Source organism: Triturus cristatus, chromosome 4_2 (genome assembly GCF_964204655.1).
Source record: "Triturus cristatus chromosome 4_2, aTriCri1.1, whole genome shotgun sequence".
Classification (NCBI taxonomy): domain Eukaryota; kingdom Metazoa; phylum Chordata; class Amphibia; order Caudata; family Salamandridae; genus Triturus; species Triturus cristatus.
The window spans coordinates 228,824,237-229,071,169 of record NC_140586.1 but is presented as its reverse complement, the minus strand read 5'-3'; the positions used below and the strand labels follow the sequence as shown (position 1 = coordinate 229,071,169).

Genomic DNA, 246,933 nt, shown 5'->3' with positions numbered 1-246,933 from the left:
TGCTTTTTCCTTGATACCGATTCTGATAATCATGTCACGTGTACTGATTTATATGCTGTTGCTTGTGATATAAACAACAAAAAATGTCAATAATGATTAATTAAAAAAAAAATAGTAAGATATGGAGTTGTACTAGGCATTAGGACTATGGTAATTATTTTTTTTGTTTAAACATTTTTTTATTATTTTCGTACCAACATTCCAATACAATTCCCACAAGAGCCCCAGTACCCCACCGAAGAGCGTTACATACGACATTTCAACTGTGTATACATGGGAAAGGGTACCCTTCCCGCTTGGGCTCCCCCCTCCCACTCCCTCCCGCAACCCATGTCAGTGCGCCCCCATCTGCCTATCCTCCCCCAGATGTGCCCCCCCTATTACTATGACTCGTGCAGGGGTATTCAAACCTATCTCTGGCAGCTTGGGCTTTCCCCCAGCTTCAGCTGCTTCGGATGCGTCCTCCCACCATCGTGACCCCCCTCCTACTCCCCGCTTATCGCTTCCTCCTGTCGGTCAGGTATGCTCCCTTCCCCTCCACCGTCAGACACCAGCCCCTGAAGATTAGGACTATGGTAATTAATAGGTTAAAGCATTAAAGTGAGTTTGAAATACAGTGGAGTTTGCAAGAACACATTCATTAGACAATGATTTTTAGCAGTTGTAAATAAGAATATCATTTTTAGGGTTTCAGTGTAAGGGATTTTCTCTAAAGCTAATTCGTTGTCATTGCATTCTTTGTCATGAAATAAAAGTAATGCAATTGGGTCATTTTCATTGTAGTTTCAGCTATACTTATGGATATCTAGGGAATACATCTCACGGTCAATAATTTTGATTATGGTTTAGCTTAGTGGTAGTATTAGGATAAAGGGATTGATTGAGGTTTAGCGAAAAAGTTAGTGCTTGGTCTAGGATTGCAATGAAGATTTCATTCAAGTTAGACTGATTTTAGATGGAAGGGTTAATGTTCTAGTTAGGATAAGGGAAGTTTTTAAAGTTTGCTTTAGCGTTAGAGTGAAGGTTATATTTGTTATGTAAGGAGTTAAAATTAGTGTCTGTTTTAAGCGAATGGGCAGCATTAAGACTAGAGTTAGAGAGAGTTTGTTTGAGAGTGAATGCTGCCAAACACCATTTGTATTGTATAGAACATCGCTGTACAGATATAAATTGAATAATTTGTCGAATGTGGGTTTTTGTGATGGATAAAATGTTGTCTTAACAGTTTTTGCCATGCAGTAAAGCTAGATAGTCATAGTTTGCTTAATAATAAACACTGATCTCTTCTTATATCTTCTGGGGGGTAGATGTGTATAGTACAAGTGTCTCTTCCATACTTAAGTTCTGACACCCTAGTTTATTATAATATTAAGATCCGCAGAGTGTTCATTTCAGAGCAAAGTAGAAAAGATGTTGACATTAGGAAGAGAATTTCAGGTTTGTGAATGTGCAATTCAGTTGAATGAACCAATATAAGAAATAGATCTACCTACAAACCTCCAAGCCTCAAGCTCTTGCTTTCCATGAACTTGCAATTTTTAGATAACTCCCCTGAAACATTGGATACTTATATGGGAATCAGCATCCTGTTGGAACTGATAGTAGTTCTAAGGATGCGACCTTCCAGATTAGCCGGTCCACTGATACTACTTTTGTACCTACCGTGTCTCAGATACTTCCATGTTAAAGCACCTTAAGATTTCAGTGGATCTCAAAGGTGTATTTGTTTACCCCAGCCCCCCCCCCCCCCCCATGCCACTGGTTGATCTCGAAGTTCAAGCACTTTGATTTAAAGCATTTATAATAATTTCTACAGAGCCAAAACAATTGCGAAAACTTCCGTCTGTATGGTTGCCTGTTTCATATGTATGGATAATAAGGCCCTGGAAAGATAAACAACGTAATGTTCTTCAGATCATACAGTGCATGTGACTGAATAGACTTATAATTCATGATGAAGCAATGGCCATGGCCAAGTTTTGGCTTGATCAGACTAGAGGAAGAAGCCATTCAAACACCGGGGAACTGGGGGACCAAGAAGCTATTGCCCTATGCAGCCTCCCAAGTTGTTACCAGGCTAGTATTGCTGCTAGTTTTGCCTATCCAAACAAAAGGTGGGGACCTAGGAGCTGATTATGGTCCAGTGTTCATGCTCCTCATGCCTAGCAATAACAACACACTGTTCCTGTGGTCGGGTGCAAATAGTCACCTAAACCTATCAAATGAAAGAAAGATACAGGAAAAGATAAGACCCCAGGTATTGTGCGTGAACCCACTAGTGAAGTGGGAAGAACATGTCCTTTTACTTGTTGCCCTCACACACCCCGGAGGATGTCATGCTTCATCATCGGGCAGGTGCTCCTTGTTGGGCCGGCGCTGCAATTCCCAACGGGTCCCCCGAAGGGTCACTTTATCGGAGATCTTTTAAGGACTGCCGGATGGTGCATGTGGGTGTGTGGGGAAAGTGGGTGCTCTATACAAGGTGCATAGTGACGTGCATGATAATTAAAAGCTTGCTAGGGGGTGTCATACAGCATGTGTAGAAATGATGGAACCCTAGGAGGCATACAAAGGAATATTGTCCTAAAGGGCATAGTATGTCCTAATGTAAAAGGTCGACATGTTTCACGCCTTTATTGCCATAAAGGTCATTGGCGCTTCTTCAGGACCAAAACAACAATTAGAGTGAAGTGCACGTGATATCCAAATTAAAATATAGGTACCCTCTCAAAATTTCAGGGCTGACAAGAAGGACTGTATGATGGCTACATCCCATTGGTTGTAAGCACTCCCGATGTTAACCTGGGGGAAAGAAACACAGGAAAGAAGACAAATTATGATCATCAGACTGGCTTGATGTATCATGGTGTGCCACGATCGTGTGCACACAATCACACTCACAAAGACACATAAGGCAAAAGGGCAGACTTGACATATCTAGGTGACCCCTCACAAATGTCCGTTGAAGGACCCAGTACCACTGATGGCCAAAATCCATGGCCGGTACGGGGTTGGTCTCTCAAGGGACCATACGGGTGAGAAACAGTAATTAAACACAATGTATACACTCCACACTTAGTGTGAACATATAAAATAAATCCAGACTCGTGGGACGCAGATCATTACTAGGGCAGACTTGGGTAACTTTCTGGTGGACGCCAAACACGACCACCTTGTCAATGAAATATGCAGCGACCCTGTCTATAGAACCTCCCCTACTTAAAATGCCAAGTCGACATGCCGGGACTCAAAATGTAGTCTCACCGTGCTCATAAAGTCCACACGCGGTGTATATTATATACCGCGCCACCAAACTCAAGAGGCCGGGGGGAAGCCCGCCGTGCTGGAATAAAAAGAGGGGGGCAGTCAGAAAAGCAAGGAGAGGCAAATACTCTTGTAAACCATCCAAGGAGGTAACTAAGTCACTGTAAGCTGTTCTAACACCTATCAGGTGCCTACTATGTACTCACGATAATGGTCGGGGACCGGCTCCCATCTTTAAAACCCGTCCATCCATCCATCCGCTAGTTTTGCCTGACAGGGTCACATGTTACAAAGACTGAACACATGGCCCCAGTTGGTCACTTTCTTTTCAGCTCACCTCAGCATGTTTTGTGTTTAAGGACAAACCATTGTTTTTGGTGGGTTCTGATTGGTCATCTATGGGGTAACCTGGTTATTAACAATGCTTTTTTTTTTTTTTTTTTTTTTTTTTGTTTTTGAAACCGTTTATTGCAGTTTGTAAAAGTTACAGGTATGGGCCTACAACCACCCGGCCGGCCGCTAGAATGACAAAAGCATATTGCATACATACAGTAAAAGTCTCTCGGCAGTGAAGAGTAGTAAAACAGGAGTAATCAATGGTGCAGGCCACACAGCTCCATGCCCACAGTACGGTTCCCTTTTCTTGGAACAAAACAACACCAAAAAACCACACCCGCAAGGCAACCCGTGATCAAAAGCGACAGCACGTGCTCCATAAGTGGGGGATCCAAACCAGCAGCAGAACTCCGGAGAGGGGTATGGGAATAGATCAGGGACTGGGGGACCGCGCGCCCGCGGCCGAGGGAGGGGGGCCGTCTAGGGAGACGGAGCAGGCGAGGCAGCCGGTAGCAGTGGTGGCTCACAAATACCCCCGCGGTAGGCGTTCCAGGGGCCCCAGAGTTTCACCCACGCCCCAGGCTTACCTCTCGCCACATACACCACCTTTTCACGAAACATACACCAATCCATATGCTCTTTCCAGGCCGACACCGCAGGGGGCCTCTGGGATCCCCACAATTGAGCAATGTCGCGCTTGGCTATCATGTATCCCAGAGTCACCCACCGCGTCTGCGGGACCGAATAGTCATTCGGTTCCCATACATTCAGCAAGCATCTCCTCGCTTCAGGCAGCAGCGCGACACGCGTAACCACACGCAGGACCTCATGCACACCACGCCAGAATCGCTCCACCTTCGGGCACTCCCACAGTATATGCATGAAAGTCGCCAACGCACCACAGCCACGCTTACACATTCCGTCACCAGCAAAACCCATACGCAGAAGCCTTGGCCCCGTCACGTAAACCCGGTGAAGGATCTTGAGCTGGACGAAACGAAGGCGAGCCGGGATGGCCACCTCTTTCGGAGAGGCCACCGCGGAAATCCAATCCTCGTCGTCCAGCTCCAGCCCGTCGGCAACCCAAGCCTCGCGGAGACTAGTCAGCAGGCACGATCTATCGTTGATCAGTTTTTTGTATATGAGGGAGATCGTGCTGTCCGGGACATGGCCATCTAGGACTCTGTCCTCTAGGGGGGAAGACTCCGGAATGGATGCGACATCCGGGAAGACGGAGCCCAGCGCATGGCGGACCTGTAGGTACCGAAAGTACTCACTGCCCTGCAGCTGGAACTCCGCCTGCAGCGTCTCAAAAGTTTTGAATCCCCCCCTCGTCCAGAGATCTCCCACCGTGCTGATTCCGATCGTGTCCCACTTCTCGAAGCCCTTCGACGTCCACAGGGAGCCCAACCTCTCAGACGCATACAGCGGTGACGCCCGGGTCAAACGGTCCTTCCACCCCATAGCTGCATTAGCCGCGTGCCAGACACGCACCATGACACGCGTCGGTCCCGTCAAACGGGAGTCGGGCGCGCCAGCGTAGAGCGCTCGATTGTAATCGCCACCGGGCAGGAGCATCTTATCCATCTCAAATGCCGGGTTCAAGGCGGGCCCGTAAAGGCCCTGATTAATTGCAGCTAGTTGGGAGGCCCAGTAATACCGTTTAATGTCCGGGAGGGCGACCCCCCCATCGTACCACGGGAGCGTCAATTTAGCCAGAGCAATGCGCGGCCTCCCGTCCCAGAACAGGCGCCGCTGGAGGCCCTCCACCTCACGGAAATAGCGTGCCGGGACCAAGTCCATAGTATTCTGGAGGGCGTAGAGGAAGCGCGGCAGGGACATCATTTTAAACAAGGCCGCTCGGCCGAGCGGCGAGAGCGGCAGACGCCGCCAGCGCACCACGTCCTCCCTCAAGCGCCGGAGGGGGGGTAGCAAATTCCGCTCATAGCGGGCCTCCGGGTCAAGAGTGATATAGATACCCAGGTACCGAAAACCTTGGGAGGCAATCTGGATCGGACAGTCCCGTGGTAGGACCGGAGCCTCCCCGGAAAGCACATAGACACAGGATTTCGCCCAGTTGATGACCAGGCCTGAGTTGCGACCGAATGAGCGCAAAACATCAACCAGGACGATCAGTGATTTCCGCGGGGAGGCGAGATACAGAAGGATATCGTCAGCATAGAGGGACACACGGTCCTCATGCTCGGGGGTCCAGCGGAGACCACGGATAGAAGGGTGCCACCGCAGCCACTCCGCCAGGGGCTCCAGGGCCAGGGCGAACAGGAGAGGCGACAGGGGGCAACCCTGTCGCGTGCCCCGCCCCAGCGCGAATGGGGCCGAGACTCGCCCATTCACCACCACCTGCGCCAATGGGCCCGAGTATAGCAGTTTGACCCAGCTAATGAAACCCGGGCCAAACCCAAATTTCGCCAGCATCGCCCAGATGTATGGCCATTCAAGCGTATCAAACGCCATGGTGGCGTCCAAGGACGCCAAGATGGCCGGCTCCCGCAAAAATGGGACACGCGCGAGCACCCCGTGTAAGCGCCGCAGATTGAGCGCCGTGTTGCGGTGCGGTATAAAGCCAGATTGGTCTTGGTGGACCAAATCGCCCACCACGCCAATCAACCGGTTGGCCAACACCTTGGCGAGGATTTTGGGCTCCGCGTTCAAGAGCGAAATCGGCCTATAGGATGTGACCCGTTCACGGGGCTTCCCCTCCTTGTGGATCACCACAATTGTGGCCAGACGCTGGTCCGGCGGGAGGGAACCCTGCGAGTGGGCCGCCAGGAACATCGCGCGCAGGTGGGGCGCCAACACATCCGGGCGTAGCTTGTATAGCTCGATGGGAATACCATTGGGGCCCATGGCCTTGCCGGATGCAACCGAGCGAATAGCCAAGGCAATTTCGTCCGAGGTGGGAGGGGCGTCCAGCGAATCCCTGTCCTCCACCGTAAGGGAGGGCAGAGCGATGTCCCGAAGCAGGGCATGGGAATCTTCCTCCGAGCAGGGGGAAACCGGGGAGTAAACTTCGCGGAAATAATCCGCGAAGCAGGAGACAATGGCTTCCGGCTCAGTGACACATGCACCATCCACACTCTCAATCAAAGGCACCACGCGGCTCGCTCTCTCCCTCTTATCCAACCACGCAATCAATTTGCCAGCCTTATCACCCACATCATACAATCGCCCCTGCTGCTCTCTACTGAGGCCCCTGGCCGCCTCCGTGACGAGGGCGCGATAGGCCGCCTGCTTTAGGTGTAGGACATGCAACTTGGCGTCTGTTACCCCGCTCCCCAGGTCACCCTCCAGTTCTGCAATCTCGGCCTCTACCCGGGTCACCTCCTCCCGCTCGCGCCGCCGGGCATGGGAGATAAAGGAGAGGGCCTCCCCTCTAAGAACTACCTTAAAAGCCTCCCACAGGGAGATGGCCGAGGGGACCGACCCCACATTCTCGTCGAAATATCGCTGTAAGGATTTAATCAAATCGGCACGAATGGTGGGGTCGCGCAAATACCATGCATTGATTGGGGCCACCCTGCCATCCCCCCTCGGGAAGACATCGAAATGCAACAACAATGGGGAGTGGTCTGAGATACCCCGCGCCAGATGGCGCACCTCCCCCACCCTCCCTGCATGGGCCGCCGGGACAAGGAGGTAATCAAGCCGCGAGAGGCTACCATGGGCACCCGAGTGGAAGGTGTACTGTCGCAGTGCAGGATGCTTTAATCGCCAACAATCCACCAGGCCCAGCGTGTCCAAAAGGCCGGGCAGCCACGCCTGTGCCCGGGGGAGGTCCCTAGGGGGATGGCGATCCATAGACCCAGAGGCTACCGCATTAAAGTCCCCTCCAACCACCAGCAGGCCACTCGGAAGGTCCAGAAGGAGGCGCCCCAGGTCCGCAAATGTGGTGGCTTGTAACCCAGGCGGGACGTACACTGATATAAAGATAAACACTCTACCCTCCATTCTTCCCACCAGAACCGTGTAGCGTCCCCTCTCATCATGGCGCACCTCATCAATCTCCAACGGGAGCGAGTTCTTAATCATGATACCCACCCCCCGCGAGCCCGAGGTGAAGCCGGAATGGGCCGCCAAACGATATCCCCGCCGATTCATTGCATGAAAGGAGTTACCTATAAGGTGCGTCTCCTGCAGGAAGACAACATCTGGTGAAATACGTTTTAAGTACTGCAGGACCACACCACGCTTAATCCTATCCCCCAGGCCGTTAACATTCCATGACAACACAGTCAAATCCCTACCCCCCATCATACGTCGAAACAATCGGTCGTCCCCCATCGAGCATCCTAAAAACAACAACACAGTAGCGGGTTTGCCTTGCGGTGCTAACAAACAACACACCCCCCCCACCCCCCGGTCCCAACAGAACTCCCCCCTCCCTGCACCCCTGCATGAGCCCAGACAGCCCCCCCAAAGTGCAGTGTGCCTGTCGCCCCATAGCTAAATACTAACTAGTCCCCCAGAGGAGGAGGGAAGCCCCCAACAGACCCCGCACGACCTCCATAGGAGGGGAACATACGCAATCAATAAATGGTGAAGGAACAACGTCCAGAGCAAGGCCTATTCAGTCACCCCTCAATTCTGATCCGGCGGGCCCTCCTCGCCAGCCGCGCCCCCCCCCACCCCCCCGGCCCCGATCTCCAGGCAAAGTGTCCAGCCAGTCCCCAGCCGCCCCGGGCCGGTCGAAGAAGTGCGTGCGACCATCCACCTCTACCCTCAGCTTAGCTGGAAAGAGCATTGAGTACTTGAGGTTCAGGTCCCTTAGGCGACGTTTAACACCAAGAAAGCTCTGTCGCTGCTTCTGGACCGCCGGAGTAAAGTCTGGGTAGAAATGTACCTCCATGTTGTCAAGCTTGACCGGTCCCTGTTGCCTGGAGGTCTGGAGGATAGCATCTCTGTCCCGAAAATTAAAGATCCGGGCAATGAGAGGCCGCGGCGGGGCACCAGTCTTAGGTCTGCCCCCGGGGACCCGGTGAGCACGCTCCACCGCAAAAAGCTTACTCAGCCCCCGGGGCTGGAGATGGGTCAGGATCAACTCTTCCACGAAAAGATCCGCCGCCTCCGCCTCTCGTCCCTCCGGCACCCCCACAATACGGACATTATTTCTCCGGGCCCGACCCTCGGAATCCTCCAGTCGCCGGTCCATCAGGGCGCTCGCCTGTCCAAGCCGGCGCACCTCCTTCTGGAGGGCCACCACGTCTGTCGTGAGGCTCGTTGTGGTGTGGGCCAGGGAGTCGACTCGGTCGTTTGTTTTGGACAAGTCTGCCCTCACAAGGCTCACATCCACCAGGACCGAGTCTATTTTCTGCGCTAAGGTATCGAAACGCTGGTCCACCGAGGCCTTCATCTCTGCGATGGCGCCCATGACGTCCCGGAGGGTCAGATCCACCGGATGAGCAGATGCCTCCGTCGGGCCCACCGGGGATGCACGCGATGTCTCCGGAGAACCCTTCTGGAGCGTGTAGCGGTCCATACTGTTAGCCTGGTGCGCCGTGCCACGGCGGGTCGTCTTCACCTTCGCCCGGTCGCCATCTTGTTTGGTGGCCATGCTGGCTCTTCCACCGTCGTGTCAAGCTCCCCGAGCGGGCCGCTATACCAAGTCACGGGTGCCAGGGGGGGGGGCGGGGGCGACCACCGAAACGCGGGTCAACCCACCGCCGGCGGGTCAGCCGGGCTCCTGGACAAGGCCACACCACCGCACCCCGCTCCGCCGCCCGACCCCGCTTGAGAGCAAGGAGGGCGCAAAAGCGAAAGCGAAAGTGCGGGGTACGCGAGTCGCCCAGCCCCGCTCGCCGCTGTTATTCACTTTGTCCCCGGATCGCCCCACTACTCCAACCCGGGGGGCCGGCGAGGAGAAGGCCGCAACCTTCGATCGATGCTCCCACCGGTGTTCGGGGTCCGATTCGAGCCCAAAAAACGGGTGGCGCCTCAGCTCGGGTTCCCCGACACAGTCCCCTCAACAAGGACAGGATATCGCCAGGATTAATTCAGGAGGTCGCGGAGGTCCTCGGGAGCCTCGCACCTACGCGGCCATCTTGGTTGCGCGCTAGGCTCCTCCTCCATTAACAATGCTTTTGATGAGGTTATCAGCTCATGCCCATGATTGTACTCAAGCCTGCTCCTCACATGCCATATTCGACCCAGAGAGGAGAGGAGAGGTGTGGCGCAGTGGCCAGAGCGGCTGACTCCGGAGCGCAGGGCTCATGGTTCGATCCCCAGCACCAGCGGCAGCTCAGCATCATGTGACAATCTGGGCAATAGGACACTTAATCTCCCCCATGGCGTCACAGCACCTGGATACCCTTAGGGGTGATACGTTTGCGCTTTACAAATGTGGAATTAAAAAAAATATATTTATCAGTGTTTATTCACAGTGATAACTTTGTGTTTGACTAGTGCATAATGTTCAGCTTTTTGAGGAATCTCGTTCACCAGCCTCTTAAATACGGCATAAATACGTTTATTTGATATTTCCATTGTTCCCCGAAGCAATTAAATACAAGAAATACAACCGATAAAGATTTGGCGTTCATGAGGCCAACTGACATGCTTGTGGTTTTAATCTAGCCTTATGGTACGCTAACTACAGTCAAAGACACTATTGTTTTGTCAAATCGATGCTGGATGACCCAACCATTCCAACATGTCGTACATCCTGTTTACAAGAGGTGCATTGTATATTGAAGTCAAATACATTTTCTCAAAATAGGGTATAACTAACTGTTTTAATTGTGTTTGAGGTGTGAAGAAGACAAATTGACAAGGGATCTGAGAGGGTGTGATCTCAGCCAGTTCTGGGAAGAGGCTTGTCAGCTTGCTTTAACCTTTACAACTCTGCCTACTTATTGGAGATCTGACGCCAATGCGGCTTGCATGGATAGCCACACCTAGATCCACACCAAGCCCTGAAAATCTCGCTGGAATTTTTTTTTTTTAGTAATTCCTAGAACTTGTCTTGTCTGCATGGCTAGGAGGGCCTGGGTAAGGTGGCATTTTTCCAGGGAGTAGCCCTGCTTAGTCTCTGCCGTTTGGTCAATTTTATAACTGCTTTATTTATTCATATAAAAATTTGTTAAGACTATGTCGATATCCCATGTGTAGTCCGAGTGCACTATAGTGCATCTAATTAGAAATAGTTACCCAATACAATAGGCATATCTTGTGAACTGCTCCTGAGGAGTTCCTAGGTGTTATAAACTGACAACAGATAGGGGCTCTATATCTATGGTTATGGTGATTAATCCATAGAATAAGTGTTTCTTTGATTACTAATAAAATTGGCGCCATTCATAGTTCATGCCTTGATTTCAATAAAAAGAAGTTTAAAAAAAAATAAAAAATTGGCGCCAGCGAATTAATCTGCACAACATAACCTTTCCAAAACTAAGGTGCTAAAGTACCTTTGGAAATTTATTTTCTTTAAGATTGTGCACATATTGTTCAAGTGGGGGTTTGGGGTTTGTGGCTTGGTCAAAGACCTTGTTCTGCACCTTGACCTGGAACATTTGGGTAGAGTACTGGATGAAGAGCGTGGCCTAAGTCCGTGCTTCAACCTGGATCCTTCTTAACACAGAGTTAGTTGTGCCCTACAGGCTTTGGGAGTAGGGGGAATCCCACACAAATCTTAGCTGAAGGCCATGCCATACACACAGAGCCCACAAGGCATGACCGCAAGGCATGTGTCCAGTAGGTTTCGTGGAAGGACCAAAAAATATCCAAACAGATTTACTAAAAAAACTTTGTTCAAGGGACATTATGGTTGATTACTGGGAAAACAATATTTTCTTTGTTACATAAACTACAGAAACTCACTTAACTTCAGTTAAAAGACAGCTTAGTTACAAAAGAAAATGTGAAAACCACTGGAATTCCTAAGTTAATTTAATGTATGTAACTATTGCCCTGAATGCACTGCTCATGACCTCACTCATGATGTCATAGATAACATTAGAAATGATTTTACCAATGACATTTAGGTTATGGTTTTATACAGCGCACTGAAAAATCCAGACGCGCTTTACAAAAAAGTCATAACCTTTTTATTGATTAAGACCCCCAACAGGGATAGACAATATAAAATAGTGACTACAATCATGCTATGGATTCAATTGTACACTTACATAAAATGGTTAAAACTATTTAAAAAAAGATTTTAAAAATTTGAATACATTATAACACAAATTCATTTGGTGAAAACCTTATAAAATTGAGCATTGCAATTCATCTGTGCTTGTTATGTTAAAGGAGTTATATATCGACAACACGCTACTGAGACTGCGGGGCAAATATTGAGTGCATGACTTAAATCTTGAATGCCTCCCTGACACAAACCACACAATCCTGTGAAATTATACCAACGGCTCTTATAGGCATTTAGTGGTAACATACCTTTTCTGAGTAACAATATAATCTGCCTAACACCATGGTTTAGGTTGACAGATAAATACTTTTTGTAAATATGTATTATCTCAAACAACCAGCAGAGATTTATATCATTTTAGATTCATGCAACGGTTAATGTCACTTAAGTGACTTAATTGCGGAATAGTGAATTTTTAAAAAAAAGCTTAATTTGTGCAGGGGTCCAAGTGGATAAATATTCCAACATTATATTACTATTTATTTAAAACCAATTTTAGAGTTTCATTAAACGTGTTATCTTTTTGAAGTGTTGTAGGGTATCCTGCCTCAAAATACCTTTAAGTGTGACTTCTGTTGCATGACATAGGCTATGGGCCCAGTACACTATGTTTGCCATTGCATTGGCAAATGTACTTGTAAAATTGAATTCTAGTCGCAGCGCCTGAACGGGGACTGCTTGGTTTACTGAAGCCAATTTATGGAGAACCTTCCCTTCATATGGTCCAAAAAGGACCATTGCATTATAGGTGTATATTCTAGGGCATATATAAGGGTAGGAGGGATTTTTGCCGTATATATATCTAATAAATGTTTAAAATGTCTCCTCTCCGAATATTTATATAATGGATTTAAGATTTTACCCCATGGCCTTATTTCCTAAATATGTGCAATTGACTTTATTATCAAGGTATCAAGGGTTTGACAAGATACTTTTCCTAAATAGGTATATGATTTTACCATTTCCAATGATATTCCATCTACATGCCAGCTAAATGCACAACAGTGTTTTCTTCCTTTAAAAGCCATTACTTTAGTCTTGGAAATATACATTTTTAAGTGTTTTTTCCTCTGTACTCATTCAAGATTTTTAAATTGTGCTGTAGGCCCAATGAAGTAAGATCAAATAAACCACATCATCTGCATACATTAAAATATATAAATCATATGGTGCAAGATATAGAGGAAAGGGTTGTACATTTACAAATTGGTAAATCACAGAGATATAGTGCTAAGAGTAAGGGGACCAACGGGTAGCCCTGTTTTAGACCATTCTTTGTTTGTATTTGTGGAGTCAGGCCCTTACTTCCTCCCTTTAACACTCTACACCATGTAGATGAATGCAGTGCTATAAGTCATCTCAGTAAATTCAAAGGAATGCCCGAATACTCCCACTTTCTTCCAAAGAGTTAGCCTAACTTTATCAAATGCCGTCAAAAAGTCACTGAACGTGCTGTGCTGGATTTGTGATTTTCTTACCACACATTTATTTATTAAAGTCTGGACGATTGGAGTGTTATCCATCACAGAGTGGTTAGATCTGATTCCTGCCTGTTCTTGTGGGATGCTTCCTTTGGTAAATACCCAATCCTTTAGATGTTTTAGTATGCTGGCTGCTAAAATCTTCCCCGATGCATCCAGAAGAGCAATCTGGTGATAGTTGGCTGTCGATGTTCATGATCCTTTTTCATGGAGTTGTATTATAATACCCCCCTTCCAAGAAGAGGAGATTTGGCCTGTATGATAACAATATTCAAAAAGCGGTCATAGAAATTTGCCCTATTCATCAAGATCCTTTTTCAAAACGTTTATAGGGATTTTATCAGGACCCATCGCTGCAGAGGATACTGTGCTTTTTATATACACCACTATTTGTTTATTTGTAGGGGGCATTACAGGTTCACCCTGATTTGCTAGAATATTTATTAGCCATTCATTTGGTTCTGACGATGAATTTTCCAAGTGCAATTTGAATACATATTCAATCCATTCTGACACCGGGTAGAGTTGGTTAGTTGGTGGAATGTTTTTTCCTCCAATGTGTGATGCAATAACAATCCAGCACTGCCTTGTATTTAGATTTTTTGCAGCCTACTGAAGGGCAATTTCCCTTTTCTGATTTAATCAATTTCTTTTCATTCTTTTCCACAGTTTTAACATTTATTTTTTCCTAGTGGCAGAGTATTCAAAAAATTGGAGTTGAGTGAGTTTGTTTATGGCCAGATGGTATGTGCTTTGTACACTAACCAAACAGCAACAATCGTCTTACAATATACAAAGAGTAGATGGGCGAGAGAATGGAAGGGAGACGGAAGGAAGGACCTGGAGAGGAGAGAACATAGAGGGTAGAGGAGATGGTTGAGGGGAGGGGGGACAAGACGCAGGGAAGCAGAGCAATTATGGGGGAAGTAAAAGTGAAAGATATGGTGAGGAAAGCAGGAAGGGAGAGAGAGAGAGAGACTGAGATGTGGAAGAAACGGTAATGGGTCACCAGGAAGAAAGTGAAGAATGTAGGAGTAAATTAAGGAGCCAGTACATGGTAAAAAAAAGGTATTTATGAGTCAACAAAGAGTGAGAATAGTAAATATAAAAGGATGCTGATAGAGTGAAAGATAATAGGAGAGTTGACAGCAGGGCAGAAGTGGAAGAGTGGTAAGATTCAGTAGGAAGGAAAACTAAGTAGAAGGGTAAATAATGGAGGCAGACTAGAGAGAGAACTGAAGGGGCAATCATAGTAGAGAAGAGAAATTATGGAGCCAGGATAGGGTGAAGAAGAGCATATGAATGCAATGATGTTTGAGGTGGGTAGGCAAGCAGAGAGTAGGAAAGGACCACAGTATGGGAGAACAAGGGAAGGCTGGGGGCGTAGCAGAAGGGAAGGAAGCCGGGGGTGGGGAGGGAGCAGAGGAGATCTGGGAGGAACAGTGATGAATGTGACCAGAAGAATATGATTTGGAGAGAGGTGAAATCCAAACAGATATTAATAGAACATCGGAATGTTAGGAGCTCCATTAAAAACAATAGGGGGCTCCGGGCTTTTAATGGCCGGTAGAAGCCCAGGGCATCAACATTCCAATGTTTATTCACAGTAACTTCTGTGAACAAAGGCCTCACAGAGCCTGAGATGATTTCAACGCCCTCAGGCTCCGTGAGCCCTTTGTTTTGCAAATTAGAACATTTGGCCCTCTAGCATTGGAATGTTAAAATAGCCTTAAATCCCTCCATTGCAGGCTGTACTGGCTATTTAAGGCCTGCTCCCTTGTTAAAGGCTTTAATGTTGGAGCGGCCTTTAATGTCCAGTAGAATCCTCTACATAGTCTTTAAGTCTATATTGGCAACAAAGACATTTGGGCAGATGTAGTCTGCAGATAGAAGTGGCCGCTTCAAACTAATCCATAACCAACTCTGTGCTGTCCAGTCCAACTCTCTGCATATCAAAGCGATTCCACTGTCCCTCTGCCCAGCAGAGTCATAGGCTCAGCGGGTTTCATGATCTTTGCTGGAAAGGGAGTTTAGCGGCAGTGCCCCTACAAAATCAAAGTTTGACACTTGGCAAGAGGAGTAAGCATGGAGGCTGTGGGTCTTCCATACTGAAAAATTGAGAGGCATGAAGTCATGCCTATTTCATAATGGGGAAAATGCATTTTAAGATTCTTTATTTACAGCAATGTTATTTCCAGAAATCTGGTGAAAAACAGTTCACATTTGTTGTTTCAGATCAGTTTTAAAAAAAATGTTTTCAATGTCCGATTACAAGAGACAGGAGTTACTGGCCACACCTTTATTTCAAAATTCACAGGAATACCGTGGGAATATTGCACCTCACAAGTTTTCGTCTTACAAAATGTCCACGTAAAACAAAGCACGAATGGGCAGTAACATGCAGGAAACAATGCGGAAGCACCTTTCATGCATAATATTCTCGATTTCTTAAAAGTAGACACGTTAAACACTATTTGTTATTTGTGCATAAACTGGAGTCACTGTTTTTGCCGTCTACTTGTTTCCTTTGAAAGAAGTTAGGTAACTGCTTATAAAATAGTGTACACTAGGACAAAGGAATGACATCCGGGATGGCAACTTATGTTCATATTTTGCTACAGTTTTTTTATAACAAAATTAATTCATTGGTATGCCATTGTAACTGCCTATATATAATAACAGCTCCCAATTTGTGTTGTACTTTTTAGGCAGAAAAAACTGGTGTCTGCCAAGAAAGTGGAGGTTGTAATCAAGGCCACTGGAATTATACGACATGAGAGGACCAAATTATGCAGCAGGATTGAGTAAATTATGCAGCAAGAGAAGGCAAATTATGCAGCATAATGTGCCACATTTTGCACAAGTATTACTTGATTAGTTCATCATTTTTAAACTTGCAACACTCTCTGGGCATTGGTTGCAACTCATTAGTACTAGTTTAACATCCAAATATAGCAATAAGCAACAGAAATGTGTGCAGACCAGCTTTGCAAATGGCCTTCCAGTTTATGGCAACCCTTCCTAATAGCGACTCCTGAAGCTGTGTATGTCTGTTTTGCGACTGCAATTGCGGTTGCAAAACAGTCGCAGTTTACCACCCTTCAAAGAAGGGTGGTAAACCACTCGCAAACAGGAAGGGACCCCTTTACCTTTATAAGTGGCTCTCAAAATATTTTTAAGGGCAGGCAGTGGTCCTAGGGACCACTGCCTGCCCTTAAAAACTGAAACAAAAAAGTTTCATTTCTATTTTTTAAATGCATCCCGTTTTTCTTTAAGGATAATGGGCGGCATTTCAACAACAAAACTGCTTTATTTAAAAGCAATCCCAGACATGGTGGTCTGCTGACCCCAGCAGGCCACCATCCCTGGGAGTGCCAGCCATTCCCTAGAGTGCCAGCCATTCCCGATGAGGTTGCAATTTGCGACAGCCTCATTAATAAGGCATGCTATTTGCAACCCCGTTGGGAATTGCAAACAGTGTCTCAGACACTGTTGTGCATCCCAATTTGAGGGCTACAAATTGGGAGTCGCAAATGCGACGCAATTTGCGACTCGCAAATACGTGGGTCATACCTCTGGCCCTCTTTACAGCCAGTTTTTAAGGATCCAGAGTAATTGTAAACATACAAATTATTTCATGTAAGGAGGCTCAAACATTGGCAGATAAACTACTAAGTAGGGGTTACCCAAACAACTGATCAGACGATCCCTAGAAAAGAGCCTGCTACTGCCTGATAGACTCTACTAGTACCCAAATCTGAAGAAAAATCTAAGAAAAGGATATGCGTCACAACATTTTCTTCAGTCTCTATCATGTTACGAGAAGTATCAAAAATGCTCAGGCATAGCCTAAAAGCAGGAGACCTTGCATTGGAGACACTGATGTTTTCCTGTAAAAATGGAAAAAAAACTTGAAAGACCATTTGGTCCAGGTTGCAGTACCAAGAAACTATACCCCCAATACCATTGCTGGCCTTTGGGGTCTCCCTCCATTGTTAGGACAAGATAAATACGGCCACTAGAGTGTCTGTCCATTTACCATTGAGAGTAAGGAGTTTGTGTATGGCAATTAGATGATTGTTTTTAAGAATGTTTCCAATTGCAATACCAACAATGTAGTATATGCTAGTCTTTGTTCATGCAAACTCGCCTATGTAGGCCAGATGACACCAAAAATTATGAGAATCTTACATCGCAGTAGACTCTGATGCAATGTCCTTTCTGCTCCTCTTGTTGAGCACTTTTCAACAATGCACCGCACAGAACATGACCTATGTTGGCAGGCGATTTATTTCCTCTCAGTACCTCCCATTGGAGGCAATATGACTCAAATTCTGAACAAGGATGAATTGAAGTGGATACTTTGACGGAACACAATGAACTCTGGACTCAACAGAGTGAATGACTGGACTACATTACTCTAACACCTGCTATACTAAGACTGCACCTGCTCTTCTCACTCGAATAAAGTCTGTACAGTCCTGGCGTGCCCTAGGAAGACTTTAGTCTTTCATTCAACCACATTAACGTGGCATGCCACTTTTTCCAGTAACTTCCTCCTTTTTGTGTTACGCTCTTTATTATTCTTTCTTTGTGCTCCCCCTTTACTGACTACACCAGTAATGGAGTCTCTGTTAGATCCCGGTTGGTTTAATTTCATCTTTCGTTTTTGTAAATAACCCCTTTATTTGATTTTCCCAGGTTCCTCTATTGAACCACAATTACTGCCTCAACTTTGTTTTCTCAACCTTGTGTAACAATTCAAGTATCTTCTTGCCATAGGAGTCAGGAGAGCAGATGAGGATTCAAGTTCCTTTATTCTCAGAAGATCCCAGCCATCCATAAGCAGGACACCTTCCAACTGACTAGTACATTCAAGTAGTCACATTCCGTCCATAGAGATCTCCGGCAAATGACATCATAATGACCCCCACAGATGTGCCTGCTCAAGGCACAGTTGTGCTAACCAAAGAACCATGCTATGAGCAATACCACACACCTCCCACCTCTGAAAACAAACAAAATAAAACAAAACATAATAATAAAGATGACAGTACATAAAAACTTTATGAAGAAACTACCCACCTAGAAATTCAAACAAAACCATCCAAATGCTTTGGGTTTTTTAACCAACCTGCCAGACTTCCTGGTGACAACCGCACCCTCTGTCTCGGAAGTGCCTATGACATCACCAACAGTACTTTTACAAACAACAATTTTGTTCATATTCCAAATAGTGACATCATAATGACCCCCACAGCTGCGCCTGCTCAAGGCACAGTTGTGGTAACCAAAGAACTATGTTATGAGAATACCACACCTTGCCTCTGTAACTCTAAGTTGGCTGTCGCTTTGGGTCCGTGGTATCACAGCGTAGTCCCCTTTTTTGTGTACCCTTTATCAGGGCCTCCGCTATTTAACCACTTCACTGTGGTATAATGGCCAAGATGCTTTAACACAGTGTTGGTTCCTCTGGTTGGGAGGCCGGTTAACCGTGACATGCGCCTCTCAGCACTACAGGTTGCTGTATTTCTTTTGTTTCACTCTACTTCTCCCCCGCTTAGCGTCTGGTTCAGGAATGTCACCTCCTTCGAAGGGGTCCTTTGTTCACATGTCCCCCTCCTGCTTTGCCTTGGTCCTTAAGTGGGATTGTTTTATCCACAGCATTTTGTCCTTATTCATTCTGCAGTTCTCAGACCAGCAATTCAACCGAGCCAAAACACTCTACCGATTCAGGTATTTGTCTATGCTCCTGAGATTTCTCCTTTCTGGGAGCAATTTAACATGCCTATTACGTCTTCCTCTTTTTTCTTCATAGATCTCCCAGAACGTTTTCCATGGGACCCCCTTTCCCCCGCCAGAGGGCTGCCATCAGGTGGTGCACTCACAGTGCACTACCTTTTATGTGGCGCACCGTGAGTGCTCCTTATGAGGACTTCTTTGCCTCTACGCCAGTGTCTGTAATACTGCGTGTGCGCAGAGGCAAAGGGATGCCCCATGCAAATGAGGGAACGCCCCCTATAGATAGCACTATCGGTATTACAGAAGGGCTCGCACAAGCGTCTGCGGCCCCTTCTGTAATACCAAAGTGCCCCGGGACTGCGCACAACAGGCGCAAACGCCCGTTGCGCCCCCGGGGCACTCATTGTAATGCAGCCCCTGTTATTTCATTTTCAAGGTTAAACAGTCACATAAAATCAAGATGCACATACAGTACTAAAGTCCTTATCTTTAATACTTGAAAAAGCCACAAAAAGCTGTTAGTGTGCAAAACCGCTGGTAAAAACAAACAAAAAAGGATAATCATATACATTACAAATATGGAAATAACGTGCTATAATCCCTGTGCAAATATGTCATTCTTAAAGTGCAATGAGAAATTCAAAAGTGCAATTGCTTAAAGCCCCTCCTCAAAAATTTCCCACAGCCTTAATCAATGGAAAGAACTTCCCCAAATGCTCACATTTTCTCATTTGATTATTCCTTTTAGCATAAGCATATTCCAACTGCCCTGTCCCTTTTAGCAGAAACATACTCCAATTGCCTTACTCTAATCATTGTTGCTATCTTTTGAATAAATAATGGGTACTTTTTATTTTTTATTTTATTGAAATATCCATCCTTTAATACATAGTATAGAATACATAGCAGCATTGCATGACAACATTAGCAAATTCAAGTATAGTCCAGCAACTCACAGTGAAATAGCAAATCATACATCAATGTCAGGAGGGCATTTGGATACATTATTTAGCAGGTGGGTGCGTTAATACATAAGCAGTGAAAGGACCCGTAATGTCACAAGGTCTGGAGGCTTGTGGCAACTCCTCCCCATAGCACACCAATTGATCACGACAATATGCAACATCTTTAAGCCATTGTGTCATCTGCGGTGCAGGTCAACCATCCCAGAAGTCCGACACCTTCGGACAGCTCCAGGCAAGGTGACATACGTCAGCATTATCCGCCCCACAACGCCGACAGCAGGACGAGTCCCTGAGCTCATATTTATGGAGTTGCACCGGCGTATAATACATTTGATGGAGATACCTATGATGGATTAACTGCAAGTTTCCATTGGATGCATATTGACCCGTTAGCTTACAACATGACTACAATGTACAGCTCCATTTTCACTATGTTTGTGGACTCAGGTACCCCAATAATATGCAGATTGTTGCATCTGGACCTGGCTTCCAAGTCCTCATTCTTCGCATTAATCACGGAGAGTAGCTTCTCCATCTGCGCATAGGACTTGGTGATGTCTTCAATCTTATCCTCGGTGTTTGAAATGCGCTGTTCCGCTTCAGTTATCCAGTTTGGACGCCATGTTGTCCATGCGAAGGTTTAGCGTATCTATTTTACTATCAATGGTATGCAAACTTTGCTGCATTGCAAACATCATCTGTTCGAGTTTGCTGATGCCACTGGCCTCAACATCAGTCTCTGTGTCCGACGTGGCCTGTGCAGCTGACGTTTTAAGTCGTTTCGAGTCAAATGATAGCTTGGATTGTACCTGCTTATCCAGCTTGCCCATTGTGCCAGTGGATGCAACTCAGGTAGGTGGCGACGAGTGGTGTCCGCGTCAGGGCTCTATATTAGAGCCTCTGTCCTGTTACGCAGACCAGCTTGGAGGAGATGGCAGATGTGGAGGCGCCCCCAGCACCAGGAACCGAGCAGGCCCGGCCAATTCCCATACAGATATCCAAGGCGTCGTGACCCTCCGCTACCAAGGGAAGACTGAGCCCCTGTCCACTATATCTCCTGAGTCCACCTCCAGACTGGTAGTCCGCCGCGCGAGGAACCCGCTTTGCACAGAAATGCCCCTGGAATCAAGATGGCGGCCGGTACATTGATAACCCAGACCACGCCTTAAGCAGAGCACCACCTGCAGACAGCACGTGTCTCTCAAACAAGACAGCTGAACAGCGCTCACCCTACAGCAGCCTTGCAGGGTGATGCCTGAAATCCAGTCAGCAGGCCTCACTCGCGGTCCGGTGCTCCAAAATGGCGGGCCCACAACAGTGCAGCGTTGATCAGAGGCGGGAGGCCCACTTCGCACCCCAGCACAGGTCCGCACCTCCCCACAACGCACAGGGCGAGAGGTCTATGGCGGGCAACACAGGAGCACCCCCGTCAATCAGCGCCGATGAAAGCCGCCACCACACCACAGCCGGGGCCTCGCAGCAATGCTACTCCCAGCGCCGGCAGCCGCAGCAGGGGTCTCCGGCACCAGAGCCGCGCCGCCACGCACTCACCCGGACAATACAGGCCGTGTCGGCAATGCCAGCGCTGCTAACCGCTTCATGCTCCCCTGCCGCACACCACCGATCCTCACGCTCAGCAAAGTCTTTTACAGCACCGATCTGAAAGGCACCACTCCACCGGTCGTAGTCCAGCAGCACATCTCGCTGTGTTACTGCGGCGATCAGAAGTCACGCGCCGCCATTCCTGCCCAGAGACCTGGGCACTGTTAAGATGTCGCGCAGCGCGGGCCTGGCAGCAGCAGCGCGCAATGACGGAGACCACACCAGCTCACTGTGTCGGTGCGCGAATGCCCCACTCGGGTACGCCCCCTTTATTTAGGCTCTGCGCGTACGCCACCGTCGTGGCGTACGCACGTCGTGGGTGACAAGGGCGCTCTAGCGGCAAACGCTAGAGCGCTGACTGTAACATCCCTATCCAACTTGGCTAAATGAAACTTGGACCAGGAGTCCCTCTTTTCAGTCACTTACTTGGCAGGCAAAGTCTTTGAGACAGCTGCTTGGCGGAGGGTTCCGTCGCAGTTCATACCTGGCCGTCGCTCGGGTGTTGGTAGTCGCCGGGCCGTCACGTTCCGCCTACTCAGCTTCGGAGCTGGGCCCGTCCCGGGCTGCCGTCTCTTCGGGCTGGTCGGGCGGTGGTGACTGTTCTCTCACGGGGCCCCGGGCGCCCCCCTCTTCATCTCCCCCGGACTCTAGTCGGTGTCTTGTGGCTGTGGGAATGCGTTTGAACCACGAGATGTTTCGGGTGGCTGACTCGTTTCCCCGGCGAACCGTGACCATTGTCCCCCGGCGTCGTTCTACCGTCCAACCTCCCGGCTCGCATCGTGGCTTGAACTTTCCCCCCGGTCCCTGATGAGGACATTGTCCCCCGGCCCGAGGGCGCGCTCCCGACACCCTCTCGCCCGGCTCACCTGCTGGTTTCGGTGCACTCGTTGTCGTAGCGCTTGTTCCGCCTCAAATGGTGGGGGGGCCCATCCTGGGACTGTGGGTAGACCATCCCGGCGGGTCCCCTTCAGCATGAGGGCCCAGGGGGTTTGCTTGGTGGAGCAGTGGGGTGTGCTTCGATACTCTCCGAGAAAACGCTGAACTTCTCGCTCGGGGTCCAGCCGTTCGGCCCTGGCAATGCGGAGGGTCTTGTTCAGTGTCCTCATAAAGCGTTCGACCTTGGCCACTGCGGGGTGATCCGCCGGTGTCGTATTCCTTGGAGGGCGAGGAACTCCTTAAACTCGTGGCCTTGAAACGGCGGCCCGTTGTCACTTTTTAGTTCCGACGGGCGTCCGAACATGTGGAATATCTTTTCCAGTGCTGGCCCTACAAATGTGAACGCGGTGGATGGCAGCGCCTCCACCAGTGGGTACTTGGAGAAGTTGTCCATCACTACTAGCGTGACTCTTCCATCGGGGAGGGTCTCAAAGTCAACGCTGATTTTGTCCCAGGGGTGTATCCCTGGCTCTTCAGTTGCGATGGGGGCTGGATGTTCCGGTCCGCTAGTCATCTGACACGCTGGACAGCTCCTGACGATATCACCCACCAGGGCATCCAGTTCTGGGAACCACACCTTTTCTCGCATCCTGGCCTTCATTTTCTCTGTCCCTTGATGTCCTTTGTGGGCCAGAAGGGTGGCTTGACGTCGCAACGCTGTTGGCACGACGATCCTGGCCCCTCTCAGGATTATTCCGTCTCTGGTGGTGCTGAGCTCGTTTCGTACTCGCCAGATCTGCTGCAAGTCGGCCCTTTCTTCCTGTGTCCACGTGTTGGCTGACTGTAGGAAGTTGGCCCATGACCCTCGCAGTAGGGCTTCCTTGGTTTTGGTCATCACGGGGTCTTGTTCCGCGGCTTGCATGATCTCTTGTAACGTCAGCACTTGTGGGCATGTTAGTGCCGCGATGAAATCGAGGTGTGCTTCGGCATCGTCTTCCTCCGTTGTCCCCACCGGGATGAGTTTGCGATGGCCCGGGTGCCTGGACAAGAAATCGGCTGGGTTCTTGGCTCCAGGCCCGTACGTTATGTCCATGTGGTACTGTTGCAGTCCGATAGCCCACCGTTCTATTCGCGGCGGGTGGTGCGGAGCTGTTCCTCTGAACAGGGGTACCAGCGGTTGATGGTCCGTCACGACCGTGAACGGATGTCCACAGACGTACAGGTGGAAATGTCGACAGCCCCATCGTATGGCCAGTGCCTCTCGCTCAATCTGGGAATATCTCCGTTCGGTCGCTGTGAGGGCCTTGCTTGCGTAGGCCAACGTGGCCCACCGGCCTGGTTCTTGCTCTTGGGTGAGGACAGCCCCAAGTCCTACTGGGCTGGCGTCAACTATCAGCTCTGTCTTCCTTGCCGGGTCGAAGTATACTAAAGTGGCCTGGTCAAGGAGCGCTGTCTTGACGGATTGGAATTCCGAGTCTTCTTGGGGCCCCCATTGCCATGGGGCGTCCTTTTTCGTGAGCTGTCGGAGCGGCTCTGCAATTGTTGCTAGGTTCGGAATGAATCTTCCACAATACGTGGCCATCCCCAGAAAGCTGCGCACCTCTGCGGCGGATGTGGGTGCAGGAGCGTCCTTGATGGCTTGTGATTTCCGGGGGTCCACTTGGATGCCGTCGTTTGTAAACGTGTATCCGAAAAACTCTATCCGCTGCTGAAACAGCTGGCACTTGTCCTTGTGAAGAGTGACTCCGTATTCTCTGAGGCGTGTCAGTGTGGCTCTGACCCGCCGATAGTGTTCGTCTACGGTTGTAGAGTGAATCAGGATATCGTCACACACATTCATGACCCCAGGCAGGCCTTGTAGGATGTCTCTGATAGTGTTCTGGAAGATCTCCGCCGCTGACGATATCCCGAAGTTGAGTCGTCGGTATCGTCTCAGCCCTAGGTGCGTGCTGAAAGTGGTGATGTACCTACTCTCCTTGGCCAACGTTAGCTGGTGGTAACCTGCGTTTAGGTCCAATTTGGAGAACCACCGCGCGCCGTTCAGGTCTGCGATGATGTCATCCATGGTGGGCGTGATGTGCCTCTCCCTCTTGATGGCTTTGTTGGGGAGCCTCATGTCGATGCACACCCGGATCTTGCCTGGTTGACGAGGTTTTTCCGCGATTACCATCGGGGACACCCACGGAGTGGGGCCGGTGACTGTCTCTATGACCCCTTGTTCTTCGAGTTTCCTGAGTTCTTCCTCTACCAGAGGTCGTAGACAGAACGGGATTCGCCTGTGCTTCAGGGCTGTGGGCGCGACGGAGCGGTCGATGTGGAGTTTGACTGGTGGGCGTTTGATGTTCCCTAGGCCGGTGAATAGTTCGGGGAACTGGTCCAGAAGGTCGGCCGTTTGCTTGTCTTGAACTTTCCGGAGGAACATCAGGAGCCCCAGGTCTTCAGCGGCATGCCCACTCAGGAGGGTGTCTACCTCTTGATTGATGATGTGCACTTCAATGGAGATTTCGGCATCCTCCGTCCCCACCGGCACTGTCATTTTCCCCAGGAGGGGCAAAGGAACATCGCTGCCGTAGGCATAGATCCGGGCCTTCGAGGTTTTGAGCTCTGTCTTTGGTCGGAGGCGGTTGTACTGCTGCACTCCCATAACAGTGACGGATGCTCCCGTGTCGATCACGGCGTTCACCTTTGATCCAGCGACCATGATGTCGCACCGAGGCTGGGGACGTCTCGTGCTTTTTAAGGCCCTGGTGAACGAGACCACGTATGTCTCTTCTTCGTCGTCGGACTCCGAGTCGTCTTCTTGTAGGGCTTGTGTGTGTCGAGGCCCTGTGTCGGTTCTGGAGGAGAGGGATAGTTGGGACAGTTGCCTCACCATGCCTCTTGTGGGCCTCTTCCCTCGAGCATCCTTCCTTGTGGCGCGCTTCCTGCAGACGGAGGAGAAATGGTTCAGTGTGCCACAGTTCGTGCACATCTTTCCTTTCGCTGGGCAGGTTTTCCCTTGATGTTCTTCATACCCGCAGTAGTCGCACTGCGTCGGGGGCGACTGTCTAGCTGCTGGTCTGCGCTTCTTCTCGTGCGTCCGCACTGCGTCTGCGCGCTCTGTTTTGATGGTCACGCTTGGCCCCGCGCCTCGCGTAAGTGCTTGTTCCATCTCTTCCGCCCGCGCGTCGGATAGATCGTGGGAGCGGGCTAGCACCAGGATGTCGGCCATTGGAATGTTCGGTTGGCGGAGGATGAGGCTCCGCAACTTCTTACTACGGATGCCGTAGATGAGCTGCGCTCTGATTTCCTCCTTCGCGCGGTCGCCGACCAGATGGGTGTCTGCAAGCACCCTCAGCCGTGCATGAAATGCGTCCACCGACTCCCCTTCTTTTTGCTTCGCCTGACGCATTTTGAACACCTCGAAATCCGGATTCATCTGGGGGTCAAAGTGCGTGTTGAGGGCCGTCACGGCTGCGTCGTAGTCGTCTGCGCCACCAGTGTTCGGGAGGTGCTTGAACAACAGGTAGACCTCCTCCCCTGCGTAGTGAAGAAGGAGTGACCGCTTTACCGCGCCATCCGTCTCCCTGGAGCCGATGAAATAATTGTTCAATCGCCCAATCCACGTTTGCCAGCGCGGTGCGGCTGTCGCCGGGTCAGCAGTCTCACTGAAGGGAGGCAGGACGCCTGTGGGCGGGTGGAACGGGTGGGTAGGCGGCGGAGGGTTGTCATCCGCCATGGCACTGCAGTGGAGGGGACTCCGGGCGGTGGGGTGGGTGCACAGAGGCCGGACGACGGGCAGCACAGCCGGGGCCTCAGGCAATGGCTGGTACGTGGGCCTTGTTAAAAGCAGTGGCGGGAGGAGGCAGGCTTGAGGCAGGGCTGGAGGGCGGGAATCTTCATCCGCTAAGTAGTGTGGGCCGTGGTTGGTGCACACGTGCTCACCTCAAAGAGCAGGCCTGTACAGTGCAGAGACAGCTGGTGCGGCCGCAGGGCAGGCTCGAGGGCGTCCAGGCGCATCAGGTGCGCGATCGCGGGGCTGCCGCGATGTGCTCAGCGGGAGGTGGCGCTGTCACTGGTTCACGCGGTGGGTCCGGCCGTCTCGTCGCCAGTGTTAAGATGTCGCGCAGCGCGGGCCTGGCAGCAGCAGCGCGCAATGACGGAGACCACACCAGCTCACTGTGTCGGTGCGCGAATGCCCCACTCGGGCACGCCCCCTTTATTTAAGCTCTGCGCGTACGCCACCGTCGTGGCGTACGCACGTCGTGGGTGACAAGGGCGCTCTAGCGGCAAACGCTAGAGCGCTGACTGTAACAGGCACGATCCCTCCAGGAAACAGCTTGCAGGGCGATCAGTCAGTCAGACGTTTTCCACACCGCGATCTGCTGCCCACAGTTAGGGGACTCGATTACGCTGCATTACGATACCAGATTCCACCGAGAGACACAGGATAGTTGTCGGATTGCTGCCCTGACCAGCAGAGCTGCACTAGTGTGCGGCCATCTTGCTGCAGGCTCACTAGCGCCCCCCAATAATGGGTACTTGGTTGATTTGCAAAATCGTGGAATAAGAGAAAGTGCAAATGAAACAGCTAAAAAAAAACGTTTGTTCACTCTGCAAAAAAGCTCTGCTATCACCCCACAGCCAAAAAAGAACTCTTAATGGATCTAGTGATGCTTTTTTAATTAGCTGTTGGCTTATAAACCGAAATATCTGGTCCCAGAAATGTTGCACAACTGAGCAGGTAAAAGAAAATATGGGACAAAGTTTTTTTTCTGTCAGTGTAGTGCATCTAAAACATTTATTGTGGACACTGGAAAAACATTTGTGCAAAGATTTCGGACTATAAAAAGGCATTCCTCTAGCGAAAAAGTGAATTTTCTAAATATATACTGCTCTAAAGAGCTTAGGGCCAAAGGAAGAAATATCTACCCACTGATAAGGCAAATAACGTACCCTGTTGCCGATAATATTTCAAAAGAAATGTTGGGGTTGTTTCCTCCTGAATCTTCTGATGTAACACCTTAAACCAACTATCAAGCCCAAATAAGTTTTTTTTTTAATTGTTTAAAAAATAAAAAATAAAATCGCCTATATCAGAGGTAAAATCCCACAAAAGGCTAGTAATTTGTGCAAAGCTATAGAACAGAAGTACTCTCATAATTTTGCAGAGATAATTGTTGCCAGGTCTTCCATCTATTATTTATTATAAAATCTAATAATATAGAAAACCCATGTCTATTCCAAAGCTTAATTTGGTGTTCCAAGACTTTTAACCACAAACTACTACAATTGTGCAAACAAAAACACGGGTGGCAGTCAAATATCTTATATTTTAAATCGATGGTATTTTATTGCAAAATCATTTCTTTTTACATTTTATGTCTAGGTTATTGGACATTTTCAAGATTTTAAGAAGCAAGCGCCAACCTCTTTAATCCTTGCCCTTAAGAAGAAATTATTGGGAGAGAATCAATCAACACACAATGAGAATGAAAATTAATAAAGGTAACCAGGTAATATGCTCTTTGCTTAGTTTAATATTAATCAGTTGAATACATGTATGCTAATATTTCCATATAAACTACCTTGATTAAGCTATCCATCTCATTAAAATAGGTCTTACTAAGCTTGATCAGAACATTAAAGAATAAAAATAGACATAATGGTTGACTCTCCATTTTAATTAAAGCAACTCAGCCTATGATAAAGGTAAAAGATGCAATTTCTTTAGTAATTTCCTAACTTTGACCAGCGTTGCCAAATAATTTAACTCATAAATGTCTAAAATATTAGAAGTTAGAAGCACACCAAGATGTCTAATTGGACGGGTAGGCGACCACTGTCCCTTAATTGCCATGAGAAGATCCTACCTCAATGCATTAAAAAGAAGGATTTATGACTCGTTATGATTAATCTTGTAGCCCCAAATTAGCGTAAATTCATAAAACCTATCGAGAGCTTTTTGGATGTTTTCTTTTTAAATACATTTCTTTATTAACATTTTCCATCAAGTCAGCATTAATACAGTTAATAGTCCCAAACAAGTGAGTCAAGGTCTTAGTAATATGCTTATACATTGGTAGTGACAGATGAATAGCAAAAACACAAAGCATTAACATGGATTTCACATTTCCTTCATAACTCAGTTTACCCCCTCCCCACCTCCCGCGCCCTATTGGTCTTTGAATTAAGCTATCATTTGTAAGTCCTGTACCTCGAGACCGTAATATTGTATCCAAGGAGTCCATATTTTCCAGGATGTTGGGGGCATCCCCGAGCCACATATGTGGTCTTCTCACCTGTCATGTACATATCCATCCCCTTTTTCCATTTGTCTACTGTGGGCCCATGTGTCTTCCCCCATTTGCGTGCCAGGTCTCTTTTGGCGACTACCAAGCCAAGATTAGTCGGCAACAACTTTGGTTTTGAGAGGTCCACTTCTGTACTTATGCCTAGTAGCACAAATTTAGGATCTCTAGGAATCTTTTTGCCCAACACCGCCTCCAGCTGTAATAGTATATTATCCCAATAGACCTGCACTCTCTGGCACTACCATATCATGTGGAAATAATTACCAACTTCCTCATTGCATCTAAGGCAGTTGGGTGTTTCAGCCCTTCCTATGTTATGTAATCTTGCCCTATCGTAATAGGTCCTGTGTAAGTACTTGAATTGAATTAGTCTAAGTCGTGTCTTGATGGCTACCTTGCGCGGGTGCATCAAAGCGTTTTCCCAGTCTAGGTCTTCTAAGACTCCCAACTCTAGTTCCCACTTTACTCTTAGTTTCTGTAGCGTGTCAGGTTTATTATTTATTATGGTGCGGTATGTCCAGGACACTGCTTTTTCCACTAGTTCTCCCATGAGAAATTGGGAAATTGATCTCCTCCATGAGTATTCTTGGCCTCACTCAAATGGTGCATGAATCCACTCACACGGCTGGTCATACTTTGGACCTTCTTTTCACTAACCAGTCCCGAGATAGTCGTATCACCACCCGTCCCGTTATTATGGACTGATCACTGCCTCTTAAAACTTCTAATTCCTTATATGTCCAGAGAAAACAAGTCTTTGAAAACTGATTCCTCGTGGCGAAGACCCTGGCACAAAATAACTTTGCCTCTTTTTCTGGAACACTTCCCCCGCAATCTAATAAGGGCTGACCAAAATATAACTCAAACGCTGGCTTCATTAGAGGAAGCAGTCTCAAACATGCTGAACAATATAGCCCCGATGACATCGGCAAAGACCAAGATAAGAAACGCCCCCTGGTTCACGGACCAGCTCAGAACTACCAAGACTATGTGTCGGATAGCGGAGCGCAAATGGCGTAAAAATAAATGTCTAGAGGACCGTGCCACTTCTAAAGAACTCCACCACATATATATGCAGGAAATCAAAACCGCTAAAACATTGTTCCTTACTAATAGGATAAAGAAGGCAGGCAATTCCACCAAGGAACTTTATAAGGACCTGAATGATTTACGACTCCCAGGAATTTGCAGCCTGCTCCTGTTTCACCACACTGGGCGGACTCTCTCTCCAAATTTTTCGAAGAAAAAATTTCAACTATTCATCACTCTTTCACGTCCAAAATTAATAGTTTGGACCTAATTAACGGTTACCCTGCTCTCGCGGTTCCCTCCCACTATCTCGAGGAATTCACTGCGGTGGATCCAGGGACAGTCCTCAAGACTCTGCAGAGGATAAAATCTGGCTCTCCTACTGACCTTATTTCCTCTAAACTACTTGCAATGGTCCCTCCAGCATTGGTGAGCAATATCACGGATTTATGTAATAAATCATTATCAGAAGCTGTCTTCCCCTTTAATTGGAAAACTGCCTGTGTGAAGCCTATTTTGAAGAAACCCACGGCCGATCCCAGCCTCTTCTCTAACTACCGTCCGATCTCTCTACTCCCCTATCTCGGGAAAGTAGTAGAATCCCTTGCTAACCAGCAACTTGTCGGTTACTTGGAGAGTCATGAGCTATTGGATCCTTCACAATCAGGGTTTAGAGCGGCTCATAGTACGGAGACGGCACTGGTCGAGGTCACCGATAACATCAGGTGGGCCCTGGATAGACAACAACCAGTAGTCCTCGTACTTCTCGATTTGTCAGCCGCATTTGACACCATCTCCCATAGCATTATAATTCATCGGCTTGGAGAGATTGGTGTCAGCGGCTCGGCCCTGAACTGGTTCAAAAGCTACCTCTCGGACCGCAGTACTACCGTTCAGGTGGGACTTAGTACTTCCTCCACCAGACCTATCACTACTAGTGTTCCGCAGGGCTCCATTTTGAGCCCCACTCTTTTCAATCTCTATGTGGCTCCTTTAGCTCCAGTCATCAGAGCATACGGATTTGAGGTTATATCGTACGCCGACGATACTCAGATCATAGTCACGCTGGGCCCGGACCCTAAGGAAACCATGACGCGTTTCCAAAACTGCATGTCCCATGTCAACAAATGGATGAAGGATAACCATCTGCAACTGAACGGTGCAAAATCCGAGAGTATGCTTTTTGGAAAGGCATCAGACTACTGGTCCTCAGAATGGTGGCCCTATGACCTTGGCGCCTGTCCTGTTCCTAAGGAGGTAGTCCGCAACCTGGGTTTTTACATGGACAACCAATTGTCCATGCGGGCCCAGGTTAATCATGTGGTCAGTTCCTGTTTGGAGTCATGCACACTTTGCGGAGAGTCTTTAAATGGATCCCCTTGGAGGCAAGAAAACCGTTGCTTCAGGGTCTGATTACCAACCGAATGGATTATGGAAATGCACTTTTGTTATCCATAAATGAATCCTTTCTAAACAAGCTCCAAGTGCTGCAAAATATTGCAGCCAAGATGATTCTGAATCTCCCTCAATGAACCTCCTCTGCCCCATGTCTTAGAGCTCTGCATTGGCTCCCAGTGAAAAAGCGCATTTTTTTCAAGGTCCTGTGCCTCACCCATAAATACCTTTATGGCAACAAACCGCAATACTGGTCCAGAAAACTCTGCTGGTACAAACCCCAGAGGGCATTGCGGTCAAGTGCTAAGTCTTTACTCACTCCTTTTAGAATTTTTACCACCAGGCAGGGTGGTAGATCCTTCTCATACCTAGCTCCGTTTTCCTGGAACAAGTTGCCGGTCGACTTACGGTCTATCCCCGTTCTTGGGTGTTTTCGAAACAGACTTAAGACCTGGCTGTTCGATCAGTAATACCCGCTCCACTTTTCTCTCTCTGCTTCCAGCCGCTGCAAGCGCCATGAGACTCTTCGGAGTGATATGTCTGCGCTATAGAAGTGTTGTTGACTTGACTTGATTTGACATGAGGAGTCGTCCCTCTAGTGGGTAGTATTCAGGCAGTGCATCTGTGTCTATATATTTATAATACAGCATCTGCTGTAAATCATATTCCTTCTGGAGGGTGGAAAATGTGGCTAATCAGTCTAAAATGTCTTTAATTTGGGAGATACCCAGCAGATGCCATTTTTTAAATCCACTCAATTTTGCAAATTCTTGGAGTCTCTCTCCTATCCAGAGAGGAGTTTCTCTAGTGATTTTTTTGTTCCATTTGAGATATATTTCTGTTTTTTTCCAAGCGGTTAGGACCACCTGCGTGGCTTTAAGTAGTTTTGCTGCTCCCTTCCCTCCATAAAGGTAGTGTGTGGGTATGGCTCAAATTGCCTGTGCACCAGCACATAAGTGGGGTGGTCCCTGGGCATATGTTCCCAGTCGTTCACCACTATGAGGTGGGTTGCCCAATAATAAGCTCTTATGTCTGGTAGTGATATGCCACCGTTATATTGATTGCGCTGCAGCGTGGCAAGCGCAACTCTAGGGTGTTTCCCCTCCCAGAGAAATGTACGTAGCATATCATCTATCTTACAAAAAACCTCTTCTGGGATGGGAAGATATGTGTTCTGGAGGATATAGAGGGATTATGGCAATGTGATCATCTTATATAGTGCGGCCTTGCCTAAAAGTATCAGTGGAAGAGTTTCCACCTCTCTACGTCTTAAATTCTCTGAGGGTTCTGTACAAGTTCCGATTAAGCGCCCCACGCCGGTCACTAGTAACATAAATACCTAGGTATTGTATGCCATTGTATTCCACCTGGAGGTGTCACGTACATTCAGGAGGTCCCCATCCCTGATTTGCTATATATAAACAGGATTTGTCCCAGTTTATTTTGTAACTGGCGTGTTCGCCGTAGCATTTGAAGCTTTCATATATATTTATTTTTATTTATTTATTTATTTTTATAATTTTATATAGCGCTGAATCACCCCAAGGGGTATCTCTGCGCTTGCAACAGAAGACTATCTCGGCACTAAAAAAGATGCGTTTTCATCAGCTTTCTGAACTGGAGAAGGGGCATTTCCGCACGAAGATATTGGGGGAGACTGTTCCAGAACATTGGAGCCAGGTACGAAAAGGCCCTGCCACCAGTGCGAGCTTTGTTAATTCTAGGAACAGAAAGGAGTTTTTTAGATCCTGATCTAAGTGAGCATCTAGGAATATATGCTTTCAGTTTCCTAGCAAGATAGAGGGGACTAAGCTCGTTATATATGTGGAAGTGTCTGTCTGGGACTCGTAACATAGAGAAGGATGTCATCCGCATATAATGATATGCGTTCATCCTGAGTCTCTGTGTCATTAGGTCGAAAGCCCGTCATATCTGGGTTAGCTCGAACAACGCATGCGAAGGGCTCCAGCACTAGGGCAAAGAGGAGGCGGTCTATCAGAAAGTCCCCTGAGAGCACTCCATTTACCCATACCCGAGCTATTGGTTGCTCAAATAAAATGGCAATCCATTGTCTAAAGATAGGACCAAAGCCAAATTTCTCCAACATTGCCATTAGAAAGGGCCAGTGAACCGTGTCGAATGCTTTTTCTGCATCCAGAGATAGTATGAAATGTGGGTCTGCCCTGGTTCGTACTATAACTAACCAGTTATGTATGCGCCTTAGATTTTATCTTGTGGACCTCTTCGGCATAAACCCTGATTGGTCACGATGGATAAGACTGGATATTACTGTTGTGAGCCTGTCAGCAAGTATGCATGCTATTATTTTCGTTTCTATGTTGAGAAGCGAAATGGGCCGATACGAGGCACATTCCAGAGGTGGTCTGTCATTCTTGGGGATTACTACTAGTGTAGCAATTTGGAGGTCTTTCGGAAGGCTGCCCGCGGCTTGTGTCTCCAAAAACAGGTTGAGAAGATGGGGACTTAACAGTGCCGCGTTCTGTTAAAAAAGCTCAGGGGGCAGTCCGTTGGGGCCCGGGGCTTTTCCAGTTTTCAGGTGGCTAATTGCTGTCTTGACTTCCTCAATTGTAATTTCTCGGTCTAACGCTCGTGCTTCCTCTGGGTCTAATCAAGGGATCTCAATTTTCTCTAGATACCTTATTATCTGCGACTGTCCTGCTAGGGGACGCTTGGCATAGAAATCTTTATAGTACTGAGCAAAGGCTGTTGCTATCTCGGTGGGAGTCACATGTGTTTGACCGTCTTCTGTTTCTATTTGTGTTACCCATCTAGCCTCTGATTCTTTCTTACTAAGCCATGCCAATAATCTGCATGTCTTATCTCCTGTGTCGTGTAGACGCCTGTACATGGCCTGTATTACTTGTTTCGCATCTTTCCTAGCCAGAGCTGCGTATTCCTGTCCAAGGGTCTGCATCTTTCGGAGCAGCGAAGGATTGTCTTGTGCTAGGATTTGTGTTTCGAGTTGGAGGAGTTTAGTTTCCAGCTCGGCAATTTCTTCCATCTCTTTACTTTTTTTATGGGCAATAATGTTTTGCACCCTGTCTCTCAAGACTGCTATGTAAGCCTCCCAGAGCGTTATAGCGGAATCCACAGACCCTGCGTTTTCTTTAAAATAGAGCTCCTTATCTATTCTAATTTCCTGGGCTACTGTAGGGTCTTTCAGCTCCTAGGCATTAAGTCTCCACTCATTCATAAGGTGTTGTCTATCTCTACCTACTGTGAGCCAAAGGGGAGAGTGATCCGAGAGTCCTCTAGCTAAATATTCTATCTTCTGGATATACGTAATTTCTCCTGCTGGGGCCAGGATGTAGTCTATTCTAGAGAAGGTTCTATGAGCCCCCAAATAGAAGGAGTACGCCCTAACACTCGGATGGTGTTTGCGCCATAGGTCTGTGAGAGCTAATGTGTCTGTGAATCATTTGAGTTGTGTCTCACTGGGGCTTCCAGTAAGGGCAGTAGTACGATCGAACCGAAGGTCCATCACATCGTTGAAATCCCCTTCTATAAGGTGAGTATTTGAACCAGCTTCTAAAAGTATACCTGTTAGTTTCTCCAGCATCTGATTTTGTAGTCTCGGAGTTGCATATGCGCTTACTAGAGTTATGGCTCTTCTGTTCCATGTCCCTTTTACCGCCACATAAGTCCCATTTGGATCTGTCCAGGTGCACTCAATTCTGAAAGGTGGGGATTTCTTTACTAAAATTTCGACCCCCCCCCCCCCTTGCGCCTGTGGAAGAGGCCGCCTGTGCTAGCGTCTTATAGACTCCTCTTCCTAGGAACCCACACCGTGTGCCCTTCAAATGTTTCTCGCAATAGTACTATGTCAGGCTTCAGTCTCTTAATGCATACAGCCACTAGGCCTCTCTTTATTTTATCTCCTAACCCATTTATGTTCCAGGAGAACTGAGTATATATAATTATTCTGTGCTGCCATCATGTGAGTACGGATGGTGGATGTCTATGTTTTGAATTTCCCCCACTGACCCCTTCTGCTTCAATTTACACCAGTTGTGGCTGTGTGTGGCCTATTCTATCTGCAATGCTGACCAAGTGGACCCGGACACTCAACTTATTCTCTTCCCCACTTGCTTCCGCACATCACGCCCATTCCCAAAAAATGTAAACGTGACAACTTTGCGTATGTGTCAAACGAGAAGTCTGTCGATCCCCCCTCCCCCTCTCTCCCTTAACTCAACTTTTAAACAAATAAAAAGAACAGTTCACTGTATACTTCCCTTCTCTTGGAAAGTGGCCAAAGTCTTCTAAACCTCGGGAAGCCAACAGCATCTCTCGGAGGGCATCTGACCCCTAATCATCATTCTCCTCATCGCTGTTGGTGATTTGCTGCAATTGAGAGTTCTTACATGGAGGGTTCGAGCCTGAAGCCTCCAGATGTTGGATCTGCTCCAGAAGTGGGTGCGCATCATCTTCAGTCCTGGATCTGCGTATTTCAGCCGGATCAGAGTCCTCATTACCACTTGATCTCTGCGAGGTTTTTGACATACATTTGAGGGCTGTATCATCATCTGTATCTGAGATCGTATTTTTCTGGTCACTGAGTTTTAGAGTTCTACCTGGTGTAGTCTTAATCTGAGTCCGGCGCCTGGGTGGTCTCCTCTGCCGCTTTTCCTTAATTAGTTCCCAGCTTGGGCCCTGCCGTTTGTCAGCAAGCGAGAGAGCCGCGGGTGGCGATGATCTCCTCAACCGCGGCCGTTCTTCAATCCATGACCACGCCTCCTCTGGTGTCTGGAAGAAATGTGTATTGTTTTGAAAAATGACTTTGAGCTTAGCAGGAAACAGGAGCATATATTGACTCCCAAGAGCACATAGTTTCACCTTTACTGGATCAAAGGAGCGGCGTTGCTTTTTCACATCTCTGGAGTAGTCAGGGAAGACCATCGCTCTCGTATTCTCATATGTGACCTCGCCCTTCTTCCAGAACTCTCAGAGTATTAGATCTCGGTCCTGAAAATTCAGGAATCTAGCTTTCAGTGGCCGAGGTGGGGCTCCTGGCTGCGGCTGAACTCCTGGCATTCTGTGTGCCCTTTCTATGACGAAGCATGGCAAGAATTGTGTCTCTGGAAGGGCATTCTTGATGAAGGTCAGGAGAAATTGGGCCGGATCGGAGCGCTCTGCGTTTTCTGGAAAACCTATGAATCGCAGGTTATTCCTTTGGGCCCTGCTTTCAGCGGCGTCCACCCGCCAGGCCACATTCCTCATAGTCGTCAGTAATCCGGCCACTTCCGTAGTCGTGGTCCGTGAGTTACCCTCAAGCTCCGAAACTTGTGTAGCTTGGATCGCTTGTAGTATCGCATCAGTATCTGGGGGGGGGGCAGAACCTCCATCCGCTCCCACTGGCGCAGGTAGAACTGTTGTGAAGCGGTCCAACTTCCCCTGTTTAGTTGTTTTGGGCTCCTTGTCCCTTGCCATTACGGCGATCGTGTGACCAAGCTGCTGCTTTTATGTTCCTCTCAAATACGGTGTTTGCCGAGTATCATTGGACTAGGGAAGCACTTCACTATGTAGCAACGATCCACCCCAGTTGCGTCAATCGCCAGCGTTTATCTTCGTTGAAGTACCAAAAGATTTCTTGTACGTAATCCCTTTTCCTTCTATCGGGCCAGCAGGAAGAGGAGCCATCCACCATTTCATGTGGCGTGGTGTGTCTCCTATGCGTGTGTTACTGCGACCTGTGGGTCACCTTTAGTCCGGACAAAATCATGCGCCCGCTTGGGAGCCTCAAGTCGCCTGTGGGGCCTAGGGGCCAAAAGTAGTTCACTATGGTGTGGAAGACTGCCACTCTGGTGACCCGTCGCCGCCACAACCCGTCGTTCAGCATTTGGGGTGCTGGTGTCTCTCCAGTCTGGAAGCCCGATATAAGTATTTACCCCTCTCAGTGGTTTGTCGCCCAACACAGTCCCTCCATGGGGTCCGGGTGTGACGGATCCCTCACATCCCGTCTGGTGGGCCCCACGATCATAGGGTGGCGTGGCAAGGAGGGCGGTGGCAGCAACACGCTCAAAGACCGCTGCAGTCTACAGCACTTTCACCCCCCCAAGCTCCTCCAATCCAACCGGGCAATGCATTCACTAAATGCGGCTTGCTGGGGGGGGGAGGGGGACTCGGGCACAGCGTTTGTCGGACTCACCGCCCAAGCCCCTGGACTGTTCTTGTATAGTGTACTGCCGTGCGCGCCTCACCGTCAGCAGGCTCCACTGTGTGTATGGATGTGGGGTGAGCTGGTCTCCCTCCTAACCAGGTTTACTTTATCTATTTGTGTGGGACATCATGTGTTACGGCCATGGCGGTTGGCGGGTGTCCCAATTTAACAAGAAGGGGAACCTCCCCTCACCTCCAGGCTCCCTCACGCTTTGGGACCCCACACCGCTTCAGGTGCCGCAGGGTCGGACCGGACTTCCACTGACTTTACCTCGGAGCACAGGCCGCGACAGTCTTGTTCTCCTTCTATGAGGGGCTTCCCTCAGACCTCTCGCGGCTAGCGCTGGTATTTCCCAGGCGGCGCCATGGGGACCGCAGGAGCTTCCAAAGGGCTCCCGGGGGGCTGTTGTATCAGCAGCGCAGGCAGAGTGCAGCTGGCACGTCGTGTGGCAGCGGCTTACCACGTACACAGTTCAAGCAGCCCCTCCCCGTTACAAATGTCCCAGAGGGTCGTGGCAAAATCGTGTGCCCCTCTGCAGGCGCTCCCTCTGCTCCTTGTCCGCAGCCGCAAGCCGCCTCCACTGCCTCATCCAGTACAGGGCCGCGTCCTATGCCAGGCGTGTTCGCGCCGCAGCTCCCGTGACGGGGTCGCTCGGGGCAGTCGCCGATCACCGCTCTGGTCACAGTGTCAGGAAGATAAGGCAAGTTTTAGCGCTTTATTTCCTCATTATCACTTGCAATCGTTTAAGTGCGCCGCCGGCACAGCGGGTCGGAGCTCCACGACGTGATCCTCGATTAGTTCTTCGCAGCCGCAATTTTGGGGGAGACCACACGGCACTTCATGCGCCGAGAAAAGTCTCAGTTTGGGTGTATAGAGCGATGTGAGGTTCCTCTCTTGGCACACCGCCACTTTAACTCGCCCTCCGGCCTCAATCTCGTCAAGGGAACGGCGAGGAGAAACAGGATATTGCCAGGATTACGTTCGGGGCCAGCGGAGCTAGCAGACGATGCGGCTACTCGTCCATGCTGTTGACCACGCCCCCCTCGCTTTTTGGATATTTGACTGCTTTGTGTCTAGATACAAAATAATATCAGTGAAAAGTTTGAACTTAGACATATCTATAACCAGAGGTAAAATTAGATCATCATTCCGCAATAAAATAGCTAGTTGCTCAATAAAAAATGTAAATAAAACCGGCACGAGAGGCCCAGCCTTGTTGTGTCCCCTGAGAAATATGAATTTCACTTTTTTCACGTGAGTTAATAATAATTCTGGCAATGGCCCCAAAATTCAGATTCCTTAAAATATTTAGAAATTGATTAGGGAAACCAAATTTACTCAGAATCTGAAAAAGTGCTGTCCAACTTTACTAGGTCGAACACTTTATAGCTGCTTAATTCTGTTGACTCCAATGTAATCTATGGCCTTAATCAAATAATTGGTAATAATTGCCATTGATTTATGGGGAAGTAAGCCATTCTGATCACCACGGATGAGTTTTTGAGCCACATTAGCTTTCATAAGAAGTTTATAGTCTGTGTTTAGCAAATTGATAGGTCAATATGAATTAGGATTAGAAGATGGTATATATATATATATATATATATATATATATATATATATATATATATATATTTTTTTTAAAAGCTCAATACAACGCACAACAGTATCTCACCCCCTATGAAAAATGGCTGCTTTCAAAAACTTCAAACACCTGTCTCATCACAGAGCTCTACCACTTCCTACGCCTCTCTACTTCTCAGCTTAAATCTCCCGGTCAGAAACGCTGGTAAACGGAAATAGGCCGCACACTAACACAGTGACTATAGGGTGATATCTATCATCGCGCAAAACACATGGCTCGCAATGTCGCTGGCATTAAAACAGCGACTAAAATAGCCACATATTGGTACCTCAAACCGCCTAGACTGCACAAAGGGAAGCTAGCCCGTAAGCCTGACTGTTGGCGCGACTGTGGCTCTTTAGGTACATTAACTTATTTACTATGGGACTGCCTTAGACTTGCATCATATTGAACACAGGTGCTTGATGATATCGACATTCATTTCGATACACAATTACCTCGCTTCCCTGCCTATGTTATTCTAGGCCTAACTAATGCACTCACATTCCCACTCAAGTCACACAGAGGCAGACAGATTGGCCTTGCTCTGGGTGCAGCCTTTCAAAACATACTTTCACACTGGGATACGGGACATGTTTCCAATTATCAGGGATGGTTACACCCACTATGGTATTTGCTCGGCATGGACCGTATCTCCCTTTCTTTATTGAATCGGGACATCCTTTTCAGACCTCAGGCACCCATTTCTTTCCCTTCTGAGCTCGGAGTATTGGGAACTCAATTGCCCCAAATACCTACGCCTCCTGAGACTCACCTGCTAGCTCTCCATAAAGGTAAACAGGCGCCTCCGCATTTCTCCAGGAGCTTGGTTACATTCTTGATAAACACGGGTGGTTCCAGAGTAAGGAGGGGGGCGGTTTGGGGAATTGGGACTGTTGGATAAAGTGATAATGTCATTGCTTATAGGGAAGTGGCCACTGATCGCTTTGTTTTGTAAAACTAATAAAGAGATTTAAACCATAAAAAGATCAATACAATAGAGTCTGTAAATAATACTGAAATAAACCTTCCAGAAATTATTTAATTAAAAAGTTTAACCATAAAATCTTGAAGAAGCAGGGCAAATTCCTTGTATGTCTCTATTTAGATGCCATCGATACCAGCAGCCTTGGCATTAGCCATAGAGGCCAAGGCCTCTTGAAATTCTGCCAAAGAAATTGGTTTCATAATACTGTCTTGTTGTTCCACTGAAAGTTTAGGAAAATAAATTGAAGCATTAAACTTTGAGATGGCATCATCCGAAGCCTTTGCAGGAGCCTGATAAAAGGTAGACTAATGCTTAAAAAATATCCCTCGAATATCATTGCTACATGTGGTAATAAAATTTGTAGCTGGATCCATCCCCTCTATTATCCTATTCAGTGGCTCTTGGTGACTTAAAAAAACACAATGGGGTGTTACATACATTAAAACAAACATACATACATTATAACATTACATTAGAAATTATAGGAAAGAAAAATAAAAGTTTCCCTTACCTTCTGCTGCAGCACGACTTCAATGCTCTCCTGTCCCTGGCTGCAGCCTCCTCAGAGCGCGAGGTGACTTCAGACAGCCAACTACCTTATCCAATCCAGATGCTACTCTCATGTTGCATGAGTGAAATGTCTGGATTGTTCAAGAATGGGCACATACGGTCATTGATGCTGACCGTATGTGCATCTGATTACCTAACAGAGCAGTGCCCGTTCTTGAACACTCAATGCAGTGATTGGCCACGTTGGAACTTTAAATTTAACCTTTTGGTGTACCGCTGGAGGAGCAACTGCCCCTGTGTGCTTTCCATAACCTCGAAACAAACTCAACGGACCAGACTACATCTAATAATCAACTATTATAGTCACCTAAGTAGCTTCCCTAGGGTCATTCAACATATGAAACTACCGTCCTGAAGATCGTCTAGCAGATGCCTTCACCACATAGACCGAAACGTTGACAACTGCACCCATTTTCTTTGTGATTTTTTACCAGAGGAATTGTTTTCTGTATGATTAGTTGCAACTTTCTTATGTACATAATGTATGGAATGGGTGACCACATAGGTGACTATGAGATAAGGGCGGAAATAAAAAACTTATGATTCTCAGTCTCTGTGTGTCTACATGTGCAGTATTTTGTGTACTCTCTAAAATATTTTTTCACATAAATTTGTGTTTCAAGAAGTATACACCCGTCTGTGTTTTGTTCCTCTACAGTTCTTCTATTTATGTTAAAATAAGTAATTAATTTTTCAAAATAATTTAATGTAAGCCACTGCTCCGAGCTTATTGCGGAAGAAAGAATCCCTTGTAGGCACTCTTACCTGTTGATACACTAATTACCCAAGCCTCCAATGGTTTATTGGGTACCCCACTTCCCCCTTTTTTTACTGATCTCTAACCTAGTTGTCTAAGACAGCTGGTTGGAGAGTTTGAATTGCACATGTTTGTTTGGCCGTAGCAAGGTAGCCGGCCAAACCAACAAGCGCAATTCACGCTGAAGGGGCCACTCCTCTTTGCTGTGAATCACTTGGCAGCAATGACACACTGGCCCCACCCCCCCCCCCCACTCCTTTCGGCAGAGTTAAAAATAAAATGGTAATAAAATAATGTATTACCATTTTATTTTCCACTGTTTCTGCAGGAGTGGGGTGGGGCGACTCTCCTCCGCTCCTATGTAGGAACCACCGCTGATTGTATTAGCATTTGCTATAGTTTTAACAGACCATGCCAAGACTCGGCCCACATGTTCACTCTCTTGAGTGTGGTTCTTTCATTGACTACTTCTTCTTTTAAGAAGTCACAAATTTTGGTCTAGCCTGCATTATTGGCAGTTGCGTAGCTAGGCCTTAGGCCGCCAGTGGAGGCCTGTGCATTTGCTGCCCACGGCGGTCTGATCGAAGACCAGGGGGGGGGGGGTGCTGGCTATTCATGCAGCCGCATCAGTCACGGTTAAGAGCGGGGGGGTTGAGGGGGAGCTGGTGATTCTTGCGGCCGCAGGTAAGAGCGGGGGGGGGGACAGGGGCCAGCCACCGCCCCCAAAACTCATACCGCCTGGAGCGGCCCTCCCCAATTAGCCCCCCCAGCTACGCCACTGATTAGTGGCTTACTAGGGAAAGGAGGGCAAGAGCTTTAGATCGATTCAAACTAATTTCCTTCTTGACATTCTCTTGTAGTCTGTTGATGAGTAATCTATGAGCGTAAACTGGTCTTGCTCTGAAGGCGTTAACCTGACAACTAACGCAGGCTTTAAAGTTCTCCAAGTAGTTAGTGCAGGGGCAGAATTATTATTAAGCCTGAAAAACTCTCCAATAAATAGCCTAATATCGCTTTTCAAACTCTCATCCAATAAAAGAGACCTATCAAAATTCCATCTATTTTCTCTACATTTAATCAAACTAATTCCAAACTAAACAGAAACTGGTAAATGATCTGGAAACCCATTCCCAGAGATATCCCAGCCTAAATTAATAAGAGAAGAGGAAATTAAAATAAAATCAATCCACGATGCTGAATTAAAACTCTTTGAAAAGCATTTAAACTGTCTAGAATCAGGATTCACTGAACGCCAAGAATCCAGCAGACTGTAATCTTTCTTTACCCTCGCTACCAAAGCCACTGATTTAGATGTTACCTGCCTTTGATCTTTGCCAGAAACATCTATACCCGGATCCTGGAGCAAATTAAAATCTCCACCCATAATAATAAACCCCTCGCCTCCATCTTTACAACAGATCTTTACATTATTGATGAAGTATTGTTTCTATTTGAACCGTAATAATTAATAAAATAAAAAATCAGCTAATCCAAGCATGCTATCATCCAGAGCCATCAACCCGAATGATCTCTTTTAATGCTCACAATATCCCAACTAAGAGATTTTAAGGAAAAAAAAAGCTACTCCCTGACATGCCGCTCCACCGGATAAAACAATAGCATAAGAAAAAAAGACGAAAGGTTGAATTCAAATGGGTCTCCTGCCAAAAACACAAGCTTGGATTAAGCGATCTTAACCAAGTGACTGTTGCCAAATAAGTCAGTCTATTACCCAGACAATTTTCTTCCAGGTAACAGCCTTAACTGATACTGCCATCACATAAAACCAGCTTTCTGTTGCCATACGCATAAACAAAGCTCACATTGTGCTTGCATACAGCAGGAACATCCTGACTTAACAGTACCACCATTTTTACCTATAAACTCACCACATGCTTACTGCACCACACCGTCACTTTCACCCTGACCCTTCCATTCCTGTAAACCTCCACCTCGTATCCCAGAAAATCCAGCTGGAAAGCAACCCCCATCCATTCCAAACCCTCCTGCCCACTTTACCCTTCACTTGGTGGGTGACCTGGAATTGCACATTAGACTCCACTTGCAAGAAAATCCCGCCCCAGCTCACCCTTGCTCCCCAAAATCACAAATATAGCCAGCAGCCGATTAGCTTCTTCGTCATAAATCTAATTGCCTCATCAATCTGCATTCATCTGGACTTGTTTTAAGAAATCATGTGTTTCTGATACTGAGGAAAACTACCAGAAACGATCCTTATAGAGTGCTTGTAGTTTGGATTGTTGGTGGTTAATGGCTTAAACTCCCGCTCTTTTGAACACACCAATCATATGCCTAAATTCTGTTCTCTGGCAAGCTGCCACGATAGACATATCCAAATAAATCTGAAATTTTGAACCGTCCTCCAAAGCAACGGCCTATGGCTGGGTGGCCCTGGAGAGAATCTGTTCTTTGACCCTAAAATTAGAAAACTTGACCAAGATTGTTAGTGGGTGCTTTACATTCTGGTTGGATGGAAAGGAACCCGATGGGCCCACATTATTGATAAATCCACAGGCGAGTTAGTAAGCACATACTTTTTAATCAAAGTCTTGATCAGAGTGCTCACCTCCACCCCACTTCCTGGGCTGCCTTGCCCTCTTGAATACCAACGAATCTTAGATTCGAACATCTCAAATGATTTTCCAATGCATCCAATTTTAGTATTCAGCATGGAGAGGTCTTTACCAGCATGCTCTATAAACTTTTGATGTTTAGCTACATTATTTTTCAAGCCAGAATCCCACTGCTCTATCTGAACCAATCATTCAGCAAACTTTGCACTGAGGATACTTCAGCTCTTGGTACCAATAACTGAGTCACAAATACCGGAGAGTCAGGACCATTGTCCTTGGAATTTCTCTATGCAGGATGCAAAGCCAACCTCGTTGAGGGCGGGACCCATCCGCCTCCTTATTTAGAGAAGCACTATGTGATACTGCCATTATCCCAGTGGTGAAGCCTATATGCATGTACAATATCTCCTACTATGGAGATGAGCAATTCTTCTGGAGGGTTTCAGAAAGGCCCTTACTCTTCCTGGAAAATCTTCTATGATTTACTCTATGAGCATTTGGCTGTATAAGTCCCAAGTGGAAAGGCCAGTATCACCAAAATAAAAATAGCCACACCCAAATAAAGCAGGGTTCCAAAAAGGGGAATGATCAAAGCTACCCTTTAGACCCCACTCGATATACAAAAGCAATCCCCACTGGCGCTTAGGCCATGGCACTCCCATCTCCTGCAACACCTCTCCCCTGCAACACCTCTTCCCCCAAGCAATGGAGCAGTGACTAGTAAGAACCCCAGCCATCTCATATCTGCTAAACTTGAAATTCAGGCCAGCAGACAAACACAGTGGAGCCGACTAAAAATAATTATTCTTCCAGTATAACAAAATTTCCAACAAAGTTCAATTATGGTTACAAAAACAGATCCGGCAGCCCACTTAAACGCCTCTGTTGTCCTGGCCAAAATGATAAGGAAGTGATGAGGCCTAAGAAATACGTTACAGAAAGCTTGAAACACCGACACATTCAGTCCAAGAAAGAACACCTATCAAGCATCCATCATTGCCCAAAAGTGAACATCCTTTTGCACTACCTCCACCTCACTGCTGTCTTCTTAAGGACTGTGGCCATAATATCCCACTGGTACTTCCACTCTTGACATCAGACCGGGATCAGGCCAGAGTTGAGAACGCCACAAACGCTGCCATCTCCAAAATGCAAAAAACACCAGCAACACCATAGGTTCTCACAGCGCAAAGGACAGCTTCTCGAAGCCGTTTGAATCAAGTGAAGGAGAATAGAGCGCAAGCCTCAGCAATGCATTGACATGAATGCAACATCCCCTGCTGTCAGAACCTTTCTGAATTTCAAGAAAAATACAAAACGCATTTACGCAAGGATGCCAAGGATGATATATGAACTTTGAGGATTGCCTTCAGTCTATTTATTTATTTGATGAATTTTACATAGCGCTGGCTAGACCAGTAGGTATCAGAGCGCTTTACATGAGGATCATTGAGTTACAAGTTACAAATTACATCCGTTACCAGAGCATAGTAAAACACAGGCACAAAAAACAATGTTACGGTAATTCGTCAGAGGGAGGAAGGAGACACAGTGGGGAGACGGGGAGAACTGTGCCCAATGTCCAGCTGGGTAGGTGACGGTCGAGAGGGTGAACCAGGGCCGATCTCCTCTATTGCTATCTAGCAGCTCCACCGGACATCAGCCATGTTGCTCCGGTCTCAGCGGTCAGGAATAACAAGAATAGCAGTTTCTCATGGTTACATTAGTTACAGTTGCATAGTCAAACACAGAAGAACAAGTCTGCAATAGAGGAATAGAAGGAAAGGGGGAGGGGGGAGGGGAGTGGAAACAGGGGGCTGGGAAGCAGATCAGTTCTGGCAGACCGGCAGTGGAAGAAAAGTACCTCGTTGGGGGCCCAAAAAGTTAAAATAAGCGGGCCCATAACCCAGATGGGGGTCACATAGTCACTAAGTCCAGTGCCAATTCAATCACTGCGTTAGGTCATCTCGTGTGGGAGGACCACAAGGAGAGGGTGAAAAAAAGAGGGACTCATTAGTGGCTATTAATGTCTGGGGCGGAGAGCGCCTCCAGCGGGGGCCATCCAGGGGCAATGGACAGGTAGGCGACCAATGGCGTGGATTGGCGGCAAGCAGTGATCCAGGAGTCGGTTGAGGCAATTAAGATGGTGGGCCCAGAGTTACAGTCACCAACAGCCTCGGCACAAAATGGCAGACCCACAAATCAACAGGAAATGCAAGTCAAAGAAAGAGCGTGAAGAAAAACCAAGCTCAAGGAGCAGGACTGGTTGGGGTAGGCAGGCGCAGGATCGATAGAAAGGAAGGCTGCTGGAAAACGATGTCACTCGAAACACTGTCTCACCGGTCGTCAAGAGAAGTCCGGTAGTGGAATCCCGACCCAACCTGCTGGAGAGACGGGGGGAAATCGGAATAGGGGCCCCGGCAGCCAGCTCGAAGAGGAGCGCCAGCCATGGTGACCTGAGGGCTCGCTTCCTCGTGACTCATCGTGGAAGACAAGATCGTGGTCCTGGGGTCGCAATTACTCAGAAAACCAGCTCCAGGGTCTAGTGCGGCAGCATCGTTGGAATTCTCATTGCTGATCTGTCTGTGGTGCTACAACCGGGTGGTACGTCCCAGTAGAAATCCCGGATGGTGCCGCGGGACGTCCCGGAATGTGTTGAGGGAAGCCAAGCAACGAATGTCGTGCCTGGAAGGCAGGCGACGGCCGGCGGGGAGACCCATCCGCCCATCCCCCCACAACTGCGAAGGCAGCCCAACAGAGGCCGCGGTCACGCCGGAATTTGCTCCACAAGCGCCGCACCGGGAAACACCAGGAAGGGCGCAGCAGCCACGGGTCAGAAGGGCAGGGGACCGGGAAGAGAACCCTGCGCACACTAGGAGATTCGCAAAGGAGACAAGGCAAAGTCCACTAGCACCAGTCAGTCCAGGAAACGCAGTGAGTGCAGTGACCGGTCGAAGAAAATCCTCTCGGGTGTGGAGCAATCCCTGGCCAGCTGTACACGGGTCCCAGGAGGAGTAGGGAACGGAAAGATGGGTACATTCCTGGGAATTAGGTCTAAAGGAGCTCCTATCCGGTGGCCATCTTGGGCAACTTTTTTGAGTCTACCTCCAATAATAAAGAAATAGAACTCTATTCAGGAGATTTTCAGCCCACTTATATTTTAGAAGGCCCCCATGATCTATTGAATCATCAAAATATACTCAGTCTACTCACAACATAAACTCTCAAGACCTTCAGAGTTGAATTTATCCTTGACCTTGGTCAGCTAGTAGCATGCTAACACAGCTTGAAGAAAGCAAACATGAACTAGCCAATGGTGCATATTGCTGAAACCTGCCGCTAAGCAAAGATAACATAACCTTGTTGGGCATGAAAAGAGAGGCATTAATCAGCCCAAAGCTTACTTTGACCATACCAAAACCATAAATTATAAAGGTCCTGAACTATTTTAACTATTACTGTATCCAGGAACTAGCCCTTTAACAGAGTGATATCTTATTCCTGACCATCTATCGCTGTGCCAAATCAGCAAGATGCTAATTTACTCTTACACGATCGCTGGCTTTGATAAGCATAAATGGATTTGCATTGTTAAGTTTCATGTTTTTTAAAGGAAGAAAGTGATTGGCCTGCCCAATTTACTTATCAGTCATCGCACCATAGTTCTACCATTGACTGCATCTTCATTCATGCTAGTGATTTTTCTCTGTGACAGTTTTAAAATAATTAATAGGAATGAAAGTGACCATTATCCACAACATCTCAATCTTAAATGGCTCTACCATCAGTTCAACTAAGCTAAAATCTTTCATACAGAATAAAACACAATGGCAGCTCCTAATAAAATAATTTAGAACAATATATTAACTAATGCATTTGAATGCCTATGCAGCCAAGATTTTATGGACACATCAACCCCAGTCCAAGTGGATGGAAACAACAAAATCTTGGAAATTCTGTTAGAAAATACCTTAATCTTTCTGTCTACAATGCACATAATAGGAGGTATGTCATGCAATGTAGCTATACCTGTGAGTCACAGGGTATCTTACTACATCTAGAGGATAGAAACTATAGAAAAGCCTAAGACAATTTTTTAAAGAAAGCACAGTCCTGTAATCTAAATCATGAAATTAGGACTTTAAACTCCATCTCGAGACAAAAATATCTGCAATCATATGCCCCAAGCTGGAGGATTCTGGCGGTTAAATAGCCAAGGAACCTGTCACCACAAAAAACATGTGATTACAGTTTTGAATATTCAGACTGGCAAATCAGTGAGTTGTATGGCCATTCTCCAACTTCCACATTTCACCTCTGATTCAGTCCACATGAAGCTTGCTATAGCCTACAGAAAGAGACTACTTACTTAATTAAAGGCTGTTAATCATCTCAACCACACAATGGGATTCCAATCACCCTAATAAAGGAAGATCCCAGGAATTGGAATACTACATTGTCATTCTAATTCACCAACATTTGTCTCAATGGCCAAGTGCAGTGTTCCTGGACAGCTGCATTATCCAACCCATCTACAAACGTGGACCAAACTCAGATCCAAATAGTTATCAACTAATTGCATAACTTGACACAGACCGTAAGATCTTTACAAAAATCTTATTAAATACATTTTTAAAATTGCCATTTGATAATCATATTATTAACTCTTTCCAAACTGGATTTAGATCTAAGTATTCCACAGTAGAAAACTGTGAACCACACACAATGTCAAATAGAGTTATTCAAAAGAACAATTACATACTTATGATTTGCTTTCTAGACTATTCAGCAGCCCAGAATGAGCCACAGAAACTATCTATGGCTGAAACTCTCCTCTTGAGATATTGATCAATGCTTATTTATCTCATAATTGAGTTGCACAAAGACACAGGAGTCCACGCCAAACTTTCTGATGATTTGAGTTTTACCTGAACAATACAGACAGTAAACAGTCTTTAACAAGGATGTCCTGTGACTCTACTGCTGTTTTCCTTATCTATTGCTGACCTACCAGTAGCTTTGGACCACTTAAAGGGCTCTCCACCAAAATTAAAACAGATGTTGATAAATCATTTAACAAACGCAGATGAGCAGAATATGCTTTCACAAACTCAAAAAGGCATAGAATGTTATCTATAATGTGTAACCAAATATAATAATGCAAATAACTTGAAGGTTAATTATTTGAAAAGTAAAATGCTATCTTTTGGCTGCACTAATCATAACTTCAAATGGCCTCTAGACATCATCAACATTAAACAAGTCCCGTCTTATCCATGCCTTGGGATGAAAATAGAGTGTAAGCTAAACTAGACAATCCACACATCAAATTTAATCACTTGAAATTAGACAATCTGTACTGACTTAAACGGTTCCCCATCAAATATAGAGAAGGCACCATCGGCCTTCCAATTTTTGCAGCAACCACAAAATTGTTCCAACATTATTGTATGGATCGGTCATGTTGAATTAAAAGACTTTATTTATCCTAGATAAACTGTACATAAACATTTTGCCATCTTTATTAAATCTAAAATTCTCAACACCTCCTTGCTAAATTTGGCTCAAATTTGAACTAAATGCATTGTGTTCCATCAACAATATGAGTACCTGATAGCAAGACAGGATACCTAAAAAGAATATACTAGGCATCCAATCAATCAACTAAAGCTTTATTCAACGTTAAATGTCATAAAAGCAGGTCGGATAAAAACATAAGTCACAAGTTTTAAAAGAGATCGATGCAGTAAAAAAAGTCTTAAAAAAGAGGATTACAAATATTAAAAAACATGTACACAGTGTTGTTGATGCAACTAAATGATAAACAGTTTAAAAAGTCCCAACAGGACTAAGGCCTAACTCATTGGTGTTAATAGAAAAAGTCTTCATTCATCAATTTGCTGGAAGGAACTTAGATCTGATTATCCACATTCAACTTAAAAACTTTGCTATTGATACTGCATACAATACAGATGGATAAGTACACAATATTCTCATAGCTACACTCGACAGGTGAGTGCCCATGTTCCTGCAAATCGGTGCCAGCCAAGCTTTGCGAGGTGCAACATATGCGGGACATACAAACAGCACATGTGCTTATGTTTCTTCGGAATCAATACAGTTTGGGCATTTATCATCGACAGCTGCAAACCATTTAGCTGCGAAATACTTCAGGGGTAAACAGCCTACTCTGAACTGGAAATACAGTTTACGGTCTAGCAGTTTTGAGATTACATCCCAGTAGTCCTCAACACATGGCCTTGATTTTATTTGTAAGAACTTTCCTGTGAGTGTAGCGGCATCACTTGTTCTGTTAGCTTCTTGCACAATCAGTTCACAATGCTTTGCCTATTAAATTTTTTGATGGGAACTCAGTACTGCTAGGGTCTTCCCACAATAATGGCATTCCCATACTGGTTAGGGCGCTTTTGATGTCACGCAACCAGCTAATTTTGTGGATGTGGTCAGCCTCCAGTATATTTTTAAGGCCTTCTGCAAAAATGGCCAGTTCTGGTGTACACCACATTCTGCGCCAATAGAAGATAGGGCATAGTCTTGCTAGGTCAGCTATAGCTTTTCTGCCTAAATCATAACGCAGGGAGAGCAAGGGAGTACTTTGGGGTAGGCTTGTAATCCCTCGTAGGAACTTGTTCTCAGATACAGCAAGAGGATGCAATTTCTCAAAACCCCATAACTCAGCGCCATACAGAACCGAGCTCAGTATCTTAGAGCTATAGATCTGTAGCACCGGGGTTAGAGGTTTGGTCAGCGATGTTTTGAATTCCTTAATCATAACGCTGGCCAATTACCTGTGCTTTAAGGCCATGGTGTCCATATGCGACCTTCAGCTGAGTCCTTTATGCAAGGTGATGCCTAAATAAGTGAATGCATCAACCTGTTCCAGGGGTCGCCCATCCATTACCATGCCACCCTTGAATGACCTATGTTGATTAAATGTCATGAACTTTGTTTTTGCGGTATTGATTTTTAGACCTTGCAGTGAGCAAAATTCTTCAAAATGCTGCAGTGCACGCTTTAAGCCTCTCTGTGTTTTGGATAATATAAGCGTGTCATCCGCAAACATTAGTATCAGAATTTTTTTGCCTGCGAGGACTGGGGCATCTGTGGTAAAAGGAGCTAAAAAACTGTCAATGCCCTTAATAAAAAGTGGAAATAATGTGGACACTAGGACGCAGCCTTGGCGTACTCCCATCACAACTGGGAACCAGTCAGTCTTGTTTCCCTGAGTCCCCCAGCGAATTTGGGCAAAGTTATTTTCGAGGAGATGATTGATTAAAAAACATTAGATCGGGGGCAGTCCAAGCTCCTGCAATACCCTCCACAGTTTGGGCCATGAAACTAAGTCAAAGGCAGACTTAAGATCAACGAAGGCTGCGTAAATGATGCCTTTTCCAAGGGTCACCGTCCGCCAGTAGATTAAAATGACCCAGAAGACCTGGTCAGTGGTGCTTAGGTGTGCCCGGAAGCCTGCCTGGAGGAGGCTCAGGATGTCATTATCATCAATCCAAGTTTGAATTTTTGCTAAAACAAGTTGTACTATGACTTTCTGGATTGAGTCTATGAGGCTTATTGGCCTGTAATTCCCGGGTAAAGATTTATCTCCTTTTTTTATAAATCGGGATGATCTCCGCCCCTCACCAGGTATCCGGGATCAGGGCACAATAGGCGATGGCGTTTGCTAAGAGCATTATGTACTGGCTCCATTTGGCCTTGTCCTGCAGAAAGATGTCAGCGGGCACTGGTAACAGTGCCCAGTGCAATTGTTACTTCGGCTATGTTAAAAACAGTGTCAGATGGATTTAAATGAACCCGGGAAGGGTCATAATCCTTACTATCACAGTCTGCACATTGATCTGAGAAAAACGTTACCCACGTTTCTGGGTCCACATGATTGAGGAGATTGCCCTGGGCCACCGCGCCCCATTTTATCAGGCTCCAAAAGCGTTGCATGTTCCTCTCATTACATGCTTCTTTTAAGTCCTGCCATCATATTCTCTCGTCCCAGGCCTTTTTTGCTGACAAGATTACCTTCTTATAGAGCTTCCTTGTGTCTTGGACTCTGGATGGGTCTCCTGATCTTATTGCCCCCCAGAACACTACGCGCTTGTTTACACTCGTTATTGTATCAGTGTGGGTGTTGCTGACTTCCCTTTGCCTTAGACCGGCGGGGAATTTGGAGGTGTAAACGTATTCTATCAAATAGAGTATTGTGTAAGAGTATTATTTCTTTCGGTGGGTGGAGTCACAAAGAGATGACAACATCTGCCTTAAGGTGTGTTCCAAGTCAGAATTGATGGTTGATAATATTTCAGGTCGTTCGATTACCACTGGCCATTTAAGGTGCCGCATATCATTAGTCAGTGCCAATTCGCCTGTCAGAGGTAAGTTTGAGGTTTGTGATTGCTCTTTTAAATCCTCAAATGTAAGCGTAGTGCATAAGAGGTTATGATCGGACTCTGTTCTGTCCATCACCACCATATCTTGCTGGATGTGCCAAATTTTTAGACTGATTAACATGTAATCAATCCGGCTTGTATGTTGGCCATAGCTAAATGTTTGCGCCCCTTGCTTGTCAGATCTTGTTCTTCCATTAACTGCCCTTAGGCCGTGTTCAAGGCTTAGGGCCTTCATCTGTAGTGCTACCTCTGTCCATTTTTTGATTGGGGGTATTTCCAGACAAGGGATGCCCCACTGCTCATCCTCCTCCCCCGCTGGGTCTAATTTCCTGTTATTGAAGGGCACAAAGGTAGTATTAAAGCCTTCCCCTAGAACTACTGAGGTAGACCAGGAGGTGTTGTGTAGGAGCTCATCTAAGCCAGAGACTGTATCCTACCTTCGTCCCCCACTACACCCTCTAGCATAGATATTATAAATATCAATATCACCATATGTGCTGCACCCCAGGTGGACGGCAAGAATGTCATTGCCCTACGGATGGAGTACTTGTACAGTGAGGCCAATGTCCTGCCGAACCCAGATTGTGAGCACCCCCTAAGGGGCAACCCTTGTTGACTTGAATGGCTGGTTTAAAATAATTTAGATACCCCAAGTGATAATGCGGTTCAACTGACCATGTTTCTTGAAAGATACATATGTCACATTTCTCAACAAAGGAGTTCCAGTCGGGGGACACTCCCTTGGACCGCAGTCCAGCAATGTTCCATGATACTAACACTAAACTTTGTGATGATGGATTGGAGGGCGGTAAAAGCCCGACTGTAGGGACAGTGGTCTCAGAGGTGCAATCTGTCTCAATCACCAGATTATCCACTCTGGCTTTCTCTCCAGAAGAGTTTTCATCATGGTGCATCTGGGGATATATTGTGACGAGTACTGGGGCATTGGCCTGGGGGCTAGGGACTGCTGGGGACGAGGTAGACCTTCAATCGATTTCATTCAGTGGGGACCCAGTGTTTTTGAGGGCTACATAAAGTGGTCGATTTATTTCTATTGGCGATTCTGGACAGTTATACTTAAAGCGTATTTTGGTTTTGGCCAAATGTTGGGTCCGTAAGTCAAAGGCCACCAAGTTTTCCACCAGATCACGGTGCGTGAGGGAAAGTGCTATCACATCGTGAGCGTCCACAGGCCCCCCAGACTGTATTGCCTCTTGACCCCAATAATATCTTCCCTTATAATGGACCGGCATCCTCTCACTCTCCGTATCCAATGAGTGCATTTGTTGATTAATGAGCACTCGTCCTCTATTTGTGACATAGATTGATTCTTTGGGGGGTTGACTAAGTAAATTATCTTTCTTAGGCGTCCAATGCCTCTGTAAACCAATTAGTCAATGTTTTACATTCCCCATCAAGAATAAATATCAGCTCCCACTAATTGAGAACCTTTCTGCCATGAAAAATTTCAACACAAAATACTTGTCAAACTTACAATAAACATTTCCTCTTTTCTAGAGACCTTTTACAATCAGGAAATGACAATGATGCAGCCTATTTACAAGCTACATAGACTATGAACACACAAAAATATCTTGACTCTAAGACCGAAACAAAATTAAAGAATATGTTTTTAAGATTTTCAGTATTCTACATATTATTTCTACAGTTTGAAGGTACCGGGTGAACAGTGCCTACTAAAGTTTTTGCAGATTGTCACACACCAAACGAAACACTTTTTCATGTACTTTGTCTTCAAGCTTTATTTCACTCAAGTGGCATACAAACAATAAAAGAAGCCATGAAGCAGATCTTCTGTGGACGTACAATGACATTTCTTTCCCAAAAATATATGACTATCTCAAGCTAAACAATACCAGGACAACTTGAATAGGATCTATTGTTTGTACTTGGCACTAATTATTGATCACTGTTTTTTTTAATTTACCTAATCAAGGGCCAGATGTATGACGTGAATTAGCATGCGTGAACAGGTTTGCGATCCGTCTGCGCATGCTAATTCTGATAGGGCCATGTACAATCACTATTTTGCGAGTCGCAAATAATTTGTGACTCTAAAAATAGTGTTATGTAACTCGCTATTAGGAAGGGGCGTTCCCTTTCTAATAGCGAGTCACAAGCCATGTACCAATGTTTTGCGACCGCAATTACCACCCTCTTCAAGAGGGTGGTTATGCAGTTGCAAATGGTAAGGGTTCCCCAGGGGACCCCTTTCCCTTTGTGACTGGCTCTGAAATATTTTTTTAGGGCAGACAGTGGTCCAAGGGACCACTACCTGCCCTTAAAAAATGAAGCGACAACGTTTCATTTTTTTTAATGCATCCCGTTTTCCTTTAAAGAAAACGGGCTGCATTTAAAAAAAACTGCTTTGACAAGCAGTCCAAGGCATGGAGGTCTGCTGAGCCCAGCAGGCTACCATCCATGGGAGGTCCAGCCATTCCCAATGGGCTTGCAAATTGCGAGTGGCTCATTAATATTCATGAGCCTCGCATTTTGCGACCCCATTGAGAGTTGCAATTTGTGTCTCTGACACTGTTGTACATTCCAAATTGCGACTCGCAATTGAGCGCAAATTGCGAGTCGTAATTTGGAATGGTCGTACATCCGGCCCCAAGTAACTTTTCAATATCTATTAGTTTACTGTTTATACTGCAAATGTAGTGTAAAAGATGTGATTAACCAACAAAATAAAGTTTTATCGTGCCATACTTGCATGGAGAGGTGAAAGACGAGAGTTATGGGGTAGTGTGTGGAAATGTGCCTAAAAGTGAGCACACTGGTGCAGGGTCATCCTCTCGTCCACGGGTCCGATGACTAACAAAATAGAGATCGGCACTGGAGTTGGAATAAATAACAAGTTTATTAATCACTCATGAGCGGGACCACGTCCACACAATACTCTCAAGTGTTGGAGGAGGAGGCACACTGGATTCACAAACCATCGTCCCTTTTATACCATTTTGTTGCAATGTAAGCATGTGAACAGAAATGGAAAGAACAAGTTTAGAAATAGCTATCAGCATACAAGGGCAGATGAATGACTACGTGGTCATCAAAGTGGGAGGGGGAGCCGGAATGCTTATGGCAGCAGTAAATGGTCGACAGTTAACATCTGAGACCAGGTGCACTGGCAGCTACAAACCCCCTGCACATACATTGCTTAGCCATGTCAGGAGGTCAACTAAAATAGATGCCACAAGCAGAGTGAAAAGGCGAACAGCAGAGGACAGAAGAATTACGAAGTAAACGAAATGGACACCATAGCCAAAATGGCTGTCGCTTATGCTAACGTCAAATATTACACGTTTCCACAAGTGCGTTGATATCCCTTCAGGGGGCCAGAACACTATCCTCAAGGGTAGATGTCAAAAAGAGTTGTGTCCCTGCAATAAGGTTTAATCTATCTTAATCTGTCAACTTCCTTGTGATGGGGCAATAGCCAGCTCCTCTGTGGGTGTGGCTACACTGTGGGTGCACCCCTTGGTAGGTCCTGCTTCCAGTTGGCAAACAGATGTTCAGTTTGCATAGGGAAAACGTCAGAACAAAGTTGAAATGCAAACCCAGACAGGAGGGCAAAAGTTTCAAGCAATGTAAGAATTGCTGTCCTTGTATGGAAATTAAAATTGGGATTTAAATGAGATTGTATATTTAGATTTCTTTTTACTAAAAGGTATATAGATTTTGATTTAAAAAGAAGCATGTGGTTAAATAACTTATTTAATTAAAATAAGAAACTATCTTGTAGGAAATTGATATTCAATTAAAAGTAAAACAACTTAGAATGTTTAGATTTTCTTTTCATGAATAAATTGTTTATAACACAATGGACAGTGTTGAAGACCAGCGGATTTATGCAAGTACTGTGGCTGCAGCAAGTACTGCACAAGCATGGATATACCTCATTTACAACATAACTTGCATATCTAGCAGCTTTCACAAAAAATATTGTTTCTACCTAAAATGAATCAAAATAGTGCTGCCAGAGAAAGTACTGGATAATTTGTTTTTTTGTGGCATATCTAGATAACCTTGCTGCATAATTTGTTACGCCCATGCAGCATAATCCCAGTACCTCTCATAATTGTTAATCCCTGCAAAGTGATCTTGGGACTGTCGTTGTGATGATATCTATATTTCACAGGGAGCCATAAAATATTTCTCCAAGAAATGCATTTTCATATCACTGCATTGTTTGGAATGAAAGCACACACTCATGATCTTTGTATATGGTGTCCTTGTTTCAATTATAAACCTAAGGTCTTCTCAGTTCTTCTATACAAACATGTAAGATTCCTTAGTGCTTCCAGACACATATGTCAGGTCTCCCCAGTGCTCTGTGCACATATACAAGGACTCCTCTGTGCTACTATTCACAGAAACAGGACCCCACCTCCCCTCCTTGAGCCCTCCTCTTTTATTTGAGGCTAAATCTTGAAAGATTCTGAATGCCAATGCACCGTTTGAGAATACCTTCATTTTATTTACATTGTTTACAACAGGTTTATACCACAATCCCACCCCACCTAACCCACTTGCATATTGCACATACTCAGAAAACCTCCCAATTCACAAAAGGACACTAGAAAGCAAACATGGTGAGTTCAGGGATTATTCAGTGGATATGCACTGTTACAGATAGATGATATTGCACACCTATGGAAGCTATTAAAAAACATGTGTTTATTATTATCCCAAGATGTGAATGTTATCATACAGTTGTGAATGTTGTTACACAGAGCGGTTAATGTTCAGATATTAATGTTATTACCTGGAGATGGGAATGGTAAAACAAACATGAATGTTATTACGAAGATATTTGAATGTTGTTAAATAAGTATGAACAATGACAGTGATGTTTATTATAATACCCCAAAATATGATTGCTATTACAATGGTATGTAAATGTTACAGCACTTAGAAGTGGATGGTACCAAAGATCAATCAGTTGCTTCAATGTTGTAACACAACATTATTAATATTATTGCAGAGAGTTTCAAGTGTTCTAATACAGCCATATCAAGGGTATGCCAGAGTGATTAAGTGTTATTACATAGAGAGGACAATGTTATTCCACTGAGTTATGATTGATATTACCTAGAAAGGTGAATTTTATTATGCAGAAATTTAATAATTTTACAATGAGATGTCTGTGTAATGAATGCAAGACCTGGATGTTCATATAGCAAAATGTAAATGTTATTGTCAGAAATGTGAAAGCTATTACACAAGTATGAAAGTTATGAAAAAGGTGAGAACACGACTACCCCACTATATGACTGTTTTTGTCCAAAGTTGTGAATGTTAAAAAAGGAGTTATGAATGTCAAAAGGGAAAGAAATAAATGTTAGTACACTGAGATGTGCATTTTGTTACACCAAAATATGATATGAGCATTATTACACCAAGATATGAGCATAACTTTGCCATTGTGAAAGTCTTTACCACAAATGCAAAGGTTATCACATATGGATGTGTTTGTTGTTGCACAAGTATAAAAGGTATTATAACGATACAAATGTTACAGGAAAGTGAAGGTTATTTTATAGTGATCTGAAAATTATTACACAGCGATCTGATTGTTATTTCACAGGAATAGCCATGTTATCAGACAGTCAGTTGGATAATATTACAGATATATGATGTTATTGCATAGAGCTTTTGATGTCATGACACAAGTATTCCAATCTAGCAATGTAATGGCTCTACAGACGGTAAGAACATATTACTTCCTTGTAGCTATGTGTCTTTGTGGTGTGTAGGCAGCCTGGCCCTATCTGAGGTAGCTATGTCGCCACACTCCAGGCAGCTGTTACAGTTACATAGGAGTACCAGCACAGAGAGAAGTTAGAATAAATCCCTTTTCATTGGCTTCAGCTTTCCGCTAACACCTTTGATGATTCTTTGCAAGGTTATCAGTGTTTTTCTTGCAACTCAAGTGCCCTAAAACCTGCAAGCTATCTTTGCTTGAAGCTTGTAAGATGGGATACAAGAAGGCAGTGTGATAACCAGTGCTAAATTTGAGCCTGGGGCTTCTGGTCCTGGGTACCAGCACTTAATTGTCAATTCCAGCCCTTGTGACAGTCTGCCACAAGCTGGCACTGTCTGGCTAATTTAGAGATGACCACAGCAAATATTACCTGCCTCTCAAGCCATTCGTATAGCTTTGGGTGCCTGAAAAAGTCTGAATTGTCACACCTGTAGCAGTCTGATGGTTAGCAGTTGTGTCATTACTATCAATGGCAGCAGAGCAGAGTGTGGTGTAAGCTGCAGTGGCCGCCTAACGGGAGCCCTGGCAGTTTTCTTTTTTCTTTAACTTTTTAACAAATTAAGCACTGGTGATAACCAACATACACCACAGTGCTCTGGGTTTCATGGGTACTTGAAAGGTAGCTTGTTCATGATCTTGATCACATGGTATACATATATTCTGACTCTTTTAATTTGCTTCCAGTACAATCCCAGCTAGGTGGGAAGTTGTTGAGGTCACTCAAATTTGTATTCTGAAAATATGCTCCTACGCCCATGTGGCAGTCTTGAAGATCACAATCGTGTGATTTGTGTTCTAATGGCTTTAGTGCTGCCTTAGATATTGCAGAGCATGTGCTTGACACTTCTAGAACAAGGGCACTGCTGCTGCACATGCTTGGCTGCACACATTTCCATAAAACCGCTGTGAGAATAATACCTCAAGCCTTTTCTATTTGAGGCTGATTTTTTTCCTCTGGCATTTGATAACCACTTGCCAAAGGCAAAAAACAAATGTCTTGATTCCTGTGAACCTCACTTCTGAGTTAGCTTATCCGATAAGCTCTTATTAGTGAATTGGGAAAACCACCCGTAGAATATGTATTGACTGATAAATCAACATCTATCCAGACAGGCAAGTAGCACTGAAGAAAAGAACACCATTTTCTTGTGGGCAGTTGGACCCTCCTCCCAAAGCTCCTACAGATGATCAGACTTACTCACTAGCTACACTATGGGGTGGGTATGAGCACATTTTCCAAGGCTGCCTTTAGCTCCCAATCAACACTGATGCTAACCCTAAGGAAGGTGAGACACGGGAAAGCAGAAGATTGTTTCTGTTTGTGGTGTGCCATATATCAAATACAGGGTTAAAGCTACCGTACTACTGCTCAACTCCGCCATGCTGAGAGGAACAAACCTGAAGAAACTCATTTAAACTTCTGTATTATAACTTAGACAACATATCTACCGAGTTACAGCTCAGATACAATTGTTAACATCTGATACAAAATAACTACTGCATTACTGCTCAGACGAAATGGCTACTAAGATACAGCTCACTCTAAAAAGCAACTGAGTTACAGCTCACAGAAGAGCTACTGAGTTGGAGCTGCATTACACAATTACTAATGGGTTACTGTTCTCACAGAATAGCTACTGTATTGAATCTAAAACATAACAGCTGTTAAAAAACATAGGTTCTGAATTACAATTCTGGGAAAATTGGTTATTACAAGATAGCTACAGAGTCACAGCTCAAACCAATAAGTTAATCACAAAAAACAAGCTGCGTTCCCCTCTCATAAAATAGCTAATCACGAAAGAGTTAAAGCTCACACAAAATAGCTGCTGAGTTACTTAATTAACACCTAATCACAAAATAGCTACTCAGTTTAAACTCACACAACATAACTAATTCCAAAACAGCTACTGAGTTACACCTCACAGAAAAGTGCCAGTCTCAAAAAAGCTACAGAGTTACAGCTCCCACCAAAACAGCTAATCCCAAAAAAGCTGCTGAGTTACGGCTCACTCCAAAATGCTAATCACAAAAACACTACTACTGAGTTTCAACTCAAATCACATAAAACAGATGCTAAGTTGCAGCTCAGAGTAACTGACCACGACATAGCTACTGAGTTTTAGCTCTGTCCATATGCCTTTGGAATTACACCTAATAACAAAATAGCTACAAAAAATTGTAACTGCTCAAACCGGCTGCTTCTTAAAGTAGTAATAACATGTATGTACTTAAATTGTATTAACTTGTGTGACTACCATGTAATGCATGCATTTATCCATGACTCTATCCTCATTTTACATTTAGCATTAGCTATGTTGCTGGTGCTAACTTACTAGTTAATTTGCAAGGAATTATTCATGAGAGTCGGAAAGAAACTGCGCTACTCCATGGCCCTCAGAGAACCACTATAACAACATAGGATACTGAGGAACACAGATTTCTGTATGCTAGCAGCATCTTTGGTAGCCATGCTCCTGAGGATAGGAGCCCATCCTGGAAATGTACAGGGCCATTGGAATTGCTGTTGCTGCCCATGGTGCTAGATGACCATGCATCAATGGGAAAATGCTAATGAAACCAGAGATACCAAATCCCCTGGTTAGTTGACGTTGACGTCTACTGTGACAAAGAGAAACTTTGACACAAATGGTAGAGCATTTTAGCTTATAAAGGAAAGGCAACAGACTTCTATTCAGAGATCCTGACCAGCAGATGTGGTAAAGAAGTAGTTAAACTGCAATACTCCACATTCTGTTTTAATAAATTTGCTATGTTATTGCCATTAAAATGGCCATTTGTTTCCAGAGAAATAGAAAGTTGAGGGCAACAGAAAAAAAACAACACATATTCATAACTGTGATTTTACTCGGTTGGCACCGTACTGGTTGATTTTGCTGATTACTGTGACCCATGAAAAAGGGGTTGTAATTTTCATTGTTCGCCTACTTTTTACATGGGGGTGCATCTTTGCAGGAGGGGAGCCAGGACCCCTCATGTGAAGGTGCTTAGTAGCTGAGGATTTTTTGATGCAGGTCTATAGGGCTGAGGGTGGGGCAGCCATGGACTCATACACTAAAACCTAAGCTAACGCTTTTCAAGATGGGGTATTGTGACCCTTCCGCACTACCATGTTCAGAGGAACAAACCTGAAGAAGCATATACAAAGTGGAAATAGTCCAATTAAAAGTAGAAAAGGTTGCATTTGACTAGAATCAAAGTGGAACTCCATAAAAAGACAGCTCCAAATTTACCACCAAGCTTCTGCTAGACCACAGTGGCCAATATTAAGAGCTTGTGAAATATCCGTAGCCAGATCTTGGTGTTGAGAGAAGTTGAAGACACCATCCTCTAGAAGAAGGAGATCTTGAAATGGAGTTTAAAAAGGGTCTTTGTATTAATTTCTAACAATTGGGTAGATCCTCGATGGCCTGGGATAACATTCTGGGAAAGTGAAGAATTTGGGGTCCTGGATAGTGGAGAGTTTGTAGCTAACGGTCAGCTCAGTTCAGGACCTCGAAGAGATGCAAGTTCTGGATAATGGACTGTTAAGGATTCTGGATGCAAAATACTTTAGAATTATAGAGAGTTCCATATCCTCACAAGTGGAGTGTTGTGGTTCCTAGAAAATGAGGAGTTCTGAACTTCGGTTCCCAGACAGTATAGAATTGTAGTGTGTGTAAACTTCAGGATTCTGGACAGCGGAGAGGTCTGGATGATAGACAGTTCAGCATCTTCAATGCCAGAAAGTTTAACATTTTGAGAATTCAAAATCCTCTGCAGTGAGGCTCAATCGTCTCTAGTGGAGAGTTTTGTGTCATCGACAATAAAACGTTCAGGATAATGTACAGTTAGGAGTTCTGGATCCTGCATTTGAGAGTGTTTAGAATTGTGGAGAGTGGAACATCTGGATCATGGACAGTGGAGAATTCTGGGAAAAAGGACGATGGGGTGTTCTGGCTCCTGGGCAGTAGAGAGTTCAGGTTCCTGGATAGAGGGGAACTGGCGCAAATGCCCTCCTTCATGGTGCCCAGGAGAAGCACCCTGAGTCCGCCACTCACCGAATCAAAGGAGCAGAGCGGTCATTGGTCACAGTTGGGCGGAGTTTGACAGTGGCAAATGGGTTGGTGCCCCTGGAGGAGAAAAGAAGGATGGGAGATGAGAATCTGGCGAGGAATAGAGGTGTCCTCCACTGAGCTCCTCCCCCCACTTTCTCACTTTTTATGAACATCTCGTGGCAACGCCTTAGCCTTGTCACTCCTACCACCTCTCCCTTCTGGCCTACATGATACCTTATAAAAATGATCAAGTCCTTCATGTCCCTATCTGCCATGCTTTGCAATAGGTCAGGCCTCCCTATCTTCTGGGCATCATCCACACCTTCTTGTCCATAGCACATCACTACCTCATGCCTCAAAAAACTATACCACCATGCTCATTGTACCACACCTACTGAGTCACTTTATCACATATACTTATATCACATGACAATAACGGTGCATCCATGTTGACTTAAACACTAAGTTACATGCAGGAAAGTATATCTGGAGCTAATAATAATCAGTACCCTGCAATGTAGAGGTGAGATTACACATAATCATATTGGTGTTTGCTCCAGGCTCTTATATATACTTGACACAGTCTACTCCCCTCATCCCTCCATGCTCCAATGCCTCCTTTCAACCCACATGCTTCTATGCCCAATATCCACATATTCTTTGTGTCCGGCTGCCACTAATGCCTCCGTGCTCCTAATGCACCCAGCCTGTTTCCCATGCCACCTGACTCCCCACCACTCATCCTCCTTTGCTTAATCAATTTATGACCATTCACACCTCCATGGGCCATCTCCCATGCTCCATGCCCCATCCTTACCCCTGTGCTCATTACACCATATCCGCCCATGCCAATCACAACCCATGACCTGTAGGACAACTGTACCTGGGGAAGAGCTCACGGGGGTGATCCGAAAACTGTAATGAAGAAAAGTAACAACGCAAGTTTAGGGAAAGAAACATTATCAGACCTGTTAGGTAAAACAGACAGTCAGATCACACCAAAGGAGGGGGCAGAAGATGCAAAACAGGCCATATGGTTGGTCAGATATAATCAGGTGATCTGGTCAAACCTTTAAATGTCATTTATTACAGTAGATGCTGAATAAAGGATATCTGAAGGGGAAAAGGATCAGATTAACCATACTCACTCACTTATCGCAGATGTGAGTTAACTGTGGTAAAAGTATGATGTAGCACTGACCAATTATGGCTCTTGGATTGCTAGGCAATACGTGCAAGGGAAGCATGCATCCTGGCACCGGGAGTGTGTGTTGATGCCACATGCAGAAAACAAATCTGCTGGCATGTAGCATCACACAGAGGCTAGGAACACTACAGAACACCACATGCAGCATCACCCAAACCAGTGCTCACTCTGTCCTGCACTGTTCCTCCTTTGCACTTCCTGCTCGCATTGTCTCCTCTTTCTGTTTCCCCCTCAATGTTTCTCTAATACTTTTGAGGGATGTATGATGGCAGGCTGAACACCTAGTGGTTGACTCCCTCTCATCTTGTTCCCAGTTATCACCAGGGCCTTAATCTGATTTTTCTTTTCCCCAGACATCTATCTGGCCTCTGAGTTAGAGAGGGGTTGAGGCATAATCTATCTCACCCCCTTTTTCAGTGATGTCAAGAGACGTGGAAAAGTGAAATTTAGCGCTGAAATATTTATTCAGTCCTGAAAGGCCCAGAATGTACCTGTTTGTTGTACCGATTAGAGTATTCAACTATTGCACACAGTCACTTCACTCAGAGACCTGGTATACAAGACTTTAAGGAGCCCAGGTGGCAAATTTGGACGGATTACATGGACCCAGCGAGACGTTATACAGGATCTTTCAATATTCATGTCTGTCCCTCTGACAATTGGGTGTTTTAATGCCCTAAGACTGAGCCCATTGCCTTAGGACTAATTATGAGTGAGCCGGGAACGTGTAGGTATTTTATTTCACCCAGTAATTATAAATGCCATAAGGTGGGGAATTTATCGGATGTAGTAAATATTCCTTATCTTCTCTGGTTATTTCAACACAAAATTGGATATGTGTTGGGATTTACTGCATGTTCCTCACACAGTAAATTCTGACCTGTTGAAATTCAACCAGGGAATAAGTGTAGTACTTACTACAGTGCTCTGGATTCTGATACCTGTGCAAACGGGCTTACAAAGAGATTGTAATTTACTGGCCCACTCAATATCAAGGCCTGAAAGTTCACTATTGATCCACAGTGAAGACTCGGAGACCTCCTGTTAAAGGTAGTAACTCTTTATCATTTTGTTTTTATTGCAAGACTTCTGGTTCCCTGCAACCTACAAAGAACTCTAGCAATTCTCAGGTTTGGCCTTTCAGTGTGATGGTGTAAGTACATTGTGGCTTTATCAAATTGTACTCCTAAATAAGGAACCTTTTGTGTTCTCAGAAGCTAATGTACGATTCCAGATGCATCCAATGCTGTGCCACGGGGGCTAGATCCAGATTTTTAAGATGACCACTTACCATGTAAATGTTTTTATTTTGTTGAATTATATCTTATGTGGATATCCGAAAAATCTGGCATGGATTTGACCCTCTTAGACCTATGCTGGGAGCACGGCTACTGTTGCATGCTTGTGCTCATTTTGTTGTTTACACTAAAGGTGTTTCTACCTTCGAAGTATAGAAATCTTGCTTAAACAGAGTAACAACCACCTTTCTCATCGATAGCATCATTTTTGTTGTATTTATATTTTGAAACAATCACTGTGTCAGTATATTTTTGTCACTGGGTCCCCTATTTTCCATGATGTACTGTTTATTTGAGGTGTGTGGAGTCTTGCTATGGGTGGCACTTGATTGCTCCTCTGCAGTGCTCCCAAAGGACCAAGGAACTCCACATTGAATTCACTCTCTGCACTGAATCTGTCATACTTATGTTTTTATGAATTCCTTTTTTATACCATTGCAATCAATTTGTAACATTTATCTGAGTAATTTCTACAGGGCTGTAATGTGGCCTGGGGTGATATTGTGAATAGCGCCTATTTAAAATAACATTATTTGAAGGATTTGTCCTTTCTTTTCTCTCTTGTCTGTCTTTTGTTTGCCCAATTTTCTCTCTCTTCTTCAGTCCCTGTTTGTCAATGGTGGCTTGCTTTGAATAGTTTTTAGTAAAGTAGTTAAGTACAGCAAAAGCCATTCAAAAATTATCAGGCAGCTATCGTGAAAGGGTTCAAAAGCTCATATAAGGATGAGGGTAGATAGCTTTTCCCACACCGAATGTAGCATACTGCAGGCACCGGTAGGAGTAATGGAAAGCTGCTGTGAGGGAAACCAATGGCTGAGGTAGGTTGATTCATTGCCCCACACTGTGTGCCGTGGTGGGTGGACACAAAAACAACAGACCACTGGATGAGGAGGGCTCACAGAAAGCCGCTCTATGTATGGGTCAGATGTGTGAAGCCTTTTTGCATTTGAAAATGGCTAAATCACAGAATTGGGCTGTTTGAGACCGCAAAAAAGCTTTTTAATGTGCATAAAATTCAAATTGAAATTCTGTAACCAGTACCGAATCGCAATTTGGGTTTGTGACTAAATACTGAGCCTGTATTTGGAAGGGGGGTATTTAGGGCATACCATCCAAATACTGAATTGAATGGCCATGTATTAATGTTTTATGACCAAAATCTGGTCTCAAAACATTAATACAGTACCAACTACTACAGATAAGGCATTCACAAATGGAAAAGGATCCCCAAGAGTAGGCAGTGGTCCCAAGGACCACTGTCTACTCTTAAAATATGTTACTATTTTTTTTTAACTCATCTTGTTTTCCTTTATGAAAAACAGGCTGCATTAAAAGAATTTCTTTATTTACAAGCAGTTAAATACACAGTAACGTAGCAAGCCCTTGTGTCACCCGTGGCGGTCACTGCTTTTGCCGCCCGGCAGCCGAATAAAAGAGCGGTGGGGTGGAGGCTGCCGCCCCCAAAACTCGTGCTGGCGAGGGCAGACCGCCCCCCTTGCTACACCACTGTAAATACATAGTGGTCTGCTGCGATTCATAATGGGTTGCACTTTACGACCTACCTCAGTAATATTCATGAGTTAAGTCGAATTGCAAACCACTAGGAATCAGTATTTTGTGTACCGTCCTATTAGTACATTGGTCGGTTTGCACAATACCACATTGGTCGCAAAATTCTAGTCACAAATTGCAACCAGTATTTTGCGACTAGTGCTACATACATCTGGACCTATATGTATGTAATTTTTAAGAATTTAGGTGGGAAAAGCAAATGGTCTGGGTAAACTCCAGACCTAAAAAAGAGGGACAATGCTGAATAAAAGATTGAACTAATCTCAGCTGCTGTTGCATAGTGGGAAAAAGGGGATGAACTGGACTATGGCCCATTAAGGACCAATGGTTGAGATTAATTTGCACATTCCACCCATCTCTTTTTTGTCCTAAGTGACTCCCTAAGTGTAACAAGTATGCCCAGATGTGAGTTGTGTGCTCATTGTGACACTGGACTCAAGCGGCACAACACTAATGTGGTCCAACTAGATTGAAACTGGCCTTGGTTTATTTGTGTTCTCATATGCAGTGGACTTGGTGTGGCAGTTTTTAAGCAGGAGTTTACCTATGGGAGTTGGACAAGTTGTGATTTGCATTTGCCTACTGTCTGCCTGGAGTTGAACAGTGGGCAACAAACAACACGATGAACTGGAATGTGGCCTTTTGTGCGCAACACTGTTTTGCTTTTCTAAGTTTCTTCTTTCATTGACATTTGATGAAGATGAAGACAAGTGCAGACACTTGGCACCTGTACACAAATTCCATGGGCCTTTTTTTTTCATAAATGGCATTGCAGAGTCACCTTGGAGATTGTGAATCAGTGACCAGGCTTTCCTAGTTATTAGTTTGAAAGAAACATTTATTTCATTTTTTGTGCACTTTGTGTGCCTTTAACATTGTCTTGGATAAGTCCAAGAGTGCAGGCTCCTATTGTAAATACATGAACCCTTGCAGTTGACCCTAGCTCATCAATCAATCAGGCGTCTAATGTGGCGCTAACACCCATAGAAGTTTCAATGAAATGCTATGTTGCTGAAGGTGCTGATGGCGTTAGGAGAGTGGGTTGCGCCTTCTACAAAGTGAATTATCAAGGGTCAGCCTGTATAAATGTGCAGCTGAATGGTATTCTTCACCCAACGCATGAGCTATTGTCGTTGACTGGTGAATCAGTGGCTGTATTTCAGATGAGTTCAGTCAAGCTAACCTCCTGCATGAAGGTTAATCCTTTTTTTTCCTCAATTAGAGGGAAACTCTGCGTCCTTTCCTCATTGGTGTCCATCAAACCAGGTCAGGAAGAACACCTGAAAGAGTCTAAAGAATGGGAGTCCATTGGTGGATGGTACCTTTTTCAAAAACCTTTCCCGTTGTGTCCTCCTTTGTCCAACCAGCTTGCTCTGGTTATAGGTTATCTGATTTTATCCCTAAGAGTCTAAAACTTGCCGGGTCCTCAGCCTGGCTCCAGTGTGGTATCTGAAAGATACCTGAGAACCACACCGACGGTTGCCAGCTGTCAGAGAGCAGCACCAAGATGTTCTAATCAGATGACCAAATCTTCCTGTCTAGTGGTCAACGGAACATGATGCTTGTGGCCCATCGCAAGCATCCCAATCCTTTCATCTTATCAGGGTGCTACTGCCACAGGTGGTACTTCAGTTTAACAAGAGCAACCCAAATTTCTATGCGAAATTGGGTATTTAAACAAAGCTTACACAATAACTCACAAGAAACTCATTTTATACACATTTTGGATAATAAAGCAAAATAACTGTTGTTTTTTGATATAGTAAAAATATGAACGTGCATTTAAAGTTTCAGTCACCAAATTAGTTTTTATTTTACTTGTGGAACATAATTAAAAATGAAAAAACAACCAAATGTGCACAGTGATCCCCGAAGTAAATTACCATAACCAAACAAAAAGTGTGAAGCAACCAGATAAGGTACATGGTGTTTTAGTTTTGCAAACAACCATATAGTACAATGGTTTTGGATAATAAAATAACACTATTGTGGAGTCACGTGGTGCTATGAGTCACAATGGTTTATTTGTGGTATTGTTGATTCCTTTTCGACCCTGTGGAAATTAAGAGGATCTCTTCAGGACAGAGGATAACTTGGGGGAACCTACAGGGAAGAAGTGGAAATATGGACTGAAACACTGCTGAAGAAGAGTAATTTAAGGGTAATGGTATGTGAAAAGGGAAGTTACATACTTGCCCCTCAGGAGATTAGAAGAGGCAAAAACCAGTGAGAACAATACTCATCTCCGAGAGTGAAACTTGCCACCGAGTGCACGCACCAGAAATAATGAAGTATACTTTCGGGTCAGTGCCTGAGAAATGATGATGAAGGGGAACAATGATCTATTAATAAGAGTGAATAGTCACATATTCTACTGTTAAGGTTGTAGGGAAATGCAGCTTACCCATAATAGCTGGTCAGGAATAGGGAATACCCGTATCTAGTAGCAAAAGTCTCCATAAAGGGAGCACAGACAAAATGATGCAGGCGCAATGGTCCATCAGTATCATCCAAGGAGTCATCCAGTGAGAATGCCGACTACAATTATAACGTTTTACGGAAGTGAGGCAAGCAATGCTACATGTCCTTGCAGGCATGCGTTGCTATCGGCGGCCTCACTGTGAAATGTGGTATAATGCTGCCAAGCGAGCCTAGGGCCTAGAAAAATTACAATGTATCAAACGTAGCAGGCCAAAGGACCAGGAAAAAGAGTATGCAGGCAGGGATGTGTGAGGCATGGATTGACGATGTAGGTATGAATCCCTGAATGAATGTAACGTAAAGTTAATAATATCTACGAGCGAGGAAATGTAAGAGTAAAATAAGGGGCATAATGTATCAGGAGGTATACCGAGAATCAATAAATAAAAATTATAAACAATAAACAACCATTAAACACATAAAATGAAAGAACAGGAACATATTAAAGTATACACATTCACCAGATCAAACTTATAAGTAAGCAGTTAGTTGTATGTAAAGCAATCATGAATTATAAGAATGAAAACACTAATGATGATTACAGTATCTTGGACTAAAGGAATTCCTAGGTCAAACAATTAATTGAGCCACAAGTCAAGGTCATTTCTTGCCTCATTCATGCTAACTGATAGTCCAAATGGCCTGCAGAGATTAAGTATTGGGGTGCTTGTTCGTAAGGGAAGTAAAATCACACCTACAATATAAAAGCATCCATCCGCGGGCTCTCAAAAATGGCCTTCCCTATGGCCATTTTTTGAGAATTTGCTAAAACTGTACCCAAAAACATGATTTTTTCAAAGAAGCTACTATCCTCCGCAACAAGCTTCTTGAGAGAGAATATACCAAACCACTAGTCATGTCATCCATGAAATGCACTTGATATAGCCCAAAAGATATAATTCTCCAAACTAAAGAGAAGCCATTATGTGGCAAAACGGTCTGTGCTGCTACACTTTGTCCTGACACTGACAAAGTTGTCTACATAATCAAGAAACATTTGCCTGTACTCAGACATTTAGGTGATTTTTCTGAAATCCTCCTGTTCTCATACAAGAGAAGCAAGAACATTAGACACCATCTTGTAAGTGCTATTACTAATACCAAGAAACCACAGACTAACATTTTATCAGCCTCTGGCTTAGATCCTATTTAGGGACATTTCAAATGTGGTAACTGTGTAGCATGTCAGTTTACCTACCACACCCCCAATTTAGAAAATGGCAACATTAAGATATCTTGCAATACCATACTAATTGTTTGTCTACTAATGTGGCATATTGCATATGGTTCCCATGTGGCTTGATTTATATTGGCCAAACATCACAATAGGTCAAGGTCAGAATTGGGCAACATAGGAGCCGCATCACGTGCAAAGTTGAAAACACACTCTAGGTGTTGCATTTTGGGAACATGGTCACACACCAGATGACATCAAGTGACGGATGATTGAAAGGTCATTGCCATCACCTAGGGGTGGAGACGTATCCCATATCCTGCAACATATGGAATGCAAATCGATTGACAAGTGTTCTTCGATTACGATGGGACTCAATTCCATGGAGGAATGGCACACCTTTATTTCCCTTATGAAGTGGCGCCCCAATACTAAAGCCGGTGAAGGCCTTTTGAACTATCAGTCAACATGAATGAGTCAAGAAAGGATCTTGACTTGCGACTCAATGCATTGTTTGACCTGGGAATTCCTCTAGTCCAAGATACTGTGACCATCATGCAATTTTTTAATTCTTTTAATTCATGATTGTTTTACATACACAAACTGCTTACTTTATATGTTTGATCTGGTAAATCTATATACTATATTATTTTCCTGTTCTTTCATTTTATCTGTATAATGGTTCTTTATTGTTTATCTTTTTCATTTATTCATTCTGGGTATACCTCTTGATGCATCATGCCCCTTATTTTACTCTTCTCTTTCCTTGCTTATAGATATTATTGACTTTATATTAGATTCACTCAGTGATTTGTGCCCACATCGTCAAGACTTGCCTCACACATCTAGTGTATCCCTGCCTGCATACTCTTTTTCCTGGTCCCTTGGCCTTCCATATTTGATATAATATCATTTTTCTAGGCCCGTAGCTAGCATTGCACCACGTTTCACAGTGAGGCTGCCGATAGCCAAACCTACCTGCAAGAACTTGTTGCGTTCCTTATCTCACTTCCGTGAGACACCTTAATTGTAGTCAGTGTTCTCACTGGATGACTTCTTGGATGATACTGATGGTCCATCGTGGCTGCATCGATTTGTCTGCGCTCCCATTGTGGAGGCACTAGCTAACAGATACTGGTGTTCCCTAATCCTGACCAGCTAATATAGGTAAGGTGCATTTCCCTATAACATTAATAGTAGAATATGTGACTTTTCTCTCCTATCAATAGAATATTGTTTCCCTTCATCATCATTTCTCAGGAACTGACCCGAAAGTATACTTCATTGATGCTGGTGTGCGCACTCGGTGGCACGTTTCACTCCCAGAGATGATCATTATTGCCACTGTCTTTTACTCCTTGCATTCTCCCAAGGGGAAAGTTTGTTACTTCCCTTTTCCCATACCATTAACCTTGATTTACTCTTCTTCAACAGTGTTTCAGTCCTAATTTCCACTTCTCCACTGTAGCTTCCCCCAGGTTATCCTCTGTCCTGAAGAGACTCTCTTGGTTTCCGCAGGGTCGAAACGCCATTGACAATACAGCAAATAAACCATTGCTGACTAATAGAACTATGTGATGGTACAATAGTGCTATTGTATTATCCTGAAAAACTGTACTATACATTTGTTTGCAAACCCAATTCACCATGTACCTTATTCTCTGCTTCACACTTTTTGTTTGGTTATGGTTATTCACTTAAGCCTCACTATGCACATCTGGTTGTTTTTTCATTTTTAATTGTGTTCTACAAAGTGAAATAAATATGTGGTGACTGAAACTTTAAAAGTATGTTAATTGTTTGCTATATCAAAAAAACAGAAGTTATTTTGATGTATTAGCCAAAACAAGTATAACATGAATTCCATGTGAGCGATTGTGTAAGCTTTGTCACAGGTGGAGCATAGAACTGCCAGGTAACACTAGAGTTTCACAAGTCAGAATACTTTGCAATGCTTTCAAACAAGTCATTCTAAAAAACGTTCTATTATTTAGAGAGCTCAGTGGCTCTTTCCAGTATAACATGCCATCTTGAAGGCTCGATCCCAGACCTCGTGCCATAGAATTACCTGAAGTTAAACTTTCGAAACTATTTCGAAGACTATTCTTTCTTTTTTGCATCCCTGCAATATGTCAAGCATGCACTTGAATTTATTCTTGTAGATTACTTTATTGTAAGACAAGTTAAATTCTAATTTATTAATGCCTTTTAGATGTCCCTATTTATTAAGTTATATAGTTTTGTGGTTTCCGTGTCACGACATAACTATCTATCTATCTATCTATCTATCTATCTATCTATCTATCTATCTATCTATCTATCTATCTATCTATCTATCTATCTATCTATCTACATATATATATACTGTACTGTTGAATGCATTTGAGCTAATTCTCGCATCCTGTCATTTTATGTGGGACAGCTTTGAGCTCGGTCAACTCCTATGACCGTGAGCTAAGGTGACCTCAGGAAGTAGCGGCTTATGTTGGTGGTGGGTGATGGCTCAGATGGATTTTAAATTTGCTAAGCTTCTTTAATTTGAGCCCAACTCTCTCTAAAAACGGGCCAGAGAAATCATGACAGTCTTGGTGTGTCCGAACTGTCTAACTACTCTGTTTTTCCCTTTTGTTTCTCTTGCTCTGTGTTATTCTCCTTCTCTTTCAAATTCAATGTTTTTCTCATGTATATTTATATTACTCTCTGGTTCTTTCTCATCATCCTATCAGTTTTGTTCCATTTCTGGGAATTGTTTCCCCTGTTCCCCCGCCTTTATTTCTGTCTCCATTTCTGTTGCTTCTTCTTTCCCCCCTCTTTATTTCTCCTCATCCATAATTGTCCCTGCCTCTCTTCTCTCCTCTTTCTATATTTCTCTAGCCTGTTTGCTCTCTCGCGTCTCTCTCTTGTTGTATGTTACCCTGAAGCCCAACCATTTATTCACGTTCCTATTTCATGCACTATTGTAGCAGGCCACTCTCCGCCACCATCACAGTATGACACAGCCCTCCTTTCCGAGGCTCCAAGAAGATGCCAAAGCCATACTGCACTGCTGGATCCAAAGCCCATTTTTTCAGACTAGAGGTCCCCAATATACTTTCTCAGGGTGTTTCTTATCTTAGACACCTACAGAAACCATTTCACCTGAAGGAAACAGTATCCACATTGCTAGTACCACAAACCCTGTTTTTTTACACCCAATCTGCACCTTTTCCTGTTTTTAACAGTCTCCGCACAAATTATGCTTACTCTCATTAAAGGCTTCCCTCTCGTTACAGACTCGTATTGCTTTATGTTTAAATCAATCATGCTCCAACATTTGTGTTTTTTTCATTACATAATTTGGCAGTTCAAATACTGTGCTGTGAAACTCATCTAAGGCATCCCCTCTCTTTCCCTTTGTCCTCTTCACATCTGTATTAATCCTCATCACTGCCCCCATTTCCTTCTTTGCATCACTGGAACCAAATATTTGAAGTATGGCCTTGTCAATTCGAAGGGTGATGCCATTGCTAACACCTCTGCCCAGCTTCTCCATCAGTGTCATCTGCCTAATTTACCCCGTCTTAATTTTCTTGCCTTCCTGTTGTACCCTACCTCTTCCCTCACCTTTGCCTGTGTGTGTGAAATACTTCAGTTGAATCCCACTACTTTCACCAATTTACCTTTGATCTCCAGAGCACAAGTAACTACCCAAAGCGCAAATCCTTGTTCTTTGGCTTTTCCTGAATCCACCCTTACTTCGCTATTGTACAGGCTCCTTGTTCCCTTAATTATCTACATGGCCAAGGTACATGACCAGCACAGATGGTTAACACCCTTTTTGTATTTTTCTGTAAATACATTTTGGCTATGTTAGGGGTGAGGATGGCACCCATAATGGTGCCAAATACATGTTTAGCTTGGAGAGAGAGGATTTCAAGCCCTCTAAGTTATTATCCCTTTTGTAGGCTAAGACTTTGGGGAGCCTGACATCTCCAGTGAGCTGGCTGGCAGAGCTGCACACTTGGTCTGTCCACCTGTCAACAGAAGGAGCTGCCATTCTGGAGCCACCAGAACTCAGGTTGGGATGTCATGGCAGAGAGAAGAATGGTAAAGGGACCCTGCGGGAGAGAGGAGAGAGACGGGTGAGATGAATACTCGAGGAGAGAGGATGGAGATGGGATGTGAATGATCCTATAGGAGAGACAAGAGAGACTGTTTAGGGTGGATCGTGTAAGAGGGAGAGAAACTGAATGAGATAGATCCTGGGGGGGGTACAAGAGAGCATGTTTTACAATTGATTAAATCTTTATGGCATGTGCATGGCATGCTGTATTTGTTGAAGATGTTAAAACCAATTAAACTGTTTTATAAAAAAGAAAAAAAAGAAGAGTGTCTGACATGAGGGAGGAGGTACATGGAATGAGAGCAGTTTGGTAAAGGAGAGACGATAGGGATCCAATGGAAGAGGTGAGAGTTACATGATGAGTAGGGTCCTACAGGAGAGAAAATAAAGTGACAAGGGAAAAGTGGTCAGGTGGGAGGGAGTACAGACACACAGTGAGCACTGGAGCAAAATAAAAGCCATGCAAGGTTAGGCCATGCACATGTTCAGTGTGACTTGGATAAATTTCAGGGATCCCAGCAAAAATGTCTCAAATTTCAGGTATTAATCCTTTCTCCCTTTGCTCTTTCATTTCAAGTGGTTGTAGGTATTGTGAGGCCTCTGGGATGAGTTACCCACGCATTTGTAAGTTCTGCCCAGTTAGGACGTGGTAGACTCAGGACTCCTACTGTGGGTGGATATATGTTTGTGTATATGTAAGGTGTTCGGGGGTGTTTGGATGCCTGAGTGGGGTCCTTGTGAATGAGTGGATGTGCATGTGAGTGTGGACTTAATTCTCGGATTTAATGCTGTGATTTTAAAGGAGTGCTTGTCTACAGCTAATATATTATGCCCTTTTGTGATTGTGAATTGTGGTGCTGGCTACAATATCAGGACTCTGACTCACTCTTCAAAAGTAGGGTCCCCAGGCATATTGGAGTGGCAGGGACAGTCCTGTTTTTTATCATCTGTCTCAGCAGATTTCACTAAATTCAGCATATGCACCGTCCAGTTTTTAGAACACAGAGAAAGGGAACCTTCTTTGTATACCAATTTAGGTTTAGTTACCAGCCTTTTAAGAAATGAATGAAATCAAGACCGAATATACTCACTGTAAAAGTTGCATTTAATGTATTCTCCTTAGTGTCTTGTTGCTTGTGTTTTCTGTGTCGGTGAGCTCTGTCTTTTAAGTCATTCTTTGGTGTGAAATTGTAGTTCTACTTTCTGTGTTTGTGAAATGTCATGTTTTGGTTTTCCAAATCTGGTTCCCCTCATCAAAAGGTGTCTCAGTTGCTGACACCCTTATGCCACATGTTGTTATCTCCCCTCAATTCTTGTATCTTGTACCCATTGATGATCATACCTGCCTGTGGCCAGGAGATCACCAGCCAAAACCTCTTCCTGTTGCATATTCCAGGCAGAGCTTCCTTTTGATAAATCTTGTGGGCACTATATGGCCCCTGGGGATCTTAATGCATTATGTAGTTAGAGTCAAAAACAGCTAGGGTACTCTTTTAGACAGATGATAGTAGCAGGAAAAAATATTGTGAAATTAACCAGTCTTGGCAAATGCAAGTACTGCCTTGTTTGCTCCACCCAAAAGAATTGTGTAAAAACCATGGAGCCCTCGCGCTGTAAATGTGAATTTTTGTGTGTGATTTCCTGGTTGTCTCACTTGCTATTGTATGCTCAGAGTTTTCCATATTTTTCAGTTCTCCAAAGTAGTATGGATAGAAAGAATTGGAAAAAGATTTATCTAGCTACATCAATCTGTATGTGTGTGTGTATATATATATATATATATATATATATATGTGTGTGTGTGTGTATGCGTATATATAAATATTATAGTCTATAACAATATAGCCAATGTATGCCAGTCTCATTGGCTCTGCCACAACCCTTACTAATCAGTTTCCAGACTTAAGATCAAAATGTGGTGTTGGCAGCTAAAGTTTGGTGGCTATACAGCTGTGAATGTTTGAGAAATCTGTGCTTTCAGGATTAACTTGCTATGCACAAGGCCAATGTCAAATGACTTGCGTGGAGAGGGCACTCAAATTAGCGGTCCATAGAGAACTCAGGTGACAACTGAGACCCCCTGGACACAGCTTACCTTTCCATGGGAGGTGGTGCTTGCCATGCTGCTACGTCGGCTGTTGTCCTTGGAGACTGGCGTGGACCGAGAGGTCTTGGCGTTAGAAGTGACCCGGTAGTCTGCCTCTGGGATGTCACTGGAGTTGTCCAGGAGCGTCCCCACGCTGTGGGCACCGCGCAGAGGGAAGGACCTGAAGAGAGAGAGAGAATACATGTTCAGATCCATGGTCAGTACTGGCTGAGGGTACAGCAGAACTGAATGAGGGTGAGGAGGGCCCATAAAATGAGAACAATGGAATTTGAGACAGGTAAGAGGCTAAAAAAGGAGGTCAGAAGGTGGGGATTGGACAAAAGAAGTTATATATGGAACGGACGAGAGAGCGACCTAAAAAAAAAAAGTCAATTTTACCTTGGAGGTAGCTCCTCATCTCGTTCGTCTTCCAAAAATTTCACGTATGCCTCGGGGAACCACCCGGTCCTGCAGTAGAGACAGACACAGATACCGTCACTCCCAGTTCCAGCTGGCCCCGTGCCCCAACATACGCTCGGAAATCTCGCCCCAACTCCCCAAAGTAATGTTAGCTGAGCTCAATCCCACTTGTAAGAAAATGTGATAAAACATAATTCTGCAAAATGTAACCAAGTCATAGAAACTGAGGCTTCGTAAATGAACTAGACTGCACTCTCCAGCACATTTCACCCCGCGGTCGCAAAGCTTCTAATATAATTAAGAAGCATGTTGATTTTTTGCCTGCTGACAAGAGGCATGACATCAGCGTGATTTAGAATGTGGGCATGTTTCGGATTGTGGATATATTAATTCTGAGCTCGTTGGGGGGGGCGGTATTATTTATAAGCCGAGAAACCACTACACAAACCATAAACTATCTCTAAATGATGGCGCCACCCCGTTCTTGTCTCCTCATCGCGTAATAACTCCATTCCTCGTTGTTACTTGAAGTGTAAAAGGCCATTTTATTAGGACATGGTTGTAACATTTACCATTATTAAACAAAACATCAATACAAATATAACACTTTCCATCATCATCCCCTTCATTCACCCCATCCATCCTCAAACCATCACACCTGTTGCACTCCTCCCCTTTCATTCTGCGACCTCCTCCATCTCCTCATTCTCTGCTTCACTTTCCCTCCAGCATCCTCTCTTGAATTTCCTCCTATCGCTCTTTTACATCCCGCACCCCGCCATCGGTCACCTGGTTCCCCCCCGAGGGGTTCATGCACCCATATGTGACTCACCACCCCTCCAAAGTACTGTCATCCCAAAAAGGCCTGCACCTTGTCCTAAACTGGCCCGCTAACTTCACCAGCACCTCTTCCCCTATGACTTGTAGGGTGGGTGGGTGGACTAACTTCACTTAACCCTCCCCGGTGGTGCCAGGTGCAGGAAGAGGTTGAAACCTCCCCTCCTGCACCTTTATAACCCACCCTAATCCCTCCCTTTGCCCAGTCCCCTGACCCCCCTCCCATCATGTCCTTCCGGCCTATCGTGCGAAAATTTCCTGGGAAAGACTGGTCTACAACCCCACTTCCCCGGGGGCACGACATTCTTGTGGCCTGTGTCCGGTCTTGTGACTTGTGCGAGCATGTCGCCACCGTGTGGCCAGACAGTGGGTTGCTCCATTAAGCATGTGTATCTTGCATGACATATTTAAATGTCTAATAAGGAATGCGGGGAGAACTGTGCTTTGGTTCTGAATGAATTTTTTAGAGCTAGGTTGTATCCCAACCATAAAGAGTGACATGTTAGCTGCCTACAGGGGCAACAGAAGCTGGCAGCACCAGATTCAGAGACTAGCCACAGAGGGGACGCCCTAGAGGTAAACATTTAAAGGCGCTGTCCCATCTCTTATGAAAAGCTAAGAGCGTCATTCAAATCTGAAGATAAGGTTACCTTCAATTCTCCATGCAGCCATCTGGGATGAGAACGAGACCCTACAGCAGCAGTACTTCGAGTGTACTCCTGGAATTGTGGATACCGTACAGGAATCGTGGCTTCTAGTGAATGATTTCGTGTTTGTACATATATGGGGAGGACAAAAGATGCCATTACTCAGACCATATTAAGAGAACAGTTAACTGCCTAAGATCTACAATGAAACGCCAAAGCTGCAGTTATGACTGGGAAAATCCTTTTTTGGTCTCGCCTAGCATGCAGCACAAGCTGTCTTGTCCAGAAAGGTCTATTATGGGCTTACTAAGAACTTCCATTGGACTTGCAGCCCGGCCATTGTTTACCATTGGTTGACTATATTGTCACTCATATTTGCTTGCTTCCTACTTAGTGCCTTTTTTGTTTGTCTGGTGCTTATCTCTCCCCAGGGGCATATCCTCTGTACTAGCCCTTTGATTGGCTGACTTGTATTCTTCCACTGCCCGCTGTTAGGAAACAACCTTTTTCTTTTTTGTTAAGCATGCCATGAGTTGTTATGCCCTTATTCTTGTGTGCCTTTCCCCTGCCAAATACTCGCTCACACAGCACTGCTCTGTTGTGTGCTTCTTTCCCCACCTCCATGCTCTCTCCTTCATGTGCTCCTCCTCCTGGTCTCCTGTGTTTTATCTCCTATCCTCCACCCGCACACTCAGCTTTATTTATTTTTTAATTCCCCTGCCCCCGTACTGACTCCCATTACTTACTCCACACCCTCTCTCCCTACCTGCACCTCCATAACTCTGACGGTTCTTTTTTTAAAAAAAATGTACTTCTTTTGGGAGGGACAGCCCTTCTGCTTTATAAATAAGCATTTATGCATTACTTCGATTTTGATTTTTTTTTCTATTCACCTTGGACTGGTAAATTTATAATAAATGGTACTTGCATCCTTTCATAGGCAAAAGAATGCATGGTTACTCATGATAACGCTTGTATGATGACACATGTGAATGCATACATCATCGTGCATGCGCATGGCTAAAAAATAATGGGGACTTCGTTGCTCCTTTTTTTGTTGTTTTGGGCCGTTACTAGTGCTAGCATTGGCAAATGGTGTGCAGTTAATAGGTACCAAAGGCAAGATCTATTGGCTTTGCCAAAGCTTGCTCCTATAAGTCATGTCAAATAAGGTGTGTTCCTTGAAAGAAATATCAGGACTACCCGGATGGATGGTCAGATTTGCAATGTAACATTAAGGATTTTGTAATATTCAAGACTTCTCACTGCCTTCCTGCCTGGGAGCCACCTTCCACAGATCCACAAAAACATAAGAAAAGCAATCTCTAGCTTGCTATTTGCATGTAGTAAAGTTGTTGGAGGGCATCTAGAAAACAGGAAACGTAGTTAAAAACCATATGTGTACTCTGTGGAATGGAATGAATTGATTTGTTGAGTAAACCGGATGGGGTGTAGTGTGGCATTGTGTAAAAGAGAAACCCCAACAGAAGAGCGAACACCTTGAAGGGCCCACACTGCACCTTTCAACAGAAAAGCAGGGCATTGATGGGGTGTGCAGGTGGTATGGAAGAGATTCCTGATGTGGTAGGGGGTTGTAAATGCCAGGTCCTACCACCACACTGTATTATATGTATGTAAGTATGCATGTTGTATTTATATAGTTTATATATCAATGGGGCAACCCGAACAGACCATTGGACTCGGGTAAATAGTGGTACAATAAGATAATGTCACAGTGGAACACATTCAAGACATGTACACAAAGGTAAAGAATGAATCTAAAGTATTTAATCAAAGTCAAGCACCACCATTAAGTCTTTCCACCAATGGATGTGATTTTATTTCATCACTACATTGAAATGAGTCAAGATATGTGGTTTTATTTCATCACCACATTGAAATGAATCAAGGTATAAAGTACAAGACAATTTATACTTAAATATTTCGAAAAACAGGTGCACATGGTAAAGTGATAGGTGCATGTGGGTGATTGTGAGAAAGGACAGTAGTACGTATATATACATCACCATCCGTAATCCATAAAATGGTTAGTCGTGGAGGAAATTGAACTAGGTGTGAGGGGCAGCGACCTAAGCACGATCCTTAACATCCGTGAATGTAAGTGGATGGATCGCTTCAATTCTGTGAACGATGGTCTTTAAAGTGATGCAACCTATGCCCAATTATCTACCTTAAATAATGACTAGGGCTCACATGTAAATACTGCGCCAACTTACCTTCCTTCTTGAGGGACACACACATGGGGAATGCATACCAGTCATCTGCTGCCTACTCCGTCCTGTCATTCTGTGAGGGCAGCGTTACATTCTTTTACTTAGAATTATGCTATCAGTTTATTCACTCGCAATGCCACTTTTGCTATGAAATGCCTATATTGCACTTTAGTGAATGTAACAAGCTTTGGCACCTTTTGTTAATAGTGACAATGAAATGTATCCGCCCAAATGTTATTTCTTTTTAAACTAACTATCATTCTCTAGTTTGAAAAACGTCATACCGTATGAAAAGTTGCCTTTAACAGACTGTGCGCCATATTTAGGTTTATGGACAGCATAATTTCTCTACTGTCATTTGCTGTTGATCATTATCTGCAGTGTTACCTTAGGCTCTGAAAAGTACCTTAACCTAAACTGTCTTTTGAAAGAATGTTCTCCAAGACTTTTCAATGTGTGCGGGTCTAAGGCTCTCCACATTCTCGTGTGAGTCATTTGTTTAATTTTAAATTATTATTTTCTCGTTTAACCGTCGTCTGCACTGGGGCACTGACATGTACATAAATCATTTGTGGGGTAACCATTTAGTCTATTAACGCGCACTGCATTTTGCAGACAAACAGGATCATCAGGAATGTATACAGCTTCTCCCCGTGCCATTGCCCCTAAGTAAATAGGTCGTAAAAAGGATAGCCATCAACCGACTTTCACGGTTTAAACGTGCCGGACGTGCACGTTTTCTCACGTTATTTAAGCTCTGTCACTGCCAAGACCCGAGTGTTAGCTGTGGTCACTGTTCCTGCCTGCAGCCGTCAGGTATGCCCTCTAGCCCGACCTCAGCGAGGTCACTTCGCACTGTATTTTAAGTAACGAAGTCAGCTTTGCTGATTTATGAGCGGAAGTAGTTTGTCTTTCTTTAGAGCGCTCAGTTTGTGTATTTCTCTTAGTCTTAGCCATTTTTAGGTCTCGGCTGCGAAGGCTGCGCTTGCGCAGTCTCGCTCCGAGATTTAATGACTTGGAGAAGAGGGGCTTGAACCCGCCCCTCTTCTCCCCTGTTCTCCATTGGCTGGCCTCTTGAATGCTGGCCAGCCATTGGAGAAGAGGTCAGTCATTCAGATTAGGCCCCGTCCTTTTCGGATCGGGGGGCGTGTTTTTTGCAAGAAGTCTCAAGGAGGAGACAACAGCAAAACACGCCCCCGAATCCGAAAACGACGCTGCCTTTCTCCGAGGCATTTCTGTTTTGCCTCGGAGAAAGGCAGTGGTGTGCCTTTTGCTCTGCCTTGTTGTTCCTCTGGGAAGGCTCCCCTGGCATTTAAGGTTCTTAAGATTTCCGAATCTGAGGGCGTTCTTCTGAGTGATCGTCCATTCTGATAGATATTAACTAATAGACCATCAAAATTATCCCCTACTGTGGTTGCGCATGTGAAAGCAGGCCGGGCGAAATCAAGTAATAATAAAAAGGGTCCGGGAATGAGCGGCACATTCTTAATGCTCCCCGTTTTTTACACTAAATAGGTGAATACAACTTCTCTTAGTACTAATCGTACTTAATACCTTTGAGAAATGATGGAACACTCATTGAAGCCATCCGATCAGATAGGATGCATGTAAGAGGTCATTGAAACGGTCGTTCTACCTATATGGCATACCGTATTTGGAGGTTCTGTCCATATTATCTTTTTAACTCTCACCGCTTCATCAGTTTTAAGGTATAGATATACTGGATTTTTAATGAAGTATAAATCCCGTGCATTTAAGACACTCTTTATGATAAGATAGTTTATTAGTCACCAATCACGTTGGGCACATACGGGGAAAACTTACACATATTATACATTACAAGATGGCCGCAGTGCAAGCGCCACCGGGGACTGCGGAGGCAGGGCACCGTTGATAGTCTACACACGTGTTTGGAATTCCCATGAGCGCATGCGCTATTTAAACCTCTGTCGAATGAGAACTGATTCCGTGTTTTGCTGTTCAGACCGTAACGTCGTGATTTGCTATCTGATGCAGTCCGCAGTTATCATATTGCGGTAAGTTCGGAGGGCCAAGGTATGCTGCTCTTTGCGAGATGGGGACTGCCAAGGCAGGGCTGCATTGACACTTTACATATTGGTGTTTTAAATTCCCACGAACGCATACGCTTTTTGAACTTTTTGAACTCTTTACAAATGAGACTTTTACATTGCGGAAAGGTTGGGGGCGAAGGCATGTCGTTTCTCGTGAGCGTTTGGGATCAAGTCTCTTTTGTTAATATTGCTATTCTAGGTATTGCCGTTGGGTCCCCTTATGCCTGTGTTATTCTTCTTTGTGGAGGGACACTCTCTCTCGTCTATATTGTAAGATTGATGACGTGTTTAGCGCTTTAATTGTAGTGCTATGTTACCCAATAGCCTGACATTCCGGTCCTTGTTATATCTGAATCCTGGACTGGGCAATATTTGTTGACTCCACATTTTTTAAGAAGATAGCACAGGATCTGTAGCGCATACGTTATTTACTAGCTATGACTAGTTCTTGTCAGGATTGTTGTTGATTGGTAAGAGAAATATAGGTATGCTGATCTCAGTTAAATAGGGGGCTGGCATCGATAACCTTTGCGGAAAATGGATTATATTAATAATGAACATCTGCCGATTGGAAATCCGATATTGAGCTGTTGCATTATCAACTTTCAGAATGCTTTGGGCTTGGCCCTATTCGTCTTACATGCAGTGATAACATCACTTACGTGAATACTGCTGCTGGATCTTCTCAAGGTAAGGGTTTTACATATGTGATCCTTCCAATACAGATTTTCCATCTAGCTAGGTATAAATGCCCCTGGCTCGTTCTGTTAAAACCAGACAGGGCGATCTTTGCTCTAAGTCTTGTTTTATCTTTAAAGTGTGACCCTGTGACCAGGTAGGTCGCCCCCTCTGCCACCGCGCAGACCCCCTGTGTGCCGCTGCTGCCTGCTCCCAGCTCCGTTGCCTGCTTGCTGCTGACTGGTTGCCCTCCTGCTCTACTTGTGCCCCTCGTGTGCAAAAGGCATATCCGTAAGTCGCCTCGATGGCTTGTACACACTGGAATGCGTCTGTATGCTTGAACGCAGTTATTACTGGAGTGGAGGCCGTGTAGTTTGCTTGTAAGTGTCGAACATGTCATCCTTGCAATTGGCAAGTAATTAAAGCAGAGGTATAAAGCTCTCGCGGGCTAATTGACTTCTTTGCGTTGCTGCTGCGTTGCACGCGCACTGCCCGCGCGGCGCCAGTGCACCACGGCGCCGATGTTCAAATATGTGGTGATCCGATCTTGAAAACCAGGACAGTCCACAACCATAGAAGTAGGACTCTCATTTTGCCTGGACCAAGAGGCGCACCACGTGACATCTCTCGCGAACATAGACAACACAGATGCAGAGGCATTAAGTGTAATTAAATCAAACGTGTTAACTCTCAGCAGTATCTGTGTTATATGAATAAATTGCTTCCTGTTTAGGGCTGCTGACTAAGCTTGCATCGGAGCGCATGGAAGCGTTTCTCCCTCTGTGTTTAGTTGACTGCTCTGAAAAGCTGGGACATGGGTTACATTTATTTGAATTTGGTGGGACAATTGCTGAACTACTGGCACTGCCCCGACAAAACCTGATCAGCCGATGCGAACAGCTTGCGAGAAAGCTACGGTGCAGATTGCAGTAACTTCCCTATTGGTTGATAGCTTTGGGGTATTTCCTCATCTGAGTTTCACAGATGGTGGGTAAGTTTATGCACCTTCCCCGTCACTGATTGGGGCATATACTTTCCCCTCCTTAGGTGCCAGTTAGTCCCTGGTTAGTCCCTGGTTTACACAAATTTCCCTACCAAGGGAGATTTCAATGCCGTGGACACCCTCCTCCCTCCGGGGGGCGGGGGCTGGCCGTTTGGTGTAAAACGCTTCTCTTTCTCTAGGGACTGTCGGAGTAACGCACTACACTCGTTTGTGCTCCGTCCGTTCTGGGTGCACACACACCCCCCTCCCCAGGGTCTGACACTGTTGCGGTAACACACCTTCCTCTCACCCGGACTCTGCAAGCGCTGGGGTTTACTCACCTTCCCGTCAGGTGGAGTCTGTCATCATTGGAGGTTTCATCTCACCGCTAGGGCCTGGCCGTGCTATGCTTACACACCGCCCCCCCTGCTATGGTCTGTCAGTACTGGGGTTAAACACTGCATCCAGGGGGGTCTATAAGCAGAGTCACACAACACCTAGCTCTGTCGCTAATAGGCGACTTGTGACGCACCCAGGCACCTATTATGAAGAAATGACATCAGAACTCAACTGTAATAACAGATAGGGGCCTTGCCTTATGTACAAGGCAGAGGCTTAGCGCTGCCTTGTACATAAGGTACCCTTTCACGCTATGGTTAGCGTGAAAGGGGTGTGCAGTTGGTGTTGTGCTGTACAGATGCATATAACATAACACATAGATCCAGGCGACCCATTGGGCTCACCGGCCTTCAGGCCCCCCCCCCCCCCATGTGTGTCAGCCCGGCTGACACAACCTCGCGGGCTGGCGTCCCTCTAATTGCAGCCGGACCAGAGTACTTCACAGGTCTTTAAAAGACCGTTTGCTTGTTAATGAGGCTTTTGTTGTGTTTCCACCCCTTTTTACAGCCACTCTGCCTATGGCTGGAAGACGTAGCCCCCCCCCCCGAAATCTTTTTCACCCCCCCCCCCAAAATTTGGCTCTAGTTGCCCGCCTGCATAGATCTTATGTGGGCTCCACTTTGCATCCGTCGGTGTTTGCTGTCAGGGATTAATAACAAGCATTTACAATGCAATGGTCTCGGCATTGGTAAAGTTAGAGCTCTTGCCATTGCTCATGACAATGCCGTTTCTTTAAATGTTTTAAAAACAAAAACATAAACAAAAAATAATGTCATGAGCAATGCCAATAGCTCTAACTTTACGGATGTATGACGTTACAACGCACACTTTTACAACACATGCACTTACAACGCATTTTTTACAACGCATAATCCATTACAACGCATGACATTACAACGCAGGACACTACAACGCATTTTTAAAAAATACCTTTACAACGCATTACCATTACAACGCATACTACCTTTACAACGCATACCATTACAACGCATAATATTAAATTACATTTAAGGTAAGTATTAGATAGTATAGGGGTAAAAATTACTATTCTAACTCCAGGGGGTGCATCAGTAGGGTAAGTGTTGGATAGTATAGGGGTAAAAATTACTATTCTAACTCCAGGGGGTGCATCAGTAGGGTAAGTGTTGGATAGTATAGGGGTAAAAATTACTATTCTAACTCCAGGGGGTGCATCAGTAGGGTAAGTGTTGGATAGTATAGGGGTAAAAATTACTATTCTAACTCCAGGGGGTGCATCAGTAGGGTAAGTGTTGGATAGTATAGGGGTAAAAATTACTATTCTAACTCCAGGGGGTGCATCAGTAGGGTAAGTGTTGGATAGTATAGGGGTAAAAATTACTATTCTAACTCCAGGGGGTGCATCAGTAGGGTAAGTGTTGGATAGTATAGGGGTAAAAATTACTATTCTGACTTCAGGGGGTGCAACAGTAGGGTAAATGTTGGATAGTGTAGGGGTAAAAATTACTATTCTAACTCCAGGGGGTGCAACAGTAGGGTAAGTCTTGGATAGTGTAGGGGTAAAAATTACTATTCTAACTCCAGGGGGTGCAACAGTAGGGTAAGTGTTGGATAGTGTAGGGGTAAAAATTACTATTCTAACTCCAGGGGGTGCAACAGTAGGGTAAGTGTTGGATAGTGTAGGGGTAAAAATTACTATTCTAACTCCAGGGGGTGCATCAGTAGGGAAAGTGTTGGATAGTATAGTGTAATATTATGCGTTGTAATGGTATGCGTTGTAATGGTAGTATGCGTTGTAATGGAATGCGTTGTAAAGGTAGTTTTTAAAAATGCGTTGTAGTGTCATGCGTTGTAATGTCATGCGTTGTAATGGATTATGCGTTGTAAAAAATGCGTTGTAATGGTAGTGCGTTGTAAAAGTTGCGTTGTAAAGGTTGTTCCCCTAACTTTACCAATGCCGAGACCATTGCATTGTAAATGCTTGTTTATGTCTGATTATGAGCGAGAGCAGACCCTTCTGAAGCGCGGCTGGCACTTTTTCGATTCTTCATGGTTGGTCCCCTGTAAATGTTATACATGCTAATTGGCTGGCATATCTGTCATCTCTGGAGCATCTCACGTTTTCATCTTCAGACGTGTGTTTTTAAACGCGGTGTGCACATATATATGCAACACTCACAATTGAAATTTAAGCATGTCCTTTATTGTTTGACCTCCTCAGCGAGGCATACTGCGTAATGTTGGGTTTAGCCCACACACCTCTCCTTTTCCGAAACATTAAGATAGTGTAATAGCCTATGCACTATTGTTGGATATCATGCAAACGCGCAATGCTGCGCCACACCCCCGATAAAAACTGAGTATTTTACATTGTTCTTTGTGTAAATCCACACGCCCTGCAATTGCTATAGTGGCTCGTGTCATGTATCGAGCGGTGCCATTAATTTTGACACTTGGTGGTTAATCTTATCATGACATAGTGTACTATTTTCTTCAGCCACAGGTTACTGATCAACCTTGGCCTTTCTTTAATTTCGCTCACCACGAACATCATGGAAGAAGTCTGAGTAAATTCTTTTGCAATCCTTTTGCAAATCCCATGCTCGTCAATCATACTCCTTAGTTACCTTACTGAATACAGATCCTAGTGCCTTGTCTCCTCTCTCTTTTTTCATAGGAGCCCACTGAGCCCAGCTTTTTATCTCGCAGCCAGACGAGATCTCACTATTTTTACTGGTAATTCAACCCTAATTGATATGCCTATTGATACGTCACGTCTCTTTAACTGATGCACCACCCGACTAACTTCATCCTATTGCCCATAGGTGTCCACTTCCTTACTTTCACCGCAGTCCTGATGAAGACCCTGCCCCGAATGCATAAAGTTAGCGGTTCCGTTTAGGGGGCGAAACGTCGACACTCCCTTACTTCATTGTCAAACATATATGACAGAGAATGTTTATCTGCAATTATGTTATGATTTGACATTTAATGTATCTGGCAGGAATCTGTCTGGATAGTTTGTTTATTGACTTGTTGATGTATATATGTGCACTACTGTCCTTTTTCACAATCCCCCATGCACCTATCACTTTACCCTGTGTGCACCTGTTTTTCGAAATATTTAAGTATAAATTGTCTTGTACTTTATACCTTGATTCATTTCAATGTGGTGATGAAATAAAACCACATATCTTGATTCATTTCAATGTAGTGATGAAATAAAATCACATCCATTGGTGGAAAGACTTTATGGTGGTGCTTTACTTTGATTAAATACTTTAGATTAATTCTTTGCCTTTTTGTACATGTCCTGAATGTGTTCCACTGTGACATTATCATGTGGTATTTCTATAGCACAAACCTAGCCAACAGGCAGTTTTGGTCCAACAGCTTAAAAAGCAGTTCCCGATCTCTCTACAAGGTAGTACCACAATCTCACAAGTTTTGAGGCTGGGTCAAAATGGGTGCAATTTCACAGAAATGTGTATTGTTAGCAACCACATCTCAGCCTCCTTTGTAGTTGGCTACCTGCATATTGGCCTCCCTGCGTGTTTCTTAAGAGCCAACCAGAGACAGAAGGTTGGAGGAAGACTTAACTTACATAGCTGACCCCTCCAGTTTGCCATAGAGCCAGCCATTGCGTGCCTCAGGAACCAGCACCTGGATGATGTCCCCCTTGTTGAAGCGAAGCAGCGTCTTGTTGCCACTGGTGGAGTGGTTCACCAGGGCCTGCACCCGGGCCCCAGCCTCATCGGCACCAGTGGCTGCAACAACCGCTGCAGCGATGGCGACCTCGCCAAACGAGTTGGATCGAGACCGCTGCTGGTCACTGGCCAAAGAACCTGCCAGAAACACACAAATGTCCACATTATACCTTGTCCATCAAACCTTTGAAGACTGGGATGTAAGCACTAATGGGACATGCCTCTCCTGGGGCAGGACAGAAACTCAGTCACCATGTTCGCCCAGTCCTTGACATTTCTCTCTCACTTGCATACTGATGCATCAATGAGGCTGGGCCTTGGAGGAACCTGCTCCTGTGTCTAGAGAGGTGCTAACACCTCTTCTGTGAAAGTGGGGTTCTTACCCACAGATGATGTCCTCTGCATGGTTCTCCGGCCTGGATCAGGCGTCCGCCGTCCATCCCGTTCCACCTCTTGGATGATAGAGTTGGAGCTTCTACTCATAAATGAATTAAACTCCTCCAGAGGTCTCTGGGTCTGTGAAATGAAAGGAAGAGTCCGTGATAGTTGAAAAGCCAGTATTATAGAGAGCTGAGAATATATGAATGAATGTTTTTTTAATCCAAATTTCGCCTTTTGTAGTGCACTATCTTATCTACCAGTACAGGATAAACACAAGCACTACAGAAAACAGTCCCAAGGCCTAAAACTCTACACTCTCATCACTAGGGGTGTATAACACTGTCAACATTTTTTCATTTCTGTTTAGCCATACAGAGCCTTTTTATTAGAACTGCATTTGCTAATGCACAGCTTCTATTTCAAAACTGAATTAAACAGCAAACTGACATCTGCAAAAATCCTCGGATGCAAAAGTAAAATGGGATTGGAGAATATATTTTTTCCAATATGCCAAACTAGGAATGTGCTAACTTCTTTTAATTGCATCCTTTGCAAAGGTCTATGAACTTTGTAACTTCACTTTGCAAAATTCGTATGAAAATCATGACTTTTGCAACAATATATGTAACATTGATGCCTATTTAAAACTAATAAAATATTTCAGCTTGAGATGCATTTTTAAGAAAACTGTACGTTTCCTGTGCAAGACATCTGTGCAGAGGAACCCTCTGCAACAGTGATTCTGCAGTGGGAAATTCTGCAAACATTATACAGTCTACAATAGGTAAAATTACAGAGAAGAATTCTAAGTGTGTTGTCCAGCTTGACTGGACTGGGTTTGTTTAGAGTGAAGCTGACATCGTTTTGTTGTGAAAATGGTCTCACTATGTGAAGAAAAACTTTGCATAGTTGAAGGTAAACTTTGCAAATTTCGTGAAAAGCAAGAACATGAAAAGTTCAACTCTAAATAAAAACTCTGTAAATCCCTAGTTAAAACAAAAAGTCACTAAAAATGTGTCTTGAACCTCAATACCTGATCTCTAAGACCCAAAACAAGAATTTGTTGTGAATCAAAGTGCAAACTTGACTTGTTCAGAAGACTCCTGCCTCTATATCTATGAACTTGCATGCTCTCGTTCATTTATCTTTTCTTCGACCTGCGCCTGCTCCCTCCCAACCCACTTTACCTCTAGTAGTCCTGAAGCCGGATGGCTAGTGGTGTAGCCCTGGGCAGGGCTTGGCTTGTTTGGAGTGTGGTTCGCAGGCTGGTTCCGGCTAGCGTCCACTTGTTCCTTCCACTGAGGCACGCGGCTCTGGAGGATACCACGGGCCTGCGCAAACAGAAGATAGCAGAGCGGCTGAGCCCATACACTTTGAAGCTTCTCATTCTTGCCTTCCCAGAATCGCCTTTACCAGGGGCGGACTGAGAACACAAAGCAGCCCTGGCAATTTTATAAGACCGCCCTCCCCGTAGGGGGTTGGGAGGATGGCACGGGGTGGGCGAGGGTGCAAGTGTGACGCACTGCTGCATAATTAAAATGGCCCCCAGCACTGCTGCTTTTGTTAATGGGGGCTGATATTGCAGCACCACTGCAAACCCGACCCCCACTGCTCCAAAACCAGCCCTACCCTTTCAGCCTCCCAGGGTAATGCCCGATGCCCGCTACTTCCAGTCCGGCCCTGCCCATCACTCCTGTTGTTCTCTCATTGGGTGGCAGGTTCTAAAGCTATCCTAAGCTAGATCATATAAGATTGTATACAGAATCCACAGCATGGAAATAATGTAGCGTGGCAAGAAACTCTGATGTTATTTTATGATTTGATATTATAAAAAAGTGTATTACTTTAACAGCACAACTTACAATAGTTTATTTTGAATTTCAATATTCAGTCACTTGTAGAGTTGTGTCTTAAAGTGTATTGGTCTGTGAAACCATCAGACTCCCTGTTAGTTCAGAGACATGCACGGAATATGGTATGAAACGTTAACTACAACTGACAGGGTAACACATTTTTAACACGTTGTAGGTTTATGATGACATGCTTAAATGAGTGTCATGAGAAGGAGAAGGATAGATCATTTAAACTGGAGTTTCATAGTTCTGAACACGCCAAATGTGAACCGGTTAGGTGCTGTAATTGTTCTCCTTATATAACAGGGCGGTGTTAAGTTTTAATTTGGTTGATTAAAGTTTTAACCTCCTACATTTTCATTATTAAAACATTTGATAGAGTGAATTATTTATTCTCTTGAAGATTTATTTTCCTAAAATGTATATTGTCTCATAAAACAAACATTCGGGCTAGAAGAAAAACAACGTGTTATTTGAAATACATTGTGAAGTGAAGTCTAAGAAAGTGGTTATTGAGCAACACTGTTAAAACACAATTAAATTGATTTTGTGATTTCAGATCATGAAATAGTGCATATTTAATACATTAAAGAGTTAAATTTGAAAAAACATACAAACAATGTATAAAGTTCTGCAATTGATATGCCATTATGTCTGTTTTGTTTTGCAATACTATCTTTTGATTCATATTGTTATTCATATTGTTCATTTGGTAATTGTTAAAGAATTTCTTTACGCGCTTTCATTCAGAGTTCCTCTTGCCATACAAAAAATATAGGTAGATGGGTTATTTTAAACAAAGTAACATGTAGATTGAGAAAGCAGGTCAAGTTTGGTAGGTCATGTCAGAAAGAAGTTATTAGGTATTCGTAGGAAGTGGAAAGAGAAGGAAAAGCTATGCGTGCAGCATAAGTGCAGGCCACAAATTTGGTAGCTCGCTAAGAAAAAGAATGAAAAAAGTAAGGGACACTTGGTAGTTAAACAGAAGGTAGACACTTAGGGCCTGATTACGAGGACGGCAGTCCATAGGACCACCGTACTCACGGTGGACCGGTGGGAAACACTGCACTGGGGGTCCGAGCACCATATTTTAACTGCGGCAGTACCAACCCAAAAGAATGCCGCAACCGTCAGGGATCCGCGATGGCGCGGCAGTCAGAGGCTCCAATGTGCGGCACTGCCAAGCATAATTGGAGATTCCTCGCCGACACAGTTTTCATGGCAGTGACACCACCATGAAAACTGTGGCGGTGAGGAAGTAAATGGGGTCCTACAGGGCCCCCTGTTGCCTCAGGGCAAAGGGGTACCTGCAGTGGGGCACATGTTGTGCCCACTGTGTACATTCACCCCCTGTTCCTGCACAGCCTGGAATTTATATTCTATGCCGTGCTGGAAAGATCTTTGGCGTTCCCATTGCGGTACCTTTTTAATAGGCAGTGCTGTGGGAACAGCAAAGGACCGCCCACAAGACTAGGAGAAAACTCTTAATCTGGCAGGTGGTCTGACTACAGATTTTGTGGTCCTGGAGCCTAGTGCTGGTGTGGCAGCCCGCTCCAGGATCCCCAAACTCGAATTTGGCCTATAATCTGAAAGGAGAGACTGGGTTGGGATAAGATCACAGGTAGGGTGGGGTTGTGTAGTGAAAACACCTGCAAACAAAACTAGTAAGTGAAACTGTTGATGAGATACATTCGAAATCAAATGTGGATGATAAAAGTATAGCTATTTGTGATCAGAATTCGGAAGGGCAAAACCACCTTTGAATTAACCTGTAACGAAGCAGTAGCTACATTAACTAGTCAACTTAAAAAGAACACCATTCTACTGAGAAAGAACAAGTGTTTTGGAGAAGGCGGTTTCATAAGGAGAACGAAGACAGCAACCCAATTTTTTTTATACTTTGCAGTTACACAAATTAGGCATGGTAACAACAAAAATCTGATCATAATACTCAAAAGGAAGAGTTAAAGGTTGAAAGCAGCTTATGGGCAGAAGAAGTCATTGCAAAAATTAGTCTTTTTTCCAGTTGAGATTTTAAGAACTGCACCGCTCTACTCAATAGTAGAAAGATTGAGTCAAAGACTTGCAACAAGAGGGAACAGAGACTGAATGGAATGACAAATATTTGGGTGTGATCAGTGTTAAAGTGTGTATCAAAACCAGAAGAAGATATATTAGGGGAAAGATAAACCGTGTGGAGTGAAAACATTAAAAGGCCCAGAGCAGAACCCTGGACTACCCCAAGGTGTGATTAAAACAATACGGAATTAATATATTTCCATGACATAGAAAAGGTTTGAGAAGAGGAATAGGGATGAAACTACTCCAGAAAGTAGGCAAATATTTAAGAGATTCAAAAATGTTGAAGGATGCCGATAAGTCAAGCAAAGTGAGACTAGGACCATTGTGATGCTGACCATGATGTAGAAAGTTTTTGAAGTTAAAAAGAGCTGATTCAGTAGAGTGTGCCGGGCAAAAACCAGACTTAACAGAACATGATGAGATAAGACTGTGAGGATATGAAAAAAGTGGAAGGTGCACAATGCAGGCAGGAATTTCTGACAGAGTCTGAGTCAAATAATGCAGAAATTAAATAGGAGTAAAGTTATAGTGGTGAAAGGGTTTCGGTGATGCTTTTTTAAATAACAAAAAAAATGGGGGATTTATAAGATGCAGACAAAAATCTCTGAAGGAAGGGAATATTTGAAAACGTGTTAAGTAAAACAGAAGGAACGGGTTATGAATTCTGACCAGAGTGGCAAGTAAAGTAGGTATGAGAGACAATGTAACTGGCACGAGTGGGAAGGGTAGAGGTTTTGAGTGCAGTGATTCGACGAAAATATTTGAACCCAAAAGTGGGAGTGGCCTTAAATATAATGTTTAAATACTATTGCTGTTACATCTATCAAATTACATACATTAGAAGTTTACTCTAATGTTCAGATACACTAATTTAATTTACTAAATTAACTGTATAGATGTGGCAATCATTTTCATATGTATATTTCAATTATAGATAAGAGTTCAAATTTGTAGATGGCTTGATATGTTATATAAATATATAATAAAACATTAGAAGGAAAGTATGGGGGCAGAATGCCTGTTTAAAAAAAAGATTCATTCCAGTCAGAAATCTATGCACATTAGTTTTCCTCCATGGATCAGTTTAGATATCGGACTTTTAAAGACTCATAACACTCCTGAGGAGAAAATCTAAGCATATTGTAGATTTCATGCATGCTCCTACTACTGCACTAGGACTGAAGCAGAGCTGAAATGCATTTTGGATCTCCTGTATGCTGATGGTACATAAGATGGCGGCTGAAGGAAGCCTGACAGATAGCAATGTGAATTACAGGGCCCCTCCAAAGTCTTCTTGGGTCCTTTGAAATGGACCAGACACCGGGGTCTGTAGGATAAGAGGCAGATGGCCTATGTGAAGTGTATGGCCAGTTGTTGTCCCTTCTAGTTTGATCCCGAGCTGTTACCCTCAACAGGTTGTGAGTGAGGAAGCCTGTCACACCTTTGTACCTTTGTTTTTAGTCTCTCGGATGGAGGGCACTCCTTCCTACAGAGGACAACAAGTGGCTTAGCTAGACCAGGAGAAATACTCAAACAGTCAGGAATGGCCAGAGACCAGTCCCAGCATAAGCATGAGGCAGAAACCCTCAATCCCTGGGCCAGTTTTTTTAATTGACCAATGTGAGGGCCACTGACACCAGTGGAGACTGAGACAGACGTCCGCGCTCCAGGGTCGGGGGTCAATGACTCCCAACACCTCTTGCCAGGCTCGTCAACGGAACTCTGGAAGCTCTGCTAGGAATAGCTGCCTTGAAACCAACTTCAAGGAGGAAGCCCCCTGACTGCTGAGGAGCGCTGCTGGGGAATCGGCATAAAAAGAAAAGCAGAGCGGAGATGCGCATTGGCCTACTGCAGTGGTGTGCACGACCAGGCCGTGAGACCCTGGTACCGCTCAGTGAAACCCACAAACAAATCACTTCCAAAATGTGAGCCTGTATCTCAAGGCTCCTAGAGAGAGCAAAAGTGACCACATAAGACAGACTCAGAGAAGAACTGCCTATGATGACTTTGCACTAAGAAATTCATAAACAACTTCAGCTGTTCTATCACCAGAAGAAGCTCCTTCTATGGCTTGGAGGTAGAAGAAAATGCAACAACATTCCATGGTTTTTCATCGCAGACCCTCCTATTGGATCACTACTGTGATCCTGGTTAGGTTCTTAATTTATTCATTTGTTTAGATGGCAGGCTTCAGTTTTGGGCCTAAGAAACATCCAGCAATGAAGATTTCTTTGCCAACCACCAGCCCAAGCGAGTGCAGCCTCTGTTGATCTGCGTCCATGCAGCCCTTCCTTCTCAAACTTAGAGGCGCGAGCCTGTGCACATCTGCACCATCGGAGGCCATGACTAGGAGCAGCGAGGTCAGTGCCAAGTCAGCACAGCTACTAGCCACAGCCTGTGTTGAAGTGCAACCACACATGTTGTTTAATAGCAGCTATTCCTTGCCAGGCTTAGCACTGGGGTAGCAACAGCGCTGTGAAGTGAAAGGAGATTATACTCTTCTGCCTTGGGATGGCTTCATTGTGTTGCAAACTGATCTTGTCGTACCACTTGCAAGAATCTTGGGATAGTTACAGTTAGGACTGCCTAACTCCTTGCTCTCAAAACTCCCATGTAAAATATGTATAAATTATAATATTTATGACCACTGTATTACATGTATAGAATTTAGCTGTGAGCCCCATTAAACTACCTTTTCAAGTAGAATCACTGGCTGGACAGTGGTTTATTAAATGTTAATCCATCGAAGCCGCTGCGGAGGTCGTTCCTTCTCTTATCTCATTGCCAAGTCATGGAACAACCTCCACCTACGCACCTCCCCCTCTCTGGAGGACTTAAGGAAGAAGCTCAAGAGCTGGCTCTTCGACCACCACACCACCCGACCGAGGCTCACAGAACCCCAGTGCCTAGAGACTCAGCGGGGTGACAGGTTGCGCTTTACAAGACCCTATGACTGACTGACTGATGTACTTGATGAAGTTGAGATGCTACCTTACACCACCTACTCGAGTAAGCCTTGAGCCCCTCTACCTTAAAACCCTGATGGTCAATTGCAAAGGGGTTGTACTTGGTGCTCATCTGTGGGTCCAACAGTAGGGTAAACTCCAGGACATCAGATGTAAAAGAATCTTATTGTTACAATTCGGTCCAGTGACACATGAGTTTCCTGTGGCTCTTTGAATGGCCTACTTGATTTTGGTGTCAAAGTTGAGTTGGTCAAAGGCGACTGTTAGATTGCAATTTTTTGGAGAGGGTAGGTTGAAGGTTTGAGTAGGCTGGCAATATAGATGGTGTCATCAATAGGAGGACATACCACCAACATTTATTAAGGTTATTGTGCATTTAGACCAGGAAAGGTTTGGCGTAACAACCCAATTGTTTGAAACAAGTTGGCAAGGTGTCTCTTGCACCTGGTGGAGTATTGTCACCATTGCCATATTTACAGACCTTTAGTGTAGGCTGGTAGATATCATATGCCATCCTGTCCCCCTGTGACACAAACCAGTACCTACCCGGTTGTAGAACTGCAGGAAGGTGTTGGACAGCATGCAGTGCTTCTCAGCCAGGAAGCGGTACCGGCGCTTCTCCTCCAGTTCAGCATCCCTCTGACTCTCTGAGACAAAGGCCTGCATGTCCAAGTGCAAGCGATTCACGCTCTCCTGGAGTAGAGACACAGGTGGTAAAATAAGGCAATTGAGCGAACAATATAGGTGCATTACAGAACATCTCGAGTACATTTAATGTTGCTTTCTTTTGCAGACTTCGGCAGACCCCTATGCGTTTGGCTCTACATGAGACATTTTTCAAAATCAGAACGAAGAATAACTCCTCCAGTTCAAGTTCCTATCACTAGAAATTTGGAATTACAAATGCAACAACTATAAACGCTCCTACTTCGATAAAAATAAAAACATCGTGGTATTTCCAGAATTTACGAAGGTTTTGTTATGCAATAACTTACTGTCCTGAAGATGGTCTGACGGACTTCTGCCATCCAAGACCGAAACGTCGACTCAACCATCTATTTTTGCAATATTCAATATGTACAGTTGATTATTGTCTCAATGATGAGATTGGTCTCTGTCAAAATTGTGCTGAAATAGATGTCTGTTCAATGAATTGTGGATTCGATGTAACCCGTTTTTCATGAGTTATTGCTCTTACCAATGGCTCCTATGTACTTCTTTTTATTCTTATTTATATATAAAAAGAATTGTGTTCAATTCACAGAAAAAATCCCCGTGTGTGTACTCTTCTGTATTTAATGATCATTCTTGACGACAATTCTGTCCTTGATGTAAAATTCATTTAAATACATCCACCTAATAATTTGTTGTAAAAGACAACCAAGTAATTTTCTTCAAAAACAAAATCCCTTGTCGGCACTTCAACCTTTTCAATTCACTCGCCCAAGCCCACAAGGGTTTATTGGGTTTGCCCCTTATTAGATTTCTTTTGCAGAGGGCTCTTTAAGAACATGGCGAGTTATCAGAATCAATATGTCATGATCCAGCCGGTGTGCTGTAGGCTTGCTTTAGACTGGGCCTTAGAGGTGCAGTGAATTGTAAGCTGTTACCCTCTGATCATCGGGTTTTATTGACATTCAAGGAAAGTACCTGGGAATGTGACCACCAAGGCATGTTCTCCCTTCCCTGTTAATGTCCCTTCCGCTATCCAGTCCTCTTCTTTGCTCTTTTACCCCGTAAGCAAAGCCAGTATACCTCCAGCTCTTCATGGCCATCCAGTAGTTGTTTTGTCTCAATCCTGATGGCTCTCCCTTCTATTAATTAATGCCAGTAATCAGGAGCGGCCCGTGCAGGTAAGAGCAGTGGGGCCGGGTTGGCGGGAGGGGGATTTGACAGACGACAACGGGGGGAAATTAATTATTTAATTTTCCCTCATCATCTTCTGTCGAAATACCCCCCTCCCCCACCCAGCCCCACTGCTCCACCGCTCTTACCTGCACAGGGCACTCCTGCCATTAATGCCGTCTTTTCATAGAAGACCAGGTCAGCCAGTCCCTGGCTTTCCCCATCAGTTCCTTTTCTGGTGTTTGTCAGCAGCTTCCCCATGACAGAGATGTCTTGAAAGTCATCTCCAGTCTTTCTCGCTCTCTTTTTTGTTCTTTTTCTTTCTGTTGCTCTTCTTTCTGTTGCTAACTCTACCTCTGTTTTTCTCACTCAGTTTTTCTATATTTATTTTTTTCCTCCGGTTTGCTCTCTGCCTCTCTTTTTCGTTTCTGTCTCTCTGCTGCTTTGTCGCACTCTCTGTAGCTCTCTATCACTCTTTCTCTTTATAAAATGGATAGACAGCCAAACAAACATGGACGGACAGGCGGATAGACAGATAAATATGACCAATGGGCTTCAGTTGAAGTACAAAGCCTGATGCCGCGGGCTAAGTTATATATAAGCCATAGGGACTCCCCTGTGGTTCATAGACATACACAATGTGCACTAAAAGTGCATTTCATATTTCATATATGGAACCCAGGGTTGACAATGTAGGGTTTTTGACAAGTACGAATGCATTGCACTCTATAGAACAATATGAAATGGGGATTAATGTGTTTGTTTAATAAGGTCGCTGGGACTTGTATTTGTTAAATACACAAGAAAGGGCATAAAGTTTATTTTATTTAAAAAGGCATAAGTAAAACCTCTCCAGCAAATTCACACATTTCTTGCAGCATCTGCCATTTTCCAGAGCACCGTGATAATGACGTTTCACACAGAGCTACTGTAACTGCTGTAAAATAAAGACTGGGCTTTCATTATTTTCGCTTTGAAATAGCGTTCAGAGGGCACAACATTATACTGTTGTATTAGTCAGTGCTGCCTGTCTCATAGCCATGCCTTATTTCCACCCACCCATTCCTTCTTTGCCTATTCCTCCAAAAGACCCTGCATTAATCTCATCAGTGCCTCCATCCAAGAGGTGGTGCTGAAGCCCATCCACCCAGTCCCACCCTTCTCTCTTTGAGATGATCCCCTTCAATGGCCCGTCAAGATGTTGGAAGAACAGGACACACTCAATCCGCGCCATGTGGAACTTTCATAGGACTCTAGGCATCTCTTGGTTTTACTACAAGATAGCCAGCCTGTGTGCTCCTTTCTACCCATCCAGCCTTCAAGCCTGACCAGCCCTCATACTCACCTTCATTTCTCGCAGGTTCTTGTCTCTCTTCCTTTCCATCTTCCACACCTCTGACATGCCCTTGTCCAGGCTTGCGGCTCTTCGCTGGTACTCCAGCTCGTAGCGCTTTCGGCTGTCCTAAACATGGAGACGGGGAGGGGGGGGGGGAACAAACTTAGAGAATGAGGTGGCAAAATGGAAGATGAGTGGAAGGAATGAAGGGAAGAGGTGGGAATGTTGCACCCTGGAGAGGGAAGGGCAGGGGCAAGAAAGTGCAGAGACCAAGCATGACCATAGAGGCCTCACTCACATTAATAAACTGCATGTCCAGCTTGGTGTTCTTCTCTATGTGCTGTAGGATCTCCCCATGGAAGGTCTGTAACTGGAGAGAAAAGATACCTTTAGATATAAAGCTTGAGGGAGTAAAGCCCTAACGTGATGTTATGGACGAAGCCTTACGAGAAAGGAATGCAGGCCAGGTTGTCCGTATATGACAATAACAGACAGAAGAGAGCATGAGGAGATTTAAAGACCTGCAGGAACCAACTCCCCAAAATCATAGACCGTGTATGACAGTTGTGACTGCAGGAGCTTCCTATGCACAACAACGTTCCATGCAGAGCTCCCTTCTACACTTGTCTCAGTGACTCCAATCAATGCAGAACGCAGTGACTCGTATAACGCGGCACTCTTTGCTTTCACTAGCTTGTCTCCCTGTCCTCCTGAATCATAAGGCCAGAGTTCACCGTGTAGGTGTTGCAACTGTTGGGTGGGGCTCTGAGAGGCGCTACCCCTTAACCTGAGTGCGGCCATGAGGGCAAGGGCTACACAAGCTAGCCAGAGCAAACCTACCCAACATCAGTTGTGTCTTAGGCTATGTAAACTCTACTATTTCCAAACACGGGCTACTACTACAGACCAATTGTGAAGACTGCAATCTGCTTCTCAAGGTTGGTAAATTAAGAGACTCACACTTGGTACTGCACATGTGTCCCCACTCGCACAGTTCAATGTGTCTTCTAATAGGCCTACCAGCAGCCCTGTAGGTGCATGTAAGCCATAGCTTAGTGGGTTACTGCTTTTGTCACAAAGATTCTTATGTTACGCTGCAATTCATAAGTTGCAATTATAATCTAGCACAGTGAGCTATGAACTGCCATCAAAGAGCTGTGTGCAAGCTACATGGTACAGGTTAGAAAGTTTGGGGGTTTTTTCCCAGTCTTTTATCATGATGCTGCTATGAAAGGTTTCTTCGGGTAGAAATAAATTCTTATGACTAAAGTCAACTCTAACCACTGTGTTATGTTCTGAATCCTGAGTTTGTGCTTCTCCAGTCCAAGCACTCTTAAAAAGTACCTGTCAGTATGGATGGCATGTGAATTCTACACCTTGTAGTCCCCTTTGCCTTATGTAACATTTTCTATATACTGATTTACACATATATGATTCATTGCCTCTGTATATGTGTGATGTAAAGTGCTCTGGTATTCTACACTGGTATGAGAGGTGCTACAAAACAAATAAAATACGACTGAGAGAGGGGCTATGGAGAGATGAGAGTCACTGTTGGAGGGTGATAGTGAGGGAGTCATTGAAGAGTCCCAACTAAGATTGATTGAATGGCGGTCATGAGGAAAGGAGGTGTTAGAGCGGTGGAGATATTTTGAATGGAATTAGAACAGGAACGACGTGGGACTAACCAGTTGACTTTCTTGCCTTTCCCGGCCCAACAACTCGCCGGACCCGCTGCGCGGGTCCCGCAGCGTCCAGTGAACACCGTAAGAGCGCCTGGACGGGGTTGCCTTCACCGGGGTGAGCGCATCTGTACAGGGCTGCGAGCAGCAGGGGACTCCATTGCCCAGGAGTCCCTGCGAGCCCCATTGCCTACACCTGGGCTGCTCTCCCTGCACGACACGCCCCCCTCACCTACCTAATTTCCAAACTTAAGCAGCCACTCATCCGCAGCGCGGGAGCGCGCGGGAGCGCCCGGGGCTAAGCCCGGGCAAAGGGCGGGCCGTCTAAGGCCGTCCAAGGACGTACAGGGACGGGCCGGGCCCTTTCTCTTACTCTCGGGATTCGAGGACTCAAAGTATGTTTTAGTTATCAATGTGATAAGATGTTGAATGTAGTTATAATGTGTAATTGAAGTTTTAAACTTTTATCTAATTTATATTTTAAATTGTACACATTATTCCTTATTTTTAGTCTTATGATGTCCTCATCACTAAGAAAGGGTAGGCGGGTTACAGTAAAGTCAAGTAGTGTTAAAGCCACTGGAACCTTAGATGATTTTATCACCCGTGCCACGGGGATATTAGATAAGGAAATTGCTCTTACTGAAAAGCGTTTGTCTCTGGACTTAGTTACGGGGAAGCGTTCATCTTTGGGTCGGTTTGCATCTGTGGTCACTCCTGAAAAGAGCATAATAAACGACTTGGAAGCCAGCCCAGACTTAGCCGTTACTTCAGAAAATCAAGAAATATCTATGGGCGATGTAGTGAACGGTCCAATAGAAGATTGTTCTGTATTGAGCAATATTGAGGATGGGATCCAACACCCTAATTTGACCCTGTCGGGCCCCATTTCCCTACAATCCAAAGCTTCGGCCTCTGTTCCAGAAGTCACAAAAACTAGTAAACGTAAAAGAGGGGGAGGTCACTTGAAGGGAAGGGTCATACGTATGGGAGACCCTGGTGATCTGACTCATTGCTGCCAAAACAACAACAACAAAGCTTTGTTAACACATATTGAGAAGCTGGTAAAAAATCTCTTGTTACCCCTTATTGAGAGAACACAAATAGTTAACCTAAAATTGGACCAATTAGAGCACTTAATATCAGTTAACACACATTCGCTGGAAATTTTGGCTAACAACAGCAAATTTCCACAGGCCCAGGGGAATTGTATTGAAATAAAGAAGGGGGCTCATAAAACCTCTATTCAAAAACCAAGTAATCCGCCCCAGCCTATTGCATCTGTTGATTCCCAGCGAACCCCTGTACGATCAGTCCCAACTAGACCTGCACTGGTGGCTGATGGGGACTCTCAGTCAATACCGATTATGGCTATAGCAGCAGCACCGAGCTCAATTACATCTAAGCCAGTAGCCTCATCTCAAGTTAAACAAACTCCACTGAGCGGCCCATTAGTTCTGGATGAAATGGCACCTCCAAGTAAACCAATATGTGTGAATATACCCCCCGAATCTGCACCTTTTATGGCCATCCTGACAGGTGTCCCGGTGGTCGCACCAAATAAACATGAATCAAATCAGGACCTATCAAATAAAGTCATATTCTGGCTCAACAACAATAGACCACTCCCCCCAGCCTCTAGTACAAAAATATTAAACGTACGAAGGGTCCCTTGGGTTGGCCCAAGCAAGAAGGATTTAGAGGGGGATTGTATCCTAATTAATTTTAGGGACAGGTGGGTCAAGGACTTAATCTGTAACAAAGCAAGGTTTGCTAGAATGGGGGATATTCAATGTATAGGTCTTGAATATTTTTATCCCAACTTGCATCATCTTCCCCCTAACCCTCGCTTTCCTGGGTCGAGAGTGCAGGGTAATAATTACTCTGGATGGACTCAGATTAATACTATATCTCGACCCCCTCAAAATCATCCTGGTTTGTGGTTCCAGGGTGATGGATCTTTCATGGGGCCAACAAGTTTCAAAAATTTTGGGCAAACCCCCTATGACCAATCAAGAAGGAGATTCCAGGGGGAGGAATACCTAGGGTGGATGCCAAATAACAATATTCCATTAAGAAACCGATTTGACCCACTGGTGGGAATGGAGGGTTTAGATTGACCATTAGACAAGAAAAAGGAAAGCATTTTATCTACCACAGATTTGGTCATGGGGGAAAACGGGGGGATAAGGCAGGAGGATAACCAGGTGGTGGACGCTTTCGACCACAATGCTCAACCTAATATGCGTTCGGATAGTCAAACTGTTAGCAACTTAGCCTGTGAGCTAAACCCACCAATTACTGGGCCTGACCTGGAAACTCCAATAAAGTTTGTGGACAATAGCCTAGGGGAACCTGGGCTGTGTCTAATCTCATGGAATATTGCAGGTCTTGCGGGTAGAATGGAGGATGAAGCTTGGCTGGAGCATGTGGGTGGTCAGGATATCCTGTGCTTTCAGGAGACATGGAGCAGAGTGGGTGGGGAAATTGATGGTTTTCAATCTTTTAATGTTTTGGCGGTCCCATCACTAGCTGGGAGGGCAAGGGGTGGGTTAATGACAGCTCTATCCATCAAACTAAAGAACCTGATAACCTCAAAAATAGTGGATACTCCTTGGTACCAGTTGCTCTTGTTGGAAAATTTGTTCCCAGAGCCCGTGTTGTTAATTAATTGGTACCATAATGTCTTTGATAGAAATGATGTATCTACAATCCAGAGTTTGGAGGAAGCAATATGTAAGGCTCGTAGTGATCGAGCTTTATTAGTAGTTATTTGGGTTGGTGATTTTAATTGTACACTGTGCAAATTTGGTGGCTGCAATGTCTGTGGTATCAATGATCTAAATGAACAGCCCTTGATGCATTTTAAACACACGCCCCAGGGGGACGCTTTAAATAATATCATTATTCTAAATGACTTATGTATGGTAGAGCCCTGGGCTGCCCCAAATATATCGCCAATACCAACCTTTCAGGGAACAAGAGGTGCAATGAGTACTATTGATTTTGTATTTGTGTCTAGTAACTTTCTTCATTATGTTAATAGGCTTGAGGTAATCGCAAGTGCCGTAAGCGATCATAATCCTTTAATGCTATCCTTGAGTGCCCCTGCTAGTAGAAAACATTTGGTTTGGGAGCAACCCATAACATATAATAAAAATCAGGGAGTTACCATGAAGTGGGGGAAAATAAATGCTGAAGGCCTTGAGGTAGAGATTCTGAATGTTTGTAAAACTGAGATCGAATCATGCCTGTCTCTGACGTCTGATCCAGACAAGGTCATTGGGAGTTTTGAAAAATTATGTGGGCACGTGGCTGAGCACCTTAGAAAACCAGTGGGGAAAAAGAATTTAAGGTGTTTTAAATGGTTTGACTCTGCATGCTCTGCCTCACATAAATCCTTAAAAGCTGCCCTTACACAAAAACCAAGAAATAAGGAACTGATAAGATCGACCAGAAGGGCTTATAAAGAGGCCATCACAAAGAGGAAGCAGGAATTGAAAAATCGAGCCTGGGACGATCTAGAGAAGGCCTCTGAGCTAAAAGATAGTAGGCTCTTCTGGGAAGTAGTAAATCGTCCCTTGTTTAAAAATGACACCAAAGAAAGTATACTGACGCAGATTACTGGTGAATCTTGGGAAGTTCACTTTGGTAAAATCTTTAATCCCAAAGCATTATTACTTTCGGATTTGTTGGATGATGTAGGGGATTTGGTGGTACCATCTTCAGCTTTGCTTCTTAGCTCTTCACTTACACTGGAAGAGGTTGAAGTAGCTTTGAGGAAGGGCATATCATTAAAAGCCCCGGGCCCTGATGCCGTCCCTTTAGACTTTTTTAAACATAATATTGAAGCTTGGGCACCTTTATTACTGAATGTTTTTAGGGCTGTTGTTCTTGGTCGCATCCCTGTATCGTGGAAGGTGGCAGTGGTGGTGCCGATTTTCAAGAAGGGCGATAGGTGTGATCCCCGATGCTATCGCCCTATATCCTTGATCGATGCATCATGTAAACTATTGGGGAGGGTTATTTTGGCCAGATTAGAAACATGGGCTGACTCTGTTGGTCTAATTGTGAACTCCCAGTATGGATTCAGAAGTGGGAAGGGGACAGTTGAGCAGTGCCTGAATTTGGCGCTAATTATTGGCAAGTACATGAAGGCAAGGAGTTCTGCAATTTACCTTGCCTTCATGGACCTGTCAAGCGCCTTTGACACTGTTTGTAGAAGCAGGCTGTGGCAGATGATGGACGATATGGGCTTCGAAGAACCCCTGGTGACACTTCTCCGCAGACTACACGCAGCAACGTCCGTGGCTATAAGATTTGGACCTGGGGGGGAAACAACTAAACCTATTCCCTCAACTGAGGGGGTGCGTCAAGGTTGCATTTTGGCGCCTTTCTTGTTCCTAGTATACACAAATGGACTAGAAAAGTACTTGTTGGACCACTGTTGTGATTTTCCTAAGGTAAACGGTAGGAGTATTCCTATACTCTCATATGCAGACGATACTGTTTTAATGACCCTCACTGGAAACAGTTTGCAGTTGTGCCTAGATGCCTTTAACACCTTCATGCTGGATCTTGACCTGAAGGTAAATTTTGGAAAATCTTTTGCAATGGTCTGTGGTCCTAAAGGAACAAAACCTAGAAAATTTGTGGTGAATCACTCTACTATTGAAAGGGTGGAGAATTTTAATTACCTTGGAAATCTTTTCAATAGCAAACTAAGTTGGGCTCCTTTAATGAAGGCTCGAGCCCAGAGTGCTACCCGCTCCATAGAAGGTCTTTTTCGCTTCTGTGGTAAGTTGGGTCAAAAACCTGTTGCGTACCTTAAAACTCTTTATATATCTAAATGTTTATCTGTGGCTACCTACGGGGCAGGAGTATGGGGGACCGAAAACCCCTCAGTGGTACAAGTGATGGAAAATAAATTCCTAAAACGGGTATTACTGATTCCATCGGGTTCATCGAATAGCTTCTGTCATAATGAAATGGGAATGACCAAAGTGACTGACATCATTCGTCTGTCACCCCTATTATTATGGGGCAAAATATGGTTATCTGACGATTTGCAGCTCTCGAGAGAAATTCTCTCAGACTGCTTGAGCCTGGATAATGCAAACAAGATCCCCTGGTTGTCATACGTCAGGGACATGTTGAATAAGATAGGTTTGGGTCATGTTTATGAAAATCCTGCAAACATCCAGGGAAACATAAAAACCCAAATTAAGTCAAATTACTGGAAGTTTTTAGGCTCACGGTGTCTGGGAGGCCCTATTGGCTATGTACCTAAGTTACAGCATCAATTTTATTTAACTTTTACAACTAATGTCCAATGGCGGTTTTATCTCACGAGGTTTAGGCTAAATACCCTCCATTTTCTTTTCGCCTTTCCTAAACAAGGGGGTTGGTGTGAGCAGCTACCCCCTTGTCCCTGTAATGACAGAGTTAGCCAAAGTACTATACATGTTGTCCTGTTTTGCTCCTTATATCAAGATCCTAGGATTAGATTTATTAAACCTGTCCTGAAGGGGCGGCAACCATGCACTTATAAAGAAGGCTATGATTATTTGCTGTCATTATCTTCTGTTGATACTTGCTGTGCCATGTTAAATTTTATAAGAGTTTCACTTCAGATTAGGAAACGCTATGGATAAATTAGCTGTAGAACTGTGCTTTGCCATTGGATTTGTATTTATGCTGTATGATGGATTTTTTTGAATTGTAATTTTTATTTTATGGATGGATCACCTTATTTGTGTATTATGTTTTTTAACTTTGTGCTTTTATGATTCATTGTATGAATCGAATAAAGATTTTTGAACCGAACCGATTGTTGTATTCTGGTGCACAGTAAGGTCTTAATTTACTACGCTTTCAGAGCTAAAACAATTGAATATATAATGACAAATGTGTTGTAGACTGCACCGTTTTCCCCCATATTTTCTTGGGGGTGAAACCCAACCCTCACCCCAAACCCCCCTTTGTAGTGGTCTGGCTCACTCGCAGCACTCGCTATGGATCGTATGGTGCCCGGCCTGGCAAAATTTGCCAGGGCTGTTTTGGGTTCCCAGTCCGGCCCTGACCAGCTTTGTTTATGAATGCACACAACATAACTCCCAGTCGTCACCATACACAAAATATCTATTTGCCGTTGGCACAGATGTACCAAATCAGATAGCAGGAAAACAGCAATGCGGACAATGATGAGTTACACTTAAGGTGACCAACCGTCCGTAAATTTCATGGACGGTCCGTTATTTCGGTGTCTAGCCCGTTGTCCATTATAATTCTTTTTACGGACCTCTTTTGTCTGTAATTCTGGGGTTTGTAAGAATCTGCGATGACCCCTTTGAGAAGCGTGGCTTTGATGACCCCTTTGAGAAGCCTCATGGATTTTACAGCACTCACTGTTGGGGGCCAGCTCGCGTTTCTTTCAATTGAAGAGGCTTCCACAGCTCCTCCCAGACTTGTCAATTAGCCCCATTGTCATTCTGTCTGTGCCGATTCTCTCATACAGAATGACAATGGACCATGCTGCAGTAATAGCATGTGGTGTGTCTGTTCCTGCATCGTCCTGGGCCACCACGGCAGGAATGCCTAAGCTTTAGGAGACACACAGACAAACCTTAAAAAGAAGTGAATACAATATAACTAGCAAGTATTTCAAATTAATAAAAAAAAGAATTTAAAAAGTAGACGTTTAACCTACTAACCACTTTCAAATGTCACCAGCCGCCACTGCAGGTGCCTGGAGGCATATGCAGGTTCTGCTCAAAAACCGGAAAATGGCGGGATAAGAAAAATTAGTGTTCGGACAGTTTGAGAAGCACTTTTCTTTTTACCCACACGGTGGCGGTACTACCCCAAAGTTGGCAATAGGCACGTGAACAACAAAGAACATGGGTGTCTGTTCTGAACAGTAACTCAAGAATTTGGTAGGTTATGCTTTTAGCAATAATAAAGTCAATACCCCCGCCGAAGCGCACTAAGGGAGAGTTACTGAGGTACATCGTGGGGGCGGGCTTGATTGAAAGAGCGCTGAATTGAAGACTGACCTGCCCTCAAGCCTTTCGAAGTCGTACTTCTTTGAATGACTATACCATTAGTGCTCTTAAGAGTTTAATAGATGGAAGACGTTTGAGGGATTGAAAGAGTGCTGTTTGCATTAATTTACTATTTGTAGGATTAAAACCTCTGTGTTATGAATGTGCCCCCTTTCCACGCTCCCCCGCCCTCCTTCAACTGAACACGGCAGAAAGTTACGCGCAGGGTGTGTGGGGATGGTTTTTGGGCATGCACGATGATTGGTAGAGCCCAGGCACATATCTATCAAGAATGCACCAGGTGCAGTGACACCGGAGCTCAGGGGGTAGGGGGTCAGCAGCCCAGTTCGCCGTTTAAGGTGGCCTTTTATCATTTCACCACGGCCCGCGTGGGCCCCGTTTTCTTCCATGCATCTTGTGGCTGCGGTAACGCATGAAGCGTACTAAAGTACTGAATGAAGGGAGTAGTAAGAACATTAAAATACCACCCACTGGAACCATACAGCTAATCACTCCGAGCATACACAGCAACAAACCCAGCCCCTTCTTACCAAACAGACGTTCAGCCTTTCACCCTCCTTGCATTCATTCATGCTTTCTCCCCTTTATCCATTCACCCATCCATTTGTCCATCGCTTCCCTTTCCATCCATCCTTTCACCCATACATCCATTAATATATCCATCCTTTTACTCCACCCCATCTGTCCATTCTTTCGTGCCCTCCATCCTTTCACCCATCAATCATGTCACTCGTGCGTCGTTGACCCTTTCATCCATCTTTCCTTTCATGTTTCCTTCTTGCCTTTCCCCTTCCTTCTCCGCTCGTTCTTTCTTCCTCTGTTTACCTACCATTCTTCTCTCATTCTTCTCTTTCCCCCTCATGCTCAGTTGTGATTTATCTCTCTATGTCTTTTTATCCTGTTAGCTTCTCTGTTTTTCAGCCCATTGCTTGCAGCCCTCTGTCATGGTATTCCCTGGCAGCGATATTTATTGCCCTTTTGTCTGCAGACCAGCAGGCAGAAAAGGCCATTAACAGATAATTAATGGGGTCCCGTGAGAGACCCCACTTAAGTTGCTATTGTGGGGGCTTCACTACTCCACTGTACTGCATTTGTGTAATTATACTCACCGCTGAGTGTAGAATTCGGGAAATTATACTCACCACTAACTCCAGGCCTGCGTTGAGGTGCGTTTGACTTTCGGCCATTTGTACCAAAATTCGACCTGGAAAAATGCAAAAAATAAATCACTGGGGCTCTAGACTAACCAGTGCCCGAATTTCGTTCGGGAATGGGCTGATCTGTTCAGAGGAGAGGTGACACCCTGGCCCTATTGTGCGTTCGGGTCAGTCGGAAGCAGCATTGTCCAACGTACGTCCCCTATAACTATTGGGCATGGGGTGAACTGGGCCCAGGCCCAGGGCGCCCGTATCCTGAGGGGCGCAGCAGGGAGCTGCCTGACTTCATGTCATGCAAACAGCAGCTCCTCCCTTCCCACTTGGACCCAGTCAATCGGCTACCGTTAGAGTTTGTAATCAGCCCTTAACGTGTCGCATCAACCCCTCACACATCCTGCCGTCACACCGCAACGACCCTCGCCCCCACAACAAATAATAGTTTTTCTTTCCGCCCAGGGCGCTGTCCCAGTCAATCATATTCAGGGCCAGCCGTGCTCCCATTATACTCTTCTTCCTGCGTGCCATGTACCATGGTCATGGCATCAGGACATAATTTTCAAGTCCCAAAATATCGCACTCTCACCAGTGAACATTTTGTGCTCTCTTCCCTCTTTTTCGGGGTCACACTTCCTCTGTGCCGTAGACCTCATACAACACAAACTCCCTGCTGATGACATAGCCGATAAGGGCGTGTCATTGTTGTTGACTTCACTTCTCACTGATGATGATGGAAAACACTGTCTCACTACTGATGACGTCACCCAACAGAGCGTCTAGCTGCCTAATACATCACAATATGGTACTGCTCATCACATCACAGAGCTCCCTGCCTCACTACTGATGACCTCATAGAACACACTGATGCGCTTCCGGTGATTTTGAAGAAGACACTGCCTCACAGCTGATTACATCAAACAACATATCACCGTACCTCTTGTGACACCGACAGAGATATTGCCTCACTGCAGTTACCTCCACAGAACACATTACCCCACCTCTGGTGACATCAATCGCGACGCTGCCTCACACCTGGTGTCCTAGCAATACAAATTACTCCACTTCCGGTGACATCAGAAGAGACACTGCATTATTGTTGACATCATAGAACACATTTAACCATGGTGGATGACACCCTGGGAGGCACGACCTCACAGCTGATGACTAGGCCTGGTCGTGAAACTTCCGCTCCACACGTGGAGTTTGCGGAGTTTTTCCCACTCCGCGCTCTGCGTAGCGTGCAAAGTTCTGAAAAACTAAGCACAGCAGAGTGTTTTTCTTGCTCCCGCTTGCCAATGTTAAGTTGGTGAGTGAGGAAAATCTTATCCAGACAACCCCAGGCAAGATGTCTCAACGCGGGGGGTCGCGGATGGTCAATACCGGTCGCGTTGAGAAACCTTCCGTTTGTGTTGAGGAAGTTGCCGCTTGAGTAGAACATCTACTTAAGCGGCAGAAAGAAGCAGCGCCATTTTGCGCAATGTGTGGTGCCGTTCGTGCTCATTTTACAGTGCGGGACAAACACTCAGTTCTAAAAATCAGCACGAATGGCACAACGTAATGCACTCTGCCGCTTGCAAAACACTTCTCGGCAGAGTTTTTTGGTCACTTCGCTGAGTTCGGCGTAGCAGAATTCCACCCAGGCCTACTGATGACACCACAGAATGCACTCCCTACCTCTGGTGACATCATAAGAGACATTTCCTCACAACTGTTGAGCTAACAGTTCATATTAACCCACATTTTGTGATAAAAGTGCAATAACCACCTCAGACCTGGTTGCATATTACAAAATGAACTACCATCGGTGGCATCAGAGGAATTACAACCTGACAGCGGGTGACATCACAGAATGCACTTATCCAACCTTAATCATATTACAAGACTCACTAGATTTTCACTGATAACCGCACAGACACACAGTTTCCCTGCTAATAACAACACTGAACAGCAATCTATGACACTACCAGACTCCTTTCATCTTTACTGTTTATTTCTCAAACCTCACGGTTTTGACAATGTTGTCGCCGGGAGCAATATTTACTGCTTATTTAATCAGAGTAGTGTATCGCAGTGAAGCGTGATGGTGGCGTGCACTAACGCAACAGGTGGTTTCCATGTGCTCTCACACACTGCACTTATGCGTCCAGTGGAGGGGTCCCCTCCCATGCCCCTGTTCTCTATGGTGCTGGCGTCCACCTTCCTAGGGCCTGCTACTTGTGATGACAGAGTGCACCTACTTAGGTCACGTGGAGGGCTGTTGACACGTGCTGGTCTTACCTGCCACCTGTGGAGTTCAGTGGCGGGAACTCTTGCTTGCGAAGCATGGCAGCGGTGTCCTGTCAGGCAGAGCCAATGAGAACTGTGAGGCCGTATTTTCAAAGGCTTTAAAGTGTGGTGGCGGGGTCTTGTTACGCGTTTCCTGTAAGGTGTGATGTTTGTTGCAGTTGCACTTACCCAAGGCCGGTGAGGTGTAGTGACAGTGTCCACCTACTCAGAGCCTGTGTAGTGTCGTTGCAGTGTGCACATATCCGGGGCCTGTAAAGTATACTGCAGTTGCAATTACTTAAAAACTATGAGCGGTCGTGGAAGTTGGCACTTTCCCACTCTCTGTGAGATGAAGTAGACGTGTGCGCATATCCAAGGTCTGTGAGGTTTAATGGCAGTGTGTACCACCCAAAGCTTGGCTGGGAGTTGTAGTGCCAGTTGCTTTTACCCGCTGCCTATGACACCTAGTGACAGTGTGCACCTATCCAGGGCTGTGAGTGTAACTGCAGTGTGCATGTACCAAGCTCAAGTGGCCTTTAGCAACAGTGTGCACCTATCCAGGGCTGTGAGGTGTAACTACAGTGTGCTCGAACCCAGCTCACGTGGCCTTTAGCAACAGCGTGCACCTATCCAGGGCTGTGAGGTGTAACTACAGTGTGCTCGAACCCAGCTCACGTGGCCTTTAGCAACAGCGTGCACCTATCCAGGGCTGTGAGGTATAACTGCAGTGTGCACGAACCCAGCTCACATGGCCTTTAGCGACAGTGTGCACCTATCCAGGGCTGTGAGGTGTAACTGCAGTGTGCACAAACCCAGCTCATGTGGGCTGTAGCGACAGTGTGCACCTATCCAGGGCTGTGAGGTGTAACTGCAGTGTGCACGAACCCAGCTCACGTGGCCTGGAGCGACAGTGTGCACCTACCCAGGGCTGTGAGGTGTAACTACAGTGTGCTCGAATCCACCTCACGTGGCCTTTAGCAACAGCGTGCACCTATCCAGGGCTGTGAGGTGTACCTGCAGTGTGCACGAACCCAGCACACGTGGCCTTTAGCGACAGCGTGCACATATCCAGGGCTGTGAGGTGTAACTGCAGTGTGCACGAACCCAGCTCACGTCGCCTTTAGCAACAGTGTGCACCTATCCAGGGCTGTGAGGTGTAACTACAGTGTGCTCGAACCCAGCTCACGTGGCCTTTAGCAACAGCGTGCACCTATCCAGGGCTGTGAGGTATAACTGCAGTGTGCACGAACCCAGCTCACATGGCCTTTAGCGACAGTGTGCACCTATCCAGAGCTGTGAGGTGTAACTGCAGTGTGCACAAACCCAGCTCATGTGGGCTGTAGCGACAGTGTGCACCTATCCAGGGCTGTGAGGTGTAACTGCAGTGTGCACGAACCCAGCTCACGTGGCCTGGAGCGACAGTGTGCACCTACCCAGGGCTGTGAGGTGTAACTACAGTGTGCTCGAATCCACCTCACGTGGCCTTTAGCAACAGCGTGCACCTATCCAGGGCTGTGAGGTGTACCTGCAGTGTGCACGAACCCAGCACACGTGGCCTTTAGCGACAGCGTGCACATATCCAGGGCTGTGAGGTGTAACTGCAGTGTGCACGAACCCAGCTCACGTCGCCTTTAGCAACAGTGTGCACCTATCTAGGGCTGTGAGGTGTAACTACAGTGTGGACGAACCCAGCCCACGTGGCCTTTAGCAACAGTGTGCACCTATCCAGGGCTGTGAGGTGTAACTGCAGTGTGCACGAGCCCAGCTCACGTGGCCTTTAGCAACAATGTGCACCTATCCAGGGCTGTGAGGTGTAACTGCAGTGTGCATGAACCCAGCTCGCGTGGCCTGTAGTGACAGTGTGCCTTTATCCAGGACTGTGAGGTGTAACTATAGTGTGCATGAACCCAGCTCACGTGTCCTTTAGCAACAGTGTGCACCTATCCAGGGATGTGAGTTGTAACTACAGTGTGCTCGAACCCAGCTCACGTGGCCTTTAGCAACAGTGTGCACCTATCCAGGGGTATGAGGTGTAACTATAGTGTGCATGAACCCAGCTCACATGGCCTGTAGTGACAGTGTGCACCTATCCAGGGCTGTGAGGTGTAACTACAGTGTGCTGGAACCCAGCTCACCTGGCCTTTAGCAACAGTGTGCACCTATCCAGGGCTGTGAGGTGTAACTACAGTGTGCACTAACCCAGCCCACGTGGCCTTTAGCAACAGTGTGCACCTATCTAGGGCTGTGAGGTATAACTGCAGTGTGCACAAACCCAGCTCACGTGGCCTTTAGCGACAGTGTGCACCTATCCAGGGCTGTGAGGTGTAACTGCAGTGTGCACGGACCCAGCTCACGTGGCCTTTAGTGACAGTGTGCACCTATCCAGGGCTGTGAGGTGTAACTGCAGTGTGCACAAACCCAGCTCACGTGGCCTTTAGTGACAGTGTGCACCTATCCAGGGCTGTGAGGTGTAACTACAGTGTGCACGAACCCAGCCCACGTGGCCTTTAGCAACAGTGTGCACCTATCCAGGGCTGTGAGGTGTAACTGCAGTGTGCACGAGCCCAGCTCACGTGGCCTTTAGCAACAGTGTGCACCTATCCAGGGATGTGAGTTGTAACTACAGTGTGCTCGAACCCAGCTCACGTGGCCTTTAGCAACAGTGTGCACCTATCCAGGGGTATGAGGTGTAACTATAGTGTGCATGAACCCAGCTCACATGGCCTGTAGTGACAGTGTGCACCTATCCAGGGCTGTGAGGTGTAACTGCAGTGTGCTGGAACCCAGCTCACCTGGCCTTTAGCAACAGTGTGCACCTATCCAGGGCTGTAAGGTGTAACTACAGTGTGCACAAACCCAGCCCACGTGGCCTTTAGCAACAGTGTGCACCTATCCAGGGCTGTGAGGTATAACTGCAGTGTGCACAAACCCAGCTCACGTGGCCTTTAGCGACAGTGTGCACCTATCCAGGGCTGTGAGGTGTAACTGCAGTGTGCACAAACCCAGCTCACGTGGCCTTTAGCAACAGTGTGCACCTATCCAGGGCTGTGAGGTGTAACTACAGTGTGCATGTACCAAGCTCATGTGACCTGTAGCAACAGTGTGCCTTTTGTGGGGAGTAGGGGCTTGAGTTAAATATATCAAAATATATGGTTTTTAGCCCAACACAGCAAAAGAAATCAGGAAGAGCACACATGTTCATTGGTAACAGTCGGGTAGTGCAAATGTCTTGTTTAGATTATTTGGGTATAAGACCATCACCTAACTTTAGTTGGGACTTACAGCTCCAAAAACCACATGTATCACTAACCTGCCAAGCTGCTAATTTTGTGAAAATCCAAAAGAGGACCTTCATGCGGAGGGTCGCTCCGGCCCTAGAGATTTAAAATGTGATGGAATGGTTCTGAAATTTGGGGTTCCACGAAAACTAACCCTGGGCGTAGTTCGCATAGTCGCGTTACGCGAAGTGCACTTTGCACTACGTTGTGCTACGTGTAGCTATGCGAACAGTGTAGTGCAGTAGGGAAATGCTGTTCGCAATGATTGCACAGTGCCGGATGCTTGTCCGCATTGTGCAATCATTGCGAACGGCATCATGCACAGTGCAAGCAGTAGTTTTCTGCCGCTCGAGTAGATTTGTACTTGAGCGGCAGCTTTCTCAAAGCGGACTGGTAGTTTCTCATCGCGAGCGGTCGCTAGCATACGCGACCACTCACAGTGAGAAACCTGACCTCCCCATGTTGAGAATCTCGCCGGGAGGTTTATTTTCCACGCTCGCGATCGGCAACTTGATGTTGCCGATCGCGAACGAGGAAAATGTCTTGCCAGGATGTTGATCTTGCTCACTCGCGGTCACCAACTTGACATTGAGGACCGCGAGCAAGCAAAAAACGCCCGCTACGCTACGCGTTTTTGCACTGTGCTACGTGCGATTCACGTAGCGTGTAGTTGCGCTCGCTACGCACACTCCACGAGCGTAGCTTAGTTTTCCACCCAGGGTTAACGAAAACCCGATTACTGGAAATAGCCAAACCACAAGTTTTTGAGAACACTATTGGGTCTTCCAATGAGTACCCCATTGGTACCAGTTTATCTTGATTTGGCTCAAAGGAGACCGAGAGACAGTGGCGGCTCCTCCGCTATGGCAGAGGAGCGTCACCCTCCCTTCCAGCAACCCAAAGAAAATGAAAATAAAACGATAATAAACCATGGTTTATTATCGTTTTATTTCATGTCGGAGTATTGGGGATGTGCCCAGGGGGATAACAGGCACCCACGGGAGTGGTGTGCACTGTTATCAGTGCGCATGAATGCTTGGACCAGCCGTCTCAGGCTGGACCAACCGTCATGCGCACTTTCCATGTGCTCCATGCAGGCTGCATTATTGCCTGGGTGCAGTACATGCCCAGGCTCCCAGTCCCTGGCTGAGTGTCGAACCACGGCGTTTAGACCTATCACAGCGCTGCACTGCAGTGTTCTGATTGGCTCAGGGGAACCTGGGTGCTTCCTGCTTCCAGCTGGAGCAGAGTGAGGACATGAGGGACGACGAGAAGAGATGCTGCGGCAAGGAAGTAAGATTAAATTTTTTTAGTACCCCCAGCCCTCCACCCCCGAAGCAAGCCAACTAAGAGAAAAGGTTAAATGCAGAATCCTGATTTATTGACCTAGGCTAGGTCTTCCCCAGTCTTTGAACGTTACTGAGTAGGTATAAGAGACCTTTTGATGCCGGGGATGACCTCTAAAATCCCATGGCTGAAATTTGTGAAACATCCTTTGGGTAGACTCGGGTGGGAGAACTTTTGGCTAGCACCAGACGATCTAAGGTCAGTCTCCAAAGCCTGTCTGGGAAGTACCTACTGGGATATCATGTCAGTCCAAAGGGACACTGGACACACGGGTACTTTAACTGGGGAATGTTTGGATTTTAAACCCCTTTCTTGTTACCAGCCCTCAATTGATGAAATAGTGTCAGTGCTTGCACGCAAACTCTATATGCAGTTTAGATACAAGTCTTTTGTACCAAGTAAACGGACGTAGCAGATAAAGAGGACCTATGCACGGTCTGTCCAGAGACTCTCCCTGACATATTATTTTTTTGTCTAGCGTATGCCTCACAAAGCGCTATATGGATAATGCCCATTTAGAGGTCTTTGGGAACTAGAAAGCACCTGGAGGCTTTCAGAATTCGTAGCATGGACACAAAGATAGTAACAGTGTTTGATATTGCTAAATTTCTTATGTCTGCCTGGATATGGCCACCAAGTGTCTCCAAGCTCGTGGTTAAGTGATTGTATTTTCATGTTAGAGGTGTGGTATCCCCCCCCCCCCACACCCCCATTCGTCTTTTATCCAAGATGATTCAGTTATCATACTTAGGATACTTGTATATTATGTACTTGCAATTGAAAGGCCCTCTCAGCTTTGTAAACTTTTCATTAGACATAGCGATGTCACGCCCCCTTCTATGTACTCTCAATCCTGTATCTGCTTGCTCATTGTAGCATGGCAAAGTCTGGGCTTGTACTTTTTACTGTAAAAAAAAATGGACTGAAAATGCTTTTTGATAAAAAAAAAAAAGATATATGTATGTTATGTCTTTATTTTTATGTACTTTTAAACCCGTATGTGTTTGGCATATGTAGCAAGACAGAAGTCCGGGTTTGCACTTTACAATAACAGATTGATTTAACCGCAAACCTCCAAAGTGCTAGACATGTATGGTGTTATCATTAGTCGGAACTGGTGAAAATTCGTTTTTTTCTTGAATGTTTTTACATGTCTTTTTTAATTTGCTTTTATGATCCTGATGATCGAAATAAAGCTTTACAGGCCCTCAGACAGACAGTGTGCACCTCTCCAAGGCTGTGGGGTGTAACTGCAGTGTGCACGTACCCAGCTCACCTGACCTGCGGTGACAGTGCGAACCCACCCAGGGCCTGTGAGGTGTAGAGGCAGTCTGCAGGCACATGTGAATTGCAACAGCAACTGCACTTACATGCAGCCTTTGAGGCCTCATGGCACTATGCACTTGTATGGGGACTAAGAGCGGTTGTGGTGATTGTACTTACCAAGGGCCTGTGAGGTGGTGCTCTCCAGAGCCTGCTCCCCCATCTTTTTAATGGCTTTAAAGTACACATTGGCAGCATCAGACAGTACTGGAAAAGAAAGCATCAGAGAGAAACATATCAGTGAGCAGCATACTCGGCAAACACAGAGGGCTCTATCAGAAGGAGTGAAAACAAGGGCTGTAGCCAGTGCTTTAAGTGGGAAAAAAAACTGGGGGTGCTCTAAAAAGGGCGTGGTTAATGTCTTGAAGGGGCGTGGCCTATCCGAGTAAGGGCGTGGTCTAAATCAAAATAACTAGCACTGTGTGCTTAAGAAAATCATGATTACCGGCACTTCTCCGTGTTCTCCCATTGAGTACCGGGACTTCTCCTTGTGTTAAGAGAGTACCGGTACTCCTAGTGGCATGCTGTGGTCAGTCTCTAGGTTATGGGTGCTTGACAGTTAATGTCGAGTGGATTCCGGCGCTAGGTTGCGGCTGCAGCCCTACACTCCGAGCCGGCATTTGATAAGATAGCGCCTTAGGCGGAGAGAAATTTGGCGCCCTTGCTAATAGAGACTGAAATGCGGCAGCAGGGGGTCCTTTTTGAGTTGAGCTAAGCAGTGACTGCCCCCTGAACCCAAACGCCTCGGGACCTCCCCAGCTCACCTAAATCACCGATAGTTTAGCTGCCTCACGGTGATGGGTCTGTTGGTGTGTGTATCAGCAGGGGTGAGACGGTGAAAGGAGCGCGAAGAAAGGGACAATGAGGTGTTAAAACAGGCCGGCCCTGCTCACACCCTGACAGCGCAACAGGACAGGAAGACACCTGTGTTTTTCTAAGCTAGAGGTCTCGACATTGGAACTGTCGCGCTGTGAGTTATAGGGAAAGTTTGCAGATCCGTTGTCTGTCAGAGTGCCTTGAAAAAAAAAAAAAGTCTGCTTTCGCGTAAAACTTCTGCTTCTCATGTTAATGCCCTCGGGCTAAGTTCACGCTATATATAGTTACAACAAACGCTAATTACACCCTGCAGCTATGGGCAGAACTTGGCCAAAGGCACTTTGAACATTGAAGAAGAAAATGCTGATAGTGTACAAGGCTGCCTTGAAGCCACGCCCCCAGACACGCACCTCCCAGGCTCACCCCTATCAATTTGGTGAGTACCGGCACTTCTCTTTTTCCATTTAAAGCACTGCCTAACAGTGCAGCAACAGTGGGCAGAGTCTGAGCACCGGCAGTTTTTTTTTGGGCCCTCAAAACGGGTCCGAAAACAAAAAAAAGAAAGAACGGACTACCTTTAGTAGCCACGAAAATAGAGCCCGATAGAGACCCGTTTCGAGGGCCCCAAAAGAAAACTGCCGGTGCTCAGACCTGGACAGACCCGGCCCACTTAAAGCCCTGGCTGTAGCAACGGTATGGAGGGTCTGCCATAGAGAGTGATGGATCTGCTTGTAAGGGTGATGTCTGGACCTGTAGGAAAGAGCTTTTGCACCCTGACCTTTCTTGTCTTTTCCCTGCACCTACCCCTCATGACTTTTTCCCTCCATTGTTGTTGATTTCCCAGACAGCACCAGAGGCCCAAGAACGGTTTTCCCTCTAAAAGTGTCCCCCTCCCTTTTTCCTATGAAAGAGTAATCTCCTTCGCTTGGTTCTGAGGAGACCACCTAGTTTGTGAACCGTGCCCTCAACTGGCACCCACTTTAGCACGTCTTTGCCAGTGCTTAATTTGTTAAAATAAATAAATACGTGCCACGGCCCTTGTCAGGAGGTCACTGCCACTTGCGCCACCCATTGCCCCCATCAGCACTGCCAATGACAGTACTAACACAACTACTAACCATCACACACTTCAGAGTATTGCGCAACCCCAAAGCTATAGGAATAGATTAGGTGGCAGGTATTAGTCCTTTTTAAAGTTTATTGAATTAATAAACAGCTGTTGTTATGCTGATCTCTAGATTAGGCAAACAGCGCCCCCTCCTGTGGCAGACCGTCATAAGTGCCGGTATTGCCAATCAAATGCTGGTGCCGCGCACCGCAAACCACTGGCTCAAATTAAGCACTGGTTACTGTAACTCTGGTGTGAAGTCTGCAGGCCACACAATGTGATACTTTTTTTTAGACCATCCTAACTCGAAGAATGATGTAATGTATAAGGGGCAACTCATCTTGGGGAATGTAAGTCTGCAGTATTTTGGTTCTCTGATATAGGCCAGTCTTTGTCCATCCCTCTTTTCTCTTCCTTCACCCTGATAGAACTGCTATGCCCCTGAAAGTAATATTCTTGTAGATGTCTGGCTTTAGGCTGAAATTCACGTTCCTTAAAAGGCTCCCCAAATGGCTGTTATTGGACACTATGTAGGCTTTGATCATGAGCAGGTTAGACTACGGAAGCGCCCTCTAACACGGAATACCCCCCCCATCCTAGACAAGCGCCATACCATCCAAAACACCGCCGCAAGACTTGTTCTCAACCTACTCGGCCGCACCCACATATCGCTTCACCTCTGGGAACTCCACTGGTTCCCATGTCCTGAAAAGCTGCCAGTTCAAAATACTCACCTTGCCTTCAAAGCACTGCATCAGAAGGGAGCCGCCTGCCACAACCATCATCTGCACTTTACCAGCCTACCCAAAACCTCCGATCTACCTCAATATCACTTGCACACATCCCCGCATTCTCAGAAGTAGGTCAGGAGTCTGCTCATTCTCCTATATAGCAGCAAAGACCTGGAATGCCCTCCCCCAGGATAACAGAACAACCACCGCACTCACAAAAGTCCACAAGAAACTGAAACCCTGGCTCTTCTACTGATGCCCTTGACCTTCTGCACCTACATAGTGCCTAGAGACCCTCACGGGTGATTAGTCTGCTCTCTATAAATCAATTTTACATTACATTAACACCAAGCTAGTTTCTCACTAGCCTGCCTGTGAAGGTGCCTGCAAGATTGCTTACTTACTTGATTGCAGGCGTGCCAAAAGCTAAGAAAACAGGCGCCAACATATTACCTCTCTTTTGAAGAAGTTACACTGGCTTCCAATAACCCAGAGATGCGCCTTCAAGGTGGGATGCATCATCTTTAAATCCCTGAATAGCAAAAACCCAAAGTTCATTACCAGCTTGATCAACAGGTACACTCCAACCCGCAACCTACGATCTGCTTATATGCATCTCCTGACCATCCCTTCATTCAGGCTAAAACACGCTGGGGGGGACAAGGTTCACCACCCTAGGCCCCAAATACTGGAACTCCTCTTGAGATTAGATCCTGCACAGACCCCATGAGCTTCCGCAAACTCCCCAAAACATGGCTATTTAAACAGGCATACTAGTAACACCTTAGTCTAACACCTTCAGAGCAGCGCAAAGAAACCAACCTGGTGTACGTGCGCTCTACAAATAAAGTTTAACATAAGATAACATAACAAAACCTTTCTCTGTTAACATTACTGGACTTTTGCAGCTAGTCCTTGAAAAGTGACACTAGTAAAGCCTAACAGCTCCTTTCCTGGACATTGGCCCTTATGTGCCTGTTGACTCACTGAAATCCTAGTTTGTAGACCGGAAGCATCCCTAACAAAATGATGCTTTTAGCATCACAACACCTGCCTGCCATTGACACACACCTTCCCAAGGAACCAGAACAGTGAGAAATTGTCAAAGACTAAAAATGATAACTACATGCTGGTGAGCATCCCTCGGTAGTGACTCTGTCTTTGACATGCATACTCACCCTATAACAGTAGCATGTTGGCCCCTGCGTATGTCTCATCCATGTGTGGTCATGTGACGGGTCTGAGACCCTCCAACTATCTTGTGAGGTGGGAAAGTGTCAAGACACACTCTAGTCCCACCCTTCAAGTCTGCAGCTTTATGGTCCAACCCTGTACCAGAGCCAGACATTAACAAACAGCATGTAGCTCATGTGCATAAGAAAAATACCATCAGCCAGCAATCAGAGCTACGGTTCTGGTCCTGCCTAACAGTGTAATGGAAACAGTATGGTGCCAGAATATGGTCTGAGATAAGTATTGTGTCCTAAATATCATTTAAAAATATTGCCCCGTTGGTGTTAGTAATAGAAAATATACACCCAGCTGGATAATATGGAAATATTGCACAACTGGAGTTAATATTAGAAAATATACACCCAAAAGGGACTGCATGAAAATATCACCCATTGCTGTCGTGAATAGAAGTTCTACATCGAATAGGATAATATGAAAGTATCGCCCATTGGAGTTAATATTAGAAAATCTACACCTACCTGATCAATATGAAAGTATTGCCTCATCGGAGTTAATCATGAAAAACCCACATTCAATGGGGCAATATTTTTTTAAACAACATTAGGGGTGCAATATTTCAGACTACTATATTCTGACTTACAACCATGATGGGAGGGAAAAACCTCAAGTACAGTCACTGCATGGCAATGAATCCGTCTTAGAAACATTGCTTCTGTTTAGTACCTCTTTGACGGAACGCGGTTGAAACAGGTTATACTTTTGCTTCATCACTTGTTACATAGAGGATGACTCTGTATCCCTGCCATGCAACATGAGAAATGGATCTGACACTGAGATCATATTAAACGTAAAAGGAAACAGAGAACATACTAAAAATCAAAGGACATTAAAACGCATGTAAAGTCAAAGTGAAAACAGATGCCACATCTGTTTATTTGGGCATATGTGCCTCAAAGAAGTTTCTACCTTAGAGTAAGATGATTTCCTTATTGAATTACTTCTAGTGTAGCGTATCAAAATGATACTAGGAAATTGGAGGAATACAAACATCTCTATACAGATGTGGATGGTTGGGTCTCTTAGGTAAAAAGTGCAGATAGCTTTGACACCATCAGATATGATAAATAGTAAGACACCCCTATGGAATAAACTACATTTGTATCTACAGCTGATCAAACCACTATAAACGGATTAATTTCTTCGTATGCAATCTCTTATTGAATGTCTTGCAAGTAATTCTCGCATTGCACTGAACAACCCTGTATATTTATTAGTTCATTATAATTGTAATTATTTAAAAGCCATGCAGTTGGAATTATTTTGATACCTGTTGATGTTTCAGTGTTTTAGCAAAGACTGTTTTTGTATGTCTTATCATTATTTCATTTTTAGGTCGAGCCAAGGCAGCACTTGCACTGTCTCTTTGAGACATGTTGTATACACTTTGTGGGCTTACAACCCACCCATTCCCTTTTTATTTGTCCCTTCGATTGTCCTTTAAAAATCCTTACTTGGTTGTGGTGAATCCTTCCTCTTTGTCCCTCCTTTTTGTGTCTTGTTTCCTCCCGCAGACACCTCCCAAGTACAGATATCTTTTCACTCCTCATTCTTGCTCTGTCACGTTGTTGTTTGTGTTTTGTTTGAATCTCTCTGTCTCTCTCTCTCTGTCTCTCTCTGTCTGTCTCTCTCTGTCTCTATTTCTTTTTTTTCTTCTTTTCAATCCCTGGCAGCAAAGTACCCAGGATAATATGCTGCATGGCTACACACTTATAAGGCCAACACCTGGAGATGATGGATGGAGCACTGAAACGTTTCAGATACTCAACCCCAGTCACAGATCTGGGTTGAAGTGTCTGAAAAGTTTCAGTGCGCCGTCCATCATCTCCTTGTGTTTGCTTTGTTCACCCCAAGTTGGCAGGGTATGCCCAGACGTGAGCCCCTTGCTGACTTTGCAACTGGATTCAAGTTAGCCTGGCTGATGAGAGGTGGTCCCCCAAAACCGGTCCCAGGATGCTTGTTTCAGGTCCAGGGAAGACCTGGCTTGGCAGTTCGGGCTGGATTGTTACCATAAGGAACAGGGTCAAAACTGATTTGCATATGGCTGGATCTGAACTAGGGTGGCGAAGTGAGCTGAAAAACAATGATGGATTCAACCCAGATCTGTGACTGGGGGTGAGTGTCTGAAAAGTTTCAGCGCTCCGTCCATCCTTTCCTTGTGTTTGCTTTACACACTCATAAGGTCCAAAAGGCGACACCTATTGGCTATGCCAAAGCTTGTTTTGTATGTATGTATGGAAGTGGTACTTTTATAGCACAAGCCTAGTCAGTAGGCAGCAGAGCACTGTAAATGGTCAAGGGCAAGGATACAGTCAACAAGTGTTTGTAGACTTCGCTGGTCTGTGGACTGTTACTATATCGTCACATAGTGTCCTTTAAAGAGGATGGGACGTGCTTGATGTATTATTATTATTCAAACAGACCCACTAACATATCACGATTTTGCAAATCACTAAATTTCAGCAATATTTGTGGAGTCCCGCGATGCCCTCATAATTATACTAATTTGCAGTGATAAATGACATTGGCTAGCATCTTCCGGCTGCCCGCCCGGGAAGTCAGACGACGGGTGTGTGTTGCAGTGATAAACATAACAGGTACATTCAGCAGTAGGAGGCATGACTTTTCTTCGTCTTCTCCACACTATGGGAATTGCCTGGAGGAGAGAGCGTGAATGCCTGCCGTAACTCTCTCTTATCTGTTCTCTTTCTGTCTGAGTCTCATGCCTTGTTGACCCACTGGGATGTCCTGACCTGATAAAACTTAGGATTTGTGCATAAGTCCTCTGACAAGTAGTCTCAATTAAGCAATGTCTAAAATTAAAAGACTATCCTTACATTCACATCTAAAATCATCTTCATATTTCTAAATAAAGGGGTCTGTATTTCTGTTTAGCAGAGTGTGGCTCAGTTTGTTTCCAGCAAAACGTGGGAGGAATTGTTAGAGGTGCTGGTAAACTCTATTTAGATGAGCCTCTACTTTTGAAGTAAAGCTAATTATAAATTAAGGATATATCGGTGTGAAAATATGCATGTGTGTGACAGTACTAAAAGAAATCAATGCCTACGTAATGGACGATTTAAGAAGTATTGGCAACGCCAATAGGTGTCACCTACTAGACGAGCGCTATCGACTTTCTTAATGTTCTTTTTTATGTATACAAGTAAAATATGCAGTTCCTAAAAGAACAGAAAAGGCAGTAGTTCTGGAGGGGTCTGAGCAAGCAGATCGGGGGGAATCTGATTGCTTAGAAGCAAGAGCATTCACACACCCAGATGGGTGTCATGCTTCATCATCGGGCAGCTCCTGATTGGGCTAGCGCTGCCATGCCCGACATGCGCTTTGACAGAGCTCTTTGCCGGAGGTCTTTTAAAATAAGACGCTGTGATGAAGTGGAAGTGCAGTGTGTGTAGTTTGGTGTAAGTGTGATATAAAAATAACTAAGAGAGACCCTAATAAATTTTAATACGTGGGACCGCTTGTTTTAAATAAAGCCCTAGTGGCACTTTTGCACTACCGAAGCATCACTTTTTTTTGTCACCTCGGTGGCGCAATGTGCCGCAACAAATTTGCAAAGCCACACAAAGACACTTGTAAATATGTGCCCCTTCACGTAGAACACTGCAAAGGGGTATTCCATGGGTTTTGCTGTGGATGTTCCGACACAACACCCATGGAATCTGAAGCATTCCCAGATTTACGAGGAATCGTAAGCCTGGGAATGCGTCAGAATCTAGAGCCACTCTAGGGATGGCGTTAGGGAGGCGCAACACGGAGAAATATCCTTATTTCTCCTTGTTTTTTTCCTCTTTCTATGTGTTCTGTCTTCTGCAGCACACATAGAAGGAGGAAATCGCCTCTATTGATTGATTTTGTGCAAAAAGTAGTCTCTTCCTGCACAAAATCAATCCTCCCCACAATGCAGGCACCCTTGCAAAATGGGCAAGGGTGCCGGCGTGGGCTCTAGGCTGCTTTTTTCACGCCGACGCAGGGGTCAGGACAGGAATGCAATGTGTTCTTGTTATTACGGCGCATTCCTGCCCTTTCCGAATGAAGCAGCGCGGCGCTGCAAAATTGCTTGCGGCACTGCGCTGCGCCATTCATTTGTAAACGAGGCCCAAAGGGTGGCTGCGTTGGAGGCAATGATCTGGTACAGCTAACAGGAAAATGAGAACGTCAGTTAACATGGTTTGTGCTATTTAAAATCCCTGTGGATCTGAGCACTTCGTCAGGACCATGTAACATAATCTACCAATGATTGGGGTTATAGCAGTGGTATTTGACAACAATTCTCAATCTCAAAAAGTCACCCTCAAAGTGTAGGGTATGCCTTATGGTGTCTAAAATCCAACCCAATTTGAGTAAGTAAATGGCCCCTTAGGTCATGGCAGAGACTGTGCTAGCTCTGGAGTAAAAGGCATCCAGCACTCTAGGAAAGCTGCGACCTACCCCTCTCTGTCACCTTGGGCTTTTTCAGTCATGAGGTACAGCAGTGTGGCTGCCATGCATCCTGGTTGAAAGGAAGAAAAAAAATGCACTGTCACTTGGCCAGTGCTGGCCACATCAAAGGTTTTCTTTTTTCTATTTCTGGCAGGAGGGAGGGTGGTGCGGTAGACAATGCTGGGGGTGGGTATGGGTGGAGGAAACAAAGACAACAAAGGTTGTGGGCAAAAAGCACTATAATGTGACCAGCACCTGCGGATCAGAACATTTTTCGTTTTATTGAGGGTGTGAAGCAATACATAGGAAGGCAACAAGGAGGGTTGGTGGGGGATAACACGGACAACAGAAGGTGTGAGAAAATAAATCACTATGACGCAGCTAGCAGTGCCAGCGTCAGAGTCTTTTTTTTATGGTGGGTGAAGGGCAACATGGGCAATGGACAGATGGCAGATGGGTGAGGGCAGCAACATGGACAACAGAGGGAGAGATGGTGGGAGGGTCATCATGGACAACAGAGGGCCAGTGGGGCCAAGCAACAAGGACAGCAAAAGGATGGAGGGCAGGTGGGGAGGGGCAAGCAACACTGACAAAGGAAGGAGCGAGGCAGGGGGGGACAAGCAAAATCGTAAAGTGGATTAACTGCCTCCTCAATGTTTCTGGGGGAAAGGACAACCCGATATGGGTTAACAGAGCGCCACAAAGATGCTGCAATAAACACAATTGGATGCCATAAAATTCCACTTATGCTGCCGTAAAAATTGCTACTGCATGCCACAATATCCTGGGTATTCTGTTCAAAGGAATGGCTCAGAGCGCTTGGATCATAACTCAAGTGTGATGTTACTGTATCATTACAGAAAACTAAAGGATAGTATGGATTACACAATACTTCAGTACTGGAAATTCTATTCTTACCAAGGTTGGTGTATAGTTTTCTCCTTGTTTCATATCCATTATACAGTTTGAAATAAATAAATAAAAATGACTTCTGTGAACCCCAGATTGAGTTTGCAAAGGTTACCAGGAGCTTATTTTTCACAATCAGGCTTTGACCCAGAGCAAGAGAGAAAAATGCAAAAAGGGGAGAAAGGAGGGGGGGAAAAGACTGAAAACATGGCCAAATCAAGAAAGCACTGAACAAAAAGAACCTGTAAGAGTGAAATAAAGAGACAGGAAGTGTAGGGTGGTGGAGGACGGATTAATGAGTTAAAATTAAGTCTACGAGGTCTTGGTAGTTGACAACCCTGGCATTCAGCAGCATCCTTGGCAGGTTCCTAGGAAAAACCTTGGGCACCTGCTTTGATTCCCACATGTGATTCAAGGCCAGAGGAAACACTGAGAGATTCATTACCACAGCAAATAACAAGGCCCACTCCATACCTAGAGGGGAGCTGCTACATGGTAAAACAATAGACACCACAGACAGGACTGGGTCACAGTTAGAGCCATCCACCGAGGGCCTCGTCACCATGCGCCTTATCACCACACACAACACTGAGGCACGAGCACTGAGAAACATTGTCAACAAACACTGGGGTATCATCAAGACTGACCCCACACTGGGACCCATGGTAGCTCTTAGACCAGACATCAGCTACAGAAGAGCTCGATGCATGACTCCTTAGTCAGAAGTAGCCCTGAAATAAACACCACTACCAACTGGTTATCAGGCGTCAAAGGGTTCTTCAAGTGTAGGGCTTGCAGATTTGGGAGTAACACCAACCAAATCACAGCATAATTCAGGAGTAAACCTATAGGGCCCGATTCACAGAACTAACTTAAGACAAAATCCTAAACGTACTACTTTTGGTATTCACAGAAGTTAGGATTTAGTCTTAAGTTTGTCTTAAGACAAACTTAAGACAGACTTAAGACAAACTTAAGTTTGTCTTAAGTCTGTCTTAAGTTTGTCTTAAGTCTGTCTTAAGTCTGTCTTAAGTCTGTCTTAAGTTTGTCTTAAGACAAACTTAAGACTAAATCCTAGCTTCTGTGAATACCAAAAGTAGTAAGTTTAGGATTTTGTCTTAAGTTAATTCTGTGAATCGGCCCCAAAGTCATTAAGCAAAGACTAACTTGCAGAACAGAATTTGCCGTTTACATTCTCAGTTGCAACTGCGGTCTCAGATATGTGGGGAGCACCAAGCTCCAGGTACATCTACGTATCTTACAGCACATCAGGGCGATAGTCAACAGCGATCCCACATACCCTGTTGCGCGGCACTTCAAAGAAATCCACCACAATAACCTAGACCACTTCAAGTACTGCGTAGTTGACAGCGTTCCACCACTCAGGCAGTTGGGCATCAGGGAAAAACTGTTACGACAACTGGAGTCAAGATACTAAATAGAACTCAACACAAAGGCTCCCGCAGGGCTCAACCTCAGTGAGGATCTATACAACGTCCTGTCGGCAACCCTAGTATCTACCTGAAATGTATCATAGTTACCAATTTTTGTGTAATGTGTTTTCCTTACCTTGTGGTGCTCTTGCATGACATGCCATAGCCCGCGCACAACAGTACCCAGCATTATCCATCTACCACCGCATCCACTTGCCTCTGTCATTCTTTGCGCCCAGCAGAACAGCGACAATATATTTGGTTGTGATTGGGAGTCATCTGACTCCTGTATTGTTGTTGCTTTGTTCGATTAACATCTATACATTCACGTCTTGTATGTAATTTTAATTCACACGCACTAATTTCACTTCCAATGAGTCTTACAGGTCAACACACGCCAGCACACATCTGCACGTTCCTGATTTCCCCGTCCCCTTCCCATCAGATAGATCTTCTTATTTAGTGACCCTCTATGTCTTCTCCAACACTAAGCACAGTACTTATCACCTAGAAGTATGGCTTTTTCATGACAGGAATGAGTAATTAGACTCGCAACGACTAGACGTATTTATTGGGATGAGCTTTTGCTCAGAACTTTCAGTGTGCAAACACTCCATGTAAGTAAGCTCTGTAAATCTGTGACAGTTATCAGTACACGGTCCACTGACTCTACACATGCCACTTGGCATTCATTTAAGACACAACACACACAATTCCAGCGTTTGATTTACTGACTACTTACTGCGTGTGTTTCCGGAACTTGTGCACATGTAAATATAGGATTTTCCTTTCCACATAACCAGCGGAGGGACACAGGCACCACCGCAGCACCACATATGCGCACTAATATCACTAATCACATGATGAATATACCACAGGTTTATCCTTGTTTTGCTCAAATCACCAGTCTATTATCCATGTCTGCCACCACGTTTTTGCATAGAGCGTTTTACTGTGCGCCTAGTCATCGGCTGATGACTAGGTAAGTTTACTGCATGTCGTAATTCTACTGCAGCTTTGTTTAGTCATGATTAACTCAGAAAAGTCACTACAACAGTATATAAACCATGTTGGTTTACACAGCGTGCTATGTGATCAAGACCGCAGGCTTGCGGTCGAAACGCGTCATTGTGATATGTTAATGCAATAAACTTTGATTTATATCTCCAAGTGGAGTCTGTGCCTGTGTCTGACCCGGCGCGCTCGTTCGGTGGGATCCTGGATATAATTATATATATATATGAATTGGATAGCTTTATTTCGATATGATAAATATCTTAAAAAGCAGTACATAGACTTATGAACAATAAAACAATAAAAGGAGCCAATACATAGAAAAATAACCATACATTTCATACTACAAGTGGCCCCAATAAGTTAAGTAAAATCAGTTTAAAAATACAGATTAAACAAGGTACAAAAGCCTAGTTGATCTGAAACGCCAAGCCCATCCTAGGAACTTTGCTAAGCCACAGTCAAAGAGGGGCCGTGGGTCGTTTTTCAATATACGTAGGGCCTCCTTATAATGTCTTGTTCCAAGTTCTCTACAGAGTGGCTTTAACCCTCTACTGCGGGGGTCTGCATAGGCCGGGCATTCAAACAACAAATGGGGGAACTGACTCTGTCCTATTTTCACAGAATGGGCAGGAAGAAATTGTTTGAGCCAGGGCCTTCCACCTAGAAGTCAGTTCCCCAACAGGAAGTAGACCTATCCTGAATTGGAAATATAGAGCCCTGTCCCTGCGGTTTGTAATAACATCCAAGTATGGTTCGCAAAAAGACACATCCTTTACCAAAAGGAAATCCAAGGTGGTCCTGCACAAGTTGGTATTACTACTTCTACCATCGGCTACCCATCTCCAGTATATCTTCTTCAGGACAGACTTTGGGGGGGCAGTTCTATTGTTCCAAGCGTCGCCAAGGCCAAGATTGACGAGAAGACGCTTGACTTCCCTCAACCAACAGATCTTACGCCAGCCTGGCAACCCCAACACATCAGTTAAGCCATCCGCGTAGCTAGACATTTCTGGAACTCTCCAGATTCGCGCCCATAAGAGGAGAGGACGGAGCCTAGCCTGGTCACTAATTGACCGAGTACCCATATCTAAGAGCAGTGGAAGGGTTGGGGTACTATGGGGGAGCCCCATTAGATCTTTATGGAATTTACTTTCTGAACGGGATAGCTGGTCCACATTATGTACCCCCCAGAGTTCGGCCCCATAAAGTGCTGCACTAGCACCCCTTGCCCTGTAGATATCTAGTATAGGCGCAATGGGTTTGAGGGTTGAGGCACGTTGTTCCTTAAGAAGGGCACCCACCACCCTCTTGTGGGTCAGCAGCATCTTTTGATGGTGACATTTCCAACTCATAGAGTCACAGAGACGAATACCGAGGTAATCGAACTCCGTAACTCTCTCGAGGGAAACAGAATCTAGGGTCGGTGGTTTAGCTATCTTTTTCGGTGGGTTAAGGACCAGGTACTTGGTTTTCCCTGTATTAATAACTAACCCCCTTGCATCACAAAAGGATTTAAAGCTAGTTAGCAAACTCTGCAGGCCTACCGGGGTTTTAGAGATCAGGAGGGTATCATCTGCAAATAGGAGGGTAGGTACTCTTCTGCCAGCCAGGGATGGTGCGTCTGCAGGATGTTGCAGCAGGTGCTCCACCACTCCATTGACATACAATGATAACAGAGTGGGGGCTAAGACACATCCCTGGCGTACCCCTCTATTTACAGGTATTCGTGCTGTTTTTTGCCCCTGATTACCCCACCTGATCTGTGCAAAATTATCGGCATGCAGTTTTATCAGTATGCTTAGTAGATATGGTGGAATACCCTGTTCATCGAGCACACTCCAGAGTTGGCTGCGTGGGACCAGGTCAAAGGCAGTCCGCAGGTCTATAAAAGTGAGGTACAGACTGCCTTTGCCCAGTACAACCACTTTCCAATACAGCATCATAAGCCGGAAGGATTGCTCTATCGTCCCCATACCCGATCTAAAGCCGGCCTGGAAGTCAGAAAGAATGCCCTTTTCCTCAACCCACTGCAATACCCTGCCCAAAACCACTTTTCCCGCCACCTTCTGCGAAGAGTCTAAGAGGCTTATGGGGCGGTAGTTGGCTGGGTCGTTCCGGCTCCCTTTTTTAAAAATTGGGACGACCTCAGCACCCTTCCATGAGACCCGGAAAGTTGCCCCATCAAAACTAGCATTCAGTAGGGCAGCGATGAATTTTCCCCACTCCTCCGGATTAATACGTAGCAAATCCCCTGGTATGCCATCCGGGCCTGCTGGTTTATTGGGGACAAGACATTTAATCGCCCCTACCACTTCCTTAGCTGTGAACAGGAGCTCATCATTAAACTCACAGGATACTAAGGGATGCCGTTCTGGCAAACTTACCCCCTTACCCGGGACCATTGTGTAGAGCTGGGAGAAATGGTCAAACCACGCGCCCTCCGGTATGTTACATGTTATCATTGTATCCACGGGTTTATCCCTAGCTCTTAATAGGTCCCAGAAACCCTTCGAGTCCTTCCTTAGGCTTGCGACCTTCAGGTCGTGCCAAAACTGGTTCTCCCATTCTACCTTTGCCTTAAATATAACCCTCCTGTGATTGCCCCTTGCGACACTAATCAGGGCTCCATTCTTGGATTTCACTGCCTTTATTAATTCCCTTTTGGCGTCGCGACAGGCAGGTGAAAACCACCCAGCATTGCCCTTCGTGCCGCCACTTTTGTTATCCCTTTTTCCCGCATTATGGACTAAGAACAGTTCGCCTAATGCGTTCGTGGTTTGGGCAAACAGTGTGGATACCTCCTGCGCACTGATAGAGGGGGAGTCTAAACTAGGTATGATATTAGCCATTAAAGATTTTACCTCCAAGATCTTTCCCTCATTACCAACAATATTCTTCCATTTCAGGTGCCTACCACAATTAGAGGGGCACACTTCATGTGTTGTTCTCCACACATGTGGGATTGGGGGTAGGGAACATCCCATCCACAGAGGGGACAAAGACAGAGACAGAGGGTTGTGGTCACTGTCAATGGACGGCAGGACCACCATATCCACCAGGTGAGCCCACAAACGATAGTTCAGCAGAATATAGTCGATCCGTGAAGAATGCCCTACTCTGTTGAACGTATGGGCTCCCATTTGGTCTGAATTGGATCTGCCATTAGTTGCTCTAAGGCCATGCTCCAAGCAGAGGGCATTAAGGTCGATGGCACTTTGGGTCCATCTTCTAATTGGCGTGATTTGCAACGGTGGGATACCTCTCCTTACGTCATCATCTCTGGTGCCTAGCACATCGTCCACAGCAAGGGGTTCAAATGTACAGTTGAAGTCCCCAGCTAGCATGACAAAGGAATCCGCGCTACTATTTCTGAGTTCCTAGTCAATGCCAGTTGAGGGCAGCGTGGACGAGCCGCCCCGTGTGCCTCTGACATAAATATTAAAGATTTCAAGCACTCTCCCTCCACATGGCCCTCTCACTGTTAGCCTCTGGAGGTCAGGTGACTTAGTAGCTATACATTTAATGGAGTACCGCAGGGAGATGCTTACACAGATTAGTAACCCTCCCGAGGGGCGCCCCTTCCCTCCACTCGGTCGTATGGCAGGGACAAAATAGGTGGTATAACCCATCTTGTGTTGTGGTTCCAAACACCAGGTTTCCTGAAACAAGCAAACCCCAAACGATTCTATAAATACATTCCAATCTAGTATGCTTATGTTCCGTGCAAGGCCCGCTATATTCCAGCTAGCTACCTTCAGGGACACACTGTGATCCCCTCCCCACCCCATTGCTAATTCACTTGCAAGAGGGGCATTGGCAGTGGCAGTAGCCACCTCAATGATAGGCAACGCCACAGCTTCCGTAGGTAAAATGTCCCCCTCGATCGACTCCCTGCTTGGCAAAGTCGGCTCGAGTGCTTCAGGGCGAGCCACCAGTGAGTGCCCCCTAGAGATAGTTGGTGGAAAGGGGGTGCTAGTGGGTGACCTCACCAACTCCTCTCCAAATATTAGACTATCAAATGATGTCTCCCCAGATGCCTCGTTATGCTTCTCCCGTATTGGGCAGATTGCATGTCAATAACCTTGCCAAAACCGGGGGCGCTAGAGGGCGCCAAACCAAGATGGCCGCACCCGAGTGAGGCTCCCGCCGGACCGGGCGATTTCGCTATCCTTCCCAACATCCTGACAGCGCTATCCTTCACCTCACCCCCACGGCTGGTTCCGCTGTGCCCTGCGCAACGTCCCGGTGCCCGGCACGACCGCTGGGACGGCCGGAGTGCCCAGATATCCTCTATTGCTCATCCGGGCGGAGGGGAGTTTTCATCCGCGGCCTGCACCTGGCGGGGAACGCTCTGCACGGGAGCCTGGTGCTGCGAGGCCTATGCAGCGCGGGCGGATCCCGGCCCTCGGAGCTGGAAGCTGAGCCAGACGACCATCGGATGTCCCCGCCTTGACGTGGAGGTCTGCGAGAGGTAGGCGGGGACCCCTCTGAGACCTGGGCGCCCTGGGGGCCCTTTCCACCGGCTGCCCCTTCATCTGCCGGAGCCTGCGCGCCAGACGCGGGCTTGCCGGCTGCTTGTTCTGCCGTGAGGCTGGGTACGCCTCGGACTGCTGCGGCTCCCCTGAACGTGTGGTCGCTTGCCTGGGCCTGGCTGCGAGGCCACACTGGGAGAGGCCGGAGATCTCAAACCTGCACGGGGCATTATATACCGCTTGACCGGCTGGGTGGGCCAAGAGGCCGGACCGCCTGCTGTTGCCCCCTCACCGCGGTGGTGAGAGGCGGGGGCTGCGATCCTCCGGTTGCGAGGTGTGTGCGCCCAAGACCCCGTCCTACAGACTATGGATCGCACCGGGGGCCGGGACCGACAGCGGTGGACCACACTGTGGGGCCGCTTGAAGCGGGCGAATCGCGCCTCGGGCGCCCCCCCCTGCTGCCTTACTGACGCTTGCTGCGGCCTGCTGCGGGCCTGGGGATACTGCCTCATGCAGATTGGCCTGCTGACTGCGGAGCCCCCCCCACCCTCCCTGATTGATTGACCGGCCACGTGCGGGGTACCCCTGAGGTGGCCGGCGGGGCCGCGCCCCTAGTGGCCGTGTTCCTTGGGGGGGGCCTGGGAGCTGCATTGGCCCTACTTGCCCACGCGGTTTGGCTGGTCCCGAGCGGGGCCCCCGCGGGTCACGGTGTTGCGTGCTCTATCCTCGCCCGCACTATCTACGGGGCGAACTGGGCAGGTCATATTCCCGGCGTCATGGGGCGCATCGACGCTAAGCAGTCCAAATTACCGTTTGACACCAAAAAAGCCCCCGCGACGGCGCCCGAGCCTGGCCCCTCCGCCACCGGCCCCCCGGACGAAGACTGGAAATCTCTCCTGCTGGGATTGAAGCAAAGCCTGTCGACCATAGACTCCAAGATTGACACCATCACTACCAGGTTGGATGGCGTGGTTGCCAAACTGGACCAGCATGACGCCCGCATAAAAGAGACTGAAGACAGGATCTCCACACTGGAAGACGGCGCCACATCCACAGACCGACACGTAACACAAATGGACCGGCTTCTCAAAATAATTGCCGACAAGAACGAGGACCTAGAAGCGAGGTCCCGTCGCAACAACGTTCGCATCCTTGGCCTTGCGGAGACCACCAACACTGGGAAAATGGAGGTCTTCATTGAGAACCTAGTGGCTGAACTGTTTGGAAGGGAGTCCTTTTCCCCACACTTCATCGTAGAGAGAGCCCACAGATCCCTTGCTGCCCGCCCCCCTCCTGGCGCCCAGCCGCGGCCCATCATCGCGCGTTTCCTTAATTATAGGGACCGGGATGTGGTGCTCAGACGCTCGAGAGAGATGGGAACAGTGAGTTACTGCAACACTACGCTGTCTTTCTTCCCCGATTTCACCGCATCTGTGCAGGAAGCCCGTCGGAAATTTACTGGGGTTAAGAAAAAACTGCAGGCCCGAGAGATTCCGTACGCAATGCTGTACCCCGCGAAACTGAAAATCTCGCATCATGGCAAACAACTGTTTTTCCAGCAGCCGCAGCAGGTGGAGGACTTCCTCAAACAGCATAGGAGAGACTCAGCCAAAGAGGGCGCGGAGCCGCGGCACTCTCGATCGTCCTCGCCGACGGAGCAGCGGGACTGAATGAGTCGGGGGGATGCTCCCCTTTGCTCACTTTGCTGCCGTGGCTGGACTTGCCCGAATGGGCCAACGTCACTCCTGGTGAGGTACATCTCTGTTTTTCAGGAACATGACAATTGAATTGATCGCTGTCATATTATGTGCCCGGTCGCCCACCTCCGTCCCACACTGTGGACCTGGAGTATTTCTGGGTTCTCGTGGGTGTAAGTAGGGAGGTGGTTGGCAGGTCTGGCGCCCCTAGAGTTCGATCCCCCAATGGGCGCACCCCAATACACCCCTTTCCTCATTAAGGCAGGGGTGGTTACTGCCATTGTTCTGTTTGTTACGTTGGGTTTGATGGGGGGGGAGGGGATGGGTGGGCAAAGTGTACCCGGCCAGTTGGGGTTGCCGGTGTGGGTGGGTGGCTGTTCCGACTTTCTCCTGGGCCTATCGGTGGCTCGGGACAGGGTATGAACAGTCGAGTGGGTGGGGTAATTAACCGGGACCTAGGTTTGGAATGTGATACTGAGTGCTACGTGCAATTACAAGCTATGAATACATGCCACACATGCCTTTATCCGGGTGAATGGGGGACTTAGCTGACACACGCCCTGTGCCTAACTTCCAGCTGCTCTCCTGGAACGTACGCGGATTAAATGACCCAAGAAAGAAGAGGCAGGTCTTGAGTTACCTGTCCAGGCAGGGAGTGTCCGTAGCCATGCTCCAGGAGACACACTTAAAACCAGGAGGAACCCCCTCATTTGCATCACGGTGGGCTAATAGTAGGGTGTTCTCGTCTTACTCGAGTTACGCGAGGGGAGTGACCATTCTAGTGAGACGCGGGGTGGGGTTTACACTTGCGGGGGCCGAAGTGGACTCTGGCGGGAGGTACTGCATGGTGTGGGGGACATTGCACTCACATACAATACTGTTTGCGTGTTACTATGGCCCTAATACGGATGACCCGTCCGCACTCCTCACTATGATCACAAGATCCAGACCCAAGGAATACCCCACATCCTACTGGGGGGAGATTTCAACACTGCACTCAAACCTGAAATGGACAGGTCACGCCCGCAGGCATCGCACTACACCAACACACAGCGCGCATTGGTAAACATAGTGGATGAGCACCACTTAGTTGATGCTTGGAGGCATTGCCACCCCTCGTTCCGGCAGGGCACACACTACTCCGCAGTACATTCCACTTGGGCACGTCTTGATTACATATTCCTGTCACCGGGCCTCTCTCCTTGGCTGGGCGAGGCGTTTCATCTTGCTCGCACATTCTCTGACCATTCCCCAGTCCTGCTGTCCCTACGTATTCCCCTTGAGGTATCCCCGTACCTGAGCTGGCGCTTAAATCCTGCGCACCTCACGGACTCCGTGTTTCAGGCGGAACTAGAGCAAGACATAAAAGACTTTTTTGAGCGTAATATTGATTCTGTGTCTAGCCTCACTACTGTTTGGGAGGCGTTTAAAGTCACCGTAAGAGGTTGGTGCATAGCTAAGAGGGGAGGTGTCCTTTAGTTTCTGCGCGGAGATCTGCGCAGGCTGGAGGGTGAACTCCGTACGCTAGAGCGCGAAATGGAACGGAACAAACGGGGGCCTGACACTGCGGCGCAGCTCCGAGAGAAACTAAATATATACACGGAAGCTGCAGCCAAAGAATCCAAATTTCTGGGGCGACCCTTTGTCTCTAGGGTGTATGGAGAGGGTGACAGGCCTGGCAGGGCGTTGGCCTCCGCAGTTCGCCCCCCCAGGTACCATAACTACGTTACCTCCCTGCTTGATGAACACGGCACCCCGCAGCGGGATCTTGCTGCCCAACTCAAAGTCCTCACAGACCACTACACTAAACTTTACACGTCCCACAGAACTACACCGATCGTACTACATGAGTACCTCGACGACACTGCGCTTGCGTGGCTGGGCCCATCCCAGCAGAAGTTCCTTCATCACGAACTAGAACTAGATGAAATAACGGACGCCATAATGTCCATGAAGTCGGGCAAGGCGCCGGGATCGGACGGGTTACCGATTGACTTTTACAAGGCCTTCAAGCATGTGCTGGCCCCCATTCTACAGCAGGTGTACTACTCTGCACTGGAGGAGGGTGCCCTGCCGGCCACGATGCGAGAGGCCCTCATAACGTCACTGTTGAAACCTGGTAAACCACCGGAACAATGCGACTCGTACAGGCCCCTTTTGCTACTAAATACGGACGTTAAGATATTGGCGAAGGTCCTAGCCACGCGCCTTAACCTTCTGATGGAACGCCTCGTCCTCCCGGACCAGGCTGGGTTTGTTCCCAACCGTGCGACTTCCCACAACCTGCGCACGCTACAGGCGGTGATGCAGGATATTGACCCTACGAGTGAGGCTGCCGCGGTCTTTCTTGACGCCACCAAGGCGTTTGATTCCCTGGAGTGGGATTACCTTCTGGCCTTGTTGGAGCGGATGGGCATGCCATTCAATTTCCTAGATTGGATACGGCTGTTGTACCGCCAGCCTCGAGCAACTGTCCTGCTCAACGGCGCCCGCTCCCCCCCTTCGCGATCCACAGGGGTACCCGGCAGGGGTGCCCTCTCTCCCCGGTTCTGTTCGCAATCGCCATAGAGCCCCTGGCGGCCAAACTTCGGCAGCATCACAAACACCGAGCTCTCATTTATCCAGAGCGCCAACTACTCATTGCCCTATATGCAGATGACATGACTCTATATGTGCATAAGCCGCGTGAACACCTGAATCCTCTGCTTCGTGAGGTCACCAAATTCGGAGCCATCTCGGGGATTCAAATCAATTGGGCAAAGTCGGCCCTGTTCCCCCTGACTGACAACACCACGCAGTTCCCTCTCGATTTCCCCCTGGTGTGGGAATCGGACGAGATAAAATACCTGGGCATTCAGGTGACCAGAAATCGGGAGGCCCTGATTAGAGCCAACTACGGGACTGTCATAGACAAGCTCACGGACAATGTTACTCGGTGGATTCGCCTACCGCTGTCAATGGCGGGTCGTATCTCGCTGATTAAGATGGTGGTTCTTCCCAAATTGTTGTACCTCTTTACAAACATACCATACAGCCCTGGCGCATGTTTCTTTCGCGCTCTCAACTCCCAGTTGTCGCGACTTGTCTGGGGGGGGAAGCAGGCCAGACTTGGCCTGCGGACCCTTATGTTGCCTTATCACCAAGGGGGGTTTGATGTACCCAACTTTAAACGATATTATGACTGCGCACAGGGCCACTTCGCTGCCTACTGGTTCCATCCCCCTCCCTTTATGGCGCACCTGGCAGTTGAAGATGGATATATGAGGCCAGAGCAACCCTCCGGATATTTATACACGACAGCACGCATAGAACATAGAGACCCCACCACAGTCGACTGCACGGTCAGTGCCTGGAAACGATTGGCGGGATATATGGACGTGAAATTCCTATACTCCCCCCGCATGGCCCTGGCGCACGATCCCAGATTGAGTGTTACCCGTGAGGAGATTGGCCGTAAGCTGCTCACAAAACTCGCGATTCACACTTGGGGGGATCTATACCACCAGGGGAGTTTTCGTACGGCGACGCACTTCTTTGGGGACAATACTCCTTCGGTTATGGATACCTTCCTTTACGTTCGGCTCCGGCAAAATATTAGGGCTGTCACGCCTGACTTTCTGGATGAGCCGGATACCGTGGCGTCACTCCACGCTCTGTTGCAGAAGGGAACGCCGACAAACGTGGTCTCCATGTTATATAAACACGCGCAGGCGGCCCCGTCTCCCCCCCTCTCCGTGCACGCGCCAGCTGGGACGCAGATCTGGGGGAACCACTGTCGGATGCTCAGTGGGAAGAAAGTTGCTCTCATACCAATGCGGTGACAGGTAATGCTCGCCTTAGGCTAGTGCACTTTAAATTTCTACATCGCCTCTACTTCACCCCTGCCAAGTTGCACCGATTTGGACTCCGGGACAATGATCGCTGCCTACGGTGCAGAAGGCCAGGAGCAGACTTCATGCACTTAGCATGGGCGCGCCAGGCCGTGGCCGCCTATTGGGTAGCGGTGTTTGCTGCTCTCTCTGACATGATTGGGGTAAGCGTTGCGCCTTGCCCTAGGATTGCCCTGCTGGGTCACTCCAACCCCGCTGTTAAGACACACCGGAAATTATTCGCGCTGGGACTTCTGCTGGCTAAGCGCCACGTCGCGTGCCGGTGGGGACGAGGGCGAGCGCCTAAATTCAAAACCTGGCTTGACACGGTGACAACTTGGCAGGAGCAACTGCATAGTTATTCAGACCTTTTACCACACAAGTCGCGCCCCAGAGACCTTTGGGGCCCCCCTGCTGCGTATCTCCTTCGTGCGCAGGTTCCAGACGCATCCACTACTGACGCGAATAGTGACACAGTGATGGGCGGTCGACCCTCCATGCTGGCTCCAACGCCCCTTCCACTGGCAACTGACATTGACTGATCCCCTCCCCTTCCCTCACTCCTCTCGCTTCCCATACATAATGGCTTGCTTTCCTGGTACGAATGGCAGGGCTACACACGTCCCGTGGGAGCATCCGCTGACGCGGGTGAGTGGGGCTGCGGACTTCCCGTCCCCCTGGGATCGGGGCGTGGCGGAGTATACCCCGCGATGGCGTACAATACACGGCACTACAGGCAGTAGCATCATGGCGCGTTTCTTACTTAGGTCATTGCCACATCCTCCCAGATCATCTGATGGGTCTGTGGGACGCAGGGCGTCGCTACTCTGATTATCGACTGCATTCCATGGTGGGAGGTAATGCCCTCACAGCACCACGCTGCACTACCTTTGTATACCTCATACTGTGTATGGAGGGTATCTTCTGGGAGGGAACAGTCCATATTGCACTTGTTTTTGGTTTGTTACTAAAGTTGAATGAAACCTCATGTACCTCATGCTTGAATACCACTTGCGGATATGCTTACTGACTACTGCATTCTTAAACAGCTCAAATTCCAACACTACGCGGCCGGCCCGTCTGGGTTGTAGGCGACATGCTGTGTACTTCAGTCGATGCTTTTCAACCTGCGCTTCTTGATTCTTGCACTGCACGTTGTCGCTGCCGGCCTATTCATTCAGGATGTAGGCGTAGAGCTGTGTGCTATCTTTTCATGCTCAATAAAGGTTTTGGAAAAAAAAAAAAAATAAAATAAATAAATAACCTTGCCAAAACCGACCATGCGGCTGGCATGGGGTATTACTGAATAGGCTAAATTGGGAGAGGCTTCCACGAGTCTGTCTGCCGTCCCCGTCCTCCCACATAGGGGTTCCGGCTGGCCTCACTGGCAAATTTGGGGGATTAAAGTAACTAAGGTCGCGAATGCCAATTGGTCCCCCACTACCTGTTAGGCTATGCTCCCTTACAGGTCCACTGCATACATAGCTAGCAACCCTTGGATCCTCAAAGGTTATTATGATGCAATCCCCACTTATATTTTTTTGCTTAGTGCCAATCCAGCCAACTCTCCTTACGTGAATGATCCGTCCCTCCCAAAGTTTGGGCAAGGGCTTATTTTCTTTAAGCCAAAATAGGGTCTTGTTATACAATTCAGCAAATGTCTCACGCTTACCCGGGCTAAGCACAGGCACCCCAGTCAACACTGCTACAAAGGGCTGGCAGTCAGGGGGGAGATTAAATCCCTCACCTGTCTGCTGTACGTGGGCCTTTGCAGGCTTAGCTAGTTTGGGTGTTAAAGTCTCAGGTGTACTAGGGGCTACTGGAGTGACGGCTGGGTTGATAGGATTTGCTTTACCAGGATTGCCAGAAGCTATGGGACGTGCCGTCTTTTTATCTGAGATGTTATTAACGGCCTTAGGGGGCTTTAATTTCTCTGCAGGCTTAATTACTGACGGCCCAGGTTTCCTCGCTATCCCTGCAGCCGTAACAGAAGGGTGCGAATTACAATCAATCACCTCGGATACAACTGGTATAATACCTGCTGTGGTGGCTGTGCCTTGTTGAACTATAGGGGTCTCCCTGCTGTCAGTTCCCCCCCCCCCCCTGGCCCATCCTCCCTAATTCTTAACTGCAGTTTAATAAATGATTTTAGGGAGAAAAAGTTGTCTAGGGTTGCCTGCTCCATTTTATCCACCCGCTCTGATAGCCCCCTAATTTTATCAAACACCGGGAGGAGTAAGGATTTCATCATTTTCTCCATGTTTGCGATTAGGAGAGAATCTGGGGGTAGAGGCGCTGCCCGGCCACCAGTCTGTTCTTTACAGCCACTAGCCACTGGCCCTCCAGATGTACCCTCCCCCTTCTCTCCCTGTAGCGGGCAGGAATCCCGCCCCACTGCCTTATGTGGGCCACCCGTCCTGACGCCAACCCACCTGGGTCTCTTGTGGTCTTTAGCCAATCTACCTTTCCGTGGGGTGGGCAGTCTTTTCCTTTTAGTGGGGACTGGATGTATTTCCGCCTGCACCACAAGGGCCGAAGGGGGGGGCAACATCGGGTGAGTAGAAGGATTAGCCAGGGGCGACAAGGAGATGGCTGCCTCGCTCGCCAATAAATCTGGGGTCACATTGTTTTCAGCATGGAGTGCCGTGGCCGTCAAAATTTCCAACCCGTCTATACTAGCTCTTAGGGCGGCCACCCGAGGGTGGTCCAGGGGAGAAGGGGCAGGGAAAGGTGGGTCCAGTGTTCGCTCTGGGGAGGGCACCAAGGCTATCGAGCCCAGCGATGACCGTCTATAACCAGAGGGACCTCGAGATAGCCGCCGCTCAGCCATGGCAATTTCTTTGTCAATAACATTGGCCACGCGGGTAATAAACTGATCCATGGTGCCAACCATACCCCCCCGTCCCCCTCCCCTCCCCCCCGCCCCTCCTCAGGCTTTTGCCTGAGCGGGTTGACATCGCTAAGACAAAACCAGCCCAGATGTAATAACAGAACCCCTAGCAATGACCTAAGACAGCTGAGGACAAGTAATAATATGGGCTACCTGATAACAACAGACAAGATTTCAGGGGGGTAGCCCAGACCAGCCACGTACAGCCCCGGACGGCCACGGCCCTTTGCCCGGGCTTAGCCCGGCGCTCCCGCACAGCGGGGATCAAGGTCACTAAAATATTACGTATTACAGCCTATGGGCGTGGCCCCGAGGCAGCACGGACCAGGTGTACTGTCCAGGGCAGGGACTACTGGGAGAGCGAGTCCTTGCTGTTGTGCCGTTCCCTCTGACCGCCTCCAACACCACAGGGTGGCTCCACAAAGCTCAGAGTGCCTGGGCTGTGAGCAACTCCTGCTCCCAACAGCCTTCCAAAGTCAGGGATGGGCGACGTGGCACCCGCAGAGCTAAAAGCAAAGGAAGATCCGATTTGGAGCCAAAGTCTGCACGCTCAAGATGGCTACAGGAGCGAATGAGGATTTATGCAAACTTACAACGGCTATCTGAGGTACGTAGGATATCTAGCAGTGGTCTTGCCCTCAACATACCAAATTTTTGCAGATGAAAAGGAGGGGCCCAGCCCAGCCTCCTCCGGCCTCAGACGGCCGCAGACGGCCCCGCCCTTGTCCCGGGCTTCTCCCGCGCGCGTCCCGCGACGCGGGAGGATGATGGACCTTTTAAGCGCCGCCAGGTGCTGCGATGACGTGCGCAGCAACCTTGCCGCTAAATACGCTAGGAGATGTGGTCTCCCCGCTCTGCGGCCGCTACCTCCGATGTTCTGGCTGCGGCAGCGGGGGAAACTCCAAATGACCAGCAGCAGCCCCCACGGACTGCAAGAGAAGGAAAGCAGGGACGTTCAGGCAGGAAGACAGCGAAGGGGATGTCCCACGCCGTGAAAGTAAGCAGGTAAGCCCCCGCTCCACCGAAGGGTGATGGACCTTTTAAGCGCCGCCAGGTGCTGCGATGACGTGCGCGGCAACCTTGCCGCTAAGGACGCTAGGAGATGTGGTCTCCCTGCTCTGCGGCCGCTACCTCCGATGTTCTGGATGCGGCAGCGGGGGAGACTCCAAATGACCAGCAGCAGCCCCCATGGACTGCAAGAGAAGGAAAGCAGGGACGTTCAGGCAGGAAGACAGCGAAGGGGATGTCCCACGCCGTGAAAGTAAGCAGGTAAGCCCCCGCTCCACCGAAGGGTGATGGACCTTTTAAGCGCCGCCAGGTGCTGCGATGACGTGCGCGGCAACCTTGCCGCTAAGGACGCTAGGAGATGTGGTCTCCCCGCTCTGCGGCCGCTACCTCCGATGTTCTGGCTGCGGCAGCGGGGGAGACTCCAAATGACCAGCAGCAGCCCCCACGGACTGCAAGAGAAGGAAAGCAGGGACGTTCAGGCAGGAAGACAGCGAAGGGGATGTCCCACGCCGTGAAAGTAAGCAGGTAAGCCCCCGCTCCACCGAAGGGTGATGGACCTTTTAAGCGCCGCCAGGTGCTGCGATGACGTGCGCGGCAACCTTGCCGCTAAGGACGCTAGGAGATGTGGTCTCCCCGCTCTGCGGCCGCTACCTCCGATGTTCTGGCTGCGGCAGCGGGGGAGACTCCAAATGACCAGCAGCAGCCCCCACGGACTGCAAGAGAAGGAAAGCAGGGACGTTCAGGCAGGAAGACAGCGAAGGGGATGTCCCACGCCGTGAAAGTAAGCAGGTAAGCCCCCTTTATATATATATATATATATATATATATATATATATATATATATATATATATATACCACCAGTCCCGCTTTACATCAAAAACGGGTCAGACACATGCTGGAGTTGCTCAGCGGTAAATTTAATGCCACCAGTACGCACAATAAAAAGAAAACAATGTCCTCAGAAACTGCTCCTGGCAGACGCGTTTCGGCGGATGCCTTTATCAATGCCGGTTGACAGCTAGGTAGTTCAAAATGAGGCTCTTGGCGGGACGATGTTAAATGTCTGTAGCAGGGAACCCTATTGGATGACTGATGTAGTCATCGAGAGAGGACAAAGAGAATTCCATTCAGTAAGTACTGTTCATCTCTCAATGTGTCCGTCCAAGGTTCCCCTCACTCCGCCCTGTGCAACGATCCGACAGAAAGAGACACGCACATCCAACTTAGCGAGCAAGGTATAATAACCCGCCCGTGCACACAGTGATGCCCTGACATCGTCAGCTATGTGAAGTGTTTGCTCCCTCATATCTGCATGATCCGTGGCGAATTCCATCACCGCTGAGCGACTCTATCAGCAGACCAGCTGCTGCTCTCTCCCCAGTGCCTTTAACACAGTCCAGGCTGGGGGGGCGCCACGTTGTGTAGTCCATACACTAATCCACAGAGTTTTGTCGGTAATACGTGGAGCTCCAGATCGAGAGGCGTGCCTGAAAGCGGAGCCGACTTCCGCTACAAATACACCACCAGTCCCGCTTTACATCAAAAACGGGTCAGACACATGCTGGAGTTGCTCAGCGGTAAATTTTATGCCACCAGTACGCAAAATAAAAAGAAAACAATGTCCTCAGAAACTGCTCCTGGCAGACGCGTTTCGGCGGATGCCTTTATCAATGCCGGTTGACAGCTAGGTAGTTCAAAATGAGGCTCTTGGCGGGACGATGTTAAATGTCTGTAGCAGGGAACCCTATTGGATGACTGATGTAGTCATCGAGAGAGGACAAAGAGAATTCCATTCAGTAAGTACTGTTCCTCTCTCAATGTGTCCGTCCAAGGTTCCCCTCACTCCGCCCTGTGCAACGATCCGACAGAAAGGGACACGCACATCCAACTTAGCGAGCAAGGTATAATAACCCGCCCGTGCATACAGTGATGCCCTGACATCGTCAGCTATGTGAAGTGTTTGCTCCCTCATATCTGCATGATCCGTGGCGAATTCCATCACCGCTGAGCGACTCTATCAGCAGACCAGTTGCTGCTCTCTCCCCAGTGACTTTAACACAGTCCAGGCTGGGGGGGCGCCACGTTGTGTAGTCCATACACTAATCCACAGAGTTTTGTCAGTAATACGTGGAGCTCCAGATCGAGAGGCGTGCCTGAAAGCGGAGCCGACTTCCGCTACAAATACACCACCAGTCCCGCTTTACATCAAAAACGGGTCAGACACATGCTGGAGTTGCTCAGCGGTAAATTTAATGCCACCAGTACGCACAATAAAAAGAAAACGATGTCCTCAGAAACTGCTCCTGGCAGACGCGTTTCGGCGGATGCCTTTATCAATGCCGGTTGACAGCTAGGTAGTTCAAAATGAGGCTCTTGGCGGGACGATGTTAAATGTCTGTAGCAGGGAACCCTATTGGATGACTGATGTAGTCATCGAGAGAGGACAAAGAGAATTCCATTCAGTAAGTACTGTTCCTCTCTCAATGTGTCCGTCCAAGGTTCCCCTCACTCCGCCCTGTGCAACGATCCGACAGAAAGGGACACGCACATCCAACTTATATATTATATCCCATTATAAGAGGTGCCATTTGTAAGTTTTAAACTTCAGGGTTGCACCAAGTTGATTGGATATCTAGATATCTAGATATAGATAGATATATTTTTACAAATTAAGTACCCTTCACACTTGACATTGTCAGCTGTAAATAGCTCCATAATAATGACCCTACTTCCAAGTAGGCATGCAAAGAGTGCAGAAAAGCACTGGGAACCATCCTGTTACAATTTGTTCATGGGTGTTTAAGAATGAAGGAAGCCAATCAATTTGGTGCAACTCTGAAGTTTTAAATTTCCAAATGGCACCTCTTATAATGACATCTGGTGTGCGGATGCGCCGTTAGTGTCATGCACTACTGAATCGAGGGAAACTCTATCACACAGCTACTATTTGGCAGGGAGAGCTGGGAACTGTAGGTTGTTGCATTTTAATCTTTTTTTAAAAAGAGCATTTTTAAGATTTGTATTGCACTGTTGTACGTTTAAGCTGGGAGACACGATGGAGGTTAGAGATCCAGCTATTTCAGGGAGATTCTGTATATAATGACATTGGGTGTGCAGACGCACAGTTAGTGTCGCACACCACTGAATTGAGGGCAACTCTATCGCACAGCTACTAATTGGAGGGAGAACTAGGAACTGTTTGGTTGTTGCATTTTAATCATTTGAAAAAATGAGTCTTTTTAAAAAATGTATTGCACTGTTGCACTTTTTAGCAGGGAGATGCGATGGAGCTCCAGCTTTGTCAGGGGGATTCTGTGTATAATGACATCCAGTGTGCGGACGCGCCTTTAGTGTCACACACTACTGAATTGAGGGGGATTCTATCGCTCAGCTACTAATCGGGTATGGAGAGCTGGAAACTGTTGGTTGTTGCATTTTATTCTTTTTAAAAAAAAGAGCGCCAAAGGCAAGCCCGTCCACGTCCAAACAGGTCTAGGGGCCTGGAACCCTGGCTCATCACTAGTAAATAAAATAACTTACCCTCCCCTACTACTCTCAGCCCTGCTAGAGCCCCTTAATGAAAGCTGTTTCCACTGTATAGATTTGTCTAAAGGTGAAACAACCTGTAGAAGTTATTTTTCGCCCCTCCTGGGGATTATTGATTTTAAGCCTCGTACTAAAGAGAAAGTTAAGTGGCATATGTACTTAATCAATTGCAGATCACTGCCTTGCCATAAACTAGAAATCTTTGACTTCTTAAAGGGCAATAAACCAGACGTGGCATTTCTGACCAAAACCCGTCTCGAAGCTGAATTAGGGCCAGATCTTGTTCAAGCCCTGCCCCCTGGCTATTATAGCCATTGTTTAGAGCAAGAGAGGTGGAGGGATTGCGATCATCCTCAAAGAAGAGTTCAGTTGCCTTACCAAACCTTTGGAAATCCCAGATTGCGAAAGCCTGCTGTTCGCTATCTCGCTCTCCCTTACAATTACCTTCTCAGGAGTTTTGTGGTGTAGACCTCCAGATCCAAGTAGTACGTTTCTCCATTCCCTTCCCAAAGTGATTGCTAACTTGGCTGGCACTAGAGCAAGCTTCTCCCTAATGAGAGATTTTAATCTCCACCTGGAGGAGTTGGCTGGTATCCAAGCCATTGGTCTCTTACAAGATCTTTGGCCATACAACTTTATCAAAGGGTTTCCAGACCTACACACAACAAAGGCCATCTACTTGACCCTGTCTTCTCCAATGATAAATGTCTTAGGGTTCAAGTCCCTTTACTGATAATTTGGCCATATCACTTTATGATTCCACTAATCCTTGATACCCCCGCCTGTCCTCAAATTGTAAACCAGCTACCTGGAAAGACTGTCCATGTTCCTAACTGCCTTTTGAAGCTTTGAAACGAGCTATCAACGAATGAAGACCTACTCTAGGCCTAAACTCTACCCTAGCAAATGACAAAATTTCACAGTGGATCACATGCATTCTTGATCAAGTTATCTAACAAAAAACATATACTGGAAGAGGGAAAGACGAACCAGAACCCTGGTATTCTCCAACAGCCAGAAACTCAAAACAAGAATGTAAAAAAGGTTGTGGAGAAGAGACTAAGGAGAGATAAGCAAACAAAAAAAAACGAGAAACCATTAGAGTCTACCATGTTGAAATAAAAAAAGCCCAAGCTTCACACTTTCAGGAAAAATTCAATTGTGCTGTGAACTCCTCGCGTGAAATGCTTTGCATAGTTAAAACTCTATTAGAACCCTCCTCCACCGGCCCTCGCCCTGAACCCTCTCCATTGCGGTGTAATGACCTTGCAAGATTTTTTCAAAATAAAATTCACAAAATATACGGAGATTTCCAACCATACACAGATTCCAGCAACATGACTTAATAAGAAACCACGCTGGGCACAAACCTGCCTATGCTCAGTGCTGACCCCCTCTGAAATTAGATAGTCTCACAGATATATTGAGCAATGTCAAATCCATATCCCCCAAAGATCCAGCCCCTCGACGGATTTAGCTAAAGTAGTTGACCAGATACTCCCTACCTTGCAGGAAATGGCTAACTTATTTTTGGCTATGGGACTAGTCTCGGTAGCATGGAAACATGCCATGGTCAACGCGTTATTAAAGAAACCCATTTTGGATCCCCTTGATTTAGGAAATTATCGACCAATTTCCCTGCTTCTTGAGTTAAATAAAACTTTAGAAAAACATGTTAATCTTACTCTCTCTGAATTTTTAGAAAACTATGATATTTTGCAGACCACACCGATCGTATTTCGACCCCACCACAGCACAGAGACTGCTCTTCTGGTGGTGGTAGAAGAAGCCAAAAAACTGCTAGATCAAGGAGGCTCAGCAGCCATAATCCTCCTAGATCTAAGCTCCGCATTTGATACATTGAACCACAACATCCTTGATGAAAGACTACAAAGAGCTGGAATCTCAGGGCTAGCTCTTTCATGACTGCAGTCTTTCATGGAAAGTAGATCTTTCCAGATTTTTGACAGAGGCTGTACGTCAGATACTTTTCCGCTCTAAGCCCTACTCTATTTAATGTTCATATGACGCCACATGCAGATATCATCCATCCCTTTAGGATATCAATAGTATCTTATGCAGATGACACTCAACTGGTCTATTCTCTCACTCAAAGCCAGAACTCCCCTTCCTCCGCACTAGGCCCTTGCCACAGCACAGCACAGAGACTGCTCTTCTGGTGGTGGTAGAAGAAGCCAAAAAACTGCTAGATCAAGGAGGCTCAGCAGCCATAATCCTCCTAGATCTAAGCTCCGCATTTGATACATTGAACCACAACATCCTTGATGAAAGACTACAAAGAGCTGGAATCTCAGGGCTAGCTCTTTCATGACTGCAGTCTTTCATGGAAAGTAGATCTTTCCAGATTTTTGACAGAGGCTGTACGTCAGATACTTTTCCGCTCTAAGCCCTACTCTATTTAATGTTCATATGACGCCACATGCAGATATCATCCATCCCTTTAGGATATCAATAGTATCTTATGCAGATGACACTCAACTGGTCTATTCTCTCACTCAAAGCCAGAACTCCCCTTCCTCCGCACTAGGCCCTTGCCTAGAGAAAGTTGGAGGCTAGGTGAACAGTTCTGCCTTAGATTAAAAAGAGGTAAAACGCAGCTTATGATGCTTGGCAATAACCTGACCTCCTCATGTAATCCGAGCTGGCCAAGCTGATATGCCCCCCTCCTACCCCAAAAACTGCCATAAAGAGCCTAAGAATGTGGCTAGACAAACCCCTGATCTTTAACACCCAAGCAATAAAGCTCTCTGCGATATGTTATAGTCTACTGAGGATGCTCCTAAAAATTCTCCCCCTCCTTCCTTCCACTACAAAGAGGCTGGCAGGGGCGGCTCCTCCGTATTGGCGGAGGCGCGTCGCCCCATTGGCAGAGCCAGAAGCAAAATATAACGATATTTGATTATCGATTAATTTATTAAGCAGCTGGCTCAGCCAGCGTGTGCAGGGAGGGGTGGGGCTGAGACATGAGAGGGGGTAGGAGGAGTACTATGTGCACTTTCTAAGAGCACATATGTGTTTGGATGGCCGTCTCATGCGCTGAATGCAGCAAGGCTGGAGAAACCCCACAGACTCCCTGACCTGAGCGGGGCGGAGCATGTTTTCAAACCACTCAGGCCTATCAGCGTGGGGATTGGACAGGGAGTCTGATTCAGCCCCAGTGCCTGCTGGGACATGGAAGAGGAAACATCCAACGCGGCACGTGGCTGTAACTTAAGGTGAGTTTTTTCTTTTTCATTATACTCCCCCCCCCCGCGCATGCCCCACTACCTTTAGTATGTGGCGGTGCCACTGCAGGCTGGTGGTCCAGGCTATCATTTTTTCTCAACTGGAGTACCGCAATTCTCTTTGCTTGGAAGCCCCAAAGGCCACAATAAGAAAACTGCAGGTGATACAGAACCCCACTCTCAGGCTCTGTGCAATCCGCCTAGACATCAATCTGCCTGACAAGCCCTTGCTGCCCTCCATTGGCTTCCAGTAACTGAGAGGATTACGTTTAAATCACTGATCTCCCGTACTCTGGTATACCCGTACCTTCCCAGGAGAAGTTTGCGTTCCCCCATGGCCCAACTAGCTATAGTTCCTAGGGTCATATTAGTCAAATGTGGAGGGCACTCCTGTCCTACAATGTGGCGAAACTATGGAATTGCCTTCCACATTCTCTGAGATCATATAAAATGGAACTTCCTTTTTGAAAACTATTAAACACCTGGCTTTCCAGAACCGATCCTTTTAATCCTCATTATTCTGGTCTGTACCGCAATACAAGTGCTGGGATGCCTAAGGGTAGCCATGCGCTATACAAGTGCTGTATAGAATAGAATCTTGAGGTCAATGGTGGCCACTGCTTGACAGTTTGTAATGTTTAGAAAGCATCCGATAAATGGCATCCAGCTGCATACAGGAATTGATTTCTCAAACAATATTTGAATATAACATAGTCTTGAGCCACTGGTGGGCGCATAAGCCAGACTGAGTTCTAAGACAGCGGGAGTGTGAGAGGCCGTAATCATGTGAGAGAGATGGAGATAGCAAGAGAGCACATATTTGGCTTTGTGAGAAAGATCCATCAATGCAAAACAGAAAGATGGATTTCCAAAAGTTTAGAAGACACTAGAAAACACCACTAAAATCAACAAATAGGGAAACCCTGTTGTGTATTTAATAAAAAGTAGGAGTGCTGCAAATTGAGGGTTACAAGGAGAGCAAAGGACAAAGAGACTTGAACTCAACAAGCCATGCACTCACTTTCCTAAACACAGCCTTGCACTCACATACAACAGATAGCATTTACTTGTGCCCAAACCTGCCGATCCAGTGCCTAATCTGAACCTTGGATTCGCCTGTGAACAAGCATGCATCCAGGGGTGCGAAAGCCTCCAATTTTCAATCTCCTTATCACCCACATACACCTTCTGGGGCTCCTAATTTATAGACCACCGGGCCCCTATGGAGCGTTTCTAGATAGCCTACCTGATTTTCTCACCAGGATATTGGTAAAGAAAAACTACCATAGTAGGGGACCTAAACTTACATGGCGAGGACCAGAATCTCGCCAGTGTCAAAAAGCTGTTGCTTGATCTTGAGGGCCTACATCTCTCCCAGTTGGTCACGTCTGCCACACATATCAAGGGCCATATACTGGATTTAGTTATTTCAAACGCCCTAACATCGAAGTTGCCCCAACAATACCAGTGCCCTGGTCAGATAACTATCTCATTCCATTTAATCTAGGTAAGACAGCAGGGCAAGGCCACTCCCGCAGTAGAGACGAAGAAAAGAAGCTGAACTCAGCTGAACGCTGAGGCCTGGGGGAATGTCCTAGTGGACATGACCACACTGAACACCAAGACACCAGAAACAGTTGAAAAAGCATATTCCAGCTGGGAAACTTGGATTATTCAATCATTGGACAACATAGCCCCCAAAACCGCATTTAAATCAAAAGCCACACCCAGAACGGGGATGGTTTAACCCCCAACTACTCACTTTAAAGAAAAGCTGCAAAAGAATCGAAAGGGACTGGTGCAAAACCTACGATCCACAACTTAAAACCATGTACAAGGCTTCCATTAGACTATATCACAATAGCATTAAAGAAGCACAGGCCAAATTCTTTGAGGATAAAATTAGCCAGGCACAGAATTCCTCAAAGGAATTGTTCGCAGTAGTTAAGACCCTAACCTCCCCAGCCCACGACGCTCACCTAACGGAGACCTCAGAGGAGAGGTGCAATGACTTAGCAACCTACTTCCTCACAAAAGGTGCAAACATCTACAGCACTTTCAGAACTGGGAGAGAAACAATCACAAGGCAGGAAGGGTATCCGGTGGAGACCATCCCCCCACAAACCATCACTAACCTTCCCCCAGTTCACGCAGAGGAAGTGGAATTTCTGATGGGCAATGTGAGGTCAGGCTCGCCACTAGACCCAGCCCCACGGCACATTCTCAAAAAAGTCACATCTACCCTAGTCCCCACATGACTCAAGATTCTGAACCAGGGGGGAGGAGCCTAGCGCGCATCCAAGATGGTCGCGTGAGCACAGGGCTCCCCGGACCCTTTCTGCTCCTCGGAATATATCCTGAGACTATCCTGATTTGGTGTATGGAATCTGGGAGATGAAGACCAGCTGATCATATATCTCTTTTCAAAACTCTAATCGGACCTGGGAATCCTGAGTTATCGTCGCCAGAACATTTGGGACCCACCCGACGGAGGTGGCCGGGGTGAAGGTGACCCGTGGGGCCGGGCTGCAATTGAACAACAGCGGCCTCAGCGCGGTGCCAGTTACCGATTCAGCACTTTCGGTTTCGGTTTTGGCCTTCAGGAGATCAGCTGGCGTGCGTGCTCAAGGTGGCGAGGTGCCTCCTGGGCCTCTGCCCGAGGTTTGCTTCCATCTGCTACTGGCGGGTCTGACGCCTCCGACCCCTACACCAACGGTTTGTGATCCTTTCGCTGGCACCCGCGCACCCCTTGATCGGAGGTCCCATTGAGTGACTGCGCTCACATGGCGGGCAAAGGGGGTCCGGAGGGGCGCAAGACCAAGGCTTCACTGCGCGGGGGAGCGGTCCAGAGCAACAACATGGACCGCTATACCCAGGGCAGGGGGTCCCCTGGCGCTGCTGGCCTCTCCCCGGATGCTGCAGGGGGAGGCACGACCGTCGCTGCGGAACCTTCCCTGCAGGACATTATGGGCGCCATCGAGGGCATCAGGGAAACTATCGCGACGCAATATGAGGCCCTGGCCCGTAAGATCGACACTGTCGCGATCGACGTCACCCTGATTCGGGCCGACCTCTCTAAAACCAACGAGAAGGTCCAGGCCCTTGATACACGGACCTCCACCCTGGGTGCGGAGGTGTCGGATCTGCGGGCCGCGCTTGGGGACATTAGAGTGGTCAACGACCATATGGCCCGGCGGCTTGAGGACTTCGAGGGACGGGCCCGGCGCAACAATATCCGCATCATTGGGGTACCGGAGTCCTCCGACAGCCGCCCGGTGGACCTCGTGGTCGAGGAACTTATCCTGCAACAGCTGTCCCCGGTTGGCCTAAGCAAATTCTTCGCTGTGGAGCGGGCCCATCGAGTTCCGGGCGGCCGGCCGCGGCCGGGGGCCCCCCCGAGGCCTATCGTGGCTAAACTGTTCCACTACAGGGACCGCGATGCTATTCTGCAGGCTTCACGGACCCGTGGCCCGGTCCACTACGAGAACTCGACCATCAACTTTTATCCGGACTTCACGCAACTGGTCCAGAAACAGCGGATGGGATTCCAAGGGGTGAAGCGCCGTCTCCGCGACCTAGGCCTGAAGTATTCGATGATCTACCCGGCGAAACTTCGAGTGGAGCATGGAGAGCGGACAGCCTTTTTTGACTCTCCTGTGGCCGCAAGTGACTGGCTGGACTCGCTGCCGGACGGGGGTGGCCGGCCCGGGCCCTCTGGGGGCACCGCAGGCGACGGGTCCCCTTAGACTGACCTTTGGTCCTTGCTTTTGCGGTTTTGCACTGTACAGTTGGGTCTTACTTCTTTTGCATACTGTGCTTTACCAGGACCCGTGAGGGGTGCGGGCGGGTACGGGTCCCTTTCCTCCTCCGGGGTCTTTTTGTAGAATGGGGTTAGTGGGGCGACAGGCACACTGCAAGTTGGGGGGGGTCTTTGGCCCGCAGGGGTGCAGGGTGGGGGGCGTTGGACTTGGGGTGGGGTTGGGGGGGAAGAGGGGTTGTTTAGTTGTGTGTTTTTTGTTTACAGGGCGAGGTATTGATTTTTATCCATATTTGGGAGCGGTGCTACGGGCTGGGGGCCTCTTGAGCTATTGGATGGGATGGGGGGAGACGGGTTGAGGCTTATGTCATGGAACGTCAATGGGTTGGGGGACCGTATTAAGCGGGGTGTTGTACTGCAATATTTGCGTCGTTTGACTCCTGATGTGGTGTTTCTCCAGGAGACGCATTTGGTCGGCAATGTCTGCCATGCGATGAACAGGGGGGGATACCGCCTCGTAGCCCATTCTGGTTTCACAACTGGCTCCAGGGGGGTGGGCATTCTCCTGCGAACCTCCCTTCCGGTGGAGATCACGAGGATAGTCTCGGATGACAGAGGGCGCTATGTGTGTTTGATTGGGAGGTGGGAGGGGCAGCCCCTTACCCTGGTTTCAGTCTACGTCCCCCCGGGCCTCCAGAACTCCACCTTTACTGACTTGGGTCGAATGCTGCTTGACCTTCCGGACGGCCTCCTGCTCATGGGCGGGGACTTTAATTCCGTGGTTTCGGGTGAACTGGATCGTCACCCACCGAGGACCCTCCCCGCTGCCCAGTCATGGCTGGGTGGGATGTTGGAGACCTTAGGCTTGGTGGATAGTTGGAGACTAATGCATCCGACCCAGTGTCAGTTCACCTTTCATTCGGGGGCGCATGGGAGTCTCTCCAGGTTAGACTACTTTCTTATGCCCGCGGCGCAGACTGGTCGGATTCGAGAGGTCAGACACCTGGCGCGTGGTATCTCCGACCATTCTCCGCTGTGGCTTCTCTTTGACACCGGGTCGCGGTCTGCAGGGCGGATAGCTCCCATTAACCCCTGGTACCTGCGGGACCCTGTGACTCGTGACAGCCTGGTTAAGGCCATGGACCAATACTTCAGTGAAAACGAGGGGTCGGTGTCGTCTGCGTTGTCCCTTTGGGAAGCCTTTAAAACTGTGATACGCGGACACGCCCTCGCCCAGATAGTGGTGGCCAAGAAGGTTAGGAGCGAGGCGGTGGTGAAGCTGGAGACTGACATCTCGGGGCTGGAGTCGGCCCTGGAGGCGAATGTTACTCCGGACGGGCTACATGCCCTTAGCCTGAAACAGTTCGAATATAGGTCCCTGGTCACTGACGCGGCCAAAACTATGTATAGGGAGCAGCAGGGCCGATTGTATGACGCGGGGGACAAGGCGGGTAAGTTGATTGCGTGGCTGGACAAAAAGGAGAGAGTGAATCGTGTGGTCCCCGAGTTGCGTGCCGCGGATGGTGTGTGTGTGACTGAGCCGGATGAGATTGTGGAATGCTTCGCTGACCACCTCCGGGCGGTGTATTTCCCGGTGACTGACAGGGACGAGGATGACTCTCGCCTCCTACTGAGAGATATTGCTCTGCCCGGCCTGTCCGTTGAGGACCGGGAGCGGTTGGACGCCCCCTTATCGTCGGATGAAATAGCGACCGCGATTCGTTCCCTTCGCTCGGGCAAGGCTATGGGTCCTAACGGTCTGCCCATTGAACTATACAAATTGCGTCCTGATAAGCTTGCGCCCTTCCTCGGCCGCATGTTCCGCGACTCTCTTGCGGCGGGTTCCCTTCCTGCCGACCAGCGCTTGGCCACTATAGTCGTTATCCCCAAGGAGGGCAAGCCTCGTGACCGCTGTACCTCTTACCGGCCTATTTCACTGCTCAATGCGGAGCCTAAAATCCTGGCGAAAGTCCTGGCCAATCGATTGTTGAGTGTCGTGTGCGACCTTATTCATCCGGACCAATGCGGCTTTATCCCGCACCGCAACACCGCTCTTAACTTGCGGCGTCTGCACGGGGTCCTCGCCAGGGCGGAGTTCCTCTCCGAACCGGCCGTGCTGGTTTCTTTGGATGCCACGATGGCATTTGACACTATTGAGTGGCCATTCCTCTGGGCCGTCTTGGATAAATTCGGCTTTGGAGAGGGATTTATTGGCTGGGTGAGGCTCCTTTACACGGGACCCATGGCTCAAGTGGTGGTAAATGGGCGGGTCTCTCGGCCCTTTGCCCTCGGCAGGGGCACGAGGCAGGGGTGCCCGTTGTCCCCGTTGCTTTTTGCTCTCGCCCTGGAGCCACTCGCTGCCTGGCTCCGTTGGGAGCCCTCGCTTAGAGGGATCCGGTGGGGCCCGGGCTTTGAAGATCGGGTCTCGCTGTATGCGGACGACATTCTCCTTTACCTCACCTCACCGCGGCAGTCACTCAACGTCCTCTTTGACGTTCTGACCTCCTTTGGGAACAATTCGGGTCTCACGATCAATTGGTCTAAATCCTGCGTTTATCCCATCGCTGGTGGTCCTCCTCTCCTGCCGCCTCGGCTCCCGATTCAAATATCTCTGAGCGGCTTTAAGTACCTGGGGATATACGTTTCGCTGGACCCGGTGGCTCGCTACGAGCAGAATCTTCTGCGTCCACTTCGGCGACTGCGTGAGGACACGGCCCGGTGGTGCAGGCTGCCCCTGTCCCCGCTGGGTCGGGCCGCGCTGTTTAAAATGATGTCCCTTCCCAGGTTCCTCTATGCACTCCAGAACTCCTTCGACGTTATCCCAGTGGCCTACTTTCGGGAGGTGGAGAGCCTGCAGAGGAGACTGGTGTGGAACGGCCGGACGCGTATTGCTCTTGCCAAGCTCACTCTCCCCTGGTATGACGGGGGCATCGCGCTTCCTGACATTCGCAGGTACTATTGGGCCTCGCAGCTATCTGCCATTAACCACGCCACGTATGCGCCCGGCTTGAATCCGGCGTATGAGATGGACAAGTTCCTGCTTCCCGGCGGGAACTACAACAGGGCACTTTATTCCCGCCTGGCTGACCGGACCCTCACGGGTCCTACTAAGATTGCGGTGCGGACCTGGAGGGCTGCCACTGCGGCCACGGGCTGGAGTGAGCGAATGACATGTGCTACTCCCTTGTTTGCCTCCGACCGCCTGGGCAGCTTGTGGACCACCAAGGGGTTTGACCAGTGGGACACGATTGGTATCAGCAAAGTGGGAGACCTGTGGCACACGGGCGCGGTCAAGACTTTCGCGGTGCTCCAGGCCGAATACGAGCTGACCGACAGGGAGTTCTTCCGCTACGCCCAGGTTCGACACGCCCTGCTCTCGGTCTTCGGGGAGGGGACCAAGATCCCTGTTTCCTCGCCCCTCGAGGACCGCGTACTTGACGGACATGTCCCTGATAGTACTATTTCTTTAATTTATAAAAAATTGATTAATCACCGGGCGGATCTCCTGGTGCGCCTTCGGGAGGCTTGGACTGGGGATGGGGTTGAATTGGACGACGAAGACTGGCAGTCTGCACTGTCGTCCCCCAAGGAGGTTGCCATTCCGGCTCGTCTCCGGTTGGTACAGCTCAAGATTCTCCACCGGGTGTATGTTACGGGTCCGCGCTTGGTCGCGATGGGATTTTCCGACGACGGGCTCTGTAAACGAGGCTGCGGGCTCAGCGCCACCTTTCTTCATATCCTTTGGGAGTGTCGCGAGGTGGCGGACTACTGGCGCCGGGTCCACACGGTCATGGGACAGGTCACCGGGGTTGTGCTGCTGCCGGAGGTGCGTCGCTGTGTCCTGAATGTGTGGGAGCCCAATGACTACAACGCGGCTCAGACTCGGTGGGCGGCCCTAGGGAACATGATTGCCAAGAGGGATATAGCGCAACTTTGGGGCGCTCAACGGCCGCCCACCGTGTCAGTATGGAAGGAGAATATGGACTGGTGTATGTTTCGGGAGAAGACAGTGTATGTGGCCCGTGGCAAGCCGGGGGCATGGGGTAGAATTTGGGGTCAATGGAATGCGTATCGCGGAGGCATCTGTACGCCCCCCCTGGTAGACACTGATATCGCCATGTCCCCCTGACCCTTGACGGCTCCTGGCGCTTTTTGTAACAACTACATATGGACGTTCATCTCCCTTGACCCCCTTCCCCCCCCCCCCTCCGTCCCCGGCCTCCCGGTACTCCTCTCTTTAGCGGATTGCTCAAATGTTCTGACTGGAGTCTTCCGGGGGGAGCCTGAACCGCACTGGTATCCCTCGTAACTCGCCTTTTGTTTTTATTGTTTTTCCTTTTGTTTCTGTTATTGTTGGACTGACGCTTGCTGTTCTTCGAGAACTATCTTGAGCCACTGCGGGGCAGTGCCCTGGGAACGGACTGCAGCCTTGATATGTGTATATTTCCTTATGTACCTAGCGGCCGGCCCGGGTGGTTGTAGGCCCATACTTGTAACCGAATTATTGTTCAATAAAAACTTTAAAAAAAAAAAATAAAAAAAAAAAAAGATTCTGAACCAGTCTCTTGAGTTGGGTGCAGTACCAGTGGCATGGAAGCATGCCATAATTAGACCTCTGCTCAAAAAACCTAATGCAGATCCAGCGCAATTAGGGAACTACCGCCCCATCTCGAAGCTGCCATTCGTCGGGAAGCTGCTGGAAAAACACGTAAATAGAGTGTTGTCAGAGTTCTTGGAAACAAATCATTGCCTCCACTCCACACAGATGGGATTTTGTGCACAGCACAGAATCAGCTCTTTTAACAGTGGTAGAAGAACTCAAAAAGTCGGTGGACCAGGCAAGCTCAGCAGTTTTACTACTCCTGGACCTGAGTGCAGCCTTTGACACGGTGGAGCATCACATTCTGTGAAACAGACTTTCAGCCATCTGTGTTCAAGGTACCACTCTACAGTGGCTGGCTTCGTTTCTGCAGGGGAGACGTTCCAAGTTATGGAAAATAATCTCCTCTCCAACTCGATGCCTCTGACCTGCGGGGTGCTGCAGGGCTTCTAGCTGAGTGCCACACTGTTCAACGTTTATATGGAGCCATTATCACCGATTGTCCAAGAGTTCGACATTTCTATGACATCCTACACCGATGATATGCAGTTGGTAATTTCCTTAGACCCTAAAACCAACGAGGACTCCAACAGGTTAGCTCCCTGTATGGAGAGAGTTATGGAATGGATGATAAACAGCTGCTTAAAACTAAACGGGGACAAAACGGAGCTCATGGTCCTCGGGAATAAGGCAGTTCCTAGGCCATCAATAAGCTAGCCCAACTGCCTTGGCAGCCCACCCACTCGATCAAAAATCTGGGCTTCTGGCTCAAGAAGGATTTATATATGGTGCCCAAGCCAAGAAAGGAGTATGCATCTGTTTCGGACTACTTAGAACGCTCCAAAAAATACTGGAATGTATTCCCATACAGCTTAGAAAGACAGTAGTCCACTCCCTGGTCACATCACGTCTAGACTACAGAAACTCACTTTTCCTAGTTTCACCGAAATACGTGATAAACAGACTTCAGGTGGTCCAGAATGCAGCAGCAAGACTGCTGTGCAATGCCCCAATCCGGGAGTCAGCCAAAAAGCACCTCAAAGCACTCCACTGGCTCCCGGTGGAGGCCAGAATCAAATTCAAGGCACTGGTTATGACGAACAGAGCGGTACACAGCCTGGGTCCAAAAAAAGACAGAAACCTGATGACCCCATACGTTCCAAATAGGAGCCTGAGATCCAGCTCCGAACGACTGATAAAAACGACAGGAATCAGGAATGATAGGTGGGGAGGTAGATCCTTCTCTCACCTAGCCCCCAAATTGTGGAACTCACTACCACATGAATCGCTAATCTTGAGTAAGGGAACAGAATTTCGGAAGTCGATCAAAATGTGGTTGTTTAAGCAGTACCACTAACTTCTCTCTAGCTTCACCTAGCATTCAGTCTCCTAGCGCTGGGAAGCCCTCGGGCAGCCATGCGTTCTATAAATCCCAAATAATAATAATAATAATTGTACTCACCATTTAGGGCCTGCATGTAGTTGTTTCCCAGATATACCAGGTTTTCTAACGCTGGGTTAAACTGCTCCAAAATATTCTACAAGAAGAAGTAGAAAAAGTACAAGTTACTCGTCATGTATACCATTGTCCTCCTAATACATAGGGTGCTGCGTTCTAGACTCACCGATTGTAATCATATGATGTACTTCCAGGCCTTAGGACTGGAGTGTACATTTCCAAAGCACAATAACAGTACCTATCATTGGAGTTCGAGGGTGACCGATAAACAGCCACCTTGCTATTGCTGGGCCTGACAGTAGCCAAAAAAGACATCGCTCGATACTTGAAGGCTAGTGCCCCGCGCCCAATTGGGGAGTGGAAGAGAGGTCTAGACCGGTGCCTGAATAGAGAAAAACTAATGTATGAGGCTTGAGGATGCCCTCATAAATATACAAAAATGTGGCAGAGATGTGCGCATTACCGGTCGATCGCCATTGTGCGCTATGATAATGGTTTGACCACACTAGATACAGAAATTCAAAACTATGGTGGTCTGAAACACTACATTGATATTGCCACTGATTCTGGGGACCACCCTCCTTGTACGTACATGAGACCTGCGATTTATCCAGGGTTAGGGGAGTGGCGGATATGTGGGAGGAATAGCGGCTTGTTGTATAGTTATTAATTGTCTAGTATTGTAATGTCTCGTTTTCATAGAACCAACATAAAATGTGATGAAATGTACTTAAAAAAAAGCACAGTAACAGTACATTATAAATAGGGCTCCCATTTTTTTACCTTTTTCCAGATTTTTTCTCCATACAGAACACAATCTGTTTATGTGAATTTATTTTTAAAAATGGAATAAAACAGAAATGGTGTCTTCTTTGAGTGACTTTCCATGCTTTCAACCAAGATTGCCTTGATCAGATTGACAGCAAAGAAAGCTAAAAACGGATGAGATTTCCCAATGAGGCTCAAAAGTAATTATTATTGTGTTATAATGCTGCTTATTTTTAGCAGAGTGTATTGTTTTATTTTCTTTATTGCAGCTTACACCACTAAACCCATGCAAAAATCCAAGAGTTAGTTGACATTGATGGGCAAAATAAATGCCTACATATGTAACGTTAGCTTTTACAGAACAAAATATAAATATGGATAATTACTGAGTAGGTGAACAAAAATATTACTGCTAAATTAAGAGGGAACTATCATTAAAATAAAACAGGGATCCTCAATTAAGAAGCATAGGTGACTGTGAGCCCTGTGACCCGTCAAGGCGCAGTCTAGCAATAGGTTACCGGGTAACATAATGTGAGCAAAAAGCATATGGGATAGCCTAAGTGACTACTTCACATAGAGTGTCAAGTGGAATATAGCACTAGGAAATGAGCCTAGAGGGCAGTGGAACTTTCAGAAGCCCACTTGGAGGCCAGGGGGGCAGAGTGCATGAGAAAGAGCCTGTTTAACTTCCTTGGAGACTTCAAGCCATCCAAATAAAGTCAAAGAGCTGTCCCGAAATCCAGAATCATGATGTAAAACTCTCTGAGCGCCTGATGGCGGACTTAGAATAGAACACAAGAAGACCCCTCTCTCGATTAACACAACATTCACCTACAACCTTTGTTAAGACAAAAGTTTGTATGAGTTCTCTGGACACACTTGTCCCCGTGAGAAGTCACACAAAGCTCCACACTGTACAGTGGCAGCAGTTCATCTACCTGTGAGACAGGGGTAACAGCCTTTACAACGTGGGCTTTAGCACGCGTGGCGTTTCCCCGCAAGCTGAACAGCGCTTCCCTTAACTACGCATATACCTTAACCATGCATATGCGTGGTTAAGGCAGTCGGCGTTCTAGCTGTCTGAGCGGGCTGGGAGAGGAACCGGAAGGATCACTGCAGGAAGGACCTTGACGCAGCTTGGTAAATTAGGCTGGGGCGGAGGTTACTGCTACCAAAGGAGAAACCTACCATGACAGCAGTTTAACATCAAGGGTAGCTACCAGTAAAGTAGCGTAGTGCCGCTGAAGGAGCTTCATGTGTAACTTGGCAGGACCCTAAGTTGTAATGCAAATGCAAATGCAGAAAAGCCTGTCCGGTGGTCACACCCCAAGGTCCACCCAAATTGGAAAGTAACTGTCCATAAAGGGACAGCTCCTGCAGGTTATACATTAATTCTTGGAATGCATAGTACAAGTGCATTCAAATACAAGAAGAAAAGTGGTTGGAACATGTAGTGACAATGACAATTACAATTTATTTGTGTGATTAATAAAAACCAATATAAAAAAGAAACAATCAATGTAAAAAGAATAATTAAAATTGAATAAAATGATTATATATATATATATACGGTTTAATTCTAAAACCACCATTTGGTGTTTCGTTTTCTGAGACGCAATAAAATGTTCTTCCTTTGGAACATGTAGTAGGAAAAAAGAAATTAGAGAGAGAAAAATAGGAATGGAAAGAAAGGGTATGTAAAAAATATACGTTAGGACCATAAGGTTAATTATAGTACATATATGGGTTAGTTACATCACACCAGCACATCTATAGTATCAGTGATATTCTTCAATACAACGTATATATGATATGATGTCAGGCGCACTGATATTTTAACAAGGTAACGGCCAAACATAGCGTTCAGATGGACTAACATGCAGACATTCTCTTAGCTAGTATTCATGTGGTTATATTCCAGATTATCATAATATGGTCATAAGCATAGTGTATATGTACAATTTATTAGGTGGCGGGGTAAAGTAGTTGCAAGTAAAATTACTAACCATACGAGTATCTATATTTGGTAAACTCCCATGAGCAGGATACATCAACCATACTAATAGTATTCAAACTGTACAGTAAAATTGTTCCAAAATGCATTATGAGAGACACCATTTGTTAAGACAGTGCTGCCTATTAAAAAACACAATCCAAAGTAGTGAGTGGTAATAAAAATAATCACTCACCATATGTCTTAATGTAAATTCATCTACAGTAGAAAAGATAGAAGAAGGTTAGGAGAGAAGGAAGGTACAGTCATGACCAGTCTGCAAACGGGGGGCGCTGCTACATTAAGGGTGTTAACGAGACATCCGATATATGGTGCCAAATGGTAAGAGAAAAAGAGCTGAGCAAACAAGGAACAATTGTTTCAATCATGATGGCAGTCATGAAGACCGCTCTCTGGATTAACACAACATTCAGCTATAACCTTTGGTAAGAAAAAAGTTTGTATGAGTCTTCTGGACACACTTGTGCCGGTGAGAAGTCAAACAACGCTCCACAATATACAGTGGCTGCAGCTCATCTCCCTGTCAGACAGGGGAAACGGCCTTTACAGCGCGGACTTAGGCACGCGTGCAGTTTGCTCGCAAGCTGAACAACGCTTCCCTTAACTATGCATATGCCTTAACCACGCATGTGCGTGGTTAAGACAGTCGGCGTTCCAGCTGTCTTAGCGGGTGGGGGGAGGAAACGGAAGTATCGCTGCAGGAAGAACCAGGATTCGGTGTGGTAGGTTGGGCCGGGGCAGAGGTTACTGCTACCAGAGGAGGAATCTATCATGACAGCAGTTTAACATCAAGGGTAACCTTCAAAGTCCTCCAGAAGCCTTCCTGCTCCAAGGTGGCTCCTTTGGCTCAGGGAGTTCCTCGGGGCTCCTCCCTGAGCCGTACCCTTTTAATTTGTACATCAGCCCCTGTCAGCCATCATTGTGTGACACGGCTTTGAAATAATATCTTACGCTGACGACACTCAGCTGATCGCTACTTTGTCCCATAAATTCAGCTGTAGCTGCCGTGGCTCTGAGGGCTTGCTTGTGTGCAGTATCCCACCGGATGGACCTTAACTGCCTGAAGTTAAACACAGGTAAGACAGAGGTCCCGATACTCTGCAAGCAGCCCTTGATTTGGTCCTCAGCCTGGTGGCCAGAATCTCTGGGTCCCTTTCCTCAGCCTAACCCTAAGGTCAAAAACTTGGGTGTCTGTTTTGATGATAAACACACTTTTGAGAGCCAAATCACAGCCTTAGCAAGCAAGTGTTTTGGCACTATTAAATCTCTCAAATGCTTTATTCATCTCTTACCATTCTCGACCCAGGAAACTGTGATCCAGGCTTTAGTGGTCTCTTGGGTGGACTATTGTAACATCTTATACCTGGGATCCTCTCAGGCTAGGATCAAGAGACTCCAGTGAAGACAAAACCCGACGGCTTGCCTGCTGCATGAACTCCTCAAGCATGCATCTATGGGTTGGGCACTACAGAAACTGCACTGGCTCCCAGTTTGAAAACACCTCTCTTTTAAGGACCTTTGCTACTGTTGTATGATCCATATGAAGGCTGGGACGATGTATCTCCACGCTCTTCTTGCTCCTTATTCTCCTAGGAGGTGCTTCAAGTCCTTGGAGGCACTACTTATGCAAGAGCCCAAAATAAAGTAAGCTCGCGCAGGCAGAATATCTTTTCGCTTTCTTACTTCTAAACCCTGAAATTCACTTCCGCTGCAGCTGAGGCAATCTCTGTCAAAGCCTCAGTTTTGCAAAAACCTCAAGACTTGGCTTTTTTAGGCTCCTTCTTTCTTCCGTCTCTTGAGTTTGCTTCGGACTACTCAGCGCTGGGACACTCTTTATAGGAGTACCTATGCACTTAATAAAACGCATATTCATTCTTTCAAAGGAGTATTATTCCTCCAAGCTCGAGGCTTTCAGAAAAGAGCATCCAGCTGAAAGGCTCTCAGATCCCCATGAGCAAATGTGCTCTGCAACAGAGCCTGCCATATATGAAACACCAGGATATCATTGTTATCTGACACGTGAAGCTTAGCAGTGCCTTCCACTATACAGATGTTCATCATCTAATCCACCGACTGCCATTTAGACACAGTATAGAGACAAAGTGAGCAGAAACAAGTAAGGGGGGTTGGCATCTGCTATTTTCAACGCAAAAATAACTCAGTCAATGGAGCGGGTGATGTGCCCAAAAATGTGCCACCTCCAAATCATTTTTTGGTTTAACCCCGCCAAGAGAGCTTCGGCAGTAGCATCGTAGAGCTAGATGGAGTCATGATAGATCTTCTTGGACTAGCGAAGATCTCTGCCCCCTATCCTAGAGCCCCATGCCCTTTCCCCTTCTGAGCACTGGTCACCCCACAGATTTAGTTGATGGGTGCCCCTAACACTGAACAAAATCCAGTTGATGATGTTGGCTTAGTTTGGCAGAAGCTCAGGGTCTTATCTGACCATCATCTGGCTAAGGGGTTTCAGACTGTTTGCTGGCACTTGAAGGAAACACCAGAGAATGCATGTCCTTCTTGGCAGGACAGGGTTGGCCTATTGAGGCCTTGTCATACCATGGCAGATCCATTCAATTCGAATTTTGAAGACCGGTTCTTGAGACCCAGTTCCTCATCTTCCCATATCCGCATGATGCCAGGATTGTCGGAGGAGTAAATCCTTTCTGATTAGTTTGATCACTAACTGGCGATGGCATGGAGTCTTTGGGTAGACAGAATATTAGTTGCCCACCAAAGCATACGTAAGCTGCACAATAGTGTAATCACTCGATACAGTGGTCTGTAGGTTGCCAGAACAATAACAGAAACACAAAAGCAATACACATGTCTGTGATGTTTGAAGCTCTTCACCTATAGATTATTTGTACCATTAAACTCAGCAGAGTCCTGCAGCTGTAGCGCCTATGTGCATTCTCCATCTCGGCTTTCTCAAATTCAAAAATCCATTCAGTGGCACTCATCACTAAAGTGGCTTGGCCCACTCACCCTGTGGCTCCTCCACCTACTCAAATCGTGAGCGTAATGTTGTTGTGTGGAGGGGGCCGGCATTTGATCACACTCCTGTATAGAGCTATGCGTGAAGACGCAGTGGGGCTCACACCAAAAGCATGCTTAGTCTGGGAAGTAGACCTGGGTATACCCTTCACAGACAGGGATTGGGACAGAGTTAATTATCTCACTCATACGGTGTCCTGTAATGTGCAGTTTAAATTAAAGCATACATTTTTTTTGCATAGGTCCTGCCTAACACCGCAGGGACTTCAGCCCCGGGATCCCTCGCGCTAGGCAGTATGCCCTAGATGTGGTGCGGACAGGGTGGATTTTACGCATTTAGCTTTGAAGTTTGAGGTGGTCCAGAGGTATTGGGCACGGGTGGTGCCAGAAATCCAAAGAGCAGTACGTAGTACATTTGATTTCATTCCGGCCTGCTGCCTCTTGGGTAAAATTGTGAGGCAGAAGGGAAAGAAAATGTCCTATAGATTTCTGGAGTTAGTCTTGGCCAGAAGACATGTGGCTATTACCCTGTTGGGTCAGAAAGCTCCTGATCTTGATCGTTGGCCCAGAGATGTTATGGTGTGGGCGGTTGCTGAGGAAGCCCACAGGAGACTCAATAGGAGAGATGAGAAGGGAGAAGAGGATATCGCTGTGTGGAGTGGTTTGTGTCTTGGTTCTTGGATCCGGAGACTGATGTAGAGGTTAAGGGTATTGAGAGTGAATGTGACTCTGAAAGTGGCTGATTGATCTGCTGGAGGATATAATTCATGTGTAATGGGAGAATTAATGTGGTTTGGGGATTACATGGGGGTGAACATTTCCCTTCACAGGAAACTGGAGAGAAATGGAATGATCCTATTTGCGCTTTGCTCTGTTTCACTGAATAACCTGAGACAAAATTTGATGTACTCCTGTCTCTCCCTCTCCTACTGTGATGTGTTGTCGATTGTTTCGAAAATGTTATTGAGCCAGTGGTTTCCGGTGCTCAGGACCGGGACTTAATCATCAACACCAGCGCTTTTTATGACCACCAGTTAAGGACACATTAATTTAGAGGGGTCATTAAGTGATTTGCCCAGAATCACAGGATGTTGAGCCGACGCCGAGACTCGAACCTGGTTCTCCAGCGCCGAAGTCGGCAGCTCTGGCCATTACGCCACATCCTCTCCCCACTTTCATGGTTAGTAAGTAGATGGTTCTGTTTTAGCTGGCGCTAACAGGAGAACTGGGATGGTGCAAACAGCCTCCTGACGAGAGCTCCGGCACTTATTATTTTACAAATTAACAACTGCCATGAATGTCATGACAGCCAGTCGGTGTCTGCTGCACTGGCTGAGGACCAAGATGTGCTCAGGGTCTAACTTTGCGCTACAAGGCCGGTTGCATGTACAGGGCCGGAGTGCGGAACCAAAAGCTGCCCTGGCAAAAAAGATCAAACCAGCCCTGCTGCCTTCATCTTCTCACAAAATCTCTTTTTCAATCCGTCTGTTCTCTCTTCTTCCTCTCTGGTCGCTTTCTCTCTCTCTTCCTCCTCCCTCCTTCTCTCCCTCTTGAAGCTTCCACGTTCCAACTGCAGTTAAGCTTGGGGAGCGCGGGAAAGTGACAGAGGCACCAGGAGAAACCTTGGGCTTTCAAAAGCATCCTTCAAGGGCTCCAGCCCACTGGTGAAATGACCAGTTGCATAAAAGGCCTGTCCGGCCCTTTGCATGGAGGACTCATATCGTGGGAGGGAGAGATAAAAATGGAACACTGATCACTAATTGAGGACTTTTGCCTTTCCACTCTGAGGTTGTGGTGTTGTTACTGCAAATACAAATATGGCTGAGGCAGTGGGACTGGAATCAGACTATATGGACACCAAGGGGTAGCCTCAAGAGATGGGTGAAAACAATGAAAGCAATGGATGTGAACAGGTGGCCGTGGATTACAAGAGAGGTTTATAGAACCTTTGACTCCTGATCCATAAGCAGAGCTGTGACAGTGTCTGAACACAATCACCTGAACATGTAAATGCACTTTAGTCAGGGGCAGCTCCTCTCTTATTGCGGAGGAGCGTCACCCCCCCCCCCCCCCACCCTCTCACACCCCCCGCTGAAAGCTAGCAGAGGCAAAGGACAATAATAAAACCTTTTTTATTATCATTTTATTTTTAGTCCTGCTGACTGCGTACCGAAGGAGGGACGTGGCCATTCATCCTTACGCTGCAGCTGCCGCACCAGGGAGGAGGTGAGAGTGGTGGGCACTGCCAAGTGCGCATGGCAGTTTGGCCGGCAATCCGGGGCCGGCCAAACCGTCATGCGCACTTAGCCTTTCCCCACCTGGCTGTGTTGTGCTGGATGGGACACGAGGATCGGGAGCAAGGCGGCTGTCATCAGAGCAGGTAAGTTGTATGTTCTTTATTTATAATTCAGTTATTTTTGTGTTCCTCTCCCCCTCACCACTTCACAATACGAGTGGCCACTACTGACTACAGTGCATGCCCTGCCTTCATCCCAATGTGCAGATCGGCACACAGCAGAACAAGCACTGTAGTCTGTTACACCCCCTCACCTGTACAGGAGCATGGCATGCTGTAGATTCTAGCAACTGCGCACTGTAATAATATGCGCTCTCTCTTGCCCCTCCTTAGGAGGCACAATCACTGCCTTTAGGTGCAGTATAGTCAGGGCCGCTGGAATTATGTGGCAAGGGAGGGCCAAATTATGTGACATGGGTGAGTAAATAAAAGGGAAATTATGTTGGCTAATGTGGCATATCTTCTGATATGATAGCATTACTTCATCATTTTGACATTTTTACACTTGTTAACACTGTCTGGGCATTGGTTGGCACCTCGTTAGTACCTTTGTAAAACCCAAATGTAGCAATAAGCAAGAGAAAGCGTTGTGATTGGCTTGTGCAGTAAACCTTTACAAAGGGCCTTCCGCTGCACGGCAACACATGTTGCTGCATTTTTAGTAACTTTTGAACCGTTAGAGCTAGAAACTATTTATTTTGTTAAAATCTGCCGATTATGTGGCAAGTGCGTCAAATCTATAATTATGAAAATAATGCTGTGACTGTACAATCATATAAGTTCAGTGGCCCTGAGCATAATACATGAAAACTAGGCCTGAGCAAAATTTTAATTACGCGGGTGAAGTGTGAATAGTTCCTGAATTTTGCATTACATGAAATTCCCAAAATTGTTTTCTATCTCACAGTACTTAATTTTGCATAATATTTGCATGCGATCGACTCATTCATGCGCCAAATAAATGGAGAAGAGACTGTTTTTGCTGGAACAAGCCTCCTGCAGGTATCCTACGAAACATTTTTTTTTTTACTTATAGTAGGTGCTTGCATGAAAAAACTAATGTGAGAAGTCGGCGAAACACTTTTTGCTCTAAAAGCATAAATTCTAAAGAATATTTTATGAGAAATGTGTGGGGAAAATGATATGATTTTGCTCACCTTTAATGAGAACTTCTTAGGTATGTCTTACCTTCGCTCAGCAAAAACAACAATTGATGGACAGAATGCAGAACAATGTCATACATTCACCCCGTTACAGAGATCTGGGCCTAAATCCATCGTTTTTTTGCTCACCATGCCATTCCAGTTTGAACCCAGCCATATGCAAATCAGTCTTGACCCTGTGCCTCATGGGAACAGTCCAGCTCGAACTGCCAAGCCAGGTCCTCCCTGGACTGGAAACAAGCATCCTAGGACCAGTTTCGGGGTTTCAACCCTCTTCAGCCAGGATAGCCTGATTCCAGTGGCATGGAGAGCACGGGACTCACGTCTGAGCATACCCGTCCCACTCGGGGTGACAAATGCAAAAACAACAATTGATGGACAGAATGCAGAACAATGTCATACATTCACCCCAGTACAGAGATCTGGGCCTAAATCCATCTTTTTTTCTCACCATTGCTTGATTCCGGTCCAGGGAAGACATGGCTTGGCAGTTCGGGCTGGACTGTTCCCATGAGGCACAGGGTCAAGACTGATTTGCATATGGCCATGTCTGAACTGGGGTGGCGTGGTGAGCAAAATAACGATGGATTAAACCCAGATCTGTGACTGGGGGTGAATGTTTTGCCAATGTGAAACATTCCGTCCACCATCTTGTGTATTTTGCTGTTCGCCCTATGTGGGAAGGGTATGCCCAGACGTGGGTCCCGTGCTCACTACACCATTGGAGTCAAGCTATCCTGGCTGAAGAGGGGTGAAACCCTGAAACCGGTCCTAGGATGCTTGATTCCGGTCCAGGGAAGACATGGCTTGGCAGTTCGGGCTGGACTGTTCCCATGAGGCACAGGGTCAAGACTGATTTGCATATGACCATGTCTGAACTGGGGTGGCGCGGTGAGCAAAATAACGATAGATTAAACCCAGATCTGTGACTGGGGGTGAATGTTTTGCCAATGTGCAACATTCCGTCCATCATCTTGTGTAGTTTGCTGTTCGCCCTATGTGGGAAGGGTATGCCCAGACGTGGGTCCCGTGCCCACTACGCCACTGGAGTCAAGCTATCCTGGCTGAAGAGGGGTGAAACCCCGAAACCGGTCCTAGGATGCTTGATTCCGGTCCAGGGAAGACATGGCTTGGCAGTTCGGGCTGGACTGTTCCCATGAGGCACAGGGTCAAGACTGATTTGCATATGGCCATGTCTGAACTGGGGTGGCGTGGTGAGCAAAATAACGATGGATTAAACCCAGATCTGTGACTGGGGGTGAATGTTTTGCCAATGTGCAACATTCCGTCCATCATCTTGTGTATTTTGCTGTTCGCCCTATGTGGGAAGGGTATGCCCAGACGTGGGTCCCGTGCTCACTACACCACTGGAGTCAAGCTATCCTGGCTGAAGAGGGGTGAAACCCCGAAACCGGTCCTAGGATGCTTGATTCCGGTCCAGGGAAGACATGGCTTGGCAGTTCGGGCTGGACTGTTCCCATGAGGCACAGGGTCAAGACTGATTTGCATATGGCCAAGTCTGAACTGGGGTGGCGTGGTGAGCAAAATAACGATGGATTAAACCCAGATCTGTGACTGGGGGTGAATGTTTTGCCAATGTGCAACATTCCGTCCATCATCTTGTGTATTTTGCTGTTCGCCCTATGTGGGAAGGGTATGCCCAGACGTGGGTCCCGTGCTCACTACGCCACTGGAGTCAAGCTATCCTGGCTGAAGAGGGGTGAAACCCCGAAACCGGTCCTAGGATGCTTGATTCCGGTCCAGGGAAGACATGACTTGGCAGTTCGGGCTGGACTGTTCCCATGAGGCAAAGGGTCAAGACTGATTTGCATATGGCCATGTCTGAACTGGGGTGGCGTGGTGAGCAAAATAACGATGGATTAAACCCAGATCTGTGACTGGGGGTGAAGGTTTTGCCAATGTGCAACATTCCATCCATCATCTTGTGTATTTTACCTTCGCTCAACACCTGCACTTAATCATCAACACCAGCGCTTTTCATGAGAGCCAGTGAAGGACACATTCATTTATGGGGAGAATAAGTCATTTGCCCAAAATCACAGGGTGTTGATCCGACACCGAGACTGGAACCTAGTTCCCCAGGTCTGAAGTCTGCAGCTCTTCCCATCACGCCACATCCTCTCTGCACTTTCATTCTCAGTAGTCGGTTCTGTTTTCGGCAAAGCTAACAGGAGAAATGCGCTAGTGCAAGCTGCTTCCCAACAGTGCCCCGGCACTTATGTTTTTTACAAATTAACCTCTGGGCGGCTGTCAGGGGACAGAGGTGGCGGGCGGGGGAGTGGGGAGAGCGGGGAGACACATTTTGCTTTTTAAGACCACTTACCTTTTGCTGCCAGCCAGCTGTCTCTCCGCTTCGGTCCCTTCAGCCGCCTTCTCCTCTGCTTCTGTAGAGGAAGGAACACAAAGGCTCCCTTCCCTAAGCCAATCACAACGCTGCATTGCAGAGTTGTGATTGGTTTGAGCACCATGGTTCGGCGCTCAGACAGGGACTGTGATGCTATGCATGTTCCTCTAAGACTGTGCCGCTGCCCTGCGGATCGTACCCGTGATCTCTAAGCATTTTAAGCATTTTTTTTCAAAACTGTATTGAAATTGATGTTGTCAAAGACATACCACGCTATTGCGGAGTCCTCCGGGGAATCGGCCCTGCTCCTCAGTCGCTTCCTGGTGCTACGCCCACCTGGTGCTCCAATCACTGAGGAGGGGGGAGGAGCCAAGGCTGCCACCGGCCACTTAATGCCAGTCGCAGCACGGGAGCGGGCACTCTAAGACTATGCCACTGCCCTTGATCGTACCTGCGATCTCTAAGCATTTTTAGGCATTTTATGCATTTAAAAAAAAAAACTGTATTGAAATTGATGTTATTTTAGTCAAAGACATACCGCGCTATTGCGGAGTCCTCCGGGGAATCGGCCCTGCTCTCCAGTCACTTCCTGGTGTTACGCCCACCTGGTGCTCCAATCACTGAAGAGGGGGGAGGAGCCAAGGCTGCCACTTAATGCTGATCGCAGCGCGGGAGCGCAGCGGACACGACCCTGGCGCACCATAGGCAAGCCCGTCCGCAGCCGACCGGGTCCAGGGGCCAGTCACTATGCCCACATCGCAAGCTACTCATCAGCTGAACTTCAACAGCTTCACTCTGGGAAATTCATACTCAAACCCTCTACAGGTAACAGCTTGGCTGAGAACGGGATCATGGTGACTAGAACCTCATTCCCTGAACTTTCTCACACTGGCCACATCATAGGGTACACCCAGACACGGGACAGAAACAGCTACCAGGCGCTTACTGTCATCTATCTTAATACCCGCTCTATGGCAAAACATAATATGGACATATACCTCTTATTGGAGTCTGAACAACCAGACATCCTTTTGCTAACAGAAACTTGGCTCTCACAGGATTCTTCCCCTGACATCCTGACCGTAATACCCAGCGACTACTATATCCTCCAAGCCAACCGCCCTTAGGGGAAGGTGGGTGGAGGAGTAGCAGCCATTATACGCCATAATCTAAAATTCACAGCACATACCGCACCAGACCTACCTTCTGTAGACAATATCGTGATCAAACTAGACTCTGACTCTGCCCCCATGATTTGTGTACTGCTTTACAGGTCCCCCCCAGAGCATGCCGCTATTGCCACAATCCTTGGGTGAACAGGTAGCCCATCTTCTAACCAATTACGCAAAAATCTTGCTGATCGGTGATTTTAACTATTGGGCTAACGATACATCAGGTGGTCCCCAATCTGCTGAACTAACTGACCTGCTCACAGGGCTAAATCTTACTTAGCAGGTGTCCGTTGCTACACATATTAAAGGGCACCCACTTGACCAGGTATGGCCAAACAACCTTGCCATGTATACCCCGTTGGTTGCTCCCTGTATATGGTCTGACACTATTTAATTACATTCACCATCAACTACATCATTAGGGCCAATGTACACCTAGCCCGACGCCACGAAGCACAGAGATGGTTCTCCTCTGACCTAAAAACTTTAAAATTCGCCCTTCGGCAATCCAAAAGGAGGTGGAGAAGCAAATATGTGCCTGATGAAAAATGCATCTACTTAGCGGCGCTAAAAAACGACAAAAAACCCATTCTGACCACAAAAGCCGAATATTTCTTGTCAAAAATCGTGATCTCTACTAACCGGTCAAAAGAAATGTTCTCGTTCGTTAATGAACTGGCCAATCCTGACAGAGTGACAATAAAACCCACGCCTTCTCAAACCTTATGCGACTCCTTGAACAACTTCTTCATCGACAAAATTACGGCGATTAAGGCTAGCATCCCTACATGCCTTACCCCTGACGTATGCCCGACCACGCTAATGAACCGTCGCACCATTGAACAAATCCCAACAACAAGTTATAATGTATTCCTGGACCTGTTGGCCAAGGTAAAATCGGGCTCACTTAGGGACTGCTGCCCACCCTGGATCTTAAGGGAAGCTTTCACTGCTCTCCCTGGACCATCCCTGGCCCTTCTGAATGAGTCACTGTCTCAAGGCTATGTCCCGACACCTTTAAAGAGGCAATTGTCGTCCCCCTCCTGAAGAAGCCGGGGGCTGACCCCAAAATTCTGATGAATTATCGTCCAATCTCGTTACTCCCATGCCTGGCCAAGGTACTTGAAGCCCATGTGGCCAGATGCCTCTCTGCCTTCCTGGAACAGTCTGAATATCCTGAACCCCATCAAGCAGGGTACTGCCCAATACACTCTACAGAATCTGTTATACTGACAGTATTGGACACTCTCTGGAAATAGACCGACAAGGGCTCTCCGCAGGCCCTGGTGTTGCTGGATCTCTCTGCAGCCTTTGACACGGTCAACCATGACATACTGATCGACCGTGTCAGAAACGCGCAAATCCAGGGCTCAGCTCTTGACTGGATCGGCTCCTTTCTGGAAAACCGATCTCAGTCAGTCCACATAGGCCAGTTGACAGCCCCGAAGATGAGGACCACGTGCGGAGTCCCGCAGGGTTCCTCACTTTCCCCTCATCTGTTTAACCTCTACCTTCTCCCACTGATCCGTGTCTTGAAAGAAAGAAAAGCGTGTACTCTCAACTACGCTGAAAACTTTCAACTCATATTCTCCATCAGTAACTCCCTGGAATCCATTCATGAAATTCAGACTACTATGCTACTTATCCGCGACTGGATGAACAGCAATCACCTGAAACGGAATCCGGACAAGACTGAATTGATCCTAACGGGGGGATCTCATAACTCTTGGAGCCCACTTTTTTGGCCAAAGGAATTAGGACAGCCTCCTACCCCTTCCTTTTCTTCCAAAAGTCTGGGGTAACAATCAATAGTGATCTTACGGTAAAGACCCAAATTGGCTCAGTGGTTTCAACATGCTTCCTCCAGTTGAGGAAAATAAGAAATATCTGTAGATTTCTCACCCAGGAAGCTCTACTACAGGTAGTTCCAGCTATGGTTATGTCCCATTTGGTGTACGCCAATTCTTTATACTTTGGCATCCCAGCCTACTTAACTAAACGACTGCAACTGGTACAGAACCAGGCAGCGAGACTGATTTTTTAGCAACAAAGGTGGCAACATGTCACACTCCTGATGAAGAAGCTGCACTGGCGCTCTATAACTCAGAGATGCGCCTTCAAGATTGGATGCCTCGTCGTTAAATCCTTGAATGGCAGGAGCCCTAAATTTGTTGACAGCCTTATTCAAAGGTACACTCCCACACATAACCTGCGCTCTGCTCACATGCATCAACTGTCTACTCCTTCCTTCAAATTGAAGCCTCTGGGTGGTGCTAGGTGTGCCAGACTAGCCCCCAGATACTGGAACTCACTGCCTTCTGAAATTAGATCTTGCACAGACCTCATGAGCCTTAGAAAGATTCTCAAGACATTGCTGTTTAGACAAGCATATGAGTAAGTTACCAGGGTACCGGCACCCCTTAGAGCAGCGCCATGAAACCAACCCGGTGTATGTGCGCTTTACAAGTACCGTTTAACATAACATAACATAACCAGCCTGTGTAAAGCAAGCCTGGTGGGGAAGATGCAAAGTGCTCATGACTGTTTTGCCGGCCAAGAGGGCCGGCCAAGCAGCCATGCGCACTTGGATTGGGCAAACCACTCTTCCCTTGTAACGCCAGTCCCCCCCGCCGTAACCCAGCCCGTAGTGAAAAATAAAATGATAATAACCAGGTGAGCCTTTTATTTTTCCGCTGCACAGCTCTTGAAGCAGTGGGGCGACGATCCTCCGCCTTAGCAGAGGAACCGCCACTGCCCTCGCTGCTGTACCCATGCACTGCAGGATTAATCCCTGATCCCTTTGAAAACATCTCATCACATCAATATTGAATCCTTCCATCCAATGTTTTTTGAACGCCTTAGAAAATCACCCATGTCTTTAATGAATGACGGGAGACCCTGTACTAAAGGCTGGAGGAAGAAATCTACATATCTCGATGTATTCTCAAGACAGCTTTTGTTTTGGACGCTATGTTCCACTGTGGATATTTCTCACACTCGTCCTGTATAAAATATGTAAAACAAACAATACTAATTTACACTGCCCATTTGAGTGCATGAATTACATTATTTGACAAAAGTATGTTATCGAGTGAATTAACTCGGAGTGAACACGGAAGTCTGTTTGCTATGTTTATCATCTTAATTCACATGTTTATTTAAATCACATCCTAAATGCAACAATCAATCGAAGGTTTCCAAAAGTGAAAGTAGCACACACGGAGTGTCTGCATTCTTTTATTGGCAGAGCAGCATTTCAACAGCTCCACGGACACAGTTGAGTTCAGTCTGCCATTAATTCCCCAACGCAATTTGGGCGTCCTCTCGCCCTTCCTCATAGGTATGGCTCTGGCGGAATGGCAGTGGCTTGTAATTGCTCCTCAGTGCAGTCAGGTTTCTGCAGTCCTTTAGTGTAATTTGCCGCTGCTGAGTTTCCTTCATCAGAAACCAGAATGCACTGAGGAGACACGCCCTGTGGGCGGGACTTTAATGCAGCACAAGTGTGAGTAATTACAAGTCGCTGCCATTCCACCAGAGCCAAACCTATGATGAAGGGCGAGAAGTAGGGGCGTAACACAGGACCCCGCAGCCCCTGAGTGCGTGGGGGCTCCAAGCTCCAGGGGGCCCCCGCGGCACTGCACTCTGGCCAGAGAGCTCCTGATTGAGCCTGGAGGGGGCCCCTCTTCGGACCGTGCAGGGAGGCCCCCTCAATTTTCCTTACGCCAGTGGCGAGAGGACACCCGAAACACGTTGGGGAAATATTTATTTCATGTGAAAAGCTGTCCGGAGTGCGGGCGTTGTTTAAATAAATACATACATAAATATATATATATATATATTCACTGAAAAAACCATAGGTTTCACAAACGTTATAGTTAGGAATTAGCATTTAAAAAACCTTGCAAATTCACTTTAAAAACCATAGGTTTTACACATGTTATAGTTAGGTGAATATTTCACTCGCAAAAAACCAATGAAATTCCCCCGTTATAGTTAGTTCAGATAACTATAACTCGCGCGACCGCAATCCATTGCTGATGACGTCACATATTACATCACTCATGACATGGTCAGTGGCATCACTCATAACATCACTGATGACATCATCCCTGTGATAGAGTGGCGGCCGCGCGAGTTATAGTTATCTGAACTAACTATAACGGGGGAATTTCATTGGTTTTTTGCGAGTGAAATATTCACCTAACTATAACATGTGTAAAACCTATGGTTTTTTAAGTGAATTTGCAAGGTTTTTTAAATGCTAATTCCTAACTATAACGTGTGTGAAACCTATGGTTTTTTCAGTGAATTTGTAAGTTTTTTTAAATGCTAAGTTATGTATGTATTGTTATTTTTTTCTATATTTATTTTACAATAAACTACGTATTAAAACATTTTTATTTATTTTTTTTGGTTTTTCATCGTGCGCGCACGGTACGCGCACCCCCGCGATTTTTTTAAAAAAAATTTAAATGTTTTTTTCTGCCTTCGGGGTCCTTCAGGGACCCCCTGACAAAGGCTAGGGGGTCAGGAACTCTCTACCCTGCCCGCTTTTCACGTTCGCCACCTTCCTTTTTCACTCTCGCACTCAAAACAAACAAAATGGCGGCCAACCGTTCCTGATTTCGACCGATTCGAATGTTGACTGACATGTAACCACCAATCAGAATTACGCTCGCGCACGTTAGGGTGCGCGCACGGTGCACGCCTATAGATATATATGTACTTTTAACTGAAATTTTCTCAGGAACTACTGAACAGATTGACTCCAGATATTCAAAAGGCACATCCCTGACCTGAGGACTACCTCTCTGCCAAATTTCAAGTAATTCTGTTCAGCCGTTCGGGCTGTACCTTGGACTAAAGGTCCCTATTGAAAAATGCATGGGGAAAACGCGTTTTGGGACCCCCCTTTTTCTCGGCCCCCGCTTGACAAATCACCCCGAGACTTTCAGGGTAGGAGTGGAGCGGAGCACCCCACCTATTTTGAAAAATTCGCGAGGATTCGTCAACTGGCGCCAAAGTTATTCCAAATAGAATGTTGCGGATTTCCTATGGTCCTAACTATAACTATCTACTGGCGACCGCCAGTAGATAATATATATATATATATAGATATATATATATATATATATATATAATTCCTCTGCTTTCTCTTCCAACCGCTTCATGTCGTGGAAAAGCAGGCACGGACCACAAGATGAGTGCCTATTTAATTTTATTCGTTGTCGGCCATAACGCGTTTCGGTCCAGCCGGACCTTGATCACATGACAACACTCATAGTTACTTTCACCCCTTTTAAGGTGACATATGCAAAATTCAATCAGAGGATGGCGATAGGCATAGAAAAATATACTACAATCTTATATTATTTATCAATAAATAAATAAATAAGCTTAATACATCCTTGCATTTACAAAGGGTCTAATCTCCTAAAATGATTAAAGGAAAAAGCGAAAATAAGACCCCACTTAATTGCTTAACCCAATGCGTAATTCACAGGTCCTCTATGTAATACCACATTTATAACTTCATGATAAAAGTCTAAAAAATGTTATTCATGAGTAAAAAATAGTGTCAATAAAAATTATTCTTGTTAAAAACTCTGAATTCTCATACATTTCAGTAGAATAAATATATAAATACATAATTATTCACTTAAAAATCAATACTTGGTTTATACAAATCGTTTTTTAGAGGTCAGCAAATTCATTTTGGCAATCACAATTGGAGCATAAATGCATAGTTTTCACGCAATTAAACACATTTTTTTCCTTTACTTTCCCCTTGTCTTTGCACGAGTCAAAGGCCCTTATCAGCTCTGCCTAAACTTCGTCTATTGCCGTCTTTTTGAACTGTTTTAATAAAGTGCAAATGCTGCGTGATACAAAAGGTAAAAAGTGAACATCCCATAACCGTAAAAATAAAACCATGTTTGTTTGATTTTTCTTTTTATAAATTTTCTTTCGGAGTGAAAATTAAAAAAAACACTATATCCGTGGTTTTGGTCGGTTAGGCAGCCTCACTCGGTTCAGCTAATCATTTTATATCACTCTCCATTTAAATTTTGAGCAGAGTATTAAATTGCCTTCGGCGTACACTTGACATATTATTTGATTTACAGACATGTATACAGATCCTCGGTTGTATTCAAACCCCCTGGGGCCTTGCTGTCAAAGTTAAGAATATATCTAGTTTCCAGCTTTCTCAACTGCCCCTCTCTATCTCCTCCTCTCCTTTTCAGGGGGATAGAGTCAATCAAATAGTACGAGAAATCTTTTAGGTTATTTTGGTGTATTTCCTTAAAGTGTCTTGCAACCGGGTATGTGTGATCGTTATTATTGATCGCCCTGATATGTTGCAGAATTCTCTTGTGGGCAGGGAGCTTAGTGCTGCCCACATATTTAAGGTTGCAAGAGCACTCTAGGATATAGATGACATATTCAGTTTTGCAATTTAGTGGTTTGTTTATCTTTAAAACTTTTTCACTAAATGCTAATCTGTAGGTCTTGGTATTGACTCCATATTGGCATGCCTTACAGTATTTACATTTGGTAAATCCATTTTGTAGCCACCATTTTCTTTGCTCCTTGAATTCTGGGCTGCTACTTACTAAGCTGTTATGCATGGACGGAGCTCTCTTGTATGTCACCCCCAAATTGCATGGAATAATATCACCAATAACTGGGTCACTTTTCACAATTGGCCAGTTACGTTGCATGATTTTCTTTATTTCTCGTTGTTGGGCCCTATATGCTAGAATCAACCTAACTTCTGGTACCGGTCGCTCTACATTTTCTACCCTTTTCTTTTTAGTTTGTAGTAAGAGGGATCAGTTTTTAGTATTGGATTTAGTAATGGTTGCCTCCATTGCTTTCCTAGAGTATCCTCTTTCCAGAAATCTCTTTTTACCTTCCAGTTGTGCAGCTGTTAAATTTACTGCATACTCTCTTTATTCTGGTCATTTCTCCATAGGGAATACTCTCGATTAGATGTTGGGGATGGAAGCTAGTAGAATGCAACACTGAATTGCCCACTGTCTCTTTTCTATAAATTCTAGTTTCAATGTTGTTATCCACTATGTACATTTCTACATCTAAAAAATGAATATTTTTCTCACTAATGGTGGCGGTGAATTTTAAATTCATATCATTCATGTTAATAGCGGATACAAATTAATCTGCTTTTTCCACAGTTCCTTCCCATACAATGAACAAGTCATCTATAAAACGAAAATATGCTTTGACATTGTTCTCCATGTAATTATTGTGTGCTACCTCTAAGACCAGCTTCTCCCACCAACCCATAAATAAACAGTCATAGCTGGGGGAGAAGCTGGCTCCCATTGCTACTCCGCGTATTTGTTGATTATACATTTTGTCAAATAAAAATACATTGTTATAAAGGCAAAAACTAATCATACTCATCAACATTGCGCTGTGTGGGGTTAAAACAGTCTCATCAGTTCTTAAATAGAATTCCAGGGCACGTAGTCCGTCTTTGTGGTTAATACAGTGTATAGTGACACCACATCGCGAGTCATTTACAAATAATTTCCCTTCCACACAAAATCATTCGTTTTCAAGATAAAATCACTGGTATCTCTTCTGTAGGATGGTAGTTTTTTAACGAGATCTTGTAGAAAGTAGTCTACATAGACTGAAGCATTTTCTAGTAGGTTATTCTGTGCCGATATAATCGGCCTTCCTGGTGGTTTTTTTGCATTTTTGTGGATTTTTGGAATGAAATAAATATTTGGTACCTTGGGGTTGTCGTTTCTGATAAACTTATATTCATCGTTCGTCAGAAGCCCCGCACTTTTCAAAGCTACAAGTTTGCCGTAGAATTCACTGTATATTCCCTTAAGTTCTAGGAAGTTGCTTGTGCGGTAACATTCCCTGTCATTCAGTTGGGACAGTGCCTCCTCAAGATAACCTTGTCTCTTCCATAAAACCACGTTGCCACCTTTATCTGAGCCTCGGGTGATGACATTGTCATTTTTTTAAGCTTAGATATTAATTGATGATATTGTATGTTTTTGTTGTTCATTTTCTTTTTTCGATTTTGTGTTTTGAAATTCAATTTCTTGATGTCATGTATTACATTCTCGTTAAAAATGTCAATTCCATCCCTAATCATAACTGGTGTAAAAGTAGATTTTTTCTTGAACTGGATTTGCTTTTTTTTACAGTCCTTTGAAGTAACTGACATATTTGGGCTTGGACTTTCATTCTCATCCATTTCTTCTTGTAGAGCCACAAGAGTTTCCAAGAGAGTTAATTCGGAGTTTTTTTCTTTTTCTGAAACAAAGGTTACGTCCGATGTGGCATTTTTGATTAGTTTTTGTTGTTCTTGTAATAGGACATGATGCTCCTTTAACTTGAGTTTGCGAATGAATTTATATATGTCTATTCTTGTATTAGCATAATCAAAATTTGACTCTTGGCAGTAGGATAAGCCAAGTGCTAAGATTTGCTTTTCCGCTTTCTTCAAATTGATGTCTGTTAGGTTTATCACGGTCTTTTCTATTTCCTCTTCCGTGATTACTTGCTGTTCCACCAGCCGCTACCCCGTTTTTTGTTTGAGGTCGGCTTTTCTTCTTGCCTTTCACCTCTGCCGACGGCGGTGGTTCCTCTTCTTCCTGCTTGCTTCCTTTGTGTCCTCGGGCAGAGTGACTGCCTCCACTCGTCTGCTAAAAAATCAAGCTTTTCTACTGGTGAAGGTTTCGGACGCCCTCCACTTGTGGAAGCTTGAACTGGTTCATTTTCTGTCTCACTTTCAATCGTTGAGCTCAAGTTAGAATATGATGTTTGGGGTTGCCCATCCTTTTGATTTTTCAATTTGTGTGCATATTCGCCATTAGATTTATATTTGCTCGATTTTATGGCATCGTATTTTTTTGAAAAAGTAAAAATTCTCTCAGTCTCATAATCCACCCGGTATATATATATATATATATATATATATATATATATATATATATATATATATATACCAGAAAATCCACTGCGTCTCACTTTCCAAGTATCCGGACGAAAGAAAGCACTGGAGCCGCGGCCACAAATCAAAGGTGTGTTTATTAAACACTAGGTCCGACGCGTTTCGGAGTTTACACGCACTCCTTTATCACGGGCAACAGACTGTGTTTGTTTAGCATAGTTAAAGTGCTAGTGCCGGTCACGTGCAATAAACATAGTAAAAATACTATCATCGTATTTAAATCAACAACTTAAACATTTTATGTGACTTGACAAACAAATGAATAGTCAAACGTTGTAAAACAAAATGCTGTTGAAAAATGCACAAATAATCCTTTGCAATATACTGCATCTTAATCTTAGTGTACTGCTTCATACAGGATTTTTGAATCAATCGAACTTTATCAACACGCTAGTGCTCACATCCCAATTCGCGAGTGATATACCATTGCTCCGCTTGCTCCCGCTAAGCTGCTATGTTTATCCGTCATGCCCCAGTGGGCTAAATCAATGGTTCGACATAGTGATTTTGTAAAATTACCAAATTTGAGCAATGTTCAAAACATGCTTAAGTCTTACGGGTAAAAAAACACTCTTATTAGAACCATAACGCAAACATTTAAGCATTGCTAACGTTGCAATGCTTAAATGTTTGCGTTATGGTTCTAATAAGAGTGTTTTTTTACCCGTAAGACTTAAGCATGTTTTGAACATTGCTCAAATTTGGTAATTTTACAAAATCACTATGTCGAACCATTGATTTAGCCCACTGGGGCATGACGGATAAACATAGCAGCTTAGCGGGAGCAAGCGGAGCAATGGTATATCACTCGCGAATTGTGATGTGAGCACTAGCGTGTTGATAAAGTTCGATTGATTCAAAAATCCTGTATGAAGCAGTACACTAAGATTAAGATGCAGTATATTGCAAAGGATTATTTGTGCATTTTTCAACAGCATTTTGTTTTACAACGTTTGACTATTCATTTGTTTGTCAAGTCACATAAAATGTTTAAGTTGTTGATTTAAATACGATGATAGTATTTTTACTATGTTTATTGCACGTGACCGGCACTAGCACTTTAACTATGCTAAACAAACACAGTCTGTTGCCCGTGATAAAGGAGGGCGTGTAAACTCCGAAACGCGTCGGACCTAGTGTTTAATAAACACACCTTTGATTTGTGGCCGCGGCTCCAGTGCTTTCTTTCGTCCTGACACTTGGAAAGTGAGACGCAGTGGATTTTCTGGTGTATTTGGGGGTGGCTACCCCTGCCGTGCGCCCGCCGTACAAGAGGCTTGGGAAAAGCCAACTTGCTGTGGATATATATATATATATATATATATATATATATATATATATATATATATTTTTTTTTTTTTTTAGACAACACCCGCGCTGCAGCACAAGTAAACGCCCGCACTCCGGACAGCTTTTCACATGAAATTTATTCGGCTAACGCTTTTCGACCTGGTCGGCCTTTTTAGAATATACACTTGCCAACACTCTGTGGCCAAAAAGAGGTAGGCTTCTTCAGGTTTAACCAGGTGTCACCAGAAGTGACATCATATGACCTCTACCCCTGTAATTTCATACAGGAAATTACATCACATGATGTTAAACGCAGTGTAGAACTGGGCATGACAGTTTATGCCTCATACCTTATCTACCAGAACTGGATACACCTGGGGCTAAACGCCAGTGTTAATCAAAGTGTCAGCTATCACATACAAATTAGGAATGGAAGAAATGGAAAATACAGTTTTTGCAAGATTTCCTATGCCAGTGAGTCCCCAATGCACTCCAGCTGCACTGAAAGAGGTGCCACAATTGCCAAAAATCCCAGAACTTCTTAAATGCAGGGTTGCTTTTTGGATTTGACTGCAAGCCGCAGCCACATGTGCCGGCCGCAGGATGTATGACGTTACAACGCACACTTTTACAACGCATGCATTTACAACGCATTTTTTACAACGCATAATCCATTACAATGCACTACACTTACAACGCATGACACTACAACGCATTTTTAAAAACTACCTTTACAACGCATACCATTACAACGCATAATATTACATTGCATTTCAGGTAAGTATTAGATAGTATAGGGGTAAAAATTACTTTTCTAACTCCAGGGGGTGCAACAGTAGGGTAAATGTTGGATAGTATAGGGGTAAAAATTACTATTCTAACTCCAGGGGGTGCAACAGTAGGGTAAGTGTTGGATAGTATAGGGGTAAAAATTACTATTCTAACTCCAGGGGGTGCAACAGTAGGGTAAGTGTTGGATAGTATAGGGGTAAAAATTACTATTCTAACTCCAGGGGGTGCAACAGTAGAGTAAGTGTTGGATAGTATAGGGGTAAAAATTACTATTCTAACTCCAGGGGGTGCAACAGTAGGGTAAGTGTTGGATAGTATAGGGGTAAAAATTACTATTCTAACTCCAGGGGGTGCAACAGTAGGGTAAGTGTTGGATAGTATAGGGGTAAAAATTACTATTCTAACTCCAGGGGGTGCAACAGTAGGGTAAGTGTTGGATAGTATAGGGGTAAAAATTACTATTCTAACTCCAGGGGGTGCAACAGTAGGGTAAGTGTTGGATAGTATAGGGGTAAAAATTACTATTCTAACTCCAGGGGGTGCAACAGTAGGGTAAGTGTTGGATAGTGTAGTGTAATATTATGCGTTGTAATGGTAGGCGTTGTAATGGAATGCGTTGTAAAGGTAGTTTTTAAAAATGCGTTGTAGTGTCATGCGTTGTAAGTGTAGTGCGTTGTAATGGATTATGCGTTGTAAAAAATGCGTTGTAAGTGTAGTGCGTTGTAACAGTTGCGTTGTAAAGGTTGTTCCCCCCGGCCGCATAGGTGGTCCTGGTCGCAATGCTCTCTCCAGTTCCCCACCCCCAGTTAATTCCCCTTCTCTTTCTCCCAACCATACAGACCCGACACATGAGCCTGGGACCTTCAGGCATAAGGAGAAGAAGGGAAAGTGGCTTCTACACGATGATTGACAATACTATCATAGGATCCTGTTTTATGTTCATGTACAAACCATGATCATCCACGCCTAGCAGAAGGTCAACCACTAATATAATGTTTTTGACTGTGAGATGGGTCTGAAGTCAAAGGTACCTTCATCAAACAAGAACGGTGTTTGTGCCCCGCTTTAACCTTCCTGTTGGAGTACAACGTTGGTGGTCTGTGAAGAGTAGAATATCGCAAAAGACGTTTAATGTTGCAGAAGTCTCACAAAAACCCTAGCACTAGTACACAAAAAACCACAGGTGGCCTGTTCAGGGCACCAGGCTGTTAACTTCTTGGTATTACTTCACACCCTCTCTTCTGCACTATCAAAATTGTTCCACTGTGGGTTTAGGAAGACAAAGGGGTACGTCAGCGTGACCAGCCTTTACATTGTCCACCCTTTCCCCAGATGGAAAGGTGACATTCCTGAAAGGTCTTGGCAAATTCCTCTAAATATGCCAAACCACGGGTTGTGGGTGATCAGGGCAGACTTTTAGGTGACATAATACATTTGCTGTTGGGCGGGCTGAAGTGAAACAAAGCAATCCTCTTTGTGGTACTACAAATAGTTGTGTGACACAAGGATCATCTAGCAGCAAGAATCAGGTCTGGCTGCGCCCCGTAATATTTATTATTAGACTTATGGGAATAACCTAAACCTCTGACATCTTACAACAAGAAGGTCTTTGTTGCCTCTAATAAGTTAGACACATACAAGGCTGAGTATGTGACCACAAAATGCCAAGTGGCCATCTCTTTCGTTCTCCTGGAAAAAAACGATCTCCTTTTCATGTCAACTCTTGTGGACCTATAAACAGTACTTTCAGGGAATTCGAAGTTTCTTAAACTGTTGAGAAATACAGATAGAATAAAGTAGGATACGCCAGAGTTCCGTAAATGCGGCTTGTCACATCTTTTGTTTTTTACCAGCAGAAGAAGCAAGCCAGACTCTACCAGCATTACACATCTTCTATCCATGTATGAAGGAATGGAAGAGTCCATTGCATCACTGTGCTTAGAGGAGGATCACTCTGGACCCATGCCCGGTTCTGTTAGCCATCATTCTGGTAGCCAGGTTCCTCCTTCCTGCCAGCCACCACGGATGCTCACCTGTGTCTACAGATAAACTGGCAGAGCGGTGCAGAAGCTCCTGCAGACAAGAGCTATAGAACTGCTTCTACTGGGGGAGATCATCCTGGGCTCTGCTCCCTCAAGGTGGACACAAAGACTGGAGGTTCACATGCAACTCAGGGCCTTCACCTTCTCAGCTTTGTCCAGATTATCACCCCGGCCGCATTCTTCCTCAGTTCTGCAGACGCTAGGTGAGCTCTGCCTTATAAAGATCAAAATCCTTTTCTGGCCATCACTTGAAACAACTAAAGCTGTGGCTGAAAGACTTATTGCTAATGCTAAGACCTCCCTTTGACAAGACCTCCCTTCTTGAAAGGCCTGATGGTAGTGACTGCCCACATCCGTCGTCAGCAAAGGCACAAACACCCTTATGTGGACAACCGGCTGGTCTGGGCTCCTGTTCTACAATCTTTTTTTCTTTAATTCCAAAATCTGCCTATTAAGAATAAATCACAAGATACATGTCCTTTTCGCATACCTAAATTCTCCAGAACAGAAACTTTCCCCTAATGAGCATAATTTTACCGAGTACACATAACCTAAAACTTGACAATACATAGAATGTTTTCAGCTTTTATGTCCCAACTCCTATTGCCCCATACAAATAACATTCCACAGGGTTCCAGTGTACCAGTCAGGAATGAGAGGAGGGACAGAGTCACACTTCTGACTATTTAGAAACCTGCAAACAACATCAAAGACTATAAGAAAATATAAAAAGAGAACAATTCAATTGCGGGTTGAGTCCGCTGTCCCAACAGCTCACCGGCCATCAAGCAAAACCCCAGTTCTTGGTCATCAGAGATCAGCACAAATGTGGAGGACCGGGGCCCAAGACCCAGTGCGAGCACCCTAATTGCTTATGGTTTAACCCCCTCCAATAAGACCTGAGCAGTATCGCAGGAAGATATGCACCTCTTGCCTATGCACCACCCTGAGCCTTGCAGTGTATCATACTGTAGTCTCAAGGCCCAACGTGATGAATTTCTTTCTCTTCGCAGTGCTTCCCTCTTCGAATCTGGGATCATCGAATGTTGCATCCCTTGCATGATGCAGACTTCTAGCACACCCCTGTTCTCAATAGAGCGCCCTTTTCTGCACATGACCTAACTACTGCTTGTGAAGTGGTGTGGCTCACTGGTTAGAGGTGGCAGACCCGGAAGCAGAGGTCGGTCAGGGACCAGGGTTCGATTCCCGACGTGGCAGGGTCTTGGGCCAAGGTCAGCGGACTCGATAATTCTCGCCTCGGTGCCTACTCTAATCATGGATCACACTCAGCAACTCTGGGCAATAGCTTGCTTAATCTCCACTTACGGCCCCATCAGCGCCGGGGATGCTTGGTCTACACCTTGGAGATGCCCAGTAAGGGACCATCTCACAGGGAAAGCCAGGATGGGTTCCCCAGCAGTACACAGCGCCGGGACACTCTGCTTGAGTAGCTGAGCGCTCAATAAAACACCAGATAACATAACATACTGCTATAAAAGACCCCTTTTGATGAAACGCCACCCACTCTCTAGTGGGAATCCATATCACTTTACAGAGTCCCCAGAAACCTCAGTCTAAACCTCACCCAGTTTTTCGACAAATTTGCTTGACATGCATTCCACTTTATCCAACCTTTTCTGCATCCTCTTAACTTCACCTTCCATTGAGGTCCCCTCCTGCTCTGTGTTGCGGGACGTAGCTTGAAGCTCCTTAATGGTGGGTGTCAGATTGGACTCCCTTGGCAAAGATCCTCACTGTTGTCAGCCTGCACTGTTGTGATATTCCCTTTGGCCACCAAAACAACTGTTTCCAATCAAGGCTGTACTCTAAAGGGGGCCGGCAGGGACCTAGCCTGCCAATACTTTTGCTTGCCTCCCGCACCTCCCCCTGCCCTGCACACACTTCCCCAAACCCCCTGAATCTGAGGCCATCACTTTGGCTGTTGTGTTTAGGAATGATTTTTATCTTCATCTTGGTGGGTCTCAACACCAGCAAGTGTGCTTAGGGGGGAGTGTTCGGGGTCACTGATCTAGAACGTACGGATGGCTAGTGCTGTGGAAGTGATATTCAGTGCCCTGACTCCAGTCACTGTATGCAGCTGCAGCCTCGGAGTTATCTTCCATTCCTGCAGCAACCCACTGAGTATGCTATGTCCAGCACATGTATGTATGTATGTGGTATTTCTATAGCGTAAACCTAGCTGAAAGCAGCAGAGCACTGCACAGGGTCAAAAACCAGCATAACCTATACTGTATAAACTTATACTGTGAATAATGGAAAGGTTGGGATGGTACCTTCATTTTCATATTTGGAGGTCCTGTTCAATGACTCATGCAGTTGGAAGCCACCTTGTTTGTGGAGTGTTAACGCACTGCAATGTAGTGTTCTTTAAAGAGGTGAATCTTCCACTCTTTGCTAAACTGGAGAAGCGTTGGAGTGCTCCTGATACAGAGATATTGTTCCAGATCACGGGTGCATAGATGGAAAAGGCCCGCTGTCATGTTGTATTCATCTGCCTGACTGCTCTTGGTGAGCTGCATGCACACCTAAAACCTATGCATTTGCAGCCTGCCTCCCAGTAAATGCTCTCCCTGCCTTTTCCATTGCTCCCCCGTGAGGCTGGACAGTGTTGGTGCGAGGCTGGTGTTGTCCTATTTAAGGGGATTGTGAGAGTCATGGGACTCTGGACACATCCCCCTCCACTGCCATCATCAATGGTGGGTCACTATTCATGAATTGACCTGTTAAACGTTGCCCACCCAGTGCAGGATTAAAGCCTGTAGAGGCCCTTAGGCAGTCGGAATTTCGGGCCCCCATCGCAAATTATCTCCTAATGCCCAATGCACCGGATTTTTTTCCAAACTGACAGCTGCCAGAAGATGAGCTTTTAAGAGACTAACTATTATGTGAATTTGATGTCTCCGGTTTATGTACTATACGTTGTTAACGTGTAAATTACATTAATACAGTATTTTCTCTATAGAGTCTTTAATGTAAAGTTTTCGTTTCTTTGTGTTTATTCATTTTTTTCAATTTTTTGGAAAAATACTTAAGAACGCTTGATTGTAATTTTCTTTCAAGATCAAATCAATATTATTTTGATCTGTTGTCGTGGGGCACTTAAAGGGATTGGGGCCTACAGTCCAGTGCCTACTTTGCCGATTTGCTAACCCGGAACTGTTGCCACCATCTCCTCGACACCTTTAGGTTTAGGTGTTCCGTAAAGGCCTCGCATTTGTTTTTGCCACAGGAGGGTAAAATGGTGGCTGTTTGAGCGGCATTGTTTACAGGAGGCTTCAGTATACGTCACTGCTGGTTAAAGCAAGAGTCAGAAACTGCAAATAAAATGGCTGCCTAGGGTCTGCACCAATACTGCGTGTATCCTAATGTGGTATTAGAAAATCGCTTGGAATTTCAAAGTGAACGGGGTATTCTATGCATTTAGAATTCATTGTCGTGTTTAAAATGCATTGTTTTGATGTATACACATGCAGAGAACTCTGAGTTGCCTAGCTTCTTTCTTTGAGCTAAGCGGTAAATAAAGTTTTGAATTTTAGCCTCTCTTTTCCAAAGAGCAGATCCTGAAGAGATATATTACAGTCTTAGTGAACCAAAGGCAAGTGAAACTTTCTGTTCCTCTCACTATAGTATTCTGAAAGAAGAGTACACCAGGGCTAAGGTGTCTCCTCAGCCAAAGAGAAGCGAACAAGGAAATGAGTCCAAAGGCTTTTGCACAGCTCTTGTCTCTGTCCTGAGCTAGTCTTTAGAATCAGATTAGTTTACATGCTTCCTTCCTATGAATTTTATGTTAGTTTGAAAGATTTAAGAAAAAAGTGTGCTAGAATTTTCTTGAGAGAGATGGCCAGCGAAACCAGTTTCCTGAAACAAAACATTCCAGTTGCACATTTTTTGCCCCAAGGTGGAGTTGGACAATGTATTCAAAGTTTTCAACTTTTGTGAATTGCAAAGGTTGTAGACATCCTGAAAGCACGGAGGAAGAGGGGCCTTATGCAGCAGTATAAGGCATAAGTGTTTTGTAGTCTCTGCCAGAGCAGCCTGAGCCTAGGCACGCTTGTGCTGTGAGTAGTGTCCCTCAGCCGGTCTCCTAAGGAGGCAATGAAGCTGCCGCGCAACCCCAATAAAAATGAGTTCAATCTTCTCCCTGTCAGTGACTAAAAAATCTGCTCATCCTCACCAGCTTCCCCACCCCTTACACACTGCTAGTATACCACAGTAACGGCAGATCATTTGACAGACACACATTTTAAAGTCCAGGACCAGACATGGATGCATGGTGTGGGGGGGGGGGTAGGTGATAGAGCAACCACTTGAAGCATTGCCACAAGGCCATGGGAAACTGTAGTCCTGCCATAAAGTGTACAGAAACCGAGATATGTGAGAGGTGGGAAGCACACCAGCACATCAGCAAAGCATGAATGGGAGGCGGTGATCGCAAGGGAGTCCAGGCAGGTCCAAAACCCTCATCGCTCCTCCTTCAGATCTCAAAGCACTTACTGCAGCATGTAGTTTCCCTAGTTTTTGGGGATCATACCAATCAGTATTCGTGCAAATGCATCATTTGACAAGCTCAAAACCCTAACCTTTCACTAAGTGTTCCAAGCTCAAAACCCTAAACTTTCCCTAAGTGTTCCAAACTCAAAACCCTAAATTTTCCTTAAGTGTTCCAAGCTCAAAACCTTAAACTTTCCCTAAGTGTTCCAAACTCAAAACCCTAAATTTTCCTTAAGTGTTCCAAACTCAAAACCCTAAACTTTCCTTAAGTGTTCCAAGCTCAGAACCCTACCCTTTCTCTAAGTGTTTACAATGCCACTCGCAGCCAGCAACAGACCCTGAATTATTATCTATTAATGAAGTCCGTGCCGGTGACACATGCTGGACACACTGCCCATCAGCGAGTACATACCAACAGAACACACTGATTCCAATAGCTACCAAAACAATCCATGCCAACAACACATTATGGACGACTATGCATCATTGACATCCATTTCAGCGACACATTCTGAGCTTACAATCAGTCAATGGAGTCCATTCATACTATAGTCACACTTTATCATAATTTGTCTGCATATGTACAATGGTAATTTGTAAGATAATGCTACATCATTTTCTCCAATCTTGGTATTAATAGTATAGTTAGCGTGACTAGAATTCGGGAATATAAAATACTACAAACACGGTGGCGGGAGCTTCTGGTACAATGGACGAGAAACAGTTGCTTTTGGCAGGCAAAATTTGTCTAAATACTGACAGCCCTTAATTGTAAGAGGATGCTACATAACTTTTCTCCAATTTCAATATTAAGATTGCAGATAAAATGGTAGCAAACACGGTTCATTGACAACTACAAGCATGGTGGATAGACCTTCTGGTATAGTGGACCAGTAAAGTACCCTTTGTTGAGTAAAGTAGTATTTAAATACCATCCTAATTAGGGATCATATTTTTTGTTCTGAAATGACCGGTATGACATTACTCAATGCTGAAGACGCAGTCCTTATGGCAAGGACTTCAATTGGTTTGCAGACACTTATAGATCATTTCTTCCCTTTCATGGTTGTCCTGCGTCTAACCAAAACTCACATTATACTCTACGGTCCAAAGAAAGCAACTTGGAAAACGTATACTGTGAATAATAGAAAGATGGGGACGGTACCTTCATTTCCGCATTTGGGGGTCCTGTTCAACGACTCGTGCATCTGGAATTCGTCTTCCCGTGTCCACGCAGCTGAGTTTTAGTGGAGCATCGAGGCACTTTTCTTTATGCAATTGAGCTCTAAGCCCATGAAAGAGATGGGGACAATATAGAAGGCCAATTGTTATTCGATTGCAATCTGTGAGGCGGGGTTATGGGGTCCCCAAGGCACTTCTGGTTTCCTGAAGGTAGAGAATATTTTTTGCGAAGGGTACTGGCCATCCTCTCATCCACTTACCACTTTTTTTGTCATGCTGAGTTTAGTATTGATATTATTAGTGACTATATACAATTGTGCCCTCTAATACTGTGGATCTCAATCTGGGCAAAGAGGGGATGCATTTTAATAAACAGGTGCTGTTAGATTCTTTGAAATTAGGTGGGGTAGGTAGGATCCCGCGGTTAGCATATATAAACAAAATGTTTTCTTGTCTGGATTTTCCAGAATTGTTTTCTAACCCTGAGGCTTTTACCACAGCTTGTAAGTCTTGTGCGAAAGCATGATTTCTTCAGTGTGTCATAGGCAAAGAGAACGCATTGAATTTGTTAAACTTGCAGTGGCGATGCATCTACCGATAATAAGATAGCCTGGTATGGAACCATATCTAAACTGGATCACTAATTCAAAACACAAATTTTACCTTACAATTCTCAGATTAAGAACCCTTCATTTTTTGGTTGCCTTCCTCGATCCTGGCCCTTACTTTCACATGTCTCCGTTGTGTTCCAGTGATTCCTGTTCTGCCCAATCCACAATGCACTTTATGCTTTTTTGCAATCCTTTTTAGGATCTGCCACCTTTAGACAGTGCAGACTCATATTGCTTTATCTAATTAATTAACCTTGAATTGACATCTGTTTTCCGGGGGTAATTATTTTCAGCACTCTATGAATCATAGACGTATATTATGACAAATTTGTAGAAGTAAAGTTTCTGTGTCATTTTTGGTATCTTGCTCGTATTCATTGATTTTTTTTTAATCTTGCTTTTTATTGACAACGTTGGATCTTGTTCGAGTGATCTGCTATGTACATCTAGGTATATTAACTGCACTTTGTACTTTTCATATATCTCTCATGGTTTAACTTTAACCGAATAAAGATTAATTGACTGATTGAGTGGTTGTACATAAATCAAAAGACGAATGAGGCTTCATGATGGAATAACGCAATTTGTTAAGAATTGAGCTTAAATCTAACCCGATATAATAAGGGATTTTTCATGTTATGCCTGTTTGAAGGATTGGGGTTTATCATGGTCCATACAGCAATACAAATTAATTGCTTGACACAGCAATTGTGTATGCATTAGAATTAAGGTATGTGAATCTTGATGGACATTCTAATGTTTTTATAGTCCTAAATATGGCTGGACTAGAAATCACAGGAAAACCAACATGCTTTTTTAATTTCCAGACCCGATATATAAACAAAACATAGGGTCTGATTTCGAGTTTGGCAAGCAGCCAGCCTGTCCGCCAGACCAGCGGAGGTCATTACCTCCGCCGCCCTGGAGGACTATCCCCTACTATAGTACTATAGTTGGAGATCTCCGCCGGCCCAGCGGATCCCTGTGCCTTCAGAGAAGCTGCTATCACAGCAGCTTCTCAGATGGCCCAGAAGTGTTGGTGAGCAAATGCCAGGTTTCAGGTGGGCGCTCACGAAAGGTTTTTGTTTTTTTCAAAAACACAGTGCCAAAGCAGGACTTTGTTTTTGAAAAGTGAAATACTAATGACCCTGACACCCATGGGGGTTTCTACCATTGTGTGGGGGCCATAGTTCGGGTCTACCATATTTTCCCTGGCGGTCCTGAAAAGAAAAAAAGAAACATCAGATCATCCACTCCAAACAGGTGGGGCGGTGAGATGCACCTACACTGGCAGCCCTAATTCTGTTGGGCTGTCAGTGTAGGGTTTTCCACAGCAGAGCCAGCATGGGCACCACTGCCCATCCACCCACCCACCCACCCACCTCAAAATAAAGCAGTCAGACCATCAGTTTGGCAGAGAGGATACTCTGCTGTGCCATGTATGTGGTAGAGTACACTGTCCATCAAACTCTAAATTAGGCCCATACAATTTTTATAATGCAATTTCATTGTAAAGAATAACTGTATATTCTTTATGTTAGATGCAATATGAGTTTAAAACTGGACGAAATTATATCAACTTTAACGAAGAATATGGACGATTTAAAACTCCTTTTAACTCTTTCAGAGCAAGGCTAATGACTCAGACTAAAAAAAATCAGACTAGAGATATATATATTTTTCATTTTGAATTAGTGATACTTAGATGGCGATTTCTGTTTAAATAGATTAAGAAATTGTTAAAAAAAAAAATAATAATCTTGCGCCAGTGTATTTATGCCTATATGAATCATGAAATACTGACAAGTATGTTGAAAAATTGTCAATGACTAAATACATAGCTACCATTTCCATTTGGTTAACTGGTGACTGAGTAAGAGATGACAAAATAAGAGCAATATGGCTTATTTATGGAATGAGTGATATATTTAGAGACTAGATTAGGTATTTGAATAACAAAAATATTGCGAAATGGTATTATATTTGAAAGGAAATTAAAAAGATTTATAGAGTGCAAATAAATGCCCAGAGGCGGCAAGGTGTTGAAAGCGGTGAGTCCTGAAAATGGTAAGGAAGGCGGAAGTAGAGATCAATGATCTTAGGACCCTGAGCTGCCAAAAAGAGTGAAGAGCCAGGTTTATAAAGCCTTATGGAATAGGGTAGGGGCCGGAAGGCTGGAGATGGAATGTGGGAGGGAGTTTCAGAGTCTGTATGCAGCCACCAAGAAGGCTCTGCCCCCCATCTTGCCTTTCGGAATTTAGAAACAATTTCTCTGTTATGGCTAGATGATCAAAGCTGTCTGGAAGGAATATACCATTGAAACAAGGCTTTAATTCCTCCTGGCCGGAGTTTTGCAATGTCTTGTGGCCATTGCATAAAGCTTAAAAGATAATCCGTTTGTTCACAGGTAGCCAGTGGAGCTTAGATATCCCTGCTGAGACTGAATGATATTTAGAAATATCACGGACCAGTCTTTCAGCCGCATTTTGAACTAGCTGCAACTTGACGATTGCAGTCTTGTTGATGTCCAAATAGAGCGCATTGCAATAGTTCAGCCTGGATGAGATCAGTGCCGGAGCCACTTGCTTGCGCGCTGGAAGGGGGATGTAAGGAAATACCTTCCTGGGAGTCCTGATCACCCAGAAACAGGTCAAGACAGTCCGATTGATCTGAAGGTCAAATGACAGGGTTTTGTCTACTAGTACCCCAAATATTTTTTGCATAGTCTGTGGGAGTGGGTAATGTACCTAGCATTTCTGGCCACCAGGAATTGGTCCAAATGGATGGTTGACTGTCAAAGATCAAGACCTCCGCCTCGTCTCCATTGAGTCTGAGGTAGTTTTTCCCCATCCAGATGGCTACTGCCTACATACAGTTTTTAAAGTTGGTGGAAATAGCCTCCGTATCTTTGGTAACTGACACAATTTTTTGGGTGTCATCAGCATATGAAAGAGCCTGTAGCCAAAAGACCTTCTGAACTTAGCCAGTGGAGAAACATATAGATTGAATAATGTAGGGTTCAGGGAAGAGCCCTGAGGAACCCCACATGGCACAGTGATGGACTCAGAGCAGAATTGATCCATCATTACCGTCTGTGACCTGTCACCGTGAAAGGATGTTAAGAGCTTCAGTGCTGAACTTGAGACCCCCCCCCCAGTTCCTGCAGGCAACCCACAAGCAAGGTAGGAGAGATGGTGGCAAAGGCTGCGGACAGATCTAGAAGGATCAGTGCCATAGCCTGCCCTGCATCAACCGTGGTTCAGATGTTATTGACTGCTGATACTAGTGCGATTTTGATCCCATTGTTACTCCCGAACCCAAACTGTGAGGCATCCAGCAGTTCATATTGTTCCAGATAGGCCATCAACTGGGAGTTCAGGTGCTTTTCCAGGATTTTGGTGGGGTAGGCAGCAGGGGAATAGGCCGGTAGTTTTTTAATCTGTGGGTTCCAGATGAAGATTTTTAAGAAGTGCCTTAACAGCTGCTTTTTTCCGCTGTTGAATGTAAAATCCTGCAGTGATGGCCTTATTCAAGTTTGCTGTGCGATGTGAGGCAATGATGTTAGCTCCCAACTGCAGAATTTTGGGAAGGCATGGTTCAAAAGGAGAACCTGATTTCAAGCCGAGAAGATGGCGCTCCGTCTGTTCATGTGTAAGGAGAATAATGCAGGAGAGGGATGCTGTCGGACTCTCTCTGGTTACGGGAATCTCTGATAGGCTTAGCTTAGCAAGGATGTCCCTTTGGGAGAGATTATGGGGCTCCGAGTTGAGGCAATAGAGGTTTTTTTTTTATAAATGTTTAGGATTTTAGTGTGAAAAAAGCTTGCCACTTGGTTACAGAAATCCTGAGAAACCTCTATACTGAAGGGGGCAAAGGGTGTGGATAGCAGTTTAACCAGCTTGAAAGGATATCTAGAGGATTTGGCAATTGCCAACTTGTTGGTACAGTGGAGTGATTTCTCTTCCGTGAAAGCAGCTTTGTATTCCGCCAGAGTAGACTTGTACAAGGCTCTTTTTTGGGGATCATAGCATTTTCGCCAGGCCCTTTCTTGGCGACGAATGGCCTGTCTTGAAAGTCCAAGTTGCACTGAAAACTAGAGAGAATTGTGCGTCTTCCTCCGTGTATAGGTTTCCTTAATGGGAACCACGATATTAATGGCTGAACTGAGCCAGAAGGAGAACACAGCGGCTGCTAGTGATCTTTCCAGTTGCAGCTGTTTTGGGCATGGTATTAGGCTTCTTTGCTAAGTCTTTTCCAATTTCTTTTAGACGTTCTGTTGTTCCCACAGTTATGGCTCTACTGTATATGAGGCCAGGAGAGTGAGAAAGGAACAACATACTGGTCGGACCAGATGAGGGGCAGGGCCTCCGACTATATTTGAAGAGCAAAATAGACTGATAGAGAATCGCAATGTTTTCAGCCTTGAAAAAATTATAGGTCTTGAAAACCATGTGCTTGTTGGATGTTCTTGTGAATCTAGAAGTTGAACTTTATGATTAGAGCGGACTTATATTAAATTACTGAATACACCTGTTAATGTCAATTTGCTTCATGTTGTTGAAATGCTTTAAGTTCCTCCAACATTGTGTGGAAGACTCTAGACTTGCTACTTACCAGGCGAGTCCAAACCACCTAAACTGCTAGACCTCCTGTTTATCAACAAATTCAATCACAAAAACTGGTACTAGGCATTCTCTTCAGCAACAAAGTCCATGCCAACAATAGACTCTGGAAATCCTGTGTGTCAACAAAGGCCAAACAAACATCTTCTGGATGAATCTGTCAATGAAGTTCATACTAATTAAACAATCTGAATCTACTTTCTAGCAAGAAGTCCATACCAATGCCCCACACTGGACCTACTGTCTGTCAACGAAGACCATTCTAGTCACACATGCTGGACCTACTATTTCTCAACAAAGTTCACAACATTCAAAAACGCAGGACATAATGTATATCAATAAAAACCATGTGAGTAACAGACTCCAGACGTATCTGTCTGTCTTTGAAGTCCATACCGCCAAAGTTCTCTGCACTTATCAATGATGTCACTGCTAACTACAGACTCCGGACCCGCTACCAATCGGTGAAACCAGTACTTGCTAGACTTGCTGCCCATCAAAGAATTCTATACCAATGACACATTTTGGAGGTAGTGTCTGTCAACAAACTCCATGTCAACAATGCACCCTGGGCCTACCACATATATCAATCAAGTCCATAACACCAGCAGACTCTGTGCCTGCTGTTTATTATTTAAGTCCTTATCAACGATAGACTCTGCACCTACTTTCCATTGACACAATCCATACCAATTAAACTACTATCGATCAACAAAGTCTATTCCAGTGAAACGCCCTGGAGCTACTGTCTATCAACAAAGTTCAGGTCAGTGGCACACTCTGGACACAGTGTCAATGAACTCCACACCAAAGACTAACTTCAGACCTTCTGTCAATGTGGCCCATAACAGTAGCATCACACACGCTGAACCTACTGTGTCCCAACGAAGTTCCAATCAACAACACATGCTTGTCATGCTGTTTAGCAACAAAGTCCATACCATTAAGAGACTCCAGGCCTGCTATCATTGAAATCAATGCCGACAACAGATTCTGGACTCAGTCACTCAAAAAAGTCCATACCACTGGCACACAGCAGACCTACTTTCTATCAATAAACTCATTCCAAAAACACACCTAAAACTTACTATCGATGAAGTCCAGACCAACAACACCCTCTGTATCCATTGTGTGTCAATGAAGTTCACGCCAAGAGTCCCTGGCCATACTGTCTGTCAATGAACTCCATACCACTGACAGAGCCCAGACCTGCCATCTATCAAGGAAATCTAAACAAACAACATATTCAGGACCTACTGTTTGTCAATGAACTCCATACCACCAACAGACTCTAGACCTGCCTTCAATGAACTCCACACCACCAACAGACTCCAGACATGCCGTCAATAAACTCCATACCACCAACAGACTCAAGACCTGCTGTCAATGAACTCCATACCATCAGCAGACTCCAGGCCTGCCGTCAGTGAACTCCATGCCACCAACAGACTCCAGACCTGTCGTCAATGAACTCCATACCACCAACAGACTCCAGACCTGTCGTCAATGAACTCCATACCACCAACAGACTCCAGACCTGCCGTCAATGAACTCCATACCATCAGCAGACACCAGACCCGCTGTTAATGAACTCCATACCATCAGCAGACTCCAGACCCACTGTCAATGCACTCCATACCATCAGCAGACTCCAGACTCACTGTCAATGAACCCCATGCCACCAACTGACTCCAGACCCCCTGTCAATGAACTACATACCATCAGCAGACTCCAGACCCGCTGTCAATGAACTCCATACCATCAGCAGACTCCAGACCCGCTGTCAGTGAACTCAATACCACCAACAGACTCCAGACCTGAAGTCAATAACTCCATACTGCCAACAGGACTCCAGAACTGCTGTCAATGGACTCCATACCATCAGCAGACTCCAGACCCGCTGTCAATCATCAACATACCATCAGCAGACTCCGGACCTGCTGCCAATGAACTCCATACCACCAGCAGACCCCGGACCTGCTGTCAATGAACTGCATACCACCACAGACTCCAGACCTGCTGTCAATGGACTCCATACCATCAGCAGACTCCAGAACCGCCGTCAATGAACTCCTTACCATCAGCAGACTCTAGACCCGCTGTCAATGAACTCCATACCACCAACAGACTCCAGACCTGAAGTCAATAATCCCATACTGCCAACAGACTCCAGACCTGCTATCAATGAACCACATACTACCAACAGACTTCATACCTGCTGTCAATGAACTCCATACCACCAACAGACTCCAGACCCTCTGTCAATGAACTCCATACCACCAACATACTCCAGACCTGCTGTCAATGAACTCCATACGACCAACAGACTCCAGACCTTCTGTCAATGAACTCCATACCTACAGCAGACTCCAGACCTGCTGTCAATGAACTCCATACCATCAGCAGACTCCAGACCCGCTGTCAATGAACACCATACCATCAGACTCCAGACCCGCTGTTAATAAACTACATACCATCAGCAGACTCCAGACCTGCTGCCAATGAGCTCCATACCAACAGCCTCCAGACCTGCTGCCAATGAGCTCCATACCACCAAAAGACTCCAGACCCACAGTCGATGAACTCCATACCTCCAACAGACTCCAGACCTGCCGTCAATGAACTCCATACCACCAACAGACTCCAGACCTTCTGTCAATGAACTCCATACCACCAGCAGACTCCAGACCTGCTTTCAATGAACTCAATACCACCAACAGACTCCAGACCTGCTGTCAATGAACTCCACACCACCATCAGACTCCAGACCCGCTGTCAACAAACTACATACCATCAGCAGACTCCAGACCTGCAGTCAATGAACTCCACACCACCAACAGACTCCAGACCCGTTGTCAATGAACTCCATACCATCAGCAGACTCCGGACCGGATGTCAATGAACTCCATACCACCAACAGACTCCGGACCTGCTGTCAATGAACTCCATACCCCCAACAGACTCCGGACCTGCTGTCACCGAACCCCATACCACCAGCAGACTCTAGACCTGCTGTCAATGAACTCCATACCCCCATCAGACTCCAGGCCCACAGTCAATGAACTCCATACCGCCAACAGATTCTGGACTTAGTCTCTCAACAAAGGCCATACCACTGGCACGCAGCAGTCCTACTATCCATCAAAATACTCCTTCCAGAAACATACCCGAACCTACTGTCTATTGATGAAGTCCAGACCAACAACACCCTCTGTATCCATTGGGTGTCAATGAAGTCCAAACCAAGAGTCCCTGGCCCTACTTTCTGTCAGTGAACTACATACCACCAACAGACTCCAGACCTGCTGTCAATGAACTCCATACCAACAACAGACTCCAGACTTTCTGTCAATGAACTCCATACCTCCAACAGACTCCAGAACATCTTTTTTAATGAACTCCATACCACCAACAGACACCAGACCCGCTGTCAATGAACTCCACACCACCAGCAGACTCCAGACCTGCTGTCAATGAACTCTACACCACCCGCAGACTCCAGTCTTGAAGTCAATAACTCCATACTGCCAACAGACTCCAGACCTGCTGTCAATGAACTCCATATCTCCGACAGACACCAGACTTGCCGTCAATGAACTCCATATCTCCAACAGACTCCAGAACTGCTGTCAATGAACTACATACCACCAACAGACTCAAGACCTGCTGTCAATGAACTCCATACACCCATCAGACTCCATACCTGCTGTCAATGAACTCCATACCAACAACAGACTCCAGACCTGCTGTCAATGAACTCCATACCACAAGCAGACTCCAGACCTGCAGTCAATGAACCCCATACCACCAGCAGACTCCAGACCTGCTGTCAATGAACTCCATACCACCAGCAGACTAGACCCGCGGTCAATGAACTCCATACCACCAGAAGACTCCAGACCTGCAGTCAATGAACTCCATACCAGCAGCAGACTCCAGACCTGCTGTCAATGAACTCCATACCACCAGCAGACTCCAGACCTGCAGTCAATGAACTCCACACCACCAACAGACTCCAGACCTGCAGTCAATGAACTTCATACCACCAACAGACTCCTGACCTGCTGTTAATGAACTCCACACCACCAACATACTCATAGCTGCTGTCAATGAACTCCATACCAGCAGCAGACTCCAGACCTGCTGTCAATGAACTCCATACCACCAACAGATTCTGGACTTAGTCTCTCAACAAAGGCCATATCACTGGCACACAACAGCCCTACTATCCATCAAAAAACTCTTTCCAGAAACATACCCGGAACCTACTGTCTATTGATGAAGTCCAGACCAACAACACCCTCTATATCCATTGTGTGTTAATGAAGTCAACACCAAGAGACCCTGGCCCTATTGTCTGTCAGTGAACTCCATACCACCAACGGACTCCAGACCTGCCGTCAATGAACTCCATACCACCAACAGACTCCAGACCTGCTGTCAGTGAACTCAATACCGCCAAAAGACTTCAGACCTTCTGTCAATGAACTCCATACCACCAACATACTCCAGACCTGCTGTCTATGAACTCCATACAACCAGCAGACTCCAGACTTCCCGTCAATGAACTCCAAACCACCAACAGACTCCAGACCTGCTGTCAATAAACTCCATACCACCAACAGACTTCAGACCTTCTGTCCATGAACTCCATACCTCCAACAGACTCTAGATCATCTGTCAATGAACTTCATACCACCAACAGAATCCAGTCCAGACCTGCTGTCAATGAACTCCACACCACCAGCAGACTCCAGACCTGAAGTCAATAACTCCATACTGCCAACAGACTCCAGACGTGCTGCCAATGAACTCCATACTGCCAACAGACACCAGACCTGCTGTCAATGAACTCCATATCTCCAACATCCTCCAGACCTGTTGCCAATCAACTCCATACATCCAACAGACTCCAGACCTGCTGTCAATGAACTCCATTCCACCAAAAGACTCCAGACCAGCGATCAATGAGCTCCATACCGCCAGAAGACTCCAGACCTGCAGTCAATGAACTCCATACCACCAGCAGACTCCAGACCTGCAGTGAATGAACTCCATACTACCAAAAGACTCCAGATCTGCTGTCAATCAACTCTATACAACCAGCAGACTCCAGACCTGCAGTCAATAAACCCCATACCACCAGAAGACTCCAGACCTGCAGTCAATGAACCCCATACCACCAGCAGACTCCAGACCTGCTGTAAATGAACTCCATGCCACCAGCAGACTCCAGACCTGCTGTCAATGAACTCCAGGCCCACTTTCAATGAACTCCACACCACCAGCAGACTCCAGACCTGCTGTCAATGAACTCCATACCACCAGCTCACTCCAGACCTGCTGTCAATGAACTCCAGACCACCAACAGACTCCAGACCTGCTGTCAATGAACTCCACACCACCAGCAGACTCCAGACCCGCTGTCAATGAACTCCACACCACCAGCAGACTCCAGGCCTGCTGTCAATGAACTCCACACCACCCGCAGACCCCAGACCTGCTGTCAATGAACTCCACACCTTCAACAGACTCCAGACCCGCGGTCAATGAACTCCATACCACCAGCAGACTGCAGACCCGCAGTCAATGAACTCCTTACCACCAACAGACTCCAGACCCGCAGTCAATGAACTCCATACCACCAACAGACTCCAGACCTGCTGTCAATGAACTCCACACCTTCAACAGACTCCAGTTCCACGGCCAATTAACTCCATACCACCAGCAGACTCCAGACCTGCTGTCAATGAACTCCATACTACCAGCAGACTCCAGACCTGCTGTCACCGAACCCCATACCACCAGCAGACTCTAGACCTGCTGTCAATGAACTTCATACCCCCATCAGACTCCAGGCCCACAGTCAATGAACTCCATACCGCCAACAGATTCTGGACTTAGTCTCTCAACTAAGGCCATACCACTGGCACGCAGCAGTCCTACTATCTATCAAAAAACTCCTTCCAGAAACACACCCGAAACCTACTGTCTATCGATGAAGTCCAGACAAACAACACCCTCTGTATCCTTTGTGTTTCAATGAAGTCCCCACCAAGAGTCCCTGGCCCTACTGTCAGTCAGTGAACTCCATACCACCAACAGACTCCAGACCTGCTGTCAATGAACTCCACAGCACCAACAGACTCCAGACTTTCTGTCAATGAACTCCATACCTCCAACAGACTCCAGACCTTCTGTCAACGAAATCCAAACCACCAACAGACTCCAGGCCTGCTGTCAATGAACTCCATACCACCAACAGACTCCACACCCGCTGTCAATGAACTCCATACCACCAACAGACTCCAGACCTTCTGTCAAAGAACTTCATACCACCAGCAGACTCCAGACCTGCTGTCAATGAACTCCATACCATCAGCAAACTCCAGACCCGCTGTCAATGAACTCCACACCACCAGCATACTCCAGACCTGCCGTCAATGAACTCCACACCACCAGGAGACTCCAGACCTGCTGTCAATGAACTCCACACCTTCAACAGACTCCAGTTCCACGGTCAATTAACTCCATACCACCAGCAGACTCCAGACCTGCTGTCAATGAACTCCATACTACCAGCAGACTCCAGACCTGCTGTCACCGAACCCCATACCACCAGCAGACTCTAGACCTGGTGTCAATGAACTTCATACCCCCATCAGACTCCAGGCCCACAGTCAATGAACTCCATACCGCCAACAGATTCTGAACTTAGTCTCTCAACAAAGGCCATACCACTGGCACGCAGCAGTCCTACTATCCATGAAAAAACTCCTTCCAGAAACACACCCGAAACCTACTGTCTATCAATGAAGTCCAGACAAACAACACCCTCTGTATCCTTTATGTTTCAATGAAGTCCACACCAAGAGTCCCTGGCCCTACTGTCAGTCAGTGAACTCCATACCACCAACAGACTCCAGACCTGCTGTCAATGAACTCCACAGCACCAACAGACTCCAGACCTTCTGTCAATGAACTCCATACCTCCAACAGACTCCAGATCTTCTGTCAATGAGATCCATACCACCAACAGACTCCAGGCCTGCTGTCAATGAACTCCATACCACCAACAGACTCCACACCCGCTGTCAATGAACTCCATACCACCAACAGACTCCAGACCTTCTGTCAATGAACTTCATACCACCAGCAGACTCCAGGCCTGCTGTCAATGAACTCCATACCATCAGCAGACTCCAGACCCGCTGTCAATGAACTCCACACCACCAGCAGACTCCAGACCTGCTGTCAATGAACTCCACACCACCAAGAGACTCCAGACCTGATGCCAATGAACTCCACACCTTCAACAGACTCCAGACCTGCGGTCAATGAACTCCATACCACCAACAGACTCCAGACCCGCGTTCAATGAACTCCACACCACCAACTGACTCCAGACCTGCTGTCAATGAACTCCACACCACCAGCAGACTCCAGACCTGCTGTCAATGAACTCCACACCTTCAACAGACTCCAGACCCATGGTCAATGAACTCCATACTACCAGCAGACTCCATACCTGCTGTCAATGAACTCCATACCACCAGCAGACTCCAGACCTACTGTCAATGAACTCCACACCTTCAACAGACTCCAGACCCGCAGTCAATGAACTCCATACCAACAGCAGACTCCAGACCTGCTGTCAATGAACTCCACACCTTCAACAGACTCCAGACCCGCGGTAAATGAACTCCACACCTTCAACAGACTCCAAACCCGCAGTCAATGAATTCCATACCACCAGCAGAATCCAGACCTGCTGTCAATGAACTCCACACCTTCAACAGACTCCGGACCCATGGTCAATGAACTCTATACCAACAGCAGACTCCAGACCTGCTGTCAATGAATTCCATACCACCAGCAGAATCCAGACCTGCTGTCAATGAACTCCACACCTTCAACAGACTCCAGACCCACGGTCAATAAACTCCATACCAACAGCAGACTCCAGACCTGCTGTCAATGAACTCCACACCTTCAACAGACTCCAGACCTGCTGTCAATGAACTCCATACCACCAACAGATTCTGGACTTAGTCTCTCAACAAAGGCCATACCACTGGCATGCAGCAGCCCTACTATCCATCAAAAACTCCTTCCAGAAACACACCCGAAACCTACTGTCTATCGATGAAGTCCAGACAAACAACACCCTCTGTATCCATTGTGTTTCAATGAAGCCACACCAAGAGTCCCTGGCCCTACTGGCTGTCAGTGAACTCCATACCACTGACAGAGCCCAGACCTGCTATCTTATCAATGAAATCCAAACAAACAACATATTCAGGACCTACTGTTTGTCAATGAAGTACTTAACAATAGCACATCCTGGGCCTACTGTCAATAATGACAAACTCAACATCTGCTACCCGACTATCGCCAGAGTCTGTACCAATGAAGCACCCTGGACATATAATCTGTCATCGACTCCATATCACTGTTCCTGAAAATCACCCTTTTGAGTGCTTGACATCATGTCTGCTTCTTCAAAATGAATGCTTGCTTCACATGCATACCCTTTCTACCTCTCAGAGGGTTCCCTTAGCCACAAAAGTACTTTTGGTGAAACTCACTGAAAAGGGTTTTCTCTATCTTCTGTCTTGCAAGAATTACAAGGACATAATTCCTGTGAATTGTCTCCCCTACAATCTTTAAACTGGCATGGCCAAAGGGAAAAAACCCATAAATTGAGGCAACAAGAATGTGATTGAAGGTAACAAAGACCACAATGAGACATAGTGAGTTATCAGACAATTGCAGTATAAAAAAAGACCAATTGAGTTGCTGAACAAACCGTGTTATCACGTGAACTGAGGTATGATGCAAGTGCAATTATCAGAAAAAACAGTTATTGGACAAGCACAGTTATCAGGCGGCCAGATGTACTTGAATAAGTAATGTAATCGGTCAAGCAATATAAATGGATTAGCAAAGTGACAGGCAAAAGCCCTGGTGGGAAGTTGAGACCCTGTTTTGTGTTTCTGGCCAGCTCTGGGACTTCCTTCCAGTCGGCTCGACATCTCCAGACCTCGCAGGAGCTTCTGTGGTTTTAACTGTACTCCTCCAATGGAGCACGAAGCTCTGCTGGACTAGACTTTACACCCAAAGTTTTACCCCCTCAAAGTAGCTCCCATCTCTACCTATAGTGTGTGGTGGCTAATGCGCCTTCTCCAGGCCATGTAATTTGTATGCAGCCGGTTTGGTTATTTTACCTGTAACCCTGAGAAAAGGTCTACTAACCATCTCATGGAAAATTTGTTCAGCTCCCCCCAGCTTCATGGTGTATCAAGCTCACTGAAGACGGCATGGTTAACATAATTTACCCAAAGTTCTAGAAGTTGTTCCAGATACTTAGAAGATAAGAAGATATTTAAGAAAACCCTTTGCTAACTAAAACTAATACTAGGGCTCCCGGTTTTATGGTATTTAACTTTTTAACATTTCTGTCTGTATTTATCCATATTTATTTTTTAGCCATCTTATTGGTACTTATCCATATTTATTTTGTGTTTTGAGAACAGAAGAGGTGATTACTCGTATATTTCCTCACTTATTTATCGGATAAACGTGCACTCAAACTTTGTTGCCTGTCAGAACATTTTACAGACAAAATATAATAAAATAATCAACCCACATGAAAAAAGTTTGCATAACAGCACACATACATTTTGAGATATGCAGAAATTTAAGACAATCTCATTCAGCTTTCTAACTCCCCATGCTGCCAATTTGTACAGCTATTGGCCTGAAATTTACATGGAGAGTCACTCAAAAGAAGCAAAATTATCCATATGTTTCCACTTTTAAAAATAAATACAGACAGGAAACACAATGTTTTCTGTCTGTATTTATCTGCAAAAATCAGTAAAATGGAAAACAGGGAGCCCTAACGATGACGTATAACTAGCTAATGGATCATACAGGCTTGAGATATACGTATTCACAGCATCGTAGGGCAGTAATCCCTGTCTTTGTTCAAGTCTCAAAAAGGGAAATGTCAGTGCTGGTTTGAAGTCTTGTAGAGTGTGGATGGCCTGCATGTTAGGTGAAAGGGAGTCCCAGTGCAAATGGGTCTAGAAGGTGGTAAGATTGAATCTTGAAGCCAGTGAAAAACTGAAATAGGTGGAACTTAGGTTTCGAAAGGGTGTATTAGGATATGGTGTCAGATAGGTAGGTTGGGGCCAGACCATTTACTGCTTTAAAAATAATTTTGCCGTTTTTGTCGATGAGCCAGCTGGCTTGCTGGTGGTACTGAGGTCGCATATGCTAGGGTAAATTAGACAGAGCTCGGGTTACAAAGTTTATGATTCTGTCTAAGGAAGTGAATGAGTGTTGTGAAAGGCCAAGTCAAAGACCATTGTTTATTTATTTATTTTATTTATTTGACGAGTTTTATATAGCACTAGCTAGACCCGGATGTATCAGAGCGCTTTACATATGGATAATTGAATTACAAGTTACAAATTACATCCGTTACAAGAGCATAGTAACACACAGGACAAAGAAAACAATGTTACGTTAGTTTGTCGGAGGGAGGGGGAGAAAGGATCCATAGCGGGGAGACGAGGAGAACTGTGCCCAATGTCCGGCTGGGTAGGTGAAGGTCGAGGGGGTGAACCAGGGCCGATCTCCTCTATAGCTGACTAGCAGCTCCACCGGGCATCAGCCATGTTGCTCAGGTTTCCGCGATCAGGAATAACAAGAATAACTTTTCTGTATAGTTAAGTTAGTTACAGTTACATAATCAAACATAGAGGAACAGGTCCCCAATAGAGGATGGAGGAAATATGGGAGGAGAGTAGAAACAGGGGGCTGTGAAGCAGATCAGATTCTGGTAGACCGACAGTGCAAGAAAAGGACCTCATTGGGGGCCCAAAAGGTTAGTGTAATCGGGACCATAACCCAGGTGGGATCATATAATCACTTGGTCCATTGCCAATTTCAAACACCGTGCTGGGTCATCTCGGCGTCTTATTTGAGATTGTTTGAAATGGGTCCTGTCTTATTTGAGATTGATTGAAATGGGTCCCAGGGAGGAAATCCTTAAGATGTGGAGGCCAGAAAACATACTTAAGGGTGATTATGGGTAGTGTACGACCACTTATGAGTCTTGCAGCAGCTCCGGAGCATCATGCCCCCCGCATCGGCACCATCCCGTCTGAATCAGCCCAGGGCTATATGGCAGATAAGGGCTGAGGATAAACAATTAGTGCCGGTCAAGTACGATTAGTGCCTGAAATGGAGTACCTCTTGAGGTAATAGTGTAACATGGTGGCCATCTTAAGGTCAGGCAATGGCTATGTGCTCCCGTGTATCACTGATCCTGTGTCTTCAATTCACATCTGGCCAAGACATTACAGGGAGCCTTACTTCCGTCCTCCTTATCCCCATGGGACAACAGGGAAGCCTCCTGAACTCCTGAGTGAGGGATGACGCCCACCATTTTGGGGTCAGGCGGCCCGAGATATGGGCTGTAACCTCCTTTACTGTGGCTGTGCTGTTGTATCCCCTGCACTCTGGTGGAATATGCCCAGTGCTGTTGAGTCCCGGGGCCCCAGAAGCCAACTTACCCCTCCGGGGTCACTTTTATTCTCGGCCGTCGGGCCCTCCAATGCTTGCGACTCCCACAGCTCTTCTCTGACAGGATAGTCCCTACTTGGTCACTACCTTGGTCTCTGTCTTGGGATCAGCTCTCACTCCAAGGGGGTTTCAGTGCTCACTCCAAGGGCTACTTGGGTTCACCCAGGGTGCCCAGGTACTCACCGGCCTCTCAGGTACTGCACTTCAGCTCTCTGGACTGCTACGGTCGGGAGTCTCAATTGCAGGCTTGCACTCCTTCGCTTTGCCTGTGTACAGAGGCCCTATACAACATGACGCACGCAGTCGGCACTCCGGAGAAGGCGCCCCACTCCGCATCGCTCCAATCCGTGTTTTGGGTCACGGCCTCAGGGTCCCCGCTGCACGGTCGCCTGCCAGTCTTCTTTCCGCGCAGGGCTTGCTTGCTGCTGCATCTCGGCATTCATCTCAGCACCACCGATACCAGGGTCAGCCTCCTCAGTTCGCGGCAGCCATTTTAGCGCAGCTTACACGACTCCTATCTGGAGAGAAATTTGCTTGATTCTTCGCCGCACTGGGTCTTCTAGAGTTTCACCCAGTGTCAGCACAATACCTGGACGTTCCGCTGCCCAGATTATGCAAAGGATTCGTGCCCGGGGCTCACGATCCTTATCGTCGGGGGATACGGCGGACGGAGCTCCGGAGAGTAATAGTATGTATGCCAGATCAGAGGTGAAAAAGGAGATTATTGGAAGAAGGATAAAGTGTTAGACTCTTGAAGACCAATAGTTCCATTATCTTACAAAAGAAGGGCAGTTGAGATACAAGACAATAGCTAACAGGGAAGAGGACTCTGCAGTAGATTCTGTTTTAGAAACAGTGGAAAGACTGCATATTCCATGCGAGCTGGGTATGGCTGGATATGGCCGGCAGAGAATAACTGCAGACTTGAGGGAAAGAGGTTTCCTGGTTTGAGGACTGAAAGGATCACAAGGTGCTCATGATGGTTTGAATGATTTCATAGGAGGAATGAGTTTTGATGGGCTTGTTGTGATGAAGTCCGAGACTATAGTTGAGTGAAGTTGGTATGTAGTGAGAATTTAAGAGGATCAAGGTAGAGCAGTCAGAATTGTGACCGGGGTGTTTCGTATGGTGGTGATTTTCAAGAAGTCTACATGGCAGTTATTGGCTCACAATGAGAGAATGTTTATGAGTGGTCGCAAAAGAGAGAGTGGTCTCCCAAACGTGCATGCTAGACGTGGGTAATGTTGAAGAGAGGTGATGAGATTTCAATAGAATTAGGATTTAGGATTGCCAAAGTCATTGAATAGTGTGCTTTGGTTTAGCGTTAATTCGTCAGGATTAGAGGTCGTGTTTTTTCTTTGCCATTACATAATAATGCTGTAATTTAGGATTCAAGACTGTGATTACGTGGTGTTATTCAGGGCTGTGGACATAATGCAGAAGGGAAGAATGTGCGTAATAGATAATGGCCACTACATTTCTTTGCTTCACAACACTATTAAAGTGGTAAAATGATTTGTCCTGGTGGAGTGGAGGAACATTTTTTTAATCTAGTGCAGTAATGCAGCAAGAGAATCTATGGAGTGTTTCCTTTAGGAAATTAGGTCATTGGTTAGGAGAGAGAGTGCTAGGGGAACGTTGACGAACATATCATAAGTCAAGTTCAGATGGAGGACAGCTTTCTCTCCACCAACAAAACATGCTGACTCAAACCCAAGGTCTACCTCGATATGCCCATAGCATACAGAGTAACATTTGCACCAGGTCCATAGCTGGGTGTCCCATTGCTGGATGTAGGATGGAGTAATCGAACTGTTTTGGCCTCCTCCTCCCCATCATCTTCCAATAACCTGTCAGGACTCAGTCCGGGACACTGGCATGTGTCAGGGACTCTGGCAACGACTGGTGCCAGGGAAGACAAAGTAGGCAGAATACTAGGTACAGAGCTGCCCAGGATCACACAGCGAGTCAAAGGAGAAAGGGAATCCAAAGAGGAAGCTCTGTATAAGAGAATAAGAGAGCTAGGACTCAGAAAGGACAGGCCCTCAGAGGTGATTTAGCATTCAGACTAACTACACCCTGGACAAACGTGCAAGACATATATATATAATACAACATTAACAATAAAGGAATTGTGGGGTAAAGCACTCAGGAGCTCCACACAGTAAGACTGAAGCTCATTTAGTTCCTCACCCACAATTGCTGTTACAGATACTGACTGAAAATACCCACATATAGGATATGTATGCAAAGGCAGGGTCTGTGGAGCTTATACCTATGGTGATGTTATAACTGTAACTCAAAGACAATACTCAAAGTGAACAAGAAACACCACCTAGGTAGTCAGCTGTGCCCATGGATCCTGGCGATCAAACGGGAACACGCAAGGCAGCAACATCAAAGGGGTAGAACTAAACACAAGCACAATAGACAAGGAGCTAGCAAGGAGGAGTGGTTAACAGGAAAGGAAGGAAATCACTGGGCACACTTGGCAGAAAGCAGGTAACAAACATACAAGGTAACAGAAGCAAGACAGCAAAATAGAAAGACAGCAAACTAGAACTGGAACCAAGGAAATGGGAAGAAAGGTGGGGACTGGAAAAGGATATACAGAAGGGGAGGCTACAAGGGTATACTCGAATAGTGCAGGTTCAGGAAGCAAGAAAACAAAGTAGCATTGAAGGCAGTGCTGGGGTAGGAACAAGAATTGAGATAAGGCTCAGGGGTCAAGGTAGCACTGCAGGCAGTGCTAGTTCAGGAACAGGGAATTACTAAAGCTCAGGAGTCAAGGTAGCACTGCAGGCAGTGCCAGTTCAAGGAAACAGGAATTAGCTACAGCTCAGGAAACATAGAGTCAAGAGAGCACTGCAAGCAGTGCAAATCAGGAACAAGAAATAGCTGAAGCTCAGGAACAGGAGCAAAGACTAACTATAGCTCAGAAAACAAGGTAACACTGCAGGCAGTACTAATTCAGGCACAAGGATTGGCTATAGCTCAGGAATCAAGGAATAGCAAAAGCTCAGAAACAAGGACTGGTCTCACCGGATAAGAGCTACAATGACCAACACTGGACTGAAGGGAGCTGGGGCTTAAAAGAGCTCACAGTAATCACATGCATGAGGTGTGAGCAGGCTAGCAGCAGCCAGCCACAGGTAAGCAGAATTCCTCCACCCATCCTTGGCCTGCAGGGTGGAGACAAAGCAGTGAGCAGGGGATTATAGGTAATGTTGTTTGCAATTTGAGCAGACTGACTTCCACAACACCCGGCATGGATGGGGAATGGATGTCAATTCCCAAATGGTGTCCAAATGCCTGGAAGTCAGAATATGCATGCAGGGTAGTGTCTGGAGGCATATTAGAACACTGGAAAGCTCCACAATTCAGCCCCCTGGTGGTGGGCACGAGAATGCAGGGAATGAATTGTGACATAACCCCAGTTACTCTCCTTATAGGTGTACATGTTGATAGTGGAAGTGGGGTGACGGCCATGGGGCATGAGGTTGACCATCGCACTGGAAAAACTGTGTCTCAAGGGGGTGTGAAAGCTCAGTCCATGACCAAACACCCTTCACATGTGTGGCCCTTAACCCCCTGTTACTCCTCTTATAGATGTAGGCGTTGCTGGTGGAAACCCAGAAAAAGCCTTGTTGCCTGAGGTTGGCCACCGTGCTGGGGCTAAGGTCTCTCCAGGGATGGAGATCTCAAGTGAGGGCCTCCATGACAGCATTGTCCTTGTCCCTGCCTATTCGTTTCTGTCTGATTTGCCAGTTGAAAGTGCTTAAAGTCCTTCATTGTCATACTGCAGGTGATGTTTTTAACACCCCTTTAGCCCTCTTCCTTGATGGCACATCTCAACAAAACCATCATCGGTGCAAGGCAACTAGGCTATGGGTGATTTAAGTGATCCTAGAGGTCCGGGGTGTTTGTGGTCAGGGGCAAGTCCCTGCTCATCCAGGTACAGACCAATGAACACAAAAGGGACCCCCTTCTGCCTCATTTAATTCACTACCATCAGCAAGACAGTGCTTAATTAAGCCATTGATTTCCGGTGCTCAGTACCTGCACTTAATTGTCAACACCGGCATTTATGACTGTCTGCCACATGGTGGCATTGTTTAAAGTGCACAGCAACGGTTTTTTATTAAATTAATATGCATAAAAGATGAGTAATACCTTTCGCCCAAGCCATTATTATAGCTTTGGGGACCTGGAAAAGTCTGAATTTTTAGCTTAGAGGAATGTGATGCTTGGTAGTTGTACTGGTACTGTCATTGGCAGCCCTGGCAGGGGCATAGGGTGGTGCAAGCTGCAGTGGTCCTACGAGGTCTCTGCCACTTCTTTTTTTTTTTTTTACAAATTCTGCACTGCAGCAAGGGGCTAAAGGTCTCCCCACCCATGCCCAGGGTGCTGTCTTAGTAAAGACCGCCTCTGTTTGCACCAACATTTCTGAAAGAATGACATGTTTTTTTTCTAAACACGTATGTAAGCAGTTTTGATGCTAACGTTCTATATGAGGGGATTACTCTGGTCCATGTGACCATTAGCCAATGTTTCAGGTAACTTTAGTATGGTGAGATGGAATCGAGGGGCCCGATTCACAGAACAAACTTAAGACTAAATCCTAAACTTAGTACCATTCTGGTATTCACAGAATGCACCTAGTACTTCTGGTATTCACAGAATGAACTTACTACTTTTGCTATTCACAGAATGAACTTAGTACTTTTGCTATTCACAGAATGGATTTACGACTCCTAAACTTACGTCCGCACTCGGGCCGGAAATTCCGGCCCGGAGGCGGAGCTTCCGGCCCGGAGGCGGGGCTTCCGGGCCAGAGGCGGAGCTTCCGGGCCGGAGGCGGAGCTTCCGGCCCGGAGGTGGAGATTTCAGCCATAGCTAAATCGGCCGGAATCCCCACCTCCGGGCCGGAAGCTCCGCCTCCGGCCCGGAAGCCCCGCCTCCGGCCCGGAAGCTCCGCCTCCGGGCCGGAATTTCCGGCCCGAGTGCGGACGTAAGTTTAGGAGTCGTAAATCCATTCTGTGAATAGCAAAAGTACTAAGTTCATTCTGTGAATAGCAAAAGTAGTAAGTTCATTCTGTGAATACCAGAAGTAGTAAGTGCATTCTGTGAGTACCAGAATGGTACTAAGTTTAGGATTTAGTCTTAAGTTTGTTCTGTGAATCGGGCCCAAGGTGTTTCGCGCGAATGTGCATGTTGAGGGTTCACTTGCATTGGCTGAAAAGGTGAAGTACCCCATGGTACCGCCTTGTTTACATATATGCAGCCTGAGGCTAAACATCGCACCGGGGCAAGTGACTTTCGGGTTGGGAGTGTTTGTCCCGAGCAAATGCTTCACCACCTCCAGGGACCCCTCGGAGACTGATGTATATGCCACTGACCGCGGCACTCGCAGGGGGCCAATAGAGCGGTCGGCGCTCTAGTGTTGTCTGGGCACCAGAGTCCCCTCCCCTCCCCCCCCCCTTGGGGGCAGGGACTCCGGTGAGTCCCCCCTCTTCATCCCTGGGCATGACGCGATGGGCGTCACTTCCGGGGGCATTGTGGCCTGAGGGGAGGCTATATAGCCCCCCCCCACCATGAGGTTGACCTCTTTGCCACGCTCGCCGCATACGCCGTCTACTGGTCGTCTCCCGCCGTCTTTTCCTCGCGCTGAGATTCACGCCGTCTTGTTGTCCGAGGGAGCTGCAAGTGAGGGTGAGACTTCGGTTAACCCCCACCCCCCATAAGCCTCGTTGCGTAGGCTCTGCCCGGCCATTGCTGAGTTGTGATGCCTAAGAGGGGGGGGGGGATTCAGGAGCTCCCTCGGTACTTGGTCAGGCTCCCTTGGTTACGCAGCGCGGAGAGAGAGAAATACGGGAGGTAGCGGGCGGCCGTTTATTTCGGTGTACTACGATTCGTTGTGATTCTCCGGTGAGTCGGGTTCACCCCTCAGACTACTAGACATGGGAGTAGTTGAAGTCGTACTCGACGCTGCCATTTTTCCGATAGTTACCCGCCTTCCCCCGGGGGCCGGTCTGTGCCCCTGTCGAATCAGCAACTTAAGCGGTGCTCCGATCACTGCATCCTTGGGGCTTCTCTCACCCTGGTGGGAACTGGCGGCACCAGGGTCCGACCTCCTTATTCGCACACTTCCTGCCGCCTGTGAATTCTTTTCCGCCGGGATTGGGGCGTGAGGCCTGAGCTGCTTTTTGGGCCCTCATGCACGGTCGAGCGGGTGGCGCGTGTCTTTGGGATGTCGCATAACGTTTGATAACGCATTTCATAATGGGGGTGATTGACATGCTAGATGTAACATAATGTGTTATTAGCACGCATACGTTAATAGCGTGCATGCTAGTCCATTGGAGGTTTGATCAATTGGAGGTCTGCACTCACTACGGTGCGGGCGTAGTTTCGGTATTGTAGCAGCGCTGCGAGGCGGCTACCCCCATATACGAGGGGGGTATAGACAAGCCCTTATTCAGGGGCGAGGCTGCTTGTGCAGGCAGGGAGGCGCGGTGATGGCTGACCGAGTGTGCGGTAGGAATGGATGCGGCGCTGCCATAGGTGGGGCTGCTCCCGTATGTGGGTGTGGCGGGAATGGCAGAAGGGTGCCGCAAGGGATTAGGCATGCCTGTAAGCAGCAAAGAGGCGCCGGGAGTGAATTGAGTGCAGTTCATCTTGATCCTGCGTTTAAGGCGAATTGTGGGACAATTTTCTGTCTTCTTCCGTCGTGGCCTAATAAAATTGGTGGGGACATGCGCAATATGGTTGGAGAGAGGTGCAATATTGCAGTGAGGTGCCTTCAGCAATACACGGTTTTGCGAATAAATGCAGTACATTGCGCGAATTCACCGGTGAGTAGGGGGTAGGGTTGTACTGATTGACCTGGGACTGCTTCTGTTTCGATCATCTCTGTGAGGCTGTCGGCTGATAAGGGTGAGGCACTAGGAGCTGGCCCCTTGCTATATTTGTTATTAGTACCGGGAGAAGGGTACTTAGAGTTGATTATGGATTATGCATGTCCTGCCTGGACGTGGGCCACTTGGTGCTTGTGCTGCACGGATGTTCTTGTCACGGTGTGGGTCCGTGCCCGGTGCCGATGAAAGATTGATTGGACCGTAACTGATGATTAGCAAGGCTATGTCGCCCGTGGATACACACAGCAGGTGTTGAGGGTGGCCTGCAGAGACAGACCTCAACATTTGGAGATGTGAATCGTTTTGCGTGTACTTTTGATGCCTCCTTGTTTTGGTATTCCAGGCTCCTTGGGTGTTTCATCCGGGCAGATGTGAGGCAAGGAGGTGCGGGGCCCCCCTTTTGTTGTGGCTGTGACAGGCCTAGGGCTTAATTTCAGGTTATGCGCTGATAGGCAATCAGGGGAGATCTTTTTTCATGCAAGTTTAATTTTACATGACTGCTTCTTTCAATAATTGTTTTACAAGGGGGCGAAGAGTGTGCCTCGGAGCAAAGGCACAGCGCTGCTCTTTGGCACATGATTCAACTTTGTAGATCTCTTTTATTGTTGCGGCTCCTAGTTTTTTGGGAGCTTCTTGTTGTTCTTGTGGGTAATTTCTGATGTTGCGATTCCCTTGTCTTTATTGCTTGATTTGGTTGGCGAGAGACGGTTGCTCATGGCCGTTGAATGTCACTCATGGGTGCACTGAAGTTACGGAGGTGTCACACGTAGGCAGTCCACCCTGAGATCGGGGCAGTCCGAGGTGGTCACTATGGCCGTCCTCCCAGGGCGGTACCCACGGTCCATGGGACGCGCAGTGGGCAAGCGGTTGCAATGGCGGTGCCCTCATGGTCTTGGGGGGCGGTGTTCGGCAATTGAATAGTGCATCCCTGCTGCAATTCCCATTTCAGGATGCAGTGTTTCTGCAGGTCGCGACGATGATTTATTGGCACAGCGGGAAGCGCTGCTCGATCCCCTGCATTGAGCTCGTTGCCCACGCTCCTGTGTGTCCTCTGCCGGCCGGTACTGGTGCGGCTCCCCCAGCTGCATGCAAAGTTTTCGTTTTCAGCTACCTTCCTAGGGATTGTTTATGAAGGGATTTGTGAGGGCTATTTGGGTTTCCTTCGTCGATTTGGGTGCGGTGGCTGTGGCCTCTGAAGTGCCGCCAACCAGACTAGCTGCCGATGTACCCAACATACATCTGAACCCTTCTACGCTTTGAGTAGGGTGCATGGGAGCAGAGGCGGGCATGCAACCAGGTTGATTCCAGCGCGCCATAGTTCTTTCGGACGGGTATCGCCATATTCCTCTCAGTGGGGAACTTGAGCTGTTTAGCATGTTTCTTCTTTTGCTGCCTACTTGTCCGGCACGGCCTCCAATGGATTTATTTACACTGCCTTGGGTGGGACACGCTGGTGGGTGGTCCCTAAGGGCCATGGGATCGGGCGGATGGTCTTTGATGGTGATTTGTGCGCCGCACGAGCGCACACTGAGCCTGGCCTGTCGGTGGGTCCAGGGTATGGTCCTTTGAGAGAAGTGGTGTTACGCACACCAGCGCATGGCAGTGGGCTACATCGCTAACAGGTTTAGAGCAGGCACTCAAATCAGGAATTGGCCATTGGCAGGGGCCAGTGGTGAACAACCTTGGTGTGTGGGGCAGCAGATGGGGTGGTCACTAGGTGATCGCTGCCCGCATCCGCAAAAAGTGTTTGCACGGGAAGTGTGACTCTGCCCCTCTTAATTCGGTAAACCTGTCTGTGCATAAGTCCTGGTACAATGTAGGGGGTGCTCATGTAAGGCGCTACGATACCTTCAGCTCGAGTATGTACTAGATCAAACTGTGAAGAGTCAACCAATAGCACTTCGAATTTTTTTTAGTAAAAAGGGAATGTTAAACAAGCAGGCATTTGAAGATTTACTAGTGTCACTGAAATGTTGGAGCTAGTTGAGCACAGGTTCGGGATCTGTCTCTTTTCCTCATTTATTTGTTACTTTCGGATACCTCACGGCCTGTGGTTCAGGTTACGAACTGAGTGGCAGCAACCAGACGCAGAGGGGAGCTGGGTCCTTAGTAGGCCATTAGCCAGTGAGGGTGCGGTGACTTCTCAGCCCTAGATTCCGCACAGGCCGCTAAACTTTGCGTATGGTGGGCTGCACCTGGAGTAGCGAGCGTTGCGCAGTTCCATGGACGGCCATGCCTTCATTTGCAGTGGACATAAGGATAGTTGAGCTGAATAGCTGATTTAACAGGCACTCTTGTATTCCATTTCAATACCTCTGCGTGGCTCCATTGAGCCAAGCCAAGGTCACATGACTGCAGATGATGTGAAGGCAGATAAAGATAGCACCGTTTTGAGAGGTTCCCACTTATAGCTAAGAGCCTTCGTACTGCGTGGAGCTGTTACAGCAGACAGTGGCCTAATGGTAAGGTATCTGACTCTGAACCTGATGGCTACATGTTCAAATCCAGGTGTTTCCATGGTTTTGATATGCCCCTTTTTAAGTCACTTGGCATTCTGTTAATGATTATCGAGTTTCAGAGTGAAGGGACAGGTTGTCTAGTATCTGATACGTTAGGGTGGTTTTGTAGTATTTGTCCGGAGGCAATGGCAGAAGCCGCAGAATACCAGCTGGCTGCAAACTAACCTTAGCACTAAATGCCAGCGCACCTGTCAGCCATGCCAGATTGCATTGACCGCGCAACCAGGAGGTTGCCTGTGGGGCACTGTGCTGCAGGAGGACCGAGACTGAGGTAACACAGGCCTTGTGTGAGACAACTGTTGCCCATATAGAGTGGTCTCACCGGCTGGGCGGGCCTACCACCGTAGTGATGGCTAAAGAAGCGAGGAATGCTTGGTCCTCTTGCATTGGTAGGTGAATTCTGGGTGGGCTTAGCTTGGCGTGCCACCTTGCAGTGGTTTCACTGACCCTGGTAATATTGGCTGGCGCAGCACTTGGTCATCAGTCTGTACCCTCGTACTGGGGAGCATCCAGGGAAGGGGGAACATTAGGGCTTAGTCACCCTAGGATGATATGCACAAACTGGCACACAGTGCGTTAGTGTTGGTGTCGCACAGAACTCGGGGGGGGGGTGTCTTGTGGTGCACACTCACTGCCTGTGATAATGGTGTGGGATAATTATTGTTTTACTCTAGGAAACTGATCTTATACCCAGGTTCTGTCTGCCTTTGCCACCGGTTACCAGCACAATAGTGGGAAAGTATAAATTTACACTGACTCTGGAAGTTACAATGCAAAGAGGGGCTGCGAAATGATGATTCGGCATTGGGCAATTGGCTACGAGGGCCTTTTATGAGGAACACCTGCTGGCACCATTTAGAAACAGGTACCATGTACACTGGGTGGGCATTCCTCTGCAACCAAGGGCAGGTTTCAGGTTGCTTCAGTTTAGACATATTCACCCGCGCGTTAGCCAGGGCAGCAGGCAGGTTGTGGTAGTTGACATATAACAAGTTTGCGGCAGTGCATAAATGTTTGGTAAACACTGTGTTAGAGCCAAATAGCGACAGGGTTTAGAGACCAGTGGGCATTCCCCATATTCAGGAACGGGCAGGTATTTGCACATAACTTTCCCCACAGACTTGGCTGCCCCCCTGGGTTATCCTTCTGCGGGCCAGAACCGGGCAATAGAAGGGGCATCCTTTGGGACTGGGGTCCCTAGCAAATTGATAGTCAAGCGCTGGGGTAGATGTAACATGAAAGGCATGGTCACTTCTTGGGTTGTCCCCAAGTTATGGGGTCGACCTGGGTTGGAGTATTAAGTCTTCAGTCCTTAGGTAGCATCCAGCAACCCTTCAATGCAAGTAAGGCCAGTGAGGGATAGATAAGTATCAGCGAGGGGGTAACATACACTGGCCATTCAGCGACTCCGTGCCCCGGGGGCATGCGCGCTTCACAAATACACAGAGCTGCAACCAGAAGGGTGCCAAGTGTCTAAACAAAGTAAAGAGGTTTAAGATATGTGTGTCTCTGGCGTACAGCAGGGTTGAGCCAGTCCCATTTAGATGCAATAAGAGGCACAGATTCCAACTGACTTGCATTTGGCCATGTCTGAAATGGGGGGGGCGGGGAGAGCTAAAGTATGATGATGGATTAAACCAAGATCAGTTGACTGGGGGATGAGTGCTTGCCATGTCAACACTCCGTCCAACATCCCCTTTGGCATCGCTTTGTTCGCCCTAAGTAGGCAGGGTATGCCCAGACGTGGGTCCCTTGCTCACTTTGCCACTGGATTCAAGATAGCCGGCTGATGAGGGTTAGGAACCCGAAACCGGCCCAGGAGGCTTGTTTCTGGTCCAAGGGAGACAGGGCTTGGCAGTTCGAGCTGGACTGCTCCCATGAGGCACAGGGTCAGACTGATTTGCGCATGGACATGTCTGAACCGGGATGGGGGAGTGAGCTAAAGAAGGATGATGGTTTAAACCCAGATCAGTTGATGGGGGTGAGTGTTTGATGTGCTCAAACGCTCCGTCCAACATCCCCTTCGGTATCGCTCAGTCCCATTTAGAGGTACGCCCGGGTGAAAGTGGTGTGCTGCTTCTGGTCCCATGACCTAGGCAGTGTGTGGCATCTCCCACATCAAATGATAGGCACCATACTACAGACAGTGCGCCCTGTATCGAATCAGACAGATTCTCTTATTGGGTATGCCTAGGGGGCTTCACCAGAGGTAGCGGAGCGGGCGAAATTCCCATAGAGAATAAGGGATGCAGGGCAAGTGCTGGAGGGCAGCCATATGCATAGTTATGGACATTCCTGTGCGCCTTGATTTAGCAAGTAAAGGGACTGGGCCAAGGTTAAGTATATCCTTCTCTCCCTAATAGCCTAAGTATGCAAGCGGGGGTATGAGCGGTCTCCTGACAAGTGAGCTGCTCTCCCAGAGATGAGAGACACATGTGTTCAGATGCACACGGTGCTAGAAGGGCAGCAGCTAGTGTAATCAGAAATAGGTGGGGCATTGTGAGCCAGGGTGTCTGAAACTGTCCTGGGGAGAATACTTCACAGGCCACAAGGGCCTTTTTGTTTCATCAGACTCTAGCTGATCCAAGCTAACGTCACAGGCGTACTGCTTAAATCAGACAGATTCTCTAGCTTGTAGCCTAGGGGGTTAAACCACAGTAGGAACTGAACGGGCAAAATTCCCATAAGGAATAAGGGATACATGGCGAGGGCAGGAGGGCCCCTTGTGACACACTTCTAGCTATGAACACTCCTGTCCGTCATGATTTAGCAAGCATAGGGACTATTCAAAGGCTAAGTATAAGCCTCCTCGCCATAATAGCCAAAGTAGGCAGGCGGATGGGGGAGTGGTCACCCAGCAAGTGGGCTGCTGTCCCATGGATGGGGCACGCAGGTGTTCAGGCACACACGGTGGTAGAAGGATGGCAGCTAGGTGAGATTAGCAAATAGATGGGGCAATGTGAGCCTTGGTGTCTGCATTCTTCCCGCTCAGAGTGGGCTCGGGGAGAGGTATGTGATGCAGTATAACTTTCCTGCATGGGGGTCAATAGTTCTTTGTACAACTTCTCAGGCCAAAAGGGCATCATGTTTCATCAGACACTAGCTGACCCAGGCTAACGTCAAGGGCTCTTGGGATATAGATGGGGTCATCTATAACCAGTATGGATGGTTCTCTTTCATCTAGATTTGCAGGAGGCTCTAGACAGGAGAAGTTGCTGGTAAGACGATAGCTGTTTTGGTGGGGGGCTCTGGCGGCGACAGCGGCCGCCTCCAGAGATCTGGCAGAGTTACAGGGCGATCTGGAAGCAAATGGGTACAGAAGGGTACCTCTGCGCGACATCATGGTGGGTGCCAGAGCCAAATCCTAGGAGCCTCATGGGAGGTTCCTGGAAAACCGTGTTGGCGCACCGCTACTCCTTTGGGCGGTTGTGGGCCTGAACAACCGGGGGTTTGCTATGCAATGCTCTGCCATGGAAGGGGCGTGAGTAAGAAGTTACCAACGGTCACGTGATCCTGTACGAGAATCACTGGTAGGGCAGCAGAGGCGGGGTTCGCTCCAGTGCTGCCCGGCTCATCAGGCGGGCAGGAGGCCCAGTTGGCTGCCTGCCCTTGGATCGCCCGTAAGATAACCCACCATTACATAACGGTGTATGTAATAAACCTGCGGCATTTGTACCCAATCTAACAAACTGTGTTGTGTGTTTATTATTGGGAAATGTATATATGGTGGGAGGGGCGTACAGTGGATGCCAATGACGATACTATGCAGCTGACCGCAGCACCCGCAGGGGGCCAATAGAGCGGTCGGCGCTCTAGTGTCGTCTGGACACCAGAGTCCCCTCCCCGCCCCCCCTTGGGGGCAGGGACTCCGGTGAGTCCCCCCTCTTCTTCCCGGGGCGTGACGCGATGGGCGTCACTTCCGGGGGCATCGTGGCCTGAGGGGAGGCTATATAGCCCTCCCCCACCATGAGGTTGACCTCTTTGCCACGCTCGCCGCATCCCTCCCTTCCGCTTACCCGGCGTGGTGGTGGCAGGTGGGGGGTAGAGAGTATTGTAATGTTTTCGTTTTTCGTTGCAGGCGGAGTTACAGGGCGATATGGAAGCAAATGGGTACAGAAGGGTATGTCTGCGTGGCACCATGGTGGGTGCCAGAGCCAAATCCTATGAGCCTCATGGGAGGTTCCTGGAAAACCGTGTCGGCACCCTGCTAGTCCTTTGGGCGGTTGTGGGCCTGAACAACCGGGGGGTTTGCTATGCGACGCTCCACCCTGGAAGGGGCGTGAGTAAGAAGTTACCAACGGTCACGTGATCCTGTAAGAGAATCACTGGTAGGGCAGCAGAGGCGGGGTACGCTCCAGTGCTGCCCGGCTCATCAGGCGGGCAGGCGGCCCAGTTGGTTGCCTGTCCTTGGATCGCTCGTAAGATAACCCACCATTACATAACGGTGTATGTAATAAACCTAACCTGCGGCATTTGTACCCAATCTAACAAACTGTGTTGTGTGTTTATTATTGGGAAATGTATATATGGTGGGAGAGGCGTACAGTGGATACCAATGACGATACTATGGTCGCCATGTCAAGGCAAGCTTCGCTCCAGGGAGAGTAGGAGGGAGGAGGCTCAGACCAGACACATACGTCCCTGCCCCGTGACAGGTCCCACCCGGCTGTCCGATGCCCTAAGCCTAGGTGGCATGCCTTGAGATGCATCGCAGGTCATGCCGCTTTAATTTGGGCACTGCACAGGGCAAGGGTCTCTCGAGGGAGCTGTAAATTCTTGCCAAGCCTCTTCTCTCCGCCCACGCCTCCCTGGTGTCTCGCATTATATCGGCTAGGGGAGGAGAGATGTTAGCGGCCATGTCACTTGAAGGCGGGTACCTCAAGGACAAGAACCTCACAAGGAGGGAGGACTCCTAAACAGGCCCTGCTCAAGGATTTTTTTCTTTGGGAGGGCCTTGGGTGTGCCATTAAGATGAAAAGGTACTGGCCAAAAAACAACAAAGTATTTAATCGACCTGATATTTTAGGTATTGCCATCTTTCCGCTTGTGGCCTTTTTAACATACTTCGTTTTCTCTGATGTGCTTCCGGCTCTATGGAAGGGGAGGGACGCTGCTTCTCAGAACTTTAAGATGCAGAACTTTAAGACTGCAGCATGCTCCTGGTCATGTGCAGCAGCAGTAAGGGTTTTGCTGCTGTACAGGGCCACTTTACAGCTTTTAATACTTTTTAAAAACTTTGGCAGCTTTTTACGTTGCAAAGCACTGAAGTTTAAAAATACCATACAATAAACCCAGAATCATAATTCCGTTTTCAGGATATTCGTGCTGGTCATTTGCAGCTAATAAACTCTGCTGACTTCACACCTCTCCCCAGGCCTGAGAGTAGTCTATGTCAATGGTGTAAATCATTCAAATAAACTATAAGAAAGACCCCACGGGGCAGCTCGCCCCTGTGAAACATTAAAGTGAAAAACGCTTCTTTTTCGGTTCAGAAAGACCTTGGGTGGGCCAGTGTATTCCTTGGGTGGGCCTGGCCCACTCTGTAGACTCGGGCCTGCGCGTAAAAGACGTCCATGGCGCGTGAGGTTGGTCACCACACCACGACGGAACTGAACGCCCACCACCTCCGACCCCCGCAGTACCAGGGCCCAGGTACCTCACCTTACACTTGCTCAGGTCATGTCAGTGGCATTTTAAGGGCGTCACGAGCCCCACGGGCACTACGAGTAAAGAATGGGGCCCTACCCTACAGTCGGTTGAGTTATTGCGGCACTGAGGCCCCCCCCCCCCCCTCACTTTCCAAGGCTCTGTTGCCAATGCACCTGCTATCCTGCTCATAACTGCCCCCGTGGGTCAATTAACTCTAGGTTTGGACCACACCGGGGCACGGATGGAGGGAGGCTGGCGTCAAGCTGAACCCCCCTCTCCCCCCCTCCTTACCGTGCCCTGTCCACCTGGCATCTCGCCTTACAGATGGGGAGGGTGGAGCTAATGAAGACGTCTGTGTGGTGCGAGGTGGGGGGCCAGCCCAGGACAAGGTTCTTCTCGAGGGAGGAAGAAGATGAGTCCGAGCACCCCCCGCCCCTCCCCGTGCCAGGGTCCCCGGGTGCCTCACCTTGTATATGTTGAGCGTGGAGTTGTACAAGACGTCCATCTCGGGGTATTGGGGCGCAGAGAGCGGCTCGCTGGCTCCTCGGCGGGCACCTGAAGGAGCGACAGGAAGAGGCGAGGGATTAATAATTCACAGGCCGCCGGGTCCATCCGATACCCAGCAGTAATAAAACACCCGTGGAGGGGGCACGTGACTGGCCAAGAGGGTGAACACGCGGGGGGTGGACTTTGTACACGCCATGTGGAGGCCGGGGAAGGTAGTGTGGAGTCAAGGTTTACATACACTCTGTGTAAGGACCAGGAACACCCAATGTGAGGACCAGGTGCACTTGATACATGTGCCGGGTACACCCATTGCATATACCAAGAACACTTTGTAGAAAGACTAGGCACTTTCTATGTACGGACTAGAATCATGCGGCAAGGGAGGGACACATTTAGCGGCAGAGTTGACTAAATTATACAGCATGAAAAGGCAAATTATGCGGCATAAGGCGCCACATTTTGTGATAGTATTACTTCATTATTTTGTCACTTTTCCAGATGGTAACACTGTCTGCCCAGAGATTTCAACTTCTTAAATACAGCAATAAGAAACTGAAAGATGACCAGACAAACGTTTGCGGAGGGCTTTCTTTCCACTGTGCAGGAATATGCGTCGCAATGTTTTTAGTAACTTATGATCCGTATGAGCTAAATACAATTTTTTGGATACAATTTGCAGATTATGCAGCAGATGACGCAGCAGATGATAGATTATGTGGCAAATCCATATTTATGAGAAAAACACCACAGCCGCCGAAATAAATAATTCCAGTGGCCCTGGTTATACCCCTTGGATAAAATGGGCGCACAGAGCGGGCTAGTCAACAAAACATTTGTCACTGGCAGTATTTCATGTCCTTGTACCAAGTTGTGACCAAGTTAAGGTAAAAGTCATGGCTTCCCTTGTAGGTAGGGCTGCTTATAAGGTGGTGCGACCGGTGCAGTCATACCTGGCGCTGACCTCAGGGGGTGGGGGGGCCTGTGTTTGGAAGTAATATAATTAACTTACGGGTTTAAAAGTACCTGCTGCAGAGTTCCTTGCGTGTCTAGCAGTTTTTTAGGCAACAACAGCTCAGTGTGTTGCTGCTTTTGTCACAGAGGTCCTTTTGTTGCTTTTGATACTTGCATTTCGGACGTTACAATCCTGATATAGCTTAGTGAACTACGAACTGTCATCAAAGAGCTGAATGCAAGCTTCAAGGTATAGGTCAGTACATTATATTTTTTCCCCATACTTTCGTTATCCTAATGTTGCAAAAAAGTGTTGTATGGGTAGAAATATATTCTTATTAGTAAAGTCAACCCAACCATTGTGGTACGTTTTTAAATGCTGAGTTTGTGCTTTTACAGGCTAAGCACTCCTAAAGTATACGAGCTACTAGTATGGATGACAAGTGACTCCTACACCTGGTTGTCCTCATTGTGTTGTGTAATATGTATATGTCCTATAGACTGATTTACACATGTATGATTCATTGTCTTCGTATAATGTGTGTGTGATATGAAGCGCTCTGACACCCTACACTGTTATGAGTGGCGCTAATAAACAAATGAAATGCATGTGATACTGGGGCTATGGAGAGATGAGGGGCACTATTGGAGGGTGGTAGTGGAGAGGGTGGTCATTGGAAGCGGGGGGAGGTGCCAAAACTGATCATTGCTCTGGGTGTCACCTGCACTAAAGCCCGCCCTGCTTGTAGGGATCATGTGCACTCTGTTCCATGTGCCCTCAGTACATAGAATAGGAACATGCAGTGAAAGGTCCAAGCACTCTCTGTGTAAGGACCATGTATCTAATTTCGGAGCAAGGTACACCAAGAGTAATGACCGGGCACCCCAATTGAAACGGCCAAATTCACTCAGTGCAAAGACCAGAAACACACAGTACAAAGACTGGGCACAACAAGTGTAAGTATTGAGTGCAAGAGAGTAAGGACCGGGCACAGCCAGTGTGAGGGCCAAGTGTAGGATGCGGGCTCTCTATATACGCCACTTAAGTGAAGTAAACTGTGCAGAGAGTCCAGTGAGACCCAGATTGGTATACAGAGGCAAAAGTAGATAATACTAATGCTCTATTTGTGGTCGTGTGGGCGAGCAGTTAGGCTTATCATAGGGTAGTGCTAAGCATTTATCCTCACAGAGGCAATACATGATACACACACTCAAGAATAAATCTGAGACCAATTTATAAAAATAACACAGATTTTTATATAATTTTTCAGACCAAGAACTTATTTCTACAGTGAGGACTTTTCAAGATATTAATTTTTCATGTTGACAAAATAAACTTTTGCGCCCAATTACGCACCATTGAAGTCAACGGGAGAAAATAGAAAAATGCATATATAATCATACAGTTGGATTTTGAGGTTCACCTTCGAGATTTAGGTAAGTAGCAAGGCCAGGCCCAATGTTCCACCAGTGAATTCTTGGGAGCGTCCTGGATTCGGCCGGGAACATGGTGCTGATGTCGTTGGTAGCTGGTACCCTACAAAGAAGGGGGCCACTTGAATACACATTGCACAAGAGGACTTAAAGGTAAGGCCAAGGAGTCCCACTCAAGGGAGCAGGTCGCAAGGGCCTCAGGACCATGGGAGCACAGCTGGTTCATCAGTACCCAGGCTGGGTGGGCTGGGTACAGAGCAGTTAGGTCAGCCGGGCGGAGCGTGTCAAGATGTCCTCACGGTCATGAGTAGGCAGCTTTGAGAGGCAATTTCAGGACAGATGGGCCACTCATGAAGTGGGTCTCAGGGGTCTCAATATCCCTCAATGAGTGCTTGCTTCCTGGACAGTTGGAGTCTGTATTGGACTCTTCGTCTCAGCGAATGCTGCAGAGGGTCTGGTACCCTGGGTATTGGTGCTCCACGGCTCCAGTAGATCCTGGTGTCTCCACACTTGGAGGGGAGATACATTTGATCCTCTGGGGCTGGTGTATAACTTTTGGTTTGGGTGCTGCTTTGGAGTTGCCAGGGAGCAGCAAGTCAGTAAAAATGAATTCTGCGGTTCAGTGCCTGCGGCTGCAGGGGGGTGGTACCTCTATTCCAAGAGAGTTCTTTTATGATTTGTAAAAAGCTGGAGGAGCTCCGAGGTTCTTGGAGGCCTCATGGGTGCAGGAAGAGACAGCACACCACAATTGTTGAGTCCTTAAGGAAGCAGGTAGGGTTTGATGCCAATATTCTGCAGCAGGGCGTCAGTCCTCAGGTCAGCAGCTCTTTATTGTCCTTTTCTTCTCTGTGTCCATCAAATCTGAAATTATGAGTCCAGGGATGCTACCTAAGTAGTACATTTAGGGGTGTTAAAGTGGGTGAGAGGTAGTAGCCAATGGGCTATCTATCCTTAGGGTGCCTACACCCTCTAAGTGACTACTTCCGGTGGAAAGGGGCACTACCCTGACCCTAATTGGCTAATTCCCTCACAAACCAAGATGGAGGGAAATGAATAATGGGCTCCACATCACCTGTCCCACCTTAGGAGTGGTGCTGGCTGAAAGTGGCTCACCTCCTAATTTAACTAATTTTCCCGCCTGTTCTCCTACCAAATGTGGAGCAGGAAAGGGGATTGGTATCCTCCGCTTTCTGCAAATGCCTAGGTCATATTTCAAAGGTGGCATCACCTTTGAAGCTTCCTGCTTTGGAAGGCCACTCTGGCCTGCCTGGGGGAAGTGTGAGTCACCTCTGCCTAGAGCAGGCTTTGTTTCTGGCCTCAGAGAGAGCTGGCTTACCCCCCATGAGGTCAGAAACATGTCTGGTGGTGGCAGGTTGGCTAAGACTAGTCCGAGACCACACCAGTGCTTTGTAGGTTTTCAGGGGACCCTCTAAGGTGTCCCCTGTGAGCATTTAATCATAAATCCAACATTGGCATTAGTGAGGATTTATTAAGACAAGATGTTTGGTATCAAACATCTTAGGTTACTGTGAAGCCATCATAGAGCTAGGGAACACGTAATGTCAAGTATCCAGCCCATGTATTCTCCATGGCTTCCCTGTGCACTTACAATATACAAGAATAGCTCAGATACTGTAGGGTTGTTATATGGCCATTAGGGTCTTTGTCGACATTGCTAAGTTAGCATGAGCTTTGCTGCCATGATGCTGCTTTTGCGCACGTTAATACATGACTTTATTTTTGCAAGACTCTGTTTATGCCTTTCACATGAGAACTGTCTGCTTTTCACGTTCTCTGCTGAGTTCCTGGAGTTTAGTCTGAACACGACGTGCAAGGTCGATAAACAATGCCCCTTGTTATTCTGTTCTGGTCAGTCCCTAGCATCTAGACTAAACATGCTAAACACAGCTGCGTTGCTGGAGACTCGTGTTTTGATATAACAGGTATGCATGTTGTTTTAACACACACTTGGAGAGAGCCCTTTCCATGGAGAAGAGCTATGCTGTTCCTATGATGTAAACCTTACATCCAGGCTTTAAGGTATGGGGTCTGCTGACAAAGCGCAGAGAACTTCTTTTATATAATAAACTTCTTCCAGTCAAGGGGAGGTTGGTTAGGCCTTATAGTCCTTTTCCCACGGTCTTTATATCATGACATCCCCCTTTGTACTCTATGGAATTGTAACAATGCTAATTGTGCTGAGTTTTTGCATTCAACTGCTGGTAGTGGCTCGTATACTGTATTATAGAGCACAATAGTTGAAATAAACATTTTGAACTATTACAGTAACTCTGCCAATTCTTATTGTGGACAAGTATGAGTGAGCGAGCGAAAGGGTATGTCTTGCTAACGCGATTCCTGAGAGAGTCAGGAGTGTTGTGTTCTGGGTTGTCTAATCATTTGTAGCTTTGTGATTTTGGAGAAGAACGAATGAGACACTATAGCTTGTCGGTTTTGGGGTTTTGGGCACTAATGTGGTAGGTTGGTACACCCCTATACACCGAGGTCCTGTTTTCCTGTGCATAGTTCTGTGTAGGTGCAGAATCCCCGCAACATAGCGCCGCCAACGTTTGGTTTGGTTCTTATCTGCGAGACCCTTGAGTGGTGCTTGTCCACAAACCCCTCACTTCTGTTTCCGGAGACAGCTGTGATGGTGTAACCTCATTATATTGATGTTTTATAGGTTCTTTCAAGCTTGAAGATTTAAAAGGTTCCTTCTCTTTCTTATTAACCCGTTATTGCGCTACCACACTTTAGGTTGTCATTCTTTGTTATTCATTATGGCGGTTGCCATTACACTGCCTAATCGGGCTGCAGTCACAGCTTATTTGACTCAAAACGGGGTCCCTGATGCTGGTGTTGTGCTCATTTTTGTTGTAGAAACGGATGCAGCTTACCACTTTGAGGTGTTTTATTCTTGGGTCACCTTTCCAGCGGTGGATGAAACAGATAATTTGTTTCACGAATATACTGCCATGGCCCTTCCTCAGATTTATCAGCCATATAGGGTTCTCGAAGTTCTGCTAACGGCTTAAATATGGTTTAATGGCGCCCTTTCTCACCCAACAAAGCCAATCTGTTTAGGTCCTTTATCGATGTATTGGGCCACGTGGCCCGTTTTGGCTGGGTATACCCCACACCCACGTTATCAGACAACTGCAACGCTTGCAGAACTCCGCGTATTACATACATCCTTGATACGTGTGCATAGGGCTGTTATACAGTTCATGTAGCGCAACTTTCAGGTGGGACCACCTGGCATTGCTGCACAACCAGCTGGACCTGGTGGTGTAACCATCAGTCCTCTTAAGGTTAATTCAGTGATGGGAAAGCGTCCTCAAAATAAGGATGAGTTCCCATTATTGGCTTGCTGAAAATTTTAAACAAATCGAGGCTGTTTTTCCGAATACAACTCCAGCAGAAAAACACAGGATCCTAACTATAAGTTTGCCTAAAGACTTAATTCCAGACTTGGCTGTAACACCTGAGGCAAGGTGTTTGCAGCGGTATATTCAAAGTGTTTTGGCACTTCCTCCATGACCATACTCCCTTCCGTGATAAAGCGTGTTCAGGATGAACAAGGAGCAGAGGCGGCTCTGGAATTAGGGATGAGACTTGTGGGGGTGTTCGACGTGGTTGCTGATATGATCCTTGCTGCTGTCAAGGGTGATGCTGTGAGCTTACAAGTGGCTAACCTCTTGGAGGCTGTCGCAGATGCAGATCAGCTGTGCAAATTGCCGAAGATTATTGCAAAGGCTTATAAGAACATAGGCTGCAATAGTCTGGGAGTTAAGCCTTTTACTAAAACGCAGACGCAATCTCAAACACACAAGGTCCAATCTGATAAAGACGGGCGCCTGTTCTTTCCTCAAAAAAGAACTGGAAAAAAAGAAACAAGGACAGCAACAGCAGAAGCAAGGATCGCGTGCTGGTTCACCAACACCTGAGTCTTCTGATCGTACTTATGACTTGCGCGACCGCACGAAAATTAAGACTCCTGATAGATTTCAGGTCCCTGATCAGCGCTCTACTCGTTCTTTACAGGACACATCGGACTCTCAAGTCGTTGGAGGGGAGCACCAGGACCGTGGCAAAGGTCCGACCACTCAACAGGGACGAGATCAACCTCAACAGTTTGACATTAAAGCCAAACAAGAGGACCTGCCTCGTTTTTGACCCCCGTATCAGAAGAAAAAAGTTGCCGCTTTAACAGCGAGATAGGCCTCAAACGGTGAGAATGTGACTCCTGGATTAGACATGGGCAGTGACTCTGCTCGACAGCGCGGTGGATGTTACCATAGTGCAGGAGGCACTGCGTCCCTGTCTGGAGGCGACAGCAACTGAAACATTCATTACAGTGGAGACAGCAGACACCCGGGTTACTAACCCCCGCCCCCCCCCCCCCCCCCCCGGATAGACTCTATAATTTTTTTTTCCAAAATTGAAGGTGATCTACAGCATCCAATCAGAGCAGTTTTCTGGGAAAATCTACCCTCCTTGTATGACATTTTGTTGGCAGAGGCAGATTGGCCTCCACCCTTTGTGTTAGCCGCTTCTAGAGGGGAGGACGTGATACTTCCAAGTTTTTCTCTTTACGTCCCTGAGGAGCATGCAAAGGCTTTCGCAGATGAGTGGGCTTTGGCACTTGCCCCGGCGGTGTACCCTAATCAGGGAGGGTGGGATATTGATTCACCAGCTGATGAGATACCTTTACGATCCATGCCACAGCCACAATCGCAATATCCAATCAGACGTGAAGCTAAGGCTCACGTTTGTAACATTCTAGCACAGTTAGAGTATCAAGGAGTGATTGAATCTTGTACATCACAGATGAATAATCCTCTATTTACGGTATCAAAACCTGACGGTTCATATTGCATTGTATTGGTTTACCGAAATTTGAATAGTCATTGTCACACATTTGCAGTACAAAACACACACAGCTCTGCGCTGGTGAACAAACTATGTCCGTAAAAAATACAAAGCTACACTGGACATTTCCAATGGTTTCTACAGTCATATTCTCGCTCCTGAGAGCCGTGACGTGACAGCATTTAACGCTGTCTGGAATCAGAAAAAATGTAGGCGTTTGCCTATGGGGTAAAAAAACAGCACTGGGGCATTTGCTGCACGTGTTGTGTTTTTGTTGCACGACATACATCCAGATACGTTCTCGTACGTTGATTACATTTATCTGATGGACGATGAACTTATGCCGCATCTCGTCCGAGTTGATCGCACCATTTTATCATTTGCCGACTATGGATACAAGTTCAATTTTGCAAAATCTCACATCGCTCATTGGCGGTGCTCTTTTTGGGCTATGAGCTCAATAATGAAGGTAAGGGGTTAGCCCCCCCCACTTCCTGGAGAAATGTGCACAGTTGCAACCCCCTTCTACAGTGAAGAAACTTCAGTCTTTGCTGGGATTTTTAAATTTCAGGAGGACATACATTCCCAATTATGCCCAGCGTATCAAACCGCTTTATGCGTTGATGCAACCAACATATTCTTCTGCCAGATGGCTTCAGGAACATACCGCTATCCTACAATCTTTGCAATCTGACATGCTTGCAACTAACTACTTGTTGACACATGATAACACCACGAACCTGGTGATACGTATTGTACCAGGGAAGGTGGGTTTCACTTACTTGACATTCAATGAGGTGGACATAGTACCTATTGCTTGCAAATCAAATTTGTACGCTACAGCTGAAATGCGTTTTTCACATGTTGAAAAGATTTTGACCGTGGTCCAAATGGCGATTCTGCAAGAACGCTCACTGGCGCAAGGTAAACGCATTCTTATGGTCATGCCCTTCCCTGTTTTGGAGGCTGTGACTAAGGCAAGTCTACCTAACTCTAAGGCACTACATCCCCGTTGGATACAATGGGCTATGTCTTTGAAATTATCTGATGTCACGTTTATCTTAGACCCTGCATTTCAGACACAGGAGTTTTTACAGTATGAACATGTTCATCCTCCTCCATTGTCGTTGCTTCCTTTACATGAGTACAAATGTATCATTTATACCGATGGCTCGGCTCAACCAGCCACCTGGTCCAAAGACGCTTATTCGGAGGCTTGCGCAATTGTTGCTGGATCAATTGTCAATGGAGAATTTATGTCTTCCATAGTGCATACACGGGCACTTGGGGACTGTACAGCGCAATTGGCGGAGCTGCGTGCTCTTGTTCTTGTTCTTGCTCTAGAGTTTGCTGATCCTAATGTGAATACTCTTATTGTATGCGATTCTTATTACTGTGGCCAGTCTTTTAATGACAACTTATTCTTTTGGTCTCAAAATTACTATTGAGACTCTAAAGGCAGCGCAATTAAGCATAAAACACTTTGGGTTCGAGTGGCAGACCTTAAACAAGGTCTGCCCCTCACGCAAGTTATACATACGCTTGGCCATCAGCGTGTGTGAGCACATGCTCTTGGTAATTCTTTGGCTGACGAAGCGGACAAATCTGCAGCAGCCATGTGTTCCGTAGCAGCAGTTACAAGGTCCATGACTAAAATAGATAATTATATTCTGGCAGCGGTAGCCGCTACGAGGGAGGGAACTGCTTATCCTCAAGGTTTCCCTTGGCAATACTCTTATCATATATTTCCCGAACAAGTTCCTTATGCTAAGATTCCATCTGTTGGGGATCGGCAGATTCCCAACATGGACCGCAGGCTTGCTTTGATCAAAGCCGCGCACTAGGGCATGGCTTCTGCACATGCCAAAGTGTCAGCGACAGTCTCGATTTTACAGAAACGTTATTGGTGGCATGGTTTATAAAAACAGACCCGTAATTACATACTTTCTTGTGACATTTGTCAACAAATTAAACCATCTACGGTCACACGCCCACCTCAAACACAGCTATCTATTTCTAATCAACCATTTGGCTGTGTATATCTTGATCACTGCGGTCCATTCTCTTCTGATACTGTGTATAAATATATATTTGTTGCAGTTGATTCGTGCACAAGATTCCTTTGGGTTTGGCCACAATGCAGTGCTGGCGCTCGAAATGTCATCAGGGATTTGCATGTCTTTGTTGTGATGTTTGCCTGTGGCACCTTCCATTCTGACCAAGGTCCAGTGTTCGCCTCTAAGGTGTACAAGGCCGCGATGAAGTCAATGGGGGTACTGGTGCAGTTTTCATCTCCATACAGGCCTGAGAGTAATTCAATTGTGGAGTGAATAAGCTGTGACTTAATAGCAATCCTTGACAGCTAGAGTCTTAGGTACTGGCAGGAACTGGCTGGCCCATTTGTATGGTGTTCAACATGCACTGAATAATCTCCCTAGAAGATCTCTGGGTGGGCGGACCCCATACGAAATGCTCTTTGGCATTAAAATGTTTGTGCCAGACCTTGATGGTCTAGACGTTGTGGCGGTGGCCGCAACCTTTGAAATAGATAATCATTCTACTGTGTTACAGGATCTACAATAGACCCGTGACAGCTACGCAAATGAACATTTACCCTCTTCCAATGATGCAGCACTGCTGAATCCGGTTGCCGGCTGGCTTCCCAAGATTGGAGATCTGGTACGAGAAAAGCTAGAGAACAAAAAAGAATTTGGTCCCTCTTATCATGCACCAGTTCCAGTACTTGGATTGAAGGGTACTCGTACAGTCCTTTTACCACCTTTACCTGGTCGCAAAGACAACAGATACACCTCAGTGGACAATGTCAAGTTACACCGTCTGGCCGATTCTGAATAGTGTAACACCTGCTGTTTCCTGCAACGCTATTTCTTTGAATCCGGTATCCTCAATCGCTACATCTAAGGCCTTTACCGTTGTTCTGCCTCCATCTTCTTCTACTGTAGATGTCGAATATACATATCCCACAGATGAGTCCAAGAGGGCAGTGCCAAACAGTCCTCGACAAAATCACGCTGACACATTCCACCCACCTTTTATACCGAGGGATGCAAACGGTTATTTTGGGGACCATACCAGCTTCTCTTATGACTCATCCTCCTCGTCTTCCAGTTTGGCAGCACCACCGACTAAATTAAGTGTTTCCATCTCGTGGTTCAAAAAGACTTACCTGGTCCCACCATGGACCTACATCTGGTTGATGCTTATCCTAATTTTCCTTTTTATGTTAATTGGATTTGTGACAGTGTTCTTCTTACTCATCAATGGTCATTATGTGCCAGAATGCTCTGCTGTGAACTTAGTCGATGGAATTCTGGCCCCACACACATCGTCCCATATCATGAAACGTGATCAGACTCTTGTGAACATTTCAGCATTCCCGGTTGCAGATGGCATAATTTGTGATAAAGTAGCTTTTGAAATTCACGGTCCGACTGAGGTGCTCAGGGTGCCATAAGTGTTTTGCGTCTCATTAGGAGATGTGGTAACACCAGATGTACATTCTGACGATTGGGATGTGCAAGTAGTACATTTATTGTTTTCGGATTTAAAATATTATGCTGCTTTTGATGCTGAAGATTTGTATTTAAATTCTGCCAATTATGCTGATCTCTTCTGTTATCAACATTATGGGCATCATTTTTTGCATAAATCAAACACTTTAAGAATGGTTTTTAATCACACTCAATGGGAACATTGTCCTACTCCCATACAGGGGAGTTTGAAAACCCTTAGAGATAAATTCACATATTTTACAGATTATGACACGTCTAATCCAGACTCCTATTTCTTTAAACTACAATTGTCATCTCAATCCAAATGTATCTTGACCCACACTAAACTGATTTACTCCAACTCCTTTAGCACTAAATTGGCCACACAGGGTTATGATTATTAGAAAAAGACCATTGAGTTCAAATCAATCTGGGGCATGAAGCCTTGGCAGGTTCAGGTAACCGAGACTTTAGATGGTGCCTGCCCCATCCAGACTCAAATTTTATTTTTAAATGATACTTTGTACCAGACCACTTGCTTTGGATGGCTACTGTAAAAAATATGAATATTCCATTGATTCCGTCCTTGGCGGAATATGACAATTGGGGCGCTCAGACAAATTATACTATCGATGCATTGCAGGCTTTGTTTCAAAATGACACTTTTAATGTCACTGAAATTGATCCATCCGGGTGGTTGGTGTGGCAAACAAATTCAAATGCATGTCAATTGCGGTTTTATAATGTAACGACTGGTTTCACACACACTAGACCAGACCCTCGTTATCCATGTTCACATTCGGTCACCACATATTCGGTGGGTAAATTAGGCCAACGATGGTTGGGACATTCCACCCTATCATCAGTGAAGCAATACCTATCGCTCTTGAATAGTGACATCAATTTGGCTGATTTTATTTTAGGACCTAGGGTTGGAAACTTTCGCAGATTGAAATAGCGCTTCGTCTGCACCAAACTGATCAAGCAAATTTAGAAAAAGTCCTTGCCGTGGTCGACTATAGCATCAATACCCTTTCTTCACGCATTTATACATTGGATAATATTGTTTCTTCTGTCATTAATATTGTTCAGAGTGATGTATCAGTGTTATATCATGGTCAAAATCAATCACGATCAGTTATGCAGTTTGCATGGATGTTGCAGACTCTCAAAATGGGAAAAGTCCCTTGCGATTATTTGAATGCTTCTGTTTTGTTTCTACCATTTAGTCTGACTGATAAACAGAGATTTATGTCCATGAAAGATGCCACATACACACTGTTGCATATTGAACAATTGAAACCCTTACTGTTCTCTGTGGAGGAGACGGATTCAGCTGTTTGGTTAATTCATGGGGTCATCTCTCTCCCATTCTCGCTGTTTCAATTTAAATCATGTATGCAACATTTTCAGATTGGCCGCATTGAACCCCTGGGTAGTGCATTTCTTCATGAATTATCGTCCCTACCTTTTACTTACAGATGTCAACGGGAGGATAAGGAAGTTTTCCTAACAATGGAGGACTGCGATTCCACGGTAGGGCATTACCTGGTTTGTAAACACGTTAAGTTGCACGGCGCTTGTAATGTATCTGCACCTAATCGTGCTCGTTTTTTTAAAGGAACTCCAGTCCCATCAATAATTCCCGCTTTTACCTTGCTTACTAATGGCAGTTATATTATTTTGAACAGCCAAGACTGCTGTGGTTTACGGGCAGGAATACGTATTTAGTAACAGTCTCAAAACGTATTACTTGTAGCAAAATGTGCTTTTTCCGCCCCCGCATGGGAATGTAGATAGTTCCATTTGGATTTCCATTCCGACTTTGAAAACAAATTTCAACAAATAAAGCAGGCTCAAAGCGCTATTGTTCCAACAAGAAGTGTCTCTCTCTTCAGCTCAGGAGACCTTCGAGTTACATGTGGCTTGGACATCTAGCGAGATTCAGTCACTTCTGAACAATAACCTCCCACTTTACTTTGGGGAGCTTATACATCAAATATTTAATGAGTATGACACTAAAGGCCTTGCACATTTTTTTAAACATGTGGGATCCGGCCTTGTGACTTCATTTCAGATGATATTTGGAGTAATACCGGCTTTTATTCATTCCTTTTTTTCCAGCGTCTTCGACGTATTCCCTTTATAATTAGCGTTAGCTGGTGAAATCCTGCTTCTTCTGTTCATGCTGCGCAATGGCTGCTCATCTTGTGGTAATGCACAGACCAGGCCAATTGCAACTGTACAGTGATTGAATACAACAGGTTTTTGGATGCTTGCCATTAGCAATGCTTGGAGTGAGTTATGGATTAACTTTACACTTTGCCTACTTTACTTGCGTGCAACCAGTTTTCTACTGTCGACGTTGCCCTTTCTATTGGGCTATGGATTTAAGCCTCTCCAATACATCATGTCCAGTCCCGGTTTTTAACCAGTTAATGGGACCCTTAGAGGCTCATGACCAGGCTTGTTCTGGGGATGGCCGTATGGTGCGTGCAGCAGCACTTAGAGTATTGACTGAATGGGCTATCTGTGTGGCTGCGCAGAACCTCCTGCATCAGAGTTTCATTTAATATCACACAAGTTGCCCGATTATGCTTTTGGAAGCATCAGACTATGAGGAGCACATTTGTTCCTTCGACCTACTTGAGTGGATGGCATCCCTTTTTTATACAAACGATAGGGAAGATCTTTTGGAGGGAATTGCATTCTTAGGTTCACGTACTTTGATGAATTAACCACTTACTTCTTAATACTGTTTTCCTGGAGACTACACTCTTTTTGCACGTCAAAAATAAAAGATTTGTTTTCAATTTTTTCCAATTAGTTTTTTTCCAGCGCCTTTGTTCTCTGCTTGGCAATTGAACTCTGTTTTGGTCCTTTATCTCTATACTATGACCTTACCAAGGGGAGGGTGTTATATGCCCATTAGGGTTATTGTGGACATTGCTAAGTTAGCATGAGCTTTGCTGCCATGATGCTGCTTTTGCACACGTTACTGCATGACTTTATTTTTGCAAGACTCTTTTTATTCCTTTCACATAAGAACTGTATGCTTTTCACGTTCTCTGCTGAGTTCCTGGAGTTTAGTCTGAACACGATGCGCAAGGTCGATAAACAATGCCCCTTGTTATTCTGTTCTGGTCAGTCCCTAGCATCTAGACTAAACATGCTAAACACACCTGCGTTGCTGGAGACTCGTGTTTTGATATAACAGGTATGCATGTTGTTTTAACACACACTTGGAGAGAGCCCTTTCCATGGAGAAGAGCTATGCTGTTCCTATGATGTAAACCTTACATCCAGGCTTTAAGGTATGGGGTCTGCTGAGAAAGCCCAGAGAAATTCTTTTATATAATAAACTTCTTCCAGTCAAGGGGAGGTTGGTTAGGCCTTATAGTCCTTTTCCCACGGTCTTTATATCATGACATCCCCCTTTGTACTCTATGGAATTGTAACAATGCTAATTGTGCTGAGTTTTTGCAATCAACTGCTGGTAGTGGCTCGTATACTGTATTATAGAGCACAATAGTTGAAATAAACATTTTGAACTATTACAGTGAATCTGCCAATTCTTATTGTAGACAAGTACGAGTGAGCAAGCGAAAGGGTATGTCTTGCTACCGCGATTACAGAGCGAGTGGGGAGTGTTGTGTTCTGGGTTGTCTAATCAATTGTAGCTTTGTAATTTTGGAGAAGAACGAATGAGACACTATAGCTAGTTGGTTTTGGGATTTTGGGCACTAAGGTAGTAGGTTGGTACACCCCTCTACACCGAGGTCCGGTTTTCCTGCGCATAGTTCTGTGTAGGTGCAGAATCCCGCAACAGGGTCATATCTGTTCATGCAGGTATGTCCACACATGGGCGATAGTGCACCTTGCCCTAGGGCTATAAGGCCTGCAGAAGGGGTGACTTACCTATACCTCTTGCAGTGTATGGGGACATGGCACACAGGCCTGTGTGCCATGTCAACTCTTTGGTTTTCTCTGCACCGAGACCCGCAGCCTGCAATGGCAGCTTGCATAGTCTTAGTGAGGGGTCTCTGGGGTGGCACAATTTGTGCTGCAGCCCCAGTGGACCTTCTTCAGTCCTAATGCCTTAGATAACAGGGGTACCATTTACTACGGACTTATGTGTTTGCTGAAGTTGTGCCAATTGTGGTACAGTTTTAGGGAAAGAATACTGGTACTGGGAACCTGGTTAGCAGGGACCCAGTACACCTCAGTCAAAGTTGCATCAAAACCAGGCAAAATGTAGGGGAGGGGGTGTACTGCAACAAGAACCCAGTTTCTCACACCAGACATTTCACATAAAGGGACTAGGAACACTCACAAATAGACCATAAGCACCCAGTCTGAGGATCAGGCACTTTCTGTACAAAGATTGGGGACTCCCAAGGTAGGAACTAGGTACATGCTTTGTAAGGATGAAGTACACCCAGCGTAATGCCTGGGCACACCCAGTTTTGGGTCGATGTACACCCAGTGTACTGCCCTAGCATGCTCAGTGTTAGGTCGAGGTACACCTAGTGTAATGCCTGGGCGGGAAACATCCATTACAACGCAGTCATTACATCGCACTGCTTTTCCAATGCAGCTGTTACAACACAACTGCCTTTACATCGCATGCCATTACAATGCATGCCATTACAACGCATGCCATTACAACGCATTATAAGATAAGTATAGAGACTTTTTACTTTTAGGGTGGGTATGGGTTTTGAGGTAGATGGGAATAGTATGTTTTAACCCTACACTATCCAACACTTTCCCTATTGTTGCACTCACTAGAGTGGGAATAGTAATTTTTACCCCTACACTATCCAACACTTACCCTACTGTTGCACTCACTGGAGTGGGAATAGTAATTTTTACCCCTACACTATCCAACACTTACCCTACTGTTGCACTCACTTGAGTAGGAATAGTACTTTTTACCCCTACACTATCCAACACTTACCCTAATGTTGTCCTAAAAGTCTTATGTGTTGTAATGGTATGCGTTGTAATGGAATGCGTTGTAATGGTAGTCTTTAAAAATGCGTTGTAATGGCCTGCGTTGTAAAATCATGCTATGTAATGGTAGTTGCGATATTAAAACCATGTTGTAAAAGCATACGTTGTAATTGTTTGCATTGTAATGTCATATATTCGCCTGGGCACGCCCAGTGTTAGGTCGATATACACCCAGTGTAATGCCTGAGCACCAGTACGCTTAGTTTAACCCCAAGCACAACTAGTGTATGTACTAGGTCCACCCACTTTGAGGAGTGAGTGCAACCCGTGTGAGAACGAGCACACCTAAGGACCATGTATGCCCAGTATAAAGATCTGGTACACCCACTGTAAGGTCCAGGTACACCAAATGTTAGAGCATGTCTATTCAGTATAAGGACCAGGGCACAGCCAGCGTAATGCCTTGGCTTACCTGTTGTGTATGAGGACTGGATATGCAGAATATTAGGAGCAGGTACACCCAGTATAAGGTCTGAGCACATGCCATACAAAGACTTGACGCACCCACTGTTAAGACCAAATACTGTCTGAAAAAGACCAAGCACACCTACCGTAAGGAACAGGCGCATTCATTCTAAGAAGCAGCTGCACCCAGTGTAACAGCCTGGTAACACCCAGTGTAACAGTCAGGTACACCCAGTCTAAGAAGCAGTTAAAGCCAGTGTAAGTGAATGGCACACCTAGTACAGGGACCAGTCACACACCATATAATAAAACACACAAGATGATGGACGGAATGTTGCACAATGGCAAAACATTCACCCCCAGTCACAGTTCTGGGTTTAATCCATCGTTATTTTGCTCACCACGCCACCCCAGTTCAGACATGGCCATATGCAAATCATTCCGTCCATCATCTTGTGTGTTTTGCTGTTCACCCTATGTGGGAAGGGTATGCCCAGACGTGGGTCCCGTGCTCACTACACCACTGGAGTCAAGCTATCCTGGCTGATGATGGCTGATAGCCAGAAACCGGTCCTAGGATGCTTGATTCTGGTCCAGGGAAGACATGGCTTGGCAGTTTGGGCTGGACTGTTCCCATGAGGCACTGGGTCAAGACTGATTTGCATATGGCCATGTCTGAACTGGGGTGGTGTGGTGAGCAAAATAACGATGGATTAAACCCAGATCTGTGACTGGGGGTGAGTGTTTTGCCATTGTGCAACATTCCGTCCATCATCTTGTGTGTTTTGCTGTTCACCCTATGTGGGATGGGTATTCCCAGACGTGGGTCCCGTGCTCACTACACCACTGGAGTCAAGCTATCCTGGCTGATGATGGCTGATAGCCAGAAACCGGTCCTAGGATGCTTTATTCCGGTCCAGGGAAGACATGGCTTGGCAGTTCGGGCTGGACTGATCCCATGAGGCACAGGGTCAAGACTGATTTTCATATGGCCATGTCTGAACTGGGGTGGTGTGGTGAGCAAAATAACGATGGATTAAACCCAGATCTGTGACTGGGGGTGAGTGTTTAGCCATTGTGCAACATTCCGTCCATCATCTTGTGTGTTTTGCTACACACCATATAATGTCTGAGCAGGGCCTTTAAAAAGACCAAGTACATTCAATGTAAGGACCTGGTACACCCCTTGCAAAGACCAGGCACACCCTCTATAGTGACCGGGCATGACCTCTGTAAGCATCAGGTATACCTAGGGAGATGACATGCATATAGTTAAGACCTACAGAGACCGTGGTCACCAGATGTATGAACCAAGTACATTCAGTGTAAGGACCTGTTACATCTGGTGTAAGGACAAGGTGGACCCGGTTAACCACCAGATTCACTCCATACAAAGCATGGACACCCACAATTTAAGGAAACTGTACATCAAGTATAAGCACTGGCTGCAATCATTGTAAGGACCAAATACCCTCCATACAAAAACCAGGCGCGCATACTCCATGTAAGCGCACACCCAACATAAGTGCACTCTATAAAATCTGAGCGCAGTCTAGGGATTGAGTGCACTGCATACAGAGACTGGACACAATCATTTTGAGTTTAAGGACTGGACACACCCAGTGTTAGGACCGGACACACGCAGTGTAAGTTCCAGGTACACCCTGGAAAGGATCAAGCACACGCAGTGTAAGCTCCAGGTGCACCCTGGAAAGGATCAAGCACATGCAGTGTAAACTCCAGGTACACCCTGGAAAGGATCAAGTACACCCAGTGTAAGCTCTGGGTACACCCAGTGTTAGTACTAGGCACACCTAGTGTATCTCCGGGTGCACCCTGGAAAGGACTAAGCACACCCAGTGTAAGCTCTGGGTACACCCAGTGTTAGGACCAAGCACACACAGTGTAAGTTCTGGGTACACCCTGGAAAGGACCAAGCACACCCAGTATAAGCTCCGGGTACACCCTGGAAACAACCAAGCACACCCAGTGTAAGTTCCGGTACACCTGGAAAGCACCAGGTACACCCAGTGTAAGCTCTGGGTACATCTTACAAAGGACCAAGTACACCCATTGTAGGCTCTAGGTACACCCAGTGTTCGGACCAGTCACACGCAGTGTAAGCTCGGGTACACCTGGAAAGGACCAAATACACCCATTGTAGGATCTAGGTACACCCAGTGTTCGGACCAGTGTATGCTCTGGGTACTTCCTGGAAAGGACCAAGCACGCCCAGTGTGAGCTCCGGGTACTTCTTGTAAAAGGACCAAGCACACCCAGTGTCAGCTCCGGGTACACCGTGGAAATGACCAAGCACACCTGGTTCAAGCTCCGGGTACTCCCTGGAAAGGACCAAGCACACCCAGTGTAAGCCTTGGGTACATCCTGGAAAGGACCAAGCACACCCAGTGTAAGGTCCGGGTACACCCTGTAAAGGATGAAGCACACCCAGTGTAAGCTCCGGGTACACCCTGGAAACAACCAAGCACACATAGTGTAAGCTCAGGTACACCTGGAAAGGACCAGGCACACCCAGTGTAAGCTCCGGGTTCATCCTAGAAAGGACCAAGTGCACCCATTCTAAGCTCTAGGTACACCCAGTGTTCGGACCAGTCACACCAGTGTATGCTCTGGGTACTTCCTGGAAAGGACCAAGCACACCCAGTGTATGCTCTGGGTACTTCCTGGAAATGACCAAGCACACCCAGTGTAAGCTCTGGGTACACCCTGGAAAGAACCAAACACACCCAGTGTAGGCTCTGGGTACTTCCTGGAAAGGACCAAGCACACCCAGTGTAAGCTCCCGGTACACCCTGGAAAGGACCAAGCACACCCAGTGTATGCTCTGGATACTTCCTGGAAAGGACCGAGCACACCCAGTGTAAGCTCCGGGTACACCGTGGAAACGACCAAGCACACCTGGTTCAAGCTCCGGGTACACCCTGGAAAGGACCAAGCACACCCAGTGTAAGCTCCGGGTACACCCTGTAAAGGACCAAGCACACCCAGTGTAAGCTCTGGGTACACCCTGGAAAAAACCAAGCACACCTAGTGTAAGCTCAGGTACACCTGGAAAGAACCAGGCACACCCAGTGTAAGCTCCGGGTAAATCCTAGAAAAGACCAAGTACACCCATTGTAAGCTCTAGGTACACCCAGTGTTCGGACCAGTCACACCAGTGTATGCTCTGGGTACTTCCTGGAAAGGACCAAGCACACCCAGGGTATGCTCTGGGTACTTCCTGGAAAGGACCAAGCACACCCAGTGTAAGCTCCGGGTATACCCTGGAAAGGACCAAACACACCCAGTGTATGCTCTGGGTACTTCCTGGAAAGAACCAAGCACACCCAGTGTAAGCTCCGGGTACATCCTAGAAAAGGACCAAACACACCGAGTGTAAGCTCCGGGTACTTCCTGGAAAGGACCAAGCACACCCAATGTAAGCTCCGGTTACACCCTGGTAAGGACCAAACACACCCAGTGTAAGCTCCAGGTACTTCCTGTAAAAGGACCAAGCACACCCAGTGTAAGCTCCGGGTACACCATGGAAACGACCAAGCACACCTGGATCAAGCTCCGGGTACACCCTGGAAAGGACCAAACACACCCAGTGTAAGCCTTGAGTACATCCTGGAAAGGACCAAGCACATCCAGTGTAAGCTCCGGGTACACCCTGGAAAGGACCAAGCAGACCCATTGTAAGCCTTGGGTACATGCTGGAAAGGACCATGCACACCCAGTGTAAGCTCCGGGTACACCCTGGAAAGGACCAAGCACACCCAGTGTAAAGTTCTGGCACACTTCATAATAAGACCAACTTTCTCAGTATAAGGACCAGGTAACCTAGTGGGAGGAAAAAGTACACCCATGAAAATTACTAAGTACACTCCATGCAAGCACCGGGTGCACCAAATGTAAGAACCTGTTTCACCCCGTAAGGAGAGTGGGTACACCCAGTGTAAGCGCAGGTCACACCCTGTGTAAGGATCGGTAACACTCAATACAATAACCAGGTAAACAGTGTAATGCCCAGGAACTTCCATTGTAGAAATTGGGCACATTCTATACTGGGCACACCAATTGTAAGGACTGAGTACAACCCATATAAGGATTCAGTGCACCCAATGTAAACACCTACTACACCGGTATAACACACAGTGTAAGGACCAGTCACACACAGTGTAAGGACCAGTCACACACAGTGTAAGGATCAGGAACACTCTAGGGTAAGGACCAGATCCATTCCAGCTTAAAGGCTGGATGTGTCCAGTATAAGGACAGTGCACACCCCGTGTGAGGACCAAGTACACCAAATATAAGGGCCAGTTGATCCCATTGTAAGGATTAGCTACACCTAGGTTAGAGATCATGTATATTCTGGATAAAGACCGGTCAAAGTCAGTTCTAAGGACCAGATACACCTACTGTGACGAAACTGTACATCCGATATAAGGACCTGGGTACACTTTATACAACCACTGTAAGGAATGAGCACACTCAGTGTAAAAACAAGGTACACCCACTATAAGGGACAGTTACATAGAGAGTAGGAGCCAGACACAGTCCATACAAAGACCCGGTACACCCACTGTAAGAGCTGTGTACATCTCATGCCATGACCGGGCAAATAAGTGTAGGACCAGATACACCCAGTCTGGTCATCAGGTACACCTAGTGTGACTACTAGGTACACTCTCTACAAGGAGCAGGTACACCTAGTTTCATCACTTCACGGGACAGAAGATAATACCCCACTCTGCCCTGAATGTTTAAATACCGGACAGCTGTTGTGTTGTCCATAAGAATCTAGACAGATCAACCGTGAATGGAAGGCAGGAAGGCCTTTGGCGCCAAGCATATTGCCCACAGCTTGAGCAGGTTGACATGAACACCCTGGTCAGCTGGAGATCAAAGTCCTCTGATGATGATCCTCTAGATGGGAACCCCACCCTTAAGTGGAGGTATCCTTCACCACTGTGGAAAATGCTGATGGCAGACAGAAGGGTTTCCCAGAGTTGAGATGTTCCTCCACTGATCGCCACTGAAGATCTGGTGTTGTTGTTGAAGTTCTCAGTCAGATCGCACACTGTTGCTGGAGGGCCTGCATGTGCCAGCATTCGTGAATGACCTGAAGGATACAAAAATTATATAAACAATAGGGGATTGATTCTCTTAGGGAAAACAGAGGTTGGAATCCAAATACTATAAACAACACATGATACCTCTGTCACCATAAATCAAATACTCCAAGAAGTTGATTATTTGATTTATGGTGACAGAGGTATCATGTGTTGTTTATACTGAAGGATACAAAAAGGCATCAGACTTTGTAGACGCATGACCTTTTAAGCCTGAAATCCAAGCTCCTTCACAGAACATCGGATGTCTTGAATTTCTCCTTGAGCAGGAAAGTATTCAAGACCCTGAAGTTTAAAATCGGATGCACCCAGCCGTCATCCATGGGCACAAATAAGTAACAGGTGTAACACCCTTGCCCAATCTCATGTTGTGGGACTATTTCTACTTCCCCTTCTTGCTGTAACAGGAAAATGACTTCTTGCATTAGATTATGAATGTGCTGGTCTGACTGAGGGGACACGAAAAATGGGAGAGGAAAACTGTTGAAATGGAAGGGCATAACCTATTCTAGGATCTGTAGGACCCACCAGTCCTTGGTGTTGGCCTTCTGGACTATTAAATGGTGTGTTACTCTCCCCACAGGCCACATATGATTCCCAGAGGGAAAATGTAATCGGTTTACTAGGCTGTGCAGGAGAGAAGGGAGAGAGCTGCTGAGCCTGCCAGCTTTTGATCCACCTCTAGCCCTGTACTGCAGCAGGAAGTGGTTTTGATACTGCACTGGCAGGGAGGGTTGGTGTTGTTGAAGAGGCATGCCCCTTGATTAGCTATTAAATATGCAGTACTGCCTGTGACATTGATGGGTAAGTAACGATCCATGGCTTGACGCTGATTAAACCACTTGAGTACCAGGTCTCCTTGCTGAAGAGGCAAGACCCATCAGAGCGCATGTGCATCAAGTTCACTTGACACCCCTTGAGAAACCCATTCAGTGGTGCCTGGCATGGGATCTGATGGCCACTGAAAACCCTAAAGGACTTTGCCAGTGAAGACCTCATGAAACTCTGTCAAGGCCAGCACTCGACAACTGCTTTGCTGCATGCTGTTCATCTAGGACCACTTCTTTAAAGTTGTCTCTCAAGTGATCTAGGAGACTGGATGCCCTCCTCTGAGTTATTTCCTACAGGGTGTGGGTGAACCTGGCGAACAGTGGATCTGAGCACTTAACTCCTGAGGAGAAAAGTTTCTTCCATGTAGTCTATATTCAACTTCTGGTAAAGAGGTGCATTGGAGAAGGAACCTGGCTTCTGCTTTGTGATTGAGGATGGCTGTACCACCAGGTTTTGTGAGGAGGGCTGACAGGACGCTTGTATCCCTGGGAGCTGGTCAAAAGGTGGTTTAGCCCAGGCTGCCTAAATAGGTTCCATCAGAGCTTGTTTGAATGATAACAAGGGCCACGAAGAGGAAGCAGCTAATTGAAAGAGCTCACTGAGGTTGGCTTTCTTCTCCTCCGTGGGTAGCAGCAACACTAGGATCTCTCCAGCTTTCTTAAGGAGCGCGGGAAAAGATGCCAATTCTGCAGCAGGCGGCCCTGAAGGGCTCTCAAGTTCTACCTCTGAGGAAGTATCTAGGTCACTTGCAGTTTGGAGTGCCACAGAGTCTGCTCTGTCTGTGTTGGTGGGAGCCAGCAAGTTTGCCATCTTGCTGTTGTCATCATTATCATCATCATAATCAATGATATGCCGAATAAATCATTCATGGCTGAAAATAGTCATCCTTAGGCTTGGGACTCTTCCCTGTTTCTGGACCTCATCTACCAATCTCTGCACCTGCCTTCCTGAGTGCACAAGAATTGGCTCTGATTTTGACATGTTTCAAAGCTGATGTCGGCTCTTGTGGAGGGGCTACTGGTACAGACTTGAGTATCAGTGTGGCTACAATCAGGGCTGATGGAGTGCCCTCAGGAGGTTGTCTGGAGTTAACTGGGGCCGGTGCAGAGCCGGCTTTCAGTTTATCATTTGGAATCCTCATTGGTTCCTTGGGATCTGTTGCACAATGAAAAAAGTACCAACATGGCTTGTGTAACTACCATGACCTGCGTGTATGGGTGCCAGGTACAGGAAACGTGAGGTACATAGGGGGAGGGCCGGCACCGGAGCAGGTGCAGACACAGGGGGCTTAAGCTGGCTCTGCCCCCAAGGTTTCCTCCACCAACTCCAGCTCAGAGGAAGACTCAGCCTCTCGAGAAGTGGAGTGATACAGAGATCTACCCCTGGAGTGGGGCGGCTTCTGGACTGGAGTGATCTAATTTGTGCCACTTCTTCTGTTTCTCCTTCAATTACTTTGACAAATGAGACAACTTGGACTTTGATTGGATCTGGAGCATGAACAAGGCAGAGCCCGGAGCTTGGTATGCGCCCACGTCATAAGGAGCTTCACCTCTCGCTGAGGCTTCATTGGTTGCATGACTTCAGATCATGCTTATACCCCACACACCACAAGCCGATCTAAAGAGGGACCCCAATGGACATTTGTCTGTGGCACGATTGATAGGGTTGAAAATCGGACTTTTTTGTTGGAGCCAACCTACCTACACTGCAAAACGTTCTGAAGGGCACAGAAAAAACGGAAATGATGGCATGACACCAGGCCGGCACTGTATGGCTCCTGTGGTGTCATGTCCAGGGAGGTAATTGAATCCAAAATGGAGCCGAACACCACCTACAAAAGAAGGAGAGCTATTGCGATTTTTCCAGATACAGTCTGGCACCATGGGATATTCAAAAGGGGAGGAATCTGTACGTAGAAATATCCATGGGAAGTGCA

At 46.4% G+C, this 246,933-nt stretch overlaps 1 protein-coding gene across 1 annotated transcript; it reads right to left on the bottom strand.

Moving 5' to 3' along the window:
• Positions 1 to 56,758: 56,758 nt before the first annotated feature.
• Positions 56,759 to 222,961, bottom strand: BAIAP2L2 (BAR/IMD domain containing adaptor protein 2 like 2). Its single transcript, XM_085601326.1, has 14 exons — positions 222,798 to 222,961; positions 158,828 to 158,903; positions 116,696 to 116,782; positions 108,351 to 108,412; positions 98,761 to 98,832; positions 98,472 to 98,588; positions 95,828 to 95,974; positions 89,568 to 89,711; positions 88,383 to 88,515; positions 87,897 to 88,137; positions 76,444 to 76,512; positions 76,054 to 76,225; positions 63,008 to 63,039; positions 56,759 to 62,199 (listed from the first exon to the last, which is right to left on the bottom strand). Exons 1-14 carry the CDS (start codon positions 222,834 to 222,836, stop codon positions 62,124 to 62,126), a joined length of 1,467 nt encoding a protein of 488 aa, XP_085457452.1. The 5' UTR covers positions 222,837 to 222,961; the 3' UTR covers positions 56,759 to 62,123.
• Positions 222,962 to 246,933: the final 23,972 nt, after the last annotated feature.

Excerpts from the sequence above, each read along its gene's own strand:
- BAIAP2L2 (XM_085601326.1), bottom strand. The coding sequence starts at position 222,836 with ATGGACGTCTTGTACAACTCCACGCTCAACATATACAAG. Across the intron at positions 88,516-89,567 it reads CGGCTTCAGGACTACTAGAG|ACCCAGAGACCTCTGGAGGA; the intron begins GTAAAGTGGGTT and ends TTCATTTCACAG. Across the intron at positions 76,513-87,896 it reads AAACTGGAGGGGTCAGCTAT|GACCGGGTGGTTCCCCGAGG; the intron begins GTAAGTTAAGTC and ends TCTCTACTGCAG.